Genomic DNA, 288358 nt, shown 5'->3' with positions numbered 1-288358 from the left:
AACTCCCCAATTAACTTCTCCATCCAGAAAGTGCTTTTCTCCCGATGAAGCTCAGAGCTTCCCGACAGCAGTAAAAATGTTAGAGCCCATCAGCTCCACTGGCTGACATTCAGAGTCAGCGGTACTTGAAGTTATATTTTAAAAGGCTCATGGGGGAAAAAATCATTCAAAAAGCATTTAGCTCTTCAAACGTGTTCAAGCCCAAGGGTTCACTGCATTCTAATTACTCTGGTAACTGCTTTGCAAATAAAAACTTACAAGCAGAAAATAAACAGGGGAAGAGAATGGCCAATAGCTTCCGTCAAAAAAGATGAAGATAAAGAAATTATATGTTTAGAGTAAGGTGTTTTAAAATACTGTATACCTCAAAGGAAAAATGGTCTTGAAGCAAGCTCTTTCCTAAGTGAAATATCTTTTTTCCCCCTAAGAAACTTAGAAAGAGCCTTTGTAAAACCAGAAATTCCTCTCTGAGGGATACACATATCCATGGCAACAACAGTGTGTGACAATAAAATTAGCTTCAGAAACAGAAGAAATAGAAGATATTCAAGTACAGAGAGATTAGGGGATGATTCAGGACACAGTGATCTCTACGTATATTTTAAAAATTATCCCTTGCCAGAAAGGATTTGAGATGACTTAAAAGGAAGCATAAAATCTAACCAGATAACTCCCTCCTGTGAGAGCACCGCAATCATAACTAACTGCTGAACAATCATGGACAGGAAGACACTGGAACTCACCAAAAAAACACCCCACATCCAAGACAAAGGAGAAGCCGCAAGGAGACGGCAGGAGGGGCGCAATCACAGTAAAATCAAATCACATAACTGCTGGGTGGGTGACTCACAGATTGGAGAACACTTACACCACAGAAGTCCACCCACTGGAGGGAAGGTTCTGAGCCCCACGTCAGGCTTCCCAACCTGGGGGTCCGGCAACAGGAGGAGGAATTCCCAGAGAATCAGACTTTGAAGGCTGGTGGGATTTGATTGCAGGACTTCAACAGGACTGGGGGAAACAGAGACTCCACTCTTGGAGGGCACACACAAAGTAGTGTGCACACTGGGACCCAGGGGAAGGAGCAGTGACCCCGGGGGAGACTCAACCAGACCTACCTGCTAGTGTTGGAGGGTCTCCTGCAGAGGCAGGGGCTGGCTGTGGCTCACCGTGGGGACAAGGACACTGGCAGCAGAACTTCTGGGAAGTACCCCTTGGCGTGAGCCTTCCCAGAGTCCACCATTAACCCCACTGAAGAGCCTCTAGGCTCCAGTGGTGGGTTGCCTCAGGCCAAAAACCCACCAGGGAGGGAACTCAGCCCCACCCTTCAGCTGACAAGCAGATTAAAGTTTTACTCAGCTCTGCTCACCAGAGCAACACCCAGCTCTACCCACCACCAGTCCCTCCCATCAGGAAGCTTGCATAAGCCTCTTAGATAGCCTCATCCACCAGAGGGCAGACAGTAGAAGCAAGAAGAACTACAATCCTGCAGCCTGTGGAACAAAAACCACATTCACAGAAAGACAGACAAGATGAAAAGGCAGAGGGCTATGTACCAGATGAAGGAACAAGATAAAACCCCAGAAAACAGCTAAATGAAGTGAGGATAGGCAACCTTCCAGAAAAAGAATTCAGAATAATGATAGTGAAAATGATCCAGGACCTTGGAAAAAGAATAGAGGCAAAGATTGAGAAGATGCAAGAAATGTTTAACAAAGACCTAGAAGAACTGAAGAACAAACACCTAGAAGAATTAAAGAACAAAGAAACAGAGATGAACAATACAATAGCTGAAATGAAAAATACACTAGAAGGAATCAAAAGCAGAATAACTGAGGCAGAAGAATGGATAAGTGACCTGGAAGACAGAATGGTGGAATTCATTGCCACAGAACACAATAAAGAAAAAGCAATGAAAAGAAATGAAGACAGCCTAAGAGACCTCTGGGACAACACTAAACACACCAACATTCACTTTATAGGGGTCCCAGAGGGAGGAAAGAGAGAGAAAGGACCAGAGAAAATATTTGAAGAGATTATAGTTGAAAAGTTCCCTAACATGGGAAAGGAAATAGCCACCCAAGTCCAGGAAACTCAGAGAGTCCCAGGCAGGATAAACCCAAGGAGAAACACGCCGAAACACGTAGTAAACAAATTGACAAAAATTAAAGACAAAGAAAAATTATTAAAAGCAACAAGGGGGCTTCCCTGGTGGCGCAGTGGTTGAGAGTCCGCCTGCCGATGCAGGGGACACGGGTTCGTGCCCTGGTCTGGGAAGATCCCATATGCCGCGGAGCAGCTAGGCCCGTGAGCCATGGCCGCTGAGCCTGCGCGTCCGGAGCCTGTGCTCTGCAACGGGAGAGGCCACAACAGTGAGAGGAACGCGTACCGAAAATTAAATAAATAAATAAATAAATAAAAGCAACAAGGGGAAAACAACAAATAACATACAAGGGAACTCCCATGAAGTTAACAGCTGATTTCTCAGCAGAAACTCTACAAGCCAGAACGGAGTGGCACAATATATTTACAGTGATGAAAGGGAAGAAACTACAACTAAGATCACTCTACCCAGCAAGGATCTCATTCAGATTTGATGGAGAAATCAAAAGCTTTACAGACAAGCAAAAGCTAAGAGAATTCAGCACCACCAAACCAGCTCTACAACAAATGCTGAAGGAACTTCTCTAAGTGGGAAACACAAGAGAAGAAAAGGACCTACAAAGAAAAACCCAAAACAACTCAGAAAATGGTAATAGGAACATACATATCGATAAGTACCTTAAACGTGAATGGATTAAATGCTCCAACCAAAAGACACAGGCTCACTGAATGGATACAAAAACAAGACCCATATATATGCTGTCTACAAGAGACCCACTTCAGACCTAGGGACACATACAGACTGAAAGTGAGGGGATGGAAAAAGATATTCCATGCAAATGGAAATCAAAAGAAAGCTGGAGTAGCAATACTCATATCAGATAAAATAGACTTTAAAATAAAGAATGTTACAAGAGACAAGGAAGGATGAATCCAAGAAGAAGATATAACAATTAGAAATATATATACATCCAACATAGGAGCACCTCAATACATAAGGCAACTGCTAACAGCTATAAAAGAGGAAATAGACAGTAGCACAATAACAGCGGGGGACTTTAACACCTCACTTACACCAATGGACAGATCATCCACAGAAAATTAATAAGGAAACACAAGCTTTAAATGACACAATAGACCAGATAGATTTAATTGATATTTATAGGACATTCCATCTGAACAGCAGATTACATTTTCTTCTCAAGTGTACACAGAACATTCTCCAGGATAGACCACATCTTGGGTCACAAATCAAGCCTCAGTAAATTTAAGAAAATTGAAATCATATCAAGCATCTTTACTGATCACAACACTATGAGATTAGAAACAAATTACACGGAAAAAGATCATAAAAAACACAAACACATGGAAGCTAAAAAATACATTGCTAAATAACCAAGAGATCACAGAAGAAATCAAAGAGGAAAAAAAAAATACCTAGAGACAAATGACAATGAAAACACGATGATCCAAAATTTATGGGATGCAGCAAAAGCAGTTCTAAGGGTAAGTTTATAGCAATACAATCCTACCTCAAGAAACAAGAAAAATCTCAAATAAACAATCTAAATTTACACCTAAGGAACTAAAGAAAAAAGAACAAACAAAACCCAAAGTTAGTAGAAAGAAAGAAATCATAAAGATCACAGCAGAAATAAATGAAATAGAAACAAAGAAAACAATAGCAAAGATCAATAAAACTAAAAGCCGTTTCTTTGAGAAGATAAACAAAATTGATAAACATTTAGCCATGATGTTCTACTACAAGAGTTGCTTGTAGTAGTCTCTCAGGATGCTTTGTATTTCTGCGGGGTCCGTTGTTAACTTCTCCTTTTTCATGTTTATCATGTTTAAATAGCCAAAGCAGTCTTGAGGGAAAAAACGGAGCTGGAGGAATCAGACTCCCTGACTTCAGACTGTACTACAAAGCTACAGTAATCAAGACAATATTGTACTTGCACAAAAACAGAAATATAGATCAATGGAACAGGATAGAAAGCCCAGAAAGAAACCCACACACATATGGTCAACTAATCTATAACAAAGGAGGCAAGGATATACAATGGAGAAAAGACAGTCTCATCAATAAGTGGAGCTGGGAAAACTGGACAGCTACATGTGAAAGAATGAAATTAGAACACTCCCTAACACCATACACAAAAATAAACTCCAAATGGGTTAAAGACCTAAATATAAGACCAGACACTATAAAACTCTTAGAGGAAAACATAGGCAGAACACTCTTTGACATAAATCACAGCAAATCCTTTTTGACCCACCTCCTAGAGAAATGGAAATAAAAACAAAAACAAATGGGACCTAATGAAACTTAAAAGCTTTTGCACAGCAAAGGAAACCATAAACAAGACGAAAAGACAACCCTCAGAATAGAGGAAAATATTTGCAAACGAATCACAGAGAAAGGATTAATCTCCAAGATATATAAACAGATCATGCAGCTCAATATTAAAAAGCAAACAACCCAATCCAAAAATGGGCAGAAGACCAAAATAGACATTTGTCCCAAGAAGACATACAGATGGCCAAGAAGCACATGAAAATCTGCTCAGCATCACTAATCATTAGAGAAATGCAAATCAAAACTACAGTGAGGTATCACCTCACACCGGTTAGAATGGGCATCATCAGAAAATCTACAGACAACAAATGCTGGAGACGGTGTGGAGAAAAGGGGACCTCTCGCACTGTTGGTGGGAATGGAAATTGATACAGCCACTATGGAGAACAGTATTGACACTCCACAAAAAACTAAAAATAGAATTACCATATGACGCAGCAATCCCACTATTGGGCATGTGCCCAGAGAAAACCATAATTCAAAAAGACACATGTACCCCAATGTTCATTGCAGCACTATTTACAATAGCCAGGTCATGGAAGCAACCTAAGTGTCCATCGACAGACGAATGGATAAAGAAGATGTGGTACATATATACAATGGAATATTACTCATAACAGGGAATGAAATTGGGTCATTTGTAGAGATGTGGATGGACACAGAGACTGTCATACAGAGTGAAGGACGACCAGAGGCTTCTGCAAGGGCACACAGCCAGGGAGCCTCTGTATCCGTGGGTTAGATATAAGTTAATCCAAATGTGCTGCGGAGTTGAGAACTGCTGATGAAGGGACGATTGCAAAGACTGCTTTTCCTTCCAAGGGGTGATCAAAAAACTTCAGCAACTGTTAATTCTGCAAATGCTTTGAGTTTACCAAGGTAGACTCTGGGATACCGAAGACTCAGAACAGTCTGAATGACTTTAAAACAAATCAATCCAAAAGAAAAACTCTTTAAGTTGTTCTCCAGTTATTAGAAGTTTTAAAGGTTAATACAATGCTATCTGTTTACTTCACCAGTATGACAACTGAAGCAGAAATAATAAGAAGTCCTTCAGCGCAATACAACGACCCCAAGGTTATTCCTCTTTCGTGTTTTGCTCCGCATTTGGAGCAGCCTCCAAACATACATGTTGCAATTGCATTGTGATTGGTGTGTGCCTGGTGTACCCCTGCACATCATAAATAATGGAAGAGGACAAACTGACTTCATAGATAACATAATTACCCACTTTAGGATCAATTAAAGCAGGAAAGATGTTAAATTCACCTTATGTTTCCATTAATTTGGTACACGGTCCCAAACAACTAAATGCCACTGTACAGAAAGATCCAGTTGACCATAGGTTGCAATTCTAAGGTAATGGCCACTGATCACTAAGTCACATTCTCTTTATTGGATGACTAACCAGTGAAGTAGCACTCTATTATTATCCATTTGCCACCAGTTACGTACAGTATAAGGTGAGAGGCAATGTTGATATATTGCTGAATAAAAACGTCTAAAAAAAAAAATCTAACCAGAGAGTATAAATCAAAACCGGATGCAGAAAGAGAAAGAAAAACAACGTTCCAGACATAAAATAGAGGCAGGAAAGAAGCTGAAATAGGCCCGCAGAGTAACTGATCATGAGTGCAATTATATCTCGTGTGGACTAGTGGCAATGTTGAAACAGACTCTGAAAGTGAGATTTGGAAAGAGCCTAGGGAATTGCTGTTACTACATCCACACAGCACAGAATCGGAAGCCCAGGGAAAGACACGTATTGGACCGACCGGGTAGGAGTTGATCTTCTTTCCTTCAAGCTTCATATCCTTGCTGCTTTTGCTGCTTCGACCTCAGACCTTGTCTCTCCTTTTTCATCCGGGTGAATCCCTGAGGGGAACCAATGAGGACGAGCAAGAGGATGGAGATTTAGAGGCAAAATACCGATAGGTATTGACAGAAGCTGGTTAACCTATTGTCCAGCAGTCACCGTGCTGGTTGTCGGTGTGACAGGGAAGGGAATACAAAACATAGAAAAGGATGTGAGTGGGAAAGTTAGTCACACCATCACCTTACTGCTGATTCCTAGCTCACCGAAAAAGCGAAATTTCTAAATCTTTAAGGATCTATCGGTGATTTTTAAATGCTGCTAAATTTTTCTTCTGTAACCCTAGTAAGAAAATTAAATACTTAATCTAAGCATTAAAACTTTATCATTACAACCCATATGTTCTTAGCACATTTGCAAGAGACTTATGCTATATCTGGAAAAGGAATGCAGATGTTACCATAATTTATTCGAGCACCTGGCCCTATCACATGATCCCCATCTGAAGGAGAGGTGATGAAAATATATTTTTAAAGTTTCTTGAAACTAACACACCATTGTAAAGCAATTACACTCCAATAAAGATGTTAAAAAAAAAAGATGATCAGAAAAAAAAAAGTTTCTTACTCTATCCTTTTGATACATATTCCAAAAAGTGTGGGGGACCATCCTGGCTGTTTATAGAAGCTGCAACCACCCATGAAAAGCAGTCCCACTGTTGCCATAGTGATCATGAATGATGGAGCCATTCTGCCAGAAATCTCATTCACTTGAAAATTGAAGTCCCCAAGTGACAATAAGCTGAGGACACTGTAATATCAGGTGGGATAACATCTAAGACACCCAAACAAGAAGTGAGAGCCTCCATTCACTTTACCACAAGTTATAGGAAGGATGGATGGCTGACACACTCACAGGAACCCAGTGTTAGAGATCAGACAGCTTCCACAGCCGAAAAGTACATCTGCTACCTTAAAATAAAAAAGAAGGAAAAAATATATATACACACTTCCAGGACAGTGATGAAAAGACAAAGACATGCTGGCCAGACAATGGCGTTTATTTTCCATAGAACTGACCTCCTGAATCAAACGACTTTACCCCCAAAAGTGTAAATGATCTTTTTAATATGGTGAATTGTATATTGATATAAACGCATACTGACTCTCAGTAAAGAAGTGGGTGTCACCATTCAGGTGGCCATCGTGAACCATGTGAATGGTGCTCCCAGGAGGTGGTCCTTTCTGCCCAGCACATCTCCTCCAAGACATGAGCCTGATTCCTCGCCGCCATGTTGCTCTCAGGTGACTCTCACTCTTGCTGACGGTGAGTGCCTGTGACTGAGAGTGAGGATGTGAGATTCACCAAAGAGCAGAAGAGTAACACATGGCCTCAGGAGACTCTGGTGGCCACCTTCACTCAACAGTCAGCTGAGAAGCAGAAGAAGTCCTTGTGCAGAGCGAGCGTCCTGAGCAAAAGCAGAGAAAGGAGCAGACAGGAGATGGAGAAAGAGCCCCCACATTCCTTGTTCCACCCTCTCCTGAGACCCAGCTGGATTCCTGCCCTTGGGTTCCATAAGTCATCCCCAGTTTTTATAGTTAATCCTGTTTCAACTACATTAGCTGACACTTGAAATAAAACAACCTTAAATAACCAACTCCACCCACAAGCAGACAAGGGAAGTTCTTCAGCCATTGTCAACGTCATCTTGGTCTAAAGCCACCATCTCTTCCTCCTTCTTCCCTTGCCCTTGGGAAGCTCCATCAACGTTGATGTTTTCTGCTACCCGGTCACATTTCATGATGGTGCTTCTGCCCAAGAGAATACATGACCTTCCCTTGGACGTTAGGCTGAATGTCTGCTCTGAGCTTTATCTCTAGTCCTAGCTGCCCACATCCACTGCTGGTATTTCTCTGTAAAAATAATACTGTCGGCTTATATTTTTGAGAAATGTGCCACACACTGTTCCCAATACTTTATAATTATTCATTGATTCATTCAATCAGTCCTCACAATAACCCTACTGAGGAGGTACTATAACACCGTCCCTTCACAGCTGGGGAAAGTGAGGAAGTGAGTGGTAAGCCATTTTCCCAAGGTCATAGCGCAAGTAAGTTGCGAGCAGATATCTGATTCCAGAGGGTCCGGCTCCGGAGCCCAAGCCCACAGCCATCAGCCAACGCAGCCTCCCTGGCAGATGCAAGTCCACGAGTACAATGAAAGGCAATCAGCGACAGCCCCCAGGAGATGCCACATTTTGAAGGCGTTCCTGGCTTTTGGATGGGCGGCTTTGGGCATACATACACATAAATATGCAAGCACATATGCACATGCACGTACGCATGGGTAAACACACACACATGCACACCTGGCTCACCTCGTGGCCAGAACTGAACTGGGCGATCACAGCAGCTTGAGGAGGCTGTTGAAGTTCTGGGTCTGGAGGGCGACACCATCGGGGACAAAGTGCACACAGACCTTGGTGTCGGGCTGGGGAGGGGACAGCAGACAGCAGCAGGCAGGGCACCCCCATCACCTTCAGCTGAACCACTTTCCATTACACTGATGGACGCGCTGGACCTTGGAGGATTAATAGGGCTTTCAGGGTTTTTTCATTTTACGTTGCTTTTTGTTTTTAATGGAGGACCAATCTTACCCCCGAAAAATCTCTTGCTTCCAGGTGGGAGTTGCCAGCATCAGAGCTTCCTGCACACGGAAGATGAAGGAGGCCCCCGTACGTAACCCCACTTGTGCATCTAACTACAACTCATGGGAGTGAGCCCGGCTTCAGAGGTGTCAGGTCTACCAAAACCGCAGCTTCAGACAGAACATATGAGGTGTGCAACCAGAAATGTAAAGTGTGTAGGAGGGAAACTGAGCTCTTGACAGAGACGTGATACATTTTCTCCTTAGAATTGTTGGAAGTAAACAGCTCCCCGCCTGATCTAGCCCTGGTCTCTACCATTATAGAAGTAACCCCGGTTTCTCTCTTAGGTTAAAGCTGTTGACAGGCTAAGTTTCGTATGTTGGACAATCTTGATATAGAACACAACGTTTATCATCCACAAAATTACCCTATCTCCTTGGCCCTAAATACAGAGAGTTGAAGAAATGAAGTAAACCCAAGTTGTTACTTACCCTCAACTCTACTGTTCCTAATGGATAAACATTAAAGTGTTTAACAGGCAACAAAGCAATATTGTGGAGAGAAATATGGAGTTTGGTTTTGAGTCTAATATTTAAAATCTGTGTGGATTAGAAAGTAGTTTCACCAACCTGTGCCTCAGTTTCCCCATGTGGAGTAAAAGGCTTGGATTGAGGGTCTCAGGGGTCTCCCAGCACTGGAATTCGGAGATTGTCTCCCGAGATGTTACCGTGACCTTTCTCGTGAGAAGGAAAGTGTATGAGGTTGAGTTCCAGACCTGCCTGAGAATCCTCATTCTCCTGCTTCCCACATTTGCTACCTGGAGCCCCTGAGCCTCAATGTCTTGCTCTATAAATTGGGGATAACAATTAAGCAATTTGTAGCTTGCTGTGAGGACAGGTGTGCAGGATGTAAATCTGTCCCAAGGCCAGGCCAATTGTCACACAGCAGAAGTGAAACAAAATAGTGTGAGAAGCAGTGAGTATTTGAAAATAGATGTTTTGCAGAGGAATGGAGGAATCAGAATGAACCCAAGCCTGGGTGAATGGTGATGACGGTGGTGGAGGTAGGGGAAGAAGCACAAAGTGAAAGCCAGCACCCTGACCTTGAACCTGACCGAGCTCCCCTCAACACTGTACAAATGTTCTTGATTATCTACAAAATTGAAGGACTGGAGAATTTTAATATCTCCTTCAGTTTAACTTAAAGATTTGGTAAAAATGAATAAACAAAATAAAAATAAAAGCTGGGGCTTCCCTGGTGGCACAGTAGTTGAGAATCCGCCTGCCAATGCAGGGGACACAGGTTTGAGCCCTGGTCCGGGAAGATCCCACATGCCGTGGAGCAACTAAGCCCGTGCACCACAACTACTGGGCCTACACTCTAGAGCCCATGAGCCACAACTACTGAGCCTATGTGCCACAACTGCTGAGCCTGCGCTCTAGAGCCCATGAGCCACAACTACTGAGCCTATGTGCCACAACTACTGAGCCTGAGCTCTAGAGCCCATGAGCCACAACTACTGAGCCCGTGTGCCTAGAGCCCGTCCTCTTCAACAAGAGAAGCCACCGCAATGAGAAGCCTGTACATCGCAATGAAGAGTAGCCCCCACTAGCTGCAACCAGAGAAAAGCCCGCATGCAGCAACAAAGACCCAACGTAGCCAGAAACAATAAATAAATAAAATAAAATAAATAAATTTATAAAAAATAAAAATAAATTTAAAAAAAAGCTGCTCTAGAAAATCTGGAAACTCTTAAATCATGAGCCACTGCTCTGTATCAGGATATTTGGTACACGGTTCTCTAGACCAAGGTTTCCCAGAGGGTGATCCACAGAATCATCTGGTGTGTTTGTTAAACATGCAAAATCCCAGGGAATTCCAGTGGGAATTTGAATCCAGTGGTTAGGACTCGGGGCTTTCACTGCTGTGGCCCGGGTTCAATTCCTGACTGGGGAACTAAGATCCCACAAGCCGCGTGGCACGGCGAAAACAAACAAACGAACAAAACGTGCAGAATCCCAGGTGGCACCCAGATCTCAGGTTTCAGAATTTCAAGGGTGGGCACAGGAATGTGCATTCTGAATCAGCTTCCTCATTCTCGGGTGCGCTCCACTCCGGAACCCGTGGTCTAATGGCAGGACAGGATGAATAAGACCCAAATGGCAATCAGGATTTCCAATGGTCCTGGTTACCCTCATTGCTTTCTGTCACCCTTCTGCAGAGGGATAATCGAGGATTTCCCCCAGAGTAACTTGCCTTGGCAGTCTCTGTCCAAGTGTACAAAATGCTTTCTGCCCTGAAGTTTCATCTGTGAGCTTGTCCAAGAGGATCTGAACGGTTTTCTAGACCTTCCTAGTTTTCCCTCTTTCTCCCAGATTAACAAATGCAGCCAATTGAGAATAAACAGTGAACTGAAAATCCAGAAATGCTACATCACAGGAAAAAACGATTTCAAAATTAAATAATAGAGACCTCTATGACTCTGCTGGCCTCCACAGATTGTGAGTGTGTTTCAGATAACCATGCATGGTATTTTGGTTGGAAACCCAGAGACTCATAAATCACAGCCCACATTTCCATGTCTGGCATCACGGCAGGAAGGAAATGTTGCCCAGTGGGCGGCCCGAGGAAGCATTGAAGTCTCCAGAGAATGATGAGTAATCCCCGTCTGAGCAGAGGCGACAGCAGCCACGTTAATGGGCTGATCTAAATGTATAAGCCTTCACCCTTTGCCTGTTCTCTCTCTGAACAGCAGCTCCAGAAGATGTGCCCTGTTGAAGACGTGTAGCTACTGAGCTTTGCAGATGGGTGTGGGAAGGTCAAAGTAATTATGGCAGAAAAAAATACCTCCTGGGACAAAGCTGACTCTGAAATCACATGTGGTCCTCTGGTGTTCTTTCCCTTTAGACAGATGAAAAGACCCAGGATCTGCACAGAGGTGCAGCGTCACCAGGTTTCTTTGCCTAAGCCCCCGTTAATATTTTGTAGCCTTCACAATGTCACTGGAGAGTTATTCAAAGGTATCTCTGAGGCAATTTCCCCTACTGAGTGAACGGGGGAGGTCGTTCTGGAAGAACCACAGAAGACTGTCTGCCTAATTTAAGGTAGGTTTAGACGATAGGGCACGGAAAACCAGACCTGATGATTCTCTGATCGCTCATGGGAGGTAAGCATCCACAGGAGGAACTGATTATGCCAACCGTCCAGGTGCACCAACAGGTGCTGGCGTGTCTTCCTCGCTCAGGTTCACGCGCAGGCTCCCCAAGGTGCAGAAAGGACTTGGACTAGTCATCCTTCCTACCACATGTTATACCTCATCACTGTCATTCTCCCTCCCAGTTTTCAGATGAAAACTCTGCCCAGTCACCAAGCCATTTCAAGTTCATAAATCCCAAAACTCCACATAAATGCTTCTTAGAGAAGAAAACTCTAATGTCTGGTGACAAACATGTCATTAGGAATCATCGTGATCATTTTAAGCCTATCTTAAAGGCTTAAAAAAAAATCCTTGTTCGCGTACATACTATCAAACTTCATCCTAATTTTATAGAAGAAAAAAAACTGTGCTTTGGCTCCACCATGCAGCACGTGGGATCTTAGTTCCCTGACCAGGGACTGAACCCGTGCCCCCTGCACTGGAAGTGCAGAGTCTTAACCACTGGAACACCAGGGAAGTCCCAAAGAAAAAAAATTTTTTTAAATTAATTTTCAGGTGTAGAGAAGTAATTTCAAATCAACTCTCAATAATCCAAGTAATGGGCTTCAGGTAATGGCTTGGAGTATGCAAAATAGCAGATTTTTAAAAACCTATTTACCTGTGTCTTTTATTAGGATTAATTATTTTAAATCAGTGTGTATAACATGAAATCTGATAAAACTAGTTAAAGTATATTTTAGATCCTTAGTGCCTATCAGCTAGTTAGTAGGATAACATGAATAAACAGAGAAGGAAAAAAATGTTTCTCAACTTTGGAGAAAACGACACTGAAATGTTCTTCATAGTGTTATCCAAAAATGAGCAGAGAGCTATTGCAGACCGCGGAGAGACTATTAAACAATTGTCCCACAGCTATTAGCAAATGCTCTGGCACCATTTCCAGAATTTTAGGAAAAGAAAAGATTTTATGAGGCATAGGAAAAGTAAATTCTTTGTAATTAAAAAACATTCTACTAATATACTTTGCTTGGATAGCCTAGGACATCACAGCTTTCAGGGCAACCGTGAGCAAGAGGCAGACTACGTACCATCCCCCCCGGGGTCCCCGAGTGGCCACTGTGGCTGAGAGCTCAGAGCTGGAAGGGCCCGGCCGAGACTCACACTGCAGCTCAGAGTCTGGGTCTGGGGCCAACGTCTTGGCATTGTCACAATGCCAAGGACGTTTTTCTTCTCAACCGAGACATTCCCGTAAGAACAGCAGAAGACGTGGGAAGGTTGAGGTGCTTCAGTGCCCACTGTTCCATGTCTGTGTCCTGACTGTGTTACTCTGTGCTCCTGTAATAAACATAAATCAAGTGACTAGCTTTCACCAACTCTGCAGTAATAAATGGCACGTCTCTAAGCCCTTAAACGTTGCCTGAAGTTGAGCACCTTTCTGAAAGCATTTCGGAGGGTGAAGTCCGGATTGTAAATTTTCTTACTTCAGTTTCCCAAATCAAGAGGAGCTGGCAATGCAGTCTTCTCCCCTCCAGGCTTTACGTGTGGCTGAACTTGTCCCATTTCGCTCTGCGGGAACCAACAGTTTCTGACTTCTTTCAATGCTGTTTCACCCTTGAATGGCAAAAGACAAAACAAAGGACTCACCCAGCAGGAAATGTAAATTGCTGCAGCCACTATGGAAAACAGTTTGGAGGTTCCTTAAAAAATAAAAATAGAGCTACCATATGACCCAGCAATCCCACTCCTGGGCATATATCCGGAAAAGATGAAAGCTCTAATCTGAAAGGTGAATGGATAAAGATGTGGTACATACATACAATGGAATGTTAGCCATAAAAAAGAATGAAATCATGCCATTTGCAGCAACATGGATGGACCTAGAGATTATCATATTAAGTGAAGTAAGTCAGACAGAGACAAGTATTATATGATACCACTTACATGTGGAATCCAAAAATAGTACAAATGAACTTATTTACAAACAGAAACAGACACAGTCATAGAAAACAAACTTATGGTTACCAAAGGGGAAAGGGGGGGATAAATTGGGAATTGGGGATTAACAGATGCACACTACTATGTATAAAATAAACAACAAGGATTTACTATATAACTCAGGGAACAATATTCAATATCTTGTAATGACCTGTAATGGGAAATAATCTGAAAAAATATATATTTAACTGAATCACTTTGCTGTACACCTGAAACTAACACAATATTGTAAATCAACGATACTCCAATTTTAAAAAAAAGACTCCATGGGCTTCCCTGGTGGCACAGTGGTTGAGAGTCCGCCTGCCGATGCAGGGGACGCGGGTTCGTGTCCCGGTCCGGGAGGATCCCACATGCCGCGGAGCAGCTGGGCCTGTGAGCCATGGCCGCAGAGCCTGCGCGTCCGGAGCCTATGCTCCGCAAGGGGAGAGGTCACAGCGGTGGGGGGCCCGCATACTGCAAAAAAAAAAAAAAAGACTGTTAAATAAATAAATAAATAAATAAAGCCTCCAAAAAAAAAAGACTCACCAAGCAGATGAGACAAGTTCCCAAGATGTCACAGCAAAACACCTGGCCAGTGCCCCCTCCCCTGCTTCGCCCCCATGGTGGTGACATACACACCTGTCACTCACCACAGGCCACAAGTACAACTTCTTCCTCAAGCTGGCCAACGCTGCACAGATGCGAGGAAGTGCAACTGCGTCCTTCCAGACCACAGGATCCTGGGCAGGAAGCGTCTCTGTGCAGAGGGAGCTGCACGGCCCCTGGGGTGTCATGGGAGGGCTGGCAGAGATGTGTCCGAAATCAAGCTGGAAGGACACAGAGTGAGATTTTGCTCAAAGTGCCTGGATCGGGCTAGACCTCATCCATCCTCAAATACCACGCACTGCCATCGAGTGGAGCTCGGACACTGCAAGGCACCCACGCGCCTCAGTGCCACAGCACAAATCCTGGGCCCTCTCCAGCGGGAGGAAAGGGACCTGAGAGATGGTTTTATTATCTCTCGTGGGAGAGTAAGCGTGGGAGACGGCTGATGACCCCACCTGCACCGCGGAAGGCAGGATTCACCCTCTGTCCAAATACCATATTAGCTAACAACCGAAACTCAGCACTTTCGAGTAGCAGACGGCAGAACACGCCTTATAATGCGAACCCGCCCAGGTTCAAGCCCTCAGCCTCAGGTAATCTGTTCTGGAGGAACCGTTCTCAGCTCCTAAGAAATGGTGCTGGCTTCACGTGTCACATCCAGATGTCTTTGTCAGCTTGCAGCTTCCCGATCCGGGGCCAGCCCTGTCTTTCGTCCTCATCCCTGCTCTCCATAAAAGAGCCTTAAACAGCAAAGCTCTACTTCTGAGGATTTTGCAGGAAAAGTCTACTACAGCTGCTTTAAAAGGAGAAACGTCAGCTAACAGTGATTTAGAGAAGATTTTTTTTTAGGGTTGTAGACTGTTTTGCACTCAGAGATGTTAGGGAAAGAAGGGCAGTGAGGCCGAGGGGCAGATCTGTAGGAAAGGATTCCTCCAAGCCCCTTGTTTATAAAACCCACACCCAACTAAAGCTGCCCCCGACGGACGGGCTGCTTCAAGGCCCCTAGGTCCTTCAGGGCACTTTCAGGGCACGCACACAGCAACAGCTTCTAAAAATCAAGCATTTAAAGACCATCCATTCAAATTCTTTTCCCATTTAGGTTATTACAGAGTACTGACCAGAGTTCCCTGTGATATCCAGTAGGTCCTTGTTGGTTATCTATTTTAAATTAAAAAGTTTTTTAAAAAGACCAACCATTCAAATTCTTCATTTTACTGATAGGGAAACTGAAGCCCAGAGAGGTAAGGGGACTTGTTCAAGGTCACAGAATCAATTAGAACAGACTACCGACGTGGTTTCACCTGTACCAGAGTTGGAAGAACCTCCCATCTAATCTTTGCCAAATGGAGCTAATTCCAGTGGAGCTTCAGCCCGGCTAGATCTCTAGCAGGCACATGGTAGTGCCTGGGAGAAACAGAGAACTTGGCAGACTCTGGTCACACCCCGACCAGCCAAGGTCAGCCAAGTTCTCAGAAAGACAGAGAACAGAGCCCAGAAGATCGCACCTGCTTTTTTCTTTCTTTTTTTTTTTCAGACACCCACTGTTTGACCTGCTGTCTTGCTGATACGTGCGGTATTTTACCTCTCTCCTTTTTAATTCCCCACAGCGGAGTCCTTGAGGCTGTCAGCTGGATCCCAGCATCTTTCCTGGACCACTCAGCACACAGGTGTGGGGGAAGGAGGTGATGGCATTTGGGACTCTGAGACACCCTCGTGTGTTGGGCAGCACCCTGACCGGGGGTCCAGAAAGGACTGACACCTGAAGCCCTGCAGTGGCCAGAGGAGAGGGGACAGTCACAACGGGAAGGGAACGGGCCGGCTGGGGACAATCCCGGAGCACAGGGAGCTCAAGGAGGGTCCAGTAAACGTCCCCTGGGGTGTTGTGGGTGATAACGAGCAGCGTTTCTCACTCTACGGAGAAAAAGAGACGTGAAAAGAAATAGTAATCGACGTGAGGAAGGAACATGCACTAGAGTTGGAGCTGCAGCCCTTGTCTGTTACAGTGGTTTTAAAACTGGTGCTGCAGTGGCTTTGAAACTACTACCCTGATTTTCTAAACCCTGAGGCTCTAAGGTTCCATGAGGATGGGGACTCAGAGAGGTGGGCGACTGGGCTCTCAGCCCCACTGTGCCCGCCCAGACCAGAGATACTGCCCACTCTGGGCAGCTCAGCACTGAAGGCCTTCAGAACCCAGTTTTTAACCAGTTTTAACCAGTTCCCTGGTTTAACCAGTTCCTTTAACCAGTTCCCTGCTCAGCACTGCGAATTGAGACTCGCCCTCTCTCTGCCTCTGTCTGTCACACACACACACACACACACACCCCATTCCTTGGTGAGAAACAATAATATAACAGAATAAGTTCTATTTTCCTTGATTGTATTTTTTTTAAACTATAACAATTTCTTGAGTACTTTCCATTTATTTTACTTATTTATTTATTTTTGGCTGCATTGGGTCTTTGTTGCTGTGCACGGGCTTCTCCTTGCAGTGGCTTCTCTTGTTGTGGAGCACGGGCTCTAGGCACGCAGGCTCAGTAGTTGTGGCTCGTGGGCTCAGTAGTTGTGGCACGCGGGCTCTAGAGCACAGGCTCAGTAGTTACGGCGCACGGGCTTAGCTGCTCCGCCGCATGTGGTATCTTCCCAGACCAGGGCTCGAACCCGTGTCCCCTGCATTGGCAGGCGGATTCTTAACCCCTGCACCACCAGGATCATATTTTTAAACATGCAGAGCAAAAGATAAAATTCGAGCACTTTCATCTCCAATAAGTGGCTTTATAGAGAGTCAAGACAAAGATGAAATGACAGAATGAATGAATCAGAAGTGAGCGGCCAAAGGAAACCTTATAGAAAGATGCAACCCCCAAAGCCAGGAGCCACGGTGATTAGTTTAGGTGGCTGCTTTGGGCTTCAATCCACAGAGCCACAAGAAAACACAGGGATTGAAAGCCCAGAGTGTGGCAAGCCAAGTTGCAATATTCCTGGAGAAATTAAAAGGATGGTGGGGAAGAAAGGATAGAAAAATCTCAGAGTTAGACACGGAGCCTTGAGGAGGCAGTGGACATTCTCGCTTTAATGAGTGACTTGAGCTCAGTGTCAGGAGAGGATGGGCTGACACGGTGTCCATCAGGCTTATCAGAAAGCTGCATTCAATTAATGTTTGTCATTTCAGTGAAGATGCATATTTTTCTGAATAAACGATGAGTCACTGGCCACATGCTAAACCCCAGTCCGTCTCGGTTACCTTCCCAAGGAGCCGCCCACCGCTGGCATCATGCCCATCCCCAGCCCCACAAAGGAGGGGTCACCAGCCAGCGTTCTCTCTAGAACAGCTTCCCTCTGCTCTGCTCAGCTAAATGATGCTCACCCTTCCAGTTCCAGAGAGGCTCCCCTTTTCCAGAAGTGCCTCTGCTGTAGCGTCCATAAGCCCCTGTAAACACTTGAACTCGGAAAGTCCTCTGTGTTGTACGCCTCACCCTGATTCCAGCCCAGCCCATCCTGGAAGCCCTGAACACAGGCTCAAGTCGCCACCTCCAAGGCAGAGCCTCTGTAACGGCTCAGAGACCCCTGTGCCCTTCACAGCCTACAGCCTGAGAGCGAATGGTACTAATACTCGGCTGAGGACGTTGTCGTGGGGGTGGGGGAACAGCAGAGGAGGAGTGTGCAGCACCAGAAGATGCTTCCCCTGGAGCCTCCAGGACAGCTGACCCCCCACCCCAACTTTCCTGTCTCTGGAGAAGAGCCTAGAGAGAGCCTCCAACTGCAGGAGACCTCACACGGGCGGCCCGTCTCTGCTCTTCTGAGTTGCCTCCAGAACAATCGTGAGTGCAGGTGTCAACACAGGCCGAGCAAAGAGGAAAGAGACACCTCACCGCAAAGTGCCAGACCTTGCGAAGACCTCCCGGGAGGACCCAGGGGAGCAGGTTCGGGCGCCGGGGGTGAGGGTGTCGAGCGGGGACAGGGCATGAGGCTACACGGGGGGCGTCTGTTGATAGGGGAGCTTTCTCTTCGGGTCCACGTTCACCATCTGGCACGGATGACTGGAGCCCACCCTGTGGAGCCAGTGGAATGGCCCCTTGAAAGAGGGCCTCGTGACGGCCTCCAGGGAATGGGATGAGACGCCGGAACCTCCTTGGTGGGGTCCTAAGGGTGGGCGGAGGAGGCTCCAGGAGGAGGGCGTGTTCAAGTGGCCTCGTCACCCGAGACCAGAGAACCCCTCGCCGGATGCGTCCCCTAAGAGGGCACAGGGACACTCCCTTCTCCTAAGAAATGCTCTAGGGAGAGGAGAACAGCACTCAAGAAGCTCAGGGTCCTCATAAACGGGGGCTGACACTAGAAGATTCTACCAGGAGAGGGCGTCACCTCGAGTCAGTGGGGACCACGGGAACCCTGCTGAGAGGGTCCCTGAGACAACGTACCATCCTCAGTGGCCAAGGTGGACATAACTGGTGTCAAGGCCAGAGCTGCAAACAGGGCCCCTTGATCTGCGAGAATCTATGGGAAGAGCGAATAGACCCTACTGGGGTTTTTTTAATCAATACAGATGTATTTTTAAATTTTTATAGATTATTCTCCATTTAAAGTTATTATAAAATATCACTTATATTCCCTGTGCCGCACATCACGTCTTTGTATCTCATTTACTTTACACCTAGTAGTTTGTACCTCTTAATCCCCTTCCTTTATCTTATCCGACCCTCACCCCTCTCCCTTCTGGTAACCACTAGTTTGTTCTCTGTTATCTATGAGTCTGTTTCTGTTTTGTTATATTCATTCGTTTTAGTTTTTAGATTTCACATACAAGTAAAAGTGTATAGTGTTTGTCTTTCTCTGTCTGACTTACATAGATATGGAAGCAACCTAAGTGTCCATCACCAGATGGCTGGATAAAGAAGATGTGGTATATATAAGATAGAATATTACTCAGCCATAAAAAAGAATGGAATTTTGAGTGGATGGCAGCCTGATGGCAGGAGGGGAGCTGTTCATTGGCCCAGTCGCATGGCCTCCACCCACTACGGCTGTTCCAGGGACCCAGCTGCCAGCACAGAGGCTTTGGGCAGAGCAGGCGGCCACTGGTAATTAACCCGCAACTAGGTTAATGTGCTGTATGTTTCCACCCTGGAGGGAGTAGCCATGCCTCCTTACAACACTGACTCCAGATCTTGGTTTCCTTTCCCTGCAAGCTGTTCTGCTGTCAGCACCATTATTTGAAGGCTTACAGGTGCCCCTTTATCAATATAACATCACCTCAGACTAAGGGGTCCAGCTTATAGGGAAGGAGGTGTGGCAGGAACCTCATAGAGCATCACTCCTCAGCATCAGCTGGACCAGTCTCCCCACTTCCATGCATCTTCCACACCACCGCCAGTTTTTTTTCCCTATATAAAAATCTGGTGCTTTCCTTCCCCAGCCTAAAACCCTTTGGTAGTTTCCCAAAGGCTTCAGGATGCAGATCAAGCGCCTCAGTATGTAGCAAAGGCCTTTTATACCCAGCACCACACTCCTTCCCAGCCTCAGCTCCTGATGCAACCACCACCTTCACGAAAAGTCGCACCGAACCCGCCCTGTTTTCTGAAAGGCATCCGCCCTCTCAGGCCATGTCATTGCTTTTTCTGCTCTTTCTTTGGAATTTGCGAGCTTTAACTCTCTAAAACCCCCGCCAACCGCAACTCCCTTGAGACCTGCATACACTCAATGGCTTACCGAGCTACCACACCTTTAGCAGCCTAAAGAGCACACAGGTATGAACTCTGTTTCTGTGAACGGGAGTCCAGGCACGGACACTCAGCTGTGTCCTCTGGTTCAGGGTCTCCCAGCCTGCAGTCAAGGTGTCAGCCAGGGCTGTGGTCTCATCTCCCGGCTCCACTGGGGAAGGGTCTGTTTCCAAGCTCCCGGGCTTGTTGGCAGAATCCAGCCCCGGCAGAATGTTGGATGTGAGCCTCACTTCCTTGCTGGTGAGCCGCTAGAAGCCGCCCTCAGCTCCTGGCCGCAAGAGCCTGTCCACAGGGTGACCCCCAGCACGGCAGCCTGCTTCATCAGAGCCCGCAGGGACAGGCTGGCAAGACTCAAGTCAAAGTCCTGGGTAACATGACCGTGGAAGTGACGGCCCATCATTCTGTGTATCCCATTGGTTGAAGGCAAGTCACAGGTCCTGCCCACACTCAAGAGGAGTGGCTACCCAGGGGCGTGAACACCAGGAACCCACCAGCCACGGGACCTAACCCTGCCATCACTGGCGTCTCCACTCTGCTCTGTTTCCCCAGCACCTGGCTCTCAGACATAGGCCTGTTCGCTGTCTCCTACAGCACACGTGTGACAAAAATCCTCAGGCACGGCATCCTCCCGCCACAGCAGAGCCCATAGACTATTCGCGTTAGCACCCCCGGGGGCCTACCACAGTGCTCCACACCCAGGAGCACAAGGCTACAGGCACCCGCCTCCTGGTCCAGTCAGGGCTTCCCCTGTCTAGAGAAGGAAGAGAGGGGCGGTTTCCAAAGTTGAATGTCTATCAGTTTACTCTCTTTACAGCTTTCTGCTTCTCCTAAGGAAAATATCTGTAGATTTGCCAATCCCATCAAATAGTTTGTTATTTATAACGAAAATCAAGATTTAGGTTTTATCAGCACCTAACACCAGCCTAAAGGAACTCATATACCAGAACAATTTTAGCCATTGTCTCCACTGAAACTTTTAGCCCAGAGAAGGGAGATGCACTGAATTGATGTGTGCCGCACTTCAAATCCTCATAATATCCCTGTACAATAAGCAGTGTTACCTCCGTTTCACAAGCCAGGAAACTGAAGCTCAGTTTAAGTGATCTGCTCCTGGTGGAATCAGAATCATATTTGGTCTGGATTTCTCCGTCTTTCCACACCTCCTGCTCAGAGCCTGGCAGAGGGTCAAGGTCAGAGAGAACTTCGGGCAGCAGAGGGGAGCCCCCAGGGGGTCCTGATTCCATGTAGAAATCCAGCTTTGGGCTCCAGAAACTTCTCCCTGGGAGCAGCAGCTGTCCTGTCTTGTGGCCTGTGGTGACCTGGGACAAAGAGGCTCAGGGCAGGAGTGGGGATGGGCTGGCTGGAGAACTTTCGCTGACCAAACTCTCATCCAAAAACAAATGTTTTTAATCCATTTCAAATGGTGCATTTGGTTGCCTCAAAGGCAGTCCCTTCCCTCAGAAATGCCTGATTACACGCACAATCCTGGAAACTACTGATTTCCTCTGCTCTGAATTCTCGCAGGGAATCTGGCAACCCCAAATCTAACACTAGGCTCGGATTCACCCGACACCCCCGGGAGGCGCCCACCTCGTCTCTCCCAGGGCTGGGCGGGGGTGGGTGTGAGGACAGAAGAAGGGAAGCAGGCCTCCAGCACGAATCCATCTGACTTACCTTCAGTCCCGACACCTTATCTGGTAGACAGTGGTTCAGCATCTTCGGAGGAAAGTCTTCTCTTATGTAAAATGCCTTCAGACACGTCACTACTTCGTCTAGGAGTCAGTCCTTTCGTACACGTTTACTGAGCCGGCTGTGCCCTGGGGCTTCCCCTGAGCACTGGCTCGCCTTCTTCAGGTTCCTGCTGAAGGACCCTCATGAGACGGCGGGGAGTTCTAGAAAATGCTGCAAAGACCCCACACAAACTTTAGGACCCCGATTCTCCACTGAGCTCCCCGGCACCTGTGAACTGAGGGGGCTGAGGGAGACGGGACCATCCCAGGTTTGCTTCTGCTCCCGAGACCAGGTAAACTGAGTAACCTCTGCAAACCTTTTCAATCCATTTCACCATTTAAAAATAAGACTGTGACCTGCTGAAGGTTAACTCCCTCCGGGCAGTTAGGACTTGGAAAAAACAAGCATAATACCCACTTCCAGGCTGGAAGAAATAAACAAGTTTGCCCTTTCTTCAGAAATGCTGTGTCATTCCAAATAATTGGAATTGCTTTTTCTCAAGAATTAGTAAAATGCTTTGTATGAATTCAAAGAAAGGGGCCCAGTCGAGCAGACTCTAGACTCCTAACCCTCCGGAGATCAGGAGATGCCAGCCCTGGGCATCACCCACACAAGAGGGGGCTTAAGGATGGGGCAGAGGGGGTGCCAGAAGTTTCTAGCACGTGGTGGACACTCACTGGTGTACATCCCCAAGGGACTCGGCACCAGTGACATGCACACATCACCGATTTGCTCTTGAGGGAGAATCCTAGTGTCACAGAGAGAACCTCAGGCCCCCTCCAAGGAGCTGGGAGGGGACCTCCACCCTGAACCCCCAAACCCCCAGCTGCAGCTCTGGAAACATTCACAGTAAAAGACAAGGCCCCCGAGACTGAACCCCTCAAGGCCTGGGAGCCCCCAAGCGTCCCGGACAGTGAGGCACAAGGAATCTCAGGCTCCTGCTGGCCCCCAGCGACACAGAGCCAGTCCACAGCCCAGGACCCACCCACACCAGCTGGGCCACGACGGGAGCCTCAGGGTCAGCTGGGGAAGCAACAGGAGAGAGTCCCGATGTCCAAGCAAGAAGCCTCTCAGGCCACTGACCGCGAAGACGAGACAATTGCAGTGACCCTGCTCGGGCTCAGACGGCACCAGGGACCCAGGCGTCCGCACTCTGTCACGCACCAGCTACAGACATTGGGGAGGTTATGTAGCTGTGTGCCTCAGCGGCCCCCTCCGTGAAACGGGAATCCTAACATTCCTATCTCACTGGGTCGCTGTCCGTTAAATACTGTGATACGTGGAAGGTGGTTGGAACAGAGTCTGGGACATAGAAGATGCTCACGGCAGGTTAGCTGAGGCTTGGTGGGCCTGTCGGGGGGACAGCCAGGAAGGAGGGGGCTCTGAGCACCACTGAGAAGAAGTGGGAACAGTCTGTCGTGGGCTGCTGTGATTTTATCTTACCCTGTTCCCGGAAGAGTCAGCCATCAGGAAGATGCCCCAGATGCTCCTGAGGGGGTTAAAAATTGGTCTGAGCCATTAATTCTAGAGTTCCAGATAAAGACACGGAACGTACATCCACGCAGGCTCAGCGCCCAAAGCAGCCTTAGATGTCAGGGAATCTGTCCATGGTCCCAAAGCTCCCTGACCATCCAGCAGTTTCCTCGCCTGGTGTCAAGCCCGGGTATCCACTGAGCAAAAGGTTTATTTTGCTTATGCAGCGCAGAGAGCATTCAACACGTATTTATTAATCAAATAAATGAACCAGTGGCATCTGGTGCGTTTGCTATAGGTATCTGGAGGAAATGAAATTTGGAGGGATAGAAAGAACTTGCAATCAATTTGGAAAATAAAATTAAAACACAACATACAACCAGGGAATCTATGTGAGAAGACACTTGAGGCTCATACCTTTCTCCAAGGAGGCCTGTTTCCTATTCTACACCCCAGACCCTGTGGAACCGGTCCTGCCCCAGGCCGCGACGCCAGGCTATTTGACACTTGATTCTCTCCACTGTCAGTAGCAACGGTTGGGTTCAGAGACAAGAAGTGACACTTGCTGTGACAAGAAGTCCGGTGAGACGGCCGCGTGCCTGCTTGCCAACTTCTGGATTTAACGTGCTCTCACCTGGCATCGTTACTGTTCCAGAACTTGCTGAGAATACTCACCATCTCTAAAACTAGCATGATCACGGCATGGTCTTCTCCCACGTTCTCTGTATTTGCCAGCAGGCTTTAAAGTAAGAGTGGATTGAAATTAAATGTACCGTGCTCCTAACAGGAAGGGGGAGAGACCAGGGCAAGACAGTACTGAAGATATTGACTGCTAACTTAAGCCAAAAAGACCACATTTCCTTCTATTTCCTTTTCTTTTTGTCGTTGAATGTAACATACATGCCGACAGGCACATAGCCGAATCACAGTTTAAAGAACAATTGTGAAGCAAACCCTCTGATCCTTTATTCACCACGTGAGGGATTCCCTCCGAGCCCTCCCCTTGGGATTCCCTTGCTCCATCTACATTTTTCTCACCCGTCTGGACTTTGTGGAATACTATTTATTGACTTCTGAACATTGTGTTGTTGAGCTGTAGGTCTTGTGTCTTTTTCTTTCCTTTTTTTAGGGAATATATTTGTGTGCAGTTGTGGGCAATAATGCAGAAGAACCCTTCATCCCCCTTATCGTTTCCTCAGTAGTAACATTTTATAAGACTACAGCACAGTATCACAACCAGTATCTTGACATTGATAGACTCCACAGCCTTATCCAGATCTCCCCAGTTTTATCTGCTTGCTGTGTGTGTATCAAGTCCCATACAACTGTATCATCGAGGTCAGTTTGTGTTTCCACTGCCATAGTCAAGATGCCAAACGGTTCCAACTTTGCAAGCATCCCTCACATTATCCTTTCTAGCCATCCACAATCCCTTCCTGCGGCAACCACGAATCTGGTTTCCATTTCTAAAATTCTGCCATTTCAAACATGTTCCATATGTAACCTTTGGAGATCGGAATTTTTGCTCACCGTAATTCCCTGGAGGTTCCTCCAGGTTGCTGAGTGCATCGGTACTTTGCTCCTTTTCCTCGTGGGGGTAGTATTCCACGGGGTGGCTGTACCACAGTGCATTTATCCAATCAATGTCCTGTTGAAGGACACCCAGGCAGAGTTCCAGTTTGGGCCCCTACAAATAAAGCTGCTATAAACATTTATGTACAGGCTTTGGTGTAAAATTAAGTTTTCATGTCTTTGCAAAAAAAGCCCAGGAGGGCAATTGCTGGGTCGGGTGGTAGCTGCGTGCTTAGTTTGTTAGGAGGCTGCCCAAGTATCTTCCGGGGGGGCCCCACCATTGCACACCCCCACCAGCAGTGTGCGAGTGATCCAGTTTCTCCTGCTATTGATTTTTTATTATCCCGGATTCCCACTTTGGCTGACTGACAGAGGTCATTACAAGACGCCTTCAAGCCACGTTACACACCTTGAAAACTCGCCTAAGTGGTTAGAAGGCTGCCTCTAAAGCAGTTAAATCGTGTAGAGAACACGGTACGTTCTTGCTCCTGCCTTGCCCAGTGCAAACGCCCTCTGTCCGTCTCCCCTCCACCCCACACAAACCGTCAACCACTGCCTCCTACAGGAAGCTGCCCAAGACCCCCCCGCCCAGGTGGCTGCTTCACCTGTGCCCACACCTATCCTCCCAGTTTCGCCATCCCCATCGCAGTCACTGGGTTCACTGTCTTCCTCACGAGGCTCTCAATTCTCTGAGGCAGGAACTGGGATGTCTCGTCTGCCATCCCATCCTCAGTATCTAACGTGCTGCCTGCACACAGTAGGTGCTCAGTTAAATACGTGAGATTGAATGGGCAGTGCCAGTCTCAAAAGCCCATTCAATACAGTACTCCAGGCAGCCTTCACCAACCAATTAAAGTTGACGCAGGAGTTGAAACCTCTTCACCACCCGGCAGTCAGTAAGCCCAAGTCAACGAGAAGACGACACTCACTGAGGCTGACATGAATTCATGTCTTTTAAGCATTTCCGAATAGTATACATGCTGATGAATTAATGTCTTCTAGAAGAGCAAGTGGCTTGTCTACCTCATTTCGCTTGCCATGAGGAAATCAACTCTTCATTACACTTACAGAAGCAGAGGCAGTGTAAATATAGTCACGTGTTCACCTGCAATGTTTACACAACAGACACAGGCTCTAACTAACAACCTGGTTTAACTGCTTAATAATAGTCCCGGACGTTACCGATTTCTCATACAATTACTGCCTGGACTTTCAAATCCTATTTTACGTTATTAAGTTCTTTTTAATGTTAGGAGACATTTTTATATTTCCAAAGAAACAATTCAACATCACCATATATTCAATATCACTCCATAGGCACATATGGAGAAATGTATACTTAAAAATGGTGAAAATGGTAAATTTTACATTATTTGCCACAAGGGGAAAAAAAGAAGCTGGGCAGGAGAGCAGAGCATAATTGATTGTTACCTGAACCAGGATCCATTCATGTGAGAACTTTGAGCCGCTGTGTCTTCATACATAAAATGCTAATCACAGCGCCAGACTCACAGCTCTTTGAAAGAAGAGAAAGGAGATGCATATAACTGGATGCACAATCTGATTTTTGCCCAGGGACTTGGACCTCTGATTAATCTGAGTGGCTAAACCCCAGGCCAGGAATTCATCTGAGGCAAGCTCATTCCAGGATGCTCTAACCCCTTCCAAGGAGGCCTGTGTCCTCCGACTCACCACCCGTCCTGGAAGATTTCAGATCCCTGTGAAAGTAAGATGAGTTAGTAAATGAAAAGCTCTTAGAAAAATGACAGGAAAGGGCTGCCCTGGTGGCACAGTGGTTAAGAATCCACCTGCCAATGCAGGGGACACATGTTGGAGCCCCAGTCCGGGAAGTTCCCACATGCCGCGGAGCAACTAAGCCCGTGCACCACAACTACTGAGCCTGCGCTCTAGAGCCTGCGAGCCACAACTACTGAAGCCCGCGCGCCTAGAGCCCATGCTTCGCAACAAGAGAAGCCACTGCAATGAGAAGCCCGCGCACCGCGAGGAAGAGTAGACCCCACTCACCGCAACTAGAGAAAGCCCGCACACAGCAACAAAGACCCAACGCAGCCAAAAATAAATAAAATAAATAAATTTATTTTTTTTAATGACTGGAAAATAGTAAGCATGTGTAGTAGTCTCAAAGAAAAACAGAAACTATAGGATGTATTTATATATAAAGGTTTACGTATAGAGAGAGGGGAGTGTGTGTGTGGGGGTGTGTGTGAGTGTGAAGAGAGAGGGACAGGAGAGACAGAGCAAGAGAGGCTTTAAGGAATTGACTCAGGAGAGCACAAGATCTAAGTCTGAAATCTATAAGGCAGGCCAGCTGGCTGGAGATGCAGGAAAGGGACGATGCTGCAGCTCAGCCCAAAGGCCATTCGCTGGCAGAATTCCCTCTTCCTCAGGGCCTCTGCTTTTGCTCTTCAGGCCTTCAGCTGACAGACTGACGCCCACCCTCGCAACGAAGGGTCATCCGTTTTACACAAAAGCTACTGATTTAAATGTTAGTCTCATCAAAAATAAGTTCGCGTGACATCTAGACCGATGTTTGACCAAGAACTGGGAACCACAGCCTGGCTAAGTAAACGTAAAGTTAACCATCACTGCGTGGTGCACATGTATGCAACTGCTGTGATCCCTGGCAGCATCCGCTGGCCTAGGGTTTGCCGCAGGTCTCGGAAATCCTGAATCTTCTGCTCTTAACTCAGCCTTCCCCCCTTTTCTCCAAGACCTTTCCATTGAGCCCCTCCCTGCTCCATGGCAAGTAAACTGCAGCAGATCTCTCCTCCGGATTCTCCCATCCACCCCTTGTCTCTGCTGGACCCAGCCATCCTGAGCTTCACAGCAGCTAAGAAGCCCTCGAATCACTCCTGATTGGGCTCCCCGGCCCCGTAAACCTCAGGGGCAGGCGCAACTCTGGGTTCCTCTGGCCCCACCCCTCTCCCGGTTCCGGCTGCCCGCACTCAAGTGAAAAGCCCCATTTCTTTTAGGTTCCTGCCCTTCGGCGATACCACTGCTGGTTCCACCCCAAAGACCGAGACACCCTACCCCACCCATCATCCTGCTGATGTCACGTGTGCGTGAGGCCGGCCCCCCCACAGCTGCCCCTCAGAACACCAGCCTCCTACTTCCCGCGCCCTTTGCCCTTCCTCCCCTTCACCTTCACGCCCGTGAAGGGGCCTGAGGCTTGTCACCGCTTGAAGCCGTAAGCTGGACCATACCTGGCTCTGTGTGGGCTTCTCCTGCACTGGTATTCCTCCCATTATCTCCTGCCCACCCACCTGATCGCCTCACTGCAAGCTCCAGGCTGCTGACCCCTTCCCTTGACTTAATCCAGTCTCTGAATGTGCTCCCAGCCTGCTTCCTTCTTATCCCTCTGTGCCCGTATTTCAGCCGCTCTGCTGTGCGCCCCCCACTGCTTCCGTCCCTCGCCACGTCTCAGCAAAAGCACAGCTGCCCCCTGCGTCCACCTGCCAGGACAGCACCGCCCCTCCGCCCCGTCTGGACCTGAAACTCGGCCTGGCACGGCGGTGGTGATTCCCCTGTTTTCATAGTAACTTGTTCAAACGCTGTCCTCCGGCTTGGCTATCCACTCGCAGAGGTTCCTCGTCGACATACTATGTTTCAGCCCTGTTGTTCTCATTCTTCTGAGTTTGACTTATCTGGTTATCAGCGTTTACTGTTTCTTGATGTTTTCTGTGTCCAACAGAAAAAAGCTAAATTCTGTCTAGGTCAATTAGCAATCCTATGTGAGACAGGACACACGTCAGCCAAGCTCAGGGTCGACAAGTTTTCATTTTAATATGTGATTATGTTACCACGTAGAGCTAGACAGCTAGCACTTTCTCTGGGTGACTCCACATGAGAAAAATGAAGTCCACTGCAGAAACTGGGAGGAAGAGGGAGCAAAATTTATCGCAGAGTTACGTGAAACGCAAAGCGCCGCGCCGTTCCGAGCATTACAATTATTCTCCTGCTATCGTGTCCCGTTGCCCTCTCTCTGGCCTCTGAAGAAATAATTAACCTTGTGAACTCTGATAAACTCACAAAAGATGGAAAAGCTCACAGCCAGAATATCAGGGCCACGTGAGCACTTGAAGGCAAGCAGCTAAACGACTATTGTGATTAGAGCAAAATCAAGAGAAAATGTATCTGCAGGAGGAGAGAATGACCTTGGATGCTTCACGGGCATTGAAAGCGTCCAGCTTACCGATTTTAAAAGAGCCTCTCTCTCTCCCTCCCTCCCTCCCTCCCTCCCTCTGGATTTTTCAGTCAGAAATCACATCTGCTTCGTGCAGAAGCCAGTACCACATAAACTGCTACATGCTGGAATTTCCTCTCCACTGCTTCTGTTGAAATGCAAAACTTACTCTCAATGTAGGAGGTGGTCTGTCCTGCTTCAAGAGGTTGCGTATAACCCCCGAGTGTGCCTCGAATCGGAGACCAGACTCCTGCTTTTTCACTTCCATCATCAATCGCTCCCAGCGGCCTGGGCTGTCTGCCCCATGACCGCACAGACCCCCTGTGTGTGGCTCTCGGCTACACCTCCGTCAGCTCACACATCTGTCTTTATCTATGCGTTCTTCCCCAAGACACCAGGGTGCCTCTGAAATGCCTTCCTTGCCCAATACCCAAAGAGACACCCGTAGAAGCAAATTCAATACATCACGATTTACAGGCTCACTTTTGTATGACCTCCTGAATCAGTTGGAAATTACAGAAATAAACTTTGACTAATTCAGCAGGAATTTACTAAATGATATTGAGTTGTTCAAAGTAACTCTTGGGGGCTGGAGAACCAGTGGCTGAGGTTACACAGCTAAACAGTTCAAAATTAGGCCACCAACTGTCCCTGTGGACACCTCCCCACGGCCACTGCCTGCCCAGCTGCCATCTGCACAACAGGCTCGCGACCCTCTGCTGGGAACCTGCCACAGCTATCCTTGGGAGTGGCACTGCCCATGCCGCTGTCCTCACCAGGAAGACATCCTGTTGACCCTGCTTCTTTGGGACACCAAATTCTGAAACAAATAGTGGCCCACGTGCTTGTGATGGAGAGAGCTGAAGTCATTGTGATGCTTAATTTTGTTTGTCAACCTGGCCCAGGCAACAGTGCCAAGTTGTTTGGTCAAACATCAATCTAGCTGTTGCTTTGAAGGTATTTTTAGATGTGATTAACTTTTTTTTTTAAGATTTTTTTTTTGATGTGGACCATTTTTAAAGTCTTTATTGAGTTTGTTACAATATTGCTTCTGTTTTATGTTTTGGTTTTTTGGCCACGAGGCAGGTGGGATCTTAGCTCCCCGACCAGGGATCGAACCTGCGCCCCCTGCATTGGAAGGCGAAGTCTTAACCACTGGACCGCCAGGGAAATCCCTAGATATGATTAACACTTACATCAGTAGATATTGAGTGAAGAAGATTAACCTCCATAATGGTGGGCCTCATCCAATCAGTTGAAGGTCTTCAACGAAAAGACAGCGGTTCCCTAAGGAACAGGGAATTCTGTCTCCAGACTGCAACAGAGAAATCCTGCTGAAGTTTGTAGACTTTGGGCTCCAGACTGTAACACCAACTCTTGCCTGAATCTCTAGCCGGTCTGTGAATTTTGAGCTTGCCAACCTCTGCAATCACAGAGCCAATTCCTTAAAATAATGGTTCCCACCTCCTCCCTCTCACTTCCTCTCACTCTCCGTCCCTCTCTCTCTCTCTCTCTCTCTCCTCCCTGTGTATACACACATGTATGTATATATGTATTCTCCCACCAAGATTCTAGAAGAATGTGCTAAGCAGCCAGAGAAAACAGCAAATTACACTTTTATTCTCATATAAATTTTATATGCAAGAAAAAATAACTAAGGGTCTTCCACCTTGAAAAGTTGGCAGCTGTAACTATTAACGAAGTTTCCTGAGTGCCCCAAACTGGAGACAGTCATGTTTCTTGAAGCACGGATGTCAATTGCCACAAGGCTGCAGGATTCATTCAGCGGGGGGGGCGGGGAGCATGGACCTGGCAGATGAGGACACGTCAATGTTGTCCCATTGTTCTTTGCAAGTCACCAGGTTTAGTAACTCTTGTGAAGGGAGATTTGATTTCCTTATGAAATAGCCTCCAAAAGAAAGTCAACTTTTAGGTTGTTGATGAAAAAGATGAGGTCCAGTAGTGAGATGATTCATAGTTTAGAGCCAGAAAATGGAGGATTTAGATTTTTTTTTTTTAAAAAAAACCTTTTATTTTTCAAAAAATCACTACTATCCAAGTTAACGTCAACGTTCACTATTTAAGCTTTAATCCCAAGCCCTATGTAGTCTATGCAACACTTCTTGGCATATGCAAAAGATACATTCCACACTGTTAGTGGATACTGACACTCTGCCGTCAAAGATGTCCACCGTCATAGGTATATCCTTACTACTTACATATAACTGTGCTTCACTACGTGGACGGGTAGGTAGGTAGACAGATCAACAGGTAGATAACCCTCCAAAATGTGCTACTTTTAAAACGCCAGTCATTTATGGATCCAGGCTGGAAGCTGAACTCTATCCCTGGGGAGACTTTATCTCTGTCCTGGGAGGGACCGTTTTTATAAGCAGTTTTGCTCACACAGATATGGGCTGGTCCTGAACGTTGGTGAAGTAATCCAAATGCAGATGCTTCCAACCGTGTTCATTTTATTACGATTAAATATGGAAAAAATTACCTCTGTGGTGCTGGACTGCATCTCTGGAGGGATGGCTATGAGGTGAGAGATTTCGGGTTCCCACTGACAGGCCTGTAATCAGGGAGTCTGGGGTCCTGGTGGTCTGTGGGGAGATGGCATGGTTAGGAGACTTGTCACCCACCCCTGCCACCCCCGAGGAGGCGTTCGAGGGAAGGGGGAGTCGGTGGGGAAGGGTTGTGAGGTATAAACCATCTCCTGTTCCAGGTTATAACTGAGCTCTGTCACCTCCCAGCCTTCGCACCAGCCTTATACTCACCTGCTCTGTTTTGTGGACTAAGGGGATGGGACCAGTTCAGCATTTGGGGCGTGGATAAAACGGATTGAGGGATTCACAGAGACAGCGACATCACGCGTGGCCAGAGACGGAAGGCAAACAGCTAGAAGTCACTTGCAGTAAAAGGGAATAAGTAACAACCAGGAGAAAACATAACCATAACCCAGAACCTTCAGAGACACACTTTAGGACTTCAGGACGGAACTTGCTGCAGTCATGTTAGATAAGGCTCAATTATTTTGTTTAGATATTAAAGAGGAAGGTCACTCCCAAGGGCTGAAGAGTTCAAGGAGAGAGATACCGAGATACATATAAAGCACATGTTTTTAGGGAGAGGGCTAATAAAGGTAATAATTAAAATGTGATAACCAAATCTGAGAATAAAAGCAATAAGTCTAAACATATTTGCCGATGTGTGAATGGGAAATAAGATTTTTAGAACTGGATTTTCTCTAAAGCAATAATACTACACCAGAATTGACTACAATGACAAATTCTCATAAGTTACTGGTTTATTAAAGTATAATGTATATCCCTGAGGAACTCTACAATGGGATTATGGCTAAAATCCCCATTTAGCCCTCATTTCATCTGGCATTAATGACTACAGCTATGAGATATATACTTTATAACATGAAAAGATTATGATTAGTCATTCTGGATTGGTTTATTAACGTGTCAAGACACTATGTGCAAATAAGAAATTGATGGGCTCTTTGTCTTATCTCCTCCCAACCCCAAATCACTCAAGGGCTTTGCCGTGGAGAGGATGATTTAAATAATGGGCAGCTCACCCAATGTCCCTTTAAACTGGGAGGTTCTGGGTGTGAAAGTACAGAAAAGGGAGAGAAAAAGAGAAACGATTAGAAACAAACCCCTGCATTTCAGAGGGCATACCTTGCATGCCTGAGTAAATAGACATGTCCCTCACACTGTTACCGTGCAATCACTTGGAACACTCCATTCGGCTTCTAGAAGAGTGATAAATCTTCATGTGGGAAGGTCTTTGAAACAGGACATGACAAGGTATTGGAGGATGAATGATCCCAGATTTAATGGAAGAGACAGCTTCACTCTTTTTCTCATTTGCTGCCGGGTCCCCCTTCATATCATATCCACGTTTCCTGCTCTCCTGGTCTCCCCAGATCCACGTCTGCCCTGTCTACGACAAACGTGGCCAAGGCCCAAGCCCTTGTTTAAAACAGTCCTCCCTTGGATCACCAAGTCCTCTTCCAAGAAATCAATATTCCCTAACAGTCACTTTCTGGATGCGGCAGCCATGCTGAGAGACAGGAGAAGAGGGGCCCTAGACCCAGTGGTGTCCCAGAAGCATCCAGACAGGCCTCCATCAGCCACCTCCTGAGCGGCCCAAGACACGTGCAATGGTCATGCACAAGCACAGATGATGATCTCACCTGGGCTCCCACACGCGCTGAGAGCCCCCAGCAGGACAAGCAGCATCAGCTATAACCACGAGGGTGAACGCCGTGTCTTCAGTCTGAGCGGGTTTACTGTAGCTTTGACGTGGTTCCTTTAACTCTTAGACACCGAAAAACCAAGAGAGCTCCACATCCCCTATAGGGTCAACTTCATGAGTACACTTTGAGCTTCTTAAACCTATGACTCCATTAATGAATGTAAGCGTTTTACACAAACTTCCTCTCCCTGGCCCTTTTCTTAAGGAATCGCTGGATATAATTGAAATAATATCCTGAAAACCGAAAGACGAGCTAAAAGCCTCCAAACACCTGATCTACCACCGACTACAGGTAGTGAGTCTTCTGCACAGGAACTGTGAAGACAACTGCTTGCAGAGGAAGGGCAAACAGGGTCACGTTTTAAATGCACATCTTGTCCCTACTGTGCCTTCGTGATTGAGCTCGGCACAGCTTCAGAAACCTCCCCAGCAACGTCCATGGCGCCTTCTGAGTGGCAGACAAAAATGAAGTCCGAATGCCAGGTTATATTGGCAAGAATCTTATGAGCAGCCTCTTCTGTTCTTGGTTATATGGTTCCCAAATTTACTTATCACTTGTAGATTTTAATTTCTCTTTTTGCCCATCTCAAGATAAGTCCTAGGCAGAAAAAAAAAAAAGCAGGGGCATTCAAACACAACTCAAAAGAAGCCTCAATGAACCTCACCAGATGGCAAACAGAAAGCACGTAAAGTATAACTGAGCAGTTTTTGAACTGGGTTGAAGCCACAACTCTGTTTCTGATTTTGCATGAATAAACTCCGCCAAAGGAAACATTTACACTTTATCTATGTTGAGCGAGTGCACATTGGTAAAGTCAGAGAGAGGGCAAAAAACAATTAGATGAATTTGAATAATTGAGAGGCCTGAACCTTAGAAAGAGCCCTCACTGGCTTATAATCTGAAAATGTGTAACTGATTTTCCATACAGGAATGGCCTTCCTTGAGCAGGCAACTTCGTCAAATGTCTCAGTAAGCTAAGAAAAACTGGAAAAGCAAACAGGGGAATTTTTAATCCATTTTAATGGGTGTGTTTCAAAACCTAATAAGTAATTAGATGGTGCTGTTTTCTGGAGGAGTGCCTTCCAGTAGAAATATGATGCTAGTAGACACATACGTAACTTTAAATTTTCTAGAAGCCACATATATTTTTTTAAAGATTTTTTTTTGACGTGGACCATTTTCAAAGCCTTTATTGAATTTATTACAATATTGCTTCTGTTTTATGTTTTGGTTTTTTGGCCGTGAGGCATGTGGGATCTTAGCTCCCCGACCAGGGATCGAACCCGCACCCACTGCATTGGAAGGCGAAGTCTTAACCACTGGACCGCCAGGGAAGTCCTCACTGCTAATTTTTGATATATTAAACATCAATAGATATAACCCATCCAAACAAAAGCCCTTCCATCGATAGTTTTTAAGAATGTGAAGGGTCCTAGAACAAAAGTTTGAGAACTGCCACCTTGGGGAAACTGCTGCCCTGTGCCCCCGAGTTCTGGAGGTAAAGTCTATGGCCACACTGGCTGAAAGGGCAGGAAACCACAGCCAAACCCAAAGACCAATGAGGAAAGGTAAGCACACTGCGGTTCACCCACCAGGGCGTCCTCACATAGCAGAGGCTAAAACGGAAGGAACGCAGCAGTTACGCTCATCAACGTGGATGAACCTTTGGAAAAGACTGCCATTTGAAAAATAGGTTGCAGGAGAATTCTTACCATGTGACTCTATTTATATAAAATGTAAGAGCGTGGAAAACTGAATAAACCGATTAGGGATTCACCTGAAGTAAACCAGGAAGAAAGGCAAGGGATGCTAAACATACCATTCAAGATCCTGGTCACCGCAAAGGCGAGGGAGGGGAGGGGCCGCAGGGAGACTCAGGAGTCCTGCAAGGGCCTGGTGATGCACCTTCCTTAGCTGGAGGGGAAGTGGGGGGTGGCGAGTATCCGGGTGGTGTGATTATTATCATTATTGCGACAGTACTTGTATCTTTAAAGTATATGTAAATTTTTTTAAGTATCTAGTATTTGAGAAACAAATCTGTTTACGGTTCAAAAACAGAAGAGAGAGACAGAGAGGCAGACACCAGACCCAGGCAGGTAAAGGGGTTCCCTTGGTTCCCAGAACTTCAGCCACATGATTGGAAAGGCAGAGAACACCTGTGCCTCCTTTCGGCTGTGGGACAGCAGACCTTTCCGGCCTCTGGATTCACAGCTGAGTGGGATGGGTCAGGCGGTGCTCCCTCCGTGAACAAGGTCAGCCTGGGGGTGTAAACCCATCTGGCCAGGAACAAAGAGTGCTGAGGGAGTGCCCTTGGGTGGCTCCTGATAGGGGCCTCCCCTGTGCTTTACAGAAAACAAACATTAGAACAATTAGAACCTCCAAGCAGCCTCTTCCTGCAGAGAAAGCTGTCCCACGGATGCTGTGGAAGGAGGTGGGTGGAGCCGGCCCCCCTGCAGGTGGAGAAGTCTGGGGAGCCCAGCCTGGAGCAGGGCTGGCTCAGAGCTTGGGCAGAACCAGAAGAAAACAAGCTGAGCTGAGGCCACACCAGCTCCTGGGCCCAAAAGCTTTTTACACGCTCTTCAAATAACCTTTACCACATATTCTACTGGGCAAATTCTAGGGACTTCCAGCCCATCCTGCCCCACCAGGAAGGCTCACACTGAGTCCCAGGACAGGAGAGGAGGTGGCAGCGGGGACAGAGCGGGGCTCTGGACAGCCCTGGGCATCGCCAGGGTGATGGGCAGCTGCCTGACCCAGCGGGTTGCTGCCTGGATGGTCAGAAGCTCAGGGCCTCCCAGCGGGGCCGGGACAGCTCACTCCCCTCCCCCTCCCTGTTCTCTCTTTTATTTGCCTTTGTGAACTTTGCTGGCTGCGGAGCTCCTGAGCTCCCTACCCAGCTGGATGGGAAGGACAAAAAGGACACAGAGAAAGTAAGTGTTGCCTAGCAGCGGAGAATCCAAGCCAGCCAATGAGATTAGAATGAACGATCACAGGAGGAAGCAGGGCATCTCCCTCGTGGAGACAGATTGTCGCTGTGGGCTTGAAAGCAGGGGACCGACTTCCTTAAATCTTTCACGGGGTTGACATGGGTCTCAGAGCAGAGGCAGAGCTCTTTCACACGACCTCTGCTCTACGCTCCACGCTCAGCTCCGCCCCATCTTTCCACACTGGCACTGCAGCCATAGTGAAGTACCAGCAGTACCTCTCCTGCATCCCATTCAGACAGCAGCTCCTCTCGGAGGCCCTTCCCGATCCCCTGCCTTATACCCCTTCCATGACAAAGGTTAAGAGTGCCTCCTACTAACCTTTGCCACAATGCATTTTAATCACTTATTTATTGACTATCTTAAAAACTCTTGAGGGTACAGACTACATCATTTAATTTTAGATTCCAGACCATACCATCCCTCAGATGGTAGGCGCTTATATGTTCATTGAGTGAGTGAATGAATGAATAAATATTGTTTTCTTACTTTAAAAAAAGAAAGAAAGCCAAGGACCAAACCAACGGCTGATGGGAATTCAGCGCTGCGTCGTGTGGGGTTGAATGAAAAAAGAACAAAGTCTTACCTCCTAGGTCAAGGCCTCAGATTTTTCAGCCCGGGACCCTCACACGCCATGCGCGCTGCAAGTGTCGGATTACTGAGGATGTTGTGTGTTTGGTTACACTTCCAAGAGTCGGAAAACTGGCAGAGTCACCAAGCACTAATGGATGGGATTTATTTAACACGAGCTTTATCCGCGGTCATGTAAATATTGTGGCGCATGTTCCTAATCACAGCCCTGTGAGTTGGGTACCCTTACTCTCACCATTTTATAGAAGCAGAAACAGTGGCACAGAGATGTTAAGTCACTTGCCCAAGGTCACAGAGCTCGCGAGTGACAGGTCCAGGACTCAGGCCCAAGCTGACTTGCTCCGCAGCCCACTTTGACAAAGAACCAAAAATGTGATGAGGCACGGTGTGACGAGGACGGTGGGGAACCAGCTCTCTGGGCAACGTCACTGGGGCTGATGCAAGTAAAATGCCAGCCGCTGTAGGACCGTGAACGGGGGGAGCAGGACGCCTCACTGGTGCCCACGAATGCTCCAGAGTGTGCCCCCTGGGGGACCAGTAAGGAAACCCCCGCACAGAGCACGGACAGCATAGCCGGTCAGCCCCACCCAGCGGGCCAGGAGACCACGATCGCCAGCCTGCAGAAGTTTCTGCCTTCCGGCTGCTGTGCCCGGGGAAGGACCCCGGACTCCACCGCGGCCTTTTAACCACTCACCACCCCCTGCGGGGAGCCCGCAGCAAACCCCAGGGGCAATTCCTGATCCCAGCTGTCCCGGCTTTCTTCCCTGATTCCCAGACTCTTAGCTTCAAAAGCTGAATTTTCTACACAGTTCCCTGGCCTTTTTTTTAAGATCCATTTAGACTCCATTCCCTGGCTTTTGTGATCCATCTCCCATGCCCCCCCCACACTCCAACTTTACCTAATCTCTTAACTACAGCGGCACCTACCGAACCGGGTAGGACACACCAATCCATACCTCCGGCCCTCCGACCGCTGGCCTGGGGTCACCCCCTTGCCCTGTTTAAGAGAGCAGGTAAATGGACCGCCAGCTGGATCCACCAGTGCCAAGCATGCGTGTGAGGGTGCAATTTCATTTACGCTAGAAATTATTACTAAAATATAATGTGTGCTTACTGATTGGCCTTGATTATCTGTATTATTTACCAGCACAAATAATTTGTCTTGATGAGTTTGCTTATCTGTGAAACTGAAGAACAGGGAGTCGTCACTAGTCAAGAGTCCCAAGCCAGAACCACGGAATTCAGCCCAGAACCTGTGGCCTTTCCCTCCACTTTTGTCCGTCCTCGCGTCTCTCACGTGAAAACCTGAAGGGCAGGGCCACGACCCGGCCTCACCACGCTCTTTTGTCTGTTTGCCCCAGTTTTCCTTCTATGCTGCTCACAATTTCTCTTCCTCTATTGTGAAGAGTGACTTGACAATTCAAATGGTGTTTATCTTCCCCGCACCTTTGAAACGTGTAAGAGACTGCTGCTTTCTGCTCTGCTTTCAATTTGTCCAGATGCGCACATAAAAGCCAGCAAGCGAGAGCACAGAGTGTCATTTCCATTGTCCCCTTCCCTGAAAGGAAGAGCAGAGACTTTGTCTATGGGGTAAAGCTTCCAGAAAAACACAAACCTGCTATTGGAAATGACATCTCACGACCTCCACCCACAAATCAGTGACCAAAACGAGGCCATGATATTCGAGTCCAGAAACCCATCTGCATTCATGGAAAATTTAAAAAGAAACCATCTACGTTTTATTCACCGAAATTAGCGTAGCCACGGTAATGGCCAAGTGGTACTGAAAGAGCGGATGTTCGCAGATAACTAGGAAAACAATCACTCAGCTTGAAAATGTAGGTCACGAGCATAGGATGGACCATTACAGACCCATGAGTGCTTCAGATAATGGTTCCCAAACCTGATTCTAAACTGAATTGTACGTGAGAGTTGTGAAAGGTCATCCAACTTGGCGAGCCTCTCTCTTACAAGGAGACAATTGCTTATTGGAGTTAGCAATTGAGCACCAACTCTGTGTCAGGACCTGTAATAACCCAAATTCATGATCTCATTTCATCTTCATAACAACGCAATCAAATAGGCATTACTGACCCCATTCTACTGATGGAAAACTGCACCTCCAAAAAGTGCTCAGCCCCAGGAAGCACAGTGCCAAGTATCATCCTTCGTAGGAGGTCTGCTCACCCACCGCAGGCCCTCCCAGCCCTCCTGCCTGAGGAGGGAAGAAAGCAATTCATCGCCGACCTCTAGACACTTAAAAACGAGGCCGATTTCATCCCCGAGTGTCCCTTCCCTTCATGGCTTAGTCTCTGCCATTCGACAGCTGAACACTGCCTGTTCTCCAAGGCCAAGGGCTGGGGGCCACTGAGGCAGCTCGGCACAGCCTGGTGCCCCTCACTGCACGTTGGAGCCCCCGTCTCTACAGGGACCAACCCCGCCAGGACCTCCCTGAGGTTCAGCCAGGAGTTGGGTCCAGGAATTCCTCCCCCCTCTACCAACAGAGTAAATGCTGTGGAACGTGGCCATCGATTCTTCCATAGGCTTCTTTTAGGGAAAGTCATTCCACTTCTGGTGTAAATCGTTCACATGCAAATCGACCACCTCTGTTTACCCAGCGCTGCTGAGGGGCTGGGTGCAGGGCCGTGAGTCAGACACCCTCTCTGCTTTCAAGAGCTTGCAGCCTTGGGGAAAGGCCAGCAAGACTGGGGCCAGGGAGGCCTCTTGGAGGAAATGCTGTGACTCTGAGGAGTCTAGTAGGAGAACTGAGGGAACCAGGATTGTGCCCGGAGAGAAGCCAGAGAGGCACCAGGAGGAAGCTCTGGGGGCCAGGCTGGGGCCAGGTCAGCTTTGGGACTGGCCCCTATGCAGCAGGGGCAGCACCCCAGCCCCTCCACCTGGCCTCCCCCTGCATGGGACCGAGGGGGTGGGCTTGGGCGTCAAGAGAAGCCCTGGATCCAGGAGGCAGTGTGTAGGTAAAGTTGGGAGGGACGCAGATGTGTCTACAGAGGCAGGTATACGCTCCAATACTCTTTTCAGCCTTAATTAAAACCATCATTAAAAGCTGTAAATTAACTCAACAAGGAGGCCATCGGACTAAGGAGGCTCTAGTGCCTTAGCAGCAGAGGAAAGCGAACCAAAACCTCAGCCTGTAAATGCCTCAACACCTAAGGACCACCCACCACGAGAGCCAAGCAGGTTGAGCCTCAGCCAATGAACAGCCTCCTTTCCCCACCTCCTGCGTGTGCATCTCTCCCAGCTCTACCGGCCCCGACCTCCAGCACCTCCTGCCCCGTGCTGCCTGATTCCCCCCGTCCACTATGCCCCAGTTTATGTTTTAAGTTCCAGAAGCAATTAAGGGGGCGCTTTATAGCCTTGGGGATTTCCTGGCCGAGCAGTCCGCCCAGTTTAAAGAGAAGAGCGAGCTCCAGGGGACAGAGCAGTAGATCCTCCCACGATGGGCCAAGACAGGTGAAGACTCTGAAGTCAGGTTTACTTTGTATTTTTGAGTTTCCATGAAATGGAGTAACTCACTGACAATAAATACTCCTGTGAGCTTATAGTCTAATCAAAATGGTTAATTGTTATAAAAACCTTTGGTCTTCAGACTAACACTGTTCTACTTGTGAGAAATTTTATTTATTTATTGCATGGATGTTACCAAAACTTAAGTTTCTAACCAAACATGTGGTAGCTAATTCAACTTTGACAAAATGGGCTTTGTTTTAATTGACCCAAATAACAGTATAAAATGTAAAAGCTTTCTTAGAGTTACGAAAAATCATTTGTAAGGTTTCTTTCTTCGTAACGTAAGTTATATAAGTAAATTGTGATCATAGCAGATCCAAATTTTAAATACAACGCAAAATCTGAGCTTGTTTTTTAATAAATATATGTATACAGGCATGTATCAACTCACATAATTGAAATTATAATCTATATTTTTATTCTTATTTTTTTACCTAAAATATCATGAAAAGTTGTCTTGTATCATTAAGAATTCTTCAACAAGTTACGAGTGTCTATGTGGTACCCTAGTGCATAGATGTCTCCTGACTGATGTATTAACCTCCCCATTAATGACTTAGATTTTTTAAAACCATTAGAATAGCTACTCCATGTATAGCTATGATGAATCTCTGCATCAGTTATGATTTCCTTAAAATAGACTCCTATAAATGGAGTGACAGAATCCAAGGGTGTCAGTATTTTTTAATACTTTTTTTTTATATTATTATATGTATTACTTTTATAACTTTATATCTCACTTTTAGCCCTGTATTTTTAAAAATATTTACTTGTTTGTTTGTTTTTGGCAGTGTTGGGTGTTCGTTGCCGTGCACAAGCTCTCTCTAGTTGCGGCGAGCGGGGTCTACTCTTCGTTGCAGTGCGCAGGCTTCTCATTGCAGTGGCTTCTCTTGTTGCTGAGCACAGGCTCTAGGTGCATGGGCTTCGGTAGTTGTGGCTCGTGGGCTCAGCAGTTGTGGTGCATGGACTTCAGTAGTTGTGGCGCATGGGCTTCAGTAGTTGTGGTGCGTGGGCTCAGTAGTTGTGGCTCGCAGGCTCTAGAGTGCAGGCTCAGCAGTTGTGGCGCACGGGCTTAGCTGCTCCGCAGCATGTAGGATCTTCCGGGACCAGGGCTCGAACCCGTGTCCCCTCCATTGGCAGGCGGATGCTTAACCACTGTGCCGCCAGGGAAGTATTTTTAAAGATCTTGAAAACTTATTGCTACTTATTTAGTTAGTTCGTTGGTTAGTTAGCTGGTGGCTAGTTGGCTGGCTGGCTAGTTGGCTAGTTATTTGGTTGGTTAGGAAGTTAGTTAGCTGGTTGGCTAGTTGGTTGGTTAGTTGGCTAGTTATTTGGTTAGTTAGTTATGTTGGTTAGTTGGTTAGTTTGTTTTCAGTTGTATTTCTCTCAGAAGAGAAAACCTACAGGCTGGCTAGGCTCATACCCAGTCCAGGTGACCTAGTTCGTGACAGTCCAGCCCCACTGTCTGACCAGAGACTGCAGGCTCAGTAGCACACATCAGCACATGTGACAGTGACAGGAGCTCACACATCTGCATCCTCACCCGCAGCGTCTGAGTGACCCGGGCCAATCGCCCATTGTCTGGGGGCCCCAGTTTCTTCATGGTTGAAGTAAAGGCACCTGAAGTCTTTCCTATTACTTTCTGTTCTAAGTTCTGGGATTCGAATGTGCTGTTTTTAGTACATTCTACTTCAGAGAGTCTTTTCTGTTCTGGAAATTCGGGTAATGGAATTTCTGCCTGATGCAAGGCCAGCAGCTGGCATCAAGGACATGAAAGCCTCAGCTTCAGAGAGTCCACAAAACACCCAGTCATGAGCGTGTGCATTTTCTTTGCATTTTTCTGGTCCGAAGATTCATGAAATTCATGACATTCTTACAGGGGTCTCTGAAACCACAAAACATTGAAAAGCTCTGATTCAGAGCCACAAATTCTTTGTCTTTACAGATGTGATGATTTGCCTTAAATTAGGTGTGGCAGGTAAACAGCAGACTTAGGCATCACAGATGAAGAGAGATTAAATAACAAAGATTCCACACTTTGCGGAAGAAAAATCAGGGCGGGGGGAGAGGGGAGACACTGCTGAGGCCAGAGAGGGTCCCTGTCCCCACGTCCACAGCCCCCGAGAGGTAGGGAAAGCACCTAAGCTTCTCACAGCCCCCCTCTCACCCCAAGAGGGGAGGTGTGTGCGAAGCAGTGAAGAATGAATTAGCACCAAAACTGGGCCTCCACCACTGGACTCAGCAAGGGCGGAGGCTGGGGCAGCCTTCTCATCAGGACCAAGGGGACACGGCGTGGCTGTTTGAGATGCTGGACAGAGACAGGACATTCCAGCAGACGCCAGACAGAGATGACCAAGGGCCGACACCAACACCAGGGCTCTGCCCAGGCAGCTGCAGATCTGAGGAGAAAAAGAGGAAAGAAACCCGGAACTGACTGAGAAAAGCCTAAATCAGCTGACTAAGCCTGCATTCAACTTTCTGCCATCAGCAGAAGGTCTCAAGCCGGAACTAAGTCAAGTTCTTTCAAAAATGCAGAATTGGCACCCTGAGTTCGTGTCCTCCAAGCGACCTTAGGTGCCGCAGCTCTTCACCTACCACCACCCCCGTCCCATCCTCACAGCGAAACAATCAGCAAGCCAAATCTGAATCAGCTTCTCATCGTGCGAGAGACAGGTGAACCCTGAGAATGTCAATGATTTGCCCCAGGTACGTTTAATGACACAGCAAGAAAACTGGAAAAGTAACTGCCTAACGCATGCTCTCTGCAAGAGAATTCATACCCTCCCCGGGGCACGCCAAATACATCCTATCTCCTCATTCAGAGATGCACCTTATTACACCATGCTTCTCTCAGCATCGTTAACAAGACTAAAAACCCAACAAGAGTTCAATCTACAGATCGTGGTTTGATTGTCTATCAGAGTCTGGCATTTAGCAGACATTCACTAAATGTTTTAATGAATAAGTGAATATATTTCATATATTATCTTTAGTATAATCGTCCTATTCTCAGGCCTTAATCCCATACACAGCACTGATATCTTAATGTCAATCTACACTGCAAGCTGGTTGATTTCCAAATGTGGTGGCAGTTCCAAAACGCCAGAGAGCAGTCAGAAGGGCCCCAGGATTGAGGTCATGGTGGCGGCCCACTTACCATGGCAGCGTGCACACTGATTCTCACAACCGCCCTCTGAGGTAAGTACTATTACCGTGACACAAGTTATAGGAGAGAAAACAAATATCCAATAAATTTCTGCAACCCAAGGTCACACAGCCTGTGGGGTGCCGTGGGGAGACTCAGGTCAGTCTATTTCTGAAAGCCCCACTCCAGGCTCCATCTTGCTACGGTCTGAATGTTTGTGCCCCCTAGTTCCAAATTCATCTGTTGAATCCCAAGCCCCAGAGGTGATGATATTGGGAGGGGGGACCTTGGGAGGTTATTAGGTCATGAGGGTGGAGCCCCCATGAATGGGATTAGTGTTCTTATAAAAGAGACAGAGCTCCCCCGCCCTTTCCTTCAGGTGAGGACACAGTGAGAGATCAGGAGTTGGCAACCCAGAAGAGGGCTCTCACCCGGCCATGCTGCCACCCTGACCTTGACTTCCAGCCTCCAGAACTGTGAGCAATACATTTCTACTGTTTATAAGAAATATGGTATTTTGTTGTAGTGGCCCAAAGTGACCTCATTTGGAGCTTCTGAAATTACATCACGGGGTCTTCCTGGGTGGCGCAGTGCTTAAGAATCCACCTGCCGATGCAGGGGACACGGGTTCGAGTCCTGGTCCGGGAAGATTCCACATGCCACGGAGCAACTAAGCCCATGCGCCACAACTACTGAGCCTGCGCTCTAGAGCCCGCGAGCCACAACTACTGAGCCCATGTGCTACAACTACTGAAGCCCTCAAGCCACAACTACTGAGCCCATGTGCCTAGAGCCCATGCTCCACAATAAGAGAAGCCACCGCAATGAGAAGCCAGCGCACCGCAACGAAGAGTAGCCCCCGCTCGCCACAACTAGAGAAAGCCTGCGTGCAGCAACAAAGACCCAATGCAGCCAAAAATTAATTAATTAATTAATTAAACAAAAATGACATTATGGTCAAGCCCATTCTGACACATGCTCAGTTCTGATGCTGTGGATTACCTGCCCTACAGGACCCCTTGCAGCTGCTGGCCTTCAGGCTCAGAACCACAACTAGTCCTGGTGGGGAGGAACCATAACCTCACAAATAGATTGAGCAATCTACACCAGGGCTCTGCGGCCTTGACACAGAAAACTAGGACTTAACTGTATCGTGTAAGAAGGGATTAGCATCTATATTTTTCTTATTATGATAATACATATAATGTAAAATTTACCATCTTAATTATTTTTAACTGCACAGTTTAATTTCTATTTTTAAACTTGATAAGCTGCTTAAATGCCTATTACCTTGAAGAAGCTGACACCTCAGGGAACAGAGAAATCAAACCTACTTCTAGTCTGCTGAGCTGAGAAAGAACAAAAATACTGTGCTCCAGAGATGTCAAAGCAGCAAGGTTCCCCTGCAACCTGAGGCACCAGGCTGGGCACAGGGGCAGCGATATGGTCCCCGGAGGGCTGGACGGTTTGATGCTGGTGCAAAGCAGCCTCCCCGGAGGGAAAACGAAGCAGGCTAACCTGCTCGCTTCTCTGTTTTCATATGGGTAACAACCTCAACTTCAAGACATTTTCTCTGATGATGTTTTGTTCTCGGATTTGTACCATCCCTGGGGTTATTATAGAGTTAAAAATATAATATAACGCTATAAGTAAAACTTATCAATTATAAACTATATGTTAGAGTTGAGAATCACGTTAAGAATTTCCATAACTGAGAACATGTCTCTCTCTAGTTTCATCACTTGTACTATAAAAGGAGATAAAAATAACACTTGGGCTTCCCTGGTGGCGCAGTGGTTGAGAGTCTGCCTGCCGATGCAGGGGACACGGGTTCATGCCCCAGTCCGGGAAGATCCCACATGCCGTGGAGCGGCTGGGCCCGTGAGCCATGGCCGCTGAGCCTGCGCGTCCGGAGCCTGTGCTCCGCAATGGGAGAGGCCACAACAGTGAGAGGCCCGCATACCGCAAAAAAAAAAAAAAAAAAAAGACTTGCCCTGAAGCTCCATGAGGTTGGTATGAATATCATCTGTTGGAAACATGGGGTGAGACTACTCACAAAAACTATAACATGCAATTCATCCAGATAAAACTAGAGTTTATTAAGAGAGCACCCTAAAAGACAATGCTCTTTATTTGGAAGGCTAGGAACCAGAATCCTAGCTTTAAAATTCAGGAAGGATCTGTGCCTGTCCACAGTCTGCATGCAAATATTAAAATAATCCCTAAATGGTTCCCTTGGTGTAGGTCTTATTGAAGAAGCAGAAGAGTATACTGAGAAGCCAGACTCACACACAAGCTTTCTTTGTTTACACACGACAGGAACTTACGGAAAACAAGTCCTATTGTTTAACAGAAAATTTATATCATTCTCTTTCCTCTGAAATTCACATTTACAGTCTTTCCCTCCACAGAAATGTACCCTATTTAAATATATTCTTATGCCTAAAAGTTTTTAGCGATCAGTTTTCTGCAAGATAGATAAATGGATAGATAGATATTCTTTCTAATTTCTTAGCAGTCTTGTTTTCCAAATATAAAAAAGCAATGTCTCCTGGATTGAGTTATTCACATCAATGTCTTACAAATTTTAATAATTACTAAACATGAACGGGTAAATTTTTATTATATTAATGGGGCTAAAGGTTGGGTCTTTTCATGTATCCATTCATGAAGATTATTGATTGCTAAAATAAGACAGGGGAAAGTTTTAATTGTACACCTGTTTGCCATTCACATGGCCCTCAGTGTTAAGAAGTAACTGTGCCCATAACGAGTACATGGGAGAGGAAGGAGTTTTGTTATAGCACTGTCACTGAATGTTTGAACTGCTTCTGACTTATATGGCCCCTCAAAAACAGCACACACTGACTTAGCTTGAAAAAACTATTTTAAACGATCTATTGGTTGACAAGTCACTTAGGTCCTGTTTCAGTCGTGTTGACAGCAAAGACGTGAAAATCAACTTGACTTTGATTTGTTACCAAGTCAATCCTCTTTCTCAATGTGGGGAAGGCATTTCAAAAATGGGCTTTTTCAGAATTCCCTGGTGGTCCAGTGGTTAAGACCCGGCGCTCTCACTGCCGAGGGCCTGGGTTCTGTCCCTGGTTGGGGAACTAAGATTCCACAAGCTGCGTGGCACGGCCAGAAAAAAAAAAAAAAGGCTCTTCCTAGACTTCCAAATGCTGCTCATTAAACTTGATCGTCTTTAACTTAGAAATACCTAGTTTACCAAGTTGATATACGACTGGAGTGAAAACAAAATGTATAAAACTGAATATTGAATATTTTAGGACTTTTCCCATTGACTATAAACTAAAACATACAGCTTCATACTAAATTTCAATATTCTTGGTTGTGTCTGTCTGCCTTAAAAAAACACGACTCATGTAGAGAAAATACGAATTACTGTATAGAAATAAATGAACAATAGTTAATAATTTTAAATGGTTAAATTTAGAATCATGAATTTGACAGGATGACAACAGCATGCCAAGACTTTAACTATATCACGAATTAACTGTTAAGTAAATTAAACTGGTTTTCTGACCTTCAGGGTATTGATTGGGTATGGGGGATATTTCGTCTCTATTCATGCTTAAAATTCTCTGCTTGTAACAGTATAAGATAATCTTCTCTTTGGAAATAAACAGCAAAAAGAAGAGATTCTACTGTGTGGCTAGCAGGTATGGAGCTTACAAAAGACATATTAGTGATTGTTATTAAGTACAATGTACTCCCGGCCTTCAACAATCTGGCAAGCGTGAAGGAAAATAGTTTCTTTGCCCTTTGAGTCTGAATAAAAGTTTGTGAAAATGTAAAACAATTAGGTATCTGCTGGATATGCCTTTTTTTTGCAAACATGTAGCATTTATCTGCCAGAAGTAAACACGAATCTTTTCACCTCTTCCTCCTTGAAATGCTACCATCCTGGGAACTGCAACATGGTCCACGAAACGGGCCAATGAGAGGGGTCTGTCTCGTTCCTGAAGTGTGGAGGGTTTGTCTGGGAACGGATGATGCTTCCCAGGATGCTCTTCACAAACCTTTACTACCTGATTCCGCGGACACTTCGAGTAAGACCTGCAGCTTGGCCATGAGCTTGTATCTGGATGGATAGAATGCCATGGCCTCAATCTGTAACGAGACTCCCAAGCCAGGCTCTCAGGGAGCTCTCCCTAAAGAGGGAAGCACTGCTCTCAGCAGTCAGGACATGAAAGATGAAGGCACAAAATAAAACGTGGCATTCTCACGCTGCCCCACTCTGCAGTGTATCTGAATTCAGAACATCCCAGGATTGACCAGAATACTGTTTCTAATGTCACATTCACTCAACAGCAATCTAGTTAAGACGCAGAAAACCCCACACGGGTTCATGGAACTTTGATGAAAAGAGCTTCGCCAAGACCAAGATCTCAGATTCTTCCTGTTTTGTGAAGTGGGAGAAAGAGGAAGTGAGGAGAGGCATGACCTCAAGGTGCGGCCCGTGTGGAGGACACTGTCACAAAAGATGCAGGCGGATGCTGAGACCACCGTCTGCTTCCTTCCCCACGGACCGGTGGTGACCCGTCATCAGCTGCGATGCCGGCTTGGTGTGGTCCTCTCTGTGGGTTCCATGGTGGCCCGTGTCTAGTTGATGCATTCTTTCCAGGCGCCATGTTTAATAGGCGCATCTTTGCAAGATGATCCTGAGGGTGGGTGTGGGAGACCACACGGTGGCTCTTCCACCCGAGCACGGTGGCTCCCTCTCTCCTGAGTGGGTGGGAAAGGTCTCATCCCGCCAGGATCAGTCAAAGCAGAGAACGGGTCATCCTCAGGGAGAGGAGGGCTGGTTAAGAACAACCAATGCTGTGAAGTCTGTTAGGTGAGGACTGACAGGTACCTGCCCCATCCAGCAACAGGGATGTGGGCGGTCAGGTGATAAGAGCAGTCACACGGGGGGAGCGAGGGAGGCTACCAGGTGACTAAAGACTGAGAAAAGGCCCTGTGGAAAAGCTACACAGACCTCGAGTCTCATCTTTTCCTCTGTGATTCTCTTCCCCATTTCTCCAAACCAAAGCAATACATCACTCCTGGCAACCACATGAAACATTTTTAATTTTTCTTACAGGATTCATCACATCTGCCTTATATTAAAGCTATGATTCCTCTCTTCCTGTATTACAAACTTTTCAAAGATAGAAAGTAGCATCTCTTACACATTCTTTTATACACACACACACACACACACACACACACCTGGACACACACACACACACACACACACACACACACACATACCTGGACACAATAAGTACTTAGGTCAGTCTTGCACACAGCAGTTTTTTCTTCTTTTAATATCTTTATTGGAGCATAATTGCTTTACAATGGTGTGTTAGTTTCTGCTGTATAACAAGGTGAATCAGCTATACATATACATATATCCCCATATCTCCTACCTCTTGCGTCTCCCTCCCTCCCTCCCTATCCCACCCCCTAGGTGGTCACAAAGCACCGAGCTGATCTCCCTGTGCTATGCGGCTGCTTCCCACTAGCTATCTATTTTACATTTGGTGGTGTACATATGTCCATGCCACTCTCCCGCTTCGTCCCAGCTTACCCTTCCCCCTCCCCATGTCCTCAAGTCCATTCTCTATGTCTGCATCTTTATTCCTGTCCTGCCCCTAGGTTCTTCAGAACCTTTTTTTTTTTTTTTTAAGATACCATATATATGTGTTAGCATACGGTATTTGTTTTTCTCTTTCTGACTAGCTTCACTCTGTATGACAGACTCTAGGTCCATCCACCTCACTACATATAACTCAATTTCATTTCTGTTTATGGCTGAGTAATATTCCATTGTATATATGTCCCACATCTTCTTTATCCATTCGTCTGTCAATGGACACTTAGGTTGCTTCCATGTGCTGGCTATTGTAAATAGAGCTGCAATGAACATTGTGGTACATGACTCTTTTTGAATTATGGTTTTCTCAGGTTATATGCCAAGTAGTGGGATTGCTGGGTCGTATGGTAGTTCTATTTTTAGTTTTTAAAGGACCCTCCATACTGTTCTCCATAGTGGCTGTGTCAATTTACATTCCCACCAACAGTGCAGGAAGGTTCCCTTTTCTCCACACCCTCTCCAGCATTTACTGTTTGTAGACTTTTTGATGACGGCCATTCTGACGGGTGTGAGGTGATACCTCATTGTAGTTTTGATTTGCATTTCTCTAATGATTAGTGATGTTGAGCATCCTTTCATGTGTTTGTTGGCAATCTGTATATCTTCTTTGGAGAAACGTCTGTTTAGGTCTTCTGCCCATTTTTGGACTGGGTTGTTTGTTTTTTTGATATTGAACTGCATATAAATTTTGGAGCTTAATCCTTTGTCAGTTGCTTCATTTGCAAATATTTTCCCCCATTCTGAGGGTTGTCTTTTCATCTTGTTTATGGTTTCCTTTGCTGTGCAAAAAGCTTTTAAGTTTCATTATGCCCCCATTCATTTATTTTTGTTTTTATTTCCATTCCTCTAGGAGGTGGGTCAAAGAGGATCTTGCTGTGATTTGTCATAGAGTGTTCTGCCTATGTTTTCCTCTAAGAGTTTTATAGTGTCTGGCCTTACATTTAGGTCTTTAATCCACTTCCAGTTTATTTTTGTGTATGGTGTTAGGGAGTGTTCTAATTTCATTCTTTTACATGTAGCTGTCCAGTTTTCCCAGTACCACTTATTGAAGAGGGTGTCTTTCTCCACTGCATATTCTTGCCTCCTTTATCAAAAATAATGCGAACATATGTGCGTGGGTTTATCTCTGGGCTTTCTGTCCTGTTCCACTGATCTATATTTCTGTTTTTGTGCCAGTACCATACATACTGTCTTGATTACTGTAGCTTCGTAGTATAGTCTGAAGTCAGGGAGCCTGATTCCTCCAGCTCCGTTTTTGTTTCCCAAGATTGCTTTGGCTATTCGGGGTCTTTTGTGTTTCCATACAAATTGTGAAAGTTTTTGTTCTAGTTCTGTGAAAAATGCCATTGGTAGTTTGATAGGGATTGCATTGAATCTGTAGATTGCTTTGGGTAGTAGAGTCATTTTCACAACCTTGATTCTTCCAATCCAAGAACATGGTATATCTCTCCATCTGTTGGTATCATCTTTAATTTCTTTCATCAGTGTCTTATAGTTTTCTGCATACAGGTCTTTTGTCTCCTTAGGTGGGTTTATTCCTAGGTATTATTCTTTCTGTTGCAATGGCAAATGGGAGTGTTTCCTTAATTTATCTTCCAGATTTTTCATCATTGGTGTATAGGAATGCAAGAGATTTCTGTGCATTAATTTTGAATACTGCTACTTTATCAAATTCATTGATTAGCTCTAGCAGTTTTCTGGTAGCATCTTTAGGATTCTCTATGTATAGTATCATGTCATCTGCAAACAGTGACAGTTTTACTTCTTTGCCAATTTGGATTCCTTTTATTTCTTTTTCGTTTCTGATTGCTGCCTCACCTGGCTTTTAAAAGTGCTTTGCCAAAACCCTTTGGGGAGCTCGGGGCTTTTTAGGGCATGAGCCACCTCGTCTCCTTGCATGGCCCTGCAGTAAACCTTTCTCTGCTCCAAACTCCTATGTTCCGGTTTGTTTGGCCTCACTGTGTGTCAGGCACACGGACTTGCATTAACACGGGGAAGGTGTGCTGATGTATATCCACTTTAATACAGAGCAAGTCCACTTCTATCCATGATAAATAGTGGGGTTCCACTCATTTTAAATAGGGTTCTACTGCATGGCCATCTAGTTGCTTATCTAGTAAAATCTGGGGCTCGTTTTGACTTTAGAGTATCTTTGATAGGTGGCTACCCCTGATTTTCCTTGTCTCAACCAAGTAGTTGTTAAAGCTGAGTGCAAATCCCATAAGCTTGGGTAAGTCACTTAACCTCCCTCAGGGCCTCCTCTTCTCTAAAAGAGGGGTAACAGTCGTAGCCTCACAAGAGGGCTGTTCTAAGCTTCAGGAGAGGTAAAGCATTTAAAGCACTTAGCGCAGGCCTTCCACAAAGTAGGCACCTCACGGCACACTCACTGATTTTAGAATCACTACCTCTCAGCAACATTTTATTCTACACAAGTCTAATAGAAAGTTCCTTCCTTATCCAGAGGCAAAGATCTATCACCAGACAACGCAGGATGGGTCCGATTTACCCGTTTCTTCAATGCGTTTTTGTATGACCTACTTTGAAGTGCAGCTCACACATCACTGGATGTTCTCTGGTTTTCCACTGTTTCTCACAAATCATGACGCCCAAGCCTGAGCATGATGCTCTAGCTATTCCCACGCCAGCATCCCAGGGCTGCCCACCTCCCTCGTCACACATGCTCTACTGCTGTAAGGGAATGCAGACGGCACTAGGGTTGACGGCCACGTGGCCTGTGGACCCACAGCAGGAATGTTCTTCGTGGAAGCTCCGAGCCTGTATACACATCTGTCAAGATGCACCTGCCCGGCTACTTAAGGAATTGGGATTTTCTGGACTATGAGTCTCAAAGGTGACAATAGTTATGGGGACTTCCCTGGTGGTCCAGTGGCTAAGACTCTGCGCTCCCAATGCAGGGGGCCCGGGTTCGATCCCTGGTCGGGGAACTACATCCCGCATGCATGCCACAACTAAGACCCGGTGCAGTCAAAACAGATAAATATTTTTTTTTTTAAAGAAAGGGACAACAGTTACATCGGAAAACCAAGCCCACTCCTCATACTTCCCTCACTCCCGTGTCCACCTTGCCCTCTAGAAATCGTGCTGTGTTTGTTCCTCAAACAAATAGCGCTGTTTCTTGAGTCCAGGCCTTTTCACAACAGTGCTCTCGCAGGTAATGACAGTCTTCACACCCTCTCCTCTCCTGCCGGCTGGTGAACCTCTACTCAGCCTTCGACATTCAGCTCTAGGATCATCTCCTTTAAGACGTCTTCCCTGAAGCCCCAGGCTAGGTTAGGGGTCCTAAACTGGGACCCAATCTGTGCCCCTAATCTATCTATTCTTACCATAGCTATCTTTGAGGACCTTGATAAATGCTATTCTTTTTCCCCACCTGAACGTGAACCCACTGAGCATAAGGCCCAGTGGAATCCTTGTGACTAGTACAGCTGCTGCTGGAGGCTTCAAGCAAGTAAGTTCCACCATACTGAACCCCAAATCTCAGCAGACTCACCCTCCACCCCCGTCACGGCAGGGGTGGGCACCAGCCGGGCTCCTCCCAACAGGGGCAGACGCTCCTGCAGGCAGCTCACGCCCTGGGGAAGTGGAGATGAGGACCGTGATCCACGGGCCAAGTTCCTCCTCCCAAACTCACCGTGAGCTCAATCACTCCCTCTCCTGGACCAAGTGAGGGAGGGACCCGAGAGGCCGGGTGGGTTACATGCTGGAGCCCTTTGCGTGTAAGGGCAGGTCACGAGACAGAGGGCACGTGCGGGATGGGGGGAGTGTGCAGGAAATGCTCCCTTTCACTTCCCTCTAGCACTCAGCAAAGCTAGCGAACATCTTCACCTAGTGCTGGCTCTCCTCTCTCACTGAACTAACTGTAAGCTGCTTGAAGACAATGCCTATTGTCTAGTGCAGGTCACACCTGAGCTGGATTCACTCCCCTTGAGATCTGTGTCCCTCCCTTCAACTCACAGACACCAGCCACTCAGGGACATAAGCTCTGGAGCTTAGGTTTTACATTTCGGTCTATGATCCAGTTTGCGATCACCTTTTTATACGGTGCAAGGTATAAACGGAAGTTTATTATTTTGTGCACGGATATCCAGTTGCTCCAGTAACGTGAGTTACCCTAAATATATCACCACAAATATTTAACTTATAAAACTTGAAAGTTAAGCAATACCTTTTCCCTTCTCCCAAGTAAAGCAAGGACAGAAACTCTGATCACGAACCTCACAAATCATGTTCCATTATGTGCAATATTTTCGTTCTACTTTGTTTTTATTTTAATCTTCCAAATTAGGCCTCATTTGTTTAGTTTTATTCCAGCAAGCTCTGTTTCCAGACTCTATTCTGTCCCTGGTTTATACATTGATTTTTATGCCAGTACCACCCTGGCTCTATTGAAAGCCAAGTACTGTTAATGCCTCCAACTTTCAATTCTTTCAAAATTGTTTCAGCTCTTCTAGGTCTTTTGCATTTCCACGTAAACTTTAAAATCGGTTTGTCTATTTCTACAACAAAGCCTGCTGGTATTGCTGTTGGGATTGTATGGAATCTGTGGACCAACTGGGGAGAACTGACACCGTTACCCCACTGCATCTCCACATCCATGATATATCTCCTCATAAAGTTCATCCTCTTTCATTTGCCTCAGCAATGTTACAGCTTTTAGTGCACAGATCTTACACATATTCTGTTAAATTTCTGAAGTATTTTTACATTATTTCCTTTTTTTTTAAACAACAAATATTTATTTCTTGTTTTCACGCCTTCAAGGATTAGAAGAGGTCTCTGCTCAGAGTACGCACTAAGGGACACTGGATAGCAGATTAGCCACGGTCTCTAACATTGCCAATTACTGTTTTTACACTATTTTCAATTTCAGTTTCCTGTTGTTGGTTGCCAGCACAGAGAAATGTGTGTTTACATATGGACCTTATGTCCTGTGATCACCCAGGACCACACACCTGGGCCTCAGGGATGCTGGCCTTCTGCCAGGCTGATGATGGGCACCGATGGCCCCACTCTTCCTGCCCCGCTGTCACCCAGCTCACCTCCTCCCTCTCCTCTCTGCCTCAGGGATTTCTGCTGAGGGTTTTCTAGGTATTCTCCCGTGTGTATCACCTCACTGCCTATTACTTTCGTCTGAGCCTCATGCCAACATCTCAAAGGAGAGGTCTGGGTCAGCATGACCGTCCTCCCGGGCCCGCACCCAGACTGGACCGCACCCCGGCCCGGCCACGGCCGTCTCCTGATTTGCTGCCTTTGGGTCAGGCCCCCATTCCGAGCCGTCAGCTGTACGGGTGCAGAGAGTTGCAGGGAGCCGCCAAGGCAGCATCGCTGCACAAAGCCCCAGGCAGGACCACTGCTCTGGAGGGATTACGGGCACAGCTGCTCTCTTCAGAGCCAAAAACCTCACTTTTTCAATCTTTGCTCCCGACAGTTTCTCCTGATGTCTGTGCCGCCCGGGGGGAGGGTCCCAGCCTCACCCACTAACACATCACACGGTGCGTTTGCTTCACCTTTCACTCCATCAGAATCTGGTCTCAGATGTTCAGCATTCAAAGAGAGACATTTTAAATACCAAGAATCATTACTGTAGAAGAAACGTTTTAGAAGAAAATAGAATCTTAAGGATAGGACTTGTTCTGTTATTCCAAAGGTAGACCTTGCCCCAGATGTTGAAATTTACTAGAAACTGATACTGTCTCAAAGCAAGAAAACACTCTTAACTAGAGCTGTCTGCAATAAAACAGGTAGCCTGTCACTGGTATACATTGAGAAGAGGCAGGATATCTGTCATGCTACATAAAATAGTCACATGTAACGATTACAATCTGTTCTCACTCCTTTACACGTACTAATTTTAATTCGCACCACCTCAAATGTTAAACATTGTTAGAATGGACAGACGCAAAAATCCCTCCAACTCTGAGGCCGTACGCACTGGCACATCCGCCCCCTCACTCCCAGGGTTAATCTAGGCTTATTCTAACATGGATCTTACATGTCAACTTTGATTAAATTTTGGGAGTTCAGGCTAAACATGGTGAACTAAACACATGCATTTCTCTTGGCTTCCTACCCAACCCCACTCAAATGCTCCAATGGATAAAAAAGAAATAAAAACAAATCAAAAGGAATAAACCCACAAAGACAAAGAGAACAAGAGAGATGACAGCAAATACAGGAGAGTAGATGGACAAATGGCAACTGACTTAGGTTTCTGCTTTTCTGCTTTAATAACAGCCTGCCAAGGGGTAGGCGGGGGGAAGGTGTAGAAGCAAGTCACTCAGCACTCCAGATCACCCAGCCCCTCTTCCCCAGGCTCAGGAACTGGAGCCAACGGGTGTCCTGAAGTTAAAATTCTGGATGTGTAACAGTGGGATTCCCAGACCCCTTCTGTAACGTAGTTATTGTTACTGTTGGGTTACATCTATTTTCTTACACTTTGTTTTCTATGTGGCCCCTCTCTTCTTTGTTCTGTTCCCCCCGCCCTCTCTTCAGGTTAATCAAGTATTTCTAGTGTTCCATTTTATCTTCACTAATGGTTCTTTGGCTGGACCTCCTAGTTTATTGTTTTAATGGCTGCTCTAGGGAATTAAATGTGCATCCTTAGTTCATCACAGTCTACGTGTTATACCCCTTCACGTATCATGTAAAAACCTCATGAGAGTATAATTCCATTTCCTCCTCCTTGCAACCTTTGTGATGTTGTTGCAAATATGTTATTTCTACCTGATACATGGTTATTCAATAGTTTTTGTACATTGGTTCTTTCAGCTAAGTTCCCTGATATTTTCTTTCTTCCTTTGAGAGGGGAAAGAGACAAAGGCACAGACAGGTACCAGAAGGTAAAGCATCTTAGAACCAGCGTTCCTTCAATCATAGAAATGTTTCTTCCACTTTTTTTCTATTTTTGGAAGAGTAATCAACTCTCTTTCTCTTCTAAGAATTGAAAGGGAATGTGTCCTCAGTGTCGGATTTGCATGAATGTTGAAGTAACATAACATTTGCAGTAAAAGTCAGTCTTCTTTCCAACTGACTTTTCCACTGGAAACTTTTTCAGAAAGTTAAAAGAGCCACAACTCTTAACCAGAACGAACACTGTGTACAGCAAAATAAGGGAGACATTTCAAGCTCAAAAGTGATTTCATCACAAGGTTCAGATCTGGAAAGTGACTGACACCTACTAACTTTGAATGTTTTCAAATTGTAGTCTCAAATATTCTCTATTTTCAAAGGCAAAGGATGAGAATGGAGCACCTTTTAAGCAATTATCAAGTAAATCAAAAGCATCAAAACTTGGCTCTGTGCTTTCCAAGATTTGACACCTAGAAGGTACGAAATTATTTACATTTTAACTATATAAAAACTAACCTCAGTTACTCCGATGTGGCTAAACAGGAAGTGTGAAGATTTTTTTCAATTGGATATGTTCTATAAATCTGGTATTTGTGACTGTCCAGGTACAATGTGAGGGAACAAGCTTTACCTGCCAGTGAGATGTCCCTTTCACACATCTTTTAAAATATAAGGGTCGATATAACCCAAGAAAGTTTTCCAAAAAAAAATTTTTTTAAAATAATAAAACAAGTGAAAAATAATTTTTAAATGGGTAGAGGACTTGAATAGATATTTTCCCAGAGAAGACATACAGATGGCCAAGAGACACAGGAAAAGATGCTCAACATCACTAATCATCAAGTAAACGCAAATCACCACCACAATGAGCTATTCCTTCACACCTGCTAGAATGGCTATTATCAGTAAGACAAGAGAAAACAAGTGCTGGTGAGAATGTGGAGAAAAAGAGACCCTATGCTATGCACTGCTGGTGGGAGTATTAATAGGTGCAGCCACTAGGAAACAGTACGGAGTTTCCTCAGAAAGTCAGCAGCAGAACTGCCATACAACCCAGCAATTTCACTTCTGGGTATTTAACCAAAGGACATGAAAACATTACTTCAAAAAGACACCTGCACCCCAGTGTCCACAGCGGCACTATTTACAATTGCCAAGATACAGAAGCAACCAGAGTGCCCGTCAATAGACGAATGGATAAAGATGTGGTATATATAGACAGTGGAATATTACTCATCCATAAAAAAAGAAGAAAATCTTGCCATTTGTGACAACATAGATAGACCTAGAGAGTATTATGCTAAGTGAAGTAAGTCAGAGAAAGACAAATACTGTATTATTTCACTTGTATGTGGAATCTAAAAAACAACAAATAAATGTAACAAAATAGAAACGAGTCAGAGAGAGAACCAACAGGTGGTTGCCAGAGGGGAGGGGATGAGGGAGGAGAGAAATAGGTGAGAGAGGTACAAACTTCCAGTTGCAAAATAAGTGAGCCACAAGTATGATGTGTACAGTGTGAGGAACAGAGTCAATAATTACGTAATCTTTTTTTTTTTTTTTTTTTGCGGTACGCGGGCCTCTCACTGCTGTGGCCTCTCCCGTTGCGGAGCACAGGCTCCGGACGCGCAGGCTCAGCGGCCATGGCTCACGGGCCCAGCTGCTCCGCGGCATGTGGGATCTTCCCGGACCGGGGCACGAACTCGTGTCCCCTGCATCGGCAGGCGGACTCCCAACCACTGCGCCACCAGGGAAGCCCTATGTAATGTCTTTATACGGTGACAGATGGTAACTAGACTTATTGTGGCAATCACTTTGAAATGTATGGAAATATCAAATCACTATGTTGTGTAACAGAAACTAACACAGTGTCGCAGGTCAACTGTACCTCAAGACAAACAAGCTCATATAAAAAGAGATCAGACGTCTGGTCAACAGAGGTAGGGGGTGGTAGGAGAGGGGTTGGATGAAGGTGGTCAAAGGTACAAACTTCCAGTTATAAGATAAATAAGCACTAGGATATAATACACAATATGATAAATACAACTAACACCGCTGTATGTTATATATGAAAGTTGTTAAGAGGGTAAATCCTAAGGAGTTCTCATCATAGGGAAAAAATATTTTTTCTATTTCTTTAATCTTGTTATCTATATGAGATGATAGATGTTCATTAAACCTGCTATGATCATTCCATGACACATGTTAAGTCAGATCATTACACTGCACACCTGAAACTTACACAGTGCTACATGTCAATTATATCTCAATAAAACTGGAAGGAAAAGAAAAAAAGAGGTGATTCTCAGAACAGATTTGGAATTTGACACTTGGGTACCCAAATATGGCTTATAGCTTGTCAATGGATAGAATATTAGCTGGTCTTTTTTTAAAAAAAGGGTTACCTACTGAGATTTTGTTTGTCAGAGTTAGAACTCCACTCTGTTAGTGTCTGCGGTTTACTTGAAAGTGAAAGTGGCATTATATTTATAGGAGGATTTAATCACTGAATGTTAAAAACATTAAGCACAGAAAAAAATGAAAGTGATTGTTTTGTAATTGTTATAAGTTCTATAAGCTGAGTGTGAAGACTTAAAAGGAAAAAAGTGCCTAGAGAGAGTTAATTTTAATATTTGGGATAATAATTAAAACATGGGCATGGGAGTATTGCTCCCCATGTACAAAAGCACTTCTCGGGGATTAGAGCACCAATGATTTCCACCAGGACGACTGTCTACTTTGTAACTACAGGGCTATGCAAAATGAAACTAAAATCAGAAAGTACGACATCAGAGAATCAACGTGTTCTTATGAAATTCAGAAGATTTCACTGTCTCTGGTTACCAGAACTTCTAGAAATTGAGTGTCTTAAGAAACTAATAACTTTGCAGACCATTAATACCTTAACATGAAAACTGATCCTTTGCTAATGCAGAATCTATAATTCCACTGGCTAGTATTCTTCCATGTTTAAGAAGTAAAAATGTCTGGGTCTAACCAGTTTTAAAAATTTAGAACTTTCAGTCAAGAAAAAAATTGGTTTGATCGGACTACCTATTTTCTTGGAAAATAGGAAATCAACTCTAAGAAAAATCACTGAGTCACGTGAACCCACCGACGACCATTATTTCAACTAACTCTTCCCACAAGATCTCTACGTTGAAAATGAGACACTCCTTCATCCTTAAACAGGAGATGGATCCTATGAGTGTCTCTCTGTAGAAGAAAAACTTACCAAATAAACTGTCTATTAGCCTTACAACCTTTACTCAACAACTCAACATTCAGAGAACTGCTAGGAATGAAAAGTGAAAATAAAATGAAAATGAATGAAAAATGAGACTCAGAGAGACCAGGCCATAAGGTTAGAAACAAAAGGCTCAGATCTGGGGGACGTGAACATACAGGCTATGGATGTCCCGCTGAAGGCCTGGCGTTCCAGAATAAGGGGCTGGGGCTGGGGGTGGGATAAAATATCTACTGGCAACATTTAAACCAAAGCGTATTAAAAGGAAATAGACTTGAGGTACCAAAATCCAAGAATAAAAGTACAGGAAATCAATGAAAATAATTTAAAGCTAAAATTCCTCACTGTGCTCCATAAGCAAATCTTCTAGACCACAGCATCACGTCGAGTTAATTTAACATTTTAAAGTTAAATTTTAAAGTCTCTGAGTATTAGCAGAGGATTGCCGCGGTGTGTATGTGTGGATGGACGGACGGATGGATGTGGATGGATGGACGGATGGAAGACAGAGATACATATAATTTCAAAACATTTATTTACCATTCACTATTTTGCAAATACAGTTCTCCCAATTTGGCTGGGACAAGAGGTATTTGTGTTAAAGGCCAAGTCAGGAACAAGGAAAGACAAAAACATATTTGGAGTGAGAATCCTTTAATAATTCTATATTCATTCCCAGAGAACAATAAATACAGAAATTACAAGCAGTATATGTAACAGTAATGTTTTCCTTAGATACAGAGAGCGCCTACTTTAATACAAAGTAACGGGCAAACACTCGTGTTGAAATCAGCACTGGGGAAAGCTACACAACAGAAGAAAATGACACGTAAAATGAGAAATTATTTGTTCTAATCACTGAGACTCACACTCCAGGTCTTCTGCCCCAGGCGAAGGGGCGCTGGAGACCCCGCGGCTGAGCGCCCGTTCAGCTCCGGGCAGCTGCAGTCTGCGGTTGCTCAGACTGGAGCTGTTTACCAAGATATTCCCTGAAACACAGGAAGGAGATAGCAAGGGAGATTAGAACTGAAACAACAAAGAATCTCTTTCAAAACTGAAGGACAATATACACTGTCGTCTATGCTTACTTTAACATCTAAAAACTAATAAAATAGCCCCAGAAAACTAATCTTGTCCAAATTTCAAAAGTACCTGTACTGTATGAATTTTAAACACTCCATGAACCACAGACAAACAAGGCATGACACACACAAACAAGTAATTCTGCATCCGATCAGCGGCAACGTCTGCTTTCCTGTTTAGAGAGTTGTGTCTGCTGCCACCGCTTCTGCAATCTAACAAGTTCAAAATCAACGTACGTATGATTCCAAGTAAGTGGCCTGATACATGAGAAACACATTTCCTGACGTTAGAAAGTACAAGTGTTTATCTCTAAGGATTTACACAAGAGCACATGAAAACAATCACTGAAAATAACATCCAGAATCACGACACTTAATCAGAGCTACTAGTTACCCAGCACTTACTCTGCACTGGCAGAGTCTGAAACCTTCACCAAGATGGTCCTACTGAATCCACAGAACCATCACCAGAGCCAAGAAGCAGTACTCTCATTTTACAGACGGGGCAACTGCGGCTTAGAGCAGTGGTTTCCAAACGTTTTAGGTGACGTTCTACTTCAGAAAATTATTTGAATGGTCTGTGTATACTTCACTCTAAATTGCATACAGATACCACTGTTGATTCCAGGACAGAAAACAATCTTTTCCCTATTTTCCTATGAAGGATTTGCCTAAACTTTCGTTTTTGAACTACCTAATAAGGACCAGAAAAAGAGATCTTTTAAGAATATTTAAAAGATCCCCTCCTATAAAAAGGGAAAAGCTTGAGTTTTGGAATAGGGACTGGGTTTACATTCCGGAGCCTGGCTAAGCTGCCCAGAGCTCACGCTGTGAACCACCAGGTGGATCAGTCCCTTAGGGCTGTGGTTCATCTCCCATGCCAGGACAAAACTAATACTCAGGGGACAACAGTGAATACCGGGACGTGGGGAAGATAACTGATTTCCTCACATAAGAGGCGTTGCTGAAGTAGGGTCACAGCAGGAGGATTAAAACAGAGGGAAGAAGAGTTTTTCCAGCAGAGAATTTAAAAACACACCCAGGGGGATTCTGTGGCGGTGCACTGGTTAAGACACCACCTTCCAATGCAGGGGACGCAGGTTTGATCCCTGGTCGGGGAGCTAAGATCCCACCTGCCTCTCGGCCAAAAAACCAAAACATAAAACAGAAGCAATATTGTAACAAATTCAATAAAGACTTTAAAAATGGTCCACATTAAAAAAAAATTTTTTTTAAACAAAAAATTTAAAAAAACATGCCCAGCCATAGCTTCCTCCCCAGTGTCTTCTGTTCTTGTTTTCCTGGTCAACGGTCTTTATTACAGATAAATAATAATGCTCCATCCACTACACTCTCATTTTTTCCCTGCATACAAGGTGGCCACGGGGCATTCCCTTCCTCACAACCTTACTGTTCGGTGAGTACAAAAACCAGGGCCCCCTTTCCTTGTCTGCTAAGTAGGGTTTATGCAAGCTAGGATTTAAACGAAGGACAAGAACACACACAGATGTAAAGGGTTCAACTAAAAACCCGCACATCAAGAATCCCAGATGGAACTCTGCGAGCCCTACTTGAGGTAGGTCACAGGATACCAAGTCTACTGGGAGAAGAGCCCAGATGGGACCCGTGGACAGAAGAATCAAATTTCCTCCTCAGGCTTTCCTGAAATTGTCATTTGCTATGGCATGTGGGTTGTTAAATTCAGAGGGAGCCGAACCAAGGCGCAACTGAAAAAGATCCTGTCCTACAGAGAGAGGACCCAGCCTGCGCGAAGCTTCGGAGAAAATCTACTCCTGGGTTTGGCTCGTAAAGGGTTGTGGTCTGCTGTCCTGACATCAAATGTGGTCAATTAAAACATTCCCAAGATTCACCCAAGCTGCCTCCGAGTCCTGTGTGACCCCAGGCACAGGGCAGTCCGGACACCAGTAGCCTGGGGCTGGGAACACACAAAGGTGGCTACGTCTGCACTTTGTTACCGGCCACCGTGGAAACCTGAGTACAGGTGTGCCCACCCTTATCCTCTCACCTCTGCAGCATCCTGGGAGTGGGCATTCTCATCTCCATCGACAGGGGAGGGAAAGCTGCAATCACCTGCTCAGGAGCAAAGCCGGCAGGTGCACAGGCCAGGGCTCAGGTCCACTCCTCTCTCTACTGTGAGTCTGCGCGGCCTCCAAAAAGAGGCCAGAAAGGTGCAGAAAGCAGACACTGCGCCTATCTTTATAGTAGGAAATAATAACAGGTGTGAATAATTTCTTCAGGTTAAGGTTACGTCACTGTCAGGCAAGAGGAAAAGTGACTATGGACTTTTCTTCAGGGGGTGACAATGCATCTCTAATAGGACGCCAGAAGAGCTACTTAAGTGAGTTAATCTGAGTATTGAGTCAGTCTCGCCAAACACGAAGATCAATACAGTAAAAATTCAACGCATAATTCACCCAAAGGGTATCCGATTTGTACCAGCAATCTACAGGAGCTGGACATTAATTCTTTGCTTCTACTACCTAAGAAGCAAAATTTGAGAAGTGTAATATTCTCTTCTCTTTGAACTTCATCCGTGACTTTGTAGGGGAACAGAATTTGCTACCCAATATGTGTCTCTTCAACATGAGGATTATTTTAGGCTGATTATTTTTTAAAAAAACGAAAGCCTTGGCAAGTTCGCTTCTTACCTGCCCCTTAACTGCCTAAAGAACTCAGACAAAGGCCCTGGTCCAGGAAGGGCACTGTCACTGGAGATCTACAAAGCACACGGGTCGGCGCTGGGGGGAGCTGCACAGGGCCGGGAGACCAGAGTCCTCTGTGTGTCCCACTGTCCCTGGGGGCCCAGCAAGCATCTGTCACCAAACATCTGCTTTCCTGCCTCCGTGTAAACTGCCTTCTCCCCGCTGAAGTACCCCCACCGCACCTCCTTCTCCTCTCTCAGATGCCATATAGTTTAAAGCTGAGTTATTCCTCCAGCTTTTATCATGATTCTGAGTATTACACACAAAGCAAATTGTTTTTATGAACCGATTTTCCTATGTAAACCACGAACCACGTAAAAATCACAGTGCTCCAAGGTCATCTGGATTTTCTCCTATGTTTTCTTCTAGGAGTTCTGTGTTTTACATTTAGGTTCACGATCCATTTTGAGTAGCTTTTGTGGTTGTCCAGTTGTTCCAGCACCATTTGTTGAAGAGACTAACTTTGCTCCCCTGTATTGCCTTCACTCCGTTGGCAAAGATCAGCTGACTATACTTATGGGGCCCTATTTCTGGGCTCTCTGTCCTGTTCCATCGATCCATTTGTCTACTCTTTCACCCACACCCCCACTATCTTGACTACTTAGCTTTATAATAAGTCTTCAAGTCAGGTGGTGGCAGTTTTCCAACTTTGTTCTTCTCCTTCAATACTGTGTTGCCTATGCTGTGTCTTTCGCTTCTCCATACAAACTTTAGTATCAGATTGTCGAGGTCCAAAAAAAAAAATAACTTGCTGCGATTTTGATTGGGATTGCATTAAATTTATATCAATAGACCAAGTTGAGAACTAACATCTTGAAAATATTGAATCTTCCTATCCATGAACATGGAATCTCTCTCCATTTACTTAATTCTTCCATGATTTCATTCATAGAGTTTAAAAGTTTTCCTCATGTAGATCTTATACTACCTAAATATTTCATTTTGGGGAAGTGCTAATGTAAATGGTAATGTGTTTGTAATTTCAAATTCCACCTGTTCATTGCTGGTATATAGGAAAGTGACTGACTTTTCTGTATTAATCTCACATCCTACAACCTTGCTGTAATTGCTTATTAGTTCCAGGACATTTGTTTGTTTTTGTCAAATCTTTAGGATTTTCTATGTACATGATCATGTCATCTGAAAGCAAAGGCAGTTTTATGTCCTCCTTCCCAATCTGTATACCATTTATTTTCTTTTCTTGTCTTAATGCGTTAGCTAGAATTTCCAGTACAAAGGAGTTGTGAGAGGGGATCATAGTATCCCTTTATTATCCTTTTACTTTCCATGGGATCTGTAGTGATGTTCCCTTTTTCATTTATGACACTAGTTAATTTGTGCCTTCTCCTTTTTCCTTAGTTAGTCTGGCTATAGGCTTATCAGTATCATTAATTTTTTCAAAAAAACAGCTTTTGGTTTCCTTGATTTTCTCTACAAATGTCCTATCTTCAATTTCCTTGTTTTTTTATTCTTACTTCTTTTCTTCTGCTTACTTTAATTTGCTCTTTTCTTCTCATTTCCTAAGCTGGAAACTTAGATTACCGACTCTTGAGCTTTCTTCTTTTCTAATATATGCATTCGGTGCTATAAATTTCCCTCTAAGCACTGCTTGCATTGCATCTCACAAATTTTGAAAAGCTGTATTTTCATTGTCACTTAGTTCAAAATATTTTTAAATTTCTCTTTTCTTCTTTGACCTCTGTGTTATTTAGAAGTGTTGTTTAATCCCCACATATTTGAGGATTTTCCAGTTATCTTCCTGTTATTGATTTCTACTTTAATTCCACTGTGGTCTGAGAGCTGACACTGCATGATTCCTATTTTTTTTTAATGTGTTAAGGTGGGTTTTATGGCCCAGAATGTCTTGGTGAATGTTCCATGTGAGCTTGAGAGAAATGTGTATTCTGCTGGTACTGGATGAGGTAGTCTATAGATGTCAATTCTATTCAGGTGATTGATGGTGTTGTTGACTTAACTGTGTCCTTATTGATTTTCTGCCTGCTGGATCTGTCCATTTCTGAAAGAGGGGGGCTGAAATCTTCAACTATGATAGAATTCATCTATTTCTCCTTACAGTTCTATCAGTTTCTGCCCCACATAGTTTGATGCGCTGTTGTTAGGCATATACATGTTAAGAATTATTATGTCCTTTTGGAGAACTAACCCCTTTATCTTTACAGAATGACCTTTCTTATCCCTGATAAACTTTCCTTACTTGTAAGTCTGCTTTGTCTGAAAGCAATATAGCTACTTCTTCTTTCTTTTGATTAGTGTTAGCATGGTATATTTTTCTCCATTCATTTACTTCTAATCTATGTGTGTCTTTATATTTAAAGTGGGTTTCTTATAGGCTACACATAGTTGGGTCATGCTTTTCGATCTGCTCTGATGATCTATCTTTTGCTTGGTGCAGTTAGACCACTGACATTCAGAGTGATTACTGATACAGCTGGATTAATATGTACCATATTCATTTCTGTTTCCTATTTGTTGCCCTTTTTTTTTTCGCTTTTTTTTTTTTTTTGCGGTATGCGGGCCTCTCACTGTTGTGGCCTCTCCCGTTGCGGAGCACAGGCTCCGGACGCACAGGCTCAGCGGCCATGGCTCACGGGCCCAGCCGCTCCGCTGCATGTGGGATCTTCCCGGACCGGGGCACGAACCCATGTCCCCTGCATCGGCAGGCGGACTCTCAACCACTGCGCCACCAGGGAAGCCCTATCGCTCCTATTTTTGTCTTCCACTCTTTTTCTGCCTTTTGTGGTTTTAATTCAGCATTTTATATGATTCTATTTTCTCTCCTTTCCTACTCAGCACGTCAGTTATACTTCTTTTTTTACTTTTTTTAGTGGCTGCCCTGGAGTTTGCCATATATTAATTTACAATTAATCCATGTATACTTTCAAATAGCACTATACCACTTCACGGACAGTGTGAGTAGCTTGTAATAACCAAATAATCTTAATTCCTTCCTCCCGTCCCTTGAATCATTGCTGCCACTTATTTCACTTATATATAAACATACATAAGCAACGTGTATAAATACATAAAAGCGTACATACTCAAGGATATTGTTGCTATTAGTTTTTTGAACAAACTTCTATGTTACATCAGTTAAGAATAAGAAAAATAAAAGTTTTTATTTTACCTTCAGTTGTTCCTTCTTTGATGCTCTTCCTTTCTTTATGTAGATCTGAGTTTCTGACCTCTATTATTTTCCTTCTCTCTAAAGAACTTTTTTCATATTCCCTGTACGGCAGGTCTACTGGCAACAAACTCCCTCAATTTTTGTTTCTTTGAGGAAATCTTTATTCCTCCTTCACTTTTGAAGGATAACTTCACAGGGTACAGAATTTTTTCTCTTAACATGTTAAATATTTCACTGCACTCTCTTCTTGCTGACATGGTTTCCGAGAAGTCAGATGTAATTCTTACCTTTGTTCCTCTGTAAGTAAGGTGTTTTTTCCCCCTGGCTTCTTTCAGGATTCTTTTTTTTCACCTTTGATTTTCTGTAATTTGAAAATTCCATGTCCAGGTGTAGTTTTTTTGGTGTTTATCCTGCTTGGTGTTCTCTGAGCTTTCTGGATCTGTGGTTTGGTGTCTGACATTAACTTGGGAAATCCTCAGTCATTACTGTTTCAAGTATTTCTTCTGTTCCTTTCCCTCTTTCTTTTCCTGGTATTCCCACCACATGTATTTTACCTCTTTTGTAGTTGTCCCATAGTCCTTGGATATTTTGTTCCGTTTTTTTAGTCTTTGTTCTCTTTGCTTCTCAGTTTTGGAGGTTTCTACTGATATATCCTCAAGCTCAGAGAGTCTTTCCTCATCCATGTCCAGTCTAACTTATAAGTCCATCAAAGGCATTCTTCATTTCTTTTACAGTGTTTTTGAGCTCTAACATTTCTTTTCGGTTCTTTCTTAGGATTTCTATCTCTCTGCTTAACTTGCCCATCTGTTCTTGCTTGCTGCCTACTTTATCCACTAGAGTCCTCAGCATATTAATCCTAGTTGTTTAAAGTTCCCAGTCTGATCTTCCAACATTACTGCCATGGCTGGTTCTGATGCTTCCTATGTCTCTCTTTTTTTTTTTTTTTTTTTTTTTTGCTTTTTGGTATGCCTCGTAGTATTTTCTTGATAGCTAGACATGGTGTGCTAGGTAAAAGAAACTGCTGTAAATGAACCTTATGTAACGTGGTGGTGAGGTGAGGGAGAGGAAGCTTTCTGGAGTCCTTTGATTGGGTCTCAGTCTTTCTTGAAACTGGGCCTCAGGATTGTGAACTTCATGAGTGCTCCTCAGGGATTTTTCTACCCCTTTGGGTGAGACAGCATGATTAGAGACTGCTAGAGTTGGTCATTTCCCTTCCCCAGGTCAGTCAGACTCTGATGACACCCCAGCAGGCTGGGCTCTGGTTAACTAGTTTCCCCTGCGTGCAGGCCTTGTTAGAACAGAACAATAGTTAGAACTATTTCAAAGTGGTTCCTTTCCCCTCCCCCTGCCAGAAGCCCAAGGGAATTTTTCTCAGATATTTACTGTGGGAACCTGGTCTGGCTTCTGGAGAGAAATCTCCCCATATGGTGGGGGCCCCCCATGACTGGATCCCCTGGAGTTTTTAATCCTCAGACTTGTGCACACGGAGCCTCCTGCAATTCACCAAGCACGGCCCAGCTCTCCTGTCAGGCACTGGTCCCCCGCTGGTCTCCACATGTGAGTCCTGCTCAGGTAAGCCACAACTCCCTGTATTCACCTGCCTCTCCAGTCTCGTCCTACCTTCTCCCCTATGGATCCAAGAAGGATTGTTGATTTTTTCAGTCTGTTCAGCTATTTGCCTGTTGTTGAGATGTAGTGGCAACTTCCAAACTCCTTACATGCATAACTGGAAACCAGAAGTCCCTCCGTTTCATTTTGAATGCTGGTTCCAGACCAGCAAGTAGTTACAACAAAAAGCGATCTGCACAATGCAGAGTATGCCCCTAAATGACCACAGTACGTGCAAATCTGGTTAATGTAATGTGCCGTGTGGGAGAAATGTCTGTGCTGCTAGAAGGACTCTTAAGAAGATAGTATGCAATAAGCAAAGTCCACGTTTAGCGCTTCTTATAGACTCCTTTTTCTTTAATTATATTTAGAATATAAGATTCTTACACGAGAATTCCTCCACTAAAAATATCATAAGAATAATGTGGAAAACTCCAGGTACCCAAAGAGAGACCACAATTTTCTAAATTAGTTTTGGAAAATGTTAAACCCAGAAATGTCATATGTTTATTTAAAATCACATGGAATGTTTTTTAACATGATTATTAATGCTAAAAAGTTAAAACTTACATAAGGGTTTTTTCCCTTCAATTCTGTTCATAAGTAACTGTTTTAATCACTGCATTTATGGCTACGTACTATTTACAGAACAACTAAAATATACTAAGCAGAGGTAAAGGTCCGAGAATAAAGCAGTATCACCCACACCCTCGGCTTGCTGCGTTCCTCTCTATTTACGCACACATGAAAGACCGAGCGAGGGTGACACTCTTATAACTTATTATTCTGTTTGAAAATAGGTTGAAAAAGAAGCCAGAAACAAGGAGAAAATTCCACAGGAAACCCTCTACCTACAAAATTCAGTGTTTCTTTCCTGAGGTCCTGAGCTGTCCATATGCACATATTGCTGCTTCTGAATTAGAGGCTGATGACATTAAAAATCATTTGGTAGGAGAAAAACGATGACATTTTTATGATGTTAAATTATAAAGTATAAACTGAGGGTCTATATAAAAGTTCTCTAAAGTAAGCTGTCACTGTTTACATATTTTGCCAAATTTAAGATTATAAAAATCCAGCCCTGCTCAAAAGAACGAGGGACATACCAGGAACTGCACATGGGGATGGGAAGATCAGAGCCTGCACGTGCCACTTACAGAGCTGTGGATAGGACTGACCCGCTCGAGGCCCCCTGGACTGAGGAGACCCTGGTGTGTGCCCAACGCACACCCCAGCAACACCATTCGGCCCCCCATGCCACCCACAGCAGTCAGGGTTACACGTAACCCACCTGTCATTCCACGTAAACACAGGTGTTAAGTGGAAGAGAGAAACAGTTTACGGAAATAATTCTGCAATCAGTCATAAAATCGTGAAGAAGAATTAAGTAACATTTTCACATGATATACAACTCTATGCTCCATGTTCTATAATCAGGGATAAGTCCTTCTCTACATTATCAAGAAAAGTAATATTTAACTCCCTAGAGCAGAGTCTAAATCAAGACCCAGAGACAATGCAGTTCCATGATGTTGTGAGTATCCAATATCCAATTTATACTTAAAATGTAATTTTTAACTTAAAACCAAAAAAAAATTCCCCTCAGTAAAAAAGAAATGTTAACTTTACTATATCCAAAATTACGATTTCGTCTAATCAACAGAAACTGGTAAAAATGCAATGCCAAAAAATCTCAAAATCATTTATGGTAGAAAAAGGTAAAAAAATCAAGAGTGCGCTGGAAATCTGGAAACAGCCAGGGAGGGCCTCGGAGAAAAACGACAACACAGAGAACGTGCAAAACTGTCAGGAAAAGCTGCTGCTGCCATTCAGACAGACTTTCATTCTACTTTTACCCATGGGTGTATTTTCATTATCTTTAACCAATTCATTTCACTGTATTGTACTAAAATATACCCTTTCTAAAATTTTGTTTTAATTAAAACAAACAAAATGTTGAGAGGAAACCAAGTCAACTGTGCTTTCAGGTTTTATTTGGTGTGAAACATCTTTCGGACACCAGTCCCATGGTTTAGGTTAAAAAGCCTCTATTTTAGGAAAGTAGAAAGGCAGACTTTACCAGCATGATTTACTAAAGGCAACTTGGTTACGTGCATAAAGATACTGATTCAAAATCCTTTTACATTTGGGGAAAACTCTGCTGAAGATTTACTTTCCAATGGCATTCTATTTGGTCTCACACTAATCTGATGTTGAAATGAACTGCTATGACTTGAGCAATTTTCACTCTCTGGCACAAAGTGCCAGAGAAATGCGTATGTCACAACGAAAGACACAGGTCACGTGTGAGTTCTAATCTGCATATGAAAATGCCTTTCTCAAAGAAAGCATAGGAAAATGCTGACACTAAGCTTCTCCATTCAAGGGGACTTATCATAACTAAAACATTAAAGCTAAAATAGCTTGGTACATAACTAGAGAGGAGGGGGGAAAAGGATATTCCCTCATCAGCTAGTCAATGACAAAGAGCAAATAAACCAGTGTTTGGCTATAGAGACAATTTACCTTTCCTTTTGTAATCGTACATCAAAAAATTTACTGAGGCCAAATCAGATTCCTAAATTCAAGAAAAAGTTTTCAAATTTTAAATGTTTCATCTTTAATTCATGATCATTTGCACAATAAAAATTCTTAACCAAAAATCTTTCTCCGCTGGCAAAGGGAAAACTCCCAGTCAACATCCTATTCCATACCCAGCTTTTTTTCCACATTGGAAATATACATTAAAAAAAAAGGTGGGGGGGCTTCCCTGATGGCGCAGTGGTTAAGAATCCGCCTGCCAATGCAGGGGACGTGGGTTCAAGCCCTGGTCCAGGAAGATCCCACATGCCATGGAGCAACTAAGCCCGTGCGCCACGACTACCGAGCCTGAGCTCTAGAGCCTGCGAGCCACAACTACTGAGCCTGCGAGCCACAGCTACTGAGCCTGCAAGCCACAACTACTGAGCCCACATGCCACAACTACTGAAGCCCGCATGCCTAGAGCCCGTGCTCTGCAACAAGAGAAGCCACTGCAATGAGAAGCCTGCGCACAGCAACAAAGAGTAGTCCCCACTCACCGCAACAAGAGAAAGCCCACGTGCAGCAACTAAGACACAAGGCAGCCAAAAATTAATTAAAAAAAAAACTAACAATAAATTCTTCAAGAGAAAGAACTATTAAAATGAAGTTGTTTTTTATTAACAAAAGAAGAATTATGCTTCAACAGCCCTACTTTCAACAAAAGGGGAAAATAAAACTGTATTTGATGGAAACTTCAGGAAAACATCTGTCAATAAAAGCTCACTGATTGCAACAGCCTCCAACTCTATTAAATGCCAACATTCTGTAAACAAACTTCATGAAAGAAACAGACACAAACCAAGAGAGAGAAAATTACTAAATAATTAATTTACGTTGAAAAATGTGGCTCAGGGTAAAGTAAAAGGAGGAGGGAATCCAGTGGAGTATTCTCTAGTTTCCTGACAGATTTGAAAGATTTTTCTCTGCTAAATAGTAGATAAAAAACCATTTTTGAGTGCCCTCTGCCTTGAATCCCATTCTTCTTGCACAGACGATATGAAAAGAGTAAAAACATTTTCAGTCCCTCAAGCACCACGCGCACCAGCTCTGAAATCTATCCCTAGTCCATCTACTGCTTGGTACCAACTGTTACCATTCTAGTCCATGGCACGAGCCATCCCTACCCACGGCCACAATGAGAATCTATGAAACGGTCTTCCTGCTGCCACACTCACCCCCAACCATCCACTCTCCACAGAGGAGCCTGTGAGACCTTTCAAAGTACAAATCAAATCCTGTCACTCCCCTGTTAAAACCTTTAACCATGACTTTCAACTCATCCAACAGAAGGACCCACCAGACCCTCTGTGATCAGATCCCGGCCACCTCGCCTCGCCCATCTCCTTTCCTTCTGGCCTCACCCACTCCTTCAACTTGCCCTCGAAGCCCAGCACTGCTGACAGTTCCCTGTGGTGGCGACTGGCGCAATGCAGGATGCTGAACAGCATCCCTGGCCTCGACCCACCAGCTGCCATTAGCACCACCTCCCAGACCCCAGCTGCCACATCCAAACATGTCTCCAGGCGTTGCTCTTAAAGAAGCCAAGCTCCCTCCTGCTTCCTGGTCCTTTCCCCTCCCGTTCCCTCCACCTGAAATCCAACCCCCAACACTGGAGGTGGGTGACTGGTTCCTTTCCATCACTGTCTCAGCCTGGCTGCTGGGACCACTCAGAAAGGCCATCTCTCATCACCCACTTCCATCACATCTGTCACCTGGAGCCTAGCGTAACAGGGTACAAATTAAGTGCTCAAAGAGCACCTGCTGGAAGAATGCATAAATGTCAGTATTCATGAGAAAAGTACTTAAGTGGCAGGATCCTAATATTTAATACATGATGTCACGGTGGCAATCCTGGATCCTCTGCTATCCTGTATCTGCCTGCATCTTTCACACGTGAGCATTTGCATGTGCCATTAATCTGTCCTTTGGAACTATCAGTAGCATTACCGTCAGTTAGCGCATCTTTCCCAAGGATGGGGAATAGAGAGGCATCTGAGCTCAGAAGAGTGCGGAACAGCCAACCTACTGCTAAAACAGCCACGGCCGAGACAGTCCAGGGGTGTCCGCTCACGGACACAGATGGTTCACCATTGTATCTAAGTAGTCACTCTAATTTATCTTGTTTTGAGTACAAAAAGGTCAATAATTTTGACTTAAAAAATAAAAGCAAGAGGAAAAACATGACTCTGGCTACTATTTCAAAGGCAAAAGGCTGTAACGGACGAAATGTGAGAGCTGAATCTTAACTGATCAATCAGCTTTTACTGTTTTCATGCGAACTGGTAAAAATCCATTCAGGTTAACCATATGCCGAACAGTTAAACCCTGCAAAATTGTAGCGTCTCTAATCAGCAGTCGAGATGAATTCCATTCAACTCTCAAAAAACTTATTCACCTATGTCGTAATGGTCCTTTTAGTTACTTCTGGAGTTGTTTCTGATACTAGTACTTTGAATATACATTTCTTCAGAACATTAATGCAGCTGTTTTTTCTAAATTATCACATCACTGCTCTGAACGGCTAAAATGTAATTCTAGGTATTAATCAAAATCACTGCTTTAAAAGCCACCACTCATCGGAGCCTTTCCACAAGAACTTCTGGACAGGAACGTGAGGCCCAACAGAGCAGCGGGGGTGGGCGGCACCTACCAGTTGTGCACCATGAGCTTCTGCACGGCCAGGAGGGCGTTGTAGCGCACCTGCTGGTCCTCGTGGTGCATGTGGTTCATCACCAGCTGCTTCCCGCCGAGCTGCTCGATGACCCTGGGGGCCAGAAGCCACGTGGTGAAGACGCTGCAGTTACTTTCAAATGCAAGCTGTTAGCACAAAGGCCCAACTCCGAACTGCCCAGTGGTTTTACAAAGAAAAGTTACCATACAGGTAAGTAAACCAACACACGTGTCTTTTTTAAAATATCATTTTCTCCAAATCACAGACTTAAAGTTTTTATATATTTTCTCTTGAATCCCTAGTGATAAATCCAACTGTTATTCTCATTTCCTAGTCTGGGCAAATGTCATCAACCTGGACTGCTGCAGTAATCTAGATTACAGTGTTCTATAGGCAGTTGAGTAGTAACTTCTTTATCACCAGGATTTGTGGCTTGCTTAAAAACCAGTATACTGAATACCACCGTATGTCTGAAGTAACATCAGATCAATACTAAGCCTAGCAGTTGCCATGCTGTGAACCAGATACGGGCTCAGATGCAGACAGCAGAGAACACGAGGTTAAAAAGCACTCCGTAGGAGCCATGTTAATTTCCTGAAAAAACTTGATTTGTTAAGATATCTGCCCTTTCCTGTAATGATGGAACATGAACATGCCACATGACCTGCTGGGCACTGAAACAAATGAGAAAATTCCTGTTGTCAAGAACACCAGGAAGACTGACAACCAGCACTGCTTTCTGTCACTGCCCCCTCAACCCCCTGAAAAATCCAGTTACTACAGACACAAAAGCAAAGTGAAAATGGTTATTTGCCTCACGAATGGAAGGAGGTTCTCTGCTCCTCTGGGGGGGAGCGGGGGCGTGTAAAGAGCCGGCGAGTGTCTTTAACCCCAGCCTGGGAGTGTGGGAGCTGCGGTCGGTGCTGCCTGGTGAGTGACATCGCCACCACACAGTCCGTGACAAGCGGCACCTTAGTGCAGTAGGGCTTCTGGTGGTTTAAGACAACCTCGCAGATGAGCACGTGGGGTCAGGGCTGAGGGAGAGGCTTCATCTGTACGCCTGTTTATATTTTATTTTTTAAACCATCTTTTAAAAAAAAATGTACTGAATTGAGAAAAATAATGCAGTATAATTATACCCAAACTTTATGAGTGCTTGATACGTGCCAGGAATGTAACAAGCTTCTCCAAACAGCATACAACAGCCTCAGTCTCATTTAATGCTTTCTCCCTCAACTCCTATCCTTTCACTGTTAGCGTACCTAAGTGATTTCACATTACCAACCCAGCCTCACCTCCTCTGCAAAGCCTTACCTGTCTCCTCCCAGAGGGAATTCCTCACTCTTCAGTACTTGGAAACACATCCTTCCATTACTATATATCTACTGTGACTTTTCTTACACGTGTTATATTTCCTTTTATATTTGGAACCTACTCAGGTCAATAACAATATAACCACAAATAATAATTTAAAAATCACCAGTGCTAACAAAATGGCTTTTGAATTAAATCATACAAACCAAAGAAAACCCTGAACGTGAAATTTCTGGTGTGATTTCTGCTGGCTACTGCACAACAGTACTGTACACGTGTGCTTATGTTTTCATACTTCCCATCTTTAATTAGGTTCATCATTTATCACGATTCCCGGTACTGTGGTCATCTTGGTTCTGCTCACTCCGTCAGCTCCTCGGCTGAACGAGTCTACTTTACAGGAGTACATAAACTAGGACCTCTATGCGGAATGTCTCGGGACACCCTGAGGAAACCAAGGCTCCTCACTTACCGCTTGCCTCGCGGGTAATGCCGAACGTACTCGCCGACGTCATGGGCAGCAACAGCTAAGACTTGTGGGTCATCGGACACCTCCAGAAGTTTGGTCAAAATCCTGAAATAAATTTAATACAAAGAGAGATTGATTTCTAATTCTTTTCTAGAGCACAACAGAGCAAAGGTATAATGCCGATACTTTCCTGAAAATAAACATTTACAAATATAACTGTATTTTCTACAAGTTTCACTGCTACACACGATACACTACACATGATTTACTGCAGGTAAGTTAGCAGCTTTCAAACCTTTATACACACATTAACAGGTCACTTTCAGATTCACAACGTCCACCACCCACAATTCCCACAATACCAGGGAAAGGGAAGAAGGGAAAACACAGGGAGTTTTTAGGGCAGTGAAACTATTCTGTGTGATACTGTGACACAGCAGGAACTGTACAACAGAAAGGCATGAACCTGAACATAAACTATGGACTTCAGTTAAAATAATGTATAAATACTGGTTCATCAACTAACAAACGTGCCACACTTAGGCAAGACGTTAAAAATAGGGGAAACTGTGCCTGGTGGAGGAAGAGAGGGTATATGAGTACTCTCTGTACTCCCTTCAATTTTTCTGTAAACCTAAAAGTATTCTAAATATTAAATTCTATTAATTTTACCAGTTATAGTAAGGTATACATGTAGTAATTCTATCAAGAAACTGAGAAGATGACCCCAAAATGGGAGATAATATTTGCACAGCATATTATCTGATCAGGGATTTACATCCAAAATATATTTAAAAACTCTTACAACTAAATACTAAAAAGAGAACCCATTTAAAAAATGAACTAAGAATCTGAACAGACATTTCTCCAAAGATATAAAATGGCCAATAAGGACAAGAAAAGATGCCTGACTCGTTAGCCATCAAGGAAATACAAATCAAAGCCATGATAAGATATCACTTCACACTCACTAAAACGGCTAGAATCAAGAAGTCAGACAATAGTAAGTGCTGACATGGAGATGGAGAAATCAGAATCCTCATACACTGCTGGTGGGAATATGAAATTGCACAGCCACTTTGGAAAATAGTCGAGTAGTTCCTAAAATGGTTAAACAGAGTTACCATATGATTCAGCAATTCTATTCATAGATGTCTACCCAAGGAAGAGAAATAAAAACGTACGTCCACATAAAAACTTGTACACAAATGTTTATTACCAGTATTTTTCATAATAACCCAAATGCCCATCACCTAATGAGTGGATAAATAAAATGTAATATGTCCTTATGATGGAATATTATATGACCATAAAAAGGAACAAAGTACTGCTAAATGCTACAACATAAATGAACCTTGAACACCTTATGGTAAATGAAAGAAGCTGGTCACAAAAGAACAAATATGATATGATTACATTTACATGAAATTTTCCTAATAGGCAAATCCACAGAGACAGAAAGTAAAAGCTTAGGGCTGAGGGCGTGGTTGGGCAGAGAAGTGACAGCTAAAGGATACAGGGTTTCTTTCTGAAGTGATGGAAAATGTTCTATAATTGACTGTGTCGATGGTTACACAACCCAGTGAATATACTGATTTATACACTTTAAATGGGTGAATTGTGTGGTATGTGACTTATATCTCAGTAAAAAAGAAAGACACTTGCACATATTAGGTCATCTTTATTATAACAAAGGGAACCGTGCAAAGCAGTGGGGAAAATGTATGTTATTTTCAATAAATGTTGCTAGTTCAATTAGATATCCATGTAATGAAAAAAACAAATCTTGACCTACCTTATACACCTTACCCAAAAACCAATTCCACACGGAACGGAAATCTAAATGTGAGAGGTTAAACGATAAAGCTTCTAGCAGGTAACACAGGAGTATATCTTCAGGACCTTGGGTAGGCAAAAACTTCTTAACCAGACACAAGAAAGCACTAGCCATAAATAATAAACTGAGCTACATCAAAAGTAAAGAGTTAGTGGCATTTGATGTGGTAGAAGAAGAGCTGTGACGAATACATATGACCAAGAAACCTACAGAATTCCCACAAAAACAAGAACAAAAACTTGAACAGGCACTTCTCCTGGGAAAAAAGATATCCAAATGGCCAATAAGCACACGAAAAGGTATTCAACCACATGGCAAGGAAGAAAATAGAAATTAAAACCATGGAATATCTAAAAATTTTAAGAGGGACAAAAATGTGTCCACGAGTATGTGGAAGGATGGGGGTTTTTCAGAGTGTAAACTGGCAACTAAAACTTACTTCAAGAGCTCATAATTCTTCTCATTTAACCTCACAGCATTTTCTCTCCAAAATTTCTCAGATTTGTGCACAGGACTCCATTCCAATCTTCCAGATTTAAGTTCTGAACTATATTCATCAAATGAGCTGTAAAAAGATTTCAAAGTTTATAAGAATCTGAGAGATAGATACTCCAAAATTTAATAAAATAAAACATCTTCACTATTTAACGACAAAGACTGATCATACTTTGTACATTCAAAAATTACCTCTAAACAAGTTTCAATGGCTTAATTTTCAATAAATCATGTGAAACTTATTCAGGGTACTAAGGTCCAGTACTCCTGTCAAATTTGAATGTTCACCATGAGACATTAAAAGGAGCACTTGCTTTCAAAATTCTAACCTTAATATACACATAAATGTATGTACATCACTAAAATATCTGATAGGGACTTCCCTGGTGGCACAGTGGTTAAGAATCCACCTGCCAACGCAGGGGACATGGGTTCAAGCCCTGGTCTGGGAAGATCTGACATGCCGCAGAGCAACTAAGCTCGTGCGCCACAAGTACTGAGCCTGTGCTCTAGAGCCCACAAGCCACAACTACTGAGCCTGCGTGCCACAACTACTGAAGCCCACACACCTAGAACCCATGCTCTGCAACAACAGAAGCCACCGCAGTGAGAAGCCCGCACACAGCAATGAAGAGTAGTCCCCACTCGCCACAACGAGAGAAAGCCCGTGCGCAGCAACAAGGACCTAACGCAGCCACAAATAAATAAATAAATAAATAAATAAAAATAAATTAAATATCTGATAATCTAGCATTGTTTCTACCATGCCTCTTAAAACACTGTATTTGCCAGATCACTAGATACATAAAGATAAATTTATGTAAAAGTATATTACTTTAACACAAAATAAAATAGAATATTCTATTATACTTTAAATGACAAACCATGATACTGCAGTACAAAAATAAAAACACATACCTCAGTACAATATTTCTAAATGTGACTACGAACAATGCAGAGGTAATTCATTAACTGAATTAGCCCACTACAGATTAATTAAAAACAAAAACCTCTGTACATGTAACAAACTAAAATGCACTTTAATTCAAAAATTATTCACTATGTATCAAGCAACAATTATTCAAATCTTCATAATATAAAACTGCTTTAATGTGGTTAGCCAGTGAACAAAGTGACAAGACATACTTATACTTTCTTTCAAGTAAAATTTTCAAAAAGAAGTAGCTATTTAATACTGATTGATAATTCAGTATAACAAAGATTCACTGGTTAAGTTGATCAGAGTAACCTGTTAAATAAAGTAGTAATTTAATGAAAGGCTATTTAGTATAAGAAGTAATATTGTTTAACTAATATTGTTAAACAATATTGTTTAACTAATATGCTAAACCTGTAACAATATAAAGAGACAAATCTATTTCAACTGCTCCCATCACCATGTTAGCTGTATGTAAACAGCAATATTTTTCACATTACCAAATTCAACATGAAAAATCAGTAAATAATAACAATTGCCTAGCATGGATTAACTAACTTAGAAAGCTATCACTAACCTTATTTACTTTTTTAAAAGGGTCTCAAATCATTATTACAGAAGAACCAATGATAATTTTTTAAATAAACATAATAAAATAGAATTTGTATAAACTGCAAGCCTATTGCTGGCCTATTATATTACAAACAACTTATTCATATTTGAAATTATAAGAAGACAAAAATCATCTGCCTTCCTCCACAAAGCCCCATACACACCACTGATATGGGTGACAGCTCCCATCTCTATAAACGCTTCTGGGCCTTGAGCTTATGGGCTGCACTGAATTATCTGGTAAATACATTTTTGGAACACACACTATACTAAAGGCACTTGCTGGACACCTCATGGAAAATCCTACAAGGTTAGCATTTTTATCACTATTTTACCAAAAGGAAAATCGAGACTTTAAAATGTCAAGAGGTTTGTTCAAGGCCACACGTGGACAAAGTGGCCAAACAATTCAAACTGGAGTCATCCTGGCTCCCAAACCCAACCTACTTCTAGTGAGTAACTCTCTTTTTAAAATGTATCAATAGTTCAAAAACAAAGAATGCACAGGTTAATGGGAAAAATCATCAAGCTACTATTAAACAAAAAAGAACCAGGACCAGAAGAATACATAGAACCCTATTTGTGTGTGTGCGCACGCACATGCGTGCATGCTAGGGGGAGGGGGGCTAGGTTTTTTTGGGAATGAACACAAGAAACCAGAGGGGCAGGGGGAAGTAGGTGGGGAAGATGGGGGTACTGGTGTGTTGTCCCTTCTGTACTGTATTGTATTCTGTAGTGTACTGTATTCTGTAGTGTACTGTATACTGTACTGTATAAAAAAAGGGATTTTTTTCTTTACTGCATGTACATCACTTGCATAATTTTTAAAATAAAAAATAAATAAAACCAATAGGGACTTCCCAAAAGCAGGAGGGCTTCCCTGGTGGTGCAGTGGTTGAAAGTCCGCCTGCTGATGCAGGGGACATGGGTTCGTGCCCCAGTCCGGGAGGATCCCACATGCCGCGAAGCGGCTGGGCCCATGAGCCATGGCCACTGAGCCTGCGCGTCCGGAGCCTGTGCTCCGCAACGGGAGAGGCCACGGCAGTGAGAGGCCCGCATACCGAAAGAAAAAAAAAAAAAGGCAGGAAAAATACTCTTTCCATATCTAAGCAAACCTCCTCCACAAATTAACAATGACTGCTGCTTAAAAAAGATTTTAAACCAGGGGGAGATTCTCAAAGGGTGGCACCCACAACCCGTGGTAGAACACCAGGTCAGCTTTTAGACAACAGAGAACAGTGGGGATCTACACGAAAGAGGAGAAGTAACACACAGCTCTGACCAACGGTTGCCATGATGGTGAGCCAGTGTTTCCATACCCCTCAATTTTCAATAGAAGACATGATGTTCTAGTGCAATCTTTTGAGTTTATAGTTCATAACAAATTTAAATTTCCTTAAAATATGAGGCAAGTCAAACAAGGCCCAATATACCCAGCCTGTGAGAATTAAAAAGAATAACATACCTAAGATCCTGGACACTCTCACCAAGTTTCTCCAAGAGAAATTTTATATCTTCACTGATATCTTCGTCATCATACTTCTGCTGTTCCAAGTTCTCCAACTGTTTCAGAACTTTGCACTGAATCATAGCCAGAGCATACTCTTGGCGAGTTTCTCTTTCAGTTGATTTTTCTAAGAAGTTCTGGGTTAGACAAAGACACAATGAGAAATGATATAATCTGTTATGTGATGTTCTCTGCACCTGCTTTCACATCCTCTCTCCCCTTCCTGTTCTCAGGTTAACTATCACCTTAAGTGGATGACTGGATCACAAATCCTGACTTCTTTCCTAAGCATCTGTCCCACATCAGGGGCATCCTTCTGATTCCTTCCTTACTTACTGGCTTACTAAACATTTTAAATTATTGACCTAGACAAGCCTCAAAACACTGAACACATTTACAGTGAGGTCCATCACCATCCTTCCTCACAGCCCTGCTCTTGAAGTCACCACCATGAACACTCCATTTCTTGGCCACATGGAACCCTTAGGATGCTAAGAAAGACTGTTTCCTCAAGTATCTCTCTAGTTCCCAGTCACTGACCTTTTTCTCCGTCCAATCAACCTGTAAGTGCACAAAGGACGGCAATTAAAGAAACTCTCTTGCTTCAGTAATTACCAGAAAAGTTTTGTGACATTCAAGCAAATTTCTCAGTTTTCTTCTGAGATTTTTAAGAGTACTGATGAAATCAGCAAAGGAATCTAAGTATTTCTGAAGATAAACTGTTCACTAAATTAACCAATATTTCAGAGCAAAACCATGCTCATGCTGAGGTCTAGAACGAGGACAAACAAGCTCTCAAGAAAGCCACCTTCACAAAGTTGGTAAAGAAGGCCTGTCAAATCTCCCACACTCAAAAAAATCCTGGAATAACAATTCTAAATCAACTGTACCAAAATTTTAAATTTCTTTATTTTTGCAAGGAAGTTATACTTCTAATAATTATGCTAAATAAATGCAGAGATAGATTTAGCTTAGCATATGGAAATTAGTAAGATCGATCCCTACCAAAATTCCAATTTTCACAGAAATAGGAAAAGCAATGCTAAAACTTGTATAGAAATATAAAAGACTCCAAATATCCAAAGCAATCCTGAGAAAGAAGAATAAAGCTGGAGAAGTCACACGTACTGATTTCAAACTAAACTACAAGGCTACAATGATCAAAACAGTATGGTAATGGCATAAAACAGACAGAGTTCAATGGAACAGAATAGAGAGCCCAGAAATAAGCCCGTACATATTCAGTCAACTAATATTTGACGAGGGAGCCAAGAAAACCTATTGGGGAAAGGACAGTCTCTTCAATAATGTCAGCAGGGAAACTGGATAACCACATGCAAAAAAATGAAATTGGACCCGTATCTTATACCAGTCACAAAAACTAACTCAAAAGGGATTAAAGACTTCAACATAAGACCGAAACTGTCAGACTCATAGAAGAAAACACAGGGGAAAATCTCCTTGACATTAGCCTTGGGAATGATTTTTTGGATATGACACCAAAAGTACAGCAAAAGTAAAAATCAACAACTGGGACTATATCAAACTAAAAAGCTTCCGCACAGCCAAAGAAACAAAAAAAGCAAAATGAAAAGGCATCCTACAAAATGGGAGAAAACATTTGCAAACCATACATCTGATAGGAGGGCAATATCTAAAATGTATAAAGAACTCATTTAACTCACTAGCAACAACAACAACAAAAAAGCACAAGCCAATTAAAAAATGGGCAGCGGATCTATATAGACATTCTCCCAAAGAAGACATAAACATGGCCAACAGATCATGAAACAGTGCTCAACATCACTGATCATCAGGGAAAATCAAGTCAAAACCACAATTAAATATCACTTTGCACTTGTTAGGACAGCTATTATCAAAAAACAAGACAGCCAGTGTTGTCCAGATTGTGGAGATAAGAGAACACTTGTGCACTACTGGTGAGAACGTAATATTAACTTCAAGTATAATGGAAAAGGTTAAGGATAAATATTGTGACACCAAAACAACCTATAAGAAATAAAATACTACAAAGCAGCTTGTAGTATTTTAATTAAAGTAGTATTAAAAAGTAGTATTAAAAAGCCAACAGAAAAATTAAACTGAAATTCTAAAAAGAACTCAGTTAACGTAAGAGAAGGCAGGAATGGAAGACCGAACAAAAAACAGATGAAACAAACAGAAGAAAATAATAAAATGGTAGACCTAAATCCAACCACACCAATAATTACTCTAAATGTCAGTGAACTAAACACTCCAATTAAGAAGCAGAGATTATTAGAACAGATAAAAATTCAAGACCCAAGTTTATGTTGTCTCAAAGAGACAAATTTTAAATATAAGACACAGATAGGTTGAAACTAAAAGATGGAAAACCATAAGTGGAAGAAAGCTGGCATGTTTATATTAATTTCAAATAAAGTAGATATCAAGACCAAGAGCACTGGGACTTCCCTGGTGGCGCAGTGGTTAAGAATCCACCTGCCAACGCAGGGGACACGGGTTCGAGCCCTGGCCCAAGAAGATCTCACATGCCGCGGAGCAACTAAGCCCGTGAGCCACAACTACTGAGCCTGCGCTCTAGAGCCTGCGAGCCACAACTACTGAGCCCGCGTGCCACAACTACTGAAGCCCACGCGCCTAGAGACCATGCTCCGCAACAAGAGAAGCCACTGCAATGAGAAGCCCGTGCACCACGACGAGGAGTAGCCCCCGCTCGCCACAACTAGAGAAAGACCGCGCGCAGCAACAAAGACCCGATGCAGCCAAAAATAAATAAATATAAATAAATTAAAAAAAATAAAAAGTTAAAAAAAAAAGAGCTTCAAAATACATGAAACAATAACTGGCCGAACTGAAAGGAGAAACAGACAAATCCACACTAACAGCTGGAAATTTTCACAACTCTCTCTCTTAGCAATTGATCATTGATAGAACCACTAGACAACAGAATCAGTACAGAGATGATCCAAACGATACTATGAACCACCCTGATTTAACTGACATTTACAGAATGTGATAACCTCTGCAAAACATGCATTCTTTTCAAGTACACAGGCTACATTCACCGTGACAGACCGTGAGATGAGCAGAAGACAAATTTCAAAGAACTGGAACCACATAGAACATGTTCTCTGACCATAACGGAATTCAAATAAAGACCTTAAACTGTAGGGTGCCTTGAAATCTGATAACATCTCCCTTTATGAAACTCCTCCCTTCACCCCTCGCTTTTGTGAGATTTTACTTATTAGTCTACTTAGTTTTCTCTGTTACCTTTTCCAGTTACTTTTCTTACTATTATCTCTCCTAAATTTAGAAACATATCAAAACTCTTCTGTTCACATGGTCCTACATATTGGTTGCCAGGAGAGTTACACTTCATATTTAAGATATTATCATAACTAACAGTTTCAACTATAACCTCAACCCAGTCAGTGTAACTGGTAAAGAACAGCCCGATGGCGCTCTTCTGAAACTATCTCTCCTCTCGATTCTCTAAGACAACAGCACTTCGAAATTTAGTCATGTTTGACGCTCCCCTTTCCTTCAAGCCTATGTCAAATCAATCAATAAACCTTACTTGTTTTTCTCTCGAAACATGTTTTAATTTCATCTCTCCATCACATTACAAAGAATAAAAAGGTTATGAAAAATATTTGGAAAATGAATTTACCATAAACAAACCTAGATCATCCGGCAGCAGTGTACCCTTTAAAGTCGCTAAACTCAATGGCATCTTCACCTCAACAAAATCAAAAGCGTAAATATCATTTTGGCCTGTGTCCAAGTAACGGTGCAGAGCAACCTTGACTTCACTAAGAACAAAGTGGAACCAAGTGACCATTCAGATCCTTCCTTCACCAAAACTGCTAACCTTGTAACATACATGTTAAAGCAGTGCTTCTCAAACCATCTGTGGTGAAGACCAGTTCTGTTTGATTTTCAATTTCCAATCAGTCAGGAACAAATACTTTTAGTAAAAAATACAAAAATGAATTTCTAGAAAAATGAACTTTAAAAGACATGCAAAATACAAGCTCAAATCTTATATTATTAACAGACATGTCAAATTACTGTAAGTTTCTAAATGCTTGCTCTCACTTTCTGTACTTATCCCTTGCAGGCTGCGAACCAACAGCTGACAGAACTGCACTGAAGCAGCGCTGTTATTATGGAACTCACCCCAAGATTAAAAATGTCTCAGTCTTACCAAACCTCTTCCAAACCTGGTATCTAATAAACAAGAGAGATAAATTCCTGAAATAAGGAATGAGGGATGGACCTAGGAATGAAATTTCTTGATAGCAACACTTCTATGTCAAAGCAGTGAGCAAAACACCCCCATACACCCAAACCAGAGCAAGTGTCTCTGGAGGGGTTATGACTGTGAACTGTCTGCAGAGGAAGATGTAAGTCTGTGTTTGTCTGTGTCTGTGTGTGCATATGCGTGTGGGTGTGAGTTAAACATCATGGTTAGTACAGCTAATGTAAATCCAAATTCAATTTGGTGGTATTTCTTTCTAAGCTTTTATGCTGAAAACCATGCAGTTGTAAAATACAATTTATCTTATTATCTGACATATTACGGAGGCTCTTGACTAAACAGAGTCAAAAAGAGAAAAACTCTACACAGCAAATATGGTCTTGAATGTCTTTCTCAGTCACAGCCTCAAAAAACATTCTAATTTATTTTAGAAACGAAAGACTGACATATCAAGTTAACCAATGGAATAACATTCATGGAGACCTGGAGTTCAGCACCTGCTATGAATAATTGAGACAGACATTTTCAAAAATAAATTCACCCAGCCAAATGCAAAGAAAAAAAAATTAACAGCTGCTAGATTTCTTCAGCTCACAGCAGCTCAGCAAGCTTCCAAAAGCACAAAACTTCCCCTCCTGAGTTTCAGGATGTGGGGCAAAGTGCATAATCAGACAATCCTCAAACAACCTCATCGGTGAAATCTCTATTAAAGGTTACAGGAATTTGAGAATAATGAAGAAAAAAAAGAACACGCCATTTTTTACACCTATTCGATGGTCTAAATCAAATGGCTTTACTATGTCCTTACTAATGGCTCGATTTTAACTCAGTTGTGTACATCAAAGTTCGGGATGTCTAAAGATGTTCTTCTGATATTCAGTCTTCAGTATAACCATGCAATGATTTATCCCAATTTATCAAGGAGAGTCCAAAAAACTAATATACCTGTCAATAGGTTGCATGTATTTTAAATAATCTGAAATCCAAATTAGACAATAGAAGCCGAGAAATTAGCATAAGTTCAACACATTGTGGGTAAAAAATTGAAACTGCAAATGAAGTATAAATAAGATTTTTAAATCTTGCTAAATAAACATTAGTAAAATATTCATGCTGTCTTTTCTAAATCAAACAGAACAGCACTTCATCTTTGCCTAGGTTCCACATTAACTTAGAATGCAATTGCTACAGGTGGGCGTTAAAGAGGCAAATTGCTAGTATTTTATGCTTTTATGGAGCGAAAAGGCAGGAAAATAAATACAGATTGTATATTTACTATTGCCAGCCATCGTCTGTTATTTCGTTGAATTCTTACCCAATCTTGAAGTGAGTTAAGTATCACTAACCACCTTTCACAAGTGGAGAAATCAGCTCTGAGAGTTCAAACCACTCTCCCAGCAACCTCGTACTGGGATTCACCCCTAGGCGTGTCTACTCCAGAGCCTACACTCTTGCTAACACACCACGTGGAAAGGAAAATTATAAAAGGGTTATGCTATTGTACCCCTCAAATCTTCATAAAAAGCAGATAATCAATCTGGAGAGCTCCCAAATCAGGTCAAAAGAAAACTAAGAATCTCAGTCTGGCTTTATACTTCTTGTGACTTTTTGAACTTTGTATACCGTAAACACTCATCATGGTGACTTCATGAAGTCTCTCCATCAGAAACAGATTCACACAAAATACAAAGTCCCTAAGAGTATCTTGTCATATTCATCCTTCCATAATTGGTGTTCAAGAAACATCTGATGCATTGAGAGGTGGATAGATAATCCATGAAATGGGGGATGGGGGAGGAACAGGAAAAAGAAAGGATAGGATAGGATAGGATAGGGAAGGGGGAGGGAGGGAGAGGGGGAGGGAACAGCTCACAGGTAGGATCCAGCTAATATCAACAAACACCTCTCACCTACCATGTACCCATATTAGAGGTACCTGCTTCCAGTGACCCTTTTATCTAACATAATAATGACTTAACATGAAAATCAATGGGAGGAGGAACTAGAGAAGGGACAAAATACTAAGCAAGGTCTGTGGGAAGCTCAGCTAGAACAGCTGCCACATACATTATGGGCAAAGCAGTTTATGCTGGGGGCTGTAGAGGGAGGGACAAGACAGGGGTCAGGGTTAACAGATACGAGCTACTGTGTGTGAAATAGATGAGCAGCAAGGACATACTGTATGGCACAGGGAACGACAGCCATTGTTGTGTAATAACTTTCAATGGAGTATACTCTATAAAAATACTGAATCAACGTTATACGCCTGAAACTAATATAATATTATAAATCAACTGATGTAATAAATAAATAAATAAGTAAATGATTTGATAAGACAAATGGCTTGTCTCAAAAAAAAACCAAAAACGGACTTCCCTGGTAGTGCAGTGGTTAAGCATCCGCCTGCCAACGCAGGGAACACGCGTTCGAGCCCTGGTCCGGGAAGATCCCACATGCCGTGGAGCAACTGAGCCCGTGAGCCACGACTACTGAGCCTGTACTCTAGAGTCCGCGAACCACAACTACTGAGCCCGTGCTCCACAACAAGAGAAGCCACCGCAATGAGAAGCCCGCGCACCACAAGGAAGAGTAGCCCCCGCTCACCACAACTAGAGAAAGCCCACACACAGCAACAAAGACACAACGCAGCCAAAATACATAAATAAATAAATTTATTTAAAACAAAAACAAAAGCATCTTATGCTTAGCTTTAGATTAAATCTCAATCCATTACTATAAATTATTAGTATCTGATTTCTTCCTAAAACTCACAGCACTCATTATATTATCTAAATGACACTTATAAGAAACCATGTAAGGGGGCTTCCCTGGTGGCGCAGTGGTTGAGAGTCTGCCTGCTGATGCTAGGGGACATGGGTTCGTGCCCCAGTCCAGGAAGATCCCACATGCCGCGGAGCGGCTGGGCCCGTGAGCCATGGCCGCTGAGCCTGCGCGTCCAGAGCCTGTGCTCCGCAACGGGAGAGGTCACAACAGTGAGAGGCCCGCGTACCGCAACAACAACAATAAAAAAAACATGTAAGTTTATCAAAACTGAGGGGGAAAGATACAAGTGTAGAGATATAGTCTATGAAACAAGAGAACAGCTGAAGTAAGACCCTGAGTTCTACAGCAGTTCTTCCCACACCTATATTTCACCTTAAACAAGTCACCTTATTAACAAATTATCAAAAGAAATAATTTTGTGCTAAATGTTTACAATTTTCAACATTTGGAAAGATAGATATTTTAACGTAAAAAATATGTAACTAACATACAGAAAAGGGTAGGTAGATATGAGCTGAAAAAATACGATTCACTTCCATGTTTATCACTCAGGCAACTGTTGATCTTTCTATTTCCCAGAAGTGAAAGTCATACAAAGGGAAAAAAAAAATAATAATCCAAAACATCTTTCTAGGATAATCTAATTGCAAAGATATTGAATCAAGGATGACTATCTTTCCTAACGGTCACCAATTAAGAAAATCTATTTTTTTAAAAGAGTTTTCACGCCAACTTCATGAACAGCTTCCAATTTAGAAAAAAGTCCACGCACTAAGAGAAAGTAGGGACTCTCTGTATTCTTGCCCAATATATAATTACTGGAAACATAAATATGCACTTTTTTTTTTTTTTGCGGTACGCGGGCCTCTCACTGTTGTGGCCTCTCCCATTGTGAAGCACAGGCTCCGGATGCGCAGGCTCAGCGGCCACGGCTCACGGGCCCAGCCGCTCCACGGCATGTGGGATCTTCCTGGACCGGGGCACGAACCCGTGTCCCCTGCATCGGCAGGTGGACTCTCAACCACTGCGCCACCAGGTAAGTCCAATTTACACATTTTTGAAAGGTGATTTGACATTATCTATAAGAACTGGTAAAAAGTATATTCTTTGTCTCAGCAATTCCATCTCTGGAACTTACCCAACCGAAATACTCATCAAAGTGGGAAAACATATGTAAAAGAAACTGGAAACACCTCACATTTCCATCAACAGGACACTGATTAAATAAACCACTTTACATCAACACAGTAGAATATAGCCACTGAAAAGAATACTGAAGATCTAGTACAGGAAAATGAAAACACATTTATTATATATTGTTAAGAATAAAGTTATAGAACAGTATTTATAGCCTGACACCACTCTTATTTTTAAATACAAAACAAAATTAGACACCTATTTATATATTTATCTCTATTTGCTTAGAAAAATCTGAAAGATGTTAGTGACTATATTTGGCAAATGTGGTGTCTATGCCATTTACGGTTTTGCAATACATCTGCACAACCTTTTATTTTTGATTTGTCGTTGTTTGTTTAAAGAAAGCGTAAGAACAAACAATGGTTAAAAACACAAATTCTAAAGCCAATAGCTTGGATTTGTAGGTCTACCATCTCCCAGCCACTCTTACGTGTCATCCATTTAGATGGCTTCCCCCCACCGTCCACTACCCCTGCCATGAGTACAAACTGGGATATTTTACTCCAAGCTCACCAAGATGCCACAGTTCCATAACTACATGGAGAACAAGCAACTTTTTCCCACCTGCTAAAAGCCCTGAAATATACTCCACAGTAAAAAAAAATGCCTTACACACACACACAAAAAAAAAAAAACGTACCCGGAATGCTGCAAGAATGATTCTTGTCACTTTCTCTTTGACCGATTCTTGCAGGATGTCGGACAGAACAGGAATGATGTTGTAGCGTCGCAGGTGTTCACACATCTGAGGACTGAACGCCAGGAGCCATATAGAAAAAATCATCTGATACTGGAGCTGAAAGCCACACTTGTTACTCAGAACTCCCATGATGCTGAAAAGGAACACACGTTGAGAAAACATTTAACACGACAGCACAACAGGAGAGAAGAAATAACTGATTGTTCTTTTGCGCTGATGGATCAGTCTCTCTGAATCACGTCCTCTCTTTTCCCCCCCGAAGGAAGGAGCAAGCCAGACCCCTGCTCACAGAGGGCCAGTCCTGCACGGCGTCACGTAAGCCTCTCTCCAGAGTCTCAAGGACACCACCGCCCTCGCTGCAGGGAGCACGGTCCACAGAGGGAACAGTAGGAGGACCCTGACGGACATTCAAGAAGTAAAAGCCTCAGGACATGGTGACACAGCGGATGCACATCTCAGTGAAGCCAGACGGTATAATCAACATTTTCAATCTGGACTGAAAATGATCCAAGAGGATCATTCAGAGCTTTAAAAATATTTAGGAAACTCGACAGAGAAAAGAGGAAATGAGTTTGGAAAAAGCCTTTCATGAGTCTGAATTTGACACAGAGCCAATCATCAAATTTGGGGTCAGAACCTCAGAAGCTTCTAGTTCAGCCTCCCGTCTTACTGTTAAGGAAACTGGGAAAGCGGTGTGAAAAATGACAGGTTACACCAAGGAAAGCGCTAAGGAAATTTCCCTGGGGCACGCCTGCATTCACACAAGGGACAGAAACCATCAAATCAGACGGTTAAACAGCAACCAGAGGGGTTAAAGAGAACTCAAATCCACAGAATGTGCAACGCAGAGCGAGCGCTAATGTAAACTTAGTCAGTAAGAACATGTCAATATTGGTTCATCAGGTGAAACCAAGGTATCACACTAACACCAGCTGCTAGTAACAGGGAAGCCCGTGGGAGCGCAGGCACATACGGGCACTCTGTGCTTCCAATTGTTCTGTAAACCTAAAACTACTCTAAAAAATAAAAGTCTATTAATAAAATTAAATACATTTTAAATCTAATTTTGCGATTTACAGCTACTAACTTAGTGGAAGGCTTATATTTGTGCCGTTTCCCCATTTCTGTGATTTGCATGCACTTATAAATTCGCTGAATTGCCCTTAATTTTCTCATGCATGATTTCTCCCTTGAACCTGTTCTACTTTTGGTTGGTACGTAAGGCCTGCTTGTATTTAATATTGATGTCAGCATTCACCAGCGGTCAAAGCACAGCATTTCACACTGTCAGCACCCTGGTACCTGGCTTCCTTTGCGCTCTGCCTGTTCCACTTGTTAAGGTCAGCCTGCTACACTCTGGGATGCCGTGGCTGACAATTCATTTTCCGGGTTCCCCATTTCCGTTTTCCCCACTGGCTCAGCGACAGGAGGTGCTCGCGGCTGACTCAGGGATGGAGGAAGAAGGGACCTCTCCTGTCGACCTCCTGTTCCTGCCAGCATCACTTCGGCACGCTTCTTCACCCGCCGGCAATGGCTGAATTCATCCTGCACGGGCTGTGGCAGAACGAGCGTCCCTGCACCCTCGAGACACTAGCACCTGCCGTCTGGGTCCCCGACCTCGAGGGTGGGGACCCAGCCCCAGCTGAGCTGTACTGTCCCCTCCAGGCCTGAACTTCACTTCATGCAGCCCCTCCTGCAGCCCGTGAATCCTGGCAAGTCCAACCTCTTACCCTTTGCTCCCCGCTTTAGGGGTAGTAGGATCTCTGACACTTGAGAGTCCCTTTATTTACCCGTTTTCAGAAACCCGGTTCACAAGTTTATACCTAGTTTATAGCTAGGGAGAATTTAATTTCTTCACATTAAATTCTCTCTGTTAAAAGGAAAAAGTTTTAACGATGAGAGGGGCGAAGGAGAGCTCAAGGCCAATACACTGGTGCTGAGATCCAGACGGAAGGTCTCAAGGGGAGGCGTGCTCAGCGATGCGGACACCGCAGAGAAGCTGAACAGAGTAAAAGTGTGCCCACGACAGACGAGATTCTATTGCAGAGACAAGGTAGTCTTCTATACCCAAATATCAACCACAGAAATGCCCTAATGAAGCAAAATAAGGCCCCTGTTCACTGGAATAAGGCAGGGATTCCCTTAGGGCAAGAACCCAACTCTGAATCCAGTGAGGCAGGAAGAGTGAGCTAAGGGGGACAAAGGACACAAAGGCCCAACAGAAACCCAAACACGGTCATTTAACAAGTATCTGTTGAGGGTCTATGCGGCAGGTACAGTGCAAGGCACAGGGATAAAATGGGCAAAAACAAGACACTGTCCATGTTCCTTGAGAGCCCCGTGCAGGGGGAAGGAGGATTCCCAGAGGCTGTGGCCCTCAAGCTGGGCCTGAAGAACCAGTGGGTGCTAATTACCATGTAGGTCTCTGCTCTCCCTCGCTAACTGCTGAGTTTAGTGTTACTTTTAAAGTCACCGTAAAAGTTACTAAAAGATGCTGTGGCATCCTATGTGCTACCTTTGTTAGGTGTTTCATACTTTCCAGCTAGGCTGTATATCTCTTAAAGGAAAGGACCACATATGTTTCCTTTACTCCCCATAATATATGGTATAACATCACGCAGAGAGGGCAAAAAAACACAAACTGTCAAATCCAAAATCAGAAAGGAGGTTAAGGTCCATGACGCCAAAATAACTATTTTGTGCTCTGCTTTTTTAATGATGATTTTTCTTTTTAAATCATGCCAACGCAGGGACTAGGGAGACAAACAGCTGACCACTGGCTGACATGCACACTTCCTGCTGTTCGTCAGACCCATGGGCCCCTCGCACCTCACCATGCGATATTTTTTTTTTAATCTTACCTTTCATTTATATACTACTTTATACTTTCAAAATACTTCAAATGTCAGGATATAAATGTTCATAAATGGCCGTTGGATTTGGGGAAGCAACTACCCCAGCAAATGCCCCGTTTTAGCTCCAGTATTTAAAAAATCAGTGCTAATCTTCAGACTTCCTAGTGAAGTCAAAGCACACTCTTGATCTTACACGGGCCCAGAAACATTCAGAAAGAGTGTGTGTCATTCGTGTAACCAAGAAGGAAAGAAAGGAAACTATGCAGAGATAAGAAGGTTCTGGGGTCTTAAACCATCAGTCTCCTCTTCCACTCTCCTCAAACAGGGTATGCTTACAATTTTTTATCCTCTCAGGATCCCTGCTTGTGATTTGAGGAGCACCAAAAAGGAAAAAAAGAAAACATTCGACCCTAAACAAAAGAAACGGCAGAGTAAAAAGTACGTGTTTTCTTTCTTATAAAGTGAAAAAAGGGGCTTCCCTGGTGGCGCAGTGGTTGAGAATCTGCCTGCTAATGCAGGGGACACGGGTTCGAGCCCTGGTCTGGGAGGATCCCACATGCCGCGGAGCAACTAGGCCCGTGAGCCACAACTACTGACCCTGTGCATCTGGAGCCCGTGCTCTGCAACAAGAGAGGCTGCGATAGTGAGAGGCCCGCGCACCGCGATGAAGAGTGGCCCCCGCTTGCCGCAACTAGAGAAAGCCCTCGCACAGAAACGAAGACCCAACACAGCAAAAATAAATTAATTAATTAATGTCAGATGCAGGCTTGTGACATCCTCTGTCACATAGGGGAGGACGTAAGTCAGGCACAGCAGATAAGCAAAGCTTTCACTTTAAAAAAAAAAAGAAAAAAATTCAATGACTTTTCCAAATTGCCCTACTCTCAGCAAGTTAACATATTCTACCTTTATTAATGCCTGTTCTCAACCTAAAAGTCTCTGTATTAATTTGATTACTACTAACCTTGTTAGTGGGCATTAGCATATCAAAGTGTGTAGGTTGAACATGGAATATTCTAGATTGTACTTATGCCTGCTCTTGTTGCTAAACTGAATAGTTAATACTACTTACCATCCTCCAAAATATTAGTGCCAACAATATTTTGAACAGCAGCATTTCGTTAGCCTCGGTCCACTGGACCAAATTCTAGTATTTAAGTTTATTTTTTGAGCAATTATAACTATTTGTATAAACTGGTGTTTCATGACTTTTATTCTCTCTTATAGGTCTTCCAAAGAACAAAAAAGAAAATCTATTTTTTGTTTAATAGAATAAAATTCAATTTATCTTGCAATTACAATACAGGTCCATGGACCTATTTATAAACCTAAGATACACTATGTGATCTTGGTGAGTTTGTTAACTATAATTTGAAGAATCACACTATTTCATCATCCTAGATCTTATTTCATCATTATTCATCCATTATTCTCAACTATGCTAATAAATATTAAAGACTAAATTATAAGAAAATTGGAGAATGACGGAATCACCTAGGAAGATGATATAATAGTGAAAGAAATAATTAACCTTTCTTATTGTATTGCCCAAAATATTGCATCACTTTTAAGAAAGTAAAAAGACTGGAAACACCACTGTGCAGTCCACCTTTAAGTGTCTGTGCGGAAAAGAGTTAACGTCATGGTCCGGAGACAGCTATCCTCAGAAAGGGCTGCCTGCAAAGCTGGCCCTTGGCTGACTTGAGGGAATTTGACTGGTAATCCGTTCCCTACACGGAAACCAAAGTTCTCCGAAATGACAGGGAAAACTAAACTGTGTGCACAAACAGGATGCTTGTGCTTGTGGTGAGCGCCTGCTCTCCTGCTGGAGCCTGGAACGTTCCATATGAGGTAGAGGGAGCCGACGTGACACACCTCCAGGGAAACCGGGGGCCCTGAGTCGCTAGAGAGTCTCCTGCACAGGAACCTCACACAAGACATTTTTTTTAACAAACCTTCTTTTAGATGATTAAATGTATTCATTTCTTTGAAACTGTCAAGGAGAGATGCTTTTAAATGTTACTCCACAGTCAAAATAAAGGGCGCTCACCAGTTCACCCCGTCTGCTTCCACCCAGGCAAAGCGGTACTCGTTGACTCGGAGCATCAGCTGCAGACACCCGGCCACACACTGCACGTACTGAGAGCTCTGTGCAGGGAGAAGCACAGTGTTTAAAACTGGAAAGCACTTCAAGTCACAAGGTCATGCAGATACCAAATTCTGGAGTGGTTTTTACTAGAGTTTATCATCTGAAAAGTCTAGAAGTCTCAAATATTTCTTCAAAAGTCAATCCTTGTTGCTCTTCTCTCGTCCTCCTAGAAACGAAGCCGACTTCTTTTGCCAAATTAAGCCTACACGGCTCAAGCCCACTGAACACATCCAGTCAGGGAAATAAAGGAACAAAGTAATTATGCCTTTGATATGGTTTGATAAACAGCTTATTATCTTGCAATGTTTCACTTAGCCCTGAATAGAAGCACGATACAGAGAATACTGCTCTTCATAATTACACAAGTATCAAAGAACAACAATAAAATGAAAGAGATAGAAGCGTATGCTTTGAGACAGACCCATATCTGAGTGACCGTGAGCAAGTGTCCGAACCTTGTCAATGCTCAATTTCTTCATCCTTACTGAGGATCATGCCCCCAAGCACCCTGAAAGGGTCCTCTTAGGATTAAGTAAAGTAATTCATTTAGCACAGAGCTAGAGATGTCACAGAAACTCAATAAATAAGAACTTAAAAAATAAAACTATACAGCACATAAGAAGTCTACTTAAACACTTGAAAAAGACTGATTTTTTTTTAAACTATCAGTTCAACAGGCACTATGTTAGAGAAATTGAGGTTAAATCTGAAGCTTGAAATAAAGAGAACAAACATCCCCAAGAAGCTTCTCGCTCCTCCATGTTAGGAAAGCTGGTAGTGACGCCTGGCCTGGGCGCCTCCCGGAATACCTACCATGAGCCCTACATCTATAAGAAATGGAGGGACAGTCTTAAAGAACATGCTAACAAAAAGAAAGAACGGAGAGGATCGTGGATGTCATATAAATTCACAAAACCTAATATACATGATGCCACTTCAGTTCCATGTTTTAACTTAAACTAAGTTTGCTAAAACCTAACACTTCAAAGAATTCCAGGCACTCAAATACAAAAACACTATGATATATTTGGAGGAATAATCAAAGTTATCATGAAAAGGTTATCTTAGATTTTACCAAGAAAGGAGTGAACACAGTTGCCCAAAAGCACACTATATCCAGTAACTTAATTTGCCTGAAAACTCAAAACATTCGCAGAAATTAATGACCAAAAAAAAAGTGAATTTTCAGCTCGAAAACCATCTTCCATAATGGGAAAAATATATATATGTATTTTTCCAATTAGGTCAGCAGCTAACTAACCCTTTGTGCAAAGAATTCCATCTTCCTTGTTTAGAGAGACAGCCTAAGCAAGGTTTCTACAATAATGAATGAAAGGCAGCCTAGGGCACTCTCTCCTCTTCCACTTATCATCGATTTCCTCTCAACACAAGAATTTCTTGGTTCACTGTTAAGTATTTTTCTTGTCTGTGTCCACTTACCCTACTATGTTGAAACACATGACACATTTAAAAAATGGATTCTTCGTTGCTAGTTACAGCTTCAGGACTCACATATAAATGAGCATAAAAAGACGCTGCTTCAGCTCTGTTTACAACAGCCAGGACACGGGAGCAACCTAAGTGTCCGTGTATGTTTAACTTACGAGAAACTGTCAAACACATGTACCACAGTGTTCACTGCAGCTCTATTAACAATAGCCAGGACATGGAAGCAACCTAAGTGTCCGTCGACAGACGAATGGATAAAGAAGATGTGGCACATATATACAATGGAATATTACTCAGCCATAAAAAGAAACGAAATTGAGATATTTGTAGTGAGGTAGATGGACCTAGAGCCTGTCATACAGAGTGAAGTAAGTCAGAAAGAGAAAAACAAATACTGAATGCTAACACATATATATGGAATCTTAAAAAAAAAAAAAAGGTTCTCAAGAACCTAGGGGCAGGACAGGAATAAAGATGCAGACATAGAGAAGAGGGGGAAGGGTAAGCTGGGACGAAGTGAGAGAGTGGCATGGACATATATACACTACCAAATGTAAAATAGATAGCTAGTGGGAAGCAGCCACATAGCACAGGGAGATCAGCTCGGTGCTTTGTGACCAACTAGAGGGGTGGGATAGGGAGGGTGGGAGGGAGGCTCCAGAGGGAGGGGATATGCGGACATGTGTGTGCATATGGCCGATTCGCTTTGTTGTGCAACAGAAACTAACACGGGATTGTGAAGCAATTGTACTCCAATAAAGATATATTAAAAAATTTTTAAAAAGATGCTGCTTCTAAAACTTCACTCTCTCCTGTGATGCACCATGAGGCAGTCCAATTCCAGTCCAGAGATTATTTTCAAAGTACACAGTGAAGGCAACACTGATAAATGACTGAGGTACTGCCTTCAATCAAAGTAAATTGTATCACTGCCTTACCTTTCTCTCACACTGTCCTGTTAGTCTCATGTACAAAGTTATTCAATGGTTTTTTTAGAAGAAAATAATCAGCTTCAATCAACCCAGCGAGCCACCGACTCTTCCCCCACACAGAGGTCATTCAAACACTGCTGGAGAAGACTGCACAGCCACGCAGAGCCATCAGGAAGCTCTGCTCTCCCCGCCACCCCCAGAGCCACGCTCACACCTTCACCTCTACCCTCCTGTCCCGCTCTCTTCCCTCACCTCAGCACTGAGAGAAAAAACAGAGACCATCAGCTAGCGAGTCACTGAGCTGCCAACATCGCGCCCCCAACTGAACTTCCCTGACGGCCCTTCTCACCTCCCTCTCGCCGAGCAGAGGCAGACAGCTCTTCCTGTCCAGGACCCACGGCCCCAGCAAGGCCTGTGTCCCACTCCTCCCACACAGCATCGCATCAGTCCGACCCCTCCCTGTAGCTCCGATCTGTCTGACAGGTTTCCTCTCCTCAGCCCCTAAATATACTCAATCTTTCCCGTCTTAAAATTATCCCTAAACCTTGTACCAATCTCAGCATCTTTCTTCCTCCCAACGCATGAAGTTTTCTTGACAGAATTATCACCAGGTTCTTACCTCTCTGATACCTTATCACTCCACCAACATGGCAAATGCCAGGACCAGCAGTGACCTTAAAGTGCCAGGTCCAACAGTTACTCTCCCCCAGAGAACCAGACCTCTACCTCCAGCTGCTTCCGGGAAAGCTCTCGCCCCTCCTTTCTCCAGCTGAACTGACTCACAGCTCCAATGTTAACTCCACCACCATGAAAGAAAGGCAGTAATGTAGCCTAACAGTTACGAACAAAGGCTCTGGAAGCAGCCTGCCAGGCTCAGCCACTTCCAAGCCGCGTGCCCTTGAATGAGCCTCCCACCTATAAAATGGGGATAACAGGGCACATCCCATGGGGTGTGGGGATAATCTCATTAGCTAATATATGACAGACTGGGCTGAGAACCAGCTACAATGTGTACTCTCAAACACACAAACCTCCCTGGTAGAGAAAAACTAACTTTACTTCTCAACACATTAAGAGAACATCATTAGATAAATTTTCTAATATTGCTGAAAATGCAAATTCTCCTATATTATGGTGGAAAAATCACATAAGGAAAACAGCAACTGACAGAATTCACCTTCCTGGTGAAGAGGGTCTCCCAGATCCATACTCTGCAGAATTACAAAGTAATTCAAGAAGTGAGGAATTACAAAGCAAGTAGGCAACGAAAGATAAACATAAAAACTGCAGCCACATTGTACCAAAGTAAATCTCATGCTATTAACAATGTTTATAGACCAATTTTCAATATCTATCTCCATAATGCTGGGATTTAAGTACAAACTAAATGAGAAAAAATAAAGATAATATTCCTCTAAATTTTGGAATCAAGGGTGCTTAAAAAAAAAAAAAGACGTCTGCAGTGCAGAGAAGAGTACCTGTCTCAGATGCAGTGGAAACACACGTGTGTCCAGTGGTATCAGTGAAGCACAAAGCTGAGTTTGTAGAACACACCATCGACCAAAATAAACCCCAGAAGCCAGTTTTACATGAAATCCTCCAGGACTGGTGATTAACCAATCCCAAAAGTATTCAATGTGTCATGACTATTAAATGAATCTTTTCTCATAGAACTAAAAAGTGAGTGTGCACATCTTATGTGTGGAACAACTGGAACTCTCCTACTTTGCTGGCGACGTGTAAACTGGTTTAGAAAAGTGACTGGACTGCTGGACCTAAATTCACATGTAACCTGTACCCCAGCAACTCCATTCTAGAAGTGCTCCAGGCGTAAGTGGTTACATCTACCAAAGGCCATGTACAAGGATGTTCATAGCAAGATATTCACAACAGCCAAGAACCAGAACTAACTCAAATGTCCATCAATAAGAGTATGGATAATATACATTTAATATATTACTACATGGCAATAAAGAGATGAACTACTGCCAAGTGCAACGTGAGTGACTCTCACTGACACAATACTGCACAAGAATTCGGACACACAAGAGTTCACACTGTGTATGATTCCACTTTTATGGAGTTCAAGGTCAGGCAAAACTAATGCATAATAACGAAAACCTTTGTGGGAGCCGAGGCGAAGGAAAGTATTGAGTAGGACACATGATGTACAAATGCATTCAGCTGAACATTTAAAAATCTGTCTATTTTACTCTATGTAAGCTGTAGGGGAACAAAATTTGCCACTTTAAATGGGTCCCTTTGGCATGAGGATTCTTTTAGGGTGGTTATTTTTTTGAAAGCAGAGGATTCAAGAAGTCTGTCTTTGTACCTGCCCCTTAACGGCCTAAAGAACTCAGACAAAGGCCCTGGTCCAGGAAGGGCACTGTCACCGGAGATCTACAAAGAACACGGGTCGGCGCTGGGGGGAGCTGCACAGGGCCGGGAGACCAGAGTCCTCTGTGTGTCCCACTGTCCCTGCAGGCCCAGCAAGCATCTGTCACCAAACATCTGCTTTCCCACCTCCGTGTGAACTGCCTTCTCCCCGCTGAAGTCCCCCCCCCCGCACCCCCTTCTCCTCTCAGGCGCTACATCTGCGGCCTCATATTACGGGGCCCCTGTACATACGTAATTACATCTGGTTTTCTCCTGTTAATCTGTCTCACATCAATTTAATTCTTCGGCCAGACAGAAGAACCCAGAAGGAGCAGAGCATAATTTTTTCCTCCCCAACGAAGTTGTGACATAAAAATAAGTGACCAAAGAAAGGAAGGGAGGCAAAGAGGGAGAGAGGTTTTGTCAGTCAGAAGTTCTGCCAATTTACCTTTGGCAAATCACTTTAAACTCTTCAAAATTGTTGTCTCATCAATAAAGGAAAGCAATACCAGCCCAATTTTTAAAAAACAGCCTTAAATTAAAAAACAAAACAAAAACAAAAACCTCTGCTACTCAAATCTGAACTCACATCAGTTAAACACAAAACAACTGTAAGGTACATTACCATCATTATTATTCTTGTCGTTATTATTACTTCATATTCAGGCACTAAAACAAATATAGTGCAAGAATTCTCTTGAAGTTGGCTTATTAAGAGAGACCCTCTAGTCAATACTCATAAAATACCTATATTAAATTAATACCTAAATTAACTTAAGATAATTTCGTCTTAGACTTAAGTCTTAACCAAGAAAGTAATTTCACTGTTAATTTACAAATTTATAAATCTCCTTCAAGTACTACTTTCAATCTAATTTTCTTAGGCGTATAATTTAATTACATGACTACTGGGATTCTTTATTGTAGGAAAAATTATTGCAGACTTAAGAAATATGATTTACTTTATAAATCACTGCTTTGTATGCAACTTCCAAGAACACATCCAATGTACAATATTAGGTTACCTTATTATTGTTATTGATGCTATAGTTTGAAAATGATATGTAAAAGAAAGTCTGGTACTGAAATACTTTACCATTTAATTTTCCTCTGCATTGCCAGAATATACGCAATCCTTCCAAATATCTGATCAGAAGGGCAAAACTGACAGGTTCTCATCTGTTCTCCTTTTCTTAATATTTATTCTTCGCATATATTTTAATGATCCACAATGTTTAAAACGTACTAATCTTGTGATAAGAGGATACAATGAAGGTCACCCAAACATTGCTGCAGGTGAAGAGCAAATGCTCTGAAAACCAGCACCAAGACACGTAATTGACTGTGAACATCTCTGGGTCCTCACAGACTTTACAAATCACAGGCTAGAGGGGCCAGAGTTAAACAAGAGGCCTGCACTCTGCGAACTCCTGACGCAGCCCCTCATGTCTGCTACTCGGGTAGCACTTTTGATACACTTATGGACAAACAGTGAAGAACCAAATCGTTAAAGTCCTCCAACTCTTCTGAAAGACTGAAAAGTCTTAAATTAAAAACAGAGCCTTAAAAAGTCAAAGCAGTAACACTACCTTCACATTAACAAGGATATTAGAACTGTCAGAGAAAACAATTTAAGGAATGTAGCCAAAAGCCAAAAAAGCTAAGCTTTTTTTTTCCCCTTTCATTCTAAAATGCTGTTATTACATGCTAAAACATGGATGAATCCTGAAAACATACGCTAAGTGAGAGAAGCCGGTCACGGATGACCACATATTACGTGACTTGTGTACAGAGAGTGGCCAGAAGAGGTGAATGCAGAGACGGAAAGTAAGTGAGGGGTTGCCAGAGTTTAGGCGAGGGCGTTAGGAACGGGGGTGACTGTTTCGGTGGACACGGTTTCTTTCTGGGGTGTGGAAAGCGCTACAAAATCAGATGGTGGCAATGGTTGCCCAACTCTGTAAATATACTAAAACCAATAGCAAATGGAAAGCTTTTATGGTATGAGAAACAGATTTCAATAAAGCTGTAAACAAACAAACCAAAAAGCCTACAAAAAACTGCAAGTTAACTCGCTCGCTCACATGTGCCAGGTTTCCAGGTGGTTAAGAGCCACGTGGGGCTACCAGGGTGGACACCGCAGATATAAAGAACGCTGCCATCACCCCGGAGAGTTCTACTGGACAGAACTGCTCCAGAACATTAAAAGGCAAGATAAAATGAGCAATATGGAGAACATGGCAACTTACGTTACTTACTACCAACGAAACCATGTCCATCCAGCAATATGTGCGGCCGGACCTGGTCTACAACAGAGAACAGGACGCGCGAGTGGAGAGTTACCACGGTCCCCTGCACACAGGTATGAAAGAGGCTGGAGAGAGGGAAAAGAATGCCCAGATTCTCCTGACTCCTCCAAAGGCTGGGAGAGATCACGGTGTTCCTCTTTTTGTCAGGGCAGCGGCCCAGCAATCAACATCTAAGCCTGGGCGACGTCCTCGGAAAAGTAGAAGATTGATAATTCCCATGCAAGAGCCAACAAAGAACTGAATGGACGGCTGAAGGTAAGTTAGGGTGAGTACATGCCATGTGATGGAGTTTATTATTTTTACATTTAGGTAAAAACAGCACAAATCATTTCCAGAAAATTTCATTTATATAATGTCATTTAAATAAAAATGTCTGTAATGATCCACTCATAACTTATGATGATGCTTCTGTGCCATTTTAAAAGTCAAGACTGTTGCATCCTGCTAATTTCTCATTTTGCTGTGTAAAGCTCTGTTCTGTTTGTTTTATACTGACATCAAGTGGCAACAGCACAGAATGCAGTTTACCAAACCTTTTCTACGCTGTCTGAAAACCTAAAGGGATTTTAAGATAGAACGTCGATATTCTTTACAGGTCTGAGTAGGTGAGGCAACCTGGAGAATGCCTAAAGCTCCCAGTCCAGTCCAGGTGCCTCGGAATCCTCTCGGTAAGGAATGCGTCCCCTTGGGGGTTCTGCCACCGTGAGCGGATGACCTTGGGCAAGCCGGTGTGCCTTTCCAGCCTCACTGCTCATCCCTAAAACGTGGCTTACGGTAAGACCAATGTCAAAAACGGGGTGTGAACATTCAAGGAGATGTAAATGCAAAATGACTAAAACACTGCCAGGCACACAGGAAGAGCTCCATACATACCAGCTACCAATTCCGATCCCCCTACTGAAATACAAGTATCAAAGGAAGTGCTATCACCTCTCTGTCAACTTCTTTAAGTCTCTGCCTTCCAAGCTGCCAGCCTTCTGAGAAGGTAGGAACCTCCAGCAAGGGCCAGGGAGGATGTTCAGGTGTGAAGCACTGAAGGGAAGAGGGAGGACATCAAAGGCCAGCTTTTCTTCACTCACAATCACCCCTGATGCTAATACCGTTTGGGACGTACGTGTCTGAGTCGACCGGATAAACCACTTTGACTAACCTCTGCCAATTCAATAGATCAGCGCTGTTTTTCCCACACGCTGGACGGAAAAGAGCAAAAGAAGAATGTCACGTCGCCAGAGCTCGCACCTCACTGCGTGAGCTCTACTAACTTCCAAACACTTTAATAACCACTTAAGTTTATTCCGAAAACACCTTTTAAAGTTTTTACAAATAAGTCTAATTAGACAATTTTTCAAATCAAACAATTTTTCAAAATTTCAAACCGGCGGAAAGAAACTCAAGTCATATAAAATAAGGACTCCCAATTTAAACATCTGCTTATGGCTGAATATCTAGACTTCGAACCTACCACCTCCTTCCCCGACCCTGGCCCCAAGACTGCTCACTTAGTTCTATACCCTGTTCTGATTTCAGAAGACGTGTGGCCATTTTCCGGCTTGACACACTCACTGTTTGTCAAGTCCCTTGACCCGTGCCCCAAGAGAAGCCCCACTCCTGGCTTTGAGATGGACTGTGTCGCCCTCTCTAGTCTACGAGCACACACATAGGGGTGTGGCCTGCGGGTTATGGACACGGACCCTGCGTGGCCCCCCCACAGCTCCGCTGAGGTCTAGCACAGGCCGGTGGGAGACACCGTCCTCGGAAGGTGCTTTCCGGTTTCCCAGAGATATTTCCAGCGAAGGAAGCTGAATACGCCTCACCTACCTTTTTAACTCTTCCCCCACCTCGCTCTCAGCTGGCGCTAACCACGCCAACCCATACTTGTCCAAATCTATTGGCAATTCTTGAACTAGTCTGAAGACAGCAAAGTTAAACCACTCCCAACCGGGGGGGATAACCCTAACCAGGAAAGGAACTGGGGGGACATGATTAGTTTTAACCTTTAACCTTTTGGCTCTACATAAATGTGGGGCAGGATTGGCCTGAAAAAGGGGGAGGGAGAGTCTGGCCACCACGTAGGCCCCCATTAAACCCTGAGCAACTCAGGCAAGTAGTGGGTTTTCGTACCAGTGGGGAACGGAACTGTTTTCAGCTGCCTGGCGCAGGGTCCGTGGATCTGTCAGACGTTAGCGTCTGTGAGACAGCTAAAGTGTTAAGAGAGGAGCTCTGGTTACTCACTCAACTTGTGCATCTGAGTCCAGACTTGCTCTGATTCTCAGGCCTGAGATAAAGCCGCCTGAAGAGAAGAGCAACAGGAAGAGGAAGCCCCACATCCACCAGCAGCAGGAAGCAACCGCACGGCCCAGAAAGGCCTACACGCAGCTTTCACACCACCATTAACCCAACCAAATCCGCGGATTTACATCCGGGGGACTAGGGAACATCTTCAAAACGTTAAATGTCTGGGACTCAAAACAACTTAAATTCAGGGTGTTAGGAGGCCAGTGAACGAACAAGGAATGTACTTACATCGCTTGAAGAGACTGTTCCTGTTTCAACAGCAACACCGCTACCACGCAGTTTCTATTACGAAATAAATAACTTATTACTTAGTTTTGTTTTTAATTTTATCCTACTTCATAAGCTTACGAAAGAGAGCTAAGCAAATTTTATCACTGTTTTCCTAATCCTACTGAATGGAGTATCATCAACTAATAAAAAGCGTGGGGATGATACGAAATATTCTAAACGTCGTTACACTCTTCCGGATAATATCTTAATCAATAAATTATTTTAAAAGGAACAATAATAAACTGAATACTAAGTTCCAATTACATTTCATAAGTGAAGCGAGTGCAAATTTCCAAGTCTCAGGATTTACTTCCTGAGTCATTTTTCCAATAAGACAACTGTCTTAAGCTGAACTATCTACACGATATTCTGTGGCAAAGCTTTCAAAACAGGTGCCTGATGATGGGAAGATACTACATGGAACTTAAAAAATTAGGTTATCCACAGCAATGCTAACACATTATAATGACAATCAGAACCTCATCTGTTACACAGAAATGACCAAAGAAAAGTTAAGGTAGAAAGTCAGAAGCTGAATATGCAAGAGAAAAGTGATAATGAATTTCTGAAAGGAAATTTTTATTTTGTTTTATTCAATAACTTATCTACTAAGTGCCAGGCATGAGCCCCTATAACCCAAGTATAACGGTTAAACTATTGGGAAAAAGGCTCCTAAATGTCTCTATAAAGTCAAAGAACAAAATATCCAAACTGGCACCTAATTCAGACTTTTGAAAGTCTACTTTTATCAGAACCATGAAAATGTGGTCCTTTTTATGAGGGAGAAAACGCTTACGATAGAGAAAAAGAGACCTTGCAGATACAGTGCTATCACGTGGCATTTAAGCAAAGTAGAAAATAAAAGCCCGAACAAGCCTCTGCTTCATGCCTGTCACTACACCCTGATCAAAGGCTGTGGACAAGTGTCTGCCCACAGCAAGGGTGGTAGCCAGCCAGAGCCCAGCGGAAGCCGTGACCAGACTCTGAGGCACGGCTGGACGGGCCTGAAGCCTCTCCCTGGGGCAGGACGTGCAAAGCAGCAACGCCAGACAGTAACTGAACAAGGCCAAAGACTCGGCGATAAAAAGAGCAAGCGCGCTGGAAAGATACAGAAAGGTCTTTAAGAGCGTCTGTCTCACACCAATTCTAATGAAAAGTGTTCCAGACACTGAAATCTCTGCTTCCACTAGTGACCGGAGAAATATCCCCCCAATTGCTGGACATGGTTACAACCACAGCTAATCATTCTAAAACTAACCAATTATCTGTGAGGCAGAGCATAAATGTTACTCCTACGGGGAAAAGTCTAGGATGGAACAACCCCTAATGTTAGCGGCACACTGCAGCGTGCATTCTTTGCTACCAGATCTCATTTTATGAGTCCAGCTAGCATAAAGCCTTATTACCACCAGACCACGCCTAACACTAAAGCAGAATGAAGTTTCTTCAAAGGGAGAACTAATCTCATAAGAGGAAAAAGAAAGGGGGGGGGGCGGGTTACCTCTTTAACTAAGCGCTCTGATCCCAAATGATACACATGTAGAAATAAATACATCTCATCCTCACATAGTATTTTTCATGTTCTAAGTATCTTCTTTTTGAAATATCTCACAAACTCAGTAAAATCTGCAAAACTTGCGACTCTTGTAAAAGTACTTTTAAAAACTAAGCCCAAAAGAGTGTTAAAGTGTATGCTGATGACAGAAAAAACAACTGATTTTGTTCAAGACACTTCAAAATCTCCCTATCCGAACAGAAAAGGTTAGTAGGCTCCCCCCGCAAAAAGGCAGGCAACGATAAGACAAAAAATAAATCGAAGCAAAATGTCATGGTGTCTCTCTCATACTTCAATTTAAAATCTACTAAAATCATAAAGTCACCAGCAACCTAAATTACAACTTTCCAAACCTTCATTTCAAATAGGCCCTTACTTGTCATCTAGCCCTGAGGCCACCAGGCCTCCCAGCACGGCTTCTCCTGGCCCATCCTCCATGTCCCGCCCACACCAAAGCTCGCCCCCTCCTGCCTTTCCTTCCGGATACAGATACGCCGCCCTCCCCACCCAGGTCAGCTCGCTCCTCTCCACGGCTCGCTCCCTCCAAGCACCCTCACCACCTCTCACTTGGTCACCGGACACCTAAAGGAAAAGCAACCCTCCACTGAGCTGTCAGGAGTGTCCGGCCATCCGCCCTGCGCTGGGGAACCGAGAAGACAAAAGGGAAAACTCGTCATCTGCCAGCCGTCACCCCGAAAGCTGTCCTCCTCCACAAAGAAACGGGCTCGAGGGCCCTGACAGCAGCGGGACCACAGCAAGCAGGCTTCGTGTTTCCCTTTGGGCTTAAATGCAACCCCACAAGGACACGGTAAAATCCTAAGTGGGAGTCACTGAGGGAGACATCCTCTCGGGCTGGAGAGAGCAGCCCCAGGCCACCCAGTGGTGCCTGGGACGGCCTCCTGGCCAGGACTAGAGGCGGGCTGCCTAATGAGCTGTCCCGTGCTGTCTGCAGTCTGAAGCCCTCCTGGCAGCAGCCAGGGCCAGTTTATTTATTGGCGTGACTGGTCAGACAGTTTGGCCTGGGTATGTGACCAGAGGGCATAAAGGAACCACTGCACACTTTCGAAGAACTCTCCCCAAACCAAGACTCCTGGCACCGATCTGGGTGGTCCAGGGTCCCAGGGCAGAAATGCTCGCCCATCGCACTGTCTCTCCTCCTCTCTCGTGAGCCTCACACGAGTGTACCCTTGGAGTTGTGTGCGTCCTTCCCATCCTCCAACCCGTGTGATCTCGGCAGCCACCTTCCTGGAAGGGAAATCCTCCCTACCTGCTGAAATGCATGAAGGGAAAATCCCGAGGGACAGAAGAGACAGGAAGCTCTGAGCTGAAGCCAGTTACAGGCAGAAAAGGTGAAGCCCCTACCAGACCTGCAAGGAGCACGGCTGACTCATCAAACTCAGAATGCCTCTTTTTTAACAGAGTTTTTGTAATTTCACATAATTACCATAAATAGCTTTAGAGAACATGGACGTTATGTTCTTTTCAAAGATACTAAGAGGAATGTCTTTTACCTGTGAACTCAGCTGAGTCTTTATCCAATTGAAATAGTAATTTAAGTCACTGCCTTCCATCAATTCTTTTCCCCAAGCTGCTAACTTGGCAATAATTCTTGCTGCCTGAAAAATAAGAAATACATTTGAATATTATCCTGATTCTAAAAATCACACCATAGACCCTAAGAAACAGGACTCATAACCATTTTGCTGCAGGATTTCTTTTAGCACTCAACTCCTCCAAAGATAATAGATATTTCATTTTTAAAAATATTTCTAATATGGTCAAAGGTAGTTTTAAATAGTTCCGTTAACGTGAACCAAAACCAGTTGTGTTTTAAGAATTTCACGATATTCCCTGCATTATTCTGAGTTTCAAAAGTAAGATTAGGATTCATTATAAGACCAGCAAAAATCAAAGAACACAAAAATCCTTCTTTGTGACTTTCACCGAATCAGTTGCCAGAGTTCTGAGCAATGGCTCCAACGAACTGCCAGCCGCTGCCTCGGCCACTCAGGCCCCTGCGAGCTCTCGGTTCCAAACCTGTGTCTCGGTATAAAGTATGTCCTGGGTATTGGTATAAAATATATCCTGGGTATTGGACAGTCATCTCTCTCAGTAGAAGCAAACACCCTTTTCTCCTCACTCAAAAACTTCTCAATTTTCTTCAAGCTATAAAATGAATCACGAAGAGAGGGTGGGAGGGAGATGCAAGAGGGAGGAGATATGGGGATAGATGTATACGTATAGCTGATTCACTCTGTTATACAGCAGAAACTAACACCCTTGTAAAGCAATTATACTCCAATAAAGATGTTAAAAAAAATGAATCATGAATATTTTTATTAAATAGGCAGTATAAGTGTATTTTATCAAATCATCATGTTGTACACTTTAAATACCTTATAATTTTGTCAATTACACCCCAATAAATCTGGAAATATATAGATATAGATATACCAGGGGGAGGGGGGAAAAGCAGTATAAACTACTACTTCTCCACCCACAAACCCAATTTAATAAATATTCTTTGAGTACTTTCTATAAGCAAGTTAGTGTTTCAAAGCTCTCATCATTCAGCAAGAGTTAATCCTAGTAGAGATCGTGAAGGCTGATTAGCTAAGCCAAAAATACACTGAGGTCTGTTCCCAGACTTGCACACAGCGAGCGAGTTGACAGAGGGCAGCGTGTGTCGTGGCACATTCGGGAGCCTGCACCACGGGGGAGGGGGGGCAGAGGCCAGCACCCCGACGCCCTCACTTTGCAGTGACATGCGGTCGTCTTCACGTGCCTCGCTAAGTGAGTTCACAGACACGCTATCTAACTTAAACTGACCTGTCACAAAACAGATAAGTGACACGAAAGGATCCCTATAAGGAAACTGGAAATTGAAAAGCTGATCAGCAGTGTAAGCACAAGCTAAGGGGCAAAGACAGAGGAACACGAGGCCTGGCGCTTCCTCTCCGAGCACAAGCTCTTCATCAGCACGGGGTAAACCAATGAGCGTCTGACCCTCAAAATGTGAAAGATTAGCCAAAAGTAACTGAAATCATAAAGAAATGGAAACACAGACTTGGCTACACCATGAATAACGATGAATCTTACCCTAAATGTGTATTTGGCCTTTAACACATTTGTCAATTTTATTATAAGACCATCAAAATTAGGAAAATGTTTAAATCATGTTTCCAGACAGTGAAAACAAGCCTCTACACAACTTGAAAGCAGAAAATATATTACTGTTTTTTTTTAAAATACTCTTTAAAATAGTTTATTTCATGGGTCATCCTTTTTAATTTCTTTTTACGAATGTTTCATACAATATATGAACATACTAATACATAAATGAATACAGATATATATGGAGAGAAAGAGAAAGCGTGTGCTCAAAACTGTTTCACTGACAGTGGATCTTGCTGCGAAAATGTAGACATCTATGAAATGCAGCCTCAGGAGCGTCCCCTGCAGCCCACAATACGCTAGGAACAGAAAAGGCCTGTACAAGGACTGATTCTCTGATCGTCCTCTCAGACCTGCTCAGTGTTAACACTTCAAAAGATAGCCTTTCAGGCTAAGTTTAAAACAGAAGTGTTATCTAAGATATTAAAAAGCAATTAATTAACTACTTAATTAAAATAAAAATTAAACACAACAGCTGCTTCAAAGCAAAATTTAATTTCTATAGTAAAATGCAGTTAATTCTGTCACAGACCACCTAAAGCTGTTTGCACATGGGAATTTACCACACTTTATTTTTAAATTTTTATTTATTTATTTGTTTGTTGTTTGTTTGTTTATGGCTGCGTTGGGTCTTCATTGCTGTGTGCGAGCTTTCTCTAGTTGCGGTGAGCAGGGGCTACTCTTCGTTGAGGTGCGCGAGCTTCTCATTGCAGTGGCTTCTCTTGTTGCGGAGCATGGGCTCTAGGCACACGGGCTTCAGTAGTTGTGGCTTGCGGGCTCTAGAGCATAGGCTCAGTAGTTGTGGCGCATGGGCTTAGCTGCTCCACAGCATGTGGGATCTTCCTGGACTAGGGCTCGAACCCATGTCCCCTGCACTGGCAGGAGGTTTGTAACCACTGCGCCACCAGGGAAGCCCTACCAAAGGCTTTTATCTCAATGAGCTCATTAAATGCTCTACAAACTTGAACCGTGTCAAAGCAACCGTGCCTCCTCTGACCTCCCAACACCCCACATTACTAACATCCAGTAAGGAAGCGCTGCTTTGAAAAGCCAACGTCAGAGCGGTCACTCCTCTGGGTACTGGGACATTACCAAGTCACAACCGGCCCGGGTGCATTTCTTCCCTGAATCAGAAATGTGACCAATTCAAAACTTACCATATGAACAGTAAAGAGATCCTGGCGATTCAACATGGGCAGAAAGTAGGACCAGGCAGTGTTCTTGCTACGTTTAGCATAGTCAAAGAAAATGCTAACGCGCTGGTGATTTTCCTAAAAGAAATAAACATCACTGATCAGAACGCATTTTCCTAAAGAATGTAACGATTATACACTGCTTCTCAGCCTTTCATTTTATGTCCCCCTCAATCCATGTTTTCTCTTTCCAGTCGGTATGAGATTTGTCTCCCTGTTATTATTACAATGGGGCAGGGGGTGACGATGGGGGCAGGGGGAGATAGTTTTAAGTAAAATCACCTTTAATTATTATGATTAGTTTAAATCAGGTGAGCCACGATAACAGACGCCCCCCCCCCCCCCGCAGGTGTAGCACCTGAGTTACATCTCTCCTCAGCCTGCCCCTCAGTGCTGTCTGGACACCTCCACCCTCCTTCCACACAAACAAAATCGGGAAGGGCAGGGAGATCCCAATTCAGCTCTCGATGGGAGGACCAGCAGGAAGCACTTCAAGCTACTCACAGACAGGCCAGGGAAACAGGGCATCAGAGAAACCTCGGACATCTGGGTTACCCTTACACACTGTGACAGGAAAATCGGGGCACATAACGACAGCAAAAAACAGCATAGCATACCAGCAGGTAGATCAGAGGAACAATTACTTCTTAGTTGAAACCATGCAAACTCTACCTGTCACTGAAATTTTCTCTGCATATCGCTGGCTGAAATCCACTATCTGGTTCACTAAGTGAACACAGTGGTTAAGTAGCAATATTTGGTAAACAGCACAAATAACCACATAAACAATAATTTTAACTCTCAGATCAACATTTAAATCTTTTTAAATACAGTGGTTTTAACTTTGGTCTGTGCTAGCAGCTACCTATTTGAGGAGTAGACTACTATCTCTTTAAGTAACAAATCATTATAGTCTAGACTAACAACTGAAATAGTTATGATAACGAGTTCATCAAAGAACTCGAAGTTCAGGTAGGTCTTCATTAACTCCACTGGTGGACTATTTTCAAAGCTAAAATTGTAATTCTCATTGTACATGTAAATTAACAAAGTCCCCTACACACAGAAAGAGCAGAAACTGTCACACGTTTAACTAAGGTTAAAACCCATCTTCCTCAACAAGTCCTTCATGGATTTGATTCCTGCTTAAAAACGCACCTCCAGCCACTGCCACTCCAAGCACCCAAATCCACACCTTTAACAGAATAAGGATAAAGCCCTCTCAGAGGCACTGAGCAACTGATACTAATATGCGAGCACAGAAAACATTTTAAAAATTATGTGCTAAAAACTAAACACGTGAGGAAAAACAAGCAATTCTTCCCACAAAGTATTCCATTCGGATGTGTTAAGAATAAAAAGACTGGATTGGAAATGTGTAACAATAGTCTTTAAATGTCACACAGACTCACGTGGTGAAAGTGTGTGCAAATTTCTCGATGTAACCAAAATTTTACCAATAAGATCAACTGTCAGAATACGTTTAATCAGTAGCTAAGGATAATGGCAGCTACCTACGTCTAAATCTCTCCACAGATCTTTCATTAACACAGGTCAACAAGAACAAATGAAACTATACACGTGAAGATGTCCTGCCTCGGACACCACCTTGATTGGCAAAAATGTAAAAACCTGACAGCGCCTTCTGTTGGCAAAGCTGTTGGGAAACAGGCATTCTCACACGTTGGTGGGAATACAAAATGGAATATTTGGCATTATCTTAACAAAACTGCATACGTGGTTCTCTTTTATCCAGAAATCCCATTTCTAAGGATTTACCATGAAGTACACTCCCAACAATAGGAAAACACATTTGCATAAGGTTATTATCTTCATTATTTCTAATTACAAAATATCGTAACTGCTTTCTGCCCGACATCTTAGCGAGGCCTCAGTGGTAGCAGCTGCCCTCCAAGCTTGAGATGCCCCCAAAGAGAAAGATGCCAGAAAGTCGGCCACTAAGGACAAAGACCCGGAGAACGATCTAAGGGCAAAGCCAAAAAGAAGTGGTCCAAAGGCAGAATTCGGGACAGGCTCAGGAACCTGGTCTTTGTAACAAGGCCGCACGCGGCCAACTCGGTAGGAAGCTCGCAACCCCAGCTGTCGCCTCTGAGAGACGGGAAGATTCGTGCTTCCCTGGCCAGGCCAGCCCGTCAGGAGCTCCACAGGAAAAGACCTAGTGATGGCTTTTAAAACAGCTCAAGTAACTTACACGAGAAACACCAGAGGTGGAGATGCCCCAGCTGCTGGGAAGATGCATGAGTGGTCCCACCAACTGCCCATTTTGAAAAATAAAACTTTATTAAACCCAGTATATGTGTACCTGAACCAACCTCAATGGCTATTACATCAGAGGCCAATTAAGTAAAATATGGTATATCTACTAATGTCCTCTGTAGCTGTCAAAAAAAATATGGGAGATTGAACTGAAATGGAATGATTTCTGGCATATTGTTAAGTGAAACAAACAAAATACAACAGACTACGTCTAGTATGTATTTCTGTATAAGAAAGAGAGGGAAATAAGAAAATACATGTGTACCTGTACGCAATAAGAAAAACAGGAAGGACAAACAGAAGTCTACGACATTATGACCTACAAGAGGTGGGTGGGAGTGTGGGCAAGGGGGACTGGGGACACACCTTTCTGTATAGTTTTGACTTCTGGAAGCATGTAAACGTTTTACATAATAAAAAATAGTAAAAACCAACAGGGATGAGGAAAAAAACTGAAGTAGATTACAAACAGAATGAATGAAGCTATTTCTGGAAAAATAATATAACCACACTAAAACAAACTTGAACACAATACTCTGCACAACCTCGTTTAAAGACAAAGTACTGCAGACAAATACTGAACTCCAGGCAAAGGGCTTTTTTTCAGGTATGCGGGTCAGCAATTCTGAGCCGACTTCCTCTGTATCACGGGTGAGTAACAGAGGACGAGATGACTGTGCCCACTCGCCGGCAGAGAAGACAATCCAGCATGGAACGGGGGCCTGGCATGAACTCGGGGGCGGGGCGGTGGAGGGCACAAACTGGAGATGCTCTGTGTGAACTCGCGGTTCTTAATTTACGGGTTTGTAAACGTGTATAAAAATCGAGGGAATTTGTGCATGTGTGAGTGTGGGTGGGTGGGTGTGTACGTATCAGTAACACCAGGGTCTGCAGGCCAGCTCACGGCCTCCTCATTCTAGTCCAATCATAGTAACAAGGGTTACCAAGGCAGACCACAACACTCCCCATTTATCCTGACCTTACTTTCCTAAAGGAGAAAGTGCCAAGAAAGACGGAGATCATTCTCAGACGGGCTTGCATCAGTCCAGGCTGGACAGCCATCCTGAGATGATTAAATCACAATATCCCTGTAAGTGATACGATGGCCCCTAGATGGGCAGCACCCTTCCTCCTAACCTCCGGGTCCTCGGGAACAGTTCGCCCAGTGGTTGCACACAGTAGGCCAGCGATAAATGCTCTTCCTTGTAAAATGACAGACGGACGCCCTCCAAGCAGCCAGACTGACTCTTTTCTTCAAGAGACAGGCAGACTCTTGAGTCTTCAAGACTCTTTTCCCTGAGACGTGCAGACAGGCCTTGGATTTTGCAGCCAGTTGGCCTGTTTCAGAAAGACTGCTCTCAATACCAACAATCTAAACCTAGATTATACTCGAGTATAAAATACAATATTGTGGGGGCTTCCCTGGTGGTGCAGTGGTTGGGAGTCCACCTGCCAATGCAAGGGATGCGGGTTCGTGCCCCGGTCCGGGAAGATCCCACATGCCGCGGAGCAGCTAGGCCCGTGAGCCATGGCCGCTGAGCCTGCGCGTCCGGAGCCTGTGCTCCGCAACGGGAGAGGCCACAGCAGTGAGACGCCCGCGTATCGCAAAAAAAGCAAAAAAACAAAAAAAAAATATTGTGAATAAGGGAGGCCCTCTGTGTTTACGGACAACAAAGCAGTAAATAGAAACTTCACATCACTGGAAAAGTCTCAGATGATAGCCAAAATGCTCTCCAAAAACACTATGTTTCTGAGGGCAAGCACCTTGACTACAGTCAGCACTAAACCCCCAGGGCCTGGCCCTGGCCCGGGACACAGGGGCACTGAAATCTGCTGAATGACTGGAAGAAAAGAGCCGCATCATCTGTGCGTAGGCAGAGCATCCGGAAAGCCTCAAGCGATGCACAGAGCACTGCTGCTGTCCAACACAGAACTCTGAGGAAATACAGCAAAAAGACATACTGAGTCCCCGACATCCCAAAAACAACACGCTAGCCAGTGTGTGGGCAGTCCCATCTTTACCACCATTAGCAAATTACAACTCACACAATGAAGAAAAATGTACTATCACACTCTGGAAGGGAACCAGTGCTCTAGGTGAAAGCTTACAGAAGTGCTGTTACTGGGAGAGCACAACAAGGTGAGGACCAAACGTGTCAGGTGAAGAACACACCCACCTGCAGCGTGTCATCAACCATGGTGAGTATGTACTGAACTGTCTGCTCTTTGGAGATGTGAGTCATCAGATTTATAAATGTTTTAGCACACTAGAAAAAAATGAAATGAACGTTAACCACTGTTTTCAAATGTGCAAACACAACATTTTAATGGAATTTCATTAAAATATTATTTCTCTTGCCTAAGTTAGGATGCAGTTATAGAAAATGCCTGCCTTTTACAAATACTGTGATGAAGTATGGGAGGACCAGACTAGGGCTTGCATCAGTTTTTTAATAATTTCTAGTGACGTCAAAATTTTTGGGCTTCCCTGGTGGCGCAGTGGTTGAGAGTCCACCTGCCGATGCAGGGAACGCGGGTTCATGCCCCGGTCCGGGAACATCCCACATGCCACGGGAGCAGCTGGGCCCGTGAGCCATGGCCGCTGAGCCTGCGCGTCCGGAGCCTGTGCTCCGCAGTGGGAGAGGCCACAACAGTGAGAGGCCCGCGTACCGCAAAAAAAAAAAAAAAGTTTACTATTTTTAAATTGACAGACCTCACCACTATCAACTCTTGATACCGTAAACACTAAGTTATGTTGACAAATCTAATATTATCATTCGTTTTGGGGTTTTTTTGTTTGTGTTTTTGGTTTTGGGTGTTTTTTTGCTTTTACTAGGAAACAGAATACCAGAGCAGCACAAGTACAGGAATTCAGTACAGGCGCTGGAATCAGAAGGCTCTGACCAGTCTCCACCCTATGATTTAACACCTATGTCACAAACTCTCTGGAATTCAACAAAACTGGCACCCACGACAATGTTTCCTCCCAAATTTCCCAGGACTGTTGTGAGAATCAGGCTGAATCGTATACGGGCTCCTTCGGCCAATCAGGGCACCGTATCAGAAAATCTGATGGACAGTGGAGTTAGATGTTATTCTAGTGAGAATACAAAGTAGAAAAAAATTGCTTAAAAAACAGAAAAGTTAAGCAACTTTGAAAATACTGTATACTCTGAAACAGTAATTTCCATGCTAGGAATCTATTCTAATTCGAAAAAATTTTTCAGAAATGCAGAAAAGGATGGAGGAATAAACATACTCAATAGGACATTTTTTCCAAAATTAACAAAGAAACTAGAGATCTCTCAAATGTCTTCCAATAAAAAAGAGTCTTTAGTTAAATTATGATGCCTACCTACAGTGGACTATCACATGGTCATTGAGAAAACTTCTAGAATGTCTAATGACACGGGGCAGTGTTCATGGTCTAATATCTCAACTGATCACCTGACTGCCTTCAGTCTGAAGCATCTCCTGCTTCTCCTCAGGACTTCTTTTCTTTTCAAATCTTTTAATGAATTCGCAGTCTTCGGAAGAAATCATCTGCCCCCTAGAAAGAAAGAACAAGGTTTTCGTTCAGCAAGAGTTAAAGAGCCACTGGGACCAAGTGATACAGGATGCCCTGCGTCTCTCCTCTCTCTGCGAGGGCTGACACCAGACTCTGGTGTCCCACGGCCCTGCCGTCTGAGTCCAGCCGCACCACCTACTACTCATGGGCCTCCCAGGCCCTGACCGGAGCTAATTTACCTGCAAAATGGGAACAAGAACCACATGCCTTTAAGGGGCGGAATTGAGGATGAAATAATTCACATGAGGTGGTTAGCACAGGGCCTGGTCCACAGGAAACACTCACTAAAATGCCACCTCTGGGCCTTATCCAAGTCTCAGCCTATCTCCGGTCCCAAGCCAATTTACTTGGCCATCTAAGTTATCAAGACAAAAACTCCTGTATACAACTTTCTGCAATCATGTCCTCCAGCATATTCTTTCCTTTCAGACCCAGAAAAATGTGACCAAACCCTCTCTGAAAACACCCCCATCCTCCCAGCAATCAGCCCGCACTCCATCTTCTTCCCCACTCCGCAGTGCTAACTTGTGATCTGAACTCCAGGCCGACCTCTCCCAGCCCCACTCACAGATCACATATATGACACAGGCACTCCACATCCTACAGGGGCAGAACTGAGGTCACGAATATATACCCCACACACACTCTATCCCCCAGCTAGGCTGATGGGACGATGGAAGCAAAAACAGACACTGTGCCCTGTTTCCATTAAGACTAAGCACTTCACCTATCACAGTTGGTCAGGAGAAAACGCACTCTGCACCCCAGGCTAGACCAAGATAATGACGCCAACCTGTCTGGTTCCAGTCCCAAAATAAATGAAGTCTTTTTTCATAAACCTGAACTCCCTAGCTCAAACAATTTTACCCCAAATTTGGCTATGCTGACATGTAAAAGCATGCCATACCTTTTTAAATAGGACAATCACAGGAAAGAGATGCAGTTTTTCTACCACTGAGAAGGTGTACTATGAAGGTTATACTCGGTAATCTGGAAATTCTGCAGCTTTCTTTTGTATTTTTACTTGGCAAGCCATTCCTTCTGAAGTCTAACTTCCTTGCATTTGTCCCAAGGAACCTTTTTTTGCTTTCTGTGTTTAAATTATTTCACCTGTACTCTTCCTCTGACAGTCCCACAATCTAACAGGCCATGGACTCCGGCCCCTTCTGTGATGAGCCAAGTCTGGTCGGGCCCCGTCCTCACAATTCTTCCCCCTGACATCACTCTCCTCCCCACTTCCCCGCCGCTGGGGTGGCTCAGCCCGATGGCCCCGGTCCAGCGGGTTTCCTGCTTCCAATCCAACCCTCCTCCACAGCCCCCTGACCTACACTGACAGGCAGCTTTGTCAAACACCACCCCCCAGACTGTTTTACTCCTTTCATTTGGTCAGACTGTGAATTTGAAAGGCGGTTCTACCTAGCACCTAGGCAGAGGCTTTCAACAGTGACTCATTAAAACCTATACGAGCACGTCCATGGTACTTAACCTACGTAAGCAGCTGTCTACTCATCTTTAAAATGAGGATAGGGCTTCCCTGGTGGCGCAGTGGTTGAGAGTCTGCCTGCCGATGCAGGGGACACGGGTTCGTGCCCCGGTCTGGGAAGATCCCACATGCCGCAGAGCGGCTGGGCCCGTGAGCCATGGCTGCTGAGCCTGCGCGTCCGGAGCCTGTGCTCCGCAACGGGAGAGGCCGCAACAGTGAGAGGCCCGCGTACCAGAAAAAAATAAATAAATAAAATGAGGATAGAAAACTTATTTCACAGAATTGCTATGAAATTACCATGAAACAATATGTGACTTACCAAGTACGTTACTTCTTTTCCCAAAAGCTTGTCTCCACGGCACCCCTCCAAGTCCTCTGCTCACTCATGATCTAATCAGCCAGTATTAGCTGCCAGCCAGCTATGTGCCAGACACCGTAACGAACAGGCCACACAGCAATGAACTAGACATCCCTCCCTCCGTGAGCTCACATTCCAGAGCAGAAACCAGAAAATACACAAGCACAAAAGCAAATACTTTTTAAAAAAATATACACACACATATCATAATGCCAGGATTCTAAAAGTTTATTAAACAAAAAACTAAAGCTAGGTAGGGAGGAAAGGACATATTTTAGCTGGATTAGAGAAGACCTTCCTGAGGTCACCTGCACAGACACCTGAATGAAGGGAGTTAGTGATCCAGGAGGAACTTCCACAGACAGAAGTGTGAGTCCAAGGACGCGGGAGCAGCAGGGAGCTGGCTGTGTGGGAAAGAGCAGGAACGCAGAGCAGCTGCAGGGCTGGGGGCACCGGGGCACGATCTGACCTACACTGTTTCTTAGTTGAAGCAGAGTTGATTTACAATGTCATGTTAGTTTCAGGTGTACAACAAAGTGACTCAGATATATATATAAAATCTAAATCTATATATATATATAGAGAGAGTAAAATCTCTATCTATCTATCTATCTATATATATATATATAGAGAGAGAGAGAGAGAGAGAGGGATTCTTTTTCAGCTTCTTTTCCCTTACAGGTTACTACAAAATATGGAGCATAGTTCCTGTGCTACACAGCAGGTCCGTGTGGGTCTGACCCACATTGTCTGAAATGACTCTCACTGCCCTGTTTAAACTGTACCTCCGGGGAACAGTGCCAGCAGAGACCCCCGGCCAGGACCCACGGGCACGTGTGAGACGCGGGCAGCCTGCGTCAGGCAGCAGCAGGGCACCTGGACAGAGGCGGTCAGACTGGGGACGGGGCCTGGATGTGCGGACCTGGGCCTGGACGGGATGTGGACTGTCAGGGACAAGAAGAGAGGAGACGACTCCTAGGTGTCTGGCCTACAGAGCTGGCACGTGTGGGTGCCACACTCCGGCCTGCAGCAGCCTGGGCGGGGCTCCACCAGCCGACCTGAAGCTCCCCGAGCCCTGCGCGTCCTTCTGAGTCTCCAGTCCCTGCCCGGAGGCTCCTTCCCTCTCGGCAGCTCCAGCCCCTCTGCCCATGACTCCCACAGGTATCTTCATGTGCTCCCTGAGGACGTCCCCAGTGCTGTTGGGTGATGAGTCACTCCCTCCTTTTGTTATCTGGGAAAACTTGACATATGTCTCCATTTTAATGCTCACCACAACGCATTATTTAATTTTTCAGTTAAAGGTCTGCTTCCCCATTGAACTTTAAACTCGGGAGGAAGGACACTATTCTAACTCTCGCATCCTCAGGACAGTTTTACTGGATTCCGGTTTGACCGGAATAGCCACGCCCATTCGTTTATGGGCTGCCTGCCTGAATGATTAAGAAGTTTAATCACATGTAAATACACTTTAAGGCACAGGACTTCCATAGTAACATGTTAATGTGTGAGAGATACTGGCCTTTGACACTGGGCGATTCTCCCATTGGTTTTACTCTATCAGAAAACAATGTGGCATCAGATTCACTGGTAACTCACGGGTCCTGTCCAGCCCCCAACAAGCTGTGAGCGCTCTGGGGCTGGGGGGAGGACATCTCACTCCCACTAGTGTCCCCACAGCCAGCTCAACAGAGGCACACGGCTGACACGTGGGGAGCATCTGTGTACAGACGTACAGAGTAGATGGCTTCTATAAAGGAAACCCACGAGCTGGACAACAGAATAAAGGACAGAAGTAGGAAAAAAGGGAGACTATGACTTGTGTAGTGGGGAGGCCATGGAACAGGAGGAACAGCAGAGAAAGCAATTAAAAATCTCCCTGTAACTACGAACATTCCAAATGCCAATGCAAGGGAATGCCTGCCCGTCAGCCAGTGCTTTATGATCAAGTTCAATATTATTCTATTTAGGTTATAAACAGTCGGGCTTTATGAACATGAAACTCCTTGTCTTCTAGTCTAAACACACTCTGGACTAAGATTAGGAAACAGAGCTCAAAATCCTCATTTCACAGGGGACGTACACAATTACACAGATACAGATGAGCAGAGGAAACATCAGGAAGTCCCTCTCGCTCCTGCCCTTGAACCTGTGGCCTCACCATGATCCACTCCCTTAGCCCGGGAAACCAGAACTCATCCTAGATACTTTTTCACCCTCATACATCAAACTGATCACTAAGATCTTCTCCAGTCTCTCCAATTCTAGCCATTCCCACAACCCCAATACTGCTCTAACCTGTCCCTAGCTCCAAGCTTACTATCCACAAATCTACCCTCTACACTGAGGGAAGAACAATCCAACCAAAAGGCAAATGTGATTATCTAACTCCTGCATAGAACTATCAGTTATTTCTAATTCCTCCAACAGTGAATTTAAAACTGTGTTCCTAGGGCCCAGAAATAGACCCCTCAACATATGGTCAACTGATCTCCAAATGATCAGTTCATATATCTGACTTCCTTACTAGACTACGAGTTTCTCTCTTTGTAGCCCCAAAGTCTGGAAATAATGCCTCAAACTTGGCAGGTGGTTATTAAATGTGTGAGGAGTAACTAAACTAACAGAAATAAATGGGATCATTTTTGTACACTACATATACCTCTTGGAACAAAGCAAACTGCTAAATATAAAACTAAAGCTTTCCCAATTTGTTTTTCAAAATATGCATGCAAATCTTAACTGAATTTCCTTAATAACTCACCGTTATGAATATGCCAAAATAAACAGATATGAAGTAAAGTCAACATGATAAAGTCTGATCAAGGATAAATGAACACTCACTTTAAGATAAGTACAGAACACCCATGTGCTAAATCTTAACACACACAAGGAGGGGGAAAGAACTAAAATTTATTGAATGTATTCAACAAACCAGTGCTTGTATTCAACTGTGCTAATGCTTTAAATACACGATTTCAGCAATGCTCGCACGGGATATGTATCCCCATTTCACATTTACTTTAGTGAACCTCAGAGGAGTTAAGGGATTTGCCGAAGATCAGCAAACTAGTAGACACAAGAACCAGAATTCAAACTCAAGTCTTGAAACTCAATCGCCTGCTCTTTGCTAGTTGTCTGAGCCCTTCTGCAACACCACCCGTCCCCACGCTGATCACCAAGGCATACGGGGCGGGGGGGAGTCGGGCAGGCTCTGCCAGTCATCCTCTTCCTCCCTCCAGGGCCTGAACACTCCTCCTGTGCTTCCTATCCATCCAAACAGTACCACTTTCCAGGCGGAGAAGCTCAGAAGTGCTGTGGCCACTGCTGCCTCCCAACCAGAGCCCCAAGCTGTTTCCATCACACTAAGCTGTCTCCCTGTGACAGCTAATTATTCTAAGGAGGAAGTGTTTTCTTCCACATTTATTAGTATTTTTCCAGTATTTCTCTCACAGAAGCATGACCATGAAAAAGTCTGAAGCAAAGGCACATGATTACCCATGATTCACAGCAAAGCAGCACTTACTGAAGGTAGGACTGCCAGTTCACTTTGTTGGCACGAACTTCTGCAGCCTTGGCAGCAATGATGTTGGTTGGAACGGCTGCATCCACGGCACCCCGGATGTCCATCTTGGTCTAAATTTATGATCTTGAATGTTGTTCTGCGGACCTTCAATTTTGATGCAAGGGAAAACCAGAATACAAGGTGTATTTGTTTTTTTAACAACTACTACTATTATTATTAGCAATAGCATCATTATCACCTTAATCTCTACAAGCATTCAACTCAAATACTAAATATTCTAAATATTAAATAGTTATGCCATTATATTTCAAATCTTGTTCCGTTATGCACTGTTCCATAAAAGTGTTCTCTATAGGTTTTTACTTTTCCACGTAAGGTTTTCTAATTATTAGCACCAATATCGCAGTAAGATTTTTAAAGTAACCATGTAAGATACTGAATTAAGAAACCATGCTTAGAATAGGCATACAAAATAGGAAAGTATTTTAAATGTATACGGTTGAGATCAACTTTCCTCTTCTGACAGAGAAAAAATAAGAACCTGCGTAGTACAGATAGGACCAATTATTTTATTTACATTTACTAAGCCTCATTTTAAAGTGGCATATGAAAAACCTACATGTCCTTACTAACATTATTTACTCAAATTAAAACACCCAAAGTAGGAATGCCGTATCTTAGAAGACAGAGCTTTCTTTTTTCAATCAAAATTTATAGCAGCTTCAAAGTCAATATTGGGAGAATTTTTTGAAACAAATAAAGATTACAGTTTAGGCTCAGCCAACAATGAGAGACTGGTCTGATAATATGATCCTACAATAATGAGCTTTTAAGTAATTCTCACTCCTAAACTTAAAGATAAAAGCTTAAGCCTGATTTTATCACGACACAAAATACAAGTTCTGGTTTACAAAATATAAGCTCATAGTTATGACCACAAAGAAGCTTAAACCACACCCCAAATTCTGTTCCAGAATCCCAATGACGTTAGTCAGTTTGGAAGTAACCTCTACATCTGAGGATGTGCTGCATGAACAAACACGGGCGATGCGGACTGGCTGGGCCCAGGTGAAAACAGACTCCGTCCGGGCCAAGCTGGAACCTGGAATCAAGCGGGCTCAGCCCAGCGGCCCCTCCTGCGGCGGCTGAAGGTGCCTCAGGGCGGTCGCCTAGGTCCCTGAACAACTCAAACCCCCAGCCGGCCCAATCCTGGGGAAAGCACACCTTTCACCCGTTCACCCTCTCTCCCCTGCCCTTCTCTGCGGGGAAGGCTCCGCAGTTTCGAAAACCCCGCTGAGGCCCGGAAGGCAAGAAATCGGGGAACCGGGGCCGGAGGAAGGCAGGCGGCGCCTGGGCGGCAGAACCCAGCGCGCTCCAGGAAAGCGGAGAAACGGCAAGCTCGCCTCGCCGGGGTCGGGGTAGGAGTCAGGGGCCGGGGCCGGGGCCGCAGACGGCACGACCCGAGCGCGGCCTCACCCAGCGAACCCGCGGGACCCTCCCACTCACCCCGAGGCGGCGGGAAGATGCGGCGGTCCGGAGTCGGGACCGCCGGCGTGCTGGGGCGCCGAGTCGGGTCTCCTGCCGAGTCCGCAGGCCTGAGCGGCGGCGGGGACGCACCGCCAGAAAGCGAGCGCTATTCGGCACCGAGCGGACGTGAAGGGCCTTACAGGCAGGAGGAAGCCGCAGCGGCCACAGTGGAACAACACAAGCGCAGGTCACGTGAGCCGAGGCACGTGACCGCCCGGAAGGCGGAGGCCGGGAGGGCCCAAAACAGCCAGAGGAGCGCCCTGCGCGCGAGAGGGTTTCCTGAACGCGGGGCTGGGGGCGGGGTGGACACGCGGAGACCCCGCACCCCGAGACCCGGCGGCCCCGGGGACGGAGTCCGAGGGGGAGAGCCGGGCCAAAACTCATCTAGCTCAACCGTCACTCTGAAAAGTTTAATTTAGTGCTTTGAAATCGGTTGACTTTCACTTGGGTTTGACAAGTCAGTGAAGCGGGCGTTCTCATTCAGAGTCTCAATATGAAACTGATGCTGAGACATGGGTCACAAAAGTTATCTTGCCCTAGGGCTGCAGATTTAGCGAACAGTGGATGTTCCATGCCACAGCTGCAATTATACTAAAAAAACAAAACTATTCCTGTTTAATTAAAATTCAAATTTAATAGCACCCTGTATTTTTCTGAAAACCCCGTTTTGAGCCGAAGTTTTCCCCAGTCCAGGCCTCAGCTTCCCTCTTTGTCTTAAGATAGTAACGAGTAACGCTACACTGCAACTAGTGAGCGGGTATAATATAATAGCATATTGTTTTTGATAACTGCTGAAAGAGATTTGTAGGTATAACCAATACATTTCTCCTACAAATGTTAAATTTAGGTCAAGTTTTGAAAACAAAACTAATATTATACACTGATTACAAATAAACACAGTAGGAATAGTATATAATATTGCATTCTTTTTCTATTGCCGCTGTAACGAATTGCCACCGATTTACCGGCCTAAAGCAACACAAATGTATTATCTTACAGTTCTCTAGGGCAGAAGTCTGAGGTGGGTGTCACTGGGCTGCGGATGTCTGGCTGGGCTGAGTCCTCCACGCCGCTCCCCAGGCGCTGGAGGAGGATCCATCTCCTTGCCTTCTTCGGCTTCCTCTAGGAGTTGCATGGATTAACATCCATCAGCTTCCACGCACTCTGAGATGTTTATGCTCTTAGATGCAAGTCTCTCCATCCTGCCTGTTACACTTGACCCTTTAGGAAATGTCCTTATACTTGGGAATAAAGCAAAATAAATACACATTTGTCAATAAGTACTTTACTCACCTTCAACAAATTGTAAAATTCTTTTCTCATACAAACTCTCCTTCCTGCAATCTCCAGGACACTTGCTTTACAGAGAATTCCAGGGAATGCCAGTCAATGCTGCAGTTCCACTAGTGTACACACACACACACACACACACACACACACACACACACACACCCTCAAATATGAAAAAATGTTTACTAGGATCTCAGAAGCACTGTGTGTGCAATGTTTTATTAGGAGACTTACTTAGATAAAAATCATTAACAAATTAAACTTAAGAAGATGAAAGAACGTTCATACAAATAATTTTTAAGTAGAAAGAAGTTTCTGAGAGGGAGAATGTTTAGAAGTGTCGGGAAAGTGCTAAGAGAAATTAACAAACGTTCAAAGGAAATGTTTCCTCCAATGTTTGACACCAGAATAGAAGATGCAGAAATGAGAGTTGGGAAGTGAGGAAAAGGCTGGTGGACCTAAATGACATCCTTAAAGAGAAACGCAAACGATTTGGTTTGCAGGGTGGTGCAAAGCCGTGGTTTCCGGCCCCAGGGTATGGAGATGTGGAGGCTGGTCCCAACTGTACTATCACATGTAGCCCTTGGACACATCACCTGATATCCCATGCATGTTTCCCCATCCACAAAATGAGGAAGATGATGGGAAGGAGGACAAGACACTCTTGATGGTCGCTTCCAGCTCCGGAAATCATACAGGTCAATTTGGGTCTACTGATACCACCTATTCCATTTTCGTTCTGAGAATCGACAGCCAAACACCAGGTCCTTAGACCCTCAGATTTTCAGTTTATTCCCAGGGTTGGGCAACCATCACTGCAATCAGTGTAATAACATTCTTCATCTCCCCTAAGAGAAACCTCTTACTCATTAGCCATCATTCTCCATCTCTCCCCAGACCCTCCTACCCTAGGCAACCCCTAATGTATCCGTACGTTCTGTATCTGTAGATTTGCCTGTTCTGGACATTTTCTTATACACGGAGTTATACAATATGTGGTCTTTTGTGACTGGCTCTTCCCACTTAACACAATGTTCCAGGTTCATTCACGTGGCGGTACGTACCAGTGCTTCACTCCCTTTTATGGCTGAATAATATTCCATTGTGTGGATATACCTCACTTTGTCTATCTGCTCACCAGTTGATGGGCATGTGGGTGGATTCCAATTACTGGACATTTGCGTGTCTTTGGTGAACATATGTTTCACTTCTCTTGGTTCAGTGCATATCTACAAGGGAATTGCTGCCGCCAGACTGTTTCCCAAAGTGGCTGCGTCATTCTACACTCCCACCAGAAGCGTGTGAGAGTCCCAGTCGCTCTGCATCCTCACTATCACTTGTGATGGTCTTTTTTACTAAAGCCAACCTGTTGGGTGTGATGTGGTATCCATTAGTGATTTTGACTTGCATTTCCCCAGTGGCTAAAGATGTTGAGCATCTTTTCATACGCTTTTTGGCCATCTGCATGTCTTCTTTTGAGAAATGTCTATTTAGACAATTCACTCATTTCTAGTTGTTTTTTTTTAAGAGCTCTTTTTATATTCTGGATACAAGTCCCTTATTATGTATGTATGATTTGCCATATTTTCCCATATTTTGTGGGTGTCTTTTCACTTTCTTCATGATGTCCTTTGAAGAGCAAACATTTTTTATTTTGATGAAGTCAAGTATACCTATTTTTTTCTTTTGTCACTTGCGCTTTTGGTATTGAACCTAAGAAGGCTTTGCCTAATATTTTAGGCAAGGTCACAAATATCTTCTCCTATGTTTTCGTTCAAGAGTGTTATAGTCTTAACTCTTATATATTGGTCTATGATTCATTTTGAGTTGTTTTTTTTTAATAAATTTATTTATTTATTTTTGGCTGCGTTGGGTCTTCGTTGCTGCACGCAGGTTTTCTCTAGCTGCGGCGAGCGGGGGCTACTCTTCGTTGCGGTGTGCGGGCTTCTCATTGCGGTGGCTTCTCTTGTTGTGGAGCACGGGCTCTAGGCGCACAGGCTTCAGTAATTGTGGCACGCGGGCCTCAGTATTTGTGGCACACGGGCTTCAGTAGTTGTGGCTCGCAGGCTCTAGAGCGCAGGCTCAGTAGTCGTGGCGCACAGGCTTAGTTACTCTGCAGCATGTAGGATCTTCCCAGACCAGGGCTCAAACCCATGTGCCCTGCATTGGCAGGCAGATTCTTAACCACTGCGCCACCAGGGAAGTCCACGTTCAGTTTTTAATGTGGTGTGAGGTCCAACTTAATTTTTATGCCTGAGGCCGTCCCGTTGTCCCAGCACCATTTGCAGAAAAGACAGTTCTTTCCCAATTGAATTGTCTTGGCACCTTCGTCAAAAATCAACTGACCGTAAATGTGTGGGTTCACTTCTGGACTCTCAAAACGTTGATATATGTGTCTATCCTTATGCCAGCACCCCAGTCTTAGTTACTGTAGCTTTGTAGTAATTTTTCAAGTTGAGAAGTGTGAATTCTCTAACTCTGTTCTTATTTTTTAGATTGTTTTGGATATTCTGGGTCCCTTACAATGTCATATAAACTTTAGAATCAGCTTGGTCAATTTCTGCCAAAAAGGGAGCTGGGATGTTGCTGGGGATTGTGTTAGTTCTGTATGTCAGTGTTGGGGGCCTGGGATCATTTTATAAAGGAAACTTCTCCAGTTTGTAGTCCCCAGGAATACATACCCGGGCTCCTTACCTCTGTGCACCCCCAGAGCCAGCAGAGGCTGCTTGGGCGTTAGATACCATTTGAGAAAAAGGTTATCACGGTCTATCTATTTGCACTCTGTTTAATAATCTTATATTTATAAAGCACTTTACGCATAGGAAGTATGATGTAGAAGCCAAGTCTTCGCTTACTCATTAGAGGACTAGTTACCACCTAAGAAAATCACTTCAACTAATTCTATATGACCTAAGGAAAAAGTGGAATAAACCTTGGGCTTAAGTTTGGGTATGAGTTTAGCACACATTTCCATCCACAAAGCTGACTGCTACTAAAGGGACCTTTTAAGAGACCCAGATAGACCAGGTGGCTCCTCTGCCTCTTGAGTGTATAGCCCCAAATTGTCAAGCATCACACACTACGAACACAGAACTTTGCCACGCAATCTATTTCCTTTATCATGATGTACTAAGCAATATATCACTTGAATCATGTCTTTCAGTTTTGATTTAGCATTCAACTTGAATTAGGAATACGCTGCTACCTGTAGGGGGCAGTCATAACATACCCGGATGCTCAAAATCAGAGGCTCAGCCTGGAATAGAGCTAACGGTCTGTGGATAAACTGCTGACCCACAACACAGATAATCCTTTTGCTTCAGTTGATGTAACTTTGCAGGGAGGAGCCCAGCAGACTGAGCGACACACCAGCACCAGCCAAAGGAAGAGAAACAGAGTAGACCCTGGGCTGATGGTGTTAAAATCAAGCTACAGGACTCATTTGGAGACTTTATTGTAAAAACATGCCTAGGCTTTCCCCAGACAACCAAGAAGAACTGCAGAAACATTTCTCCAGACCACCTATGCCGATACAATTTCTGCTCCCGCCCAGGGCTGAGGAATATAATGCGAACATTCATCAAACAGTGGAAAATGAAGGAGGCACCATAGCCAGGCACAATGTCAAGGTAAGACCATCTCCACAGTCCGTGACCTTTCTTGACAAGGAAAGGGTTTATCCAGAAAGAATATAAAACCGCAAGCAAGCTTTAGTGCCAGTGATCATTTTATCTTATTGATGATTTATCAAAAATGCTTCCAAACCAAACCCAAGAGAGAAACTAGAACCTTGATAATAATTACCTGATCCTTCCAGTTTTCTCCAATCTGAACAACTTCCCTTTACCAAGGCAAACAATCACATTTTGTTTGTTTGTATGTTTCAGGAGGTAATGTTTTAAAAAGCAAAAAACCTAGACATAGATTTTTGTGGTTCTTGATATTAACCCTTAGATATTTTTCTCTGATATAAAAATTATATCCCATATAGTAATGAAAAGCTTTCTACAAAAATTGCTCGAGAAAACAAACTGATAAACTAATACAGGCACATAAGAACATTAAGGGGCTTAGGGTTTTTTTTCCTAAAGTCATAGTTTCCTAGGTGAATTTCCTAAGCGTGAATTTCTGCCACTAGATAACACGATTTCCCTAAAGAGTAACCATTTTCCTGCTCAGTATTGTGTGTATCTTTGCAGAAAGTACAGTTTAAGTCTGTAAATCCTCTTAACTATAAATAGAACCACCTCTTAAAAGGTTATTCATGTGGAGGGAGATGGGCACGTGTTAATACCTCTGACAAATAATGATCAGAACTCAGAATTAAATGCTGCAAATCCTACGACAGCAAACCTGTCCAAATCCTGTAGCACTAGAAAATCTATCTGTCCCTATGCTCATATCCTCATAATAATCATTATTTATTTGTAGACTCTAAGTATCTGGATCTGCCCTTTCCCCAATGTTATTTTAACCGATTGGCACAAGGAGAAGAAAAATTGTGGGTTTTTTTAGTCATTAGGAACCTTTTTCTGTAGGAATGTACTGACCTTTACTTTCGAGCTTTCAGACAAATAATACATGAATTTCCACACCTCCTCCTATCACCGAAACACTAGGTCTTTAGGAAACTAGAATGAAATGGGATAGAATGGCCAGAAGTCCTTAATTAATGGGCATCTAAATGAAGGCAACACACACAAAAGAGATTTCTAAAAGGTAGAATTTGGAGACAACGCTGAGGAAGCAGGCGGCAATAACAGTATATGTCGTGTGTGCATGTATATAATATACATGTATGTATATATATAATATGTGCATACACACATATAATGTCAAAGATCTAACTGCCTTGGAGAGTATGCTTTAAGCAGAGTCATAGGCAAAGGACTGCAAAGTATCTATGAACGTGCAGTACACATTCCGACAGCGTCCTGGAATCGACAGCCCTGGGGTGCTGGGCCCTCCGAGCTGCCATCCTGACCTCGTTAACCCAGGTAATCAGGTCCCAGCCTGTGCAGCAGCAGGTGCAAGCAGTCAGGAGTGATCCAGTTGGGATGCTACTGGCCTCTCCACTCAGTGTTGCCTTTTTCTATTGCGTCTGAACATAGATGCACATTGAGGCGGCCATGTCCCTTCATCTAGCAAGGATCAGGATGGTAGAACTCAATGCATTTAAGTCTACAAATATCACTGAGTCCCTACTATCTGCAAAACCTTGGGCTAAGTTTTGAGAAAGAGAAAGATTTTGCCCTTCCTCTCTACAGACTCACAGTATTATCAAAACTGCATCCTATCAGCATGAGTCCTGTCAATGCTAGAGGTTATCTATGTGATTACACCCTTTCAATCAGTAAGACACTGAGATGGAATATGATTGATATGGAGTAAAACAACTGAAAAAGGCCTAATGAAAGAGTGGAAAAGGTGACATTTAAGGTAGACATGAAATAATATCTAGAAATGGAGAGAAGTAAGCAAAACATGGGCTGAAATGTGTCTAGATGCCCAGAGTCTTAAATGCACAACTATCTGTAAAACTTTTAGGAAAAAAATGACAGGAAATCTTTATAACCTAAGGCAGGCAGAGTTCTTTTTTTTTTTTGCTGCATGCGGGGCTCTCACTGCTGTGGCCTCTCCCGCTGCGGAGCACAGGCTCCGGACGCGCAGGCTCAGCGGCCATGGCTCACGGGCCCAGCCGCTCCACGGCATGTGGGATCCTCCCGGACCGTGTCCCCTGCATCGACAGGCAGACTCTCAACCACTGCACCACCAGGGAAGCCCAGGCAGAGCTCTTATATAGCAAAAGCATAGTTCATGGAACAAAAATTGATAAATTGGATCCCATCAAAAATAAAAACCTTTGCTCCGCCAAAGACCCTATTTAAGAGAATGTAGAGACAAGTTACAGACTTGGAGAAAATATTTGCAAACCCCATATATGACAAAGACCTTGTAATTAGAAATATAAAGAACTCTCAAAACTCAAGAATAAAAAACCCAAACATTCCAAGTAGGATATGGGCAAAAGACGTGAACAGGCATTTCATCAAACAGCATACACAGATGGCAAATAAACACATGAAAAGATAGTCAGCATCACTACCACTAGGGAAATGCAAGCTAAAAACACAATGAAATACCACTACTCACCTATCAGAATGGCTAAAATGAAACATAGTGACGAAACCAATTTCTGGCAAGGATGCAGAGATGCTAGATCACTCAAAGATTGCTGGTAGGACGGCAAAATGGTACAGGCAGTGTGGAAAACAATTTGGCTGTTTCTCACAAAACTAAACATGCGACTACCGTACGGTCCAGCAATTTCACTACTGGGCGTTTATCCCAGAGAAATGAAAACCTATGTTCACACAGACTCCATATGCTAATGTTCACAGCAGCTTTACTCATAATAGCCAAAAACTAGAAACAACCCAAAAGTCCTTCAAGGGATGAAGGATTAAATAAACTGTGGTACATCCGTGCCGTGGAACACGATGAACCAACTAAGAGGAATCAACTACTGATACACAAAAGGAATGAACTACTAACACTGCCCCTGGGATCAGTCTCCAGGGAATGAGGTTGAGTGAAAAAAGCCAATCCCAAAAGGTCACATTCTGTATGATGCCATTTATATAACATTGTTAAAATAAAATTAGAGAAATGGAGAATAGATTAGTGATTACCAAAGACCAGAATGGCGAGGGTGGTGGATGCAGCTACAAAGGGGTGGTTTGAGGGAGCTTTGCAGGGATGAAATGCTTCTTTATCTCGATTTCGGTGGTTATACAAACCTACGCATGTGATAAAATTGCATAGAACTACACTCACACACACACTTGTGAAATCTGAGTAAGCTCTTAGAATTGTACCAAGGTCAGTCTCCTGGTTTTGATGTTGTACGACTTATGAAGTTCCCATTGGGCGAAACTGGATGAAAAGTGCGTGGGACCATTGTGTAGATCCTTTTTTGGAACTTCCGGTGAATCTATAATTATTTCAAAATAAAAAAAAAAAGTAAAAGCCCTCCAAAGGCAGGTTAGACTGAAATAACAATACATTTACGTGTTGCATAAATGTATTGCCTACATTCACTGTGGCTCTTCCTGTTCTTTTTATTTGAATTCTTAACCCATTTCATTAGGTCAGTAGCACTGATGTCGTTAGACCTGTTTTAGAGATGAGAAGACAAGTTTGGAAAAACTTTTGGTTCCATGTGTGAAGTCAGCTGAGTGGTGATTTGAACCTAGGTTTTTCTGACACTGATTTCATTACTAATTCAATAGATGCTGGCAGTGTTTTAGAAGCAGGCTATAATCTCGTGGGCTTGAAGCCAGTAGCCTCAATAGTGATTTCTCTGTGCATTCCGCCCAAAGCAGCCCAACACGGCCACTAGTTTGCTACAAAATAAATTAATATTCCCCAAACATACACACGCACACACACCACACACATACACTCACGAACTTGGCTTCGTCAGAATTCTTTTTTCTCCACAAGGATTTTTGCTTCCTTCCATTCAGGGCACAAAGTACAAGCGGGAGGTGGGGTGCTCCCTGGACCAGTCACTCTTTCTAATAGTAAATGTGAGAGAGAGAGAGGAAACTTTCCAGCCACACTGGCAATAAGTCAAGTCATCGACCCATCCATCCATCAATACAGATATATACGCATATGTGTGTGCATTCCTTCCCTGTAATAAAAGTGGGCAGAGCTTAGACAAGAAAGTGTTCTACACAAAATTACTGTTCGTATCATTTCAATGTCGATGCCCCTCTAAGAGCACAGACTCCTAAGTGCTCTCCTGTTCCAGATGTGTGACCCCTTGGGCGTCTGATCAAAGCGCTTGTTTTGAGACATTACACAGTAAAAGGAGAGAAACCAATTCCAAGGCCCCAAAGGGCACCTATGAAGACAGCGGAGCTTTGTGTGGCAGAAACGATAGAAGAAAGAAGAGAGGAAAAAATACCTTAGTGAGAAAGGAATTATGCTTCTGGTATCCAGCACCTTCACATTAACGTACTCAGAAGACAAAATTGTCCTGTCCTGCCTCCAGTTGTGAAAGGGTAAGTTCGCTGAGAAGGACAAAGGTGGTTCTTATCTTTCCGAAGACCCTCTGAAAAGAATTCTGTACCAATCTGCTTAACACCTGAGAGGCTCGCAAACCCGCTTAGGGAAAGGCTCACCTGGAAGTCTGTCGTGGTTACATCTTCCGTCCTTGGCGCGCACGGGTGAGCCGGGAATCCTTGGGTTCCTACTGCAGGTGTTTACAGGGGAGCAAAGGCAGGAGGGCTCACCAGACTCCAGACTCAGGGGCTTCTGGGAAAATGTGATTCTTCCCGCCAGTGGGAATATCATGTAAAACCCAGTGTGAGCGTCTTCATTCTCCACAAGATTTTTCTACTCTGAAAACAACTATACAAAAAAGATCCACATCAGTGCTATTCTTCAAAGTTTTAGATGAAAACTTTTAAATACAAGGTTTGATCATGTTTACCAACTTTTTTTAACATTTAAATAACTGTCTTTCAGGCTTTTACGTTAAAGATTGGGTTTTCGCCACTGGATTCTATTTTTAGAGGCGAACGTCTCCACCAGCGCCACCAAATAATTCGGCTGAGCAAAGGTAGACTATGTTTATGGGATTCTTTGCTCGTCTGAAGTTTTTCTGAATGAGAATGGGTTAGAGGATATATAGCATTAGGTAGTTTTCTAACTTAGCTTGAGTTTGAAACTTAGCTTTTGTTCTTTCTTTTTTTTTTTAAATGAATATATTTATTTATTTTTGGCTGTGCTGGGTGTCCGTTGCTGCGCGCGGGCTTTCTCCAGTTGCAACGAGCAGGGGTTACTCTTCATGGCGGTGCGCGGGCTTCTCATTGCGGTGGCTTCTCCTGTTGTGGAGCACGGGCTCCATAGTTGTGGCTCGTGGGCTCAGCAGTTGTGGCTTGCAGGCTCTAGAGCACAGGCTTCAGTAGTTGTGGCACACGGGCTTAGTTGCTCCGCGGCATGTGGGATCTTCCCGGACCAGAGCTAGAACCCGTGTCCCCTGCATTGGCAGGCGGATTCTTAACCACTGCACCACCAGGGAAGCCCTTAGCTTTTGTTCTTGAGACTGTAAACCTAGAGTTTCTGGACACACAAACGAATGGCAGTATTTCTAAAAGTGGTGGCTCTGAAGTGCTTCGTGTATGTTACCAGTCACACCAGGCTCAGGGCACATGGTAAGAAGCCTCTTATTCTTTGGTGTCTCCAGATTCTCACACACGGCTTGATTTCCAGGGTGTGTGACAAGAGCCACACAGGGCTTCTCTGCAGCCCAACCAGCATCGCTGCCTGGAGAGCCAGCCTAAGGAGCCGGGTGCTTTCTGCTGCCACTGGTAGCTTTGTTGTTGGTTGACACTGACTGAACCACCACGGCATACTCACACAGGACACAGAAGACACGTCTTAATAACTCGTGCCCGTGTTATATTCATTATAATATTCAAGCAGATGTCGCATTTCTGAAATGACTGAGACATCACCAAAAACTGTAGAAAAGGAAGTTTTGCATGGAGATAAGACATCCTGTTATCAATTTTGAAAAGGAGGGAGACTTTTAATAGCAGATTGCACACCACAAAAATTAAAATTATCAAAGTAGGAAATATCAAAATAAATGTTTGAAAAAGTCTATCAGAAGTAGGAAATATCAAAATAAATGTTTGAAAAAGTCTATCAGAACACAGAGAAGAAAGATAAATTAAAATTATGAGGGAGGAGAGGAAATAAGGGATACGGAGGACAGATCTTCAAAATTCACCTTAGGGATAGATAAAAGGAACAGATTAAAAGGGGATCTGAGCAGTGAAATAGCAATAATCAATTTTTTTAAAAAATACAACTTTATATTCCTGATATAAAGATTTCATATAATAATTTGAGAATACATATTGTATTCCATCAGACAATAAAAACTAAGTCTAGTAATATCTTCATAGAATGTTCAAATTTCAAAAATTAAGACACTATTTCTATAAATATCCAAAAGGGGGAAAATGAGATTACCTACAAGGAAACAAAAAAGAAACTTTACCTTATAATTCTCTGAAGCAGTAAATAACTGAAAACAATAGACTTATAATTAGAGAGCTTTCAAAAAAAATTTTAAAAACTGTGTCTCAAGACTTATTCATAGCCAGGTGTCATTCATGCCTTAACACAAGAGGAAGATATTTTAAGATATGCCAGGATGTGGATGACACATGACACAACTGCACTTCCTGTATAATCACATGAAAATTCTTGTCGGAGCAACAAAAGATAGGGCAAAATGAGAACCCACGAATGAGAGTCACAGTTCGGAGGGATTGGTGGTAACTATTGAAACAGTTAATCAGATGGAGCTAATAGAGGTAAAAAGTGACTGTGAAGTGTGACTATTCTTTAGAAGTCTGGTTATATCATAAAAAGAAAGGGGAAAAGAATGAGGGAAGAGGCTTACCTCTCCAGATTAACTGGCAGAGCAAGGGAGGAAGGAGACATCGGGCCTCACTCCTCGTGTCTGGTGGAAGAAAGCTGGAAGAATTCTGCCTGGACAGCATCTCTAAAGCGGAGGGAGGGGCGCCTTTGAGGCGGTGGAGCCAGAGGCCGGCAAAGGGAAAGGCAGTGATGTCCCCTTGACTGTCTACAGAATGTCCAGCTCAAACGGGACTGCAGTTATGCTTTTTAAAAAGTCCCAAGAGGCACACGGAAGTGTTTGCAGAACAAATGACTGTGACTTTCAACTTGTTTTAAGGTAATCCTGGAGGAGAGGAAGGTAGGGCAGATAGGAGGCGAAGCACAACTGGCAACATGCTGATAACTGTTGACACAGTGACGGGTATGAGGGTTTGTTAGTATATTTGCTCAGTTTATTATTTGTTTTAATTTTGAAAATTAACATAATAAAAACATTTTTGTTAAAAATCACAAAGACTGGAGCTTAGAATTTACCCTTTAAAATTAAATAACAAATTAAATAAATACGGAAATACAGCTTTCCATATTCTATTTATACACCACAGTGGGAGCAGCTAGCATATGCTTTAGACTTTCACTGGATAGCGAGATTGAACTTAACCTTGCAGAAAAAATTTTAAATGGCAAAAAGATCCTGTCTGGAAGTCTAAAAAGTATACTGTAAAAACTCCTTCTTGGCCTCGGCGTGCTGTTTAGACTTTTATTCATAAATTTTATCGCTCTCAGATTTTAAATTTATGGTTAGGAAGAAATATATCTAAGTCTCATTTCCATCGTGCAAAAGATCTCATAACATCATGTTGGCTTTCCTGCCAAAATCAAGCCAGCCTTCACCAAACCATAAAACCACTGCAAACATGTTAGAATATTTAAAGTTTTGCCTTCTTGCAGGGTAAAGATGTAGATGCAATTTACCGGGAATCTTAGATAGTAATCTTGTGTTATAGGTTCAATACGAACCGTTTATTTCCATTCCGCGCATAAAGCAATTCAGATCAGGCTTGTATCATTTGAGAGCTTATTTTAGAAACCTCTGCAAAATGGTTTTACAGTTACTGCATTTTAAATGACTGAAATAAGTAGTTTTAAAATGAAGCAACTATGTTGAAAGATAATAGTTTAAACTATGCAGTAACAATTGGCATATATTCAAATATTCAAGAGTAAAACCCAAATTGCAGACCACGTAAGCAATTTAATTTGACGTCGATGATGTAACCAAATACGTTTTTCCGTAAGAATCGATTTTGCTGATGTGATTTTGAATTCTCGACACTAAAAATCATAAGGATTCATTTTCAAGTGAGAGACCATTCTAAGGACCGTTATTCAAAAACAGACAGAATGAATTAAATATCATAAGCGTAGTCTCAACACACTTTTGTAGCTGCCCCTTCAAACGGCACCTGACTACAAGAGAAAAGTACACAGCAGGGAGGCAGGAGCCGAGCAGCTCAGAAACCTGACCCCGGGGGTCTGTGGAAGGTGGTGGAAAAGGCTCAGACCAAGACTCGGCTGTCGCTGCCTCTCCACGGCCTCACTGCCAGTGCCCAGGAGAGAGTGCAACCCAGGGGGGTCTGGTGCCTACGCCTGGGTCAACAGCCCTGGCCATTCCGTCGGCTGTGAGACAGCCTTAAATAGCTGTCCAGCACGAGTTTTAAGGGACTGCAACTTTGAAGCAGCGTGTGGACCTCCGAAGGCAACCACATACTCAAAGGAGAGAGCCCCGATTTCGATGTTTGAGTTCGGGCATCTTGACATCTATCGCCCAAGGGCTTTATGATCACATCTCAGAGATAAATCCATGCTTCTCCTCTGTTTATCCCTAATTAGCAAAGATCCGTGGATAGGCCCTCCACAACTGTACACTCCCCATACATCCCCTCCCCGAGGGGACATGGGTGGACGCTGAAGTTTTCGTGGGACCCTCTCTGCTCTCTTGAGTCAGACCAGATGGATCCAGTGTGGGTCACCTGATAACTCAGACACATGGGGACATGACTATTTTTACCTATAAGTTATCAGGAAAGGTTGCTTGAGGTTATGTAAAAAATCGTTGACCAAAATATGGCCAAATGGAATGAATAAAACATGGCTAGAAAGAAACGATCAAAAGCATTTGATATTACCAATTTCGCTCCACATTTCCCAGTTCTGTAATAAATCTGCTCTCTCTGCTTCTGCAAGTTAGATTTAGTCCTGTTTATTTGAGACTGATCTGCGACCATTTGCCCAGAAGGTCACATGTTCTGAAGGATGTATTTTTTGAAGTTTTCAGTGGAAGAGAGAGCGTTGTTCCGTCAGCACCATCCTGTACTAAATTATATGGACACTTTTGCTGCAGAACAAGTTTGCTGGATTGACAAATAAGCACACGATCAGCAAACAAGAGCCAGGTCCTATCACTGCCTTTTCTCTGTTTTTGTCTTTTCCTAAAAATAGCTGCAAAGTGACTGTTTTTAACAACTCACTAGTGTCAGCAAAATCTGTAGGGCTCCCCTTTCCCAGAGTTTCTGTCTCAGAGAAGAAAGTCAGGCATGTCCATCATTTGTTGGCCCCTCGGGGAGCCCAGGCTCTGGGGGCCCGTCATTGCCCCATGTATATTCTGACAACATTGAGAGAGGCAGGTTATGAGGGAAGGAAGCAAAGGTCTCCCAGGCACCACAGCCATCAGCCTCGGTCCAACCGGGAGATGAGAAGTTCTCCTCCCTCTGCCCCCACGCACACCTTCCCCAGTACCCCCAGGCATACCCTGGGCATCTCAGCCTCTCATTCTGGCCCTCCTCCCTCTGCCCCCACGCACACCTTCCCCAGTACCCCCAGGCATACCCTGGGCATCTCAGCCTCTCATTCTGGCCCTCCTCCCTCTGCCCCCACGCACACCTTCCCCAGTACCCCCAGGCATACCCTGGGCATCTCAGCCTCTCATTCTGGCCCTCCTCCCTCTGCCCCCACGCACACCTTCCCCAGTACCCCCAGGCATACCCTGGGCATCTCAGCCTCTCAGTCTGGCCTGGTTTCTCCCATTAGGAAACAAAGGAAGTTCACGTTCATTTGGCACTTAGATGTAAATGAACTAATGTATCGTTCCTGCTCACAAAACCTGCAGGGAATGCTAGTATTAGATCCCCGAGCATGAACTCTTCCAAGAGTGTAATCGGGGGCGAATAAACTCTGACCCGGTGTTTGGAGGCCTCTGGTCCCTCCCCAGAAGCCACGCTGTGGCCTGGTCCCGCCCCAGCCCCATCTGGCCGGGGCTTCTACCGCGGCCGCCCTGCATCCTCCCTGTGTCCTCCCTTCACCCCAGAACCTCCTCTGTCTGATGCAGTCTCGGCCAAAGGCCAGATAACTCTGCTTGGCTCATCCATCAGAAATGGGCTGTTTTTTACAGACATGAAATCACAAGGGGGAGAGAAAAAAAAAAAAGAATGCCTTTGGATTGTAGGAAATCGGGGAAGTGGAAGGCTGACTACATTTTCAAATTCCTCCTCGCTGAGTCAAGATTCAGCGCCCAGCGGCTTTCTTGCCACACAACCCTCCACCTCAGGCGCAGATGCAATCACCACGCTGAGGACCCCAAGAGCAACGCAGCGCTGCCTTGTTTTTTAAAAGACTGGAGGGAGTGAGGGACGGTAAACGCTGACATCTGCTGGAAATGCAAGCACTGCAGGCTTTCAGGCTAGTAACACTTGAGGCTGGGCTGTAACTAATCAAAGTCTGATGACTCAAAGACGTCCTTTATCCCAACTACAGGAGTTCAGTTACGCGCATCCTTCCGGCCTGCCCAGGTCCAAACCACCACCAGGCAGTGAGATGCCACAAAGCAATCTCTTTGGAATGGCAAGCATGGGCTTTGAATGCAGGTCCAAGTTGGGTTCGATTCTCTGAGTCTTGGTTTTATCCTCTATGAAATCACCACAGTTATACCTGTCCCATATAATTTCATTTGGTTGGTTTTTTTTTTTATCAGATACTTTGAATATTGAAAAACAACGTGCGTCCAATGATCCAGGCTTCCCCGGGGCACCCCCAGGACCCACGTGCTTGATGTGTAGCCGGTTTCTCCCAGCACAGTTATTAACCTAGTTATTCCCCTCTACAGGTGGGGCCTCACACCTGCTGGGCACGTGGTAAGAGCCCAGTCAATACTGATTGGCTGACTGATTAGTAGATAGAAATGCATGATTGTCCTGCTTCCTTCCCACCACGTGGGTGAAACCCTAATCAGAGACGTAAAGTTTTCTCTTGACCTCTTTAACCTGAGGTCACTGTTAAAATCTTTCTTCAGCCAAATGTCTCATGTCGCAAAGGAAATTAATGACAGCTATGAATCCTGAATGGCCCCAAAATGTGTCATTTCAAGTCGGTGGCAGCCTCCAGCTTCCTCAAGGAAAACACCCCTTTTAAAATGCCGGGCAGGGCTTCCTTGGTGGTGCAGTGGTTAAGAATCCACCTGCCAATGCAGGAGACACGGGTTCAAGCCCTGGTCGGGGAAGATCCCACATGCCGCGGAGCAACTAAGGCTGTGGGCCACAACTACTGAGCCTGTGCTCTAGAGCCTGCAAGTCACAACTACTGAGCCCGTGCGCCACAATTACCGAGCCTGCGCTCTAGAGCCCGCGAGCCACAACTGCGAGCCCACGAGCCACAACTACTGAAGCCCGCGCGCCTAGAGCCTGTGCTCTGCAACAACAGAAGCCACCGCAGTGAGACACTCGTGCACCGCAAGGAAGAGTAGCCCCCACTCGCCGCCAACTAGAGAAAGCCCGCGTGCAGTAATGAAGACCCAACGCAGCCAAAAATTTTAAAAAATAATAAAAAATAAATAATAATAAAATACTGGGCAAAGCCATCCAATTCAGCCAAGTCCAGCTCGAAGAAATCAGGGTCTTCTGACAAGTTCTCGGGCAGCTCGGAGAGGCTCGCACAGAGCCCACGCAGCCCTCCCGGCCCGTCACAGGCTGCCTGCCTTGGACAGAACAACGGCTCCCCTTGTTCTTACCATCCTGTTTGTTGATTTTTGTGCTCCTCCAATGTGACACTGGTGGATCCGGCCCAACGATGGGGACAAATGGAGTGCAGGTGTCCCCTTCGGCGTCAGGCCTTCTCGGAACACCCATGTGTACGCAACTGGGGCAGATTCTGTCCCACTGTTTCTTGTCTTTTGCAATTTAACAAGACATGAGACACATCATCTAGAAGTTAAAAACCATGACTTTAAAAAAATCTTTTCATGACAGAAAATGTCAAATATACACAAAAGCAGAGAAAAACAGCATGATAAAACCCTAGGTACCCCTTACACAGCCTGCACAATCATCAAATCCAGGTCATGTCATTTCTAAGTTCATTCATTTAACAAATACTGATTGAATACACATTATGTCCCAGGACTGCTTCAGGCTTTTCAGGCATGGGTCTGAATAAGGCACAGTCCTGACACATACTGGGCTTGGAGCCACGCAGGGAAACGGCCTGTCACTGTCCCCACCGAGGGCAGGAAGTGCTGTGGTCAGAGAAAGGAGACGGGCAGCTGACCCAGCCTTAGTGAGATCCCCAGGGAAACGGCATTTAAGCTGAGCCTTGAAGGCTAAGTGGGAGATCACCCAGGGAGAAGAGGAGGCCCAGACTGGGAAAGGGGCGTGATGCCGGCAGAGGCAACAGTTTATACCGAGAGCAGGAATGCAAATGAACAAGGGGATTTTAGGAACCGAAGGATGCTTAATGTGATTGGAGCCTGGAGTACAAAAGAACGGTGAGAAAGCTGGGTGAGTGAATGGAGTATCAGCAAGTCACGAAAGGGTTTTTATGCCACATTAAGTCCTGTAGACACATGAGGGGCCACCGAATGGTTAGAGGGAGGGAAGTAACACGATCACGTCTGCCTCTTAGAAAGGTCACCCGTCCTGCAGGGTGGGGAACGGATTAGACTAGACAGAGGCGCGGTGTAGACGCCAAGGCAGGACCTGTGGAGGAGTCTGCTGCAATTTAATAAACGAGCCAGCCAGTCCAGCGGGGACGCTGCAGTGCACGCCTGGGGCGCTCTAGAGCTTTCTCTGTGGATTCCGCTCTGCGTCTCCACTTCAAGGCAGGGCCAAGGTTTGGGCTTGGGGCTGGTGTACGTGTGCTTAGGATTCAAACGACAGCACTGTTACCAGCTTTTACATACATGTACACAACTGAAGAAAGAGAAGACTGCTTACTGTGGACGCCTCTGTCCCCTGCACTTGTCAACCTTATACTTGCGGGCCTCTCACTGTTGTGGCCTCTCCCGTTGCGGAGCACAGGCTCCGGACGCGCGGGCTCAGCGGCCATGGCTCACAGGCCCAGCCGCTCCGCGGCATGTGGGATCTTCCCGGACCGGGGCACGAACCTGTGTCCCCTGCATCGGCAGGCGGACTCTCAACCACTGCGCCACCAGGGAAGCCCCATGGATCTTTTTTATTCTTACCATTTCAAAATGTTTTCGTTAATTTACGTTTTTAATTAAAATATTAGAAATGAGAATCGTGCAGCCCCACAGCTGTGAACGGACGTGATGGCTGTGGTCACCCCACATAGGCAGGATGGACCCCCTGCCCGGCACCTGCCCAAGATGTGGTTCTGATGTCCAGACCAGTGAGGTCACACGCACACCAGAGAGCATAGAAAGGTTTATTACTCACACGATGCAGCCTCTGAGGAGGGCAGGATGGAAGCAGGTCCAGAAACGGCTTGAGAGAGCAGAGAAAGGGGATCTGCTTAGCATTTCCATGGCCGAGCCGGGCCGAGGGTTCTGCTTGGCAAGGGCCACGGCTTACCTGGTTGGACCTTCCCGCGGCAGCCAAGGGAGAGGGCACCTGGTGTCCTGTATCAGCCGCCCAGATGTGAGACAGAAGGGGGACAGTGATGGGACCTGGAAGCTGTCAGCAGTCGGGCATTAAAAACGAAGTCAAACTCTTCATTACCCACTGTCTGTTACACTGATACAGAGCCCAGAAGTCTCCATCTGGCCAGTCAGCAACCTCCATTCCCCCATAAAGGCAAACGCTCTCCACTCTTACCAGCTTCTCCATATCCTGCAGAGATGGTCTTATGTATATAAAAACACGTAAACACACACGCACACACGTCATTCCTTTTACTAAAGACCAAAGGATGGAAACCAGATAGCCCAGGGTTTGCTTAAACTCCTTCACACTTGCTCTGTTTTCTAGATAAGAGTCTTTGGCGAGGCCATTTCACCTTTCTGAGTCTCAGTGCGGCCTTCTGTTACATGGAGATGAGACATACCCGCTTGCTGGACTGTGACAAGGAATAAACGACGTGTCGAACAACCAGTGTCTGGAACAGGGGACACGACGTCCCTTTTACCTTGCTTTCCTCCTACTTCGCCGGCTGCTCTTTTTCAGCCTCTTCTGCAAATCCCTCTCCCTCTATTGACTCTGACATATTGGAAATTCCCTAGGTTTTCATCCTAGGCCTTTTTCTCACTCAACTTGTTCTCCCTGGCTAATCTTGGCTGCGTCGACAGCTTTGCGACAGCTTACGGGTGATGATTCAGCTCTCTCTCCTGCAGTCCACACATGAATGTACAAATGTTTACTCATCACCTAGCTTGAAATGTCTAGGCATGTCAAAATTAGCAATCTGTCTTTACCGTTCCCCAAACTTTTTCATGATGGTGAAAGGGTACCATGATCTGCCTGGTTTTGAACTAGAAATTTAGAGGCATAACCCTTGACCTTAATCTTATCCTCATTTCATACCCCTAATCAGTCTTCAAGTTTTGTCCACACTATTCAAAATTATCTCTTGATCCGTTTAGTTAGTTATCTCCATCCCTTTTAACACTTTCCTGGATAAAGTTACTATCATCTCCCAAAACGTGTACCACAGCAGCCTCTTCTCTGGTCTCCTCTTTCGGGTCATGCCTGCCTCTAAGTGACACCGGAAGTCAGAAATCTTCCTAAAACACAAACCTGACTGTGTTAACCCCCCGATTCAACTTTGTCCGTGGCTCCCCATTTCCATCCGGACGTGTCAAATCCTTAAGCGGCTTCAGTCTTGTTCTATCTTTTCATCTCTTTCTAGGGGTCTTACCCCATCCCAATAGCTCTCAATATCATTTTATGCTAATGATTCCTACATTTACATCTCCAAGGTTCCCACCTCTACCCTGAGCTCCAGGCTCTTTCACAACAGCCTTTGGAACATCTCCATCTGAGTGACTCACGGGCACCCAAAACTTGTGTTTACCTGGACTCCTGATTTTCCTCCCCAGTGTCCTCATTTCAGCAAGTCACCCAACTGCTCAAGGCAGAAAACCTAGGAATTTTCCTTGAGTCCCTTTTTCTCAGCCTGTACCTTGAATCCACCTGACTCCCATTAATTCTAAAATGTATCCCGTATCTGTCCACTTCTATTTTATTCCCATTACCTGCCCAGGCCATCCCCCTCTCTCACCTGCACCAGTGCAAAGCCTCCTGCTTCACTGTTCCCATGCTTGCCCTCTTCCAATTCACTCTTATGCAAAGCAGTCAAAGGAGTCTTTAGGGGCTTCCCTGGTGGCACAGTGGTTGAGGATCCACCTGCTGATGCAGGGGATGTGGGTTTGTGCCCCGGTCCGGGAAGATCCCACATGCCGCGGAGCGGCTGGACCTGTGAGCCATGGCCGCTGAGCCTGTGCGTCCGGAGCCTGTGCTCCGCAAGGGGAGAGGCCACAGCAGTGAGAGGCCCGTGTACCGCAAAAAAAAAAAGAAGAGTCTTTAAAATATATAAATCACACGATGTCACTCTCTTGCTTAAAACCTTAAAAATAAAATCCAGGGACTTCCCTGGCAGTCTAGTGGTTAGGACTCTGCACTCCCAGTGCAGGGGGCATGGGTTTGATCCCAGGTTCAATCCCTGGTTGGGGAACTAAGATTCCCCATGTCACATGGTGTGGCCAAAAAAAAAAAAAAAGAAAAAATAAAATAAAATAAAATAAAATCCAGAATCCTTACTATGACTTGCTTGCCCTTTCAGTCTACTAGACTCTTACACCCCCTCATTCAGTACATACAAGAGAAGGTCGTTCTCTTCCCCACTCACCTTGAATCCGAGCACCTAAGACATTGCCTGGAACTTCAGAAAATAATAAGCAGGTGATTAATGCTTGTTGAAAGAATGAATAAATGAGTGGCTTACAAGACCCTTCTTGGTCTAATCCCTGCGTCTGCTATTCCTTTTCTACTTTCCCAAATCACAACCTAGGCTGCACTAAACGCTAGGAATAGGATGAGAGTTGGCAATGTCTATCTGGCAGCAGAAATCAAGATGAGAGAACCCCAAGAGGGGGGTGACAACGCTACGGCAGAACCGCGACTGATTAACTCAGCTGCCGCAGCCTGAGCCCTGGCGGCTTTCTCAGGCTCCTCTCTGCTCACATCGTCAAGAGTTTTGAGTGTTTTTTCAATTGTGCTACAATATAAGTAATGTAAAATTTACCATTTTAACCATTTTAAAGTGTATAATGCAGTAGTATTAAATACATTCACAAGGTTGTGGAACCATTATTACGATCTATTTCCAGAGGTTTTCATCAACCCAAACACTCTGGACCCACTAAACAATAACTCCTCTCCCCTCCGCCCCAAGTAACCTCTCTTCTACTTTCTACCTGTATGTCTGCCAATTTTTGGTATCTTGTATCAATGGACTCATTCAGTATTTGTCCTTTTGTGTTCAGCTTCTTTCACTTAGCATAGGGTTTTCCAGGTTCATCCATGTTGTAACCTGTGTCAGAATTCTATTTCTGGAGATTGGTTCAAGACGGCGGAGTAGAAGGACGTGGGCTCACTCCCTCGTGCAAGAGCACCAGAATCACAACCAACTGCTGGACAATCATCGACAGGAAGACACTGGAACTCACCAAAAGAGATGCCCCACATCCAAGACAAAGGAGAAGCCGCAAGGAGACAGCAGGAGGGGCGCAATCACAGTAAAATCAAATCCCATAATCGCTGGGTGGGTGACTCACAGACTGGAGAACACTTACACCACAGAAGTCCACCCACTGGAGGGAAGGTTCTGAGCCCCACGTCAGGCTTCCCAACCTGGGGGTCCGGCAACGGGAGGAGGAATTCCCGGAGAATCAGACTTTGAAGGCTGGTGGGATTTGACTGCAGGACTTCAACAGGACTGGGGGAAACAGAGACTCCGGCACACACAAAGTAGTGTGCGCATCGGGACCCAGAGGAAGGAGCAGTGACCCCAGGGGAGACTCAACCAGACCTACCTGCTAGTGTTGGAGGGTCTCCTGCAGAGGCGGGAGGTGGCTGTGGCTCACCGTGGGGACAAGGACACTGACAGCAGAACTTCTGGGAAGTACCCCTTGGCGTGAGCCCTCCCAGAGTCCACCACTGGCACCACCAAAGAGCCTGCAGGCGCCAGTGCTGGGTTCCCTCAGGCCAAACAACCAACAGAGGGGGAACCCAGCCCCACCCATCAGCGGACAAGCGGATTAGAGTTTTACTCAGCTCTGCCCACCAGGGCAACACCCAGCTCTACCCACCACCAGTCCCTCTCATCAGGAAGCTTGCAAAAGCCTCTTAGATAGCCTCATCCACCAGAAGGCAGACAGCAGAAGCAAGAAGAACTACAATCCTGCAGCCTGTGGAACAAAAACGACATTCACAGAAAGACAGACAAAATGAAAAGGCAGAGGGCTATGTACCAGATGAAGGAACAAGATAAAACCCCAGAAAAACAACTAAATGAAGTGGAGATAGGCAACCTTCCAGAAAAAGAATTCAGAATAATGATAGTGAAGATGATCCAGGACGTAGGAAAAAGAATGGAGGCAAAGATCGAGAAGATGCAAGAAATGTTTAACAAAGACCTAAAAAAATTAAAGCACAAACACCTAGAAGAATGAAAGAACAAACAAACAGAGATGAACAATACAATAACTGAGATGAAAAATACATTAGAAAGAATCAATAGCAGAATAACTGAGGCAGAAGAACGGATAAGTGACCTGGAAGACAGCATGGTGGAATTCACTGCCGTGGAACAGAATAAAGAAGAAAGAATGAAAAGAAATGAAGACAGCCTAAGAGACCTCTGGGACTACATTAAACGCACCAACATTCACATTATAGGGGTCTCAGAAGGAGGAGAGAGAGAAGGGACCTGGGAAAATATTTGAAGAGATTATAGTTGAAAACTTCCCTAACTTGGGAAAGGAAATAGCCACCCAAGTCCAGGAAGTGCAGAGTCCCAGGCAGGATAAACCCAAGGAGAAACAGGCCAAGACACATAGTAATCAAATTGACAAAAATTAAAGACAAAGAAAAATTATTAAAAGCAACATGGGAAAAATGACAACATACAAGGGAACTCCCATAAGGTTAACAGCTGATTTCTCAGCAGAAACTCTTACATTAATTTTGTATCCTGCAACTTTACCAAATTCATTAATTACCTCTAATAGTTTTCTGGTGGCATCTTTACCATTCTCTACGTATAGTATCATGTCATCTGCAAACAGTGACAGTTTTACTTCTTTTCCAATTTGCATTCCTTTTATTTCTTTTTCTTCTCTGATTGCTGTGGCAAGGACTTCCAAAACTATGTTGAACAATAGTGGTGAGAGTGGGCAACCTTGTCTTGTTCCTGATCTTATAGGAAATGGTTTCAGTTTTTCACCATAGAGAATGATGTTTGCTGTGGGTTTATCATATAATGGCCTTTATTATGTTGAGGTAGGTTCCCTTGATGCCCACTTTCTGGAGAGCTTTTATCATAAATGGGTGTTGAATTTTGTCAAAAGCTTTTTCTGAATCTATTGAGATGATCATACGGTTTTTATTCTTCAATTTGTTAAGATGGTGTATCACATTGATTGATTTGCCTATATTGAAGAATCCTTGCATCCCTGGGATAAATCCCATTTGATCATGGTGTATGATCCTTTTAATGTGTTGTTGTATTCTGTTTCCTAGTATTTTGTTGAGAATCTTTGCATCAATATTCATCAGTGATATTGGTCTTTAATTTTCTTTTCTTGTAGTATCTCTGTCTGGTTTTGGTATCAGGGTGATGGTGGCCTCATAGAATGAGCTGCAGAGTGTTCCTTCCTCTGCAATTTTTTGGAAGAGTTTGAGAAGGGTGGGTGTTAACTCTTCTCTGAATGTTTAATAGAATTCACCTGTGTAGCCATCTGGTCCTGGACTTTTATTGGTTGGAAGATGTTTAATCACAGTTTCAATTTCATTACTTATGATCGGTCTGTTCATATTTTCTATTTCTTCCTGGTTCAGTCTTGGAAGGTTATACCTTTCTAAGAATTTGTCCACTTCTTCCAGGTAGTCCATTTTATTGGCATAGAGTTGCTTGTAGTAGTCTCTCATGATGCTTTGTATTTCTGCAGTGTCCGTTATAACTTCTTTTTCCTTTCTAATTTTATTGATTTGAGTCCTTTCTCTCTTTTTCTTGATGAGTCTGGCTAATGGTTTATCAATTTTGTTTATCTTCTCAAAGAACCACCTTTTAGTTTTATTGATCTTTACTATTGTTTTCTTTGTTTCTATTTCGTTTATTTCTGCTCTGATCTTTATGATTTCTTTCCTTCTCCTAATTTTGTATTTTGTTTGTTCTTCTTTTTCTAGTTCCTTTAGGTGTAAGGTTAGGTTGTTTATTTGAGATTTTTCTTGTTTCTTTCTCTTTTTTTTAATAGATTAGTTTAATTAATTAATTTATTTATTTTTGGCTGCATTGGGTCTTTCTTGCTGTGCGGGCTTTCTCTAGATGTGGCCAGCAGGGGCCGCTCTTCATTGCGGTGCGAGGGCTTCTCACTGCGATGGCCTCTCTTGTTGTGGAGCACAGGCTCTAGGCATACAGGCTTCAGCAGTTGTGGCCTGCAGGCTCCAGAGCGCAGGCTCAGTAGTTGTGGCGCACGGGCTTAGTTGCTCTGAGGCATGTGTGATCCTCCCAGACCACGGCTCAACCCCATGTCCCCTGTGTTGGCAGGCGGATTCTTAACCACTGTGCCACCAGGGAAGCCCCTTTTCTTGTTTCTTGAGGTAGGATTTTATTGCTATACACTTCCCTCTTAGAACTGCTTTTGCTGCATCCCATAGGTTTTGGATCGTCGTGTTTTCATTGTCATTTGTCTCTAGGTATTTTTTGATTTCCTCTTGGATTTCTTCAATGATCGTTTAGTTATTTAGTAATGAATCGTTTAGCCTCCATGTGTTTGTGGTTTTTACATTTTTTTCCCTGTAACTGTTTTCTAATCTCATAGCATTGTGGTCGGAAAAGATGCTTGATATGATTTCAATTATCTTAAATTTACTGAGGCTTGATTTGTGACCCAAGATGTGATCTATCCTGGAGAATGTTAAGAAAGTGTTATCTGTTGTTTTTGGATGGAATGTCCTAAAAATGTCAATTAAATCTGTCTGGTCTGTTGTGTCATTTAAAGCTTGTGTTTCCTTATTAATTTTCTGTCTGGATGATCTGTCCATTGGTGTAAGTGAGGTGTTAATGTCCCCCACTATTATTGTGTTACTGTCAATTTCCTCTTTTATAGCTGTTAGCATTGGCCTTATGTATTGAGGTGTTCCTACGTTGGGTGCATAGATATTTATAATTGTTATATCTTCTCCTTGGATTGATCCCTTGATCATTATGTTGTGTCCTTCCTCATCTCTTGTAACATTCTTTATTTTAAAGTCTACGTTACCTGATATGAGTATTGCTACTCCAGCTTTCTTTTGATTTCCATTTGCATGAATATCTTTTTTCTATACCCTGACTTTCAGTCTGTATGTGTCCCTAGGTCTGAAGTGAGTATCGTGTTGACAGTGTATATATGGGTCTTGTTTGTGTTTCCATTCAGTGAGTCTGTATCTTTTGGTTAGAGCATTTAATCTGTTCACATTTAAGGTAACTATCGATATGTATGTTCCTGTTACCATTTTCTGAATAGTTTTGAGTTTGTTTTTGTATGTCCTTTTCTTCTCTTGTGTTTCGCACTTAGAGTTGCTTTCACATTTGTTGTAGAGCTGGTTTGGTGGTGTGAATTCTCTTAGCTTTTGCTTGTCTGTAAAGCTTTGGATTTCTCCAACGAATCTGAATGAGATCCTTGCCGGGTTGAGTAATCTTTGTTGTAGTTTCTTCCCTTTCATTACTATAAATATATTGTGCCACCCCCTTCTGGCATGCAGAAATCTCTTGCATTCCTATACACTAACAATGAAAGATTATAAAGGGAAATTAAGGAAACAATCCCATTCGGCATTGCAACAAAAAGAATAAAATACCTAGGAATAAACCTACTTAAGGAGGTAAAAGACCTGTACTCAGAAAACTGTAAGACACTGATGAAAGAAATCAAAGATGACACAAACAGATGGAGAGATATACCATGTTCTTGGATTGGAAGAATCAATATTATGAAAATGACTATACTACCCAAAGCAATCTACAGATTCAATGCAATTCCAGTCAAATTACCAGTGGCATTTTTTACAGAACTAGAACAAAAATCTTAAAATTTGTAGGGAGACACAAAAGACCCCAAATAGCCAAAGCAATCTTGAGGGAAAAAAACGGAGCTGGAGGAATCAGACTCCCTGACTTCAGACTATACTACAAAGCTACAGTAATCAACATAATATGGTACGGGCACAAAAACAGAAATATACATCAATGGAACAGGATAGAAAGCCCAGACATAAACCCACACACATATGGTCAACTAATTTATGACAAAGGAGGTGAGGGTATATAATGGAGAAAAGACAGTCTCTTCAGTAAGTGGTGCTGGGAAAACTGGACAGCTACATGTAAAAGAATGAAATTAGAACACTCCCTAACACCATGCACAAAAATAAACGCAAAATGGATTAAAGACCTAAATGTAAGACTGGACACTATAAAACTCTTAGAGAAAAACATAGGAAGAACACTCTTTGACATGAATCACAGCAAGATCTTTTCTGACCCACCTCCTAGAATAATGGAAATAAAAACAAAAATAAACAAATGGGACCTCATGAAGTTTAAAAGTTTTTGCACAGAAAAGGAAACTACAAACAAGACAAAAAGACAACCCTCAGAATGGGAGAAAATACTTGCAAACGAATCAATGGACAAAGAATTAATCTCCAAAATATATAAATAGCTCATGCAGCTCAATATTAAAAAAACAAACAACACAATCCAAAAATGGGCAGAAGACCTAAATAGACATTTCTCCAAAGAAGACATACAGATGGCCAAGAGGCACATGAAAACCTGCTCAACATCACTAATTATTAGAGAAATGCGAATCAAAACTTCAATGAGGTATCACCTCACACCGGTTGGAATGGGCATCATCAGAAAATCTACAAACAACAAATGCTGGAGAGGGTGTGGAGAAAAGGGAACAATCTTGCACTGTTGGTGGGAATGTAAATTGATACAGCCACTATGGAGAACAGTATGGAGGTTCCTTAAAAAACTAAAAATAGAACTACCATATGACCCAGCAATCCCACTACTGGGCATATACCCTGAGAAAACCATAATTCAAAAAGACACATGCACCCCAATGTTCACTGCAGCACTATTTACAATAGCCAGGGCATGGAAACAGCCTAAAGGCCCACTGACAGAGGAATGCATAAAGAAGGTGTGGTACATACATGCAATGGAATATTACTCAGCCATAAAAAGGAACGAAATTCGGTCATTTGTAGAGACGTGGATGGACTCAGAGACTGTCATACGGAGTGAAGTAAGTCAGAAAGATAAAAACAAATATAGTATATTAACACATATATGTGGAACCTAGAAAAATGGTACAGATGAACTGGTTTGCAAGCAAGAAATAGAGACAGATGCAGAGAACAAACATATGGACGTCAAGGGGGGAAAGCAGTTGGGGGGGAGGTTGGGATGAATTGGGAGATTGGGATTGACATATATACACTAATATGTATAAAATAGATAACTAATAAGAAACCTGCTATACAAAAATAAATTAAATAAAATTCAAATTAAAAAAAAAGAATTTCATTTCTTTTCATGGCTGCATAATATTTGTTTGCTTTTTAATTCATTTGTCCAACAAATATTTATCAAGCACTTCGTTAAGGGCCAAGAACTATTCTAGGCACTATAGATACTGCCAAGAACAAAAGGGGAAAAGTTAACTACTTACATGGTACTAATAAACAAGTGAACATGTAGTATGTCAGATGGTAATAGGTTCTATGGAAAACCAGTATTACAGGGACAGGTGTATAGGAAGAGGATATCCCAGAGGTAGGGTGGCAACATTCATGTAGGGCCTTGAGAGGGAGTGCAAGGACTTTGGATTTTACTCTGAAAAAAGTGGCCAATAGCAAGTTTGGAGTTCGGGTTAGGGTTAGGGTTAGGGTTACAGGGTGACAGAAACTGACCTACATTGTAAAGGATATATCTGGTTTCAGTACTGAGATTAGACTATGAGGGAAAATGAGGCAAAAGGGAAGTAAAAATACTACTTAGGGGCTATTCCAATAGTCCAGGTGAAAGATGAGAAGACCTGTAGCAGGGTGTATTTGTCAAGGTTCTCCAGAGAATCAGAACCAATAGGATATACATGTGATAGTGAGAGAGATAGATAAATGAAGGAGAGAGAGAGGGGTTCTAAAGAACTGAATTCACGTGATTGTGGAGGTTGGCAAGTCTGAAATCTGCAGGGCAAGCCAGCCCTACAGATTGGAAATTCAGCTAAGAGTTGGAAATTCAGGTATGAGTTAATGCTTCAGTCTTGGTCTGAAATCCACAGGGCAGTCCAAGCAGGCTGGACACTCAGGGACGGTTGCTATGTTTCAGTCTTGCGGCCAAATTCCTTCTAAGGGAAACTCTGTTCCGTGCCTCTTCCTCGATCCTGGTGGTTTGCCGGCAACCTTCGGCATTCCTTTGCCTGTAGACGCGTCACCTGATCTCTGCCTTCACTTTCACGTGACGTTCTTCCTAGGTACCTGTCTGTGTCCAAACTTTCCCTTTTTATAAGGACACCAGTCATACTGGATTAGGGACTCATCCTACTCCAGTAAGACCTCATCTTAACTAATTACACCTGCAGCAACCCTATGTCCAAATAAGGTGATATTCTGAGGTCTTGGGGGTTAGGACTTCAACAGACAAATTTGAGGGAGACCCAATTCAGCCTATAACACAGAGTGACAGCTGTGTTAAGAGAATATGAGAAGCAGGACTTCCCTGGTGGCACAGTGGTTAAGAATCCACCTGCCAGTGCAGGGGACACGGGTTCGAGCCCTGGTCCGGGAAGATCCCACATGCTGCAGAGCAACTAAGCCTGTGTGCCACAACTACTGAGCCAGCGTGCCACAACTACTGAAGCCCGCGTGCCTAGAGCCCGTGCTCCACAACAAGAGAAGCCACCGCAATGAGAAGCCCGTGCACCACAACCAAGAGTAGACCCCACTCGCCACAGCTAGAGAAAGCCTGCGCACAGCAACAAAGACCAAACACAGCCCCAAAGAAATAAATATATTTATTTTTTTAAGTAGATTTAAAAAAAAAAGACAATATGAGAAGCAGTTGGATTTGACTGAAGAGTATGAAGGAAAGAAAGGAGTCAGGGATACTCCAATGTTTTTGACCTGAATTAAAATAATCAAGTTGCCATTTACTGAGACGGTGAAGATTGCCGGAGGAGAAAGTTTGAAGGGGAAAATCAGAGTTCAGTTTGGGATATAATTCAAATAAATATATGGATACATTCAAATAAAGACCCACCTCCTGTCCCAAGCTCCTCACTTGGTTTGGAATACTGGCAGGGTGGCAGAAGGCCCTGTTATCTCAGCGAAAACAGAGGAGATAGAGCCTGGGAGTGTTTCCCTTCCCCGCGCGCGCGCGCGCGCACGCACGCACGCGCACACACACACACACACACACACACACGTCACCTAAGTGGCCCTCACTTCTGGTGCACTCCACTTCTGTTCATGGCCCACCTTCCTCATTACCTTTGTTCCATCATTCCACATCTCCTTATGACACCTCCCCATAAGCCTTAGAAAGTTATTAAGAGAATGAAGTCAGAGTAATTAAGAGCTGCAGAGGTACTCTTTTTAACAGCTGTACTGTCACTAGCAACATTAAAATTCTAAGTGAACCTTAATAGAAACGTTTGATTAATTGTTCAGTTGGCCTCAAATTAATATTAACCTGTGACTCTAGTATCCATGATCTGTTTGTCTTATATGTTGTTGCTTTTCCAAACTGCATGATTTACAGTCAGCACAAGCAAAGATTTGCCTCTATAGTTTTCAATCACTCTGAATTAGATTCTTAGATCCAAGTAGAAAAATGACTTCTCTAAACAATAGAAAATTAAAATGCACAGTACGGCTAAAGCACAGCAAAATAGAATTTTTTAAAATAAAGTTCAGGAAAAAAATAGGTCATCTCATAAAATTAAATCTAATTTCAATTTCCATTCTGACTGTGATTTTAATTCTAAAGTTCTCAGAATGTTTTGGTAATAAAGTGGGTTAATTCTGCCATGGAGGTTTCCTTTATGAAAGGGTACTATTTAGGGGTGAATGAAAATTTTTCAATTTGCCTTTTAAAGGGGTGAGACTTTCTTGGTATTGATTAGGGGTGTGGTGATTTTCTCCTCTGCATGGTTCGATAACCACCATGATCAATTAGGCGAGTGGATAGTCGATCAGAATAAGGTACTCCCTAAGTCTTCCGGATCCCTAAGGAGCAGTGCTTTCAGGAATACGGATGCCAAGATGATTCCCTTTGGCGGCTAAGTTTTTGAAACCTTCAGACCGTCATCTAGAATCTGGCCTGAAAGGAAGACAGGGCTTTTTGGAGTGATCAGTACCGCCGGCAGCTGAAGTCCTCTCCTCAGATAACGGTTCTCAGATCGAATTTTGTGGCTACATTGACACTCCGTGCTCTGACTTTGCTAGAACGACCGAAGGAAGTGGACGCGTTTCAGCACCCGACACCGGTCATGCTTCACAGCCCCGCCAGTCAGAGAAGCCTCCGTCCCTCGCAAAGACAGGAGACAGAACTGGGCAGCCGGCTGCTCATCCGGAGGGAAAAGACCACGCCAGGGAAGAGGAAAAGGTGAAGTTCTCCGGAGACGCACAGGAGCCGGGCTTGGCGTTTCTGGGGCTGAGTCAGGGACTTCCCTTCTGCCGGAACATTTCCCCTGCTTCCCTCCCAAGCGTCTGTCTCGGAGCGCAGCGCAAGGCCTAATGAAGCGTGCCCAGCAAGGGGCGTCAAGCGGCTCGGGAAGCAGGGCTGGGGCGGGAGGGGGAGAGTCAGGTTACAGGTTCACACATTCTCGGAAAACCATTCGGAAACGTGAGCTGGAGACGCAAATGCCGGGACCCACGCAAGGCCGGGGGCGTGCCCTTCGGGCCCCGGCAGCCGGGGCGTGCGCTCTCCGCCTCGCTCTAGCACGTGCCTGAAGCCGGTCGGAAAGGCCGCGGGCGGAGCCGTCATGTTCCGGGCCGCCGGGGACCGCGGCGCTTCTCTCTGGGCATCCTTAGCATACGGTCCTTCCGGCCCGGGGCCGCGTCCGCTGGGGTGCCTGCGGCCACGGGCACCGCGCTGGAGCAGACGCGGCCGACGGCCCACACTCCCCGCAGGTGCGCACGGGGTCAGCAGCGGCCCGCCCGCGTCCAGGGGCGCCGCCGCGGCCGAGCCCCCCTTCCCACCCACCCCGGCCAGGGGCGAGGCGCCTGCGGCCCTCCCCAAGAGACAGACGCTGGGCGCCGAGTCCCGCTCCGAGCGTTTTCCGAATCGCTCATTTCCCCCTCGAGCGAGCTTCTGGCGCTTATCCAAGAGCCTCCTGGGCTCCCAGCTCCAACCCCTGAAATAAACGCGGCGCCTGTCCAGAGAGCGGGGGAGGGGAGAGGCCCGTGTGCACGCGGAGAAAGAAAATACCGGGAGAACGACCCCGTTCTCTAGGAAAAGGTAATGAGGGGAAGCGAAAGAGTGTGAACTTACTCGGAAATGCAAAGCGAGTTCCACTCTCGCCGGGCGCATACAAACGAGGGAACGACGAATCAGCCGACGCGGCCGGCGGCGGCCCAGGAAGAGCCTCATGCATGAGAATGGGTTGCTAGGTTTCCTCGTTCCCTCCGACACCCGCTTCCCACAAGACATCCACAGGCGGAAGAAAGCGGGCCGGGCCCAGCCACAGCAGAGCGGGGGGGACCGCGCCAAGCCCCCGAGGCCGCTCCCGCCGTCAGGACCCTGGAGAGCGGCAGCCGCGCCCCGGGGACCCGCGCCTCGCCGCCCGGTCCCTCGCCTTCGCGGCTTCCCGCCTCCCCCTTCATTTTTCTTGGCAACCACTTCTCTCGCTCTTCACCAACAGATTAAATTGCGTTTTTGTTTTGCTTGAGGGGGCTGTTTGGATTGGCTGAGTTAGGTTCCGGTTTGTAACTTCACTTAGTATTAGTGGACCAAGAAGCCCTGAGAGCTCCAAAACGAGAGCCTGAACGAGGCGGGTGACCTTAAAAAGCCACTGAGGGACTTCCCTGGTGGCGCAGTGCCTGCCAGTGCAGGGGACACGGATTCGAGCCCTGGTCCGGGAAGATCCCACATGCCGCGGAGCAACTAAGCCCGCGAGCCACAACTACTGAGCCTGCACTCGAGCCCGCGAGCCACAACTACGGAGTCTGCGCGCCACAACTACTGAAGCCCCCGCACCTAGAGCCCGTGCTCCGCAAAAGAGAAGGCACCGCAATGAGAAGCCCATGCTCCGCAACAAAGAGTAGCCTCCGCTCCCCACAACTAGGGAAAGCCCGGGCGCAGCAACGAAGACCCAACACAGCCATTAATTAATTAATTAATTAATTAATAAGCCACTGAGTTCAATCCTTTACTTCGTAAATGAATCAGACCAACTCAAAGAATAAAGAATCTCCCAAGGTTTGCCAATGGAGTTCATTTCAAGGATGAGTCTAGACCCCTGGGCCTCTGACTTCTAAATTAATGTTTCCCTATGCCTTCCAAGAAAATAATACTTTTATCTTAACCTCGGCCGCTTAGCTCTCCCAAGCAACAAGTGGAGGGTGGAAAGGCCTGTGTTCGGGGAAATAAGATGGACACAGCGAGTGTGGAAAGGGGGCCTGCAGACTGTGCTCTTGAGTCCTGGTCTCCCCTGACCCCCGCACCCAGCACCACCAAAGTCACATGGCCAGTCCCTTTTCCGTCAGCCTGAGGACCCCTCATCTGCCTGTATCCAAGCCTCCCATGGACACCTATCACAAGGACCTAGTAACCTCATACCAACTTCTGGTAGAGCTCTGGGCACTTTGGAAGGTGGGAAAGGACAGGGGGAAAGAGGAGGCAGAGCCAGAGCCAGAACTGCACAAGTGAACTGGGAGATCTTCATCCGAAGTCGAAAGAACCAAGAGAGATGAACACAGACGCTCCTGTACACGGCACCTCACAGTGAAGGTGCCTACGAATTCCCTGGGAATGTTAACATTCCGATTCTCATGCGGTAGGTCAGGATAGGGTCTGAGGTTCTGCATTCCCAACAAGCTCCTGGGTATTATCCAAGCTGCTGGCCCAGGGACCACACTCTGAGTAGCAAGGAGTTTGAAAGGGGTGGGGGGAGAATGGGAGGGAGGGGAAGCAGGGAAGAGAGGGGAGGAAGGAGAGAAGGGGATCTCCCCTGCTACGCAGAGGCCTTTCCTTTTGCTCTCACCGACCTTCTCTTGCACCCCGAAAGTAACGCCTCGAAATGCCGCAGTACCTGGCACTCTGCACCTTTTCTTCAGTCTGTAGCGGGACCCGACAGTGACGGTGTGTGATTTTGTTTCTCTCCTCCCCCTCCTCTCGCCCTGCCCGCCGCCGGCCCTGCACAGCTCCCAGGCTCGCCTGCTGCCCCGAAGCTGCTCGGCCTCCTCTCCGGCACGCTCTCCGGCCTCGCGCGCTTCTTCGCTCACCTTCTCCAGCGACCCCTTCCTGGGGCTCCCCTGCGGCGCCCGGACTTCTCTCTTCTGCTCCCCGTCCTGCCAGCCGCTGGGCTCGCGCCGCGGCAGGAGGAGCGGCCGGGCCGCCTCTCGCTCCTGCTCAGGGCAGCTCTGGCACTGCCCGGCCGACCCCCAGGGGGACGCCTGCCCCGGGAAGAGGACGCCGGCGCCGGGCAGAGCCCGCCCAGGCCCGTGAGTACTGTGCTCTCCGCCGCCCAATCCGCGGCCTCAGCGGGACGCGAGTTTCCCGGGTTCCTCCCTAACCCCAACTGACCCACTCCACGTGGGGCGAGCAGGGGATCCCGCCAGCAAGGGGAGAAGGGGAGGGGGGCGGGTGGGAAGGTCGAGACACGGCCGAGAACGCTCACGGAACAGGCGCCGGCGGCCCGCCGGACACCCCTCCCCCCAGGAGACCCTTGAAGCAACTCTTCTCGGGCCACTTCCTCCCAGAGCCTACGGAAGAGGGGGGAAGCCCCCCTCCGAAGCCGCTTCCCGAACTCACGTGTCGCTCTCCTGCCCCTCCTCCAAGCCTCCCCCGGACGAACCTCCGCCCCCTCCTCGCGCTCCCACTCCCCAGCCCCCGGCTACGGCGCGCTCGGGAGGCCAGGGAGGAAATGACGTGATGTTATTTTAGTGTCAGGTCGGCTTCCAGCTTCAGTTTACCCCGCCGATCTCGGGCGCACGGCCCGGAGGTCGGACCGCGTCTCCCGAGGGCACACCGGGGGCTCCAGGGCTCCGTGCCCGCAGAGCTGGTCGGCGGCGGGGTTTCCGCCACCCTCCAGGTCCCCCTCTTCCCCGGACTCGGGAGTCGGGAGTTAGCCACCGCCCCCCGCCACCCAGCCAGGTGGGACCTTCGGCTCCGGCAGGCGGGGAGGGGGCGAGGAACCCCTTTCCAGTTTGGTACCTCCGGAGGCGGAGGCTGCAGCCGGGTGGGGCGGGGATAGAGCTGGAGAAGCACCCCGGGGAAAGGGAGATGATGGGGACCGGCCTCCAGAGGCGGAGAGTCCACGGCCGGACCCTCCGGGTACAAGCACCCCGGCGCCACGCACCCCGCGCGCACACACGGGTGCCTCCCCCCGCCCGCTCCATTCACAAGATCCCAGCGCGCTCTCCCGCACGCCGGGGTCCCGCTCGCCTCCCGCGCGCCCAAGCATAGGGAGAGCCGAGGGGCTCTGCGGGGCCCACACTCTCGGTACTTCCTAACCCGGGGCTAAAGAAGGGAACCACAGTCCCGGCATGGATGGGGACCCCCGCCCCCCGCCCCGCCGCAGAGGCGCGCGCCGCCGCGGGAGGGAAGCGAGCCCTGTGTGGCCCGGCCGGGGAGGGGGGAGGGAGGGGCGGGGAGAGGCAGAGGCGAGGGTGGGGGAGAAGAAGGCGACAGGAAAGACGGAGAGCCAGAGGAAGAGGAAAGCCGGGGAGAGCGATCGCGGGCGTAGCGAGGGCAGCACCTAGAATTATCATAAAAATAAGGCACTCGCGGGACGCATGCGCACGGCCGACGGAGGCGCGCGGGCCGCAGCTCCCCCTCGGGCTCGCGGGGCAGAAGGTGGAAGCGTGAGTACCCACTTCCTCAACGCCCCCTTCTCCCTCCCGGACTCGCCTTGTGGCCTCGGGCCGGGAGGTGGCCGTGGCCGGGGCCGGGCGGGGCGCGCACGCTCTGCTGGACCACGGTGGCGGGAGCGGGTCAGCGTGCAGGGCGTGCGGGGCTTGGGGTATGACCGTGTCTCAAGGAGCTCCGCCGAGGCGTCCGCACGGTTCGACCTCTGTGGCCCGGCGTCAGCGAGTGGGTGGGCTATTGACACCCGAAACAGACCTGGGAAACCCCGGGCGCCGGAGGCGGGTGGTCTGAGCGCAGGTGGGAAGGAAGCGGAGACGCTCCCGGAATCGCAGCGGAGACGCGCCACTACGGCGGGGACCAAGGAGCCGGGCGGGAAGCGGGCGCCCGCCGCGGACCCCGGGGGCCTGACTCGGTGTCGCCACTGAAGCTCGGAAAACCGAATGGACAGAACCGTCCCCACGCTCTGCCCGAGCCGCGGGGGGCGGGGGGGGGAGGCGGGCGCCGCGGGTATTTTTCTTGCAGGAACCCGGCGATTGAGTGTTCCGCGCTCTCGGGGCTACGCTCGGAAGTTGGAACGAGTCTGGCGCCCGGGCTGCGGGGACCTCCGGGACGGCGGCGCGCGGCAGGGACTGGGCTTCGGGGGGTCGGCGGGCGCGGCGACGTCCCTCCCCCGGGGGTGGGCGGAGTGGGCGGGGGAGGGGTCGCAGAGGCGGCGGGCTTCCGGCGGGCTTGGCTGGTGCGCCCGGGGCCCTCCCCCGGCGGGGGGCGTGAGCGGGAAGGGATGGGCAGCGGGGGAGGGGGGCGGCGAGGGAGGGGTCTGGGGAGGGGCAGCGCGCGGGGACCCGATCGGCTAGCGAGCCCCCGGGAGTCGCCAGCGTCCGAGGAGAGCCCGGGCGGGCGGGCGCGGGGCGGGCGACGCGGCCCCACCAGCAGCTCAGCCCCCCGCGCCCCCCGAGGCTGGCCGGGTGGAGGAGTGAGCGCCGAGGCCGAGTTTCTGGCCGGGAGGGGGCGGGCGCTCCGAGGGAACTCGCTCCCACATCCCTTCCTCGGGAGAATCCGGCCGAGGCCGAGCGCTCTTTGTCCGCCCCCGCCCAGCCGATCGGCCGGAGGGCGCGGGTTGCGGCGACCGCAGCCGGTGCCCGCAGCGCGGGCGGGCAGCAGAAGTCACTCGCCCGCGGGTGCTCGCGGTGGCCCCGGAGGCGGGGAGCTTCTGCACCGTCTCGTTACCGTCCTGGGTCAGCCCCCCCTCCTCTGGAGCGCAGGTCGCAGGGCCGCTGCGTGGCTTGGCTTCTTTCACTTCTGGTGGTTCCAGATTGTGGAATTGACCAAACAGGGGTCCGAGTTCACGAAATGGTGTGAATTCCTCCCCCGACTTCGCGAAGGAGATGTGTCATGGAAAGACTCTTATCTGTAAACTCTTAGTTTTTTGCTTACAACCTGATTTTCTACTGGGCTTCTTCCGGTTTATCTCCTGTTCCTTAAGTGGCGTCTTTTGTATCAGTATCAGTATCGCATATGAGGGGCAGTATTGCCTAATGGGTAAGAGCCCTGGACTCAGTAACTGTCTAGATTCAAATCTCAGCCTAGCGGTGTGACCTCGGGCAAGTTGCTTAACCTCTCGGTGCCGTAGTTTTATCATCTGTAAAATGGGGATAAGAAAAATACCTGCTTCACAGGTTGGCTGCCAGCATTCAGTAAATTAATACAGCAGAGCTCTGACACACACCAAACAAAAGTTACTATTACTATTGTTATTGTATTGGTGCTAAATTGGCTAAGTAGACTTCAAAATATTAAAAGATGAGGAACAAAATGCACATTTTGTTTGTTACAAAGAGTATATGTGATGAAATAGAAGATGTCCGTCAAAATTTGAAAAATAGAAAATGTTTAGAAAATGTTTTCTATGTCAGTATCTAAATTTAAAAACAATACATTTCTATATCATCTGGGCCCTCTTATTTCAAATAATTATGAAGTATTTATATGCAGTGATTCAAATAGCATTTTAAGAAAATTATCTCTAACCTTCAAAATATTTCACTTTGTAAAACAGATATGCATTAAAACTATGTATTAGGTCATGGTATATACAGAAAATCTGATGTCTGCATTAAAATATTGCCCGGAGTCAGTTTTACTTAAGAGAGTGTGGAAACTTAGGAGCTAGACATGCTAACTTCTCTAAGATCATTGTAAACATTTTAGCCAAAATGCCCTTGATATCAAAAATATAGAATGATAAAAGTCAGATTATTTATTTACCTCCTTCACTTTACAGGTGGGGAAACATTCAGAGAGGTTAAAGGTCAGATATCTGCAGCTAAATAGAGGCCGAAATGGGATTAGAATTAGGTCTTCTGGCTCTGCCCAGGCCTCTTACACACCACACGGGTGATTTCCTGTTTACTGCAGATTAATGAACCTTTAACAAATAGGAAACCAGAAGGTATGATATAAGGAAAAAATATACAAGCATGTGTTATCAGCGACATAAGAAAGGCCGGGCAGTAATGTGGCTACTGCTGGCCGACCACTTTATCATGGTCCCTCACATCAGAAGATACGACCAACATGACTTGCTTGAGTTATGGGAAGGTCCCAGATCAAGCAAGAGGTAGAGCCAGCGTCAGAATTTAAGGTCCCCCATTCGGCTGCATATTCTGTTGATCCCTTGCAGCGGTTTTACATTAGAAATCAGTTTTGAGCGTTTCTTAAATGTTTAAAAATCTCCTTCCTGATGGCTTTGAAGGTCTTTCCTGTAAGAGAGCTTTTTAGGAAAGTCTTTCAGGATTACATACCAGGAGGTTTTATTATTCCAGATTTTGTAGACAAGCATGCGTGAAAAAGGAAAAAAAGCTTTCTTATTTTAATGCAATTGCCAGGTGACTGGTTTCGTTCCAGACACTTGAACACCAGTTCCGAAGGTTCTGCTGTTTTTTCATTTCTGCATGTGTCCGTCTAATGACATTCACCTTTCACAAACAGACGCAGCTGGTGGCTTAAAGGTCCAGCCCTCACATAAGCGGTTTAGAAATTACATGGCAGAGCTTTTCACGTGAGTGTCTGGCCTTGCGAAGTTATTTACAGGAATGCTGTGTCTGCCAGGGAAGGCACTCTAGGAACTGTGCCTGCGTCCTTGAGGAAGGAAACCATGGTTCTCTCCAGTCGTGAGCGCAATGTCTTACCCTTGATTTTGCCTCTCTGGACACATGTTCTTAGACAGAAATCCAGGGCATTAAGCAGGGAGTGACTTTCTAGCAGGCTCCCAAGCCAGTCCAGCAGAACTGAGTTTTGAAATCACACGTATCAAGTCAGGTCCCATTATGGTTATAACGTGAATCACTGTTCAACTGGGAATATTGCCGATTTGTTTTCTGTACAGCAACCAGGTGACTCACAGTGTGAGCTTCTATTCAAATACCTATAGTGTCAGCAGCAACTGATAGGGTTTGCGCCGAGTCAGAGCCTAGCATTTAGTACCGTACAAGTGAGTCACTGACTACCCGACACTTCTGAGATGATCCCTGAATGTTACCTTGAGCAGCCAGTTCAAGAGTTTAGACAGCGCTGCACGGGGTGAGTCCATTCCCAGTACCATTGAATGGGCTTCTGCAGCAGCTCTTCACGGCAAAGCCTTATATGACTGAGTGCCCAAGGTGATATTCCGTGATTATGAATTCATAGAATCCAGCTGATTAGATTTCAGCTATTTGCATGGGGAGTCATCTGTGAAGAATGAGTAATATGCTGTGTTGCCCAGCAGTGATATTTCACTCGAGTTATTTCAATGATTATTACAGCCATTTGACCTTGATGGTTTGGGAATGCTCGATTTCTAGTTATTAATTAATTTTACTTTACATTGTAAAATCCTTCTCAAGTACATATCAGTGTTTGGATTTTAGACAACAGCATCTCATGCAAAGTCACCCAGCAGTTGGACTTCCTGAGGGCCTGGGTTGACCACGTGCACCTCAGCTCAACGGTGAAGCGGAGGGAAGCATCTTTTTCTCTGGTTTGTCTCTGTTTGTGCCCCTGTCACCTCTGATGTTAACTGGACGGTGTTTGCTCCAGAGCTAGAACACGAGTTTGTGGTGCCCGTCGTTCTAAGGCTGCAACACACCCAGCACTTCCAGCCCTTTGGGGGCTGTTTGGCTAGATCCACACAGGCTTGTATAGCTGTTCCGTTTCTGCAAGACACTGGAAAGAATTGTGCAACCCATGCCCTACCCAACACTTCTAAGTGACTTTTATGTCTCAGGGTGTGGTGATAATAAGATTTAAGGGACCAGTAGGTTCCTAAATTTATGTAAAAGTCTTGTTGATAAATAATGGCAAGAAGTTATTATCCTTGGAATCAAGGTTATGAGACTATTGTTTTTAAAAGTACATGTATGTTTTTCTCTATTTGTATTGTAGTGGATGCAAGAGAAACCCAGATGTATGGACTTTACCATATACCCTTATTGTGTTTCTACAAATATCCATTTCTGTGATGACCCAGATTCTAATTTGTGCCTCTCCTGCTCTATAGAAAGGTGTAGATACTTCTTTCCATTTAATAGGGACTGCACACGAAGGGTCTAGTTCTTCCAGGCTTAATGCAATTCCTGGCAAGTTCAGGTGGTTAGGACTCTTTAATAAATTAGACTATTTATAAAATGGAAACAAAGTTTCATGTACGTTTTCTAAATTTCAGTGAGGAACTGTAGCTATTTTTGTGAGAGTCCTGCTTTTTTTTTTTTTTTTTTTTTTTTTTTTTTTTTTTTTTTTTGCCGTACGCGGGCGTCTCACTGTTGTGGCCTTTCCCGCTGCGGAGCACAGGCTCCGGACGCGCAGGCTCAGCGGCCATGGCTCACGGGCCCAGCTGCTCCGCGGCACGTGGGATCTTCCCAGACTGGGGCACGAACCCGTGCCCCCTGCATCGGCAGGCAGACTCCCAACCACTGCGCCACCAGGGAAGCCCAGTCCTGCTTTTTTTTAAGCTTCGTTTGTTATAATTTATAGTAAAATGTACACGTTCTCACTTACCCTCGTGTTACCACTGTCTGGATCAGGACTTCTCAGCCTCAGCACTGTGGACATTTTGGGTTGACTCCCTCCCAGTGGGAGGCCGAACTGTGCCGTTGCAGGATGTTTAACAGCATTCCTGTCCTCTACCGCTGGATGCCAGTAGCATCCCCTCCCTGGAAATGACAACCAAAAATGTCCCTAGGCATTGCCAAATGTGCCCTGGGGGCTCACCACTGCTCTAGGTCAAGATACAGGATATTCTCAACCTGTATCCCTAAGATCCCCTCTTGTTCATTCACTGTTGTTGCGTATCTTGTTATTTTTCACTGCAGTGTTCCTTTGTGTGAATACACCCCAGTTCACGTATCCATTCCACTCTTTTTTTTTTTTTTAATTTATTTATTTTTGGCTATGTTGGGTCTTCATTGCTGTGCGCGGGCTTTCTCTAGCTGCGGAGAGCGGAGGCTGCTCTTCGTTGCGGTGCACGGGCTTCTCTCCTTGCAAAGCACGAGCTCTAGGCACGTGGGCTTACAGTATTTGTGGCTCACGGGCTCGGTAGTTGTGGCTCGCAGGCTTAGTTGCTCCGTGGCATGTGGGATCTTCCCGGAGCAGGTCTCGAACCCGTGTCCCCTGCCTTGGCAGGCGGATCCTTAACCACTACGCGACCAGGGAAGTCCCTCCATTCCACTCCTAAAGGACATCTGAGTTGTTTCCACTGTGAATAATACTAATGTGAACACTCTTATTCATGTCTTTTGATAAACATTAAGCCCTGATTTCCATTGGATGCTCAGGAATGAAATTGCTGGGTAATAGACCCAGTGTATGTTTAGCTTTATTAGATACTGGCGGTTTTTACACGCCAAACCAACTTACACCCCTACCAGCAACATATATTGCTTCACATCCTCACCAGCACTTAGTATTGTACACGGATTTAATTGCAGTCATTCTGGTGTCCATAGCGGTTTAGCGTTGTGGTTTTAGTTTGTATTTCCCTGATTACTAATGATGCTGAGCATCTTTTTTCAGCCATTTGTGTATCTTCTCTTGTAAACTGCCTCTACAAGTTTTTGACCTATTTTTCTGTTGTATGGTCTGTGTTTTTCTTATTGATTTGTACGAGTTTTTAATATATGCTGGATATAAGTTATTGTCAAAAATGTGTGTGTGTGTCTCTGTTTATCTCTCTGTGTGTGTATTGCAAATCCCAATCTGTGTCTTGCCTTTACACTCTCATTCCATTACCTTTCGACTTCTGTAGTTTCTGCTGAAAAGTCATGCTTCTATGAAGGGGACATGTCTTCGTTCTCTGGCTCATTTAAAATTTTTCTCTTTGCTTTTGGCTTGCCACTGTTTGAACACAATGTGCCTAGGTGTGCTTTTATATATGTCCTGCTTTGGATTCATTGGGCTCCTTGTATCTGTGAACTGATCTCTTTCATCAGCTTTGGAAATTTTTCACTCAGTATCTCTTCAGATATTGCTTCTTAGCAGTTTTCTCCCTTTCTCTCCTGCTCTGAGACTCAAATCATACGTATGTCTTTTATTCGATCCTAAGTTTTGTCCATTTTTTGTCTCTCCTTCAACTTGAATACTTTCTTTTAACGTGCGTTTTAGTTCACGTGACCTGTCTTCTGCTGTGCCCAGTCTTCTGTTAAACCATCTAGTGATCATTAATTTCAAAAACTGTTTTATTCTAAATGTAGTATGTCCCTTTGATGCTTGTTAATACATTTCAGTTTTCTGATGAAATTCTCCATGTTTTCATCCGTTTTTTCATCTAATTCTTGCCTACTAAATCCAGTGTTGAGGTTTTTATGAGGCTGTACCTGTTGTTTGTTTTTTAATCATTGATCACATTTTTCTGTCTCTTCATGTATCTAGTAATTTTTGTTGTATGTAGACATCATATATGAAGAAACTGTGTAGGTTTGGATTACATCTTCCACCAACAAGGAATCTCCCTTGGAGGGATTTGCTCTGTGAGAATGAGTAGCTGATGACTTCAGTCCTAACAGGTATTGAAATGGGTTGGGACGGGTTGCAATTTTAGTAAGACTTACTTAAGACTTACATAATCTCGGTTACTTCCCATTCTTCAGGTGTTTTCTCCTGGGCTTCCGGATTTAGAGCCTAATGGGCTTCAGTTAGGCTGAAACCTAAATCTCCTCAATCTTGAAAGACCAGGAGACTCGGTCTCACCTTCAGAGGCTTCTTTCTGCCCCCGCCTTCCACAGGTGGCTTCCACAGTCTGGTAAAGGTCACGAGGAGGGCAGCCGTGTGTCTGAGGGAGACCTTGTTATTGAAGGGAGACGTGCTCTCCCATCTGAGACTCTAGCCTCAGCCCATGCCCTGAGTCTGCATACGCCCTCAGGGAAGGAGACACATGGTGACAGACTGCTCCCTGGGGAGGAGCTCTCCCTCAGACACTTTAGTTAATTCAGGCTTTTTGCCTCCACAGCTCTTTGATGTCTTTAGAAATGGGATTTCAGTTATCCATCTAACATTTTTAGTTGTTGCTCAGGAGCTGACCTATTACCATTTTTCTTGAATTAAGTTTCTTTTTCTTCTATCTTTGAATCACATTTTTTATCTTTCTATAGTATCATTTGTTTCCAATGCAATTTAGAAAATGAACGTTAAAAATTTTGCCGTGTATGAATATAAAGTGCAATACATGTTTTGTGAGTTTAAAAATGTTAGTAGGGGGCTTCCCTGGTGGCACAGTGGTTGAGAATCCACCTGCCGATGCAGGGGACACGAGTTCTTGCCCCGGTCCGGGAAGATCCCACATGCCGCGGAGCGGCTGGGCCCGTGAGCCATGGCCGCTGAGCCTGCGCGTCCGGAGCCTGTGCTCCGCAACGGGAGAGGCCACAACGGTGAGAGGCCCGCGTACCGCAAAAAAATATATATATATATTAGTAGGAAAAGAAGTACATTATAATCCCTGCAGCTCTTCCTGCTTCAGGTTGCAGTTGTGTGATGTAAAAAGCATGAGCACTGGAATGAAAGAGAACTGGGTTTGAATTTTGACTTTCTTGCTAGTTCTGTGAGCCTCAGATTCCAAAGATGTACAACGGGGACAATTACACTTACTTTATAACAAGAAATGAACAGTAGAGGGTTCACGAGAGTATTCAGTTAAGTGGGAGCTGTTATCATTATTCCTCTAATATTTATCCATCATTATTTTAGGCCCCTGAACATGGATAATCTGATTTTAAACACATATTTTGATATATTTATATCTGGTACAGGTTCTGAAACTTTTACCATTCAAACAGGGTGCTGAAAAAAGTTCTTTGATATGAAATGCCTATACCTATAACAATATCTATGAAAATATTACTAAGTTTATGCATTCATATTTGGCCAAAATCCTTCTCTTTTTAGACCAAATAAATCCAAGTACATAAATAAATAAATTTTAGTGGCAGGAAGAATGACGTCCAAAGCAGTCTGCTCTCAGCAAGATTCACATCTAGCTACTTGGTGTTATATCCACTAGGGTTTATTATAAGATGTTGGCAACAAGAAGACCATATTAGGAAATATGAACACAAGGCCAGCAGTGTTTTCTGGAAGGACAGCTGGTTGTTGGTCTTTGCAGAGGAGAGTCTGTGGGGTCTGTGAGTGATTTTAATGTTATCTCCACGTTATTTAAATATAATTAATTTTTATATTAAATTTCCTGTTACCCCTCTGCTCTTTTATTTTGACTTCAGCATTTGTTTCTTTTAGAAAAAGACCTCACTAATATATGGGAACAATTAAGTTCTACTCTAAATTTAGAATGGAAATAGTAGTCCTGGGGGCAGTTGGATGGCTCTGGAGTAGCAGGCCTCTCCGGAAGCCCGCCCCCTCCCCAGCCAGTGGGACAGCGTTCGGGACAGCGTTCCGGCCTGCATCCCTGAGGCCCAAGATGCATCTGTGTTTAGTTCTCTAGCGTGGTAAGAGCCGGCTTTGCGGGTCTAGCATCTGCCTGCACTCTTTACAATCTGTACGCAGATTTAAATCAAGGCACAAGCATTATGGGGTCTCGGGACCTCCCTGGCGGTCCAGTGGTTAGGACTCTGCATTTCCACTGCAGGGGACACGGGTTCGATCCCTGGTCAGGGAATTAAGAATCCTGCATGCCATGCAGCGAGGCCAAAAAAAAAAAAAAAAGAAGTATGGGGTCTAGTTTACAACAAGCTAGAATTTATCAAATTCTCATTAGAGCTAAGTTTCTGCTAAAGCAAGTAAGCTATTTCTAGACCTTTAAATGACTTGGAAGTTCTGTACCGTTCTTTTGGCAAAATGGAGTACTTATTAACAAAAACAACTGAACAGCATACCAGACCAGGTGGAATAAATGTGGGTTAAAGGAGGGTGAATACAATGACACAAAGAGGTATGAAAAAAGTATGCAAAATCTAATAACATGCGTAACTAACCTGTTTGTGGTAAACACATCTCATAAACTAACCCCCAAAAGACATATTATTTTTTCCCTTATCTTCGAATGATCTGTTCCAAATCATGAAGGAAATAAAACTATAAATTCTAAGTTAGATAGAGCACATATTTGTTAAAATATATCAGAAGTAGTCTGAGAATCAGGAGACTGCACAGAGATTATTTTTTAATGGAAATCGGTCCTCTATGAGCCTTTTTATGCATCCCTTAGGATGGGGGTTTTATTCCTAAATCCCCGCGTCTGACTGCCTTATGTGGTCTCACAAAAGGAGAATCGAATGGCTGTGGTTCCCTACAGAGTCCAAAATGCACAACCATTAAACATTTCGATCCATTTCAACTTTAGGTCTGCTTGTTCAGCGCACTAGCCATCGAACACTTCATGCCGAGGGCGTGGGGACCTAAAATTCAGGAGATAATTTGGTGCAAATTGTAGAAAACCAAAACCTTGAGGAACAGAGATCCTGTCACACACCCCTAGGAACAGCAGACAAAAACGTCCCATCGGCCCGGCCGCCGGGAACTGTCTTGGGAACACGAAGGCAGTATAGAACCAAGGTGACCGTGTGCTGGTGTATCCCCTAGCCCGTTCTGACCAGCAGCAGACCACCGATGGGTGTCCAAAAACAACCCCAGTCTGTCTGACCGTAGCCTGTGCACAGCTGTGGTGCGAAGGGTGAGACTGTGCGGGTGTTGAGAGGGACCCATGCCTGGAGCCAGACAGCATGGATTTGAGTCTGCGCAGGGACAGCTCCACAGAGTAAATGGAGTAAGGTGTGGTTACTGCTACCTTTGCTCACTTAGACCGAGGGGAAGTTGTGCATTCGTGGGAGATTGTTAGGGGAAAAAGCAGCCTCTGATAAAGAGTTTTCATTCTGGTGTCATGCATTACCATTGACGGCCACAGGAGGGGACTAACAAAGTCTGGATTCTATTTTAAAACTAACTATTTTAGGCCTTGAGGGCCATGTGGTCTCTATTGCAACTACTCATCTCTGCCACTGTAGCCAAAAATCTGGGGGATAGAGCAGAGGGAGATGCATTTTGGAGGGTGTGCAGTGGGTTTGGAGGGAAGGGCACAAGCTTACCAATGAGTGAGGTGAAAAGTCTAGGGGACTCCTGGGATGTGAGTGGATGGTGCACCGTGGATGGACTTGAAGCAGACAGGGGAGGAAACAGCGGGGGCAGGGGATGGGACTTGAGTCCGTTTAGACGCTGGCGTCTGAGACGTCCACGAGAGCTCCAGTTGTGCAGAATCTGCACTGTGACGTGCAGGGAAAGGATTTCCGTGGCACTTTTTCCCCCCAAATACACACTTTAGGATTTCTGATAAATACCGTGGTTCTGGGCTATGATGTAGCATTTCCCTCCGGAGCCCGGCACTGGTCCCCTTATGGACCATGTCCCAGCGCTGTGGGATGCTCTCATCCCTGTCTCCCCAGCATCATCTCTGTGCTGAGGCACACCAGCACAGCATGGCCGCCAGTCCCCGCTGTCTTCTCTCTCCCTTCTTCCTTGTTTATTTTTCTTTCCTCTTCTGATGTGTCTCAGCTGTCAGTCATGGAATGCCACTGTCATACCCAGTGAAATGAACAGTGCCCAATTAGCTACTGTACCTGACTCACATGCACTTCATGAAACAGAAAGTGGGAATGACTTGGCCAACAGAAGCTCAACTCAGGCAAGTGATTTATGTAAGGTCACACCCATGAGACATGCAGAGTTCAAGGCTCTTAGTATATTCACAGTGTGTAACTATCACCATAATCCACTTTAGAACATTTTCACATTTTCATCATTCTAAGAAGAAACCTACCACAGGTAATTGTCACTCACCAAGTCTCTTTCTCCTGCAGCCCCTGGCAACCACTGATCTACTTTTTGTTTCTACAGATTTGCCTGTTCTGGACATTTCATATAAATAGAATCATATAATATGTGGCCTTTTTAATTTTTTTTATTTTTTATTTTTGCGGTACGCGGGCCTCTCACCGTTGTGGCCTCTCCCGTTGCGGAGCACAGGCTCCGGACGCGCAGGCTCAGCGGCCATGGCTCACGGGCCCAGCCGCTCCGTGGCATGTGGGATCTTCCCGGACCCGGGCACGAACCCGCGTCCCCTGCATCGGCAGGCGGACTGTCAACCGCTGCGCCCCCAGGGAAGCCCAGTATGTGGCCTTGCATATCTGGCTTTTTTCATTTGGTAACATCTGCATAGCTCGCCCAGGGAATGACAGCATCGTAGAATAACAAGAGCTTAGTGAGCACCTTCCTCCTTCAATTTGCAGGTGAGAAAGCCGAGGCCCAGGGAGGTGGCCGATGGCTGAGGTCACAAAGCCTGATGGTGGGAAAGCCAGGGCTGGGCCCACGCCTCTTCCTCCTCCATCCGCAGCGGGCCGTCCTCGGGCTTCCCCAGTGACAGCACAAAAGTGCTCTTTCGCTCTGATTGACAGGCCAGCAGGTTTACACCCCCTTCTCCAGTCCTTCCATCCTCAGCTTTTCTCAGCTGCTTTGGTCACGGCTTGCCTTCCCTCAGAGGCGGTTGAGGTTGCTCGTAGGCTGGTGAATGGTCAAGGTGCCAGATGTCTGAGAGCGAACAGGGAGGGGCCTCGCTAGCTGACTCCACCAAATATAGACCCAAAGGCATAGGATCAATTTGTTTATGATCTTAGAACACAATTTAAGGACTTACCATAGTCTTCTACGTTAAATGTCATCAGTAAGTACTAAGTCAGAGGAATAATTATGGCATTGGATTAGCACTTCTTGGTTTCAGAGACCTTTCGTGTACCTTCTCTCATTTACTACTTTTATCAAATCTCAGTGTAGCTCATATCATACAGATGAGGAGGTGGGGGGCTTAGAAAGGTGAGGGAACTTGGTCCAGGCCTCACAAGTGCAAAGGTCAGACTGGAAGGACCTGTGACTCAAAAGCCCACGATGGCTTTTCCTACGTTCCCACTACACGGCTTTTTAAATTCTTGATCGATCGCTCATGTTTCCCAGTGATCCTTCTGGAAGGGCCAGCTGTGGGCTGGGGGCCCGAGACATGCAGGAGCCCCCAGTTAACCCCCTTGGGCCTCTCTGATCCTGGTCAGCGCAGGGCTGCTTGTCCTGTGATGACCTCATCAGGTGCCCCTCCACCACGCCCACTGTGCTCCCTGGGACCCAGTCAGTCATCAGCAAGACGCCCCTAGTTCTCCACATTGTTCCCCGATGTCCCTCCCCTCTTGTCTCACCCTGAAGTGTGGCAACTCTTCCGAGGACAGCGCTTCTCCCACGGCCCTGGTAATCGGGGACATTTTTCTGCTGAAATTGCACCATTTACGTCCACTCCTAGAAGTCAGAATGGCTCCCGTTGCCATTCCCAAGACACTTCCTCACTGTCTTCCCCCAGAACCCTCCCTCTTAGGTCTGACACGGGACACCACATGAGGAACCTTGAAGACGTTATGCTAAGTGACGTAGGCCAGTCACAAAAAGACGTATTTTACGATTCTTCTTATCTGAGGAACCTAGAAGAGTCACATTCACAGAGACAGGGAGTAGAACAGTGGGTGCCAGGGGCTGGGGGAGGGGGGAAGTCCGTGTTTAATGGGGACAGAGTTTCAGTTTGGGAAGAAGAAGAGCTCTGGAGGTGGATGGAGGTGAGGGTTGGAAAACAGTGAACGCGCTTAGCACCACCGAGCCGTACACCTAAAAATGGTTCAAGTGGTGTATTTTCTGCCACGTGCATTTACCACCATAAAGAAAACCCTTTACCTGAATGCATGTCCTAGACCGAAGCCCCAGTACCGCTCCCTCCAGCATCTGCTCGCCCTCTGATCCCTGCCCCCCACGTAGAAGACTCCAGCGTGCGGCCATCATCTCCTCTCCGGCGCCGTTCCTGTCGCCATTCTGTTTCTTCAGCATCCTTGTCAATGACCTGTGCTGTACTCTGGTCTCCCAGCGCCTTGATTTCTCGACCCCAGAAGTCCACTGCCCTCCCCCACGTCAGCCCCCACCTCAGCCATCCCTGGAGTCGGCGATGACCGCCCGCACCTCCTGGGAAACCTCATCCTCAGACCCCATCCCCGCGCCATGACCGCACCGCCCTTCCTGCACGCTCGCCCGCTCTCATCCTTTCCTCCACAAGCTCCCTGGTCTCTGAGGCCTCCGGCCCATTCCCCCCTCCCTGGCCCTCACCTTTGCTCACCTGTCCTCATCTGTCCTCAGCAGCCTCCATCCTTCCTCCTCCTCTGCACTTCCTGCGTGACCCAGGGACATGCCCATCTCATTTGTGGTTGCAGTTCCTTCTTAGAATCCTCAAGCCCCACACGCCATGTCACAGTCCTCAGGTGCCCTCTCCTCAGAGACCCCCCACTCTTCAGAGACGCCCCGAGGCCCTGACTGTGACTGTCGTGCCCACGTCATGCTCTAGGGTCTCAACCATTTCCCATCTTGGCAACACTTCTCGGACCCGGAGTTCTCCAACCTATTTGTTTTCGTGGCTTGTGTCTGTTTCTCTCACTGGAACCCTTGGCAGAAACAGTCTAGTTCACCCCCGCGGTCCAGCGCCTGCAGCGCTGATGCATACAGGGGGTGCTCAGTACACGTCTGTGATCAGTTCAACAGGAGAACACTTTGAAGACAAACGCAAGTCGTATTTTTAACCTCTTGACGCTAGGTTTATAACTGGGTCGCTCTTTACCTGAACCTCCTGAGAAGCCATCAAACAAAGACTTGGCGTATTTTCAACATTTGGGAAACCATGAAACGGAGCAGCCAGGAAGGATGTTTAGAAGGGATCCCCTCTACCATTTCTCCTGATGTCTTGCTGACAGTATCCCAGGATGCTGGACAATACTAAAGTCCTTTGCAATAAGCGTGATTGTGCCTATTGGACACCAGATTTAGGCAAAGAACTGTGTAGGATTTCTGCATCAAACAGACACCACCTCAGTCATTATTTTTCTTTGAAAGCTTCCTCCTCATAATGCTTTCCAGTTCTGTGACACAAGGGTCAAAAACACTGGGAAGACAAGGAAAACACCTTGCAGCGGAGGAAAATCACGAAGGAACACCTGAATAGGAGAGGGGGGCAAGCAGGCTCTGGAGTCCGTCGTGCACGCTTCGAGTGGGAGGGCTTCCCGGGCCCGTGTTCACTACCCTGCGGTCGTTGTGAGGCTCATGCGGTCAGTGCCCCGGCCAGGGACAGGTATCCCGGTGGTTATAAAAGCGGGGTCCCCTCCCCTTCTTCCATTACCCTGTCTCCTGCTAGACTTTCCCGATTGTGTTTTTAGCTTTCTTTAAAATGAGGCCCTACAAATAGAAAAGCGCACATATGGTACATTTTCACAAACCAAACACGCCTGTGAAACAAACGCCCTGTTTGCACTGTACGACAGCACGTTACCAGCTCCCCGAACTCCCTTCTCAAGGCAAGCACTCTTCTCACTTCCCAAAAGCAGAGAACAGCTTTGCCAGGGTCTCTATTCTCTGTAACTATATAGAGAGTATACAGGTTATCATTTTAACCTTGGCTACATCTGCACTCCAGCAAGCCACCTTCCACAACGGTTAGGTCCCTGAGCCATAGCACACAAGAAACTGCGAGAAGCAAACCATATTCCCGACTGGCTTCTGCCTGTGATGTTGGCAAGGTCTGTAACCCGATGACCCAGGCTGACAACCTGGCTGTCTCCATGCTTCAGAGCCCAAGCCAGAGCAGCATCAGGCAGCCTGTCCCTCTGTCCCTCAGCCTTCCCTTCTCAGCTGTCCAAAATGAAAACGTATTTCCCAAGCCAAAGCACATTCATCCAAAGGTCAACTTCCGCCCTAACAAGTCTCACCACCTACAATGATGATTCAGAAGGCAGAGTAAAAAAGAAGAACCTCAGAGGGAGGAAGGACATCCTTGCACAATTTAACCCATTTTCTAGTGACGTGGGGCAAGCAAAGAGGCAGAGTGATTGATATGAGCCTTCCTTCCTAATCCAAGGCCCCGCGATGTGGACCCGGGCTGTGGCACGTGGAGAGAGAACAGGGGGCAACAAGAAGGACATCCAGGAGGTAGATTTCCTCCGGTTTTGCTGTGAGTTGGAAGTTGAGGGTAACTTCAACTAGACAGATAGTAACGCTGCTCACCAAGGTAGAAGGCGGGAGAGGATGGGTGGGTTTGCCCGAGGAATGATAAGTTCCATCTTAGACATGAATTTTTCCGTGTTGCAGATATTTTGTCCTGTTTTTTCTGTAATTTGCAATGATGGCTCAGAAATTCTTCTTAGAGAACCTATTCCTTGCTTTACTTTATTTCCTTGAAATACTAAAAAGCTAGCAGAAATTCTCACCCAAACCTGAGAATTCTCACTCTTTAGCGACTTGAAAATTGCCTGAAACAGCCCCACAGCAAAGATTTAATAAGTGTGCAGTTCTTTCAGAGGTGCCCTGGGCTAAGCGGTCATCAGGAAGGCAGCCACCTACAGTCTCCTTGAGAAACTCCCGCGGCCTCCTGGGGTACGGAAAGCCCATGGTCAAGATTTCAGTCAGTACTTGGCAAAATACCCTGTAATTGTTGATTGGTATTAAGAAAGAACAAGTAAAAGCATGCATAATTTATTAATTTCCTTCCAATCATACTTTCTTATTATTTCTAATAATTCCCGAAGGCAGTTGTAAAGGTTGAGTCATACAATATGTTCACTTAGTAACAACAGAAGAAAAAGACATTACTGTCATAGCCTTAAAACCTTTGGTGGTTCAAGTTACAAACTTGGCGACAGCGAGATCAACAAAATAGTAAAGATTTCCATTCAAAGTCACTGAAAAACAGATGGTCACATACGTCAGTAGTTTTTTAAAAGCTCAGGACATGTGTAAGCATCCATCTGGAAGTAATCATAATTCTAAAAAGTCTACTGTTATTATTAAGCTTTCGGTTGACTTCCCTTACGAGAACAGTGAACCAGCCATTTCTTAAAATAGTCCCGAAATTATTCTGACAATAAAACCAAAAGAGAAAATTTTGAGAACTCATAGTTTTGCACAGCGGAAGAGTTAAGCTCTCTCCCTCTAAAACCCACTATAGCTACTAACAATTGTTAGCTTTCTGTGTCGTATGAAGTGGAAGACACAGCTTTGATTTGATGTTTGGTCTATTTGTGCTGAAGTTAATGCAGGTAATTCCAGCTCGTCCTTAATACTTCATGAGCCAGAGTGAGTTGGAGTTTTTCTGGTGACGAGTGTGCCACAGGATAAGCTGCCGGCATTCTCAGACTTAAAACCCGCTGACTGCAAGATCCCAGAAACAGTAGAAACATTGCCATTGACTGAATTCGTTTCATTTCCCAGCTGCTAATAACAGGTGGGAGTCTAGAGCAGGCGGAGGGCCTGTTTGTGTCTTAATTGGCTTCAGGTGATCTGTGTTTATGCCTGGAGCCTGGGATTCAGAGAAAGATGTATTCACCTGTGGCTGTTTTCAGAGCAGGTGGCTAAACCCAGGGAGAGTTCAGCAGTGAAATCTTCCCTGCTGCTTTCAGTTGGTCTGTTTTTCAAACTCCATTGTGTAGATTCTTTTTTAATTTTATTGAAGTAGAGTTGATTTACGATGCTGTGTTAATTTCTGCTGTACAGCAAAGTGATTCAGTTATACAGATATAGATTCTTTTTCATATTCTTTTCCATTATGGTTTATCAGAGGATATTGAATAGAGTTCCCTGTGCTCTACAGTAGGACCTTGTTGTTTATCCATTGTGTAGATTCTTTTTTTTTCTTTTTTTTTTTGGCCATGCCGTGCAGCATGTGGGATCTTAGTTCCCTGACCAGGGATTGAACCTGCACCCCCTGCATCGGCAGGTGGACTCTCAACCACTGCGCCACCAGGGAAGCCCCCCATTGTGTAGATTCTTGAATGAAAGAGAATCAACAGCCAAAAAAGACCTGTCGGATTAATCAGCCTCAAAGCCCCTCATCCTCAGAAATGGCTCCCATCTGGGTTCTGGAAGCCTCGCGCTCAGCACACCAGATTGGCCCTCCTCCCTCACGAACAAGTCCCTTTTAACTGTCCCTTCCCCAGCCTGTGCCCTGGATTCCTTCCAGTCCTACCAGGGGTGAGGGGCTTGGGCTGAGAGGGACCTCATCATAGCTTCCTCCACCCCCACCCCCGGGGTGAGCACCAGACCCCAAGGAGAACCTGCAGGAGGCCCACCCAACCCTCCACCATGTCACCACCTCCACCGAGCACACCCTGGATGTGCTCGCCCTGCAGGCAGTGTCAGTGCAGAGCCTATAACTAACGTGAATCTGTGAAACATCATCTTTTGCATCCAGAGGGGAAGTATGTTAGAAAAAGCTTCCCCAGGCTGGGAAAACTTAGAAGGTAGAAAGACCAAAAGGAGGCTAAAATTAGGAGCAAGTGGGGCTAAATGCTCAGAAACATGACTGCAGAGAACAAGGAAGTGAGTGTCTCTGGAGGATGCTGTGCAGAGAATATTCCTGGAAGAGCGTTCTTTTGATGCACGTTGGTACCAGTCAAGGGAAGCTCAGAAAACAGCAAAATGAACAGACGTGGCTCCGGAGGAAAGGAGCTTTGTTCCTAATACAGAGCAGCAACAAAGACCCGGTCGTTCGAACAGGCTCCAGAATATATCGGGAGGGGTCTTTACAGCGCGAGACTGAAGAACTAAGGTAAAATGACCGCCCTGGCATAGTGCTGTGAGAGGAGGCTGGATACTTGAGGTCCAGGAGGGAGATTCTCCTTCATTTACTAGATAGTAAACTTTTCTAAAGAGAGACTTCTTATCAACTCTTGGATTACCCTGAAGTAATGTTTGTGTAGGAAAAGGCAGAATAAAAACTTGATTCTCTGTCCTTATTTACCAGTTTTCAAAATCAGTTGGTTCCCTAACATTTTCTAAAAGCAACAGTGAGTGTTTTAGTATCACTATGAAATCACGGATGTACACACATATGATGTTTCAGTTCATTGCAGTTAATATTCTTATTGATACTTAAACTTTCTCATACTTGGCAGGGGGCAGCCTTGTTTATATTTGCTCATGGCTCTGAAGTTTAGCATTTGTATATAATCAAATCTGCCAATCTTTTGTGGTCTCTGGGGGGAACAGTAGTTACACTGTGATACATCTAGGCATCTAAACTATGAGATATTAGCCAACTGTTGAATGAATGAGATGGAGCTACGTGTACTGTCCAGGAAGATTTCTGAGACATTTTTAAAGTAAAAAATATACGGCACAGGGTCACACATAGCATCAAGGCCATTTAGATAAGCATACTAAAACTATGTTTTAAACTAAAGTTAATTACACGTTCTTAATTTCATAGAAGTGGTCCTGGAAAGAACCACATCAAACCGTAAAGCTGGTTATTTCTGGGGGTGGGAAGAGGATTGGAAAGTTCAGAGGAGCTGTGATTTCTCTGTGTACCTCTGTGTTCCGGATAGAAGCCTAGTTGATTGTTCACCAGCATGTATTCATGTTTTGTTGGGGATTTTTGTTTGTTTTTTAAAAATTAGTTTTATTATTTTCAAGCTCAGGTTTAAATTAATATTTTGCCTTTGATGAAATCTTATATCTGCAATTTCATTTGCAAATGGTTTCTGCATTTGGGGCCAAAAGAAATGAAAAAACTGATTGGAATGTCTAAAGACCTAAGTGCATGTCAACATTTCTAAAAATATATTAAGTGAAGTAAGTTAGACAAATATCATATGATATCACTTATATGTGGAATCTAAAAAAAAGTGATACAAATGAATTTATTTACAAAATAGAAATAGACTCACAGGCATGGAAAACAAACTTATGGTTACCAGGGTGAGATAAATTAGGAGTTTGGGATCAACATATACACACTACTATATATAAAATAGATAACCAACAAGGACCTACTGTATAGGAGCTCTAGTCAATATCTTGTAATACCTATAATGGAAAAGAATCTGAAATATATATATATATGAATGACTTTGCTGTACACTTGAAACTAACACAACATTGTAAATTAACTATACTTCAGTTTTTAAAAATGGTTTAAATTTTTTTTAAAGTAAAAGATAAAAAAATAAAAATATGTGCAGTCTCAAGGGAAACAACATAATGCATTGGAGAGAAAGAATGACTCTGTGTGTGTGTTTGTGAATTCTAATCCCACATATGCTATCAACTAGCCATGTGTCTGTGGACAAGTCACTTTAGCTCCTTTGGCCTAAAAATTAAATAGATTAGACCATGTTCAGGTAAAAGTAAGCATCATAACTGGAACTATTATCACATTAGTGTATTTTAAAATGCACGTGTTTGCACTGAGCTATCAAATTTCTGAAAGAGTCCCTTGGACTGACAGGCTGGTACGAAGAAAGCATTGGCTGAGGGCTCGGTGACCTGGGCTACAGGTCATCTGTGTCACCTCAGGGGGTGAGTTAAGCCTCTTTAAGCCTTGGTTTCTTTACTGAAAAGAGGAATTAATAACTGTCTTTCCTGGCTAACGAAATTGTGGGAAGGAAGAAATTAGGTGATACATATAAAAGTCTCCTGTAATCTGTAAAACCCCACAAAAATACGAGCATTATTCTCTTAATTAGCCTTGAATGCCGCTCAACCAATCAGACCTTTCAGGTGGGATGTTAATGGAACGACGTTTTCTGTATATGGTACAGTAAAGCTCTTTAGCACAGCAGAAGTACAGTCATTATTTTATATGAGGTATGATGTTAAACAAAGCATCTGTTTTTGTTTGAAGTGTTCCTTCATTCAGCCAACCTCTTCTTACCATCCACTCTTCTAAGCACAGAGGTTCCAGCCCTTCTGTGCTCGCTTCAGTGTGATGACTGAACCCACCCGTAGAAGGGATAAGAGAATCCCTTAAGATGGTATTAGACTCTACTTTTCTACCTCTGTTTTCATTTCTCGAATAAATGGACAAATAATCTGGGTATACCCAAACACAGTAGAAACAAATCATTACTCGAGAAGCAAAGCATTTGGGTTGTGCCTTTGTCTTTTCTGAGACACTTAAGTTGGAGAAACCTAATTCACTCCGGTGTGGGCAGTAGACCACGTGTCCTAATGTGAAAAGAACCTCAGTGCTTTGTCAGGTGAAAAAGAGAGGCACGGGGTGGTGTGCATACTATGCTCCCATTTTCTTAAAAGTGTGTAAATGTGTGTAGCTATCTGGAAGGACATACAAAAAACAGATAATGATGTTTTCCTTTAGGAGTTTTCATAGCAAATCCTTCAGTATTGTCTGGTTTTTCCTACCATGGGCGTGTGTTATTTTCATTTTTAAAATGACTTTTAATATAACATCATTAGTAAAGTGTCACCTTGTTTCATCAGCTCAGCTCTAGATTAAAGATGTGGGGGATGGGATGATTCATTCTGGAAAGCAGCATTAAAATGGCTTCACAGGAGCACCTGACTATGTTAGACATTGTCGTGGGTTAAACTGTATCCCCCCCCAAAATATGTTGAAGTCTTAATATGGCTGAATGTTCGTGTCCCCCTGCAACAAAATTCATAGGTTGAAATCCTAACCCCTAAAGACGATGGTAATAGTCGGTGGAGCCCTTGGGATCCCTCATGAGTGGGATGAACGCTCTCATAAAAGGCTCCAGAGAGATCCCTAGTCCCCTTCTCCTTGTGAGGACACAGCAGGAAGGTGCCAGCTCTGAACCACCAGGAAGAGTGCCCTCGCCAGACTGCGACCTGCTGACTCCCTGATCTCAGACTTCCAGCCTCCAGAACTGTGAGAAGTAAATATCTACTGTTTATAAGCCCCGAGTCTGTGGTCTTCTGTTATGGCAGCCCTAACGGGCTAAGACAGAGTCCTGACCCCGGTACTTGTAAATGTGGCCTTATTTGGAAAAAGGGCTTTTGCAGATGTAATCAAGTGAAGATGAGGTCATTCTGGATTAGGATGTCTTTATAAAGAGAGAGAGCTCGGGACACACAGAGGAATTTCTCCTCTCAAATTTCCTTATGTTCTGGCTTAACTCTTTCAGAGCCCATCATGTCCTACTGATGATAAGATTATGTTTCTAAAGGTCGTTGAGGGTGGTTTTGAATGTATGTCCTGTAAGGTTCTTGGTTCTCCTTCATCAGGATCTTGTCTATGATTCTACACCTCATGGAACACGGACTCAGGTCTCAGGCCCTTCTAAGAGAAAAGATTTTTTTCACACAATACTTGATGTTTCATCATATTCCCAATGCGTAATTCAATAATGGCTATTTTTAGAATTTGGAAACCATAATGAAAATAAATAGCTATTCATGGAATCCAACCACCAAGTTCAAGCTTACCAGAAAATAAGAAATAACTTTTCTGAGCTAATCATGGTCTGGTTAAAATTTTTTCTAACTAGTTACTGCTTTCAACTCCAAATTACCAGAAGATTGCGATCAAGATTAAGAATTTACCTTGGGGAACTTCCCTGGTGGCGCAGTGGTTAAGAATCCACCTGCCAATGCAGGGGACGTGGGTTCAATCCCTGGTCCGGGAAGATCCCACATGCCGCGGAACAACTAAGCCCATGCGCCACAACTCCTGAGCCTGCGCTCTAGAGCCTGCAAGCCACAACTACTGAGCCCATGCACCGCAACTACTGAAGCCTGCGCGCCTAGAGCCTGTGCTCCTCAACAAGAGAAGCCACCACAATGAGAAGCTACCACACCACAACGAAGACCCAGTGCAGCCAAAAAAAAAAAAAAAGAATTTACCTTATTTACCTTGGCTTTTGCTTGAACTTTGAAAGAATTCTCTTGAATGCTGGGTTCCTAGGACTGGAAAAGCAATGATTGAGTAGGATTATCTCTTAGCTAAGATCCAAATAGTTAATGAACTGCCAACCTGTTTTTCCCATTTCCTCAGGCTGCCATAAATTATAGAAAATGTTTCTGAGGTCACTGACATTGGTTTTACATTCATCTAACTTTTGAGCCTCGGGATCCTCAAGCAAAGGCAGCCAGTTACTGGGGCCTCGTGTATGTGGCACACTTGGGTCAGCCCAACAGACACTGAAATGACGGCCAGCAGTCTGTGCCAGACACACACCAGGGGAAGAACAGAATAGCAATAGCAAAGGAGCACTGATTCCATTTTCCTTAGAAAAAGCAAATGGAAATGAAATGTGTGTGGAGTTCTCCCACACATATGATGGAGGCGAAGAAAAAGATGCAAGCTAGTTTGGCTAATCAGACCACATATCAACGTCTGAAAGGATGAACCGAACTAACATAATTGACAATGGCATATTTTTTAAATCTTGTAAATAGGTAGCATTCATTTAATATATGTTGTTAGTCTTCATATTAACTAGCTATGACATTTTAAAAATTAATTCTCGGACATATGTATACGTGTAACTGATTCACTTTGTTATAAAGCAGAAACTAACACACCATTGTAAAGCAATTACACTCCAATAAAGATGTTAAAAAAAATAAATTCTCTACAAATATTTAGTGACACTAAATATGCAACTCTCCCATAAGCAACTACCTATTTGCATTTTGAACAAGCCTGCTGTAATTTAAAGCATCTCGATCTGACAGTTAAGATGACTAATAATGAAAAGTTCCGGTAAATTTGAAAACTAGATGAAAGGGATGGATTTTTTTCAGGAAATGAAAAATACCATATTGACTCAAAGCCAGGAAGAAACTATGAAAAGAACGGAAATCAAAGAGTAAATTGAAAACACCGTCAGCAAGCCACACCTGAAAGGTTCTAGTAATTTTACCAGCAGATTCTACGTACCTTCAGGGAAAAAATAATTCACTTAGAAAAAAACAAAGATAAATAGATTTTAAAACTCCCTAAAAAACATTACCAAATCAATTTCAGCAGTATAATAAAAGAATAATCATCTTTTAGACCCAACAAGAGTTTACTTAGTAAGGTAAGTGTGATTCAGCATTAAGAAATGCATTTGGGGGGCTTCCCTGGTGGCACAGTGGTTGACAATCCGCCTGCCAACACAGGGGTCACGGGTTAGAGCCCTGGTCCAGGAAGATCCCACATGCCACGAAGCAACTAAGCCCATGTACCACAACTACTGAGCCTACACTCTAGAGCCCGCGAGCCACAACTACTGAGCCCACGTGCCACAACTACTGAAGCCTGCGCACCTAGAGCCCGTGCTCCGCAACAAGAGAAGCCACCGCAATGAGAAGCCCGCGCACTGCAACAAAGAGTAGCCCCCGCTCGCCACAACTAGAGAAAGCCCGCGCGCAGCAACGGAGACCCAATGCAGCCAAATTAATTAATTAATTTAATTAAAAAGAAAAAAAGAAATGCATTTGGGGCTCGCCTGGCGGTCCAGTGGTCAGGTCTCTGTGCTTCCACTGCAGGGGGCTCAGGTTCGATGCCTGGTCAGGGAACTAAGATCCCACACGCCACCCAGTGCGGCCAAAAAAAAAAAAAGAAATGCATTAATGTGATTCATTTCATTAACTATTCAAAGGAGGAAATTCATATGATCATCTCAAAAGATCTTTTTTTTAATGCGATAGAATTTGACATTTTGGAAACTTCATTAAGGAAAATTTTCAAACATACATAAATGTAGTGAGGCTAGTATAACAAATGCCATGGTCAATGACACAACTTCAACAATTATCAACATTTTGCTTATCTTTATATTCATGTTTTATTAACATTTTTAGCTTCCTCTCAGGCTGTTATATTTCACCACTGCTCAGCAGGGCCTGGGTATCACGACCACTCCTGCCACTAAACATTCCAACAGCTAGTGACTGAGTGAAAACCATGCCTATTAATTTAGAATTTTGAGGAACTGAGAGATGATAGCTTGTTCGTAAATTTTATAGGAATGGCATATGTTTCTGTGTACTTGTGTATTTAAAGCTTTAAATGATTTAAGTTGTCAGAATTACTGAACCATGTATGAGAATTCCAAGAAACCATACAAGAAACTGTAATTACCTTCAGAGGAAAAATTAAATAGATTCTGACACCAAGTTGAGACTCTACAAAGATGAACTGAGACATAGAACACTGAGAAAAGAAACGAGGGATTATAAATTAGGAAAATGGTTAACATCCCAGGACTAATCCAATACAAATGCCAAAAGAACATAACCAGCAAGCATTAGTCAATGTGGAAGAACACACTGGAGAAACACGTTACAACTGTAAACAGTGCAGTACCTTTTAACACAGTCTCAGCGACATACACCTCTCATTTTGTCTGATGAAAGACTTTCACGTTCAAAAGAAGACAATGAGATATATATATAATCTTTCCAGCAACTATCAAAAAGGTATAAGTCCATCAGTACGTGAGTGGATAAGGAAATTGTGGCACATCTATACAATGGAATACTGCTCAGAAATACAAAGGAATGAACAATACAACAATCACAAAATAACTATGCTGAATGAAGAAAGCCAGATAAAAAAGAGTAGATGTCGTATGATTCCATTTATATAAAATTCTAGTAAATGCAAATTAATATATAGTAAGAAAAAGCAGATCAGTGACTGTCTGGGGCCGGGATCCAAGAGGGAGGGATCCCAAGTGATGTGAAGAAACTTTTGAGCTTGACGATGTGGTCTTGACTGTGGTCGTGGTGTCACAAGTATATATACATGTCAAAACATCAATAAACATGTGCCATTTATTGCATGTCTGTTAGACCTCAATAAAGCAGTTTTCAAAAGTGTGTAAGAACAGGGCTTCCCTGGTGGCGCAGCGGTTGAGAGTCCGCCTGCCGATGCAGGGGATGTGGGTTTGTGCCCCGGTCCGGGAAGATCCCACATGCCGTGGAGCGGCTGGGCCCGTGAGCCATGGCTGCTGAGCCTGCGCGTCCGGAGCCTGTGCTCCGCAACGGGAGAGGCCACAGCAGTGAGAGACCCGCGTACCACAAAAAAAAAAAAGTGTATAAGAACAGACTTTGATGAGATTTGCCTCTGCTTTCTGAAGGCTATATTCAGTCATGAGCAACCTTGTGATGTTCTCTAAGAGTTTACTCACTAAATCAAGATTCTTCCAGGTAAGCTGGCAGTCTTTATCCCCAGGTTCTGCATCTGTGGATTCAACCAACCTCAGATCAAAAATACTGGGAGAAACTCCAGAAAGTTCCAAAAATCAAAACTTGAATTTTGCCTTGCACTGGCAACTATTCGCATGGCCTTTACATTGTATTAGGTATTACAAGTAATCTAGAGATCATTTAAAGCGTCCAGGAGGATGTGCACAGGTTATGTGCAAATACCACATCATTTTATGTAAGGGACTTGAGCATCTGTGAACTTTGGTATCCTGGGGGTCCTGGAACCAGTCCCCCATGGGTGCTGAGGGACAACTGTATTTACAAAGAAATAGGTGGGTACGAACAAATAAAATATGTTAACTATTAAGATAGGCTGGCACAACTTATTTTATACTATGTAAAAGCAATATAAGAAAACTTGCTTAACTTGGTAAAGTTATCTTCTCCCAGAAACCTCCGACACACATCACACACACAGGGAAAATACTGTCAGTCTTCTCATTAAAGTCATGAAGAAAACAAAAGTGCCTGACAGTATTTCTACTTTTCAATATTTACTGAACTTCCTAGCCAGTGAGGTAAGACCAAGGAGAGGAAAGAGGTATATACCTTGGAAAGGGACAGAAAGTAAAGTGTGATTATTTACAGACAGTATCTAACTAGGAAACAAGAGATTCTAACAAGAGAATTAACAGGAAGACTCGTAAAACTAAGAGAAGTCAGTAGGTCAGATAGAGTGTCATTAGCCTTCCTAGACTCTGAAGTAACTATTTAGAAACATGGGGCGGGGGGAGGTATTTACAACAGCAGCAAAAATTGACCTCTAAAATATTCAGGAAAAAAAAACTATCAAAAATATGCAGAACCTGTTTGAGGATAACTCTTGAACTGTACATAAGACAGGGTTTAAATGAATAGCTATTTCATGACCGACTGCAGAGACCCAGTCTCGCAAAGACGTTGAAACCCACTGACATGACCACGTCACAATCCTTCCTTCTTCTGAGAAGCAATGGGGATTTTGTTTTTAATGAGGCAAGGTGCATCAGTATCTCTGAGAAAATAAGTTACCCGGAGCATCTTTGGCTGAAAGCACCTTTGTTTGGACACTGTGCTGGCATGTCCTTGCCTCTCCGTGTCCTGAATGAAGTGAAACCATTGTCAGTCTCTGGCTCCACTGAAATGCCACGGATGCGGTGAGAACATGATGCCAGAGGAGCCCAGCTTCTCCCCCAGGGCCATTCAAAGGGGTCCACTCAGGAGGCTGGACCACCCAGGCTGGGCGCTGTGGACGGTGTTGTAAGCATTGTTCTGGCTGTGGAGGAAGGGACAGTAAATCCCTCTGATGGGTCTCTCGTTCTGTCTTGGAACTTACATCCCAGGATGATTAAAAGACAAGGGCCAATCCTGAGTAGTAGTTACCGTCCAAGCTCCTGTGCTCACCGCAGGACAGGCCAATAAATCTAGAGACGGGCTGGTGAGGCAGGGAACAACTTCGGAGAGCCAGCAGACCAAGAAGTCGGTGGACTAAGGTCTCAAAGAACCATTTTCCGCAAATCAGAGTTCAGGCTTCTTTTATACTCAAGGAGGAGGGCGTAAAGTCGAGCACTTCCTGGTTCTAGCCCGCCTCCGGACGGGGCTGTGTGAGTTTCTTTTTTCCTGCAGCCATCCACAGGTGGGCCTGGTCAGGATGTTTCTTGTGAGCTAAACAAGGGTATTTTAGCTTAACGCTCGTTACCTGGGAGGCAGGGTTCTCAGAGATGGGCTGTTATGTATCCTTTAAGCTTACGGGCAACATCCCTTTAGTGATGAACTTGTAATAGAGCAATGGTTCTTCCCTATTACACAGTCATCCCTGATAGGTACTGAAACAGATGTCATTTCTCGCAAATCTTTCTCGTAAATCCAGTGTGGTCCTAATCAGATTCCCACATGGTATTGATGAGTTGATTCCAAAATTCCACTGGAACACAAACAGGCAAGAACAGCCAAAAAGGAGTTTTGGTTTTAATTTATAACCTTTTTTTTTTTTTCCCTAGCTGTGCCATGGCAGCTTGTGGGATCTCAGTTCCCCGGCCAGGAATTGAACCCGGGCTACAGCAGTGAAAGCCCAGAATCCTAACCACTAGGCCACCAGGGAACTCCCTGGTTTTAATTCATGAAGAGAATTTAACTTACCCAATATGAAAACATACAATAAAAGTATGATAATTAAAACAAAGTCCAACAGCATATAAGGATAAGTAATAATAGGGATAGATAAATCTAATGTTGGAATAGAATATCAAATTCAGAATTTGATTCCAAGGATCTATTTAAGGTTCTCTAACACAGATTGGATTTTTTTTTTAACCTACCAACAACTCAAACAATTGTATCAAAAATTAAAACGGACACAGCAATTTCTCGTTTCCTATGCTGCGTTTATATTTCTCTCCTTCAACCATTCCTGTAGTTCTCAGGCAAGGCGAGGGATGAAGCGTTTTCCGACCGCGCAATGCCCAGGGAAGAAGGCCAGGGCACCGTCCCTGCAGGTGGCAGGATGGGTGTGGGTCACTGTCCTGAGCCGGGCTCGCGTCCCGGGCACCCCTGAGCAGGACTGCGCACGGGCGCGGCTCCAAGGGCTTTGCAGCTGCCATCCAGCTGCCCCTGTAACTGCCCCCGTCCTCACGATGGTCCAGCGGGGGCCAGGGGGCGACTCGAGCTGTGAAACGCACCTGTGGTAGGTCCTCACCACGATGTCTGAGGGATGTGATGCCGGTGTCTGTCTCTCTGACCCAACTGTGAGCGCCTTAGCACAGGGAGCCCCCATTCGTCGTTTCACTCCTAGAATTTATCACAGTGCTTCCAGACAGGGAATAAATGTTTGGTCAATGAACGGATTGTAAGCACCAAATTTTACCAAAATTAGCAGAAATGATCTGGAGAGAGTCACGCTGCATCTTCTCAATGATCCAAACAACAACGGAATCGGAATCTCCAGCTTGTGTGGTGCTAAGTCTGCCCCCGCCCCCCTTTCACTTTCCCTGTTGCAGCCGATGGGATCAGAACGCGTGGAGATGCGAAAGCGGCAGGTGTGCGCCGCCCAGGGGCCCGCAGCCGCCGCCCCAGGCCCGCGCGGAGTGGGGAACCGGGGGCCCAACGCTTGCTGCTTCTGCTGGTGCTGCTGCTGTAGCTGCTCTTGGTAAGGTTTGCGGCTTTTCATGATCGCGCTCCCGGTAGGAAAACGGTACCCTGAATGGTGCCAGTTTGCGATGAATGCAGTAAGTGCTTTTAAGCAACTGCTACATGCCTGCCTCTGATGTGGGTTCTGTAAAGGACGACAACAAAAACAAACAAACAAACAAACCCAAGAGGCGGCTGCGTCCTAGCTCTGGAGAGACCTATGCAAATCCCTGAAATCAGGCTAACTAATGTATATCAAATATCTAAAGAACAACCTAAGGCAGCTGACGATTGAATGTTACTATCTGGGCAGAAAGGAGTGAACTCAAGGCCCTCCAGTCGGTAACAAAGGCTTCATGGAGGACTTAGAATTTAATCTGGGTCTTTAAGTCTAGCGTTATGAAGGAGAATGAGCCTGCATTTTATATTCCGCTGCTTCTGTTTTATTAATATTGTTTTTTAATAAAGAAAAATGTCAAAAACTAAGCTTGACAGAGAGAGGAAAATCTAAAAATATAGACTCACTTACTAGTAGTGGAAGATACACAATCATTGCTTTAAAAAAAGAGATACAACTTGAGCGTTTGAGTCACTGTTGAAGATCTGGAGAAACGGGGCTGATTTACACCCAGAAATCACAGGAACGCTAGGTTGCACTTCTGAAATCTTGGATATGAAACGTGCTTCGTGACAGCCAAATGTGTGCGTAGCTTTAGGCAGTTCAATGATTGTAAATTTATTTGGGCTTGACTGCAAGTTAGACCAGACCTCACTAGCCCGTGGAGAAGAAGGAAAACTGGGATTGATCAGGGAAGTAGAACCATTAGAACTGGGGGTGGGCGGGCTGGAGGCTGAAGGTGAAAAGTCCAGGACGGTTTGGGCTGTTCCTGCTTGCCTCGGGCTGGTGTTAATTTCCATAAAGTTCCAGGCCGGTGCCTCTGAGGATGGATGTTACCCTGATGCTGGGAGGTCTGTCCATTCGGGACGGAACCCCAGACTCAAGTGGGAATATGGGGGGGAGTGGCTGACCAGAGCCTAGCAGCCCAGAGTTTAAAGTGAGCCTTCAGCCCTGACAAGGGGTCTAGAGGACCCGGCAGGAGACGGGAGGAAAGGGCGCGTTGGCACCCCTGACGCACCGAGGTGTCCAGGACCCCCGGTAGTCGGGGAGGGGACCTACCAGGGGTGAAGAGACTGCACTGAGGCCCCTTTTCCACCCTTTCACTCTGCTCATCAGGCTCAGTGAGATGATGCCTGAGAGGTGTGCAAAGGTGTCCCTGTGCAGGAGGGATGCCGCCTGGCATTTACCCCATCCCCCCTTCCCTGCTCTGGTGCCTTGGGATGGCACAGGAGGTGGGGACCATGGCCTGAACAATGTCTGGGACTGATGGTGTATGGGCGACAGGTGGTGATGGGTCCCAGAGCAGCCTCCTCCTCCTAACGTCAACCAGGGCGAATAAAATATAAATCTGTACCTGGACATCCTCATCACAGCCAGCACCTGTGTAGCACGTGGTATGTGTGTCTACGAAAGACAAGAGAGCAACGTCTTCAAAGTACGGGAGCAAAGTAACAGAAAACTTAGTCAAACTATAACTCAGGAGTGTAGGTAAAATAAGTCATTTTCAGACATACAAAGGTCAAGAGAGGTAACTGCCTGCAGACCCTCCCTAAAGAACTAAGGATGTATTCAAGGGTAAAAAGGGCAAAAACTGAACCCAGAGGGCAGTCATGGGGAACAGGTAACACTGATGAATACAAAAGCAGCTGTAAAACTTGGTATTAATTTTGTGTTAGAAAGTGTAAATCCAGAGCCATAAACAAATAACCTCGTGTTAACAATCAACAAATCAAATACCTCGGTCTTTCTTAGGACAAAACTATAACATTTTCTTTCAAAATTAATGGTATTTATGCTCAGTCAGAAATGGAACATCGATTTTTCCACATCAAGGGAAGGCAATAAGAGAAATACTGGGGCTTCCCTGGTGGCGCAGTGGTTAAGAATCTGCCTGCCAGTGCAGGGGACACGGGTTCAAGCCCCGGTATGGGAAGGTCCCACATGCCGCGGAGCAACTAAGCCCATGCGCCACATCTACTGAGCCTGTGCTCTAGAGCCTGTGAGCCACAACTACTGAGCCCACGTGCTACAACTACTGAGCCTGCACTCTAGAGCTCACGAGCCACAACTACTGAAGCCCGCGTGCCACAACTACTGAGCCCGTGTGCTACAACTCCTGAGCCTGCGCTCTAGAGCCCGCATGCCACAACTACTGAAGCCCACACGCCTAGAGCCCATGCTCCGCAACAAGAGAAGCCCACGCACTGCAACAAAGAGTAGCCCCCGCTCACCACAACTAGAGAAAGCCTGCAGCCAAAAAAAATTAAAAATTTTTAAAAATTAAAAAAAAATACTGAAGACTTTATCAGCATATAGCAAAGGTGGCTTTAGCAAAAGAAAGAATGAGCTATTGTACAAATACCCAGATTCCTGGCATTAGGTGACCAGCTCATCCCAGTTGCCTGGTTCGTTTCAGCATTGAAAGTCCTATGTCGCTGCAAACCCATGAGCCCCAGACCAGCTGGGAAGGTTGGTCACCCTACCTGGTATCCAAATCCATAGAAACAGATTTATATTCCTATATTGCATCATGTAAAAAATTAATCTCCCAAGATCAACTCCAGATGGCTTAAAAGCCTAAACGTGAATATCCAAGAGGAAGACACAAGATAATATCTTTATGATCTTGGTGTTGGGAAGAATTACTTTTAAAAAGAAAAAGGAAAATCTGTAAAAGGAAGAGATTCATAAATTTGGCTACAATAAAATATTAAAATGTGCTAGCAGGAAAACTAAAAACACATTTCATCCAAAGACTTGTACATGAACATTCATTGCATCATGATTCATCCTGTGAGAGGGGTCATAGCAGCATTAATCTGATTGAGAAAAACTGAAAATATCTGGATAGATGCTTTGTGGTGTAGTTATGTAATGTGACACCATCCGGCTTTTAAATGCATGTGCTTTTAAAGGAGAAAAAGCAACCTGTAAAGCAATGCATATTTACAAAGTTTGGAAATATGTGCATATCTGTATATTTTTATTTATTTATTTATACATTTTTAGAGAGGGTAGGGTAACTGTGAATGGTAATGATAAAAAACAAAAAAATAAGTGTGCTGGTTATCTCAGGAGAAGAAAGGGGGAAATAGGTTGGGGAAAAAGTGCGTGGAAAACTTCAACTGTTCCAATATTTGATTTCCTTGATTTTTTTCACAACGTGCTTTTGAGATTTATCCATGTTGAGAGTACACAGTGAGTCCATTTTTTTTTTCAGAGTGATTTTTTTTATTCGTTTACAAGAGTCCATTTTTAAGAAAGGTAAATGGGAATTAGTTTTCTAAGCCCTTGTATTATCTTTCTCAGAATCCTGCTTTCTGGCCTTCAGGCGTTTCATTTTATAAAAGGAGTCATGCAGAGTCTTGATCTCTTGAAAATAAACTTTTTGTTTTCCTTTCTAGAAGACTGAAGAATTTTTTCCTCTTTATAACAACTCTAAACTTTACCGAAAGAGACCTAAGCAGGGGTCTTCTTTTATTGAATATTTCTTCAAAGTGGTGAGCAACTATTCTGGCTTCTATCAACATTTTCTTATTCTACTTTAGCAATAAAAATAAATTCAGGTTCAAAAAGTCGACACGAAATATATTACTGTTTTTCAAGAACACATTGTCTCCTAAGAAATATTCCTACTTTTAAAAAAATGAGACATGGAAAAAATGCCAAAGCTTAAGTACCTCTTGCATTATTTATTCATAATACAACTTACAGTTCTTTTAAGAATCTTGTGTCAAATTCATCCTTCCTTTTCCTCTTTGCTTTTTCATACCCACTGTGTAGTACTATTTTCTCTTACGAAAGAAGTCTATGACATCAGGCAGTATTAATACTCCTGCAGAGAGAGTACCACCCAGATGCCTTTCAAATTCGTTTTTGTTTTTGTTTTAAGAAACCATCATTTACTGAAACTTTAGCCCTGGCGTCATGAAAGCAACAAGAAAAAGGAGTTCCTGCATGTCTAATGACTGCACTTAAAGAAAAATAGAACTACACACAAACACACAATTACTGAAAATTCATAAATGCCTGAAAATAGAATAAAAGACTTTTATAAAATGGTGTAAAGAATGTTAAGGAAAGGCATAATGAAAGAATAGAAAAGACAGTACAGAGGCAATAGTAAGATAAAGCAAACTCAACTAATCAATGATAAAAATCCATTTTGATATTAATGGGAAACTAAAAGCATTCCTGCTAAAATCAAGAACAAGGCAAGGGGCACTTCCCTGGTGGCACAGTGGTTAAGAATCCACCTGCCAAGTCAGGGGACATGGGATCAAGCCCTGGTCCAGGAAAATCCCACATGCCGCAAAGCAACTAAACCCATGTGCCCCAACTACTGAGCCTGCGCTCTAGAGCCCATGAGCCACAACTACTGAGCCCGCGTGCCACAACTACTGAAGCCTGCGTGCCTAGAGCCCGTGCTCCGCAACAAGAGAAGCCACCGCAATGAGAAGCCCACGCACTGCAACGAAGAGTAGCCCCCGCTCGCTGCAACTAGAGAAAGCCCGTGCACAGCAACGAAGACCCAACGCAGCCAAAAATAAATAAATTAATTTTTTAAAAAAAGAACAAGGCAAGGCTGTCCAGGATCTTCCCTACTATTCAACACTGTGCTTTAGGGATCAGACAAGAAAAAACAACTGGAGGCCTAAGAATTGGGAAAGAAGAGGAAAAGCTCCCTGTTTGCTGATGATAAGAGAATTCCCTTGAGAATGCCAGGGGAATTGTTGCTAAGCTGACACAAACACAAAAGAGAGAAATCAAATTAACAAAAAATAATAGCTTTCAGAATGTAAAGAACTCTTACAATTCAAAAATAAAAAGACAAACCAATTTAAAAATGGGTGAAGGATCTGAATAGATATGTCTCCAAAGAAGATGTACAACTAGATGATAAATACTTGTAAAGATGCTCAAATGTCATGAGTCATTAGCAAAATGCAAATCAAAAGCACAATGTGATACCACTTCATAACCACCTAAATGGCTAGAATAAGAAAGACAGACAACAGTAAGTGTTGGCAAGGGTGTGGAGGAATTGGCTCCCTCCAACGTTGCTGGTGGGCGTGTGAGATGGTGCAGCTGCTTTGGAGAACAGTTTGGGCCTTCCTCAAAATGTTAACAATAGAGTTACGACATGACAGCATTTCCACTCCTGGGTGTCTACACAAGAGAAATAAAAACAGACAGCCACACAAAATCCTGTACATGACTGTTCATAGTGGAATTATTTACAAATAGCCCCGACATGCAAACAACCTAACTGTTCATCAACTGATGAATGGATAACAAATTGTGATATACACAGGCAATGGAATGTTATTCAGGCACAAAAAGGAATAACATAGTGAAACATGCTACAACATGAATGAACCTTAAACCAGTATGCCAAGTGAAAGAAGCCAGCCACCAAGGACCACATATGGTGTGATCCAGAATAGACATGTCTTAGAGAACAAACTAGTGGTTACCACTGGGGAGAGGGAAGGGGAAGCGGCCATAGAGGGGTGGCGGAGAAAAGGGCTACTATGGGATTGTATGAAATCATGTGTGTGAAACTTCTGAAAATTGTAAAGCACTGTAGAATTTAAAGAATCTTTCATTCAATGAAAAAGAATACACATATCTCTAGAGACAGGAAGCAGATTAGTGTATGTTGAGGGCTGGTGTAGGTCAGAGGTAGTGTGTTATGAGCAGTGGCCGCCAACAGGTCTGGGGCTTCCTTTCGGGGTAATGAAAATGTTGTGAAATTAGATAGTGAGGGTCATACAACCTTGTGATTATGCTAAAAAACACTGAGTTGTACACTTTAAAGACGCAACTTTATGATGTAAAAATGATGGTTCAGTAAAGCTATTAACAAATTACCTTCAAACGTACAAGCAATAAAGTTAGAAGATGAGATGGAAATGAAAATTCCATTTACTATAACAACAGAAATACCTGGAATAAATTTACAAATGAAGGTACAAAACGTGTATAAGGAAACAAACTCCCTTGAAAGATACAATAGAGATTTTGATTGTACACTTTCCTGGCTTTCTTTCATACTTTCATATGTGTGCCTGTAAATACATAAAATCTCCATTTTCACTGGGAAACAAAGTCTGGAGAATGTATACCTTTTTTCAAGGTTCAGGAAACAAAATGAAAACCGAAAACATTCCTGAAAATCTGATCTTTTTACTACTTTCTAATGGACATGTTTTATGAAAAGAAATATTATTCTAAATGTAAACTCTCTCAATGAGTGTAGACCATAGTATTATAAATAGAATTAATTTTGCTAATAGTTTATTGTCATACTTTTGGTTTTCTTAAGAAAACAAAGAATTGTCACTTTTATCAAGAAAAGAAATTAATTCAACTTGGTAAGCTGGAGTTCTCTGAAATATTTGTAAAATATCTTTCCTTGATACAGAATGATCTCAACTAACACGTGTTTGTCTTATTTCTTGCAGTCTCACTGTTAGAAACCAAGAGGAACAGAGACTCAGGAGTGCTTCCTATGAACTCAGAACAGAGGACCTTCCCATCTGTGAAGAAAGGTAAAATTTCATAGTGTTTAGCTCACTAAATCGACAGAAATGCCAACCTTATTATTTTTTCCTTCCAGTTTTATTGAGGTATAATCGACATTCAGCACCGTGTAAGCCTAAGGAGAACAGCATAATGATTTGACTTGTATACGGCATGAAATGATGATCAAAATAAGTTTAGTGAACGTCCATCCTCTCGTAGATTCTCAACCAGATTTTTTTGTGTGTATTTTTGTTTCAATAGAACACACAGTTTCTCTAACTGCAATTTAATAATATCAAATCATAATGTTGCATCACATTTTCACTGCAGCATTCTTTTTTTTAAAAAAGTTATTTATTTATTTAGTGGCCATGCCGTGAGGCATGCAAGATCTTAGTTCCCCAACCAGGGATTGAACCCAGGCCCCCTGCACTGGGAGCTCAGAGTCTTAACCACTGGACCACCAGGGAAGTCCCTGCAGAATTCCTTTTAATTCATTGTGTGACAGGGAGAAAAATCAGTTCCACTGTTAATCTAATGCCTGTTAATCACAAATAGAAATTGATGCTTCTTGGCAAAACTTATGATGTCATTTTATTTTTATGTGATTTACTTTTTTAAATAAAAGAACATAATGAAATACACAAGTTAGGGTTTCAGGAAAATTTTAAAGGTCCATTTTTTTTCTTAACTATAAATATACTTCAGTAAATGTATTTTTTTTTAAGTATTTTGAGAAAAAAGTTGGAAAAACACACAAATTACTTTCCATAATGCCAAATTTTAAAATTGTCTTTTTTCCTTCCTGTATTATCTATGGATTTACTTCCACTTACCTATTCTTATTCCTTTTCTTTGTGTTATGCCAATATAACTGCAGGCAATAGACAAATATCCTAAAAGCATTGTTCAAATAGGTCTTGTCTTAAATTATTTATTTTTGAGGGGGGAAAAAAACAAGTAACCTAAAAGTTTACTTAAAATATTTTTCTTCATTCTTTATTTTATTTATTTTTACCCAGATATTTCAGAGTCTAGGATGCATATTAAAATCTTCCACAATTGATGAGTCTGTTAAAAACAGCTTTTCCCTTATATATTAGTTCAGTATACTGTATTCTGCACTGAGGCTTGAGGCTTTGAGTACTGTCTGGAACCAGAAAGCCCTCATCTGGTTCTGGCTCTGTCCATCCTGCCTGTATGACCTTGGGCACTTAGCAGCCACATTCTGCCTCAGTTTCCCTGTGTGTAAAATGAGGATAATAACAGTGTATTGTGACTCAGCCAAAGAAGGGTTGTCGTGAGCACTGAGTAACCAGTAAAGCACTGAGAACAGAGCCAGGCAAGAGGGAACGATTCCATGTATATCGGCCATTATTTGTTCTCAATCATATCCAATAATATAAAATGACTGTTTATCCAATTTGATGCCTTTTGCTTCCATTTCTATTTAGATATTAATCGTATTCATTTGCATTTCCCTCACGTATCTTTGCCTGTCTATTTGTAATTTTGGGTAGTATTTTGTATGCTTCCCGAAAATAGCATTATGTTGGATTTTTGCCCAGTTTGAGTCTCTGTCACTCAACTGGGAATTAAAATCCAATTACATTGGGTCAGTTGTCTTGATGATTACGGATATGTTTAATCTTCTAGAATGTTTGTTGACTATCTACTTACAATACACCCTAATTATTTCCTTTTTTTTTTTTTTTTTTACTGTATGAACTGTGCTTTCTTTGCTTCTAGGTTCTTTGGTACTATGGAAAAGACATGTTTTCTCTCTCTCTCTCTCTCTTTTTAAAGGGTACTACTGATTACCCTTAAGTTTTTCAGTCATTCTTTTATATGTATTTCTTAAATTAAAAGGAGTAAGAAGATATATTTTGAATCCCCATACTTAAGGAACATAACTTAGCATTCTTTTTTTTTTTAATTTAGCATTCTTTACTAAGCCTTGCCAATTTAATTAACCTATCTAAAAAGAATCTGGTATTTTTATGTAGATTGCTTTAAGTTACTATTTTTAAATTGTCTTTTAAGCATCTTTTAAAATATTTCTTTCAGGGAGTTCCCTGGTGGTTCAGTGGTTAGGATTCTGGGCTTTCACTGCTGTGGCCCGGGTTCAATCCCTGGTGGGGTAACTGAGATCCCACAAGCCACATAGCCAAAAAACATGTATATATATATATTTCTTTCAAAACTAATTTTACTGGTTATGATAGAGATTTATGTTTTCATACAGAATACTCTTTTCGTGATGAAAAGCTTAAACACCTGTTATAAAAAACAGAAATCAGACAATACAAAAGTTTTACAATAAAAGCTCAGTTGTCCTCTTACTCCAGACCTTGTCCCAATCTCCAAATATAAACCATCAACAGTTTTTTTACGTATCCTCAAAGGAACTATCTATGCATTTCCACACAGTTGTACTTACATAGGATTCATCTATACACACTGAATCTAACTTTGAAACTAAACTTGAAATGACTGTTTATCTGTCTGTGTCTCACTGCTGGCTCAGCTGACTACTCGCTTTCTATGACCCATTTTTTCTGGTCTTCAGCTTTTTTATTTTTTTTGGCTGTGCAGCGCGGCTTATGGGATCTCAGTTCCCCACCCAGGGATTGAACCCGGGCCATGGCAGTGAAAGCCCGGAATCCTAACCACTGAAGCACCAGGGAACTCTCTGGCCTTCAGCTTTTCACTGGTGTCTCTCTGCTGGGTCACTTATAATCCATCTTAAAGATAGGAAAAGGACATAGAATTTACATTGTAAACTTTGCATATGGGAGAGAGTTTTTTCTATCATCATCATATAATTAGGACAAGTTCACTACATATCAAATTCTTGGCGGTACAGTTTACCCCCCAAAACTAAATGGAGAGAGAGCCTTTGGCAGTGTGGCAGATTAGATCATCTGGGGCCTTCCCAAGACAGAAGAACAGATTTTGCATAAGTCTAAAAGTTTTTGCAACACTGGGCTCAAAGAAAGTAAGGAAAAGGACAAAGCACCTGAAAAGCAAAACCAAATAAAAAGTAAGCAAAGCCCTGAGCAGTGACTGCTAAGCACAGGACAGAAGGGTTTTCTCTCAGAGCCAGTGCAGAGGGGGTAGGGCAAGGAGCTTAAAGCCAGGATTCCACGATTCAGCCCTGGTCCACGAAAGGAGCAGAAGTGGTCCCCAGTCAGTAGGAAGCACACACACATCCTCTCTGGAGGAAAGGGAATACCATCAAATGTGACTCTCAGTTTCCCAAAGATTAAGACCAACCAAAAATTACAAAACTAGAAGGACACAACCTACCACAAATGAGAGTCAGTAGAAACAACACTTGGATTTAGAGGCCAAAAGACTTCAGATGTTAGAATTATCTGCAATCATATAAAGTAATGGTCTCTGAAATGTTTAAACCAATTAAACATGGAATCACAAAAATGAGTAGGCTGAATTCAACTATCAGAATTGTCCAGGAAGGGAAATTCCCTGGCAGTCCAGTGGTTAGGACTCTGCGCTTCCATTGCAGGGGGCATGGGTTCAATCCCTGGTCAGGGAGCTAAGATCCCACAAGCCTCGAGGCTCGACCAATAAATAAATAAGTAAATAAATGAATAAATAATAAAATAAAAATAAAAGCAGAGTCTTTAAAAAAAAAAACTAAAGAATATATTCTTCAGGGATATATCCATACATAAAAACTATGAAAAGAAAAAGGGTAAGGGAAAAGAAATTAATAAGGATCATTGTTAAACAGATTGTGTTTTCTGGCCTCAATATAATGAAAATGTAAGTAAAAATAAACTAAAACAGGGTAAGCCCCAAATCAAGAAGAGCAGCTCCATCGGGGATGGAGGGGGGCGTCCAGAGGGCAGTGTGTGGACCTAGCACCCAGGTGAGTGCACTGCGCGGATGGCCTAGGTCTCCAGCTAAAAGGTGAATCCGTAAGTGCCCAGTTCGTCATCGCTGTTCATCAATTGCAGTTACTGGACAAACTTATCTTCTTTCCTTTTCTCTTTAACACTCTCTTTTGAATCTTTTAGAACCCTGGGCAGACACTGCCCCATGACTGTCCTGGCAGCCAGGTGGTCAGGTCTGACTTGGGTCTATCACAGCCACCTGGGGAGTTTGTGGTCAGATGGTTGTTAAGAATTTTTTGTTTTACTTTTATAATTTAAAACCTTTGCCAGGATGTGCCTAGATGTACGGGCTTGTTCTTAGCAGTTATTCCAGCAGTTTGGTTTGCAAGCCCTTTGGCAGCAGTGGTGCCGTCCAGCTAGACAGTTGGAGAGTGCCACACGTGTTTCTGCCGAAGGCGCGAGGAAATGAGAACAGCCCTTTCTCTGCCTAAAAGGGCCTAAGGGCACATTTTCATTCTCAGAGCAAAAAAGACACGTTTCTCGGGATGCAATTCACATCAGCCACCAATACCTCTGCTCCCTTCGCCCCTTTCTCCCGCCCCCCCCCGCCCAGCCCGGGTCCCAGCCTGGAGGAGGCCAGCGCCTGGGCCCAGTCCTTCGACAAACTCATGCTCACGCCTGCGGGAAGGAACGCGTTCCGGGAGTTTCTCCGAACGGAGTTCAGTGAGGAAAACATGCTCTTCTGGATGGCGTGTGAGGAACTGAAAAAAGAAGCTAATAAAACCACGATTGAAGAGAAAGCACGAATAATATATGAAGACTACGTTTCTATTCTTTCTCCTAAAGAGGTACGTACCCACCAGAAACGTCCCCCAGGAAGCCGCGGGTGAAAGGAACCCCTTCAGTGTCTGGTCACCCGGCCTGGTCAGGGCTGCTTCCACCAATCATGGTGTTCAAACGCCTTGAGGGGTGGTCCCACCAATGGGGGCCAAGTGCCCGCCGAAATCAGTCAAAGATTGTGTGCATTTTCCTGGGAAAAGTATCTATAACTTTCATCCAGTTCTCTAGAAGTAGGCGTCTATGCATTTTGCTGTAAACGCTGTTTTTAAATGACAGCCTATAAGCATTCCTTTAAATAAAATTATCCTTTTAATCTGAGCAAAGTCTCATTTACAGGTATCCTGACTTTAGATGGAAAGAGCATCACTTATATGATGCTGATGCAGCAGAGGTTCACCCCAGAGTGGCCCTTTGTGACATCAGAGAAATGATCAGAGGAGTGAAATCATCAGGTTTCCATCTCTCAGTTTTCATTCTTCTAAATCTAAAATCTAGGAGGTTACGTTGGCCTCAAACCTAAGTGCCTTGTAGCTCCGATGGTAAAATCCCACATGTGCCGCTCAGAATGTAAAGCTAATAAAACAGGACCTCTCCTGTCAGGGAGCTCACAGACAAGGGGGCAGCAGACATGGGGCCCCGGGTGCGACGTCTTGGGGTCGTGACAGGCTGGGGGACGAGCCATCACTGGGGGGCGGGGGGCATGAGGAAGAGGTACCTGGAGAGGCCATGGATGGGCCAAGGATAATGAGGAGGAAATTACCAGAAACGCAGTGGGCTGAAGGCATCCCACGGGACAGGACTAGATGGGCCAGGGATAAGAGCATGGGGTCACAGGAACAGTGAAAGCGTCAGAAGGTTGGTGGCTGAAGGGTACAGTGCTTACCAAACAATTGGGGCCGGTGGCCAACGGCAGGAGGAACGTTTAGGAAAAGAGGATTGTCCGAGAGCACGGAGAGGTTTGCGGACCAGGCTGAGCTGAGGTTTATCCGGGAAGAGCTTGGATTTTAACCTGGTAATATCACCAAACTTGGATTTTTGAAGACCACATGATAGATTATGAAAAGAAGACCAGAGGCAGAGGCCACTTAGAGGACGAATTCCAACCCAGACATGACGATGGTCCAACCAGGCCAGCTGAAGAGAAGCCAGAGAGGATGGCTTTGATCTGAGTCTGGAATGACTGCACGTCTGGTTTAGGCAGACAGGGTGGGGACCATGCTTGGGAGAAAGACAGTGGGACTCAATATCGCTTCCTTAAGTTTGCAGTAAGTTGGAGATATTCCATTGACAGATGTACAGATACGAAGTTCAGAAAGTTCTTTCAATTTGGGGTTAACAAAAAGCAAGAGAATTTTTGTCCTTTAATGTATGGCTTCGACATATTTTTATTTTGTCATGACTTTCCTTTTTATTTTTTAAGGCAAGGTTTTTCATCACTGTCTTTCAAAGCATTATACAACCAGAAAACTTGGCAAATTTGTAAAGCAAAGATGATATAAAAAGACGACCCTTTCCTCCCAAATATAAGCATCTATTACTTGAAATGTAAAAGCTTGAAAAGTTTAAGAGCGTAGACCTTGGGGTCAGATGCACTGGGGTTTGAGCCCCAGTTCTCTCATTTAATAGCTGCATGACCTCGGGTGTGTTTCTGAGCCCCTCTGTACCTCGGTTCCCTCCTGTGTAGGAAGGGGAGGTCCACACTTGCCTGAACATTTGGAAAGAGTGACAAGGGGACAATGTGAAGTCCTGCCCACGCCGGGCAGAGCGGGCTCACCCCAGGTGACAACCCTCAGCAACCCTGTGTCCATTTCCCGTCCTAAGCAGACCCTGTCCCCACCAGCACTTGAGGGACAGTCTTCAGATGGAGGTTGAAGAGAATGAAACAGTTCCATTTGTGCCTTAACTGTTTGTGAACTAGAATGTATTTATTTATTTATTTTTGGCTGCATTGGGTCTTTGTTGCTGCGCGCAGGCTTTCTCTAGTTGTGGTGAGTGGGGGGCTACTCTTCATTGCGGTGTGCGGGCTTCTCATTGCGGTGGTTTCTCTTGTTGAGGAGCATGGGCTCTAGGCGTTCAGGCTCAGTAGTTGTGGCTCGCAGGCTCAGTAGTTGTGGCTCGCGGGCTCTAGATCGCAGGCTCAGTAGTTGTGGCTCGTGGGCTCTAGAGCGCAGGCTCAGTAGTTGTAGCGCACGGGCTTAGTTGCTCCGCGGCATGTGGGATCTTCCCGGACCAGGGCTCGAACCCATGTCCCCTGCATTGGCAGGTGGATTCTTAACCACTGCACCACCAGGGAAGTCTCCTAGAATATTTTTTGATGTTTTCTGCAGTAAACCTTAGTCTAATTTTCTTTCTTTTTTTTTTAAAGACTTTTTTTTTGATGTGGACCATTTTTAAAGTCTTTATTGAATTTGTTACAATACTGCTTCTGTTTTATGTTTTGTTTTTTTTTGGCCACAAGCATGTGGGATCTTACCTCCCCGAGCAGGGATCGAACCCACACCCCCTGCTTTGGAAGGAGAAGTCTTAACCATTGGACCGCCCAGGAAGTCCCACACTTAGTCTAATTTTCTTTTTTTTTCTTTTACTTTAAATTTTTTAAATTTCACTTGTTACAAAGAACTTGAATTATAATTGTACTTTTAAAAATTAACAATGGAAATTTAAAAGAAAAAAATATATATTGTGTGTTTAATTACATTTCATAGAATTATTATCCCTGAATCATAATTCTGTTAGTACACCACTATAGAGATTATTTCTTAATATTTAGGTGAGAACCATTTCCTTCTGTTTTTGAGAATAATTCTGTAAACTCATTTCCAGTAATGGCACTCTTCCCCAAATCAAAGGTTTAACGAGGGAGATGCAAGCAGAATAATCATGAAAACACAAAGCAATACAACAGCAACAAAAAATTTCTAACTTCCAATAACAGCTCAATTTAGAAGAGGGTTTATATCTTCAGAACAAAAGCATTCCTCCTTGACTTTCTAACCAGTCAAAATCTGTGTGTTCTACAGAAAACTGTGATGTTATTCCCATAAAAGTACCCTTTACTGCTTCTGCCTCCATTAGATTTCCTAAGCACTAGTGTTTTGGTTTTTTTTTTTTTACATCTTTATTGGAGTATAATTGCTTTACAATGGTGTGCTAGTCTCTGCTTTATAACAAAGTGAATCAGTTATACATATACATCTGTTCCCATATCTCTTCCCTCCCTCCCACCCTCCCTATCCCCTCCCTCTAGGTGGTCACAAAGCACCGAGCTGATCTCCCTGTGCTATGCGGCTGCTTCCCAATACCTATCTATTTTACGTTTGGTAGTGTATATATGTCCATGCCACTCTCTCGCTTTGTCACAGCTTACCCTTCCCCCTCCCCGTGTCCTCAAGTCCATTCTCTCGTAGGTCTGTGTCTTTATTCCTGTCTTACCCCTAGGTTCTTCATGACATTTTTTTCCCTTAAATTCCATATATATGTGTTAGCATACGGTATTTGTCTTTCTCTTTCTGTCTCACTTCACTCTGTATGACAGACTCTAGCTCCATCCATGTCATTACAAATAGCTCAATTTTGTTTCTTTTTGTGGCCAAGTAATATTCCATTGTATGTATGTGCCACATCTTCTTTATCCATTCATCCGATGATGGACACTTAGGTTGTTTCCATCTCCTGGCTATTGTAAATAGAGCTGCAATGAACATTTTGGTACGTGACTCTTTGAATTATGGTTTTCTCAGGGTATATGCCCAGTAGTGGGATTGCTGGGTCATATGGTAGTTCTATTTGTAGTTTTTTTAAGGAACCTCCATACTGTTCTCCACAGTGGCTGTACCAATTCACATTCCCACCAACAATGCAAGAGGGTTCCCTTTTCTCCACCCCCTCTCCAGCATTTATTGTTTGTAGATTTTTTGATGATGGCCATTCTGACTGGTGTGAGGTGATACCTCATTGTAGTTTTGATTTGCATTTCTCTAATGATTAGTGATGTTGAGCATCATTTCATGTGTTTGTTGGCAATCTGTGTATCTTCTTTGGAGAAATGTCTATTTAGGTCATCTGCCCATTTTTGGATTGGGTAGTTTGTTTTTTTGTTATTGAGCTGCATGAGCTGCTTGTAAATTTTGGAGATTAATCCTTTGTCAGTTACTTCATTTGCAAATATTTTCTCCCATTCTGAGGGTTGTCTTTTGGTCTTTTTTATGGTTTCCTTTGCTGTGCAAAGGAATTTTCTAACAAAAGCAAGCAGGAGGCTTTCTCCTCTCAGCCCACAATGAGTGTCGAGTCCCCCCTCTGGCAGGAGCTGAGCTCCTAAGACCTGGGCCCTCACACTCCGGACGCTTCTAGGAGGGCATGGCCTGGTGGTGAGGGCAGCCGTGGGGATCAGCTCAGGGTGGCTGGGAGGCTTCCCAGGACCGGGGAGCGACGTGGAAACCAAGACCTGACAGAGAAGTACACGTAGTCGGGCCATTCTAGACAGTTCCCCTAGACAGCCTCCTAGAACAAAGACAAGCTAGTTCTCGCTCCTTCTTCCTTTAAATCCCAGGCGAATGCCAAGTTCCTTGAATTCTTGAGTGGAATAGTGAGGCGGAGCCGGGGAGCCAGTGGGAGCAGGTCATAAAGGGCCTCCTAAGTTTAAACGTGGAACTTGCAAGCTCTGCGCTTGATCCTGAGCCCACCGACACCAGCACAAGGTCCGAAGCCGAGTGCTGGGTCCGGGGGTGGTGCGGAGAGGCCCTGGACTGCCGGCCCAAGGCCAGTCAGGAGGCTGGTGAACAAATGCCGTCGAGGTGGTGGCTGACCTCCACGAGGGTCACGGCAGAGGCGGGGGGAGGTGGCCGGATTCGAGCCGCGTCAAAGAGGCGGCGTCAGCAGGGCTTTGTGCCCATTACAGAGCCAAAGGGAGGAAGAGGGTGAGCAGGACCCTGACTTGCGGGGGATAAGCGCCCCCAGCCTTCCCAGGAGGAGGTGGGTAGATGCATCTGGAAAGACAGATCACTGAAGCCCATGCTCAGTGACTTGGATAAGCACACTTTCAGTTTTATATTAAACAACAGCACATGCATTGCGTATCTATCCGGCCCCCCTGGTGCAGAGACGGTCCAGCCGAGGTTCCTCACGCGGCAGGGAAGGCGTGTGAGCCCCTGCTGTCCTGTTCTCGGCTGTCTGGCTCCTGCGGGCCGCTCTGGTCTGGGATGCGCTTCGTCCAGGACGAGCAGACATCGGAGTGCAAGGAGGCAGCATCTCCCGGGACGTCGTGGACTCCCCATACTTTGAATTCATTCTCATTAAGCCCTGACCAGCTACCACCTTCGTCACCCCTACTTTATGGAGCAGGTTGTTTGGGGTTTTTTGCCGCACCCCGCGGCATGCGGGATCTTAGTTCCCTGACCAGGGCTCGAACCCACGCCCCCTGCGCTGGGAGCTCGGAGTCTTAACCACTGGACCGCCGGGTAGGTCCCTAGGGAGCAGTTCTTCAGGACACAGTTCACTTTGCCTGAGGTCCCACAGCCAAACAGCGACAGAGCCGGGAGTTAAGCCCAAGCCCGTGGCACTGACCCTTCCACGGTGCTTCGGGTCACTTCTGCCTGACCCCAGCCTGGAGCTCCAGGTTTTAGTCCTAGTGTTCTTAGGCAATTCGCCAGGGGTAAGTCAATGTGCGCTACCTTTCTTCCTTGCGGCCACAGTCCCCTCACTTTGAAGAAGTAGTGCAGCGCTGTGGTTTTCTAAAGCAGTGCGATCCCCACCGGCATCACCGAGAGAACTCATGAGAAATACAAACTGTCAGCCGCCCCCAGATCCACTGGGTCAGAAGCTCTGGGGGGGCCCCCCGCACTCTTTTCTAACGAGCCTTCCAGGGGCTTCTGATGCCTCTGAAGTTTGGGACCACTGTTCATTGTGTTCAGCTCCTCTTTCAACAGCTTAGGTTTGGGGATGACCTTGTTGGGTCTGGGATTTTTAAAAAAACAAACAAGGTATGGGAGTTGGGGTGTATGTCCAAAGAGGCCCTTGTCTGACACAGCCCCATGTGTCCCCGCCGGCAGGTCAGCCTGGACTCCCGCGTGAGGGAGACCATCAACAGAAGCATGGCCGAGCCGTCCCCTCACATCTTCGATGACGCCCAGCTGCAGATCTACACCTTGATGCACAGGGACTCGTACCCCCGGTTCATGAACTCTGCTCTCTACAAAGACCTGCTTCGCTCCTTATCTGAGAAAGCAGTGGAAGCCTAGGATGTTCAAAATATTTATTATTAATAAAACAAAGAACTCGTGGACTCCGTGTAGGACAGGGAATTTAGAGGCAGTAGTGTCTTCTGCTGGGTCATACTCGGGTTATTTTAATAACAGACTCTTCCTTCTGCAGAAGGCTGTATATTCACCAAGTAAATTGCGGCCACCTTTTGTGATACTTTTGGGAAAAATGGGGTATGGCTGTGTAGAAAGGTAGTATATTTACACTTACAATGACAGTAGCACTTTCTCAGTGACAAAGGATACACAAGAAGACACCACACTGCCTGCAGCGTGTACATCCATGGGAACAGGACCCAAATTCCCATTTTATAAAGATGTGACCGCTACCTGTAAAACTGGTATTCTACTTTATCTTAGGATACATGTATGTAGATGTGTATTATGTGCGTGTGTATCTTACATGGTTAATGTAAAGCCCTGGGCTCTGAAGTGGATCAGCCTCAAATGTTTGATAAGAGAAGTACTGCCAAGAAAATGCTCTTGTTGAAAAGTTACCTTTATTACCAGAATCTGCCAACCTGAAGAATGAATTTTCACGTAGGTGGTGTTCATCACAAAGCGTTCAAATAAGCGTATCTCCATTTTTACTATTGAAAGAAATATGGGCATTTTCACTCTAAAAAAATAAAGCACAAGAGTTTTATCTCAATCTTTTTTTCACATGTCACTATTTGGGAAATATAAGATTAAGTAAGTGGGGACACACGCAAGATTCTCTTCTAGCCCCCAGACTAGGATTTTCTTTTTCGATCCCACTATTTTTATCACAGGTGAATAGGATAACTTCATAGCTCACAGTAAAAATACCGGTTTGTAGGCCTAAACCATCCCGAAGAAACCCATCACTAGGATGAAAGAAAGGCATCCAGAACCCGGAGGAGTTTGAGTAGTGGGTTGGAACGTGATTTACGCGAGGCCCTAATGGGATGGCCCTCCTCCTGGTCACCTCCCTCCCTGGCCCTTCAGCCTGATGATTCCTTCATATGCTCTTCAACCCTAAGCCCTCATCCTCTTTCTCAGCGAAACACCTCACCTCCCCCTTTACTGTGAAAATCGTGCCGCTAACCCTACACCTTCTCACATGACCTATAAATCCGCGTGGATCAAGGTCTATGCCCACCTTCACAGCCCAATCCCAGAGAAGGTGCTCTTTCCTCCTTTTCAAGGCGTCAACGCCTCGTGTACTTCTGGGTTTTTTCTAATTTTATTGAAGTAGAGTTGATTTACAATGTTGGGTTAATCTCTGCTGTACAGCAAAGTGATTCAGTTACACGTATATAGATTCTTTTTCCTATTCTTTTCCATTACGGTTTATCCCAGGATACTGAACAGAATTCCCTGTGCCGTGCACCAAGACCCTGTTTATCCATCCTCTGTATCAGAGTTTGCATCTGAATTCTGACTCCCATGTTCTAGGGCCCCATTTCTTCTTTAGACAAAGAGGAGGTCACTGGGATCAAGGCATCAATGCTGCCCTCCAGCTGCTTACATCCAAGTAAGGATGACAGACGTGTGCGACAGTGGCGACAGCAGTGGGGAGTACCGATCCAGAGAACAGCTGAGCTCTCGACGCCCTGGAGGCTACTGGAAGCTTTGGGGGCGGAGATGACACCAGAGCTACAACCTACAGAACAAGAGTGTGTGTGGGGGGCGGAGGTGTAGGGAAGGCGTTGATACTTGGAGCAAACCCCAAATGGTCCAGTTCCGGCCTGTCAAGTAGAAGGTGAGTGGAGATGCAAAACATGTGGAAGAGAAGCTGGAGCCGGGGGCCTAGGCTTTAGGCTGGAGTATTGACGGGGGGTTTGTCAACACAGGGACTGGCGGGAGGGTTAAAGCCTGAGCAGGGCTGAACGCACATCCCTGCCAGGTGGACAGAGAAGCCAGCGCTCCCGAAGGACAGTTAGAGGAGCTCATCGTCCCCATACCGGCGCAGGGAGGGCCGGGGGGTGCCTCTGGGGACACAGCAGCCCCCGGAGTGGGTGCTGCCTAGACTCGGCTCTTAGATTCCACCCCCCTTGACTTCTTTCCACACTGGAAGCTTCTTTGGACTCCACTTCAATGCAACTCCAAGGTTTAAAAAAATTTTATGTAAAATCTGACAGGCTGATCTTGTTGGGATGGATGGCACTCCATTTGGAAAAAATGTATATATAAACAAATATAAATTCCAAATGGTTTAAAGGTCTAGAAGAATATTGTAAGAATATTGGAAGAAAATGTAGGCAACATTTTTGTAACTTCAGATGGAAAGCATCTAAGCAAAACGTAAAATCTAGAAACCATAAAAGAAACACTGAGATTGGATTATGTAAAAATTTAAATTCTGTACAACATAAAAACATAAAAGAATGCAAACACAAATATTACGCTATAAGACACACTCAAGATTACTATGCAGAATGTATTAGGAGTGTCTACAAATTAGACAACTCTGTAGACAGAAAAGGAAAACCACAATATAAACCATTAATGGAAAAAATCAACTGGCCAGAAAACAAGAAAATATGAACACAACATACACAAAATGATAAATCATGTGAACTCAGAACAACGAGATGACAGTGGTTACCGTTTCCCCCTAGGTTTGCGAAAGTCACAAGGATAGCTCACATCCAGCATTAGCAAGGTGTCAGGAAATGGGCATTCCTGCGCTGTTGGCAGGTGGGTGAACTAGTCTTGACTTTTTGGAAAGCAATCTGGCAATATCATTCTGCATGCACATGTCAACTAGCTGAATCCACCCGACAAAACATCACAATCTACCCACAGGGGAACAGGTTTTCAAGGGAATGGTATATACCCGCAGACTGCTTGCCCTACAGTGAAGGGGACTGGCATACACCTCCATGCACTGGCAGCGAGTGTTCTAAGCTAAAACAGCAAACTGTAGGGTATGTAAAATGTGTCCATTTATAACGTTAATAATGGCCATTCCCCAAAAGAGTCTTCTCACCAGTGGAACTGGATACTGTTCCAAAGTCTTATTGCTGTAAATTACCGTTTAGTCCTTACAACCCTCTACGGTAGGATGCTCATCTTTACAGATGAGCAGGGAGAGGGGTGAAGTACTTGGTCAATCTCACAGCTGGTACATGGCAGCTGGGTTTGAACCTGAGCAGACCAGAAGCCCACGCTCTTAACCGCTATGCAGGGCCCATTTCCAAGGAAAAGAGGACTAGATAGCCCGGTATGAGCATGTACACACACGCCGACGTAACAGAGAAACTACAGAGCCAGGGAGTCTAGTTCACGACTTTGACATAGAAGATGAAGGTAATCCAGCCAGTCTCCCGGGCTGGTATTTGAGCAGCCGTCCAGCAGGCCTCTCTGTTTTTAGAACTCACAAAGGCCCAGGTGGCCAGTTTTTCTCATTGAACATGACAAAATAAACATCTTAAAAAAATCATTCTTCATATATAAAGATGATACTGTCTTACACAAGTCAGTCAGGTTTGTTTGTTTTTTTCCTGTTACCAAATTTGGAGCTAAACCATTACGCTTTCCTGACATGTGTAATCAAAAAATTTCAATTTTGAATCATCTAAAGTACAGCAGTCATCAAACAGGGTTTTTCCTGAGTAATGCCAACTTAATCTCACAGGGGATGAAATTGTGGCCTTGACATTATAATCCATCCACTTGAATTAACTGTCCCAGTGGAACATTCTGGAAAGGCGAATAAATAATCAAAATATTAACTATAAGAAAACTAGCAGTTAAAACTTGATTAGCCTCAGAATGGGAAGTCTGAATAAAAAAATAATTATCTACTTAAAAAACACAAAAAGTTTTTTAAATTAAAAGTATGGTGACTATAGATAACATACTGTATCGCTTTGTTGTGCAACAGAAACTAACACAGTACTGTGAAGCAATTATACTCCAATATAGATCTATTTTAAAAAATACTGTACTGTATATTTGAAAGCTGCTAAGGGAGCATATCTTAAAAGTTCTCATCACAAGAAAAAAATTGTAAACTAGACTTCGCTGGTGGCGCAGTGGTTAGGACTCCACACTCCCCATGCAGGGGCCCCAGGTTCCATCCCTGCTCAGGGAACTAGATCCCACACGCATGCCGCAACAAAGGAGCCCGCCTGCTGTAACTGACCCAGCACAACCAAATTAAGTTAATTAATTAAAAAAATCGTTAACTAGATGTGGTGATGGATATATTGTGACAATCACCTTGCAGTATACACATAGGTCAAATCATTATGTTGTACACCTAAAACTAATAATGTTATATGTCGATTACAGCTGACCCTTGAACTACATGGGGGGTTAGGGGAGCCAACCCTCCACCAGGTTAAAAAGTTGGCCCTCGTATCCTAGGTTCTGCATCTGTGGACTTAACCAACCGTGGGTCCTATGGCACCACAGTACGTATCAAAAAATCCACAAATAAGTGGACCCAGGCAGTTGAAACCCGTATTGTTCAAGGGTCAACTGTGTACCTCAATTTTTAAAGTTTTTAATGGGGAGAGGATTAATGAGCATTTGATCTTACGGATATGTTTTTAAATATGAATTTAAAAAGAGGGGGCTTCCCTGGTGGCGCAGTGGTTGAGAGTCCGCCTGCCAATGCAGGGGATGCAGGTTCATGCCCCGGTCCGGGAAGATCCCACATGCCGTGGAGCGGCTGGGCCCGTGAGCCATGGCCGCTGAGCCTGCGCGTCCGGAGCCTGTGCTCCACAGCGGGAGAGGCCACAACAGTGAGAGGCCCGCGTGCTGCAAAAAAAAAAAAAAAAAAAAAAAGATGAAGGCTGCAATTATTAAGGGGGCAGGGATGGACCCATCAGTGAAACAATCCCGAGATAAATCAGCCTGATACTGACCTGTGACTTTAATGCTCCTTCTGGATCAAAAATGCTTCTGCAGTTAACTGGAAATCTTAGTAGTGTTCCCATAGGTTTTGATGTTCTGCTATCAGTACTTTCATTTAGAATCATATATTTACTTAAATATTCATCCAAAACAATTTAGGATGAAACCATCTTTCTTCCGTTGCTTGTTATAGAAATCTAAATCTAATTTAACTACAAAGGAAACTGACTGGCTTTCATTAGCAAGAAGTCCAGGGTAGTTCCAACACCCACGTGGCTGGACCGAGACCTTCTCCCCATTTCAGCCTCCCCCAGGCTCATCACACACAGAGGGTCTCTGCACACTGTTGGTAAAATGGTACAGGGAGCCCCAGGGGCAGCTCCTGCTGGCTTAGCTCGTCCAGGAGAAACACTGCTTCTCCCATCTTTCATAAAGTAACCCCAGGGAAGGAGCATGGGGTGGGGTGGGACAGTGAATGACAGACCTACCAGGTCACATGGAGGCGAGGTGTCCCCTAAATGAATCAGAAAAGATGTTTGGGAACTAGTGCCAAAAAATCGAAAGATACAGTTATGCCCCTCCCTTGCCAGTATTCTCACAATTTTGCCTTTTTATTATCAGCTATACTTTCCAATGGCATTATTACAAAAATAACTTGGATACACACTGTAAACTACATATAAGAGTGAAAAAGCCTCTTTATGTCAAAGCAGCTCAGCTTTCCAATTATGAAAACACTTGGGCTAATTTAACCGGACTGTAGGGCACATCACACATGAAATGTTGTTCCTCTCTGCAGTCAGGGCCATTAAAGAAAAAATAATCATAATTAGCTGTCTTTTTACAGCACTGGGGAGAGGAAGCAGAACAAGTCATTGGAAGCAGTCACCTGTGCTTTCATTTTCCATCCCCCACCTGGATGAACAAGTACCAGAGTACACAGGTCCGATCCGAACATTTTTTAATTAATAATAAAACTGTCGCATCACTTTGCAGAACTTCAGTACCAAAAGAAACCTCCCGAGACTCGAGCTTGTTACTTCTTCCTCTGGAGCTGGAGTCTAAAACATCGCCAACACTATTTACCTACCCTCCTCCCGCAGGTCCTCAATTGTGGAAGTCTTCAGGTCCCAGCTCCCACACAGTCAAGAAATGTAACACAAACACAACCAAGAAAAACTACTTCACACGCACCTCCTATGTGACACCCATTCTTCTAGGGGCTAAATACAGCAGTGAACAAGTTTCCCATAAAAACGTATGGACTCCACCTTCCCTAAGTTACAGCTATTGGCCACAGCACAGCCACATGGGGAGACTTCCAAGCACACTTGTCTACTGCTCTGGACTGATTTCACTTCAGCTTCCTTCAGCCTAATTCTTCCATTACTACCTAGGAACTCATCAGGCAGTAACTCTGTCCTACTCACTGTGAGGTAATAGCACCTTCAATGTTGGTATTGACACTCTACTTATTTTTGAAGCTTACAGAAATATGTGGATTTTATGTCAGTGACTATTCACATTACCTTTCCCAGTGGGATATTCAATTCTCGAACGGCTAATTTGCTCCAGCTAAATGGGGTGGAGGTGGGGCCCGCCGGGGGCAGGAAAGAGGAACTGTTGATGAAAACTCCTTAAATCTCATCACTTTAACTCTAGTTTTTATTTTGATAATTCAACTCAAATCCCCGAATTTCACTGACCTGTAGACAATCGCTGTCAAAGTCTAGTCTTGTTAATACTTTAAATATTCTTCCATCTGTGAGGCATACACAGATTTGACGTCTGCGTGTATGTTAGCATTTCAGAACTCCCGCCATGGCTTCTCAATGTTCATACCAACGCTCATCACCCTCAGGTGAGCAGGAAAACCAAGGTGGCCATTTTCTGCTTTCCTGGGACAGTGCTTCGCTGACTGCCACGACACCTTTCTAACTGACTTCCTGTATGTGTCCATTTAACACCGTGACTCTGTCCTGGAAATAGACGCTAGCAAATATTACCCTTGAGAACATTCACTTCCAGTTACTTTATAACTGGCTGGCATTTTCCAATATAAGGTTCAATATTTGGTCTCTCATATTACGTTAAGTGCACACAAGGGATGCACTCACGTGCTCTGCTCAGAACCAGCCTGCATCCCTCACCAGGGGTCCAGGAAAGAAGACAAACGTGCTCTGTACTACTGCTCAATACTAGTCCCTTAATACTTACAACCAGGCAGCCATCACTTAATTAAAACTGGACTTTAAAATCACCTTAATAGTTGGGAAAGTAGAACTTTTTAAACAAAAAGTAAAGCAAGCATTAATATCTAAATAAAAATAACAAAATGTGATACATGATTAATAACAAGAAACTTTATTGAATTAACAAATTTAAAAATGGATCACTTAATTTAAAAGTGGGACTATTTTAATTTTATTCTTATTAAATTCATTCTTTCAAAAATGCACATTATTTTTCAAATGATAAAAGGTTACTCTGTGACCTGACGAAGTAGAGGTGGGATGGTACCAGTGGGCCAATTCCTCTATGTGGGGTCTGAACATGGACTTTTAGATGTTGTTTTCTCTATTACATCAAACTGACCTCCAGTAAGCAGTGGAGAAGAGGGAGAGAAGGGGAGTGCAAAGCAGGTACTCAGATCTCTCTATAGAGGTTTGAGAGCGCAGACGGAGCACAATGAAATGTGGACTTTGTAACAGTGGCCTTAAGATGTGCTAGACCAAGTGTGAAAATCATTTTTTCTTATTCCTAACAAAACAGATGGCACACACTTAACTGTAAGGTCCTTCCTGCAAATGAGCTGCGTTACAGCCCACGTATTAGTCCGTTCCACAACCTCATTCTTGTGTGACAGAAAGAGAGTCAGGACAGAAATGTGCTCCATTAGTCTCCATACGGAAAGGTCACAGCGTTAATGATTTATATAAACCTTAAAGTCCTTGGTCAGCACAGATTTCCAAATCAAAGTTAAGTCATGAACTGTTTATAAGAACAACACTATCCTAAAATGCTAACGTTTTCTTCCCAGTATGTCTTCCTACAAAACGAAAAAATGGTCAAAAGTTTTCATTCTTTGCCTGAGCTGGGATTTAGGAAAAGCCTACTAGACTACAACAATGTTCTGCAAAAGTAAAATACACTACAAAGTCAAACAGGTAAATAAACAACAAACCAAACTGATTTCAACAAAGTCAAGTCATGTTTCCAAAAGTAAAATCTATTACGAACAAGTAATAAACATGTACAAGAAATTACAAGAAATGAGGATCACAGTTAGTTACAAATGCAAAATAATAACTAATTATCCCAGACTTGTGAACATAATAATTAAAATCAATTTCATATGCTAGTTGAAATATTATGTACAATTTAGATAAGCTGGTCAAGTATTATCTGAATACACACCATGTTTGATAAACTTATAATTACATTACCTCTTCTCCTCTTTTAATATTTGCAGGTACATGCCAATATAGGAAAAAATGTAATTTCCATTTGTGTATTAACTGAGAAGAATAACATTTTTACTGTGTATGTTTCAGATTGTAAAAAAGTTAAGGTACATTTTCCTTTAAGAAGGAAAAAAAAAGGTAAAAATAAACTGCCAAAAGTTTAATATCAACTTACTTATAAAAATGGAAAAAAAAAGTTTTGAAGCAGATACCATACAATTATCATGTGGTCTCCTTACTGCTCTGCAACTACAGAAGGCATTTAAGGAAGGGATCCTATGTCAAAAACAGAGACTAACCCAAGGGATATATGTTACTTTAAAAATCTGATTTGCAGGAAAACTAGTTGGTTGGCCTAGTCTTAAAGCTAATTACAAAATCCATTTTCTTAATGGTCCAGGTGTTTTGCCAATTCTTCCAACTCAACAGAACTGTCAAAAAAGAAGAAATATTTTGTGAGACCTTTAAATACAGACAGTGGGGTGTATCCCTTCCCACATTTAACACAGCATACACCTTAAATTGCTGAAGAAAGAGGCATTTCTAAAAAAGATGCTGTGTTTTCCAGACATGAATAGTCACCTATATTAAGTGTTTGGCTCTTCCAACTTAGAATTACTAGGAATACATAAATAAAGAAACAGTGTAAAATATTTTCTCAAGTACCTCTCTCCTTAATTTCAGGTTAAAAAAATTAATTCCAAATTTGAACTTCTAGAGTAAGCCACCGTAGGCATCAGCTTTCTACATTAAATTGAATTTTCTTAAATCCAACAGAACTATGTCAGCACTTAAGCAGCCAATTGCCTGTATTCAATACAAACTGCAATATACCCAGTCATCATCATCATCATCATCATCATCTTTATCATCACGAGGCATCATGTAAACAAATCCAAGAGCCCTCTGGAAAAGCCAGATTTGCCCAACAGGACTGAAAAAAATGAACATCCCTCTCTTAGACCAATTAAAAAACCTGCCAACTCAGGAAGGGAGACACTGTTTCAAGCCACGAAGACACTCTCAATACCATTAATCTCCCGGCCCAGAACGAATCTTTGTAATAAAATGTGTACTGTCCTCAAGCCCAGAGAAAGTGCCGAGAGCTAAAGTCTCACACTATACTCGTGAAGGATATTCTCCCATTGTCTGCCTTTTAATTCACTTCTGTTTTCAGAAAATGTTTTAAACTATAAGAATAATTCAAAATAAGCATTAGACTAAAAAGTCTAATGTAAGTATAACTTAAAAAAGAAAAGAATCTTACACAAATTTCACAAAAGCTAATAAAAACAGCCAGCATTTTTGGTGCACCAACAATGACCAGGCACTTTAAATATACTATATCTACCACTCACCACACCCTGTAACGTGGGTCATGAGAACATCACGGTTCGGTAACACTAAGTAGCAAAGCAGTTCAAAGCCTGTTTGGCTCCAGGGAGTATCTTCCTACCGTGTGAGCCCCCCCAGTCCCACACTCCTAGTATCCCCACCTCTGTCTCAGGTATGATGTGTAATTCTTCTCTCAATTTTAAATTATATTTCTGTGGCTCACAAAAATCACTCAAGAATGAATCATTCAAATAACCTAACTTGCCTGTGCGGGGCTAATTCAAGAGAACACAGGCCGTACAAAGGAAGGCTTAGTGGAAAGCCTACGAAACCACGGCGGTGCTCATCTGGATTTCCTAAAATAAACACTAAAACCATCGGGCTGGATGTCAACAAGGCAGAGTAGTTTTTCCAGAACCAAAGTCTATAAAGACAAGCCATACACTTGTGCGGGTTTTCCGGAAGAACAAGAGTGGAAGCAGCTGACTGGATACAGTAGATACAGGACTGTGACGCTGTAATGCACAGTTAAGATTCAAACCTGTCATTTCTGCAGCAAGACGACATGAAGGTTGGCAAATTAAGTCAACCTCTTTATTTCTAGTAGGACGGCAAACAGTACGTTCCACGACAGACGCCAGCCACGGCCTTGCCCAGCACTGGGCAGCGTGAGCACGTGCACACACCGGGGCATCCAGGCAGCCCCCGAAGCAGACCCGAAGAGACCAGCCCATGGAGAACCACCCCATGTAAACAGGTGAGACGGGAACCCCAGGAGGCATGTACCTTCCACCGATTTCCACACTCGTTGCAGACAACAAACGTTGTCATCGGTTCATCAGCACTCCGCGTTTGGACCTGTAGCAAAGTCGGGTGAAAAATACCACTTTTCACAATACTACAAAAAGTCCAACCTAATTAAGAACGGTACCACAGTAAAATGTATAAGAGCTCGAAACAAGCTCAGATAAGCGAAATAATGTCAAACAAACACACGTTTCCAAACTTCATTTTTCTAAGTCCTTGTCGTTTCATCTTTTATCTGTTCATCTAAAGTCACACATTATACTACTGATAAATGGCTAATAAATATGAAAATTTTTCATCATAACTAAGAAGCACAGAAATGTTAATTAAAAGACATATCAATTTTCTCTTACAAATTAGCAAGGATGTAAAAATTACAAAAATATTTCATTATGACAAATATAAACTGCCACCAACCTTTCTAAATTAGGCAGCAACAGAGCCTTAAATACCCGTCTTCTGTGACCTAGGAACTTGATATCTGATCTATCGTAAGATGGTAATTAGAAACACAAATAAAGATCTGTGTGCAGCTCAACATCACTAATCATTGGGGAAATGCAAATTAAAACCACAAGAAAATATCACCTCACACCTGTTAGAATGGCTATCATCAAAAAGACAAGAAAAAGCAAGTTGTCAAGGGTGTGGAGAAAAGGGAACCCTTGTGCACTGCTGGTGAGAATGTAAGTTGGTGTGGCCGCTGTGGAAAATGGTGTGGAGGTTGCTCAAAAAATTAAAAACAGAGCTACCATAGGATCCAGCAATTCTGCATCTTGGTACACAGCTGAAGGAAATGAAATCAGTATATCAAAGAGATTATCTGCACCCATGTTCTCTGCAGAATTATTCACAATAGCCAAGACATGGAAACAACCTAAATGTCCTTCAACAGATAAATGGATAAAGAAAAAATGGCATATATTCATGATGGAATATTATTCAGCCATAAAAAAGAAGGAAATCCTGCCATTTGAGACAACATGGATAAACCTGGAAAGCATTATGTTAAATGAAATATGCCAAACAGAGAGACAAATACTGTATGACATCACTTATATGTGGCATCTTAAAAAAAAAAAGCTGAATTCACAGAAACAGAATAGATGGGAGGACATGGGAAGATGTAGATCAAAGGGTATAAACTTTCGGTTACAAGAAGAATAAGTTCTGAGGATCTAACATACAGCATGGGGACTATTTTGTTAGCGTAGATCTTAAGCATTCTCACCAAATGAAAAAAAAAAAAGAAAGAAAAAAATGTGAGGTGATGGATGTGTTAATTCTCTTGATCTTGGTAAGCATTCCATGACATATGCGTATATCAAAGCATCATATTGTACACTTTAAATAAATACAATTATATTTGTCAATTATTTTTCAATAAAGTTGGGAGGGGAGATCTGTGTACAAGGATGTTTGAAGAGTATACTTTTATAATAACACAAACACTGGAAACAACCTGAGCATCCAACAGGGAAATAATGAGATAAGTTAGAGTCTACCCATCTGATGGAATATTATACAGCTATTAAGATGTTTATAAAGGTTTAAAAAAACAAAGGAAAATGCTTACACAAAGTGAGGAAAAGTATATAAAACAGTTTACAGTATTTAGCTGCAGCTAGGTTTTTAAAAAATCCACAAAATACTACAAGCACCAAAATATAGAACATTGCCCTCTCTGGACGGCAGATTAATAAGTGATTTTAAATTTCTTGTTCATACTTTTCTGTATTTTCAAAATTTTCTATAAGTAGTATACTTACAGAATAACAAATAAACTAAACATTATTTTTATAAAGTGCTTAATTTTCTGTCAATCAAAAAATGCAATCCCCTCAGTCTCTCTAGTAACCGGAAACAATTAGTTGTTCTTTAAAGGGAAAATTTTGAATTTAGCGGATTACAGACATAGCACAGCCTATTTAGCAAATGAAATTAATGACAGTGAGAAAAAATTTTTTCACATATGCACATACAATCAAAACAACTATAACACAGCTCTTTTCAGTGGTTCAAGAACAAAAAGGAAAGTCAGTCACATCATATATGATGTGATAAATGAAGATAAAAGCCATCAATATGTTGCAAAAAAGGAATAAATATCTGGAAACCAGTTAAGCTAAAAGTACCCAGGCTCCGAGTGAGGGAGAGCAAAGAACTTTCCCTAAACTACATGATCCTGCCAAATAAAAAGAATTGTAGCCTGTTTATACACTAACCAATAATCCAGTGCTTTTTAGCTCTTAGAGAAAAAACATGGCCATTTTATTAAATTCTATAATATTTCATCAATTTCGGTTTGTACAGCTTTCACAGTAACAATTCCTATGGAAGTGTAACTATTTCAACTTATTTTCAATTAACTGGAATCTGCTAGTATTAAGAATGCACTGTTATACTTAAGAGATATCTCCTCTCAAAAAATACCAAAATACTGGTAATTATCTTTACTACTTGTTTTAAAATAGGAGTTGCAAGCATTCTTAGTATGAAAATAAGACTCTATAAACAATCACAAACCTGTGTGTAAGTGCAGTTCTTCTTCTTGCATTTGCCACATGTGAACAAGTCCGTCTGGGTCCCACCTGTCTTGGCCATCTGATGCTCTCTGATGGCTTCTTTGGTCAAGTTTTTCCGCATCTCTTTGAGCTCATCACTAGCCATCTCCTGTTCGGAAGGTGGCAATACCACTCAGTTACGGGCATCTTCTATACATATGCGGAATGCTTTTTACACTCCTTTAGTTTAACACTAACAAGATCAAAATCAACTTTTAAAGTCTTAAAAAGTGAAAAATTAATATTTTTCCTCAAAGAACTCATAAGAGTTTGCTTACTCTTAAAATTTTTTCAAATACTTATAAGTCTGCATGTGAAAACTGGATTTAATTACTGTTCAAAGGCTTATAAACAATGTAAACCTGTAGCAATGAGCACGTCTCGTATCCAGACTATGGTCTCTACTATTGCACCCACCCACCCCCACTACCGACAAAGGAACCAGAGGCCTCTGGAGGAATGTCTCGTTCCAGTTCTGAGTCAAGAAAAGCAGAAGACAAGTCAGAGTCATCTTGTGCCAGAAAGCACGGAAACTACCTGATTACTTTGAGTGAGTCACACGGACAGAGGAGCTACATGCAGGACCTCCCACTGGCCAGAGAGGATGATTTCTTCAGCCAACAATATGAATTACGGAAAAGACCAATCCCCACTGGATAAATAAGAAGTCACAAGTCCGTGACGACACTTAAAAAAAGAGAGCACAAACGTTTGCAAGAATGGCAACAAAAGCCCCCACTGGCAGTTAGTAGGGCGCCAACTCCTCCTTCTGATAACTGTTAACCAAAAGGAAAGAATTACACATTCACCCTGCCTTTCCTGTTCTAACCAACAGTGTAACCAAGAGCCTTCAACTCAGGGAAAGTGCTTATCAAAGAAATCTAGCTAATAAATGTGAAAGCAATGACACAATTTTAGAAATCTCTATTTTGCAACCCCTAATGAAATCACCAATTCAGTGGATGAACATATAGATGAAAGGCTGATGGAGAACTTTACAACGGAGGGATCAGACTGTCAGTACACAAACCCCTGATCAATTTCCGCACCCTAAGAGTCGAGCAACAAAACGTGTCTCCTGATGTGATGCAATATGAAATAAGAAGGACCACTGATGAAATATTTATGCAGGAAAAGTTAAACCTGCATGTAACCAAGCCTATAGAACTAGCTTCCAGTTCATAGAAAATGAAGGGGACAGAAAAGTTAAATAACATCATGAGGAAGAAACAGGCAATTCATACTGTGAGATATACAAGAGAAAAACTGGTCTCTTCAACAGGTCAATGTTATGAAAAAAAGGGGGCACGAGCAGGAGAAGAAAATGCTTTAGATTTAAATATGTACACACAAAATCTTAAGAGACCAAACTTAAGGTAACATCTAGACTTTGGATCCTGATACAAAATAAATGAACAATCGAACATAATATGAACATGAACTAGATATTAGATATACCAAGGAATTATCATTAGATTTGTTACATGTCATGATGCCAATGTAGTTACATAAGAAAAGTATCATATTTTTAAAGATATCTCTCAAGGATAGAAAGGTAAAAGGATATAATGTCTGGAATTTGCTTGAAAATAATTCAGGGGAGGGCTTCCCTGATGGCGCAGTGGTTGAGAATCCACCTGCCAAAGCAGGAGACATGGGTTCGAGCCCTGGTCCAGGAAGATCCCACATGCCGCGGAGCAACTAAGCCCATGCGCCACAACTACTGAGCCTGTACTCTAGAGCCCATGAGTCACAACTACTGAGCCCGTGTGCCACAACTACTGAAGCCTGCGTGCCTAGAACCCGTGCTCTGCAGCAAGAGAAGCCACAACAATGAGAAGCCCGCGCACCGCAATGAAGAGTAGCCCCTGCTCTCCCCAACTAGAGAAAGCCTGCGCAGAAACGAAGACCCATCATAGCCAAAAATAAATAAATTTATTAAAAATAAATAAATAAATCCTGGATGTCATTTCTAAAAAAATAGTGATAATAATAATTCAGGGGAAAAGAAAGAAAACAAAAAAAGGGATAGATGAAGAAGGTGACTAGTTATTGAAAATACTTGAACCTTAGGTGATGGATATATAGGATTTCATTATACTTTGTTCTCTACTTTGTGACAGTTTTAAATTATTTTAATGAGGTTTTAAAAAATGAATTTTAAAAATATAACATTTTTATTAGCTATACAGAAAGACAAATTCACTGTCTTGGATGCTTAGTCAGATAGTGAGACTGCAGACACACTGCAGCTATTATCTATGAACAGCTACATCTATAAATAGCAGACAATGAATTCCATTTTCTCCACCATTTTCTAAATAAATATAAGGAATAGTCAATAAGATATAACCAACTTTACAGTATTTAACCATGAAAAGAGCTTAGAGGTTACAAAGTCTGTTTGCAATTAGAGATTCGACTCTTTGATTCTAAATGGATCTACAATAAGTAAAAAACACTTTTGTTTTTAGACAATAATTTATTAAGGCAATCACCCAAAGATCACGGCACAGTTGTGAAAGGAACAAAATACTGAGGCCAACAGATTCAATCACCTTAAGTATTTGTCTGGTATACTGTATATATAAGTATATTAGAATAGCTAATAACAGTTTATTAATATGTAGTATTTATACAGTACTTTATGATTTAAATAGACTTTACACTTGATATTATGGAATACTGTCATAGAAATGTACAAATATACTCACCTCTGCCGTCATTCTAGCAAACAAGTCAGGAGGAATATTCCCACACAGCACATTTTTCCTTAAATTTGGATTCTTAGCATCCTTAAGATTTGATATCCTACTTCGTACTCTATTTTTGTATTTCATGTCCGTATTCCTTATTTCTTGATAGATAGGTACTAGGCCATTAAGGAAAAAAAGGTTAAGTTATAAAGGTAAGATAACTTTTTCCTATTCTGCCGCAATAAGAATTCCTGAAATTTCTAAGCAGTGTTTCCAATTTAGATTAAGTTAACAATAAGGCACTGTTTCTGCCTGATTTCTTGATCTGTAACTGGCAAAAAATAGTGATCATACTTTTATGCTATGAATGAGCAATACTTTCTCAATGTTTAATGCCAAGCAAGACACAAAGTAAAAGGGTTTCAAAAGGTAACTCAGATATGCAATCTGAGTGAGAAAACTTGAGAATAAGAGCTTGAACTTACACATGCTTTCCCTTGCCCAAATCTGCATTCTACCAAGGATCCTAAGTCTCAAGAAGACTACACAGGGACTTCCCCGGTTGGCACAGTGGTTAAGAATCTGCCTGCCAAGTCAGGGGACATGGGTTCGATCCCTGGCCCAGGAAGATCCCACGTACCGCGGAGCAACTAAGCCCGTGAGCCACAACTACTGCACCTGCGCTCTAGAGCCCACAAGCCACAACTACTGAGCCCGTGTGCCACAACTACTGAAGCCTGCATGCCTAGACCCCGTGCTCCGCAACAAGAGAAGCCACCGCAATGAGAAGCCCACGCACTGCAACGAAGAGTAGCCCCCGCTCACCACAACTAGAGAAAGCCCATGTGCAGCAGTGAAGACCCAACGCAGTCAAAAATAAATAAATAAGTGCTTCCCTGGCGGCACAGTGGTTAAGAATCCGCCTGCCAAGTCAGGGGACACAGATTCGATCCCTGGCCCGGGAAGATCCCATATGTCACGGAGCAACTAAGCCCGTGAGCCACAACTAGAGCCTGTGCTCTAGAGCCCGCGAGCCACAACTACTGAAGCCCACGCCTAGAGCCCATGCTCCGCACCAAGAGAAGCCACTGTAATGAGAAGCCTGTGCACCGCAACGAAGACCCAACACAGCCAAAAATAAAAACAAGTAAATAAATTTATTTAAAAAATCAAATCAAATCAAAAAAAAAAGAAAAGGCTACACAGCACCCTGGAGGGCCTTCTGAGAGAAAATCTTTCACAGTAGCCCTGAGGGATCATTTCCTCCTTGGCTCAGCAAGAAGCTAGTTTAGCAGGTGGCTTTCTCAAGAGAACAGGCAACAGCAGGGGCCCAGCTCCAGAGCAGCTCCCTTTCTAACAAGGCCATTTCCTCAACCAGGACAGTCCCACAGTCACACTGTCACCTAGATGTTCCCTGTTCTCTGGACCCACGTGCAAGACCCCTCCCTCTCCCAGAGCCCTTCCCAAGGCCCCCAGCATGAACACACTCCTGTCCAGGATAATGAGCTCAGGGGATTGTATACACTTTGCTGAGTACCCCCAAAGATGAAACCCTACTTCCCATTTACTAGCATGTGTGTTTTCCATGCCCTTCTGCACAACTTCAATTGAGATGCTACGTTCTCAATTTGCAAGGCAGAAAAATAAAAATACTATCAGTACTATGTGTTTTACTTTTGAATGACAGGAAAACAAGAATAATAAAATGACACGGATAGCCCTCCCCTTTCCCATCAAAACAATCAAGATAGAAACTGAAGAATAAAACTTTGAATTCTTTACAGGAAGAAAAAATAATCTAGCGGATTTCTTAAAACAATTATGAATATACACGCAAAGGATATCTTCCTCGATTTGAGATCCTAATTCTTCCTCGTCAGCTCCAATAGCGATGTAGTCATCTAAACACAGGCACAGAGAATTGTCATGAAAAAGTGATTATAACACATTAAAAGAAAATTTCAATACAGGGTCAGTTAAACTGTATTCCTATTTCTTCAACCCCACTTGCCCTGTACAAAGAATCCTTTCAGTTTAGTTTCATTAGAGTCTTGCGTCTCTACTACCCACTATGCTCCTCCTCTGGATTCACCTAATGTCCAAAGGGCTCCTGCATGGATGACTCCTTATCCCTCAGGAGTGGGGAAGTAATGCATCCAGCAGGCAACTCCTCACTTCACAACTCCATAAATTCTCGTTGCTCCAGCAGAGAGTAGAGAAAGTTATAAAGAACTGTCTTGTCTCCTGTGACTCAGGCTTCAATGCCAAGAAACCATTCATTTCATCTGCCAGTCACATATATGGACAAAATCAGAAGACTCCTATGCAAATATTCAAAGGGATAGAAGGAAATAAAAAGAAACTAGGAAGAAAAAGAAAAAATATATAAAGAGACAGTAAAGGAATCAGAGTAGAAAGGGCAGAATAAGGAGAAAACTAGGTCATACTAACTGTGGTTCAGTACAATAGAAAAGAGAAGGGATGAATTTGTATAGGAGGGTAAATATTTCTATACATGAAACTTTTAAAAGCAAAATTTTACATAAGAATGAGTACCTCCAAGTTAAATTAAAGCTCCCATATACAACTCAAGCTCTCTTTTCCACTTTAAAAAAAGTAGGAAATGAAATTCTGAATATAAAACTTACTATATGTCATACTAACATTTAACAATGGGACCCAAATACAGTATTGTTAACTCCCAATCTTGAGGGTAGAGTACTTAGTTTGCAGATTAAACGTGAGGAGAAAAAAGATTGCGAAGAAAAGCTTAAATTACTACAAGTCAGGGGAAACATCCACATATTAGAAGGAACCTATTTCTCAGAAATACACAGTAATAAGCAGAGGTCCAGTTTGCACCCTCCTCTCTGCCATCAGTAACCCCCATCACAGCAGGCCCTCCCTGAGCTGGGCACTGGCAAGCAGCTATCATCAGGATCCCACCGGGAGGACAGAAACAAGGAGGTGGACAGGGCGGCAGTGGCAGCCGTCAAATGACTGACCACCGAAACTCACGAGACGTACGAGAAACTCACCTCCCGTTCGGAGAGCCGCAGCAAGCATCTCCCTACACTTTAACCGCACAGAATCAGAAGTGCTTGGTGCCCGAGGAAAAGACGAAACGTAAGTGTCTCGGGCATTTGTCTCATCCTTTCTGCTGCTTACGTTGCCACTGGAGCTACTGAAGTACACGTACACGCACACACACACACCAAAAAGAAGTCAGGAAAACTCTCTTAAAGTGAACATCGTTACTATCACTCTCTAAAAACAAAAATTGGGGGCATAAATATATGAAACTGTATTTCAGTGACTTACATGAAAAAAAATTGCCTGCATATAGATTAAAAAGTTAAAATTTTAGTAAAGATGACACAAATCTCATGTCTTTTATTTTTTTAACCTTGATCATCCTTTTAAACATTAAACAATATTTTTCATATAGAAAATACACATTACAGCTCAATACAACAACTGCAAAGCAAGGATCTTGGTTATGACAGGGGTAAAGGGATGGCACCAGAGAATATGACCGCTCTCGACCAAAAACAGAGGGGAAAATGCTTGAAAAACCCTGTTGCAACTAGACAACCAGGGAGGTTTACACATACAACACCCACTTTAGGATAAAAACCACGTGTAGTGAGAAGTAGTTGTGAAAATACAACAATGTCTCTTAATTTCTCCCCAGAAACATCAATTCAATCAGGACAGTTGAGCAATTTTTCCAGTCAGCCTAATCATTTCCACTACTTCTGATTAACTTCCTACATTAGATTCTTAGCAAAATACCTTGCTGACTGGTTTCAGCTAACTTTATCCCAGTGCAGATTTCTGCCACAAACCTTTCCAGATGAAGCCAGCCCTCCACCCCACGGATGTGAGTGGCTGCGCTCACAGACAGCCCATGCAGGCAGGGCGGCCGCTCTGCAGGCCTTCAGAGTCCTGCTGCCCGTCTCCCAGAGTACCGTCTACACACAGGTCTGTGTCTGCGGCCACCAGCCCGAGCTTCTCACGGGCAAAGGTGAGCATTCACTCAGTTCACTCCTCTCTGTGCCCCGGGGCACAGCACCCAGCTTTCAGCGCACACCAATGAGCACGCCCTGTTTACAAACGCCACTCTCGGCTCCTTCAAGGACGAGCTCACTCTGTGCCCGTGGCCCAACGCCTCGCTCGCCCCTGGGAGCTGCCAGGAGGACGATGGGCCTTCTCCCCTCACGTCACCACCTCTGGCGCCACTTCTGACATTCTAAGCAGCTAACCGCACCACTTTCTCCTTAAATCCTTACACCAAGGCGTAAAACCCTCCTCACCTGCAACTCACTTAGATCTAACCTTCTATCTTCCTTTAGATGATACCTCAGACTCATTTCTCCAATATTTTACAACTTTTCTTCACTGTTTGAATGAGTGAGAGTGTGTGTATGTGTGTCTGTGTGTGTGTGTGTGTGTATGGAGATACCAATCACTTACCTCGTCAGACTTTGTACAAAATAATCCTATGCTTTTGTAGAAAGGCTCTATCCCTAAACTTCAATTACTTAAAACTGATGAAAATATACTAAGAACTTACTCCTCCTTCAATGTCTATTTAAAATATTTGTCTATACCTTTATATATTATATTCCAGGCATTAAATCATTCATTACTTTGAATGTAACACAACTGAAAGCATGTGTTAAACAATCCATAAATTATGGCCTGTACTTTTCAAAAATATCAAGGTCATGAAAGACAATGACAGACTGAAGCATTACTCTAGATTAAAGGAGCCAGATATGATAACCAAATGCAATGTGACCCGAGATGATATTTTGGGAAATTATTTTTCCTTTGCAACAAAAGATATTATTGGGACGCATGGTAAAATATGAACAAGGTCTGCAGATCAGGAAAAAGTATCAGATTAATGTTAATGTTCAGATATTGATATCTGTATTGTGGCTATCTGTGAGAAAATGTCCTTGTTCTTAGAAAAGACACATTGATGTATTTAGCATTTAGGGGTATAAAGGGCATAATGTCTGTAAATTATTCTTGTCTGGTTCAAAATAAAACTCGTGTGTATATTCATTTATACACACATATGCAAATACATATATAAATATCACTGGGGCAATTTGGGAGTTCTGTGCACTATTCATACCATTTTCTAAAAGCCCAAAATTATCTCAAAATAGTTAGAAAAAAACTGAATAAACTTTATTAACAACTGGTGTTTAACTCTATCTTTAGCTTACCTTTTTTATCATCAAGTTAGTTAGTACTTCTACATAAAAAAACAGTGTAGGGGATATTAATCACAGCTGATTAATAAAAAATGAGGAGTACGTTATCAATCTGGGGAAAATATTGAGAAGTAAATGGAGTTAAAGTAGGTGGCCTAAAATGTGCGTGTGTGAGAATCACCTGAAGGGCTTGTTAAAACACGTGGCTGGCACCACCACCAGAAACCCTGGTTCTGTAATTCCAGGGTAGAGCCCAAGAATCTGCTTTTCACAAAGCTGCCAGGTTTGCTCCTGGGGACCACCCTTTGAGAAGTACTGCTCTAAGTCAAAGTCAAGCCTCCCAAGAACAGAGGGTATGTATTTAATCTACTGAATAATAGGCACATCCCTGATCACGTCAGCATGGGGACACAGCACAGTTCACTGCATGTCACAGGAAAGAATAAATGCAAAGGCCTCTTAAGTGGCAAAGGAATAACTTGAACTCTTCATTACTGAACATGTTTTAAGTTCTTACAACAAACAGCTAAATTGGGAAGGAAAACAGAACCATGAAGAGGAGAAACAGATTCAGGGACAAAAATATCTAAAACAGAAATGTGGCAAATAAAGGAAGTAACCACATGAACCCTAGTCACCTAGACAGTCCCCCCACTACCACCTCTCCCAGTGCCACCCCAGGGCCCATCCAACTACACTCGCCAAGTGCAATGTAAATCATTTCTCTTTTACGTAGTATCTTCTAACTCTCTTTTAAATTTCCAAGAAATCTTATAAGAAATCTTAGATATCTGGCTATATACATTTATACTGATTCCGTGTGATTGGAAAAAAGAAGGAGTACAGACATGGGATCAGAAGACCATGGAGGAAGTGACGGTCAAATAAAACTATGACCTTCAACATAAATGAGTTTCCATAAAGTGAAATACCTTTCTTCTCTTGCTTCAGGGCTATTCTGTGATGTAACTGCAGTATCTTTTTTCTTTTCTTCAGAGTCTTTATCTGTTGATGGTCCATCTGAAAATTTATGAAATTCCTAAGTTGTTAGCACTTGTTTAAACAAAACAAGACAAAACAAAACATGGGACTGCTACATGTTATCAAGCTATTTATGCAACCAAAAAAACCCCCACTAAAATCCTAAGTTTTTAACAAGTAAATGAAGTTTATGCAAGCTATTCTATTAGCATATGTACATGGGTGCTCAGTCGGCATTCCCAAATAAACTCCTTCATTTGGTGGGAACCATAAATTCATACGCCAGTGGTAACAAAAGGGAGAAAAGTATTCAGAACAAGGGAAGGAAGGAATATGGCAAAACATTAGCACTGTCATTTAAAATACTGAAAGTGCAAAGCATATACAGCTATATCATTTTGATAATTTTTCATGAAGTCAAAAAATTTGAGGTGGTACTCAAAATACAAATAAATATTTCAGGGATAGTAAACAAAGAACATTTTCATAGAATACACTTCAGGATTATTAGTTAGGCCTACCCAGCACCTCCTCTACCTTAAAGAATCTGTAAACTAATACAAATTATTAATACTAATAGAGCACAAGCTTTAAGACTTAAGGAAGTGAGCAATTAGGCATGGGGAAATAAAGTACGTAAAATAGGCTGGGTCAAGGCAATACTTCAGCACTGAAAAGAAACATTCATGTTTAAATCAACCAAAACAGCCTTGAAGCTAGGTTCAGAAAATGTTTGGATCTACTGTGTAACCCACTTTGATCTACATTTTGATCCCTACATGAGCTACATAAATAAGAACTACATAAATAATTCCATTCTCCACATCCCTCTGTATAGAATACAGAAGAACAAACATCCAACTGTGTGGCAGGACCACCTAGGCAACTCTAAGCATGCCCTCGTGCTCAAGCTCCCATCCCAAACCATTCCATCCAAATCTCTGGCAGTGAGGCATGAGCGTCACCAGATGACCTAATACACCAACCCGGATGACACTGACTGACCGAGAATGGTCCCAATCGCAATTCTAGAACTTCACTTGTAAATGTTAGGGTGACCAAACCTGAAACACAATTCAAGTCCCTATGACACACGTCAGTTCTCACACACCAATTTTATTGCCCCCTTTATTCTATAATTCCCCTGGAAGGCCTAAACACACTACAGTATTGTGAGGTAGAAAACAAAGATCAATAATGACATTACAGAATATAGCAAGGACTAAGACGTATTCCCAAAGTAACAGGTAGAAAGCTTCGGAAAGGTGATATAACCAGGCGATACTGTCTAACAAGCGTCCAGTAATGGTGGGGGAGCAGTAAAGCAGCTCTAGTGCAGTGTGTACTGGGGCAGTCCTCTGAGAAGGCAGGGCAGTAGAGGTATGACCAGTCTTAAAAACATTCCTACTCTGTGAACAGAGTGCCGTGGGTAATAGAGCAGAACCCCGGGGAAGTGCTCCAGCGCTGGGCTCAGACTGTCTGCAGATCACATCCCACCCTGGCTACTCACTACCAATCCAGCTGCGCACAAGGTGCCTAATCTCTCAGTGCCTCGGCTGCCTCATCACAAAATGCGGGTTACAATAGCACCGAGCACACGGGATCGTCAGGAGAACTAAACGCACTAATACAGGTCAATGCTTGGCATATCTTTTTTTTTTTTTTTTTTTTGCAGTATGCGGGCCTCTCACTGTTGTGGCCTCTCCCATTGCGGAGCACAGGCTCCGGACGTGCAGACTCAGCGGCCATGGCTCACGGGCCCAGCCGCTCTGCGGCATGTGGGATCTTCCCAGACCGGGGCACGAACCCGTGTCCCCTGCATCGGCAGGTGGACTCTCAACCACTGCGCCACCGGGGAAGCCCAATGCTTGGCATATCTTAAGTATTCAAAACTGTGCTACCTGGAAGCAGCAGATCTTCCAGAAATCTAGCTAACAATCTAAAGAAAAAGTTTTAAGCAGAGAGAGATTCATCACCCAGTAGATTATTCTGAAGCCAATAAAAAATGAGCTATGATGATGGAAAAATACAAAAAAATTCCACTAAAAAGACAATATAGGGCTTCCCTAGTGGCGCAGTGGTTGAGCATCCGCCCGACGATGCAGGGGACACGGGTTCGTGCCCCGGTCTGGGAAGATCCCACATGCCGCGGAGCGGCTGGGCCCGTGAGCCACGGCCACTGAGCCTGCGCGTCCGGAGCCTGTGCTCCGCAACGGGAGAAGCCACAACAGTGAGAGGCCCGCGTACCGCAAAAAAAAAAGACAATATAAGTATACAGAGCATAAGTAAAATTACAGTTGAAGCAAAATTCATGTACCAGGAGGAAAAAGAGGAGAAAATACAAGATATTAACTGACAGTTGTATTTAGAGAGAGATTTAATAAGGATGATTTTTCCCTCCTCCAACTCTCCAAATTTTATTTAATGAACATGTAAATCTTTTAGGATAAATAAAAACATTTTTATAGAAGAACTTGTACTGATATTAGATACCTCCAATAAGTATACAAGAGTAAAACTTCTTTAAGATTAAATGAACATAACTGCAATGTCCACTCTTTTCTCCCACAAAACGTAAACCATTCTTTCCAGAAATAAAAATGTACATATATGGTCCTTAATCAACTTTCTGTTGCTAATTTTAATTACTTTAGAATGTGGAATTAATTTAAAATTTAAATGAAATATAGAGTTTCAGTGTGTCTTTAAAGATCAGCCTTTTTAAAAAAGCTTTTTATTCGGAAAGAACTCAACAATTGCACAGATGTTATAAGAAAGTATTACAAACAGCTTTACTCAGACCCCCCCCCCCAACTGTTTAACATTTTGGTACACTTCCTTCCTCACTCATTCATCCCCCAGCCCCCGGCATGCACATACACACGCATGTGCAGACACATACACACTCACACGCACCACTGTGTGCACAAAGACACATCTCTTTTGAACCACTGGAAAATGAGTAGCAGATACTATGCTCCCTTATCCCTGAATACTTCACTATGAATTCCCTAAGAATAAAGAAATTCATGTATATAACCACAGTAAGTAGATCCAGCAATGATACAAGATTGTTTACCTACCCACTGACCTTATAAAATTCTGCCAATTATCCCAATAATGATCTTTATAGCAATGTTTCCTTCTGGTTAGGAATCCAATACAGGATCATATATTACATTAGTTTTCTTAAGATAAGACTTTCTAAATTTTATAGGCTTTACAATTTTTGGTTTCTAGTTTCCAAGTTCTTGTAAGTAACAAGTCTTTTATTATTACTATTGCTGTCTATGAAATTTTAAAAGCTTCGCTTTTTCTATTTTCTCTTCCATATAAGGCTGATAACTGCTAGGGAAATGGCTCATTCCAGGGCTGAGTTAGATAAGCCCAACATATTTTGTGATGCCAGAATGTCAGAGAGATTAAAAAAAAAAAAAAAAAACACACAACTGAAGGGAGCTTGTCAAAGGGACACAGGAACCAGTTTGAAGGGGTGCCCACTGGTCAAAGCTGGGACAATATAAATACCAAAATAAATATGAACAGTAATGGATTATAATCCATTATATAGAATAAGAATCCACGTGCCCACACTAATAATAGAAAAAGAACTGGGAGGTAAAAGGAGGGTTCTTTCTTATAGAATGATAACGTATAAATACTGAAGAAGCAGAAAAGCTAGAAAATCATAACTTTGCAACTGTCACTGTAAAGGGTGGTTTCGGCAACAATCGGTGGGTACTAACTGGGGCTGGGGCGGGGGGGGGGGCCCGATGGGGAACAAGATGGTTTCAGGGTCTTAAAGTGACCACCACAGAACTCCTACTAGATACAAGAGGAAAAATCATAAACGATGCAGTGCACACCTCGGCTGGGTCTCAACCTTAACACCACCCTGCCTCTGCACGTGATACCTGGGAAAGACATAACACACGTATGCAGTACCTCAACTGTGGATGTGCAACCAGATCTAGTCATGAGAAAATGCCAGATAAACCCCAAATAAGGACATGTTATTAAAAACAAAGCAGGGAATTCGCTGGCGGTCCAGTGGTTAGGACTCCGCAATTTCACTGCCATGGGCTCGGGTTCAATCCCTGGTCAGGGAACTAAGATCCCACAAGCTGCGCTGTGCAGCCCCAAAAAACAAAACAAAGAAACAAAAACCCACACACAACAACAAAGGGGGGAGGGGGAAGGGGCATGCGTTCTTCAAAAGTCAATGTACTAAAAGAACTATTCCACATTGGCAGACTAGATTACATGGTCCTGGACTGGGTCCTGTTCTGGAGGAGAGAAAAGCTGGAAGGATCATTACTGGGACAACTGACAAAACTGCAACATGCACTGCAGAGTAACGTACTGCACCAATGTTAAATTTCCTGAATTTCCTGTATTATGATTACATAAGAAAATAAACTTGTTCCAAGAACACACACACTTAAGTATTAAAGAGTAAATAAAGCATGACAGAGGCAACCTATTCACAAATGGTTCAGAAAAAATATGTGTGTGTGAGAGTATATACATACAGAGGAGAGAGAATATGACAGAACAAATATGGCAAATGTTAAAAATTAATGATCTAGAAAAAGGACACGTTGAGTTATTTTTATTATTCTTGCAAATTTTCTGTAAGTTAGAAAACTATTTCAAAAACCTTTTCCATAAGTGTCACACCTTCCCCCCGGAGGAAAATTTTCTTCTTAAAGAGGCAATTCAGTTGTAAATGTTGAAAAACAAGAAAGCTAAATCTGACTAGTTTAAAAAGTAGAACCCTCAAGGAAGTCAGACTAAAGCCGCCTCCCGTATTATAAGGCACTGATTTCAAAACATCTATATTCATTAAGAGAAAAAAAATACAACAACCCAATGTCTGAAGAAACCAGAACATCATAAATATATGTAATGGAAGATTGATTATACCTAATAACTTTTTCCAGGATTTGATGAGGGACTTTGCTAAAGATGTAACTTCTTCATCTGTGCTCTGCTTGCGAATAGCATTCACTGACATTCCGATTCTTGTGGACTGCAAGGCAATGACAAAAAAATACGTATAAGCGATTTTATTTCAGGCAATTCATTGTTTCCTTTTCTTCTTTCCCAGATGCCTGTGTCCATTTTAGAACAGAAAAAAAATCAATTATCTGAATTCTTTTAGTGGTAGACTGTAGACTTAAGACACAGACGTCTTCAAATCAAACATTAGATGCATCAAGGTTCTCATCACTGAGACCTGCAAGCATGTAACCTGCTACTAAAGTAAGGCTGGTTAACTAGCACAATGAAATCAGTCTTTCCCACAAGAGAAGAACAGAAGATAAAGTGTCTGTGTTTGTACACAAGGCAGGCTGATGCAACCACGGCTAACACACGCACTTTGCTTCTCTACATTCTCCTACAGATTACTCTGTACACCGCCTGTTGCAACTTGTAAGGACACCCAAACAAATACCACCACCCACAGAGGTTTAAACACCAGCACATAATCACAGATATTAAGAATGGATGTCACAGAACACAGATAATTTGACTGTGGCGACACTACATGCCCAGGGTTATGCTGGGAGCGTCCATAGTCATTACCCTTCCTAACAGCCCTTTAAAGTCGAGATCATTATCCCTATTTTTAAAGATGAACAGACTAGAAGTATCAATAAATAACTGCCCAGCATCACACCACTACTAACTGGCAAAACTGGATTTTAATCCAGGTCTGTTACCTCCAAAGTCCATGCTCTTTCCAACACATCAACGGTTTTCAAATTGTGCTTAAAGAACACAAAGGCAATGACAGGCCAATTATGGATGATAAATTAAAAATGGTAAATTTAGTAAGTTCAGGTTGTCAGTAGACAATCTTTCAAAATATGGATATGGAAGAACAAAATAACAAAAGGAATTGTTAGTGAGAAAATAAAAAGAGAAGGGAACTCCTGCTATAAACTTTAAGGCCGAGAAATAAATGGGTCCTTAAGATTTCCTTTTAAATTATTCAAAGTACTCAACAAAGAGAATCGGGGCAGTTGCTCAAGAGTCTAGAATATGTGTCTGGCTGGAGTGCCCTGTGTTCTCTCTTGGAGAGCTGAGCAAGGCGGATGAAGGTGCCACAGCAGAGAGACACAGGGGACTCATGACCCTAAAACTCCAAGATGATTTGAGATTAGTGTTTTGGGGATTTTTTTCCCACAGAAAGTGGCTTCTTTCTGGTAGAAAATAATACGTTCTTAGAACTCTTTTCAGTGAAGAAAAGACTTTTAGAACTTTAGAATGCTTTAGAACTTCTCTAAAGCACTACTTTGTTAGCTGGTGTAGCAGGCACTTCAATGTAGAAAACCTTCCAGAGGCAGGTGCCTGGGCGGGCGGCACAGCTCAGTCTCGTCGTCTCCGAGCCGCCCCACAGGATGCTGCTAACGTGCTGACTGCTACCGCCCCGATGCCTGTGGCGCCCCTCCTTCCCCAGCGCCTGACCCCCGCCTAGAAGAAAACCCAATTTTGGCATGAGTGGAGGAAATAACTTGAGTCACTAATACAGTTCTGGAGCTTGGGATCAACACGGATTGGCAAAGAAAATGGGACTTTAGGAGGTGGTCAGAGGCGAGCAAAGGTATAAGATTATGAACAAACCGTGTACTGTAGAGTGACTGCTTTTTAATTATCACAGAACGTTCTGATCACTAAAGAGACCAAACCTAAGCTCTGCTTAAAACCTAAGAAAACCCATAAGGAGAACACAGGGATCTGTAATAAACATGCTCACCTAAGGGAGAGATTGTCCAGTCAAGAATAATGAGAAACGAGGCTGTGGAGGTAGAGTGAAACACTAAGATTATTTGAATAAGTTTGTTTCTTCCTTTCAGGAGGTATTTTGGGAAGAGTAGAAGAAAGTAGAAAGAGGAAAGGACTATGAAGCTATCCGACAGCACTGCTCTAGGATATAAACTCAGCTACACAGCAGAATCTACATCTGTTTCACAGGCATCTCAAAACCCAATGGATCCAAAATTATCCTTTATCTCCTTACCCTTCCACCTTTATTTCCTTCTCATCCCAACCCCACCACATTAGGTTTTCTTGAATTTTGCTTTACTGTAAAATGGCACCATCTACCCAGTCACCACGGCAAACACCTCAGTCATCCTAAACTCCACCTTCTCCTTCACCCCCCCCATCTGGTTGGCTACCAATTCTTGTAGGTTGTCCCTCAATAACAAGTACCCCTTCTCTCCGCTCCTACTGCTACGCCCTTAGTTCAGGCCCTCATCACTGCTCCCTGAGCACCTGCGTCAGTCAACAAGCTTCCCGATTCTTCCTCCCTGCAAACCTGGGCACGCACTCCCCCGCCCCCTGCCACCGGGCAGGATGCTCTCAGGACCGCAGCTGCAGCCTGCATGCCAGCCAGCCTGTGTCTTCAACCCTGCATCAGACTTCCTCCACCTGAACAGGTCGCACTGCTTCCACATCCTGCTTTCTCTGCTGGAATACCCTTCCCGGTCCTATCTGCCTAGGGAGAACCTATTCATGTTTTGAGACTCAGTTTACACTTTATCACCATATGAAGGCTTTCCTGAGCCTCCCAGGTTAAGGTTAAGGAATCAGATTAAGAAGTAAACTTCTTTGTGCTTCTTTCTTGCCCTACCTATAACAAACACAATAAATCCCCCATATACAAACCTTCAGGTTGCGAACTTGCAAAGATGCGAACGGGTGTTCGCATGTCCAATCACATAAGTTAGTTCTATTTGAGGAGGCACTGTTAGTTTTTGAGGCACAGGACCCAAACGCAGAATGGTACACGAAGGTTGCAGAGGCCGTTCAGAATGCAATCCAGTGCTACCATGTCATCTATGATGAGAAAAAAAGAGCTACTACCCAGACACCACTGGACCGTTTTTTCAAGAGGGTAGATAGACTTGAATCCGGCAAGGAACCAGAACCTGTGCCATCAGCGTCAGGCATGAGTGAAATGGCAGGTCGCCCTCCGTCTGCTATTGCTGAGGATACTTCAGCTCTACCATCGCCCACCTCCTCTCCCTCCTCCACTCTTCCTGCCTGTTCACTCGATGGCAGCCCCTGGATGCCAGCTGTTGTACCGTGCTATTGTACTTTCCAAGGTACTGTACTGTAAGATTAAAAATGTTTTCTTTATTTTTTGTTTGTTTTTTTATGTATTATTTGTGTGAAAAGTATTATAAACCTATTACCGTACAGTACGATATAGCCGATTGTATTGGTTGGGTACCTAGGCTAACTTTGTGGGACTTACAAACAAATTAGACTTATGAGTGAGCTCTTGGAACAGAACTCGTTCGTATGTAGGGGACTTACTGTAAATCCTATACAGACGTCTATCTGGGCAACTATACCTTTCTGTTTGTTTACATGGCAGTTTTCCTCTACTAGACTTGAAGCTCAATGAGGGGGAAAGACCATATTTTATGCATCTTTATAACCCCAACACAACTTCTAATCCTAATAAAAACTCAAATGTTTGTTATATAAATACATAAACTTTCCAAGGAACGAAGCAAAAAAAAAAAATCCGAAGTGTGTTATAAATGATAATCCTACCCAAACTCCACAGCCTCTATAAAACTACCCATCTCTTAAACAAACGGTGAGGTTACTGTTGTTTTCCATGTGGCTATCCCCACACAGAACTGCTGGGATAAGGCCACATCTACGTGGTAAGGTACGGACACAAACTCAAGGTTATTCTCAGAGCTGACTTGCCAGAGCTGCTGATCCTTGGACAATCTGAACTGAGAAGACAGGACTTAATGACTTGCTTCCCTTCTCCTTCTTAGAGGAGGCATTCCTAACCTTTTTCCCACCATGGATCCCTTTGGTAAACTGAAGCTTATGGACTCCTCCTCAGAATGCTTTTTAAATGGATTAAATAAAATACATAGGATTACAAAGAAAAGCAGTTATATAAAGTTACAAAATGTTTTCTTAAATGTGATACAGTAATATATGTGCTCCTTTATTGAAACATTTAAATAAGATCTAGCGTAACATATAAGAGCTACCATGATAATGGGCAAAAACACGCGTCAGTATATCTGAGGTTAAAATATCTGTGATTTCTTTCAGTTAGTCATAAATACTAATTCAACTGTGGTTTACTGCCTTCATAATTGAAAGAAATGCTCGATTTCAGTTAGATATTAGTGAAAATACATGTGATTTCTTTTCCTCAACCACGTACACACCCCTGTCACCCTTCCCTAAATTCTGACTTAATGGAATGGAAATATCAAAGGCGGCACTCATGGATGATAAGAAATGTGTAGTAGAACATAGCCAGATTCATCTCACAATTCAGCTTCCTTTTTAACATTGTGACTTGTGTTTAAGTTGTATTTTTACGTTTTAGTCCAGCTGCAACATTAATAATGACTCTACACAATGACGACGAGACACCCGACTGTGCACAGGGCAGGCCGGCGCTGAGAGAGGGAGAAGAGCGAGCGACCCTTGCACCCTCACCCTCAGGCCAGCTTCACGCAGCACAGCTGGCGACCGCAGATCCAGAAAGGGAAATCTTGGGAGATCAAGTCAGGGCCAAGAGTTCAACTTCCTTTCATAGTGAGTTTCACTCCCACTGTCAACCTCTGAGGGTATGTTTTATTCTTCCTGAGAAAGGCAACATTTTTCTATAATGGTAACTTAGTAGACTACTGATTTACGTTACCATCTCAAAAAAACAAGTTAATAATGTTTCACCATAACAGGAAAATACAAAAATACCTATTCAAAAATTATGATACATATTAACACATACCTGTAATAATTCCAAGGTCATGGGAATATTCTTAAGCTCCTTCAGTAAATCCAATGCTCCAGCCTGTAAAATAAAATAATTTCAAACTGAATTTCCCAGATAGTAAAGCAAGGAGTAACTAGAGATCTAAATTTATATTTTCCTATCCACAATTCACTACGGCTCACTTATTCATGTGAGGAGAATGGTATATAGATATATAGATGAGAGAGAGAGAGAGAAAGAGTTTTCCAAACAGGGGTTGCAACTCACTAGAGGATCATAAAATGCATTTACTGGGTTATAACCCACACCTAAGTGTTGTTTTGTGAAAGTTTACTTTCACCAGTATTTGTCTATATGTGCCCCAATTACAAATATAAAATGTTTCTTACTGTGGTGGTACAACACATCCCAAAATTCATGGAGGGCAGCTGCCTGGGGACGTGGGAATGGCAGCAGTGGGGAGGGTCCCCAAAATGCCGCAGCACCTCCAGCATTCCCGAGGGGCATCACTTCCCTGGAATTCTCACGAGGCCCCTGTACCTCGCTGCTCAGTCACAAGAACACTGCTGTCTACCTGATTCTTGCAAAGCAGTAAAAAGCAAATTCTAAAAGGAAATCCACAGTTAATATCTGCGTTAAGCTGGCAGGCCTGTCCACTGTCAGGTGCCACCTAGAATCAAAGGCTCCCACGTTAGCTGAGGAAGACGGAACAAACCTGGAAACTTATGGAGAGCGCTAAGGTTAAAAGGGGAGAAGCAACAGCGCCACCTGCAGCTTGTGGCCAACGTTCCAATTTGATATTCACTCCCATCGGCCATATTTCAGCTCCTCTAATACATCCACTTAATCAGTCATATTTCGTTTAGTCTAATAGTGACTTAATGTACTATATTTGGACAAATCATTATTCTACATATTACTAACAAAAAAACTATTAAACTACGGTAAACTTTTTTATCACCTCTTTTTACTTTCGCAATTCCTTCAGACTTGGAATTTTTATCATGTATCACCGTTTACATACAGAAAAAGAAAAATATAATCAAAACTGGCTAAGGCGGTTCTAAAACTATATCGCACTCAGAGTCTAATGCTTATAAACTGTTCACTGACTCAGATTCAATAATATCTGTCTTTAGCCCACAAAGAGTTGTTATCAAAACACTAGTAACGCAACACTTCACACAAGAATCCATAAAAGAGCTCAGAGCCACTAGCTCTCTGTGGGCACTGAGGTGCACGCGGGCCTCACTGCCTTCGCCCCCGCTTCTCTGCTACCATTTGGTCCCTCGAGGGTCGAAGAGCACTCCACTACTCTCTCAGATTTGCTTCCAAGCCACTGACACCTGTTCCGCAAATGTCGATGCTGGCTTTGATGCTCTGCCTGTGAAAGTACATCCCAACGGCCATCTGGCCAGCAACATGTGTAACTCATTCTGCTTTCTGAAATGTTAAAATATGAAAACTAGCACCCTACAAACCAGTGAAACACAGCACACCCAGGGGAAACAGAAAGCCCTGCAACATATCCCTCATATGCACCCTAAAGGAAGAAACAAGCATGGAACCTCATGGTATCAGTATATTTCTTAAATTTAAAATCAAGCAGAGGTTTCCAGTCAGATAATTTTTCCATTTAAAGTTGACAGACAGACTTGGCTGTAGAGAATAAAACAGTATTGACTCTTCTGGCCACAAACAGAGACATCACTTTAATTTAACCCAGTACCTCATAAATAAAAACTTAAGTTCAAAAGAAATTACGAAACAGACTATTATGAAGGATGTTAATGATCCACTGCTTACAGATTCCTTCTGATCACAAAATTCTATAATTTTTCTTTACAGGCAACTAAAAATAGTAAAACATTAGAGTTGTTAAAAAATAAAACACTGACTTTAAATTTACTATTAATTACAAATTTCTATAGGCATGACATTTTTGTGAGCGAGTATCTTCAATCCCGTATCTGCAAATCTCCAAACCAAAATCCTTTGAAAACCAAAGACTTCTCATTTCTTACAGATTTTCAGTAAACTCACTTGGCAGCAACATCTCATCTCAACAGTTGCATAAAGCTATTTATGTTCTACTTATCCCACTTAATGCGAAAATGCTGCATTTCACTACAGAAATGCTAATATCTGATTACTGGGAACTTCCCAGATCTCACTGAGGATATTATGAAATATATGATGTTTGTACTATATCATCTTTATAAACCTGAAAAATTTGGAATTCTCAAATATATCAGACTCTAAAGGTTTTGATTGCGAGATTGTGGGCCTGTATCCTTATCTACCATAGATGTTTTTCTTCTACCCATGTCTCCATGGTCTTTCTGAACGATTTCTGACCTAGGATCAATTAAAAAGGAAGACAGGACTTCCCTGGTGGCGCTGTGGTTAAGAATCTGCCTGCCAACACAGGGGACACAGGTTCAAGCCCTGGTCCGGGAAGATCCCACATGCCGTGGAGCAACTAAGCTCGTGCACCACAACTACTGAGCCTGCGCTCTAGAGCCCACAAGCCACAACTACTGAAGCCCACGTGCCTAGAGCCTGTGCTCCGCAGCAAGAGAAGCCACCGCAATGGGAAGCCCGTGCACAGCAACGAAGAGTAGCCCCCGCTCGCCGTAACTAGAGAAAGCCCACGCGCAGCAACGAAGACCCAACGCAGCCAAAAATAAACAAATAAATAAATTTATAAAAAAAGAAACAAACAACTATGATGATCTGTGTGAGTGAAAAGCGCAAAAAAGAGATGATCGTATATTAATTCAGTGACAAAAGCTTTTGAGTGTCACTGTGTGCCAAGCGCTGTGGTAAACACTTTACATGCAGTATCTCATTTCATCTTTACAGTAAGCCCTACGGAAGAAGGGAATCTTATCGTCCCCGTTTTAGAGGAGGAAATTAAAGCCCAGGTAAGTTAAGAAACTTGCACAAGGTCACATGATTACTAACTAGAAAAGGTGAGATTTACCCCATTCTGTCAAAGGACACTTATTGCCTCTCAACAAACACCCAACTAGCACCATATGCCAAGCTCTGCTCTGTGTTGAGGACACAGCAATGAGCACAACAGAAACCCTTTCTGACCTCAGCGAATTCAAAAATAGGCAGAAACCTTTGAGCATCTACTTCAAACCCTCAATTACACAAGAAAAAAACCTTAAACTCAGAGAAGGTAAGTGACTTGCCCAAGGCCACACTGATGGATAATGTAAAGGGACAAGAATCCAGTTTCCTGACCCTTATACCACTGCTCTTTCCATTCCATAACCCCTCCCCCAACCCCCGCGGCAGTTCCGCTCTGTGAACTCCGATGAACAGCATTATCAAACAGTCCCCAATCATCACCTGCCTCTAAAGGTCAAGTCTACTAGATTGCAGCATCTCCTATAGACAATGATGCAAGAGAAAGAAAGATCCTACCTTAACTTCCAGAGTCAAATCTAGTTCATAGTACTGGCTAAAAAATAAATAGCCACCACACTACCATGTTACATAGGTGGTACTTCTACTTGTTATCAGAAAGAAGTACTTTTATAAAATATGGTATACTGGAAACCCAGCATATACAAGACTGTACAGGATACAAAACTCCTTCTCTTCAAAGAGATGTAAGAGAAAAGGAGCAACATGGAATATACAGTTAAGAACACGGGCTATACATATATGGTTGATCTAGATTCAAATCCATGTTCTGTCATTTCCAAATTACAAGATATTGGAAATGTTACTTGGCCTTCTCAAGCTTCAGCTTCTTTATATGTACATGAGCATAATATGCCAACCCTGAGTAGTTAAAATGGTCAAATGAGGTAATGTAACACATATGAAGTATCAAATTAGAGTGCCTAACACAAATGAGATGGTTGATAAGAGGTATAAAAGATACAAAAAATTGTCTGTTTCTACCATAACAATATTCTCAAAAAGCCATAAAGCCAGCATTTTAAGAGAGCATTATTTAAGCTCAATCAACTCAAAAACAATTCTTACTAAGAATTATGATGCGATTTTAAGGTCTAAAAAATTAAGATGCTACTTATTTTTTTAAAAAGGAAACAAATTATAAATGTTTGAGTCAGCAATATCACTATAAACTAGGAAATATAAATTTACTATGTCGCCTCAAATTTGTAGTTATTCTACACCAAAAGCACAAGCAACAAAAAAATATATAAAATCAACTTCATAAAAATTAAAAGCTTGTGGGAATTCCCTGGCAGTCCAGTGGTTAAGACTCAGTGCTTTCACTGCAGTGGCCTGGGTTCAATCCCTGGTGAGGGAATGAAGATCCTCCTGCAAGCCACGCAGCGTGGCCAAAAAATGAATAAATAAAAATTTTAAAATAAAAGCTTTTATTTTTATTTTATTAAAGTATATTAGTGGTTGGGGTAGATATGGTGACGACGTAATGGGTTACTTAATGGACAGTTTCTATCTGGAGTGATGAAAATGTTCTAAAATTAGATAGTGGCGATAGCTGCACAAATCTGCAAATATATTAAAAACCACTGAATTGTGTACTTTAAAAGGGTGAACTGTAATGTACAGCTAAATAAAGCTGTTATAAAAGATTGTGCAGTCATTCTAAATTTCGATTTATGCTAATTAATCTAACCCTAATATGGAAACCAAAGTTTTCTTTCTAACCCAGGTACAATAAAGACTTAGAAATGTACATATTTCAGGTATCCCTGCTCCTAGGAAATTCTAACACCTAGTTTCAGTTTCTTTCTCTGCAATTTAATTCTACTCAGCCCTAAGCCTTCAGTGCAGAAAAAATACACAAACCTCAACACCCCACAAAATGTGTCTGTGAGCTTGAAAATTCTACGCTCTCACCTGACTCCTCTTTCTACAGTCTAGTGCTATAAATCCTTTACAAAGATAACCCAGAAGGTTTTTTAGCCTTTACCATATCCTAGGCACTGCCAAGAATTTCATATTCATCTAATCTTTACTAAACTATCTCCAATTCACTACCAAGAAAAACATTTTAGAGATGTTAAGAAACTTGCCTAAGACCACTCAGCTAAAGTTCAGAAGAGCCAGGATTTGAACCAAGATTAGGAGTCAAAGACTTGCTTATTGATAAAGTCAAAATGACAAGAAAAAAGCTATGTAAAAAACAGCTAACACCCTGGGGCTTCCCTGGTGGCGCAGTGGTTAAGAATCCACCTGCCGATGCAGGGGACACGGGTTCGATCCTGGTCCAGGAGGATCTCACATGCCATGGAGCAACTAAGCCCATGCGCCACAACTACTGAGCCTGCGCTCTGGAGCCCGCGAGCCACAACTACTGAGCCTGTGCTCTAGAGCCCGCAAGCCACAACTACTGAGCCCGCGAACCACAACTACTGAGCCTGCGCTCTAGAGCCCGCGAGCCACAAGTACTGAAGCCCACATGCCTGGAGCCTGTGCTCCGCAACAAAAGAAGCCACTGTAGTGAGAAGCCCACACACCGCAACGAAGAGCGGCCCCCGCTCGCCGCAACTAGAGAAAGCCCGCGTGCAGCAACAAAGACCCAACGCGGCCAAAAATGAATAAATAAATTTTTTAAAAAATACATTATTAAAAAAAAAAGCTAATATCTGAAAATTTGGCACTAATTCACATGGTTCATCATGGCCTCAAAGCGTGTACTGTTTAAGATCAAGTACACACGTGGGGCAACACCCTGGGTAGTACCCGGTCAAGATATTGTTGGGGTATTTAGGGAAACCCGTCTGCCCCACGACAGCAAGTGCCCTGGTCGTACAACTGTACCCAGGCAAGGTTCAGATACAGATGCAAGGGTCTTCTAGAGATGCTGTAGTTGAACAGAGTAGTACTGGCTTTGAAGCAAAATAGATTTAGATTCACATCTTCATTTGGCCTCTTTGTAGCTATTAGGCTTAAGACAATTAACTTTCTAAATACTTCATTTTCTCATTTTTAGAATAGAGATAATGCTTATCTCAATAAACTGTCAGGAATAAATGAGATAAGGTAGGTAACTTAGTAGAATGCCTAGCTCAGAGTAATAGCTCAATAAATGATAGCTGTTTTATTATTACTTAAAAGTGACACCTACGGTTTTATTAAAACAATATCTAATAACAGCACTTAAATTTCAATTCATAGGACAACTATTACTTTTCAAGCAAAGTTTACTTTTTCACAGTATCAAAATAATATAAAAATTAACTCAGAGAAAATCTGGAAATCACACACACAAAAAAGAGAAACAAATCTACCATAATCCTAAAATGCCCAGAATGACTTCTGTTAAATTACTGAACACTTAAAAAGCTATTTATGGGCTGCTGATGTGCTCTGGAGGGCAGGGAGGGAGAGTCATTCAGACCATTTCCCTTTCTCTATCTCATTTGCCTATTTGAATTTCTGTAAGACAGACAGGAAAATAGAGGAGGAATAAAAAGTAAAAGAGCCAGTCAATTTTCCCTTTCTCTTGGGGGGGCAAGTTTTTACATTGGTGAAGTTTTGCACTACTAGAAATGTAAGATTTGAGAAGAACAATGAGCCTTGAGGACTATCTTGGAGCTTATCCTCATTCTCCTGCGGGCGCATTATGTGTTTATAATTTGAGAACTGCACACAAATACAAAGTGGTCTTCTCCATACTTGCTCACTAAGGAATTCCTCATTTCTAGGAAACATCTACTTCAAGGAAAGGAAACAAACAAAAACACCTAGTGCACTATATGATTAAAAGGTACACATTTTATAGCCTGAGTTCGAGAAAAAAATTACCCAAGTAACAGCCTTTTTCCCTAGGAGCCAGCTTCTACTAGGGGAGTCCAGGGTTCTCTAGGCAAAGAAAAGAAACTTGCCAGTTTAACGGGAATAACAGAAACGTTCAGCCAATCAAACATACAGAACTCATCCCTTGCAGTGAGGAATGAAAGGCCTGTATCAACAGAAAAAATAAATGGCACAGGCAACGTCTGGAACAGAAAACAAACAGGAAATACTTAAAAAAGCCAAAATTGCAAATACTGATTAACAGGGTATGAAATTACATGCTGGGCAATGCACCTGCTAAAGGAAAAGAGGAGCCGACTACGTCTGAAGTCTTAAGAATTCAGTGTTTAACACTACTTCTGCCTGCTGCCCAGCAGAAAACTCGGGTCCTGGCTTAATCCACACTTCATTTAAGGAGGTGAACTGCTTAGCGGTCTGATTCAGTTTCTTATTCTGTAAAATGAACGCAACACAGCTGTCGTGAGTCCCCAAAGAATTCTGCACAGATGCTTTGTAACTCCAAAGTGCTGTGCAAATCAGAGCGGCCCTTTTCTCCTTCACATTAGTTTGACTTAGAATTTCAGAAGTTTAGCTGAAAATAGACGACTCGGAAGCAAGGGACTGCAAGTGGCCCACACAGGTGGACAGAAATGCAGAAACTGGAGCACCTCCTACAAACCACAAGAGAACACGTTCACAGGAACACATTATCAGTAACAGAAAACGCCGCTGGTATCAACCATAAACCACGTCGAGAGGACCAACAACGACATGTGTCCAAACCCAGCCGGCAGCACAGCCTCGTCAGTGCGAGTGCCTTCAACACAGCTCCTCGCACGCCGCGGCCTAACGAGATGCACTTGGTCAAAAAAGTTTAGCCACTTGCCAAGTACACTGGCATAGTCTACCTTTTTTTAATTGCTAAGCAAACATGCAGGGTGGTTGAGACAATCGAGGGAATGTTCAGCCTTCTTCAGAAATAAGCTCCAGGAAATTCACATTCTGCTTTAACAGTTTCACGTCTAAAACTGATCACAAACCACTGTTTGATGTTGTTTTCTCGACGCTGGCCAATGAGCCCAGAAAAGAGAACGAATGCTTTCAAACAGGGAGGGCTCTCTGCACTCTTCAGCTAAACCAACGAGGCTTTACCACCGTGACGTTTAAAATAACGAGGAGCATTATTGCCTCGATGGAGTTGACCAGGCTGCGCTAATCACAAGGGGCCTCGGGCGCCCAGGGCGGGTCCCAGCGCCGGTGGCCGCGGGACCGGACGCCCTCCCTGGGGGCCCCCCAGGACCCCTGCCCGGGACGCGGCCGCGGGACAGGACGCCCCCCCAGAACCCCCGCCCGGGACGCGGCCGCGAGACAGGACGCCCCCGCCACAGAACCCCTGCCCGGGACGCAGCAGTGGGACAGGACGCCCCCCAAGAACCCCTGCCCGGGACGCGGCCGCGGGACACGAAGCCCCCCGCCCAGGACCCTCTCCCCAGAGCGCGGGCCTCGCCGCCGTCACGCGGCACCCGCCGCGCTCACCGCGGGCCGGGAGCCCCCTCAGGCCGACTGGCCCCCGCCCGCCGCCCGGCCTCCCTCCGGCCCGCGCCGCCCGCCGCGCTCACCGCGTTCTTCTTCTGCACCATCTTGTCCATCTTCTTGGCAATGCGGACCACCTCGTCCTCCATGGCTCCGGCAGCCCTGCCCCGCGCCGGGCCGCGGGGGACGGGAAGCGAGCGGAGCTGGCGGGGCGGCGGGCGAGCCCAGGCGTCGGCGAGGGCCCTCAGCAGGCCTGACCGAGGCGCTTCCTTACTCACGGATCCCGCGGCAGCGGCGGCAGCGGCTGAGGAGGCGACGCTCCTCCCCCGCAGGCAGAGCCAATCGAGCTCCGCGCGCGCCGAGCAGGGACCTCCAATCGAGGACCAGCTGGGCAACGAGTCCGCCGGGCCGCAGGGCTTCGCCGGCTGTCGTGAAAGTGGGCGGGCGGCGCGGCCGAGCTTTGCGCGCGCTCCCTCCGGCCCCGCCCAGCCCGCCCAGCGGACCCCACCCCCTGTCCCCAGTCCCGCGGTCCCCCTTCTCCGGGCTGTGGCGCCCGCAGAGAGCCCCGGGACGCCGAGCCCGGCGGCTTTTGGACGCTGGAACGTGGGCGGCTTTTGCAGTCAGTCGGAACCCCAGCATTTTCCCCGCCGTCGACGGCTGCCTGGAAGTCAGATTCCCCATCCCCCTAAATAGGCCTTTATCGTAGGAATGTGACCATTGTAAGCGCTTCCTCTTTAAAGTCGTTTGTAAGCGCCGTAAAGCCGGAGACCCAATCTTGTTTGTTTCCTGACTCAGAATGTTGGACGCAGTACCTTGAATACAGTTGAATAATAGTTGACAGTAACGTTCTCATCAAAGAAGTTAATAATCTCGCCTGCTCTGAAGGTCAGTGAGGAAGTTGACGTCCTAAAGAGTTATGACTAACAACATAAAGCCAAGGTAGAAAATTGAAATTATCAGTACTGGAGAGTATAGGCTCCTTCAATAGGTCTTTGCCCAAGTAACGCCCTTGACTACCATCTCGTGCAGTTTGCAGACCTATCCCCACACCCAATTAAACCATCATTAGTCAAAATTCACCACCTAATAATGTTTTTTCTATATTATGATGTAAGGTTTTGTTCTACCTCAGTTATTTGGGGGAAAGAGTAACTTGAACCATGTCCCTTTTTCTTTATTTCATTTATTTCTTTTCATTTTAAAATTGTCTTTTTATTATTGATTCCCAACTTAAATTGCAGTAAAAATATACGATTGCAAAGTTACTGGTTCTAAGGTATTTATTGAGATTTGTTTTATCAATTTTTATAAATATTCTATGTGTCCTGGAAAAGAATGTGTATTCTATAACGGCAGATGTGAAGTTCTATATGGGCCCATTAGCCCGAAATTAATTTTATTGTTCAAATACTTATACCTCAGTTTGTTGTCCACTTGATGCATCAGTTAATAATGAGTATGTACAAATCGCCATTTATGTTTGTAGATTTGTACATTTACTCTAATAATTGTCATTTTTGTTTTTTTCCGAAGAATCAGCTTACTATACTTTCACTGTGGTAAAATACACATAACATTGTCAAATGACAAAACTGAAACAATTTAGTGATGAATCTGATGTGCTTTATCCAAAGGAAAACAATCCATGGATTGGGGAGTACCTTGCCTCACAAGCAGTGGTGCACTTTTCCAGGGGTGTTGGGGGCAAGGGTTAGTTTTATAGAGCTTACAAAAGGCAACCTGGAAACACTTAATTTTGTTAAAATGGCAATGATAAATCTTCACGACCTTGGATTTCGCAATGGTTTTATAGGTATGACACCAAAAGTACAAGCAACAAAAGGAAACAGATAAACTGGACTTTGATAAAATTAAATAGGTTTGCACATCAAAGATTGCTATCAAGAGGAGAAAAGACAGCCCACCAAATGGGAAACAATATTTGCAAATTATATCTGATAAGAACCTAGTGTCCTGGACATACAAAGCAGTCTTAAAACTCAACAACAAAAAGACAACCTAGTTAAAAGTTGGGCGAAGGACTAGACATTTCTCCAGATGTATAAATGGCCAACAAGCACATTAAAATATTCTCAACACAATCAGTTAATAGAGAAATGCAAATTAAAGCTGCACGAGATACCATTTCACATTCACTAGGATGGTTAGAATAAAAGTATGGATAAAAACAAGTCTTGACAAGGATGTGGAGATAGCGGAACCATAGTACAAATCTGGTGGGAATGGCATCAAAATTTGGGTGGGGGGAGAGATTTGCCATCGTTCCTTCAAATATTCTTGCTGCCTCTCTCTTCTCTCCTAGGACTCCATATACTTGATGGGTTCCCACAGATTTCTTAGGCTCTGTTCATCTTACATATGTAAGATGTAACCATTGGAGAAAACTGGGTGAAGTGTACACAGGACCTTTCTGTACTATCTTCATAATTCCCTGTCAATCTATGAATGCTTCAAAAGAAAAGTTGTGGGTTTCTTATATACAATGGTAGGGATGATAGAAGTTGAAATATTCTATGGTTCTCCTATTTTCGGAAAGTAGATGAGAAATAGTCATTCCATTTAAATATTCACAATGTAAGGTTAACTAAAAAAGAATACAACGATATGTAGCTTCCAAACTTGTAGGGGTGGGGATGAAATAAAGCTCAACTTTTCTGCATCCTCACCAGCATTTGGCATTGACATTATTTTTTATTTTAGCTGTTCTAATAAGTATATAGTGATATTTCATTTTGGTTTTTTCACTTCCCTAATGGTTTAGCGATGTTGAATGTATTTTCATCTGCTCGATTACCATTGAGTTTTGAGAGTTCTTTATATATTATAGGTACTGGATATTTGGGTATATGGTTTGTAGATATTTTCTCCCAGTCTTAATTTGTCTTTTCATCCTCTTAACAGGGTCTTTGAAAGAGCCAAAGTTTTAGATTTTGAGGAAGTCCAATTAATTTTTTTCTTTGAGGTATTATACTTTTGCTGTCTTATTTAGAAACACTTTAAGCCCTAGATCCTGAAGACTTTCTACTGGGTTTTCTTCTATAAGTTTTATATTTGATGTTTAAGTCTATGATTCATTTTAAATTAACTTCTGTATAAGGTATAAGGTTTAGTTCAAGGTTCATTTCTTTGGCTTTGGATGTCCAATTGCTTCAGCACCATTTGTTGAAAGACTATCATTCCTTCGTTTAATTGCTTTTGTACCTTTGTCCAAAACCATTTGGCTGTGCTTGTGTGGGGCTATTTCTGCTTTATTTTGTTCATCTATGTGTCTCTCTCTGCCAATAACACATAGTTTCGATTTCTGTCACTGTATAGTAAGTCTTGAAATCCAATGGATTTCTCCCACTTTCTTCTTTTTCAATACTGTTTAATCTATTCTGGTTCCTTTGCCTTTCCATATAAATTTTAGAAAATCTTGTGTATAGCTACAAGAATCTTGCTGGGATTCTGAGAGGTATTGCATTAAATTTTCTATCCATTTGGGGAGAAGTAACATCTTTACTATATTGAGTCCTCCAATCCATGAACACGATGTTTGTCTCCATTTATTTACATCTTCTTTGATGTCTTTCATCAGCATTTTATAGTTTTCAGCCTCCAAATCCTGTACATTTCTTAGGTTTACACTTAGGTACTCTTTTTTCCTTTTGGGCAATTATAAGTAGTATTGTGTTTTAAATTTTGGTTTTCACACGTTCCTTGCTAGTATATAAAGTACAACTGATTTGGGCAGGTACTTCATTTTTATCGTGTTTCAGCTCCCAAGTTAGTATTAGTTTCATGCAGTCGGTTTTGTTTAGTTACCCAAATGTTTACCACTCTTTCCCCCTTCTTTGCATCTCTCCTTTCCTCTGGCTCATTTTTCTTCTGAAAGAACACCTTTTAACAGTTCTGTCAGTATTCTTTTTCTCATACACTTTCTATGACAAAGTGGTTTTCTTTTGCCCTCACTGTGAAATGAGTTGACCTCTGTAGAAGTTCCCAATTGTCCTTTTCTCTCCCACTTTGATGTTATTCCATTATCTTCTGACCTCTGGTGGTGTTTTTCTTAAGTATATGCTGTGTGACACTGAAAGCAGGCTCTCTCTGGTCGCTATTAAGTCCTTTTTCTATGGTATTCAGTTCTGCTTTGCACCATGAAATGTCTCTTTAGAGACTTAGTAGTTTATTTATACTCTTAGTAACATTTTTCTTCCTGAATCTGAGATTTCTTACCTTTCCTGAAGTCTGGAAAAATGTCAGTCATTGTATCTTCATATATTGCTTCTGTCCCATCCTCTTCTCTCCTGCAACTTCCATTACACTTTATATCAGACCTCTTAATTTTACTTTTCTAGTCTCTTACCCTCCCCTTTTGCTTGCTGGGATTTCTCCTGAGTAAATTCCTCAGAGCTTTCTTTCATACACAATTTCACATACATACACGTCTGTTGTGTCTAATATGCAGGGTTTTTTTAATATTTATTTATTTGACTGTGCCAGGTCTTAGTTGCGGCATGCGGGATCTTTAGTTGCAGCACGTGGGATCTAGTTCCCTGACCAGAGATCGAACCCAGGCCCCCATAGTGGGAGTGTGGAGTCTTAACCCCTGGACCACCAGGGAAGTCCCTAGTATGCAGTTTAATTCATCCATTTGAATATTTTTTGTAGGTCAGATATTACAACTCAAAATCTGAAGAACAAGGAGTATGGGGTTTCAGCTTGGGAAGTTGATAAAGTTCTGGAGGTGGATGGTGGTGACCGTTGCACAACAATGTGGATGTAATGAATGCCACTGAACTGTATAATTTTAAAGTAGTTAAAACTGTAAATTTTGTTATATTTTACCACAGTAAAAAATCTGAAGAATAAAAAAAGCACATCCGGGCTTCCCTGGTGGTGCAGTGGTTGAGAATCCGCCTGCCGATGCAGGGGACACGGGTTCGTGCCCTGGTCCAGGAAGATCCCACACGCCGCGGAGCAGCTGGGCCCGCTGAGCCTGCGCGTCCGGAGCCTGTGCTCCGCAACGGGAGAGGCCACAGCAGTGAGAGGCCTGCGTACTGCAAAATAAAAGAAAACATATCCAAGGCCGGCCTTCTCCCCTCCTTTCCTTACCTGCCTCATCCTCTCCCCCATCCATAACCACTTTTATTAGGTTCTTCTTTGCATCCTTCTCGCATTTGAGGTTTTCTTTTAATGCAAATTCTAGTCAAGTCAAATATATGGTCTTATTTCCTCCCCTTTGTTTTGTACCTTATTTCTTCATCAATAATGTATTCTGAATCCTTCCCAAATTAATAGAGCATCCTCATTCTTTTTTTATAGCAGTGTAACAATCCATTGTGTAGGCGGAGGGTAGTTTATTTAGCTGGTCCACTTTTATCCCACGTTGGGTTGTTTCAAATATTTTACCATCATAAACAATGCTTCTCCATTAAGATTTTTCACTTGAGTGGTTATTTTTCACTTCTAGACGTTTTCTTTTTCAAAACTGCATTTTCTTTCTTTCTTCTTCTTTTTTATAAATTTATTTATTTATTTATTTTTGGCTGTGTTGGGTCTTCATTGCTGCGGGCGGGCTTTCTCTAGTTGCGGCGAGCGGGGGCTACTCTTGGTTGCGGTGCGTGGGCTTCTCATTGCGGTGGCTTCTCTTGTGGCGGAGCACGGGCTCTAGGCACGCGTGCTTCAGTAGTTGTGGCACGTGGGCTCAATAGCTGTGGTGCACAGGTTTAGTTGCTCCGTGGCATGTGGGATCTTCCCGGACCAGGGCTCGAACCCGAGTCCCCTGCATGGGCAGGCGGATTCTTAACCACTGCGCCAGCAGGGAAGTCCCCAAAGCTGCATTTTCTGATACTGTGTCCTTCTCACTTGTCTGTTCTTTTCTCTGGTTGGTTAACTCTCATACTATCTATCCTTTTAAAGTTCCTGAGAGCCCAATGATCCCTTTACCTTTTGTGTCATCTCGTGTTCCTGTGTAGGTAGTTCTCTCATAGGCTTCATCCTTTGGGGGTGTTCAGCTCACTTTTGGCAGGGCTAAATTAACCAGCCTGGGTTGAGAATGTCACTCTCCATAAAGAATCTGTTTGGGGACTTCCCTGGTGGCACAGTGGTTAAGAATCCACCTGCCAAGGCAGGGGACACGGGTTCGAGCCCTGGTCCGGGAAGATCCCACATGCCACAGACCAACTAAGCCTGTGTGCCACAACTACTGAGCCTGCGCTCTAGAGCCCGTGAGCCACAACTACTGAGCCCACACGCCACAACTACGGAGCCCATGTGCCTAGAGCCCGTGCAACAAGATAAGTCACCGCGATGAGAAGGCCGCCTAAATAAATAAATAAACAAACAAAAAGAATCTGTTTGCCTCTTCCAGGTGCCCGAGGGTCAGAGCCAGTCTGAGGAAATTCTTTTTTTTTTTTTTTTTGCCTCCTCTTGCAGCATGCTGGATCTTAATTCCCCGATCAGGGATCGAACCCAAGCCCAGCAGTGAAAGTGCCGAGGCCTAACCACTGCACTGCCAGGGAAGTCCCCAAGGAAATTGTTGATATTAACTTAGAAGCTTATGTGTTTCCAGGCCACATTAATAGTATACATTCAAAATCCAAATATCTATGAGGACAAGCTTCTGGTTAAACAAATTCAAGTGAAGAGCTCCCTTCTCTCTCATTCAGAGCCCAAGCCAAAATAGACAAGCTTCCCCATCGCTTCCTGGCAGTCAGACTTTTTTCCAGTTCATATGACAAAGAGCGCAGCCCTTAAAAGGGTGCTAGCTTCATAACGGTGAGTAATTTCTGAGACACCCCAAGTCAAGTGTGCCGTGTGGGTTTTAGGTCCCTTTTGAGTTCTCTCTGGGTACCGCAGGATGCAATTTCTTTAGGGCAAGCTGATTTTTACCCTGGTTTATTTAGCATTTCTAGGTGTTTTGAATTATATGAAATATAAGTTTGTGCTGTATTTATTTAGTTATTCATTTATTTATGTTTAGAAGCATTTAAATTACCTCACAGGGGCACAGGGCAAGGCAGGGGACCACAAAGTAATTAAGGCACATCATTTTGAACCCTGGCTCTTACACATAATAGCTCTGTAACCACAGGCAAACAGTTCATCTCTCCAGGGATCAGTTTCCTCTTCTGTAAAATGAAGCTAAGGTTGATGTGAAGATTATATGAGTAAAGGATATAAAATGCTTAGTACAGTGCCTGCCTGGAATATATTAAGTACTTAACGAATAAACAAATTTTCACTTTTTAGTAAATTTTACGAATAAAATGGTATGTTGTTAGGAGGGTGTCATGTATCTACTTCTAAAAAGTAGCAATAAGAAGAACTTCAGCAGTAGGCAAACCTCCCAATGGCTCACATACATAGACACTGTCGTTACCTGTCGACAGACGTAAACAATACCATGCTCTGACCACATCTGATTGTGAACCAAGAGCTTCAAAAGGATGATGAAATCAAAGATTATCACGTGAAATATGATGCTGCTGTGAAGAAGGATAAATCTAAAAAAGAGCTGTTGAAGAGAGCACTACAGTACAGAACTCTCTTACCAGGAGGGCAACCCCAAAATGGAACAAGCAGCCTCACAAAAAGGGGAGCTGTCACTTTATTCAAAAGCAGAAGCTGAAGGACTGCTTAAGAGGCAGAACAGACGGGATTCCTTCCTGGGAAGAGTTAGAAATCAGCAGTGAGATAAAAGGAGAAGAAACTACTTGGATAACTGATTTATGATACGAATTTAAAAAAATCCCATGAATACTACATGGAAGGAAAAGACAGAGCAAAACACCAAACTTCTTAAATAGGTTAGGAACACTGAAAATCAAACTGAAGATTTGTTCAGCTTGTTAATAACACTGAGGAATAGGAAGCCTGGGCCCCGCCTGGAGAGAGCCAGGCGGGGGCCACACCACCATCAAACTTCCCTCTCAATGTGTGTTCCTGGGATTACACTGTCGCTTTCCTCCTTTTCCTTACAGACAGCCATTCCAAGGAAACGCAAATGTTAAAAATCATATTCCAAAGAGCCAGTCACAGAAGAGTCAGAATTACATTTTATTTCACATTGATAGAAACCGTGAAAAAGATTTACATTTTCCCACGTTACAGCACATTTCAATGGAATATATTTCTTGCCATAAATTAGATCTTGCTGATTTGTGTAAGTGAAACAACAGTTTACATTCTTCAAGATAAAAGCAAAATGACTTAGTAAATGATTGTTTAAAAATTGTAAATCCAGACATAAACGTATGGCTTCATTATTAACATCCTACACTGTCCATACGAAATCATTTCCATCATCAAGTAGCACCCATTTATAAAGATGCGTTCCTAACGGTGTTCTAGTCAGTTGGAATACAGCAGAAAAATTAACAACAGTTCAGAAATATCAGGCGTACATTTTTGCTACATATTAAACTGGGTGGTAACTACACCATATGTACTGAGTTCTGACTAACTTTTATTACCCATAAACTTGTTTTCAAATAATGTTAACCAATAATCTGAAAAATCTATTTAAAATCAAATAATTGCTACTTTCATGTTTGCACAGAAACTAACTTAAAAAGATCCTCTCTGACTACAGTGAAAATTTCAAATAAGTCCACTGGCAGATAAAAGTAAAGCAAATTTTTCAAATGGATTGTTCATTTCCTACAGCAGTTGGTTTCAAACATATGTGCAAAATAAGTAAACTAAAACTCTACGCTATGAGGAGAATCATCTTAGAACAAATCATCTTAGAAATTACAGTTTGTAAGATCAGTCTTAAATATTTCGGAACATACTAGAATATGACCTAATTATTCTTTCAGTTAATTACAGAAAAATACAACCACAGAATTATCCTCGTTACCTGTAACTCTGCAGGCCTAAGCTGCAGACAAAGGTCCAGTTTAAGAAGTAGTGTAGAAACTTTGAAGGGATGCCTGGCTTCTTTCTACAAGTATAAATACACTTTCAGTGCCGTCACGTCTGTGATTCAGAATGTCAAATTACAGCACGTATTGACAGCAGACGTCCATGGCAAGTAGGCAATATTTGGTCTGTTATGAAGGATAAAAAAGAAGAAAGAACACTTTTCTTTTCTAGAGAGGAAAAAAGAGTATTAAATAGAAATTATATTCAGGAAAGAAAAACCTGGTCCCCAAAATAAGAGGGCCATTAATTGAAGACAGCAATATTTCTTTTTACTGACACTTAGAAGCATTATCCCTATTATTAGGAATAATGTAATAACACCTCATTCTTATTATGCATTATAATCATTAAGTACATATGAACACATATATAAAAATACAGATACTGCATGGTGACTAAGTAATTTGGGAATAAGTCCAGAGTCTTAAGTCACAGCACGCATAGACTTTTTATGTCTTAACTGCTCATTTATACCTGAGCAGGTTTTCATTAAGCATACTAATAATTTTCAAGTGATGTAATAAAAAATCTGGTTACAGTATTTTATTATTTTGCTGAATTACATATGAGAGAAAGAAGCTACCTGCTTCACCTATTTTAATACTAATATATTCTGGATAATGTTACACAAATACATACATAGAAACTTAAAAGATCATAAATTTCCCATGAGGAGATTTATTTAGTCTGTGTCATTGGTGTGTATTTGCAAAACATTCTAACACTGCAAACATCAGAGGTTTCAAGATCGGGCACAGAAAAAACTTTATACTCTATGACGATGATGCTGGTGTGCGCTTCTCCACAAGGCCTCTTAGTGACGTCAATCAATAGGAGGTAGGAGTTTATCAATGAACTGCTTGACATCCAACATTTCCTGTTTGGAATAAAGGGATTATTAATATGCAGTTACACAAATCAGAAATTAAATCCCCACTAAATACCACTAACTAAAACCACATTTTTACTACAATTATATAAAAAGTGGTGAAAAAGAAATGAGGTACCGATAGAAATTAGAAAACATTTCCCACGATTATTATCGTAATTCAATGATCACTCTCACGTATTACAAAGTCTTATGAAAATGGTCTGCATTTGCACTGCTTGAACAAAATAAAACACTGGGGGTGGCGGGGGGAGAGGAAGGGGGTCTAAAAGTGACAATAACTACACAGAGAAGACTCGGTATGTACACAACTGCCGTCAACCAAGTGTCCGTGCCCAGCTTCTAACACTCCCTCATTAGAATGAGATGCGAAATCAACAGTACCAGATGCTTTGTGCCTTTCCAAAGGATTCACACACAACCAGCCAGCTGAGGCTGAGGGGAGCAGGTCCCCAAGGCAGGCCTGGAGAGACGCAGAGGTGAATCCACCACAGAGGAAACTGCTCGACACCTCCCGCGTCTGGCCCAGCTTTCTCACTTCCCTCAAACACATCTCCTGCTGCCACCGCTAGACCCACACAGGAGCACGCAGGAACCTTCGCCCGCATCGCCTCCTCACTCGGGAAAGAAGGCACAGCACGGCGGTGGCCTGTCTCACCCGCCGTGTGGCCCCCACTGCGACCCCACCTCCTCCAGCCCCACCTCCTGTCCCTTCCTGCCCCGAACCGTCTGTCCAGTGTTCTCCAGTGTGGTGCACAGTCTCATCCACACACACACTGCCGCCTGCGTCTGCCCCTTGAAGCCTGTGTGCTGACTCAGAGGCACCGAGTCTGGAGTCCTGGCATCTGTGTGTTTGTTAAGCTCCGGGGGAGGGGGGGGCGGTGGGTGTGCTTTGAAAACCACTGCTCTGGACCTTCAGCCCCTCCCTCCTGGTACCCGGCGTGTCGCCCTTTCTGGATTCAATGCATCATCAGGGGCTCAACTATGTTCTCAGTAACGCCTAGAATCCCAGGTTCCCCATCTTTCTGGATAAGTCATATTACTACCTGCCTTCTCTGTCCCAAAGCAAATGATTTCGCCAGGCTGACAGGTGCAAAAAATGTTAACTTGGACTGTCTCAATGCTTAGCAACTGATTTTTTTTTTTTTTTAGCAATTGATTTTTATTCTAGTCCTTTTCAAGCCTCCAAACCTATCCTGACAACCCTCATTCTTACGATCACCCGTCTCAGTGTTTCAGAGCACTTTTAAAAAACTCCTAATATAACACATACCACATTCTGCTTTCTATATAGTTACTTGGATATATATCCTTCTCCCTATTCAAAATTTTCATTTTAAGTAAACTACTTTAGATTTTAACAAAGAAATGATTTTATTTGTCCTTGAATTATTTACAGTGTTTACATGTAATAAGAAATTAGTGAATGTCTGTTGAATTAAGTTGCATAAACTTTGATCTAAGTCCTACTAACCTATGGTTCAATGTGAATTCATTAATTAACTTCTTGAAATCCCCAAGCAGTCAAATGTTATTTATCTTGAAAATATCACATGCAAACAGTTGCAGACGTGTCCCTATAATCACTGCTTCCAAACACTTACCTGTTGACATGAACTGTGCGTCATGCCTCCATAGGTTTTGAAGGTTACATTGGTTGGATTTACCAATGTCTTTAGCCTTTCAGCAGTAAGAGAACCAAACATTAGCGGAACTAAAGGATCCGAATCTCCATGGCACTGAAGAATAGAAATGTCTCTATTCACGCCACTGATAGGACCCTGCAGAAAACAGAACAGGACTATAGGACCATTTATCCAAGCGTGTGGAGCGTCATGCTCGGCACATACAACACGTGCTTGCTCACGTTACAGGTTATCTTTGGCCACAGAAATAAAATTCCTCCCATCCTTATACCCCCCCATCTCTTTATTTAGACTTTTATAGGACATATGATTACCCTGCCTTGTGCTGTATGTTTTCCTAATGAATCAGTTCCTTGAAACACATTGTATCCTAATCATATGTTCGGGTGGCTGGACACAAGAAGTATGTTTTAGCTGAGTCATGTTCTTTGCAGCTCTTATTTGATTCTTTCATTTTATTTTTTCTTAAGAATGTGTATTTAATTACTTAATTAATTAATTAATTTTTATTTTTGTCCACGTTGGGTCTTCGCTGCTGCACGCGGGCTTTCTCTAGTTGCAGTGAGCGCACGGGCTTAGCTGCTCCGCGGCACGTGGGATCTTCCTGGACCAGGGACTGAACCCGTGTCCCCTGCATTGGCAGGTGGATTCTTAACCACTGCGCCACCAGGGAAGCCCCTCTTATTTGATTTGAATAAGAAAGTTAATAAACAGCACTTACTATGTGCAAGACACCAAAGGGTTACTATACAGTGGTAAGAAAAAACCCCTAGGTTTAAGGATGAATTTGGAAATAAAGTAACACCCGCGTCCCCCACGTGTGCTACATGTTGCTTTATACTGTTGAGTATCTAGAAATTGCATTCTACACTAGGATTCTGCCACCAAGCAATGAACATACTGGGCATTCAAAAGCATCATTTCTATGTGTGAAGAATAGCCCTAATTTTGATATGTATCTTAAAATGTACCAAAGACTTCAAATATAGAATTTATGACAGTAAGGGCTTCCTTCCTCCTTCCCTCTCCCTCCCTTTCTTCCTTTCTCTTTTTAAGGACTCATTTCTTATTCTATTCCATGCAACCCACGGTAGAGACAGTGCAGTATACAGGTAAAGCCTAGCGATAGTACATCACACAAGTCTACGGCAGTTCTTTTTAAAAACGGGTGACTGATGTAGACTACGGGCCTTGAGTGACACTGACGTGTCACCGTAGGTTCACTGGTTAAAACAAATGCGTCCTGTGCTGTGAGATGCTGATGGGGGGCTGTGCGTGGACGGGGACGCGGGTATATGGACACCTTCTGTACTTGCCGCTCAATTTGTTGTGAACCTGAAACTGCTTTAAAAAATTAAATTTATTAATAATCATAACGTGACGGTGTCCTCAACATCATCTGCCACCCCTCCGCTCAGTGACGCCGCGCTGCAGGCGTGCGCCAGGCACCTGTGGAAAGGAAGCCCGCAGGGGCAGCCAACAGCTGAGAGCGGTGACGCCAGCCAGCTTCTGCTGCGTGGTCAGTGCCGTGTACAGAGACAAAGCTCCTCCCTGGAAAGACAACAGGGAAAGTCAGTGGGACACAAATTCTGCCGGCAGCAACGGGAGTGATGCTTGTTCTCAACACCATTCATAAAAAAATCGAAGCGGGTGGCTGATGCCCAATACAATAGGCAAACTGGTAGAAATACATGCACGCCCCGCCATGTCCACAAGGACCTGACTCTCCACGGTGAAGACCGTCGTGAGACCACAGCGACTGCCCAACCAGCCAACAGCAGAGCCCGCTGCTGCCCTGACAATGCCGTACAGAAGTTCCGAACTTATAGTTACTGTTTTCTTTGTTTTGGCTGCACCATGCATCAAATGGGATCTTAGTTCCCCAACCGGGGATCCAACCCACACCCCCTGCAGTGGGAGTGCGGAGTCTTAAGCAGTGGACCACAAGGGAAGTCCCCTAGAGTAACTATCTCCTCCTCAGCAAACACGTAGGACCAAAATCTGGTCTTAAACTGGTATTACTTTCCAAAACAAGAACTCATGAGAAGAAGCCCGCGGCGGACACCTCTGGAGCACTGGCCGCCAGCTCACAACACCCGTATGCTGGGGCCTGCGTGCCCTCTGACCCGTGCTGTTACCAAGACTGACTCTGCTCCCCTCCCAAGGACGACCCCACCATCTACTCAAGAACGGGAACCACTGAGGGATCCTTGAACATGGGGTGCGGCTGAAGCACCCCCGACCCAGGGACCAGGACAGATGCAGCGGCGGTCAGGAAGCGGCCGGCACAGCCCCTGCGCTATGCAGTGGCGGTCAGGAAGCAGCCGGCACAGCCCCTGCGCCGGGGTCGCTTTGTGGGAGTCCCTACCCTGATCTCACCCCACCGGGATTACAGGGAAGTCTGCAGGGCTCGACCACTGAGAATCTGTGACAAACAGAGGGAAGGAATTCTCCTGTCTTCGACCTTTTTATTCCATTGCTCGTCTGCTCCTGGGAAGGGGACTTACACCTGCGTTTAGGCAGAGTTTCGTTCAGAGAGATACAGAGTGTTAACTCAGGCCTAACTGCATGTGTACTAGCTATTTTAGAAAAATACATTCCAGGTTCCAATCAGTTTCCTTAAAAAATTGACTTTCAAGACATAATCTATAGGGTGAAGGCTATCACTGAAGAGAGAAAACTAAAAAAGGAAAAGAGCATGACACACTCTCTAATTAATCAATCATTATTTCTGGTCCATTCAAACTTAATTCAGCATTAACAGTAAGCAATATATCAGATTCTAGAACATCTTCTAAAAACAGGACTCCTCCATAGAAAAACGATGGAAACTACAGACTTCTAGATAAATATACTGATGACGCCGACATATCACCCAAACTTTTATCTTACCTGAGAAAATCCTCCCAAAATAATTCTGTTAGAAGGAATGCCATTCTTCACCTCTTGGTCTATCAAAGCTTTTACTAAAAATAACATAAAAGTTAAATCACCAATACTTTCAAAGTTAAGCCCACTGATATAATTTAAATAGAAAAAAATTAATAACAGAAAACCACAAAGTACATTAAAGGTCAAAACAAGTGAAAGACTTGGAGCACTCTATTAAAATACAAAACTAGAGTGGATTTTCAAAAACTCAAGATTTTGCAGCTGTTACTTAAACTTAAACTGTTCAATTATTTGTTGCATAATCTGTAAACAAGTTTTTTCTCGCATCAACAGATGGGTACGGATAGTCCTTTATCCATGGTCCATTCTGCTCATGTACATTTTACAGTTCTTTCTCTTCAATGAACCATAGGCATTTGTACCTAAAAGCTGTTATTTTAAAATCGTAGGTAGTTAAGTAGTTTACATGGTTTGTGACTGACGGTGTTTAAACAGTTCACTATATTATTTTAAAAAAAAGAAAAAAAGACACAGTATACTTTTCCCTATAGCCAATAAACAATGCGGGAGAAAAATCAAATGAATTCTTTTGTTTCTGCAAAATACTCTGACATGCATCATTAACTGTATTACTTGATTAACTCCTAGAATTTCCTTTTTCTTTATAATACTATGTTTTTGATAACTGCACCTTTTACAAATTTATCTCCTCTCATTTTTGACATATGTGTAAGTTTCATCTTCTTAAGATGAAACTTGCCAACTTTATATTTCCTTTTTACCAAAACCCTGCTTTTATTAGAACACTGCAAAAACCCCAAAGCCCAAATTAAACGTTTTTTTCTTTTTGTATAAATTTAGTTCTTAGTTAGAATAGGCTGAAAAGCAAGTGGTACCCTGATGAGTGTGTGGAAAACGGGCTAGAGGAGAGGACAGGAGTAGAGAGGTGAAAGCCTTGCTGAGAAGCCTGAGGCTTTACTGAGGGGGAATGCAGGGCCTGGGCGGGAAAGGAGATGCAGGTGGGCAGCAGCAGCCCTGCGCTGGGGAGGAGCAGGGAGCTGGGGCCACTTTCCCTCCGTTTCAAACGGCTTCACTCCTCTGGTTACACCAAGCGCTGAGATAAAGTTAAACCAGGTATGGTGACAACAGTCAGCTGTGGAGTGACGGGTCCTGATTCCAGGCCCTGGACGCACCCCGAGCCCTTTCTTCTTTGTTCACGGGCACATCTTCCCGGCCCCAAATGGAGACACCCCTCATTCCTAACTCTGGGCCTCAACCCGATTCTCTCCAATCAGACATCACGTCAGACACGAAGAATGCCACGGGCCAACCCTACCCGGGGAAGGGACTTTCACCCTGCAACCCACTGGGCCTGGCCGTCTGCTCCACAAGGCCCACCCTCCCTGACAACCCACCCCCAGACCTGACACGAGCTCTATTATAGGTTGACAAAACCCTAGCTCTAGGAGTGTAGCATTGATCCACTTTTCGATGGTCCTAAAAGTCAGTGTCCTTGGTTTGACATTCCTTAATATCCAATATGTTTTGAATGCATCTTCCCTGTCTTAAAGTTAAGAGTTCTTCTAAAAAATAAAAAGATTTTTAAAAAGGAACCTACCTACCGTTTTTGGTTTTTAAATGAGTTTTGAAAATTTCCAACAAATGTGAAAATAGGAAGACCGTGCAGGGTTCCCTGGGTACCTATCACCTCGCGTCTGTAACGAACGCCTCACAGCCAGGCCTGCTGCATCGAGGCCACCAAGTCATCACCCAGGTCATGAGGGAGGCCGGCCTGGCCACCGCGTTGTCTACTTGTCAATGTTGCAGTACATACGAGTCAAAGACACACGTGCTTCTGGGCATGGGCTAAAACCAGACTTCTCCCGGTAAGTTAGTGTTCTTTATGCTTTCACCCCACAAGTAAGCGGGGTTACCATGTTCATAAGTGAGGACGTGACTGGAGACCCTGCAAAGCAGAGCTCATACCGTTACAGGAGTGCCCAGTGAGATGATTTGTAGGAATCGCCTGGCAGGTCCAGTAGTGTTCGAGCAGGGGCCCCTCACTAAAACTAACCATTACCATAATTTTCGTTATATATCATGACATCATTGGTAGCCTTATCTATGTCCTTATTTCAAATCTCTTTAATGACAATAACTGGTCACAGCCATCAACCATGCTGCGATTTTCTCCACTGGCCTACGTCAGTCAAAGCAAAACGACGCATCCGACAGCACTCAAGCCTGACAAGTGCCGTTCCTCCCCACATGCCTCACCTTCACGGGCCATTATTAACGAGTCAAACAAGACAGTGAGCCATCAGAAAGGAAGGACAGCACCACCTGCGTTTACATAGTATGTAGTATTTCATCAACAACAACAGCACGACTGAATCTACTATAAAACTTTTCTTACTTACCACTTTCTGCTGCCTGTTTAATTCCAGTTTCATCTTCCTGTGAATCTGGTGAAAGCCCAATGATGTCAAACCTGGAAAATAAGGCAAAATTCTAAAAGAATCATTCAATTCTAAGAATATCTACTCTTGATAAGAAGATGGTAATTTTAGAGAAAAAAGGCTAACCAAAGATATTCTCTAGAACATTAAACTCAAATGAAACTGTTTCTGGGGACTTCCCTGGTGGTCGAGTGGGTAAGACTCCGTGCTCCCAATGCAGGGGGGCCTGGGTTCGATCCCTGGCCAGGGAACTAGATCCCACCTGCCACAACTAAGAAGTCTGCATGCCGCAACTAAAAGATTCCACATGCCACAACTAAGACCCGGCGTGGCCAAAATAAATAAATAAATATTAAAAACAAAAAAAACTGTCTCTGGAGGCCAAACGGTCAACTTAAATGCGTGAATGTGACATCCTGTAAGTTCCCCTCACACCAACTAGATACAGATTGTATTAAAAAGTCACAGTACCATGTAATTTTAAGGTAGAAACACCTGGAGAATGACCTAGTCCAACCTGACACCTGACAGGAGTCTCAAACCACAGCCCTAAGATCTTTGGAATAAACTCCAGCCCCTCGCTTCCCTCCTAGTGCATCGTAAGTCAGCCGTCTGGAAAGAGCTACTTCACCACGGCACCTGCGCACGCGCGGCCCACACCTACTGCACACAGGCCACCTCCATCCACATTCTGCAAAACCCGTCACCACGCACTGCAGCGACCTCAAACCGGAGGCTGGGGCCCTCCTTTGGCCCTGACTACCTCGCTACCCGCTCGGTGCTTCCACTATGGTCTCGAGCAACGTGAGGTAGAAACTTTGCTTCTGGACAGGAATTGTGCCAGAGCGGGAAGGTGGAAGAATCAAAGGTCAAGGGAGGCAGGAACCTGTAAAAGTTGCCAAGCAATGTCCAGCAGATAAAAACGAAGGTGCAGGGTGGGTTCGAGGTGAGTGGGAACAAGCAGAGGACAAGGTGGCGACAGGCTGGAGTCCCCAGGAGGCCTCAACAGGCAGTGCAGAGACGGGGGAGCAAACTCCCAGGGGGAACAACTACGCTTGACAGTCAGGTCTGAAGTAAGTGCCTTCAGAGATGGAACAGTTCCAGACGACAAAGCCCAGGGGATGCTGTGGGTGCCTGAAGCTGAGAGAGGAAAACGTCAGCGGAAAGAGAAGAGTCCAGGAAGTGACAAGCCGGTCAAGGCTTGTGAATGGGTCACTGACATTGGATCCCACAGTCACCTGAAAGGTAAGACGGTGGCAGGAGCTAGAGGGGAAAGGGAAATAGGAATCGGGTGTCAAAGTCATCAGTTTTGAACAGACCTGACGGCAGATCTCAGAGCAGCAGGAAGAAAGCATGGTCTGTAAGTGGCTCAGAGAACAAAGAACCGACTGTAAAGCACACAGGGAACGCCTGACATCACGAATGTCTCGAGAGGGCTCAGCAGGAATTGCTTTCCTTAAAAACTGGCCAGCTCTCCAGGAAGGCAAGAAGGTGGGAGGTGGAGAGGCCATGGCTTCACCAGAGTGGATGCCACATGGGCGCACGAACACGTTTGGGTACTGAAATCAACAAAGGTTTATCAAGCAGTGAGAGGTGCTCTCTGCGGTATCTCTATCCACCCACTCTCTCCTGTTTCTCTACCTGTTGGTGCAGCTCCTTAAGATTTACCCCAAATCTAACATATAAAACCTGAAATAGTCGAATAAAGGTTAAATTTATATAACTTTGCAACTTAAAAATAATTAATTAAAAATTGCTATATGCAAAAGCACTTCTGATTAAAAAAAAATATAAGTAAAAAGTTCTTATTGAATAAGTGAAGTCTTACTTACCAAGAAGGCATGGCCATGTTCATATTTAATGTTACAGGCATAACTGGTCTACATGGGGAAGAAAAAGAAAAGGAAAAATAAGTATAGTATACCAAAGTACAAAACCTGATAAATTCCATCAACTGAAGATGATTACTTGAGGCTCTCACAAAATTGAATGCTACAATTTGAATAGATGAGCTGCTTCACTGCACGTACACCTGCACAATTCTGTTCTCCACACCCTCCAAATGGTTCTCAAGACAGAGCCGCAGCTGGAATGGACTAAGCTTGGCGAATAAACAACATCTTCCTTCTTCAACATCTTTATTTGATACTTTCAAACCAGACACGAGAAGGAAAACAGTAACCAAGACAGATGGAAATTTCTGAGACTCTGACTAAGGGGCTAAGGACACAAGCAACTTACTGCACAGGAATGGTGACATCAATTCCCATAGGCTCAAATTACATTTTTGCTTATTTTCTAGTTCTTAGCTATGTACCTGCTTGTTTAAGAGACCTCTAAATAAATAAGGGAAATATAAGTCTTGCCTAAGTGTCCATTATACCCAACTCAATTCTGTGATGAAAAACTTGCTGGACAACCTGAATGCAGCTAGGTACAAAAGGAAAGAAAACCAAATACACTCTAACTACATCTCACCACCATCCTCCTGACTCATGAAACAAGTTTACCTTAGAGGTCACAAAATCTTAGCAAAATTTCCACGAAAACATAAACTTCCCTAGGTTGGGAAATAGCCTTAAACTAAATTCAATCTTGGAGCCAATAACAGTGTAGCAGAAATTCCAACACCATCAAGAATTCTGTCTTGCAGACACAGAGAACAGACTTGAGGACACAGGTGGGAAGGGGAGGCTGGGACACAGTGAGAGAGTGGCATGGACATATATACACTACCAAATGTAAAATAGATAGCTAGTGGGAAGCAGCCGCATAGCACAGGGAGATCAGCTCGGTGCTTTGTGTCCGCCTAGAGGGGTGGGATAGGGAGGGTGGGAGGGAGACGCAAGAGGGAGGGGATATGGGGATATATGTATATGTATAGCTGATTCACTTTGTTATAAAGCAGAAACTAACACAACATTTTAAAGCAACTATACTCCAATAAAGACAAAAAAAAAAAGAATTCTGTCTCTGGCATGAGTCAGATTAATAAGGACACCGCAACCCTTTCAGGATAAAAAGAGGGGGGATGTTTTCTTACATAATCTCGTATTTTTCCTCTTTCACATTTATCGACTCTGCTGCTACGACCACTTCCGAGGATGAATTACTAAGCTATCAGCATGTATCTCACCCCACCTGTTTCTTCATGGCTACTGCTTCTCAGCACACTTTGACCTAAGACTTGCTCATCTTAGTGATTTTCTGAGTTTGCTCAAAACTTACTAGTTTCTTTCTGACACCGACAAATGTCTTCAGAATTCAAAATCAAACCTAACAGTCTCCAGAGTCTGTGCTCTTTCCACGCTGCATCACATTGCCTCGAACTGATCAAATTTAGGCGTGTTTTCAAGGTAGTGGAGATTTCTCCCAAACCTGATAGGTAAATCCCCTTCAGAGACAGCTCATGGATGTCCTGAGAACTTAACAGCACTTGTATGTCTACAAAAATTTTTCTGGCTGTGAGTTCAACTGATCTCCAAGAGAGCATTATTTTAAATTTCTCAACAAAAAGGATAAGAAAAAAATTCAACGTAACCAGGACACATTTTAGTTTCACAGAACTTACTAATCTTTATTTTGAATCTGAACATTTAAAAGATAAAAATTAATTATATTCAAATGCTTTGCTGGAAAAGTAAAGCTATCACGATTGTTCCTCTCCAGACTCTGAATCCCAAGCCTGAAAACTGAAAACACTTACGCGTGCGGGCAGATGTACTTGATGTGGGCGCTTCTGATACCTGCAAAGGCTTCTGCCCACCCATGCCTGGTGGAGAAACCACATGAATAACGCCATTAGATACTGCTTTAAATTCCAGTAAGTTAATAACAGAAGAGTAAATCTGTGAGGGTAAATTTCAACCCCTTAAAAGACCACCACCAATCTAGAAACAACCCAAAGCTTATGATTTCAGCTTCACCTGCGGATAAAAATGATCTCTCGTGATTCCTGAAGAGCAGTGTTTTCTCTTGCATATACTTCACTGGGCTTTATAATTTATAAAATACATTTTTTAAATCTCTTTATAACCTCCCAACAATGTGCCTAACAAAGTAGGCAAGACATGATATAATTCATTTTATATGAAGAAAAAATTCTCAGAGGAGTAAAGTAAAGCAGCTGTCTGATATTTCTCCATGCTTACTACACCATTAAAAATAACAACCTATGGGACTTCCCTGGTGGCGCAGTGGTTAAGAATCCACCTGCCAATGCAGGGGACACGGGTTCAAGCCCTGGTCCGGGAAGATCCCACATGCCACGGAACTAAGCCCGTGCGCCACAACTACTGAGCCTGTGCTCTAGAGCCCGCGAGCCACAACTACTGAGCCCACGTGCCACAACTACTGAAGCCCGGCACGCCTGGAGCCCGTGCTCCACAACAAGAGAAGCCACCGCAATGAGAAACCCACACACCGCAACGAAGAGTAGCCCCCGCTCGCAACAACTAGAGAAAGCCCGCGCACAGCAACGAAGACCCAACGCAGCCAAAAAAAGAAAAGAAGTTGAAAAAGTAACTTTAATTAACGTTCTCTCCTTATGCGTATATGTACATATATATGTTCAAAACAGAATATGAGGCGTCATCAAAATCCTTCTGGCCAGAAATAAACAGTTAATCTTTCTACGTATTTCCTTCCAACTTTTTCCATGCATATCACTTGAGAAATAGATTTCACAAGAATGGAATGATACTATACATACATACAGCTCCCTGTGTCTTTACACTTGACATTACACCTGATACTTTCCACATTTTACCTCTATTAGAGGGTAAAATAAAGGTAACTTAAGACCTTTTTGGATTAAATAGTTTTGAAATAAATGTTAAATGCTTTTCTATTAACTACTTCTCTATTTTAATCCACCTTCCCCCAAAATGTTAACGAAATACAGAAAACTTAGTAACATTATGAACATTAACACTTATGTAACACTGCACTGAGTCAGGCACTATTCTAGAAGTTATATATGGGTGCGTGCATGTGCGTATGTGTGTTTCCATGTGGGTTCGTGTGTGTGTGTATGTGAGACTTTAGTGTGAAAAGTACAAAACATGTTGAAAGAAATGAAAGAAGATCTATATAATGGACATCCTGCATTCTGGAAGACTTAATATTCTTAAGATGGAAGTGCTCCCCAAATGGATCCACAGTCAATGCAATCTCTACGAGAATCACAGCTGGCTTTGCAGAAACTGACAAGCTAACTCTAAAATTCATTTGGACACTCAAGAGACCCAGAATAGCCGATCTTGAAAAAAAAGTATTGTTGGAGGACTCACACTTCCCAATTTCAAGTTACTACAAAGCAACAGTAATAAAGATTGTGACACTGAAAAGACATACAAATCAACGAAATAGATTTGAGAATACAGAAATAAACCCTCACATTTACGGTCAGTTTATTTCTGAACAGGGTGCCAAAACAAATCAATGGGGAAGGAATAGTCTTTTCAACAAAAGTAACTGGAATAAGTGGAAACCCACGTGCAACAGGATGAAGTTAGACTCCTACCTCACACCATGTACAAAAATTAACTCAGAATATAGCAAAGACCTAGATGTAGGAGATCAAACTATAAAACTCCTAGAAGAAAACATGCGAAAATCTTTGTGACCTTGGACGTGGCAATGGTTTTTTAGACGTGAAGACAAAAGCACAAGCAACAAAGGAAAATACTTTAGTAAATAATGAACGAGTAGGAGTCTTGGGTTCTAGCCCCAACTCTGTCTCTATCTAGAAGTGTGGCCTCAAACAGTTCATTCAGTCCAGTGGTTTTCGAAAATGTGTTGCCGTCTGGGAACTTGTTAAAAAGTCTGGGAACTTCTTAAAAAGTCTGCGTACGCTGGTTCCTCGATTCCAGCCCAACACCACAGGCTTTTTCCTAGTCGGTCCCCCTTCCCGTATTCGTAATTCCGCGAGAAAGCTGGCTTCAGCTCTGGCAGCTCTGGGCCAGCAGTGCAGGTTGGGACCTGCCTCCCCCCAGGTGCCCCACCCATAGTCATGCTTCTTGCGTGGGAACACCCCCTCCCCTCACAGCTGACCGTGACACCGGAAAGCACAGCTCTGACGAAGGGGAGCGGGGAAGGAGAAAGCCAGGCCCTCTTCATGGAAACCCCTCCCTCCCCTCCGTATATTCCAGGCGTCGCTGGTCTGTATCGCCCATCTGTGTGAGATTTTTCTAGGCCAGATTGTAAAAGTTTACAAAACAAAGTTTCAAAGGCAGAAGTGGTTAAGTGGGTCAGATCTTACTGAGAGGTCAAATAAGGAGAGGATTGAAAATAATACTGTAGACTGCCAACAAATAAATACCAAATGAAGGAATTTTTTAAAAGAGCATTATTTGGCAACCATCACAATAACAGATCCAGACAGCAATCGTTAATGGGTGCTAAATCCACAGGTGAAAAATTGGTGAGAAACAGATATTTTCAAAAAATCCAAGTATCTCCCCACAAAACACTTTTTAAGTGCAATTATATTTATTAATTTTACTGTGGAGAAACCTGGCAGACACTACCTTAACCAGATAATGAAACACAGTATCATCAGCAAAGGCACAAAAATCAACACAGTGTGGTCCCAGGACCACCACAGCAACCTCTGCGGTGTCCCTGCCGAAAGGGAGACGTCACATAAACCCAAACTGAGGGACATCCTACCTAGGAACTGGCCCATAGGGGAAGAGTGTCAAGGTCACCAAAGACAAGAAAATGGACTGCTCAGGACTGAAGGAGCCTCAGGAGACGTGACAGCTCAATCTAACTTGAGATCCTGGACCCAGAAAGGACACCACTGGGTCAACCCAGGGAAAGGCAAGTGGGGCTGGTGGATGTGATGGTAGCTTCAGATCAGGGTTAACGGCCTGATTGATGGTTACACCATGGCTAGGTGGCCATGTCCTTGTACTTACAAAATACACACTGAAGCTCTATGGAGTCATGAGGCAACATGTCTGCAACTTATTCTCAAGCGTGTGAGAAATGTTAACAACTGCGTAATCTGAGTGACAGGTAGAAGGACCTCTAAATACTATTTCTGCAACCTTCATGTAAATTTGAAGTTATTTTAAAAGAAGTAGTTAAAAATTTTACATGACAACACAACGAGGGAATGTAACCCTCGAAGTCAATCTGTGAGTCCAAACTACACAAGTGGGGAGGGGCAAGCTAATAGACATCAAAGGAGTGGCAGGATTAGAAAATCACATCACAGTAACAACCTACTCCAGCAAGAATCATCCACAGACGCGAAAAATATCAGGTGAAAGTCTGATGTACGATTTGCATCTCCCCACGACTCACTCTACCTACACAGGGAGAGTAGGTGCCGTAGAGAGACCCAGAGGAAGAAAGAGACCACCTTTATCGCGTGATCCAGGTCGGCATCAGTAATGGGACGGAGCGTCCCACGTGCCTCCTGACGTGATGCAATGAACAGGCCGTACCATGTACATGGTGTTCGTACCAAAAATGCACAAGCTGAACGTCATCGTGAGGAAATGTCAAATAAACCTAAATGGAGGGACCAGCCTGATCCCTGCAGAAACGTCCATGTCATGAACGCCAAAGAAGAGCCGAGGGACTGTTCCAGATTAAAAGAGACTGAAGAGCCGCAGCAGCTCAGCGCAGTGCGGCTGGGATGGAAGTGCAGGCGGACAGGATTACTGCAAAGGACACGACTGGGGCAGCTGCCAAGGTCTGTTAGACGACAGACTAGACCGGATAACAATGTTAAATGGTGCTGAATCTCCTGAATTTGGTAATTTTCTGTGGTTACGTAAGAGACTCTGCTTGTTCTTAGGAGATACATGTTGAAGTCTGGAAATAAAGAATCATGGCATCGGCAATTTATTCTCCCAAGTTTTGGCAAACACAGTAACATATTCGATAGAGATCAGTGAATCTGAGTAGAAGGTTTTAAGGAATCTGTTTTATTCTTGCAACCCTTCTATAAATTTGAAAGCATTTCAAAATAAAACACTTTTAAAATGCTATCAAAAATAAATATGTATCTCTGGGTTGTTCAACTGTTTTTCACTCTCTTCTCAAGCATATTTGTATTTGAATTTTTTTTGTAAGACAAATGTAACATTTTCATAATCATAAGACAAGCTGTTTTTATTTTGGAAGGAAAACTGATCTTAGGCAATATAGTTTGAACTAACACATTTTATTATACATGTTATGCATAGAAACAATTTTGTGGTCAGATGTGTTTCCTGCAGAACTTTCCAGAGCTTTAAACATGCTAGTGCATACCCAGTAAATCTTCTACAGGAGACTATGCCGTATCATATTTCCTAGACACTAAGATATAATCTAAGTGGCACCACTGAAAAAAAGCCTTTTATAAAAAAAAAAAAATCACCACCACAATAAACACACATATCGTAAGATGAATACCCATCTCAGTAACATAAAAATGTGGGGGAAATGACATATTAGAATTGAGAAAATATAGAATTATACAGGGTCCCCCAATCTTATTTGGCCATCAGAGACTTTTCATGAGAACACAGACTGCAAGACCCAAGTTCCCAGACAGCACACACCTTGGCTGGTCCTGCAAAAAAGAACCTTAACCAAGAAAGGCAAAGCTGCCCATTTCCATAGCTGAGTCGCTTAATCCCTATCATCCTCTACGGTAACCTGACAAAAGAACTTTAGTCCTCCAAAAAGTAACTCAAACATTGAATTGCCACTTGTCAGATCGGCTGGTTCTGAATTTCGTCATGTGCTCATGGAAGCAATCTAGCGTCAGCTTTCTTTCGTGCCCTCCCCCAAAGTAAATACTGTCAGAACTGGAGACCTCTACTTCTTTATATAAACTTAATTCTTAGTCAAGATGTCATGGCTGCTCTTGGTGTTTTTAATCTCACATTGTTCATTTTTTTCATCACTTTCACTCTTAACTTCGGTCTAAAGAATCTGGCTAAACTGGGGTCCACAGAGAATCTTTCTACAACTGAAGATTTTACCCCCTGGACTGATTCTTCAGACCCTGAAGCTCTCTTTATTGGGAAAGTTACAGGTGAACTAGATCCTCCCTGGGTCTCAGCATCAAGAAGGGTTTGGTGATAAAACAGAGCTCCTCTAAAACCTCTGTTTAGAAAAATAAATAAATAGTAAAGTAAGTCTGTCCTTTTCATAGGACTACCTGATGGCCAGAAACAGTCCTATAACCTTTCCCATAACTCCATGCAAGGCATGTGTCATGTACCTCTACTTGGGAGGCATAAAAGGATATTAGGAATCACTTTCAAGAATTAATCTGGCCCAGTGCCTCCTTGCAAAGATTTAATAGTTTCTTGGCTATATTATCAAAATTTATCTTCACTTTTCCTCTAATTCTTCAATTTTGTAACAATGTTATAACAATAATTTGCTCGAAGTTTCAAACAGATAACCACTGATTTAAATTTTAAAAAGCTCTCAATATAGAAAGAGACTGAGTGAAAGATAAACCATGTGGCTACAGTTAGCACAACAGAATGTGTTTGATAAGCCTCCAAACAAATCTTTGAGCTGCATTCCCTGCCCTTCAACGGATTTTTTTCTTTTAAGGGAACATCGGAGCTCTCATTCAGAATGTTCACATTGCTATTATCTCACTTATCAAAATCAACTAGTTCTTCTCAACCTGCCCTGAAATTTTACCTCCTCTGGAAAGCTGTCACTTGCATCTCTACAAACATACCTCCCATCTCTGGTATCCACTACACACGGCAACTCAAGGAGGAGTTTGCAGTTTTAATATGTTCCAGACAGAGGAGGTGAAGAATGACAAAATAAGAGGATGAGGGGAAAATTCTGGGGGTTTTCAAAAAAAGAAAGGATTCTATCTCATGACTGGACTGTACGAAATATGACTATCAATCTATTTTTATACAATCCTAGAATTCTTTGCTCGTGTAGAGTTGCATGACCCGTTTCATTAGGGTACTAACAATGGTACCTACCCTGTGTCTCCCAATCCATGAAGGAAAATCACCTAGAACGGAAGAGGAACAATCAGTAAGCAATGCCTAAATAAACCCAGCGGAATGTTACACACTCCAGAGCCCCAGTTAAGGTGGAGGCCGGAATCACAGAACACTACCTTCAGCAAGTTAATCAATCTCTACAGACCTCGCGTAAGGGGCAAAAGCACTTAACGTCTCTCGGTGCATTTCCTAAGATAATTAACGTGGGATTTTAGCACTTAAAGAGGTCCCAGTTAGACAGGCTTCTGGGCAAATGATCACATTCCAAGAAAAATCGTTTTGTCTCTTTAGGGTCAAACCATGAAAGTTCTCACGCGTACAGTATAATTTCTCCATCCCAAAAGGGAGCTTTCCGGCGGCTAAAAGTAAGTTTGAGATCCTCACGCACAAGTTTCCTAAGGAACAGCACCTCTGATCGAAAAGGACACTAAATCTTCAAACTTCTTTAACTGAGGACAGGGGTGCAAGGTGACACAATCAAGGCATCTACCTCATGCACAGACAAGGCAGCAACGTGCTCCAGAGCCACCTGGAGTTGGGGCGCCGTCCACTCAAGCGGGTGCCTCCGGGGTCCCGGGGCGGATCCGCGCGCAGGGCCCGGGGGATGCAGGGCCGGGGGCGCTGGGCCTCGGTGCCGCCCGCCCGCCCGCCGCGACCCCGCCCCCTCCGCACACAGCCCGGCCGGGCGGCGCCCACCACCGCGCCCGACCCCCCGGACCGCACGCCCCGTCCCAGCTCCGGCCCGCCGCCCACCGGCCCGCGACGCGACCCCTCGCGAGGCCCCCAGCACCGCACTCACCACGGCGGTGGCCTTCCGGACGGCGGGCACGATGGCGGGCAGCGGAGCCGACATGTTATTGCCGCACATACACCGGCTCCACCGACCGCGCGTCGGAAGCGGAAGGCGGAGCGGGCGCCTAGCCGCTGCCCAAGGGGGTGCAAGCGCCGAGTCCGGCCCGCCCACGGGCGCGCGCTCAGGCGCGTGCGCGCCCACGCCGCGCCGCGCCTCGCCGTACCGTCCCCCGCCCCGCCCCGCCCCGCCGGTCGCCCCGCGCGTCACAGTGCCCGGCCGCCCGACGCCGCGTTGGCCGCAGCAGAGGGCGGCCCGAGCTGACCTCCGGCCCGCGGGCCGCGCGTGCTCAGTGCGGGCGGCCGGTCTGGGGGGCGGGGCCGCGCGGTCACTCCCGACCCCACTCACTTGCAAAGGTCGGGAAGGACTGGACTTGGGGAGCAGCTTCTGCGGTATTTCCACTGGGGGCTGCACAGGTGTGTAGTTTGGGGGCCCGCGCCTCGCCTCCTTTGAACTGCAACTGGAGAGGGAAGCACTCAGTTGTCACCGAGTTTCCACAATTTGCTGATTGGTGGCTCTGGAGGTCCTACTGATTTAGGCCCCAGAACACATGACCCCATTCTACAGCGGTGGCCCGATGCCCATCAAATACCTGGTAGGATCTGGGAGGGGCGGAGATGGACACACCTAAATGCAAAATGCCCTGACCTTCGGAGGGTTACAGTTGACCACTGGAGAAAACACACAGTGAGAGCTGTGGTTCCGTTTTATTTGGGGACTCACTGAGGGCTATGCCCTGGGACACCTCCTCTCAGCGCTGAGGACGTGCTCTGAAAAGTTTGGGTGGGGGGCGAGGTCAGTTGGTAGATGATTTTGGTCCAAGTGTGCATGCAGTCAAGCACGTGTCTCCCTAGAAGGTTGCTGCTAGTCAGAAGAGATTTAATGGTTTTAGTGCTTTTCTGAATGTGGGAAGATGCAAGAGTTTGGGTTCATAAAAATTTTCACCTGCAAGTATCTAATTATCCGAAGTCCTGTTCTGCCAGTTTTCCCCAGAGCACAGGGTACCTCATCCCGATCTCAGCCCTGAACTCCTTTCTGGAGGTGTTGAAGGTCAGCGACTGCAGCGGCTACTGACTTCACCCTTGTAGAACCAGGTGTCAAACGACAGTTTTTAGTTGTCACAATCTAGTGGAGAAACTTAGAGGATATATACAGTCTGTTAAAAGGAGGATAACAGGCCCAAAATGGAGTCACTTGTGCTAAGCCCACATCATCCCCAGACTGAAACTTACTACCTAAACTTATTCCAGTTTCAATCTCTGGCAGAATGTAATCTTAAAGTCAGTCTGGAATTTCCTAGTCGGCGCTAGTGAGTTAATCAGCCTGTCTAGACCCCTTCCATCCCCCAAAGAAAAATGAAGTAATCTGCTCTTTCCTCGTTGCCACCCTCTTTCTGCCTTTAAAAGTCTTCTGTTTGTGCGGCTCCCCGGAGCTCCTCTCTACTTGCTGGATGGGGTGCTGCCCCATTCATGAATCGTTGCATAAAGCCAATTAGATTTTTTTATTTATTCTGTTGAGTTTTGTTTTTTAACAATCCTTAGGGAGTCCAGTGTAAGGGAAGGGGAAGCTAGTGAACAAAGATCTTAAAAACAAAACAACAAAATCTCCACTTTAATTATATGATAGCCAGAATGCTTGAAGTTTGGGGGTCTTATTCATACTCTCTTTTATTTTTTCCCCAATCATTCTTATACTGGATCTGAGTGCTGATAATTTTGTGGGCTCTCAAAAATGTTAAGTTGGTGCTGATTTCTCCAAAATAAAAAGGCTATTGGGATTTTCAGTGAGATTCTCATGAAGCTACAGACCAATTTGAGGACGTCTGACAACTGAGTCTTCTGATCCAAGAACTAGTGTGAATTTTTAGGTAATCTTGGATTTCTACCAGTAATGTTTTATTTATTTATTTTTAAAGTGTTTCTTTGTTTTTATAAATTTTTATTTATTTATGGCTGCGTTGGGTCTTCGTTGCTGTGCGTGGGCTTTCTCTAGTTGTGGCAAGCGGGGGCTACTCTTCGTTGTGGTTCGTGGGCTTCTCATCGCGGTGGCTTCTCTTGTTGCGGAGCACGGGCTCTAGGCGCGCGGGCTTCAGTAGTTGGGGTTCGCGGGCTCTAGAACTCAGGATCAGTAGTTGTGGCGCACGGGCTTAGTTGCTTCACGGCATGTGGCATCTTCCCGGACCAGGGCCTGAACCCGTATCCCCTTCATTGGCAGGCGGATTCTTAACCTCTGTGCCACCAGGGAAGCCCTCTGTTAGTAATGTTTTCTACTTTTCATTGTATAGGCCGGAATACCTTTTGTCAAATTTATGCCTAGAAAATCCATCTTATGCAATTGTAAATGGTATTTCAAATTTCAATTTAATTATTTATTGCTAGATACAGGAATTTAATTTTTGCATACTGGCCTTGTATCTGAAATCTTGCTATACTCACTTAAGTTTTAGTAGCTTTTTTTTTTTTTGGTGGATTTTTAGGCAATTATATACTTGAAAATAATTTCCATGTATCTGTGTATTTCCCAAATTTCTTTCACAAGTTCCATTGTGGTCAGAAAACATACTTTGTGTGACTTCAGATTTTCAGTTCTATTGAGACAGGTTTTATGTCACAGCATATGGTCTATTTTGGAGACTGCTCCATGTGCATTTGAGAAGAATATGTATTCTGCTGTTGTTGGGCAGAGTGTTTGATAGATGTCTATTATGTCCCGCTAGTTTTTAATGTTGTTCAAGTGTTCTATAACCTCATCAGTCTTCTGCCTATTTATTCTGTCAATTTTTGAATGAGGGGAATTCAAGTCCCCAACTCTTATTGTTGAATTGTCTATTGTTTTCTTTAGATTCTGTCAGTTTTTGCTTCCTGTTAACAATTTTTATCTTAAAATCTATTTTTTCAGATATTAGCGTAGCTGCTCCAGCTCTCTTATTGTTGCTGTTTATCTTTTTACATCCTTTTACTTTGACAGCTTTATTGAGATATAATTTACAAATCATACAATTCATCCATTAAAGTGTACAATTCAATGATTTTTGGTACATTACATCATTAATTTTGTAATTGTAGTGAAATGTATTTAACATAAAATTTGCCATTTTTGCCATTTTAAAGTGTATAACTCAGTAGCGTTAATCGCATTTAAAATGTTGTGCAAACTTCACCACTGTTTCCAAAACTTTTTCATCACTCCAAACAGAAACTCTGTAACTGTTAGGCAACACTCTCCATTCCACCCTCTCCCTAACCCTTTGTAATGTCTAATCTACTTTCTGTCTCTATGAATTTGTTTATTCCAGATATTTTATGTAAGTGGATTCATACAATATTTATCCTTTTGTATCTCACTTATTTCATTTAGCATAATGTTTTCAAGGTTCTTCCATGTTGTGGCATGTATCATATCTCCATTCCCTTTTATGATTGAATAAAATACCTTTGCAGGTGTACGCTACTTTTTGTTTATCCATTCGTCTGTTGATGGACACTTGGGTTGCTTCCACCTTTTGGTTTTTGTGAATAATGCTTCAATGAACATTGGCATACAAATATCTGTTTGACTTCCTGCTTTCAGTTCCTTTGGACATATACCATCAGCTTTCAGCATTTGACCATGATGTGTCTGGGTGTAGACCTCCTTTCAGTCATGCTAAGAGTTTATTGAGGCTCTTGGATACGTAATGTTTCTCATAGTGTTTGGGAAGTTTTCAACCACTATATAGTCGATATTTCTCTGCTCCCCTCCCTCCTTTCCTTCAGTTACTTCCATTACACAAATGCTGGTATGCCTAATGGTCCCACAATTCTGTAAGGCCCTGCTCAGTTTTCTTCATTCTTTTTCTCTGTTCCTCAGATTGCGTAACCTCTAACAATCTGTATTTAAGTTCTCTGACTCTTCCATCTTTCAGTTCACACTTACTGTTGTGCCCCTGTAGTGAATGTTTGTCCGGTCACACCCTTGATGTTCCCTCCAGAATACTCTTTCTCATTTTTTGCAACATAGAAAGGCTGAGAAATTTCCAAATCTTCTCTTTTCCTTCCTTTTTCTAACATGCCCCTCAAAACTCTCCCAGCCTCTACCCATTAACCAGTTCTAAAGTCACTTCCACAATTTTAGATGTTTGTTAGAGCAGTGCCCTAATTCCTGGTACCAGAATCTCTATTAGTTTGCTAGGGCTACCATAACAAAGGACCACAGACTGGGTGGATTAACAGACAAATTAATTTGTGCACAGTTCTGGAGGTGAGATGTCTAAGATCGAGGTGTCGGCAGGGCTGGTTTCCTCTGAGGCCTCTCTCCGTGACTTGTAGGTGACTGTCTTCTCCCTGTGTCTTCACAGTCTTCCCTCTATACAGATTGGCTCTGATTTGGGACGCGGGTATAAATCTGAGAATTTATAAACCATTTAAGATCACCTTGGGAGAACATCTGCATAGAAACAATAAATTTCAATATTTAGAGGTCAGATGGTGTAGGAGGAGACAGTAAAAGTGAGAGAGGTCAGCCAGGATGGAAGAAAGAAACCAGAAATGTGGGCTATCCAGAAATCAAACAAGGAAAATATTTCAAGTGGGGGTGGCCAACTGCTCTGAGTGCTGCTAAGAACTCACTTTAGAAGATAATTTCTATTTTTTAGCTTTATTGAGGTACAATTAATATATACAAATTGTACATATTTAATGTGTACATTTTGATGAGTTTGGACATATGCTTACACTTGTGATACCATCACCACAATCATGGTAATAAACATTCCATCACCTCTTAAAGATTTCTTGTGTCCCCTTGCTTTGTTTCTTGTGATAAGAACGTTTAACATAAAATTTACCATCTTGGGACTTCCCTGGTGGTCCAGTGGTTAAGAATCTGCCTTCCAATGCAGGGGATGTGGGTTTGATCCCTGGTCGGGGAACTAGGATCCCACATGCCTTGAGGCAACTAAGCCCGTGAGCCACAACTACTGAGCCCACGAGCCACAACTAGAGAGGCTGCATGCCACAACAAAAGATCCCGCATGCTCCATCGAAGATCCCGCATGCCGCAGCTAACACCTGACACAGCCAATAAATAAATAAATATATATATATATTTTTTAAAAAGATTTACCTTCTTAAGTTTTTAAGCACACACCACACTGCTAACTATAGGCACCATGTTGTAATGTTATAGATCTCTAGACCTTATAGATCCCTAGATCATATAGATCCCTAGATAGCATTCACTCTGCATACCTGGAACTTTACACCCAGTCACCAACAACTCTCCATTTACCTCACTCCTAATCCCTAGCAATCACCAATTTATTTTCTACTTATATGAGTTTGACTATTTGATACATGATATAGGTGGAATCATGCAGTACTTGTCCTTCTGTGACTGACATTTCATTCAGCATAACATCTTCCATGTCTATCCATGTTGTCACAAATGGTACAATTTCCTTAAATTTTAAATTGGAATAATATTTAATTTTAGGTCTATCCCATATTTCCTTTATCCATTTGTCTGTCGATGCACATGGGTTGTTTCCATGTCTTAGCTACTGTGAATAATGCTGCAGTAAACATGGAAGTGCAAATATCTCTTTGAGATCCTGATTTCAGTTCTTTTGGATATATACCCAGGAGTGGGCTTGCCGGATAACGTAGCTCTATTTTTACTTTAAAAAAATTTTTTTAATTAAAAAAAATTTTTTTGGCTGCACTGTGTGGCACACAGGATCTTAGTTCCCCCACCAGGGATTGAACCCACACCCCCTGCAGTGGAAGTGCAGAGTCTTAACCATTGGACTGCCAGGGAAGTCCCCTATTTTTACTTTTTTGAGGAAACTCCATACTGTTTTCCAAAGAGGCTGCACCATTTTACTTTTTTTTTTTTGCGATACGCGGGCCTCTCACTATTGCGGCCTCTCCTGTTGCGGAGCACAGGCTCCGGACGCGCAGGCTCAGCGGCCATGGCTCACGGGCCCAGCCGCTCCGCGGCATGTGGGATATTCCCCGACCGGGGCACGAACCCATGTCCCCTGCATCGGCTGGCGGACTCTCAACCACTGCGCCACCAGGGAAGCCCCACCATTTTACCTTTTTATATTCTGATTAGCAGTACAAGGAGAGATTGATAATGTAGGAAAGAAAGGGGATATGAAAACTACAAAATTCTTAAGCAGGTGGGAGGAGTCCAGATCACAGGTGGAAAGACTGACCATTAGCAGGAGAAAAGCCACTTCCTTCTCTTTAATAGGATATAGAGGATGAATGCTGCTCTAGGGAAGGACTGTACATTTACTGGTGGGATGTGGAAGAAATTCTCCATCTCATGACTCCTTTTTCTAAAGTATAAAGGAAAATCATTGACAGAGAGAGAGGGAAAGTAGATACAAAATAGTCATCATGGAGAGTGAAAAAGTAAGTTTTCTAGAACACTGAGGTAGGATGACCAATTTGAGGTTTATGGCCATGAATTTAAAGAAAGTCTATCAACCTGAAAGCCAGTTCTCTGGGGCCAGAAAAGAGGGAAATACTGAAAACTGGTCTAGAAAGAGCAAATACAGTAATCGTAGCTTCTTATTTACACTAAATGATGATTGAAAGTGTACAGGTATATTGATAATCCATGACAATGGATTAAATTGTCAGTAAATTGTTAGTAAATAGGCAGCTAACAGAGGTTGGAAATGAGAAAGGGCAAAGGAGTGACAGGGGAGGCGTGTCAGTATCTTCATCTTAGAGGGAGGAGCTCATATATACTTCTGAAACTTGAACATCCAAGAAGCAGTTCTTATATTATTTAAAGTTCTTATATTATTTAAATCACACAGTTTACCATGAGAGAAAATACTAGAAGGAAGTAGTTTAATATAGATCTTCAGCTATCATAAAACAAGTGAATGAATATACAATGTCAAAAGTTGATAAAAAACAATTAGTGTAGGGAAATTTTAATTTGTAAATATGGAGGCAATCACCAGAAGAAATGAAAACAGAAAGTTAAAAGTGATTGCCTATGAAGATCTCCTGCTTCTCAGTGTAGGCGCTTTTGTACAGCTGCATTTTTTTCATAACAAATGAATGCATTATGTACTATGATAAAGTCAAAACAAAAATTATCTAGGTGTGAATGAAGACCTTTGAGTCAGGAACAACCTTTGATAAAACTAGGTAATTTTTTTGAAGGTGACGTTTATTTTCAACCCTTTTCATGCTCTCTTCTCTCTCAATATTTGTTGTTTCCCAGTATCAAAGCCATTCACTTCTTTCCCGCCCTTGACTTCCTTCCTTCCTTCACTAAGAAAAATCACATCTCCAGTTTTTTTTACTCAACTTTGATCTTCACAAAATTAGCCTATTCTTGGTCCCATTCTAAAAATGACTCGTCAGTAATAACTGAATCACTGAAATTCCTTTCCTCCTCCTGTTCCCATCCCTGCCAAAATATCATTTAATGTGTGACCTCATTTAGGGAGATGAGATGGGAGACTTTTATGTGCATGCTTTTGTCTTGTTGTTTTTTAATCTCAGAAACAGTTGAGTTGAGCTTTTTTTAATTTATTATTGTTTTATTTATTTATTTTTGGCTGAGTTCGGTCTTTGTTGCTACGTGCAGGCTTTCTCCAGTTGCAGAGAGCATGGGCTACTCTTTCTTGCGGTGTGCGGGCTTCTCACTGCAGTGGCTTCTCTTGTTGTGGAGCACGGCCTTCAGTTGTGGCTCGCGGGGCCCTAGAGCTCAGGCTCAATAGTTGTGGCGCGCGGGCTTAGTTGCTCCGCGGCATGTGGGATCTTCCCCGACCAGGGTTTGAACCCATGTCCCCTGCATTGGCAGGCGGACTCTCAACCACTGCACCACCAGGGAAGTCCTGACGTGACTCTTCATGTCATAGTGTATTATCATTATGGTTCATACACAGTACCTTGTGTGATGAATTTATCCCCTTTTATTTTCATCCCCAACTCCCATTCTTACATCCTTGAAAATTTTTATTTTAATTAATTAGCTAAAAGGAATCAATCTATATTGACAACTGTCAAAGCACTGGGATAGGTGGAGGAAGATTATTTGGGAGTGTATGAGAAGGAGGGCCTTCCCAATGGACTTCAAATTATAGCATCTTTATAGGGTTCACTTCATTCTTTTATATAATGACTCAGTAGTCACTATTAACCAGGGCTGGAGTCAGGATGACTCTTAAATAGTTGCTGAGATGTTTTCTTATTACCAGGTCTCCTTAATGTGATTTAAACAGGGTCTAGGACAACACCCCAAGCATGTGGGTGCTTAATAAATATTATCCTGCAATGATAATGATGATGTAAAACTTCTGTAGGCTTAAAGATCGATGACTTATTCACCATACACCCTTAATTTACATTCTTACAACACAGATGAGACTCATCAAATTATTTTGACTGTTTTATATGCTTGGTCAACATGTTGCATATGGGCTAAACAAATATGTAGCCTACAATTATTACTTCCACTATCATTAACTGATGTCCACCAATAACATTACATAACGTATACAACAAAAAGCATCTACTTCACAGAAGGGCAGCACACTGTTTTATATTTCCTGTATCTCATTTATTCAATAAAATTTTTTTTCGATGATAAAGAATATTATTGGAACTAACACTCATCTAGAGCTCATTACTTAGTGAAAACAATGATTTTCTAGATAGGGGGAAAACTATGTATCTTTCTGTAGATTAGGACACATTTTGCAACATATTTTGCAATTTTCTTCCCAGAAGTATGAAATTTCTAACAGAAAGATGATGAAATATATTGAATTGAAAACCCTTAAAGGCAGGGACTAGCTTCTATTTTTTTCACTATATTTCTTTCTACACTTCTAAATAGTATGGACTTTTATCTTCATATTGTTTTATAGAACTCACATATTTGTATTTCTCTTGTAGTGCTATTTGTTCTACAAGAGGCCTGATTTTTTTTTTAACTTTTCAAAAATACTCATTCTTGGGGAATTCCCTGGTGGTCCAGTGGTTAGGACTCCACGCTTTCATTGCCAAGGGCCCGGGTTTGCTCCCTGGTGGGGGAACTAAGATCCCACAAGTGCGTGGTGCAGCCAAAATAATAATAATAATAATAATTCTTGAAAAATCTCCCCTACTAGATTTCAAACAATCTGGGAGAAGATCCTGTTTGACTTCATCCATGTATATTTTTCAGTAACAAGTTCAGTGTCTCGCTCATAAATATTGCTTAAATAAAGGAATGAATGCAACTTTTTCTTTCTGTGTTTTTTGTGGGTTTTTTTGCCAGGTCACGGGGCTTGTGGGATCTGAGTTCCATGACCAGGGATAGAACTCGGCCCCAGCAGTGAAAGCACAGAGTCCTAACCACTGGACCACCAGGAAGTCCCCTCTGTAGTTTTTCACACTTGATTTAAAATAACTTCAAAAATGTTTAAACAGAGAAGTAGTTGCCCTCCAAAAATTTATTTCCACCTTCACCATTTGTGATCACCAGTAGGGATGAGCAGAACAATCCCCCAGCAAGACAGTGAAACATAAAAAGAAAAATAAAAGAAAGGAAAAGAAAAGAGCATGGTCCATATTATACTCACTTAAGACAAAAATAGGGAAGTCGATACTTTTGAGTGAAAATATTGTTATGTATTTTGTGCTGCAGATATTCAACTTTATATTATAAAAAATACTACTTATGTAATAGGAGGCAAAGTGTGAATCCTGGCTCTGCTGCTTGCTATGAGACGTCGTTCAAGCTACCGCCCTTGTCAAGTCCGAAAGGTAATAACATCTACCCCACGAGGGGTTGTTCAGTTGATGAATCGAATGAGGGTGACTCAGCACGCGACTGACACACAGCCAAGCGCTCAGCGTGGCTCCTTCAGTATTAACAGCAAGTGAAGTTAGCATGTCTGTGACTTGGTCAAAGCAACACAGACGCACTCGGACAGGATGCAGAATTTGCGTCCTATTCACGGGTTGGTACCAGCCAGACACTATAATAGCTCGACCCTGAGTATTATTTTCGAATCTCAAGGTTGCCAGCTAAAAGTCGGAACTTGCCATCTGCCTCTACAAGGATGAAGTCGGTAGCCACTGCAGCCGCTGACCTCCAACACCCCTTGAAAAGACTTGAGGGCTGAGATCAGGAGTAAGGCGCACTTTGCTCTGGGAAAACTGGCAGAACAGGTTTTCAGATAGGCATTTCCAGAAGATTTTATGAGCCCAAATTCTGGCATCTCCTTGTATCTAGAAGGGCACTAGAATCATTAACGCTGACATCTGCTCCTGTGACCAGCAGCAAGTCTCTGCCAACATGTGTGCTTGATGACACTACCTCCCTTCACGTAAATCACATATATACTGACCTCCGGAGCAGTTCCTCGGAGCTGAGGGGCTATCTCCCATGCTATAGCCCTCCTCTTGCCCCAAATAACAATTAACCCACAACTCTCCGTTGTGCAATTCTTTTCAGAGGACAGGGCGTATAATTGGCTCAGCTCCAAGCCGGTACTTCAGCGCCCAGGGTATCTTATTCTGGGCCCCACGTGGAGCTCGGAGAAGACCCTGCGCCTCTAAGGACCAGGCTGGGAGACACATCAGGCCAGTGACTCCAAGCCCTCTAACGCACACACCGTTTTCAACGCGTGCTTTGTGCGGCGGAAGAGAACGCAGCACATTCCGAGCCAAGGTCAAGGCACGACCTCTCAAAACAGGATCCCATCCCCAACGAACTAAACATAAAGCCGGCGCACCGCGAAGATTACACCCTCGCACACCTGCCGCCACCGCGAATGCACCCGGCTCCCGGCATGCCCCGCGGCTGGCGGCGCGGCGCGCCCGCAGCACGACAGGGGCGGGGCCTCGGCCGTAAAGCAGTGCCGGAAATTACGTAGCTCTGGCGGCCCGGCGTCCTTGCGGTTTGGCGGGCGCGCCGTTATGGCCGGCCCGGTGCGGGGCGGAGGGCCCCAGGCCTTGGACCTGCTGCGGGCCCTTCCTCGTGTGAGCCTGGCTAACCTGAGGCCGAACCCGGGCTCCAGGAAACCGGTAAGGCTGCGGGCGGCGCGGGGGCCCTCGGGGTCGCGGGTCCAGAGGCTCTGGGGGAACCAGGGGCCCCTGAGCCCCTCTGCTTAGGTGACGCGGGAAAACCTGCCCACGTGGTCCCAGTTCTCTGTAAGGTTCAGGTTTAGAGGCTTAATTACGTTAATTAGGGCGGGGGAGCGAGGTCGCAGGAAGTACAAATGATTGTCTCATTTAAAATTGGGTTTAACATGGAGTGCTTTTCCATCATACCTTATTTTCATGGGAAAGATTTATTACATTTAATGTCTCTTTTGCAAATCATTGAATATAGCTAGAAAAGCTGTCATGGACATACTGTCACTTTAAAAATCAATTTGTTGCTTTCCTGAAGTGACAGGATGTAAAGTAAGAAAAATATTTTCTTTATAAGTTGGTATTTAAATAAAACGCGATATATGGGTAACAATGGCATATTGACAATTAATTCCAAAATAAATGCGCTTGCGTATCATGCAAACTTTGCTTGTTGTGGATGTTTAATTCTACAATTTTTTTCAGTTCCAACCTGTCACAGTCTCCTTTTTTTCATCTCATTCTTGGAACTTTCCCTTTGAAACACAACTTGGAGTTTGGTTGCAAGAATTAGCTACATCTTCGGAGGCAGAGTTGCTCATGTGGAGTGTTTGGACTTCAGAGCAGCTAGGATGGTGCCTGGCACGTAGTGGGCTTGGCTAGTCGTGCTTGGTTGGATGAATGAAGGGCGTAACCAAAAGATACAGTGCAAAGGTGAAATGCAATTTTTAAAAGTGCATCTGTAGATCATAAAACATTTTTCTTTCCTTACAGGGAAGACGACCAAGAGGTCAGAGAAGAGGTAGGAAATGTGGCAGAGGCCACAAGGGAGAACGACAGAGAGGAACCCGGCCCCGGCTGGGCTTTGAGGGAGGCCAGACTCCATTTTACCTTCGAATCCCAAAATACGGGTTTAATGAAGGACATAGGTAAGTTTGCTTTTCTTCTTAGTGTAAAATACCTAATTCTCACTGAGAGTTACCTAAAACTAGGTTGGTAGAAATTTAAATCCACTTTGAGGCAAACTTTCATTGCTGTTTCTCTGAACCATTTTTGGTAATGAAGTTTAGCCTGAATTGGGGAAAAAGCCAGACATTGCACTGACTTGCAAAATGGAGATAATGGTGTCTGCTCGCGAGGTTTAGGGCGATTACATATATAAAATCTGACTCATTTTCGTCACCCAATAAATGGTAATCACCATTACTTTGAGTTCCATTAATGTATAATTTACATAGTGGGTTAAATATTTATTTATTTGTCTAAATGAGTGAAGTAGATGCCTAGGCAAATAATTGTTGGTGAAACAAAGTAAGTACTTACTGGTTTTGTTTCATTGCCCCCAAATCAAGGAATATTACATGTTTATGCCATACTCAGGGGTTTTATTTTGTTAAACCATATAAACTGATGGAGGAAAACCCAGGACAAAGCTCTGAGTTGATCTGGAGATCTTGCTGGAAGGTAAGTCTGGCTGAGTTTTCCAACTACTGTTACTTTCTTGTGTAGCTTCAGACGCCAGTATCAGCCTTTGAGTCTCAACAGGCTGCAGTATCTTATCGATTTGGGTCGAGTTGATCCTACACAACCTATTGATTTAACCCAACTTGTCAATGGGAGAGGCGTGACCATCCAGCCATCTAAAAGGGATTATGGTGTTCAGCTGGTAGAGGAGGTAAGTCTGAATTAGATTGTTTTTGGAGTTACATAGATGGCTATTTCTGATTTGCATATAATCGACACCCTGCCTGCTTTATTTTTATCCCTTTTGAGTTGTCATAAACATTATGTAGTGGCGATCGTGTTATACTCGTGGTTTTAGAAAGCTGCATGCTGTTGGTGGCGGGAGGCAGGGGCGGCTCTGTTCCCTGGTCCTGGGATGTTCTCCTGTGTACCCATTCGTACTTCTCCCTCACTCTGTTTGGTTCTCTGTTCAAATGTCATCCTAGTAGGAAGATGTTTTTGACATTCTTTATAAAGGAACATTCATACCCTCATACCCGACCGTCTGCCTTATTCTGCCCAAAGGATTTTTCTTTGAGTGTATGAACACTTGACACTTATTACCAAGTAATGTATTTATTTTTCATTGTTTTTCCTCATTGTGATGTCAGTTCTTTGAGAGCAGTTACTTTGATACATTGCTGTATTTACAACATTGGAAATATTGGCTTGTGATAGTCACTCAGTATTTATGGAAGACAGAAATGAATCAAATTCAGTTCTAATTGTAGGGAAGCGGTTTTCTATTTGTAGAAGTTGGCCAGGAGTTTCATAAGCAAATGAACTTGTAGATTGTTAATCAACTACCTGTTTCTTGTATGTCAGTAATACGATATTGCTGTGTAAGTAACTTAGTGTCCACTAGAGGGGAGCATTGTTTATGGGAAAACCTTTTAGATTCCTTTGAAAAAGTACACTTGTGGATAAAAGTTTTCCAAATAAAATGATTTGAAGAGACAATACCAAATACACCATTAAACCTCAGTATTCTACTTGAGGCGAATAAGGGAACACAACTGTAGATTAACATATGGAAAAACCCATGACCTCACCAGACATTAATGCACATCCCAACAGCTTTCAGGCATGTGTCTATTAAACTAGCAAAAATCATTCTGAAATCTACACCAGGACATTGGTTGAATAAGTACAGTTATACATTATTTACAGCTCTGTAAACTGCTTGCCCTTTTCTGGATTTCAGATTTGTAGTAAATAGTGGATAATAAGACTCTTTTGCTCTTTCAGCACAACATTACCAATTTGGGAACAGAAGTCCTAAGGAAAAACAAAAGAAACCTAATTGATATAATGAAATGCTAAATATTCTTCTTATAACACTGAAAATGCTGGAACTAACCCCAATGCCCAAGGATGGGGAAATGGTTAAGCAATCTGTGGAATAGTAATTAGAAATCTCAAATAATATGGCAAGACTTTGTTTCATTGAGTCAAGAGTGCCATTGACTGTAAAAATGCCTACCAGTATCATAGATGGGAAAAATGTGAGAAAATGTGTCTTAGAATTGATGGAATATTTTGAAATTGGGAGCCAGCTTGTTTCGGCCGTACCAGAATAGCAAAAAAAATTTTTATTACTGCAAAAAGAATGGTAGGGCCACCATCTTTTTATTTTGTCAGAATCTGTTCTGCAATTAGAGTAAAATATAGCACATCCTAATGAAAGTGCCCAGACGGGACTTTAAAAAGTTGAGTACTATTTTTATTTTTGTTGTTGTCTCTGCCCCTTTCCCTAGAGTGGCCCCTCCCAAGCTCAGATACTTTGTTCTTTTGCTGGCTCGAGCCCTCTTGCCCCCCTCTTTAACCAGCTCTTGGCCTCTTGCTTACTTATGGGTCAGGAAGGTAAGTTTTTATCTGTGTCACATGGCATAATGTGGTTAGGAACGAAGGCGCTGGGACTAGACTCCCCCTGGCTTTGTGATCTTGGGCAAGTTGCTTAACCTCTCTGCGTTTCCGTCTATGTGTTGCCGTCTATGACATTGGTGTGGCAGGGATTCTGTTGGTCTAGAGTTGTCTTGAGGATTAAACAATCTGCTGTTACTGAAGTAATGGGAATGTGTATTTATGTTGGTGCCCGCCAAATGCATAAAATGGAATCTAGTCACCCCTGCTCATAGGGAATGAAAATTGGTAAAACAGGTTGGCCTAAAAAACGTGGAAGAATTTGGTGTTTGATAGGACCTCAAAGCAGAGGTATTTAAAGTAGGAATAGCTGTCACGTTGCAGGCCCTTTAGAGGAGAAAACACAGTGTAGACGGGAAGCTCATGTAATTAATTCACTTGTAGCCAAGCCGTCTCCTCACAGACCTTGTTTTGACGGGTGACAGGGTGCTGACACCTTTAAGGCAAAAGTTAATATTGAAGTACAGCTGGCTTCAGAGCTGGCCATCGCTGCGATCGAGAAGAACGGGGGTGTCGTCACGACGGCCTTCTACGACCCTCGGAGCCTGGGTAAGCTTGTTGCCTCGGGGTCGCGTGCTGACTGCCACACGAGGGTTTGACTTGCTCTGCAGCTCCCTTGGCTTCCTGTTTGAGGGCTTTCTACTACTGGTGTGGCTGGTGGCGCTCCGCCTTCTCATACACCTCAGCCAGTGTGTCATAAAAAGGTTTTGTTTTTTGAAACATGGGGCTTCAATATGCTATTTCCCACGTTTAGAAATTCACTCGCTGTTGGTGATGCAGGAGTAACTTTGACTTTCAAGATGCAGACTTTTGAAAGTCAAGTGTTTCCATTTGCTTACTTAAGACAAACCTGTTTAATAAAAAAAAAAGTTTTGGGAATTAAGTTTTCCTCTTGGAAATATTTAAAAATTAATAATTAAAAGAATACCATTATTAAGAGAAAATCATTGTGTATATAGGCAGTATTTGCATCTCTCTCTTTCTATTTAAACATTTTTTTTAGAAATACTGTGCAAACCTATTCCATTCTTTCTCCGTGGACAACCCATTCCCAAGCGAATGCTCCCCCCTGAGGCACTGGTAACCTATTACACTGATGCAAGGAATCGTGGTTACTTGGCGGATCCTGCTGAATTTCCTGAAGCGAGACTGGAACTCGCCAAGAAGTATGGTTATATCTTACCTGATATCACGAAAGACAAACTCTTCCAAATGCTCAGCACTCGAAAAGATCCAAGGCAGATTTTCTTTGGTCTTGCTCCTGGGTGGGTAGTGAATATGGCAGATAAGAAAATCCTCAAACCTACGGATGAGAATCTCCTCAAGTACTACAGCTCCTGAGTTCCTTCCAAGAGAGCAGATGGTAAAAGAGCACCAGAAAGGGACCGAAACACGTGTGTTTCCCGTTGCATTTGCTTAATTTGTAATTCTGCAGATGTTGGTGTTTTCTGTGTAATCATCTCTCTCTTTCTTATCTAAATTAAAATAAAAATACAGTAAGCAAGGACTGCATAGAGGATCTGGTGGATCTGTGTGCTTCTGTCTCCGTTCTGAGCTCCCTGGTTCTCTGCCCAAGGAAGAGTGTAACTCTTAGTCAATTTCCGGTTGAGTCTTCCATCATCTTTCCATCCAGGTCTTGTCTTACTGTTGCAAATCAGAGTGGACGTGCAAGTGGGATGGGATTGCTTTGTTGGCTGCTTGGTCAAGGTCAGAGGGCTGCTAATGAACTGGTGAGCCTCTTACT

General features: G+C 43.7%; 4 protein-coding genes across 9 annotated transcripts; 2 read left to right on the top strand and 2 right to left on the bottom strand.

Annotated features, from left to right (window-relative positions):
* Positions 1 to 60296: 60296 nt before the first annotated feature.
* ATP6V1H (ATPase H+ transporting V1 subunit H) lies at positions 60297 to 123047 on the bottom strand. The gene is made up of 14 exons (XM_082674579.1): positions 122863 to 123047; positions 121357 to 121500; positions 115872 to 115974; positions 114602 to 114691; positions 110112 to 110225; positions 107292 to 107396; positions 104184 to 104237; positions 94499 to 94596; positions 89534 to 89726; positions 80601 to 80779; positions 77531 to 77656; positions 75258 to 75359; positions 73451 to 73564; positions 60297 to 60648 (listed from the first exon to the last, which is right to left on the bottom strand). Exons 2-14 carry the CDS (start codon positions 121458 to 121460, stop codon positions 60588 to 60590), a joined length of 1443 nt encoding a protein of 480 aa, XP_082530705.1. The 5' UTR covers positions 121461 to 121500; positions 122863 to 123047; the 3' UTR covers positions 60297 to 60587.
* A 4590-nt stretch (positions 123048 to 127637) lies between these two features.
* On the top strand, positions 127638 to 204452 carry RGS20 (regulator of G protein signaling 20; the record flags this gene model as incomplete). Of its 2 annotated transcripts, XM_082674744.1 has the most annotated exons (6): positions 127638 to 127802; positions 156549 to 156848; positions 186741 to 186889; positions 193456 to 193542; positions 197990 to 198224; positions 204264 to 204452. In XM_082674744.1, the coding sequence occupies 6 exons, from the start codon at positions 127638 to 127640 to the stop codon at positions 204450 to 204452; spliced, it is 1125 nt and encodes a 374-aa protein (XP_082530870.1). The 2 variants fall into 2 exon arrangements, with proteins under 2 accessions (XP_082530870.1, XP_082530871.1); XM_082674745.1 differs by lacking the exon at positions 156549 to 156848.
* Positions 204453 to 211652: 7200 nt separating this feature from the next.
* On the bottom strand, positions 211653 to 272226 carry LOC309835196 (transcription elongation factor A protein 1). Of its 5 annotated transcripts, XM_082674587.1 has the most exons (17): positions 272060 to 272226; positions 271237 to 271268; positions 264972 to 265037; positions 263098 to 263145; positions 261227 to 261297; positions 258807 to 258880; positions 257364 to 257465; positions 255873 to 256049; positions 236172 to 236234; positions 231308 to 231413; positions 226333 to 226420; positions 223208 to 223353; positions 222014 to 222070; positions 220188 to 220342; positions 217436 to 217582; positions 214889 to 214960; positions 211653 to 213198 (listed from the first exon to the last, which is right to left on the bottom strand). In XM_082674587.1, the coding sequence occupies exons 1-17, from the start codon at positions 272126 to 272128 to the stop codon at positions 213190 to 213192; spliced, it is 1482 nt and encodes a 493-aa protein (XP_082530713.1). In that variant the 5' UTR covers positions 272129 to 272226; the 3' UTR covers positions 211653 to 213189. The 5 variants fall into 5 exon arrangements, 3 of the variants coding, with proteins under 3 accessions (XP_082530713.1, XP_082530712.1, XP_082530711.1); XM_082674586.1 differs by lacking the exons at positions 255873 to 256049; positions 257364 to 257465; positions 258807 to 258880; ... (3 more) ...; positions 271237 to 271268; positions 272060 to 272226 and adding an exon at positions 244535 to 244732; XR_014297969.1 differs by lacking the exons at positions 211653 to 213198; positions 214889 to 214960; positions 217436 to 217582; ... (4 more) ...; positions 231308 to 231413; positions 236172 to 236234 and adding exons at positions 252489 to 253546; positions 254152 to 254256.
* Positions 272227 to 282981: 10755 nt separating this feature from the next.
* Positions 282982 to 288131, top strand: MRPL15 (mitochondrial ribosomal protein L15). Its single transcript, XM_082674790.1, has 5 exons — positions 282982 to 283140; positions 283963 to 284117; positions 284698 to 284863; positions 287040 to 287163; positions 287618 to 288131. The coding sequence occupies exons 1-5, from the start codon at positions 283033 to 283035 to the stop codon at positions 287953 to 287955; spliced, it is 891 nt and encodes a 296-aa protein (XP_082530916.1). The 5' UTR covers positions 282982 to 283032; the 3' UTR covers positions 287956 to 288131.
* The last annotated feature ends 227 nt before the right edge of the window (positions 288132 to 288358 follow it).

This window comes from Grampus griseus (genome assembly GCF_964374135.1).
Source record: "Grampus griseus genome assembly, chromosome: 17".
Lineage (NCBI taxonomy): Eukaryota > Metazoa > Chordata > Mammalia > Artiodactyla > Delphinidae > Grampus > Grampus griseus.
Note: the sequence above shows the minus strand (reverse complement) of the source record. Positions and strands in the feature narration are given on the sequence as shown.

What these genes read in the sequence shown, in the direction of transcription:
- LOC309835196 (XM_082674587.1), bottom strand. Translation starts at nt 272,128, where the DNA reads ATGTGCGGCAATAACATGTCGGCTCCGCTGCCCGCCATCGTGCCCGCC. An exon ending in CGCACAGTTCATGTCAACAG is followed by an intron (nt 236,235 to 255,872) that starts GTAAGTGTTTGG and finishes TTTATTTTACAG; the next exon opens with GCTGGAGCATTGGATTTACT. An exon ending in ATCCTGGAAAAAGTTATTAG is followed by an intron (nt 226,421 to 231,307) that starts GTATAATCAATC and finishes ATAAATTTTCAG; the next exon opens with ATGGACCATCAACAGATAAA.
- MRPL15 (XM_082674790.1), top strand. Translation starts at nt 283,033, where the DNA reads ATGGCCGGCCCGGTGCGGGGCGGAGGGCCCCAGGCCTTGGACCTGCTG. An exon ending in ACCCGGGCTCCAGGAAACCG is followed by an intron (nt 283,141 to 283,962) that starts GTAAGGCTGCGG and finishes CTTTCCTTACAG; the next exon opens with GGAAGACGACCAAGAGGTCA. An exon ending in GTGTTCAGCTGGTAGAGGAG is followed by an intron (nt 284,864 to 287,039) that starts GTAAGTCTGAAT and finishes GACGGGTGACAG; the next exon opens with GGTGCTGACACCTTTAAGGC.
- ATP6V1H (XM_082674579.1), bottom strand. Translation starts at nt 121,460, where the DNA reads ATGGACATCCGGGGTGCCGTGGATGCAGCCGTTCCAACCAACATCATT. An exon ending in AGACTCAGCTGAGTTCACAG is followed by an intron (nt 104,238 to 107,291) that starts GTAAAAGACATT and finishes ATTTCGTAATAG; the next exon opens with AAACTGCGTGGTAGCGGTGT. An exon ending in GAAGCAGACGGGGTGAACTG is followed by an intron (nt 89,727 to 94,498) that starts GTGAGCGCCCTT and finishes GTTCCTTTTCAG; the next exon opens with CATCATGGGAGTTCTGAGTA.